This window comes from Haliotis rubra, unplaced genomic scaffold, assembly GCF_003918875.1.
Source record: "Haliotis rubra isolate DU_JTF1 unplaced genomic scaffold, ASM391887v1 Scf3, whole genome shotgun sequence".
Classification (NCBI taxonomy): Eukaryota; Metazoa; Mollusca; class Gastropoda; order Lepetellida; family Haliotidae; genus Haliotis; species Haliotis rubra.
The window spans coordinates 3,495,530-3,783,887 of NW_025766968.1; the positions used below are offsets into that span (position 1 = coordinate 3,495,530).

At 38.3% G+C, this 288,358-nt stretch overlaps 1 protein-coding gene and 1 long non-coding RNA gene across 2 annotated transcripts; one reads left to right on the top strand and one right to left on the bottom strand.

Moving 5' to 3' along the window:
• The first annotated feature begins 12,371 nt into the window (after nucleotides 1-12,371).
• LOC124282430 lies at nucleotides 12,372-27,068 on the top strand. Its single transcript, XR_006900151.1, has 3 exons — nucleotides 12,372-12,382; nucleotides 26,720-26,732; nucleotides 26,913-27,068. It is a non-coding gene; the product is annotated as an uncharacterized LOC124282430 (long non-coding RNA).
• A 15,294-nt stretch (nucleotides 27,069-42,362) lies between these two features.
• On the bottom strand, nucleotides 42,363-237,971 carry LOC124282507 (zwei Ig domain protein zig-8-like). Its single transcript, XM_046718517.1, has 8 exons — nucleotides 237,887-237,971; nucleotides 122,099-122,223; nucleotides 61,151-61,361; nucleotides 57,346-57,396; nucleotides 52,178-52,201; nucleotides 48,651-48,941; nucleotides 44,031-44,051; nucleotides 42,363-42,959 (listed from the first exon to the last, which is right to left on the bottom strand). The coding sequence occupies exons 1-8, from the start codon at nucleotides 237,969-237,971 to the stop codon at nucleotides 42,844-42,846; spliced, it is 924 nt and encodes a 307-aa protein (XP_046574473.1). The 3' UTR covers nucleotides 42,363-42,843.
• Nucleotides 237,972-288,358: the final 50,387 nt, after the last annotated feature.

Genomic DNA, 288,358 nt, shown 5'->3' on the forward strand with positions numbered 1-288,358 from the left:
TTAAAATGAAAAATCTATATTGCAACAGGGTTGTAAACTGCATTATCAGGGTAAATCCTGGCATTAAATCGACACCCAAAAGGTCATCGCTATGAAAAGACACAACCTCTGAAAACGTGTTACAACGCCTTAAACACTCGATAAAACTATCGATGAAAGAAAAGCACCAAACCACTAAACGGTGTCGCTACTATGCCATATATACAGTATTTACTGGACTAATAGTATGACATATTCAATGTTCCGATCTTTGTATCTATAGATCTTCAGTGGTACTTACTTGCTCGATTCAGTTAACAATAGAAATGGTTTAACTGTGCTGATACATATTCTTCAGGACTCAAAACGCTACTTTGTAATGACATTTACATAACATTATACATACTTGACTGTTGTTTATGGCTGAGCCCCATGCGTCCGAGACCTTTTGTTTCCACTCTGACATTTAGGCGCATCACCGTATAAGTGTAGCTCCACTGCTTAAATCTGCTTTGTTGTCAAACATCAATACAATATACGTATGTAGTTGTCATCATTATGCCTGGTGCATCAACTCCAGCTTATCACCGCTAGGGATGATTATGTGAGTGACAGCGTGTATACATACATCAAGATGTACGGTGAGGTTGATCCAGTTCGGTTTGAGAGAGTGCGTTGGGTTTTGTGACGTTGCAGTGGGTGCGATGTGGTGTAAGTTGATATTGGGATGTGGGTACGTTACACCACGAGATACACTCTGCGATGTGATGGTATGTAGAGTTACTTCGTCATCCGCTGCGCTGTGTTCCGGTGAGGTGCTGTGGTGTTTTAGCTGATATCGGACAGTGATGTTAGTGTAGATTCCATGATGAGCTAGTCGAAGCGGTGCGTTTGCGTTTACGTTTGCGTTTGCGTTTGCGTTTGCTCTGCGTTGTGGTTCCGGGCGGGGCAGCACCAGCTGATATTGATTCCGATGCGGGAAGATCCCATTATTCTCTATTCTATGCGATGGAATACTTTGCGATGCGACTCGATGCGATGCGATGCCATGCCATGTGTTGCTTTGCGTTGCGCCAGCTGATGTTGATTCTGATGCGGGAAGATCCCATTATACACTATTCTATGCGGTGGAATACTTTGCGATGCGATGCGATGCGATGCGATGCGATGTGTTTGCGTTTGCTCTGCGTTGTGGCTCTGGGCGTGGCATCGCCAGCTGATATTGATTCTGATGCGGGAAGATCCCATTATACGCTATTCTATGGGGTATGATTTTACGTCTTGTAAGGTGTGCTACATTATAACGGTATAACGTGTTCAAACGTGGGCGGGATAATATTACTGATACTGTTTGTCATAAACTGCCGCAACATAAAGCCACCATTGACGGGCAGTTCCTTAACAGCAACTCAAACCAGATGGAATATCACTTTCTAGTGCTGCTACACTGGGACATTCAAAGGGCAGCCACTTCAGCCCGTATACGCCCGTGTCTCCTGGACATCTGAAACCCGGGGTAACTAGCTCCCGATACGGGAGTGATAGCTTTTGTCGAGATTAGTGACACACAATGACACGCCCTTCTATTACGAACCCGGGCTCGTCCCGCTACTGATATAAGGAATTAAACCTGTAATACTATCAAAGCGCTCAGATAAAACAGAGTGAGACACAGTAATATAGAGAGAACGGTATCTTTTTTGACAAATATTACCTCGAAAGAGAGTTTGAAACACCCTTCGCATTTCAGTTTCACAGAATAATTGAGGCCATTGTCCTTGCGTTTTCGCCTTCTCTAAAGTAAGCACTGTATAATATATCAACTGAAATAACGGACATGGGCACTGATGGTCGATATAGTTTGTAGTGGGAATTTGAAGTTTGCTGTAAATTGTTTCTTACCTTGTACATCGCCTCGTTACTGGTTCGAATGTGATACACTAGATGCGTGGTCATGTGTTTACTAGTCACTCAGACAGAAAAAAAAATGCAATTCTAAAATGAATTTATCTCAACTCTAGAATGATTTGGCAGGTCAAAATGGCCTCAGCTCTATCAATGAAATTAACCATTGTTCTGGGCTCTATTTGGATTTCATGTTCTGTTTTGTTTTCGATATATACTTTTGAATAGAAGAACTTTACTTGGGACTAAATGATTGTCCATGTTTTACCAGAGACGCGAAGGTACACAAACAGACTTAATGCAGGTTACTCAATGTATAACTGATAAGGCCCCGATTTCTCGAAACAGACTTAAGTCTTAGTTTCGACTTAAGTTAGAGTTTTTACTCAAATTTGAGAAAATGCATTTCCCAGAATGAACTAAAATCGATATTAAACTCAAACACAGTAGACGATTTGAGTTTGGTGGATAGATTACTTAAGTTGTTTGGGCTTTCTGATTTAAAAAATGCAGGTGAGTTAAAAATTCAGCTGTTTCAAATTGTCCAACTTGTTTGAAATTTGAGTAAAAACTTAAGTTTGTTTCGAGAAAATCGGGGCAAGAAAGCCCTTCAGACAGTGTTAAACACCAAACTCTCTGTCATGGATAGGAGACTGAAGGAACGCAACCTGCAGATTGATGCACCTATTTACCTAAAACCTTCATTCTGTTTTACATCATCACATTCGTCAACAACATCATTTACATTCTCTGCTCTGCCACATCAACGTGAAAGTCCTGTCCAGAACAACAGCTTAGACATTCTGTGTATACCGAAGACGAAGGATGAATTATGTACAAACACACACTACTCAGTGGCGATGTTTCGCGGGTTTACATATCGACCATTTTGTCTTTTAAAGATTACAGTGTTAATAATGGAGAATATACTCGAATTCTGTGTCACGCGTGAATGGAACCCGCTCGTCCTCTGAAGATGGCTGCACCATTCATTTTCTTACTTCGTTGAATATTCCAGAATATCGTTCACTTAGTTATATCAGTTCTCACATGCTAGAGATAGCCTTATGAATATGCAAACAGGTTCAAACGAAATTGCGGATGCACGAGAATGATTGATAAACCTACCGACCTTCTTTGATCTGGTTCCAATTGCTGCTTTTTCGCAAAATTGCCATTCCGATCAGTTTGTTTGAAAAATCTCATGACCCAATTAGCGGGAAGTTCCATGATAAGCATAAACATATTCGCTAGATCAAAGGATCCGCCAGAGTATATTTGTTTTCAGCATACAAAATCATACATAGTTAGATTAATATGATTTTTTTAAAAAGAAAATCGATCAGTTAAAAATTTATAAACCTGGTCAGGAACTTCTTTGCTTTGGGACAATGGACTTTTAGTTAATGGTGCTCCAACCACGTAAATGTTTGAGATCATTGGTCAACTTGTGTTTTAATAATAATGAAGCCACTTATATGGCCCTGAACACCACGCCAAACGGGCATGCACTAAGTGCATACGACATAATGGACATTATCAACCCCGTCAACCCAAGTTGCCTGTTAGGCGTTAGAAGGTTAATAGTCATCCCATCGGGTACCCATTCACTGCTGGGTAAACAGGGCAATTCTAAACAAACTTACTTGCCTATAGTGAGACGTATGTGTCACGTATGCTTCGTTTGGGGGCAGGACGGTTCTTCGAGACTCAAGCTGCCAAACAAGATGACCCAACCAAGGACTCTCCGTGATCAACGTTGATTAACTTCAACTGATTTGTGACCAGGGCTCTATGTACAAGACCAAACACCACCATTTTGTCAAGTTTACCCATATGGTAACGGACCTTTTCACAAAACCGCCGTGAGACCAACATTCAGTCAATACTGGAACATGGATTCACGATAGTCGAGGCTTCTTTCATTCCATTTATCTTGCATTTCCAGGAGCATATATTATATGATCAAACCATCTCATCCGATTCTCATCCCAGCAATTTATTCTCGCCCCCTTCGTAGCGTTAGCATCCCATTCTAATTGTTTTTGGAAAAATTGTTTCGAAGAGAAACAGTATAGTTTAGTCTAATGTCAGTGCTGGAACTGCCATGCCTTTATTTAAGCTATGACAGCTACCAGAATCGTTGTGCTAAGTTGAAATTCGGAGTTCTACTAAAATAATGAGCTAAATAGTGTTACGCGATCACAGGTCCGGTATTTTCTATATTCAGATGACCGTAGACCTCCAATACAGTATCCCAGCCAAGCGTCTTCGGTACCACTTGTTGCTGGGCAGCTCCTGGTAGGCAGGGTCCTGGTGTCTTCTCGTCTCCAAGTGCTGCTACACGATAAACCAGCTTTATCAACTGTTTTAAGTGTCTTGCTTATCTAACAGTTAAACGATTCTTGCCACAGTTGTACGAGAAGTGCTCTTTCGATGATAGAAAAAATGCCAGAGTCTTGGAAAATAGTTAAGAGTGTTCTGTGTGAAAGGTTACGGTACTCTAACAGAGATATATGACGTAATGCGAGCATTGTTCTCTCGGTTTGAAAACATTTTACTCCATTAAATTAGAAGGTGTCAAGTTACACAATCAGCTCTCATTGAGAAAATATAAACATGACATTTGTGGATGAGTGAGTCTGTGAAAGTTGTTTTTCAGAAAGGAGCCAGGCAAATGTCCTCTTGTCCTACTTGAAATGTTAAATTTGCCTGTTTACAACTATAGCCATGTATGTGACGGTTTGGACTTTAACATGACTAAAACACAGGCATGGCTAGAACAAGTGGGAAAAGGCAAGTAATATATCTAAGCAAGTGAAAGTCTTTGACGCAAAAGTTGGTCCTGATTTTATCTATACCCCCTGTTGCTCATTCAAATATTTGAAAAAAATCCACAAATTTGTCGAAAGGTGCCATACCCTCCCCGTATCTTTTAGGCTAAGTTAACAGAGGACTAAATAATTGAACTTTAGAGCAAACCAACATTTGACAACATGTGAGATACAAGTCCAGGGTTCCGATCCACAGAGCGTTCGTAGCGCTACGACATTCGTACTCCCATGATAAAGTATAGAGTTACGACAGGTCGTAACGTTACGAACGCTTTGTGGATAGGGACCCAGTAGACATACATTTAGTTCCTGTCTGTCGATAAAATATCAAAATCAAGATTTCGGAACTAAGCCAATCTAATCTGCTCCCGATTTCTCGAAACAAACTTAAGTCTGTTTTGAAACTTAAGTCTGAGTTTTTACTCAAATTTTAGAAAACTCAATTGAGTGAAAAAACCAAACTCAGTTTGTAATTTGAGTAAAACCTTTTTAAGTTTGTTTCGAGAAATCGGGGCCTGGAGTGCAGCAAACTGTTGTATGCAGTCTGACAACAACCGTCATCGTGGTCGCATGGCACTAGAACACTGAAATACCTTTTCGCCAGTGTGCATTTGTGCATTTAAACTTAAATTGTAAAAAATGAAAAGATACGAACAGTTGCCATGTGATACGCAGACTTGCTCCATATTTATCATTCAACACATCATCAATTTCTGACTCGACACTTTTTCTTGAAAGACGAGGCGTCGAGGACGTCTGGGGTTGACAATGAAATGCGGGCTGTAACTGAGAAAAGAGTTAGAAACAGGCGCCTTTACGAACACAGTGCAAGAAACATTTTGCCTTGGATTGAAGTCGTAACTCAAAGGACTTAACCCCAAGTCGGATACGCATTTAATTTGCAGTTACGTTTTCTAATTCATTTGAATTTTCTTTTCCATGAAATGTGTGGCATATTTCTCTATAGCCATACAGCCTAGAGGAATGCAGGATTTACGTCGTATCACCAGCAACGCTCAAGAAACGAACGCCTTCCTCAGTAAGTCCTCAGTGTAAGTTTAATTCGATGTGCGGAGTTACGTCCCTTGATCGTGCCAGTATTCGCTGACCATGCCTTCGAACTCGCCTCCATTACAATCCTTCTTTTGACAGCACAATCATCGTGTTTGTTTGGTTGTTCATACTGGACCCACTTGCATTGGACGCTCTTCGCGATAAGACGCGTTTTGTGACTGTCTGTAGTTCGTATTCTATACCTATTCCAGCTGTCATAGATAATCGTATCTACTGATTACACTAACGATGACGTTACGTTTTTATTGTGAACTATCTCGACAGAATTATATCATTTATCTGACCTAAGCATTGATGATGTATGACAGCTGACCAATTGCGAGTGTGCCAAGAGTGGATACGTGGCACGCGTGTGATTTGACCAACGTGGGATATAAACATATCCGTAAATACAGACAAACGTATTTCACTTTGGATCTGTAAACCTTATGGGGCGGTGGGGTAGCCTAGTGGTTAAAGCGTTCGCTCGTGACCCCGAAGATCAGGGTTCGATTCCCCACATGGGTACAATGTGTGAAGCCCACCTCTGATGTCCCCCGCCGTGATATTGCTGGGGTATTGTTAAAAGCAGCGTAAAACCATACTCACTCACTCACTCACTGGAAGTCTAACTCTGTCTGACCAGCACAATAAGAGATACTGGTCTTGATTAGCCTGCAATATTTACAATTTACATTTGCATTTATCATGAAACATATGTGTAACATTTTGCTCATTTTCCCCATGTTAATACAGATCTGGGTTAGAATTGATCTTCAGTAACCCATGCTTGTCGTAAGAGGCGACTAACGGGATCGGGTGGTCAGGCTCGCTGACTTGGTTGACACATGTCATCGTGTCCCACTTGCATAGATCGATGTTCATGCTGTTGTTCACTGGATTGTCTGGTCCAGACTCAATTATTTTCAGACCGTCGCCGTATAGCTGGAATATTGCTGAGTGCGGCAACCAACCAACCACTTAACAGCACTGTAGACTCTGAATATATATAATTTTGACTGTAACAAATAAACCCAATTAAATTGAAAAGGAGCCCCAGGGAGAGCATTTAGCATTGCAGGAAGGGCTAGGCTGTAGGGAAAATAAATATAGTTCAGGGACTGCGAGACAGACTAATACGCCCTTCTCAGGGCACCGTTCCTCGATGACGGTAGTACTGCAACTGTTTTAAGTCAATGTCTAGACTTAAATGCCTCTCAAGAACGGGCCCTCGGTAAAATGTAAACCCTCAACTACCCACACATGCAGTATTGATCAGCCCTACAGTTATATTACCAGAAAGTCGATGAACCTGTTTACATGAATGCATTAGGTAATCAGTTATGTTGTCACTGATACCCCTCAAGATATGGGTTGTACTTCCTGCCTAGGAATGAAGGTCATGCAAAAATAACAAAAGTTCGTTGCGGAGAATCGGCAGAAATCGGAGTGAGTGAGTGAGGTTGATTTAATGCCCTTGGATAAACTGGCTCTACAGCGCCATGTGAAGGACAGCTATAACGACAAAGGAAGGAGACGTTAACACTTTGTATTTGGTGAAGCACGATAAATATTTCCAGAGTTTGTTTTCACAGTAAAGTGTGATTGAAACTATGGAGAGACACTCTTACTGAACTGAACCTTCAAAGCTAGCGCTTAGTTTCTACATATATCAATGTGAGTTTGAAAGAAACAAATGATTTAATTTAAATTGAAAAGCAGCCCCAATGAGACTGGAGATTAAGTTCCTGTCACCGAGGAAAATCTAGACTTGCTCGATATATTGCTTTCGCATTGCAGAAAAGGTTGGCGAAAGTGAATACACTGTGGTTCAGTGACTGCGAGGCAGACTGGATGTTTTTGACGATTATGACAGAATCGTCTACAGGTATAGTCACATGGGAGGCCAACTCGTCCAGGGCCTGTGTAGCCCCTAAGCGTACCGGAAATGAGGCTCCAGTCTCTATAATCACCGTGTTTCTTGGTAAGTCAGCGTCAAACCGTGCCAAAGTGGTAAACTTCCAAGACTTGCGTCACTCCAGTCCATTCTCCAACATCAAGCTGACAAGTCTTGATTTATTAAAAACATCCATGTTAAACAAAACAGTGAGTGAGTATGCGTTTATACTGCTTTTAGCAACATTCCTGCTATGGACACTAGAAATTGGCTTCACACATTGTATCAGTGTGGGGAATCGAACCGTGTTTTCGCCTACCGTGAAAAGAGAATGGTGTTCTTGTCAACGAAAATGAAGTCTATTTGTTGTCTCCCCGCCTAGATAAATGATGGTTTACTATAAATACTCGGTTTCTGAAAATATATGAATTTTACTTTTAAAAAATCTAGACTTGCTTATTTTTGGGAGGGGGATCGTTAGAGAAAGGGCTTGGATGAATAGAACATATTACAGCTCAGAGACTTAAGGCAGACTAGAGCCCAGGGCCTAGATTTTCGAAGCTCTCTTAGCGCTAAGATAGTCGTAAGTGCCATACATTAACATTAACTTACGACTATCTTAGCGCTAAGAGAGCTGCGGAAATCTAGGCCCAGGGCCTCGTTTCACAAAGCTTTCGTAAGCATTAGATCTCGTAACTTTTCTCGTAGCATTCGTACCTCCTATACTGTAACATTGACTTTCGACAGTCGTAGCTCTGCGAGAGCTTTGTGAAACGGGGCCCAGTCATCTTAGCTACAGCCGCCCGAGCCATCATTTCGATAACATGTGCAAGATTGCTGCCTCTTGCCCTTCGCCGCGTTCCAATTAGACTCAGAATGGTCAACGTTTACTCTGCTCATTACGTAACCGCCTGTGTTTTAGACAACCGGATGGAAATGAATCTTCCGTTCCTTCAACTAAATCATCCCAGGAAGCCATAACACGCCCGCAGAAGTCGAACCCCCCTGCTTCCAACTGTCACTGTGGCAAGACAAGCAGTTGTGACGTAACTTGATCAGACTTGTAAGATTTCCACATTTTCCGGCGTCTGGGGCGAATTGCGCCCCAAACCGACATCACACGGGTTTTAAATAGGAAGGGAAACTTGAATAAGAATGTCATACGGCTTTCACCAAAACCTTCAAAGCTGCGAGTTTGAATTCAAATAACACGAATTCATGTGCCTTGACACAGAGGGACTATTGGTGTATTGTCCTATGGGAGCTTTTGTGCAGTTGTTTATAGATCACGTGGTTTGCCTTCTGCATCCTTCTTCTTTGTCCAGAAGGCAAACAAATACAGATGCACTTCCCCAGGACTCGGAAGTAACATGAACCTTATATTTCCTCCAAAGTATAATTTTCAGATTGAAAACGCTTCCATTTGGAATACAGCCTCCAAACATCCGTTTCATTTTAAACATTATTTTGGCTGTTTGGAATAATTTGTAAACATTTAGAATTAGTTTACATACAATGAAAAATGGTTTGTGCATTCTCAATAATGACGCCATTATACGCCAGAGTTGCGTCCCTTGGAAACACCAGGAACATATGCTCGTTGGTTCGAATCCTGGTTCGGTCCGATTATGTTTCTAGGTTTGTCATTCAGGTCTGAGATCTGCATCACTTCGGACCTTTTCTCCTACGTCATCCTGACACCCCGAGATTAAACTGGAATACGGTTCAAAGCGGGGCACGGACAAAGTCCCAAACGGACACAATACCACCCAGAAAAAATCCCATAAGACGAAATTTCTTTGGAGAAAATCCCACACCAAAATAACAACATAGGGCAAAATCCCTTTAATTTAAGTTTTCATGACAGAGGATACGTTTATTAGTATGGTATAGTAACAGAGGCCAGTGGGATAAGTTTATTAGAATGTTTTCGTAACAGAGGCCAGTGAGCTAATTCAGTGATTCCAGATAGATGCTGCAATTGTGCCACATTCCACGGGGGAGAGACTATCAAAAAGGCAGAAGAAATTCCGGATCCAGACAGCAAAGCGCCTCCAGGAAACGTGCATCCAAACTGTCAAGAGTTGACTGGGAGTTATTATGTGTTTAATCATGTTATTATGTGCTTATGTGCTTAAGGTCAATAATAAGTTGAATGGGAGTTATGTGTTGAATCATGTTATTGTGTGCTTATGTGCTTAAGGTCAATAATAAGTTGAATGGGAGTTATTATGAGTTGAATCATGTTATTATGTGCTTATGTGCTTAAGGTCAATAATAAGTTGAATGAGAGTTATTATGTGCTGAATCATGTTATTATGTGCTAATGTGATTATGGTCAATAATAAGTTGAATGGGCGTTATTATGTGTTGAATCATGTTATTAGTGCTTATGTGCTTAAGGTCAATAATAAGTTGAATGAGAGTTATTATGTGCTGAATCATGTTATTATGTGCTTATGTGATTATGGTCAATAATAAGTTGAATGGGCGTTATTATGTGTTGAATAATGTTATTAGTGCTTATGTGCTTAAGGTCAATAATAAGTTAAATGAGAGTTATTATGTGCTGAATCATGTTATTATGTGCTTATGTGATTATGGTCAATAATAAGTTGAATGGGCGTTATTATGTGTTGAATCATGTTATTAGTGCTTATGTGCTTAAGGTCAATAATAAGTTAAATGAGAGTTATTATGTGCTGAATCATGTTATTATGTGCTTATGTGATTATGGTCAATAATGCTTATTTATGAGGAAAAATAAGAATATCTACATCCGGTTGGGATTTTGTCCTACCCTCTTCAAAGCTGCCTTTAACCAAACTCACTTACCCGCTCAGTGAATACCACTCGACTCGGGATAGGGAGTTGTAGGCGTGGAGGGTCTACGGGTGGTGTCTTATTGTGGGGATGGGGGTACACACTGAAGCATGCTGAACGCTTATACATTCACCATTTACATAGGTTCTGTAGGTAAAACTAACTTATTTAGGTACAGATTTTGAATAAAGTCACAAGATTGATGAACCAAATATCAAACAAGAGTATATATCCATGTTGCAACATCTAAACTAAGGTCAAAGAAAATCAAAACATCAAAATCGGTATTTTCAAAACCAGCCTGGTGTATGGCGTATCATAATTGATGAGTACTACACCAATTGTTATCGGCAATACGCAGTTACGTCCCTTGTGGTACGATACCATCATCTGACACTAGTTGATGAAGGAGGAAGTAACAGCATGTGACATGATATATTGGATTTCCTTATCCTGATCGAAATAGGAAGTCGGGAGAAGCATCTATAATGTCTATCTTACTTGTGGCTTCAAGAACTTTTATTGATCGTGTCTTTGCAAATGAAGGAGTAGGCAAATAGTATTTCAATTGTATCCCCGCGCGTGTGTCCGATGTGGTGGATAATCTTTAAGTGCAGGTATTATCTCTTTGAAGCATCTAGATCATTTACGGTGCGGATATTTCCCAAATTCGAAACTGCGATCAAAGGATCCTGAGATGTGTAAGGGGCGCAACTCTGCGAATATATGTTCCGCATCTAAGACGACTGTGCTATCAATGGCCCCGCTGCCATGGTGACAGGCATAAATTCAGGAAATGTTAACTTTTTTTTACCTTAAATAAATGTGAATATTACGAGCAGCGTGATACTGTTTCAAATGTCAGTGTAAGTAAATACCTCTGGCACTGATCAGATGTAACTTGCATATTTTAATATATGAGTGAGTGAGTTTAGTTTTACGCCGCTTTTAGCAATATTCCAGCAATATCACAGCGGGGACACCAGAAATGGGCTTCACACATTGTACCCATGTGGGGAATCGAACCCGGGTCTTCGGCGTGACGAGCGAACGCTTTAACCACTAGGCTACCCCACCGCCCCTTTAATGTATGAACCAAGCAGCCACAAATACACAATGTGAATGCAATACTGTCTCCACTGTTCTTTGTACGTGACTGAAGATAAATATTACTGTTATTCCGCTGTAAAATTAATGATAATGCAACACCAAAACAAAAACCATATCGAACGAAAATATTATGTTCATCCACAAATACAAATTTAATTCATTAACGTCAAATACGATTGACGTCTCGGAATATTTCATTTTATATATAGCGTGCTATTTCATGAAGACATTGATCATTGTAATAACTACCACTGCTTCTTTGTCTATAAACTTAAGACACTGTTTAAACCCAAACTATCTACAGTAATATAGATTATAATAATTCAATTTTAATTGAAAAGGGGCCCAGTGAGATGGGAGATTCAGAACCCGAGGAAATCTAGACTTGCCTCATTTAGGGTTGGAGCATTGTAGAAGAGGGCTCGATCGAAAAGAATGCGGTTTTGGTGCCGTGAGACATACTGACAGCACTAATGTGATCGGTTAACAGAACCACGAGAACACAAGTCAACACGAGACACACTCCATCAACTGATCACCATAACAGAGTAGTACACAAATTACTCAAGTTGTCAGAATTACTGACGTTATAGAAACGGCTCTGAATAGTTCCTTGTCTGAGGCGCTTACCACGTGGGTACCAACTAAAACCTTACGTATGGTACAGATAGACCAAGAATCGTATTAACTTGGGGACAGACTGAATCTTGGATTCGATAAATGGATTAATTTGAAATGTTGTTCCCCAGACAAGTCCTGTACCAAGAGTGTCCCTTCTTTGGTAAGAGTGACTGAGTGAGTGAGTGATTTAGAGAGTGAGTGAGTGGGTGGGTGGGTGGCTAAATAAGTGAGTGAGTGAGGTTTCGTGTCGGTTTTAGCTATATTCCATTAATATACGGCAAGAGACACCAGAAATGGGCTTCACATTTGGGAATCAAGTGACAACCAAATGCTTTTACTACTAGGCTTTCCACTGCCCTCTGTGCTAAAACAGCTATACGTGCCTCCATCTTTAGACATAGGTGTTGTCGCTTTAAAGTAAAGCTTCAGCAACGGACGTGCCACAAACTTAGCAAAGCCAGGATTTTCAGGATTATGACCAGAAGGTAACTAAAACAAATTAGTTTTTACTCTTCTTTAAGGTTTATCAAGAAAATATATGAGTTGAAATATATAGAATGAAAAACTGCATTTTATAAAGTAATTGAAGGCCGCAGTTTCAAACCACAGTCTGTATGTAGGGCGGCCTTATGCGTATTTTCTTCTGCTTGAACGCAGGTCTATTATCACTGGGAGGTAGGACTGTCATATAACAAAATGAAAATGTAATTTAGTAATTTTAAAGAAAATCGATTCAACTTTATGTAGTCACGTGGCACAGAGACTCAGACAGGCAGTCCCATTTTTCATAAAAACAAATCCGGGATATCTGGTTTCCTCTACTCCGATGTGTTCCAAATGCATAAAACTTCCAGAAATAATAAGTTTATGTTTAGATTACATTATTTATGTTTAGGTGCTATTTAAGGGTATTTCAGACAGTATATTCATAAAAACAGACACTACGCCGTTTTAACTTAGCACTGTAGTAACCCGCTATCCGTCTTCCACTATCCTGAACACGGCAGCAGGTCCGGGTACAGTCAAGGGTTATCACAGGACGCGGTTACGGAAAGACTGGGCCCCCACAATCACGACTTACGCCACATGACCCGAGTTTATCCCGAGTCCCCAGGGTGAGTATATATATCACCGTGATGTAAATGAGGGGAGCGAACTCCAGAGAAGGGGATGAGATAAGAAAAGTACAGAAATCTGATAATCCGTCACGTGGTATGGATGGGTGAGAATAACATCGACCTCAAGCCAGGGTCTTTCCACAAAACTCTCTCAGCGCTAAGATTACCGCAAAGGGTTCTCAAGAGTCTTTCGGCATACAAGATAAGTCCCCATTACCCTATGTTTCATGGATCGTGAGGGTACCCTTAGTCTGTCTCACAGTCCCTGAACCACATTATTTACCCTACTGCCTAGCCCTCCCTCCAATGCTAAAACCCTAAATGAAGCAAGTCTAGATTTCCTCAGTTTCTGAATTGGGTCTCCTTTTCAATTTAAATGGGTTTATTTCTTACTATCAAAATGATATATATTCAGAGACTAACCGTTAGTCAAAGTAAACTACGGTTAGAGCGAACTCAAAAGGTTCACTAATTTTAGTTCGTTATATCCATAGTTTCACATACCAACTAAAATAAACAGCAAGTAGTCGGGATAAAACAGTTCGTTATATCCACCAGTTCGATATAAGCGTGTTCACCATAAACGTGGTTTACTGTATGAATACATCTCCCGAACCCAACAGAGACTAAATTAAAAAGGATCAACAAAACCGAAACATGAGTCTCATTAACCTATTCAGACAATGTCCTACTTCTCAGCCGATCCGAATTTTCTCGTGTGAAAGAGAAAATAGACATCACAAACAACTATGGTTACACTGAATACCAATTCCTTGCTTCATAATAAAATGGTATTTATGAATGAATTTGAATTTTATACTTTAATAACATCGTATTTCTATATTTTATGGCGAGGTGTAGGCAGCATGACCTTAACAAAGACGTCACAGACTGCCCCGTTTGATGAGGTCGTAAAATGATTCACAATGCATCTGACTCACTGGTTACACCTGTTATGTGGGTTTTTTTGCGCTTTTTCAGAGTAGTTCTGTATTGTACAATGTGATTGATATAATATCAAGCCCGTACCAGACCGCCAAACTGTTCTAGCGGCAGAGCCTCGTTTTGAGATTTCCACGATTTCCATGTTTCCGTTTGTCAGAGCTCGCTGTACGATAGAGCATGCTGCACGACGTGTTTGCAAGGATTAGAAGGAGCGTAGTGTTGCAATATACAAGTGCTTAGATGTATAACAAAATACTGATTAATATTTATGTATCCAGTTAAATGAATTGGTCTCAAAATTCTGGACTGGTTATTGTACTAAGTTTCTCAATAGGACGGAACCCAGTCAACAGGAAACGAGACTGTTGTGTAATCAATGTTATGACTTGCAAATCTAATACAACTGTCCTAGTCTGGGTTTTACCTATGTTGTCGACCTGTGAAGATCAGGGTTAGAATTGGTCTTCGGCTGCCCATGCTTCTCGTAAGAGGCGACTAACGGGATCGGGTGGTCTGGCTCGCTGACTTGGTTGACAGTAGATCGATGCTCATACTGTTGATCACTGGGTTGTCTGGTCCAGACTTGATTATTTCCACACCGCCATCATATAGCTGGAATATTGCTCAGTACGGCGTTAAACAACAGACTAACCAACCAGCCTAAGCTGTCCTGAATTTAAGAATTGTTTCCTGTGCCTTTTTTATTTTATTAATATTTTTCGAAAATTTAATTTTTTAAATACGATTACTTTTCTTGGACTAATTGTCAGTCTACGATGTATAATGCCCTGTAAAAATCGAGAATGACACCGGGTCAACCGAGGTCTGTTGTCGTGTAGGTCTGGTGTCCTCTATTTAAAGACACCATAGGTACAATTGGAAAGTGTCTGCGGCGAAACAAAAGATTCGATCACTCAAGGATTTACATTACCTCGTGTTTTCGGCATCATCATTCGAACGGGTTAATGCATCAAAACACATAAACCACAATGACGCTGCACAATTCAGCAGTTAGCTGAGCATGTATGAAACGCGATCTAAAAAAAGTCTGAGTAATTTGAAGCTATGAAACTTTAAGCTATTATATATGCATTATAAAGGTTATTAAACATGTACTACACATGCACTTGAAGGTTATTTTGTCGTGGCATTTGAGGCTAATGCACTATTAAACTCCAACTATTAATAGAACATATCCGTCATATAGCTTGAACATTGCTGAGTGCGGCGTTAAACAACAAACTAAAAAATAATACGAGTGTTAATAGGAAGCGAATGTAAACGAAAAATATACTGACTTGAAAAGTGCATTTGACCAAATAGTTACAAATGTTACTAGACTGAAATTAGTCACTAAAACACTGCCGACAAAACAAAGCTTTGCCATCCAAAACTACACAATATAGGCAGTGACTGTTTTCAGCCTCTCTCCCTCTCTCTCTCTCTCTCTGTATGTATGTAATTTCATATATAATATATAAAATAAATAAGAATATATAATCTTGTTTTACTTTCATTCCTCATCAAACCGGGGTATTAGCTGCTGCAATACTGCTGATTCAGCTTAACGCTTCATTTACTTGCTCATTCACTCACTCACCCCATCAAAGCGGGGTGTATACTCTCTTGTCCCCAGCAGTTAAGGTGATGCCATTTGGAAATTATACACTCATTTTGCTGCACATTTGATTATTTGAAGTTGCCAGATTGCTCTGAGTAATTGGATGATGTCATGTGTGTAGAAACAAAACAAATACCACAAATTCAAGAGAAAGGTATGATTAATATGTCGTTTATTTGTGAAAGCGAGTAATGAATAAAGACAAGCTGCATCGCTGAGTGACCGAATCGGAGTGCTGGTGGGTAGGATGTTCCTGTTGATAGAAGAAGATAGGACACGGCAGGTTCACCTGTGTAAACATGAGCAGTCAGATGACAGATGAAGACCCCTGCTTCCGGGTTTGGGACCATCCTCCCTTGGCTTAGCGGCGCATCGCTCTCTGCGTGCACTGGTCGTGAAACCACTTAACATATTCTTCACGCTGTTTTTCCGGGTACCATTCTATCGAAGGTATCTTAGACAGAAAACAGCTCTAAAATCGTGAGGAAAGCATATTGTGCCTTTAACAATCATAGGAACTCTTACTATTCTGTCTAAACAATCATGGGTACTGGTGAGATATCCTGCCTTAGTCATGGGTACTGTTGAGATATCCAGTCTTAGTCATGGGTACTGTTGAGATATCCTGCCTTAGTCATGGGGACTGGTGAGATATCCTGTCTTAGTCATGGGTACTGTTGAGATATCCTGTCTTAGTCATGGGTACTGGTGAGATATCCTGTCTTAGTCATGGGTACTGGTGAAATATCCAGTGTTAGTCATGGGTACTGTTGAGATATCCAGTGTTAGTCATGGGTACTGGTGAGATATCATGTCTTAGCCGTGGGTACTTGTGAGATACCCAGTGTTAGTCATGGGTAGTGGTGAGATATCCAGTGTTAGTCATGGGTACTGTTGAGATATCCTGTCTTAGCCATGGGTACTGTTGAGATATCCTGTCTTAGTCATGGGTACTGTTGAGATATCCTGTCTTAGTCATGGATACTGTTGAGATATCCAGTCTAAACAGAGACCATATAATAGATTATTATGTGGACTCTGGTCTAAACAATTATGGGTAATCAAGATAAATTCTCTCTAAAACCTCGTGGGTACTGGGGAGATTTTCTGTCTAAACAATCTTATGGGTACCGGTGAGATATTCTCTCTAAATACACATTGGTACTGATATTTTGGTCTAAACAATAATGGGTACTGGTGAAATAATCTGTCTACACGATCATGAGAACCAATCATGAGATACTGGCGAGAACGCCGTGACGACCGTGGAGCACAGTAGTATGCAGTACTATGCACACTGTCGTGTATGTGGCAATAGACAATGATGAGACACCGAAGGGGAAAATATTTGATGGTAAACCAAGACCAAGCCATGTACGGGTTTTTACAGAGCCATGGAATCCAACACACAAACATATAGACCTCCGGTCCAAAATGTATACAAAAACAAAAGATGAACGGACATATTAAAGAGAAAGGAAACTAAGATGATATTTAACATTTAACAATATGTTTTTATTGATGACCAATTGTAAGCTTATCAGTCTCCCCACAAATCACATTTTTTATGCACTCAACTTCTCAGGGGGCAAGACGCCGCCTTTTCTCATTCAGTAGAGAGACTGGCGTAGACTTATAAAACAGCCAGACAAGCTAATAAATTTATAAAGTAACCAGACTACCATTTTGGTGGGATAATTATAAGCGACGTTCAGACATGAAGTTTATGTTTGTGGCCTAACAAATTCCCCCGATCTTTCACAATGACTAATCTTCTGATTTTATAATGATGATTGACGGTGGGGAATTAGCGCTTACACAAATGGCACAAATTAAACTAATGATTGAATTTTGACACACAATGGTCTCCCTCTGTTTCCACAGGCACTGCTAAGTATGTGTAATCAATGTTAATTAAGTAAAGAGGTTGTACATAGTTTTTCATGTTAAATATATTTGGGGCGGGGTTTAATGTGATTGACAGGTGTTTATGTAATTTGGGTGCTTTGTCTCCCTCCTCTCTCTATCTTACCCCCACCCCAACCCTCTCTATCCCATTTATGATTCTCTCCTTTATTCGTTTTTTCTCTCTCTATCTCCTTTTCCCCCTCGAACACACATTCCCTCTCAGGCATTAGACAATGTGTCATTTCTTATTTTATGGAAGCCAAACAGTTGCAGTCGTTAAATTTATAAAACTTTATAAAACATCAGCCTTTATTAAACTCACTAAAAGACCGCCATTGTTGTTGAATGCTCAAACCATGTTGACACAAGATTGGGAGACGATGCCAAAAGTCGCCCGCCCACTTTCAGCGCATAAAATATGTCTGAATATCTGACATCGTATGTCAATGCAGATGCATGAATATATTGCTTTGAGAGACACCAACTGTTCAAATACACATTTGTTGATTAAACTACACCGATTTAGTGAAGATTAGCTGAGAAGGCCTGAGGCGGCTGATGATACGGTCCCTGATGTAAGAGATTGGTAATGCTATAGATCTCTCATATCGTCGTCGTCACAGGCACGCCGTCTCCCGAAACTGGGATCCTGTCTTCACGGCGTTGGATAACGAGAAGCAAATATCATTTGGCATATAGGAATGGAAATGAAAACATTCCTGACAGAAGTGATACCTTGAGAAACGCTATTTATGCTTTGAAACGAGAAGACATCGACCTATTCCACGTATTTATAAACCTGATAATACGCAGGTTGTGTCACCCGAGCACAAGGAACGCAAAGACAATAGCAGGTCTGTGTTTAAGCAAGAATTGTCAGAGTGACCTCCCTTGCATTAAAATACTCTAATCATCGAACATCTTTAACGTCGTCTATTTCAATAAGACAAAAATACCATTGGGATTCTGGGAAAGAATTCAGGTTTCCAGCGATCTGTGCTTGTAGTAAGAGGCAACAGACTAACATCTCACCTCTGAAATTAACATATTTTACAGAAAGATCTGTTCCTAAATTCTATTCATAAAATATAATAAAAAAATTTAAGAAGCCGAGAGGCTTTCTTCATTTTCAGCCTGAAACGGTGGTACCGGCTGTGGGCAGCTGTTGGTCGGCGAATCGGCTGATACACGTTAATTTTGATAGTAACAAACAAGCCCATTTAAATTGAAAAAGAGCCCCAGGGAGACCAGAGATTCAGAACCTGAGGAAATCTAGACTTGCTTTATTTAGGGCTTGGCAGTAGGGACAATAATGTGGTTCAGGACTGTGAGACAGACTAGTTATCGTGTCTCATTTGCATGGATCGATGCTCATGATTTCAGTCACTTGATTGTGTGATCCGGAATCGACTATGTTTTTAAAAAGCCTCTCGTATACAGATGCAATATTGCTAAGTGCGACGTAGACAACAGTAAAACATCCTTCATGGAAGCGAGTTAATATTCTTTAATGTTGGTAATCGCGTCTGGACCTGAGAAGCCGATGACAGAAAACTTGCCAACAATCATACAATGAAATAATATATTGAAAGAAGGGGTACTAATACATTGTGTTTCTCAATTAAAATATCAATTCTTGAATTATAAACAATGAAAATATTTCTACTGTCGTAGATAACAAGTTTAAAATCAATTTCAAAATATCCCTTTAACCGTAGCTCGACTATATGATGAAGATATAAGCAAGTATACAGTTGCACCACGCCTCTTATAAACCCTGAATCAAGCATAGCATATGCGAGGACTGCCTTGCCTGTTTACAATACTTTGGCTAGTCTGTCTCACAGTCTCTCAACCGCATTATTTTTTCTTCTGCTCAGCCCTTTCTGCAATGTTAAAATACTAAATGAAGCAAGTCTAGATGACTCAGATTCCGATTCCCCTATCTCACTAGGAATCCTTTTCAGTTTACAAAATTATATGTATTCAGAGACTAAGTGTTAGTGAGGTGAGGTGAGGTGAAATTGGGTTTTACGTCGTACTTGAGAATATTTCGCTCATATGACGACGTGCATGCGTGTGTATGTGTATGTGTATGTGCGGTTGCTTGTACTAGCCCAAACTTAAGCTGGTTTTATAGTGCTACCCCACTGAGATACCATGCCGTACTTAGGCAAGTCTATATAGTTGTACATGGAAATCTTATCTGGGCATTGTTATTGAAGTAACAAGAGATACTTTAACACTTAGAGTCAGTGAGTTAGGTTTCACGCCACTTTTAGCAATATTACAGCAATATCGCGGCATGGGACACCAACAATGGGCTTCAAACACTCCCCCCTTGTGGGGAATAGAACCCGGGTCTTCGGCGTGACTAGTCTGTCTCACAGTCCCTGAACCACATTATTTTCCCTACTGCCTAACCCTCACTGCAATGCTAAAGCCCTAAATGAAGCAAGTCTAGATTTCCTCAGGTCTGAATCTTTGGTCTCTCTTAGGCTCCTTTTCAATTTAATTGGGTTTGTTTGTTACTGTCAAAATTATATATATTCAGAGACTAAGCCTTAGCCTACGGCGTGCCGTGCGAACGCATTAACCACTTGGCTTCTCCACCGCCCCTTAACCACGAGATGACCGCCTCCGTGGTGTAGTGGTTAGAGCGTCCGCCCGGAGAGCGGAAGGTCGTGGGTTCGATCCCCAACCGCGTCATACCAAAAGACGTTAAAATATGGTACTTGCTGGTCCCTGCCTGGCGCTCGGCATTAATGGGTACAACAAGGACTGGTCGGCTCGGAGTCAGTATAATGTGTCTGAGCGGGGTATTCATGCTCAGTGGGCTAGCACTATAAAACCAGCTTAAGTCTGGGCTAGTACAAGCAGCCGCACATACACATACACACGCATGCACGTCGTCATATGAGCGAAATATTCTCAAGCACGACGTAAAACCCAATTTCACCTCACCTCACCTTAACCCAGAGAATATTTATAATTTTTCATTAAAGATGTTTTAGTCAAACTAAAATAGTTTTTTCGGTTGATTTGTCCTTTAGTGCCTGTGCAAGGGACCCAGGGAATATTTTACATAAGACCACAATGGAGACCTCGGGATATTAGCAACAATGTCCATCAGTTCAAACTGCGCATGTATGTTGCTCAACACAATGGTTTACAGCAGCAAGACACGCTACTTAATTTAGCATAAATCATCATGATGGATTAACCAGCTGCCCTTCAGCTTAATCTGGCATTACTCGCTAAACACCTCTCCTTCCAGACGGGGAAGGGCGAGGTCGCTGGCATCGGTTCATTATATTCTGTGGTTGTAACAAGCGTGAAATATAGGCTAAGATCTTCCACGGGGGATGTCTGCGAGTGGTCCGGGGTGGAAGTAATCTTTCACTCGCAAGTATTTGTTTTTACACTTGATGAAGATCATTTTTACAGGTTAAGTAATAAAGTATGCACACAGAGGCTGACTCTTCGCATGTGCACATACTTGGAATATCTCTGTTCGACGAAAGAAAAATCAGATATGTTCTTGTATCTCCAGCTGGTGGGGTTAAATTTAGGGAGAATAAGTCACATAGCTTATACGCGTCAAACCGTATCACTGGCATTACGACAGTATGTTATGAGTGACTCACGTTCACTCCCGTTTTGATCAGCCATTCATATCATGGCGTGTCATATATATCAAAACCCTACAAAAAGTGTAGACTTGCACAAGACTCTGAGGTAAAAGACCCGTGAAGGTCCTGGTTAGAACGAACCTTCAGTAACCCATGCTTTTCGTAAGAGGCGACTAATGGGATCGGGTGGTCAGGCTCCCTGGCTTGGTTGACACATGTCATCGGTTCCGAATTGCGCAGATCGATGCTCATGCTGTTGATCACTTGATTGTCTGGTCCAGACTCGATTACATACAGACCGCCGCCACATAGCTGGAATATTGCTGAGTGCGGTGTAAAACTAAACTCACTTACTCACTCTCTAAGGTAATAATTAATATAACATATGTTATATTTATGATGACACTTTCTCAGTGAAGTACACAGAACAGTACTTTTGTTAGGCTGAGTCCCATCCGGGATTCGAAACCACACCCTCAGAGTTGGGCACCAAAGTCAGCTGCCTAACCCACTCAGCTACCGCGGCTGCCACAAAAATGAAAGTCGGATAACCCGCTCATGCAGAACATCATGTTCCTTTCCACGGACTGTCGATAAGTAATTTGAGTTTGCACTTAGCAATATTCCAGTATATGGCGGCGGCTTCATAATACTTAATCAGGCTCGATGACTTGGTTGACAGATGCATGTCATCGGTTCCCAAATGCGTAGATCGATGCTCATGATGTTGATCACTGGATTGTCTGGTCTAGACTCAATTATTTACAGATCGCCGCCATTTAGCTGCAGTGCGGCGTAAAATAAACTCACTCACTCATAATAATAATAATAGTTTAAATGATAATTTCTAAAAAATATAAATACGACTGACGGCCTTCCGCTTTTCTAGACTTGCCTCTTTAAAGGATAGCGTTTTTATACTGACTGACTGACTGAGTTTAGTTTTACGCCGCTTTTAGCAATATTCCAGCAATATCACGGCGGGGGACACCAGAAATGGGCTTAACACATTGTGCCCATGTGGGGAATCGAACCCGGGTCTTCGGCGTGACGAGCCAACGCTTTAACCACTAGGCTACCCCACCGCCCCGTTTTTTATACATCCTTGGGCTTAGCATTCAGTACAGCCTTGGAGTAAGGCTACCCTAAGTGATGCCATGTCAGAAATGTACATCTATTGCCACATTTGAGAGCAGGGGTCTGGCGCTGGCAATACTGAAAACATGACCAGGGCGAAGTGGGATTCGAACACACGATCCTTTGCATTCTGGCAAGCATAAAGATCATAACACTGCACAGTGAATTCCCGCGTAGGACGTGCGTTTCCTGGGCGCCATTCTCACAACGATCGTAGCGCTAAGATGATCGTAACTCCCATATTGCATAGACTTACGACTGTCGTAGCGCTACGATCGCTTTGAGGAACGGGCCCCAGGTCTTCACACATTCGTTAAGAATGGAACTCTGATATTCATTGCATTTCCCACATGGCTATCCCCCACCACCTTTACTCCCGTTGGGTAGCCCAGTTGTCAATGCGTTCGCTCGTAACGCCAAAGTCCCTGTTTCGATTCCCAACTTGTGTAAAATGTATGAAGCCAGTTTGTAGTGGACACGGCGCCGTAGTATTGTTGGAACAGCTCTAAAAGCGTCGTTAAAACCAACTCACTAACTAACCATATCCTGCAAAAGACCATGATCCCTGTTTCACAAAGAAACACAACGATTGTTGTAACTCTATGTTACAGGGATTGGGATTGTCCGCGCGGTTCACCCGCTTTGTGAAGCAAGTCTCTGATGTCGATGACGTCATGGCTGTGGTTTACCTGCATCATACCCATTCGTCACCACTCGCCGTACAGGGGTTCAATTTTTTTTTAAAAAGCCACTTGCCACAGGGCAAGTGACTTTAAGAAAGTAACTTGTCCTGACTAATTTTCCACTTGCCCTGATTTTATGACATAATTATGATGATGTGATTATGAAAGAAGAAATCAACATGGTATTTGATGTTAATGTTTACTGGACTATTTATTGAAAAGTAATAAATAGCAAAGAAAGATAACTCTACTTTATTATCATTGCGAAATTTAATAGCTACATTTTGAGCAGATATGAAATTAAGTCAAAGTTTATTTGCAGTTTGAAACCAAAAGTGGAAATTATCTAGTAGCCCACGGACAAGTAAGATACCATTATTTGATTGCCCGAAATGAAAACTGACTTGTCCCGGGCGTCGGGCGATGGGATTTTTGAACCCCTGCCGTAACGTCTTGTCCTGGAATAACACGAGTTGGTAACGAATGGCATCATACCTTGACCATCACCAGAGTAATGAGGTAATGAGTATCGTTTTACAGAATAATATTTTAGCAATATTCCAGCAATATCACGGCGGGGGGCACCAGAAATGGGCTTGACACATTGTAGCCATGCGGGGAATCGAACCCGGGTCTTCGGCGCGACGAGCTAACGCTTTAACCACTAAGCTTCCCACCGCCCCCATTATCAGCGTCAGTACAAGACTAAAACTGCTCAGTATACAGTACCGAGACTGTGTTTACCTAGACGCAGTCGTGCATCTTATATAGCACAATCCTTTGGCGCCAACATTAAAGACTTCTTCCATTGTTTTATGGTACGGAACGAACTGCAACTATTACTGATATACAATGATTGCCAGATGTCGGTTATGCATTGGGAATATGGGTCTCCTCCACAAACGGATGCGGCATATTACAATATTCACTCTTAGTGATCATTCCCTGTAGATGAGGTTGCATGGTTACGTTAAAATATGGGAGTCGGTGGCCGATCATGTTATGTTCCTGCTACGACTGCAAAACCAGATGTACTAAGAACCGAAATATTTTTGTGGTATACATTTTTAGCTTGAAGCATAATTTTATTTGAATTTATTTTTGAAATCAAAATCCCAGAATATCGAATGGCCCATAAGAACGCTATATGGAACCAGTGATACCAATCAAAGACAGACACTCTGATGAAACGTAGCCTAGAATTTTGAAACTTGATCTGGGAATCAACTATACTTTCATATGACACTTGTCGAGGAAATGCAATAAAAGAAAAAGAATTTCGATGTGCATTGGGCATTGTATACATGACCTTTGATCTTTAGCCGTTACGCAACAATGTCTGTACATGTATATTTAAAAGTATCACTCTGGGTCTCATTTGCTCACCCCTGAATCCAAAATACTTTCCATAAAGGTAAATGTATCTTACATTCATTTCATATAAGCATACTTCCGAATTCGCTCTACAAAGGCTGAATATCTATTTTTTACGAAAATAGATCACGTTCCATTCTTAGGTCATAAATGAGTGCGATAGTCTACACCATTTAAAAAATATAGTAAATCAGTGAACCAAATACGATTTCATCTGCGTCCACACTTCCAAGTCTTAGACTAACGCTTAGTCTCAGAATATAATATATATTTTATAGTAACAAATAAACTTATTTATATTTAAAAGGAGCTCCAGTAAGATGTTCAGAACCTGTGGGAATCTAGACTTGCTTCATTTAGAGCTTTAGCATTGCAGGAAGGGCTAGGCAGCAGGGAAAATAATGTGGACTGTGAGACAGACTTTTCTGTGTCTGAAATACGTTCTGAACATATCCCCAGAATCCCGCGAGCCAAAGGGGCGTTGGCAGCCTCAAGCATCCCCCGAATAACTATCCCTACAGTACAGTTTCTAAGTGCTTCTTTAACCGGAAGTTAACAAAGTTTCTCTGGACAGGTTATCACATGACTGTGGGTGCCATCTAGCGGTGATTACTTGTTGGTGAGTGTTAACGGAACTTCTTTCCTTCGACACGTCTAGTTCACTCCTGACACACAGTGACACGCGTTTATTGATTGGGGAGAGATAAATTACGAAAAAATAAGCAAAACGCACAATTCCGCCATTCGCACATTCCAAGGATGAGTCGCCCAAGTTGTGACATTATTTACAAACAGGAAAAGCAAGTCAGCGCAAATTATGCTGTTTGTATGAAAACGACTTCAGACCTAAGAATGCATCATTATATCTATTAGTGTGACTGTCGGAAATAGAAAAAAACTGTTTTTCTCGTTTATCTCTACAATTTATGTACCCGGTCTTCGGCGTGACGGTGAGCTAACGCTTAACCATTAGGGCTACCCCAATCACCGCATGAAAAAATCATCTTTTATCAATAACATAGCACAATTGAAGGCATCTGTTAATGAGATCAACAACCAATCACATGTATTTTGTAGTTTAGTCTCTCCCACATATTATGAATGAGGGGTGGTAGGGCTAGCCTTGTGGTTGGTAAGTAGGCTCATCACTCCAAAGACCTGGGTTCAATTCCACACCCAACCAAAAAGTACTAGAATTTGTACTTACTAAGAAAGTGTATCCCAAATATAACATGCGTTACATGATGCTATTATGATATAAATAATTCCAGTTGAGCAATCTAAAACAGCCATGTGGTCAAAGTGTTCATGAAGATCCAGTGGTTGATTCCACATCACTGATGATGCAGTTGCGGGCTCCACCAAGATATGGGTGGAGTGCTGCTAACTGTTACATTTGTGAACTTGTTTGTTCCAATTCTATATAATTGTAACTACTTATTTTTCAAGTGTATAAATTCTTTTTAAGTTTTTGTTAAAATCGGTCATGCCAAAGACCTGTTCAATTCCAATACTACGGGTACAATGTGTGAAGCGCTTTTCTGGTGTCCCCTGTCAGGTTATTGCTGGAATATTGCTAAAAGCTGACCCAAAACCATACTACCTCACTGCAGAATGAGAGGTTGGCGGTGCTTTAAATTCTAAAAGTTGTGTTTTTAGATCTAGATCTAAAGCTGGATTTGATTCCAGTAGGACTTTAATTATGGATATGCATTCATTTGACACCATTGTAACTATCACCATATGAGGAGAATCAATTCCTGGATAAGTGAAGATGTTGTCATGGGGATTTCTGAGAAGAATGATACCAAGTATGCCAGCATGTTGTTAAAGTGGTTAAGCTATGGCTCAGGGGGTGACAAGGACTGCCGTACAGGCCACATTGTAGGGAAGTCACATGAATGTCACAGGAAGTTTCATGAATCGATACGTATCACGATACCCATCTCACGATTCGATACGTATACCTATTTTCGCGGCATTATTGTGTAAATTTAGTTACATTTTGAACATAAATATTACATAGATTATAATTGTCCATGAAAAGATCAACATTTTTTATTCTCAGAGATTAAAAAGTGCATGAAAAATAGTGAGTGAGTGAGTGAGTTTGGTTTTACACCGCTTTTAGCAATATTCCAGCAATATTACGGCGGGGGACACCAGAAATGAGCTTCACACATTGTACCCATGTGGGGAATTGAACCCGGGTCTTCGGCGTGACGAGCTAACGCTTTAACCATCAGGCTACCCTACCGCCCCACATTAAAAGTAATCATTTATAACTCACATAACATAAAAAGACATGATACAATTGCAAATTGTAAATGATACATAAACATGTTTAAACCGATTCTTTCAAAACTAAATATCGGTACAATTTTGAATGTATCGATAATTGTTAGAAAAGTATCGATGTATTGTGGCATCCCTACCACATTGATGTCAGAATTCCTTGATCTGGCTTTGCGGCTTAGTGGATATATAGTGTGATTACCCAGAAAACATTCAGTTCGATTCCAATTTTCATCAGACTGAAGGATGCTGAAAGGTGGTACTTGTTATTCTGACTGGCATCAACAAGACAAAACAAGGACTGGATGGCTCAGAGTTGGTATACTGTGTCAGAATGGGGTATCCATGATAAAAGCGTGGCATGGTATCTATATGCTGGCACTGTAAGACTAGCACTAGTACAAGCAACCACTTACACCTGTATGCTTGTCAGAACACAAGTGGAATGATCTTGAAGTGACCTCAATCTCCTTTCACCTCACCTCACCTCATCTCACCTTCAATACCTCCGTTATTTGACTGGCTGTCTGTCTCATGGTAGCTGGTTTGATTCTTGTGTTAGTAGTTCATCTCACAGTCCCTGAATCACATTATAGTCCCTTCCACCCAATCCTTTGTACAAAATTGATGATAGGTTCAATACCAACGACCAATCATCGAACAAAATTGGTTCGCATGGTTTTTTAGATTTTCCTATTCAGGTTGTAGTTGCAGATAAGTATAAAGAAAAAACATTTGGTTCTCTGTTGTTGTTTTTTGAAACTGCACAAATTACATTTGCAAATTTCACATCCAGTGTAAAATGATTCAGTTCCAGTGTAACATAAACTTCCCAGATTCTTCAAGATATATTCAGTCATGACTTTTCAGAAAGTGAAGTGAGTTTTCTTAAAAAATAAACACGTTTTCAGGCCCTGACAATGTCCTAGATATGTTCTATCATCAAGTATTTCAAACTCTATTACAGCGGTTAGAAAATCGTTTGTGTTCGATTATGAAAAATGTGATCGATTGCTTGGTCGTTTGGCCACTGCGACCAATCTTCGATTATTTCAATTGGAACACTACTACAATGCACAGCCCTAAATGAAGCAAGTCAAAATTTTCCTCAGGTTCAGCTAATTGAGGCTCCTCTTCGATATTTAATGGACACATTTGGTTCCTTACAAGATGTATATTTTCAGATATCTTCATCCATTTGCTCAACCATCTGTCTGTTCATTCATTCATTCATTCATTCATTCATTCATTCAGGAACTAATTCAAACATCACCCATTCATGCATTAAATTTTTCATTCATCAATATACTCATTCATAAATAGATCATCATTTACCACAAAGCTGTTTTATGAGAGTGCATTCACTGCAGCCTCTGGTGTGTAAATCATTGCCAAGACTTCTCTCCCTATATTGTTGTGGAGGTGAATCTTTCCCAAACAACCACATGTTGATGAAGCAAACACATGACATCCGAATCTCAGAACGGTGCCAAGATATTTTTGCTGCTGATATACAAATTGTCAGTACACTGGCAACCTGCTGGCAGAGTACTCTAGCTGTTAGTGAAAACAGAAGTAGTGATGTGGAATACATTATCTAGTTAAGCATCTAATGCACCACAACAACACATTAATAAGACACTGATATATTGTCCCAGGTTTGATCAAACACATGCAATAGATGCTCTTCAAGCTGTTTATGTTAGCATGTGGGGAAAATAAGTAAAAGAAAATAAGATATCCTGGGTACTGCTCGTGTGAGTAGTTGACAACTTGGTTATTTACTTTGCTTCAGTCCTCGGAGATGATTAGTTAATGGAGTGTGTCTCGTGCAGATTTATGTTCGTTTGGTTCCTTCCCTGAACCTATTGGTATCAAATTAGTGTGGTAGATAGTCTTGGTATTAACAGTGCACATTTTCAGCATTTTTGCCTATCACCAAGGATGAGGGTTGGAATTAGTCGACTAACAAGACTGGGTGGTCAGGCTTGCTGACATGATCGTATCCCAATCATTACTCATAATGTTGGATCACTGGATCGTCAGGTCCAGACTTGATTTTATTTAAAGTCTAGCTGACATAGTTCTGTGTGGGGTATGGATTTAATGTTTGTTGTAGGTACTGTGAATATCCCTTCAGAGTTATGTCCCTTAGATGTGTATGGATCAACTGTACTCAGATAAGGTAAACAAAATAAGATTGTTATATTGTTCAAACACAAGCAAATTAGTATTTCTAGGTGTAGGTTAGTCTCTCCCACATATTATGCTGACATGATGCGTGGAAGTCGTGGTAGCTGAGCGGGCTAGGCGGCTGACTTTGTGTGCTGGTGAGTAGGTGCCTGACTCTGAGGGTGTGAGTTCAAATCCCGGATGGGGCTCAACTAAAAAAAGTACTAGAATTTGTACTTTACTAAGAAAGTGTAATCCCAAATATAACATGTGTTACATGATGCGATATGATATAAATAATCTGTGCTGGAGTAACGAAACAGCCATGTGGTCAAAGTGTTCATGAAGGATTCAGGGTTGATTCACATCACTGATGATGCAGTTTGTGGCCTCCACCAAGATATGGGTGGAGTGCTGCTAACTGTTACATTTGTAACTTGTTTGTACCAATTTATATAATTGTAACTACTTATTTTTCAAGTGTATAAATTCTTTTTTAAGTTTTTGTTAAAATCGGTCAGAATCGGAACAGATTTGGTTGAGCAGTGTTCATTCTGAGGGTACATAAGTGAAAAATGATTGAATATAATTGAACTTTGAGTTTCAAATGTTGACCTCAAGGCCCAAATGTCAGTAGTTGTGGGGAGATTATATGTGTGCTTCTTGAATTGTTGCATCCCAACCTAGTCATCAGTTAGATTGGACTGACCATTGCACTAGCTGTGAAAGTGTTTGAATACCTCACAAGTGTTTTTGAATTGCTAAAATTATGATCTGTCAATGCAGAATATTCATAACGAGGTGAGAGCAACAATTTGTTTGGAATTCCTCTGCCATTAAACTGACATAACATGATTAAAAATACTAACAGCACAATGTTAAATATGTCTCCCTCTCCCGCCCATTTCAGGTGAGCTATATCACTGTGGCACTAGTTTGCCAAAATGTATGAAATCTGTAACAATGGATCTCATAGTTAAAATGAAAAACACTACTGCATAATAGTGGTGTTCCAATTAATTGAAATAATCGAAGATTGGTCGCAGTGACCAAACGACCAAGCAATCGATCACATTTTCTCATAATCGAACACAAACGATTTTGGAACTGCTGTTTTAGTCTTTGAAACACTTGACGATGGAACATATCTTCGAAATTGTCGGGGCTTGCAAGCTTGTTTAATTCTTAGAAAACTCACTTCACTAACTGAAAAGTCATGACTGAATATTTCTTGAAGACTCCGGGAAGTTTATGTTCATGATATATTACTCAGCACTTTAAAGTAGCAAGTTGCATCATCTTATACCTATCTGCAATAACAACCAGGACAGGAAACTCTGAAAAATGACGATAACCAATTTTTTTCGATGATTGTTGGTAGGTAATGAAGCAATCATCAATTGTGAGATTTCAACCAATTCCCAACACTACTGCATAAAAACAATGTGAAATGTAGAATTCAATATGCATATACTGTACTATATCCATATACGGTAATTATCCTGAGGGAAATCAATTCTATATCGGTGAGTGGCAGCTAATTTCCTCAGAGATTCCCAAATGATCCATAACATTATTGAATTGTCTATCATCTGTTTATGATTAATTGGATTATGCAGTTTCTGAATTGGATATTAATTAAGGCAAGCATATACATTCTTTTGTACTTGTGTAGATTAGAGTGCAAATTTGAGGGACATTTTTTGATGCATTATTGAGTACCAATTGCAGCAGTAGAACGTTTTTATGATGCTATGCTGTCAAGTAGGGTACTTTCATAGATTGGGATACACGTATTTAATCCTGTGAGGATTTATGATTTTTGTTCAGTGTTTCACTTGAAAATCAACCTCTGTTGTTTGTCATTTTTAATTTGTTTCACAACTGCAAAGACCAGGCCATTTCTTCTTTCTTGTTCAAATAATCTTGTGTGAAACATTCTGTTTACATCCTTTGAAATACACTCTTGTCTGTTAGCCTGGGACAAGTAACTTGTGCTGAGGTCACTCACTCACTCACTAACTCACCCACTCACTCACTCACTCATTCACCCTCCCACTCAATAACTCACATGTCTAGTTAACTATTGTATAATGTACTATTGGTTTAACAATTAATGGTTACATATGTGTCAGTAATTTGGAAGTAAGTAATCCAAGTTCAAATAGTTGAGTTTTCATCAATATTATTGATTTTTGTGAAGAAGACAAATATTTATCAATTGTTCAACTTAGGATGAGATTCTGTTAATTAATTTCTCATTTGTATTTTTTTAAAGAAAACTGTTAGACCTTATCCGATTCAGGGGTATGTCTCTGCTGTTTGATATATCCTAATCAGAATGAAATTTTTTTTATTCCATTTTTCCCAAAAGCTGTTTTTGTGCTTGGGCTAGACATTGATGTTACCAAACATTGGTAAGACTAGTACTGTTAATAATACTGCTCCGTGATAGCATGGTTTGTAGTGTTACTTGATATTGTGCAATGTAATAGCTGAGTGTTGTCTTTAGAGCAGGGAACAATTTGTTGGCAAACCACTGGGTCTTGAACCAGTGACATTCTTTTCATTCAGCTCATAGAATGCCTGGGGTGATATGAGATTTTACGGAACTTCATTGAGTTTTGATCACCGACAGATCCTTCATTTATGACCATGCCAGATAATGGTAATTTTTGGTAGTCATCTTATACTTGTAAATACAAGTGATCTTGGTTTAATCTTGAGTCAACACTGGTCACGTTTCAAGGTCACTGGTCATAGCAAGATAACTGAAATGGTGCTTTATATATATATATCATATATATCCTCTTAATATCATAGCATAAAAATCAATCTTTCAGCATTGGTATAAAACATCTGGCGTGACAACTGGAATCTGTGGCATCATCTTCCAGCTAAATGATCTCTAATGATGACAAGCAGTCTTTTTAAAATGGCATCAGTCCTAATTTCCAAAGAGATATTCTGGTGCACCATCTTCTGTTATACATCATAATGTGTTTTTATGAGTTATATATAATTCCAGCATGTTAATAATACATTCATCTTCAGCTTGGTTATGTCACAGATGTAAAAAGTTCCCTTCCAAATTTCTGCTACAGACATGAAACTTTCATAGAAAAAAACTTCTTTACTGCTAATGTTTCAGCACTACTTTTTGCTCCTTCGTCAGATGAATGATGAAGGGGAAAGAAGTAGTTCTGACACGTTACAAACAACAAAAAAAGTTGTTTAACTTGAAAGTTTCATGTCTTCATGTCCTTCCAACTTCTCAATGCCTGTCAAAGATGTAGTTCTTGTGTCCGTGTCTTAAGTTGGAACTGTCTCAGAACTGATCCCTGTCGGAATGTCCCTGAGGTGTTTACAACTGAGGACTTATAAAACCAGCTTGAATATGATGATGAGAATATTTGGTGTGGAAGTGAACTATGATATTTATCACATGTCATGGCGTGGGATAAACAATGTGTTTCTCAAAAACTTTTAGATAAGTTCATTGTCTGTTTATGTGACATAAGGATCTTGAAGGTTATTTCATCTCCTCATTGCGTGTACGTCCATAGATCTTACAACAATTTACGTATAGTCAAAGGAGTGGTAACCATTTCTATAAGTGCTGATCTCTCTTGTCGGCGGGGCGGTGGGGTAGTCGAGTGTATAAAGCGTTGGCTCGTCGCGCGAAGACCCAGGTTCAAATCCCCACATGGGTACAATGAGTGAAGCCCATAACTGGTGTCCCCTGCCATGATATTGCTGGAATATTGCTAAAAGCGGCGTAAAACCAAACTCAGTCAGTCAGTCTTGTCGGAAGCTGGTTTCTTTTCTCCTTGTTGCAGAGGATGTGGAAAGGTCTTCAAGACTAAGCAGTATTTACCATAATCATGCTGATCCTAATGCTTCCATTTAATGTGCAAGTGTGTTTAAATGTTTAACCCCATACCGCTGCAAGTAATGTAAGTATCCAGCAACCTCTTTATTGCCCAGAGGTGCAGATTAGTATTTTGGTACCCCGTTATTGAACCAGTTAGGGTTCCACTTTTCCTGCAGGCTAATATGTTGGTACCCTAATATTCAGCCATTAATGCTGATATTGGTTACCCATCTACCTGCCCAGTTGTGCCAATTAATATATTGGTACCCCATTATTAAGCCACGTATGCTAATATCAGGGCACCTGTTTACTTGCCAAGTAATGCAGATTAATATCTTGGGACCCCATTATTATGCCAATATCAGGGTACCTGTTTCCCACCCATTTGTGCTTATGGATATCTTGGTACCCTAGTATTCAGTAGTGGTGGTCCGATTAATTGAAATAATCGAAGATTGGTCGCAGTGACTAAACGACCAAGCAATCGATCATGTTTTCTCATAATCGAACACAAACAATTCTGGAACACTTTTTGCATTAACAATATTTTTCACACGGTTGGTTTTGTCAGTTACATTTCATGAGCACTACAAGCTCGTTCCAAGTCATGATTGAATTTATCTTAAAGACCCCAAGAAATTTATGTTCCTTACATACTAGTCATCCTTTAAAGATGTGTAATTTGCAACAAAGAAAACCCCAAATAAATATATGTTTTTGTGCAAACACAAATAACCAGGAAAATTTCATAAATGACGCTAACCAATTATTTTCGATGATTGATCGGTTGTAATGAACCAATCATCAATTATGAGATTTATGCCAATTCCCAACACTAGTATTCAGTCAGTCGAGATATCTGGGTAACCCTCTACCAGCCTGTTATGCAGGTTAATACCTTGATATCAAATCTTATATCCAGTACTTCATATACCTGGTACCCTCATACTTGGCCCAAGGTGCAGATTGATATCATAGTCCCCATTATTGAAGTAGATAGGAAAGTCAAGTTGAGATAACATGATGCTCTAGTTTCCTTCAGGGATGATTTAAGAGCATTGAGGATCAAGCATTATAATTTTGCAGATTGTGTGTCACAGTGACCTTCATTGCACTGGTCATGTTCATGCTTTCAGTCACCAGTTTGGTTGGTCAAGGCTTCATTATTAACAGACAGATACATTTGTAATGTTGTTGACTACAGCTTTTAAAAGCTTTCTTTGATTGATTTTATAACAGTTAACACAGTGAAAACATCTATGATGCTCCACTCTCTGACTGATTGGTTGCATCCCTTAGACATGCCAGAATCCTGTGATCGTGGTTCAAATCCCAGTTTGTTCTGATTATATTTCTCGGTTTGTGAGCACCATACCCATGTTCTTTGATTTTGTGAAAGTGTAAACATCTGAAACTTGGATCTCTTCAGGTGTTCCTCAAACATTGAAGCTGCGATTGAGATATAGCTGAAATACTGTTGAAAGCGGTGTCAACCCAACTCACTCACTTGGTGCGGTGGGATAGCGTAATGGTTAAAGCTTTCGCTTGTCACGTCGAAGACCTGGGTTCGATTCACCACATGGGTACAAAGTGTGAAGCCCATTTCTAGTGTCCCCAGCCATGATATTGCTGGAATATTGCTAAAAGCAGCGCAAAACCACACTCACTCACACACTCCTTCACTCTGAATGATTCCACGTCAAAACGAAACCACAACAAGGCAATAGAGAGTTTGTTTCATGTTTAATTACTATTAACAAATATTTACAAATATGATGGTGAACATTGAAAATATGCCTTAACAAATACAATCAAATGTGAAAGTTTTTCTTCGTTTTTTTGTACATATATATACAGTGTATTGATCACATCGTCTTCATATGTACATAAACATATTTCAACCAGGTCTCCTTCCGTTCTTTGTGATGCTCTAACGTTTACTCAGTGACATGACTAACGCTTCGTAAACAACAAAGTGAAAACACACATCAAAACTGTCACAATTATTTGCCAATTGCTAATGAATAAATTTGTTTGTTTTTGTAAATCATAGAATATCAATGATACTTCATGTAATCCGTCTAATTTTCTAGAAGGTATTGCCCCCCTGCACTTCTGTAATGACTCCAAAAAAGCATTCAACAAATTCCTATAAAAAGATGAACTTTGAAAAAAAACTTTTAAATTTCAATTTTGACTCTCAGAGCTGACACTGACAGAATTGATATATTTGGTCATGCCTACATTTTTATGTGGTGATTTCATAACAGGTAGCGACTAATGGTGTATTTGTATATTCAGTCAAGCAAGGTGAGGAGTCTGTATACACTGTAATGAATTGTGCACCTGTTTGGTTGATGTGATGAGGGGTGGGCAGGGATATTCATCACTGACTGTAGGAGGACTGATGGGAAAGGTCTGTGCATCAACACCAGGACCACTGCTGCTCATGAACTCACGAAACCTGTGACAGGTGAGGGAACATGACCCAGCACACCTGACTGACAGGTAAGGTCATGTTACCCAAACGCCTGACTGACAGGTAAGTTCATGTTACCCAAAACACCTGACTGACAGATAAGGTCATGTTACCCAAACATCTGACTGACAGGTGAGATCAAATTACCCAGACACCTGACTGACAGGTAATGTACTGTTACCCAGACACCTGACTGACAGGTAAGATCAAATTACCCAGACACCTGACTTACAGATAAGGTCATGTTACCCAAACATCTAACTGACAGGTGAGGTTATATTTTCCAAACACCTGACTGACATGTAGGTCATATTACCCAGACACCTGACTATATGACAGGTTACCCAGACACCTGACTGACAGGGTAAGGTCATATTTACCCAATTTTTCCGAACTTACACCTGACTGACATGGTCATTATTACCCAGGGACTGAAACAAACTTTTATTTGTCATATTACCCAGACACCTGACTGCAAATAAGGTTATATTACTAGACACCTGGCTGACAGGTAAGGTCAAATTACCCAGACACCTGGCTGACAGGTTAGGTCATGTTACCCAAATACCTGACTGAAAGGTAAGGTCATGTTACCCAAATACCTGACTGAAAGGTAGGGTCATGTTACCCAGACACCTGACTGCAAATAAGGTTATATTACTAGACACCTGACTGAAAGGTAAGGTCATGTTACCCAAACGCCTGACTGACAGGTAATGTCATGTTACCCAAACACCTGACTGACAGTTAAGGTCATATGGTCAATACACCTGAATCACTGGTGAGGGAACGTGAACCATCACACCTACATGACAGGTGAGGGAACATAAACCCGTTGACCCGATTGACAGGTGGAGCAACCTGAGTGACAGGAAAGGCAAAAATACCAAATGACCTGAATGACAGGCGAGGGAATGTAACCCACACACACCTATATGAAAGGTGAGGGAACACATACCCATACACCTGATTGACAGGTGAGGGAGCCATAATTAACACACCTGACTAAGGAAGATATGCCAGCTCCTCAGTGACAGATAGGGGAACATGTTCACGCACACCTGACCGCCTCGGTGGTGTAGTGGTTAGATCGTCCGCCCGGAGAGCGGAAGGTCGCGGGTTTCGATCCCCGACCGCGTCATACCAAAAGACGTTAAAATATGGTACTTGTTGGTCCCTGCCTGGTGCTTGGCATTAATGGGTACAACAAGGACTGGTCGGCTCGGAGTCAGTATAATGTGTCTGAGTGGGGTATTCATGCTTCACTGAGGCATGGTATCTCAGTGGGCTAGCACTATAAAATCAGCTTCAGTCTGGGCTAGTACAAGCAGCCGCACATACACATACACACGCATGCACGTCGTCATATGTGCGAAATATTCTCAAGCACGATGTTAAACCGAGTTTCACCTCACCTCACCTCACGCACACCTGCCTGACAGGTGTTGGAAATGAGCCAATGCACCTGAATGACGGGTAAGAGAAATATGATTTGACAGTGTTGTGTGTGCATACTAACTGTTAGAGAGACTGATTATCACACATGAGGTACATCAAAAGATAGTTGAGCTGTGCATGAGCTGAGAGGGATGTTCTGTTGATGGTACACTGTTCAGCAAGTGGATGGAGTTGTCTTACAATGAACAAACATAAATATAACAATACAATGCAAGCTAACAATAAACTTGAATTTTTAACTCATTTCATTTTTGAAAGGAAACAATTCTCATTATTATTGTGCCATGTCCTTCATCATTATGATCGTATGTAAATATACACCTCTGTATGTATTCAAGGGCAGGGCTAGTGCAGCTACAGTCTGCTCAGAATGTTCTGTTACGTTTAATTTTTCTGGTTAAGCCAATCAGGCATTCAGAAAAATGTAACAGACATTATATTTGGGATTACACTTTCTGAGTTAAGTACTTTTGTTGGGTTGAGTCCCATCCAGGGTTCGAACCTACACCCTCAGAGTCATTCATCTAATCGCCAGCACACAGAGTCAGCTGCCTAAAGTACAAGAATCTGTACTTTACTAAGAAAGTGTAATCCCAAATATAATATATGTTACATTTAACCACTTGCTAAATGGCATTGTGTAATCATTCAGAAAAATGATATAAAAATATTTTAGTATTTTAGATTACGTTGAATGACAGCTAGTTCTTGAATAGGAAAACAGAATAGATAAAATGGAAAAAATTGAACTCTTCAGGTGTAATCAATTTAATTCAGTATATTAGCCTGCCTTGTCCCTTGCCAGTGCTAAAACCATATTAAAAAAATAACAACCTTTACTTTGAACATTTATGTCCGTAAGTGAAAAATGTAATATTAACATTACTGCACATGAAATGTAATTTTCTCTGCAAAATGTCTTTTTTTACCCCACTAAACTAAAAAAATAACTCAATTCAAATTTAAAAAAGAATTCCACTGAGCAATGTTTTTGGAGTGCAGAACATCCATAAACTCTGAAATAAAAAAGTGGCTTTGACTATATTACCTTATTAGACTTGGGCTGCAGAATCGTGTCTATGCGGCTGACTACAATAATGAAATAAAACAATTTTTTCCTCCAATAATGCGTGTGTTGTAAAAAATGTTGCTTCATGGATATTGTACTTAAAGAATCTAAATTACCTAGGGCCCTTGCGTCGCCCCTGAAAAAACATATGTTGTTTGCCTCTTTCAGTTCAATATGACACAAAGGCCACTCTCATACTTCACGTCTTTGCTGTAATAACTAAATCTAACTATCTGACAACTATTTAAAAAAACCTGGCATAATACAAAACAGTGCATTTCTATGTCACAATTAATAAAAGTTCTAATGAAATAAGTGATCAGTAAAAAGATACTAAATATTCATGACATTAAATCAACATTTACGGATATTTCTAGGTTATGCACAATATTGATTATGAAGACAGTTAAAAAATCATATTTGCATATATTAATGGATCACGCACAGACATGCTGTGTAGTTTACCCATAATCTGACACTTAATCACTCACTCACCCACCCTTCACTCACTCACTCACTCACTCATTCATAGGATGAACAATATCTCTTCTTTCACATGTGGCGAAAACACATCAAGTATATATGATCACAAATACAGACAACTCTGAGAAAACAAAGTTGGATATAACAAATTGTTGGTGAATCCAAGCATGTTATTAATGTTATTTTTAATGTTCAAGTTTTTATATCAGATATAACAAACAGATCTGGGTCCCTCATTGTTTGAAAGAAATTACTTTCAATATCAGTTGTGTTGATCTCAAATCATTAAAATCGAGTCATAATTTTAAGGCCACATTAATTAGATCTTAATTTAAAAAATTAAAATTCATGTTTTAATTAAACTTTTCATGTCATTAGTGGGCATAACTTTCAGTGGATGTTTGATAGGGGAAGCATGAGTGTTTGTATAAATATGTGATGTTTTGTTTCATGTAATCAAAGAAGAAACACATTGGTTCTCTTTGTTAAAAGATACTCTGTGACAATATGATGAGGTGAGAGGGGAGTTTGTTAGAGAAGCAGGCTCGGATGAAAATCTAATAATTTATTACGGCCAGATCTGGCTGATTAGTGACTCAGATGCTGTTTCAGTCCTCTCACTATTGACCTCTAGATTCCCTCATCCAAGCTGGAAGTATAGTGTGTTTTCTGCCAAAACTTTGGAGTTAAAATTCTAAATTTTCCTTTAAATGTTTTTTAATCATCTACAGCAAAATTAATGTTAATTGTTTGACCATTCACGCTTTCCTCGTGTTTTGTTGAGAATCAGGAAATGATGGCGCTGGATGACCACAGAGCATCAAACACCACTCACTCACTCACTCATGGAGAGCATGAATAGGTTATGTGAACTTTAGATGGCCAGGCACTTAGGCACATAGTTTCTCACAGAAGTGATGCATGATCCCACCATGAGAGTTGGCACTGCTCTATAAGTGACCATTACCAAGGTGCAAAATGAATCAAATACAATACCATTCATCAAACTGATCTTGTTGCGATCTGAATTAATGAAAACATGTTTGATTAACGAATGTGTCAAACATTGACAGATACATTTTCATTTGGCTTAACGATGACATCAAACTGGTGTAGATAGTATATCATAAGTGTTAGTGTGTATTTCAAGCAATGCTTGGACAACTTGGACCCTTTTTGTTGAACAGTTCAGGCAGAAATATATACTTGTTTTTCTGGTGTATAACCCATTATTTCACTCACTTATCAAAACTTTAAAATGGTTTAATGTACCTCAGTGCATGAAATATGAAAAAAAAACCAGCCAGACATCAGGGCTGGTAACTTCAAAATGTAACCAGCCCAAAATGGATTTAACCAGACCAGACACCAAGATATGGATGGTGATATGGTGTATGGAACAGCTAAATTTTTTACCAGACCATCGGGCTGGCTAGCTGTATATCTAGACCGTCCATCAGAAATCTAGCCCGTCTCGGAAGGTCGGATGGACCTTATTTCATACACTGATGTACCTGTCAACTATCAGCTTTACCTGAAACACAAGTATATTTTTGGGCCTGTCACTGGCTGTGAAGATGTGTTTTATTATTTGAGACGCTATTACTCAGTGAGCAGTGCTCTGGTTATACAAGCGTTGTGTTTTACAAAGGTTGACAAAAATAGTGTTTTTTGCAGTTTTTTCAATCTGTGCATCATGATTCATGGATTGCATTCACAGCAAGGGGAGTTAACTCAACCCTTTTCAACAGAATAGCTATGTGTATCTATTACACATCAACTTTCATCTGAATGGGATATGTTTTGATTGAACAAAACACTGAAAATATCAAACATTTTTCATCTAAATAATTATTCCTCAAAGATCCAGAATTAGTGATTAGATAATTATCTGCGTGAACCCGTTTCCAACTCTCTCAATCACTATTTCAGCTATGGATATAGGAAATGAATAATAAACTGACTAACCTATCTATAAATATAACAGGCAAACTAAATGTTGTGAGTAGACAGGTTGCTGATTTTGAAAAATGTCTAAACAATATGATGTGGTCATCATTACCCACTTATTCTGGATGATGAATAACCGTAACGTAACTACAGTCACTAGTGCCAAATCTTTTATGTGGCAAACTTATGGTTGCCTGGAAGTAGAAGCTTGGTCACATTGTATGCTTTTCTCTTTTCATCATTTTTCAGTTGTATCATACCTCGGAATAGGCCAAAGTATTTATGTAGGTGCCTTTACCTTTGACATGACTGTGTATTAGTTGTGAAACGGTATACCGTGGTATTAGTAGAACCGCTGTATTTTGTCTTCGGTTTGGTATAAGGTAATGCAATCCAAAAATTCGGTGTTTTCGTACCATAATTTCTATGTAGTCATAAAATGACAGTTTGGTTCATTCAAAATAACAAAGATTATGGTTATTTTTCCCCATGTTATTAATCAATGTAAGGTTTGGCTCTTGTCATCAATTTTCCACATAATGATCATATCTCAGGCCAGACCAATTTTATTTCTTGTTTTATGGATCCGCTGGTCGAATTTTTTCAAGAATAAGAACAAAAATTAATTTTCCCCGCTCAAAAAATAAAATCCACATGTTTTTATTTGCCAAAAATGTAAACATACAAAAAAAGTATTTTTTGATTGCTTTTTGCCCCATATACACTTCATAAATTGCCAAAAATAAAATACTTTTAGCATTTAAAAGGAATATTACTTTGACTGGTGATTTTTATTTTTTATTTTTTTCCCTCCTGCCTTTAGGTTTTCTGAGGACAAACATCCGTAAAACAAGAAATATAATTGGTCTGGCCTCATGTACCAAACTGAAATGGACTGAACCGAAGGCCTTGTACCACAATATGTACCGTACTGTGGTAAGAGCGTACCGTTTCACCCCTACTGTGTATCACTTATTTTACCAAATATGTGAAGAGTGTCTTATGTTTCAACTGATTTTTGATAATTAGTTGGTGATTAAAACCATTTTTTCAGCCACATAATTTGAACCACAGATGGTATTCAAAACTAAACTATGATGACTCTGTAATAGATACAAAAGAAAAGAACACTCTCACTTCTGGGGCTGCTTGTCACTATGACAACCAGCCAAGACAAATGAACTAAAATTTCAAGAAAAAAAATTGGTATTCGTTAACTTCTTTTATACATATATATGAATTTAACTCAGTGTAAAACTAGGTTTTTTGTTTGTTACTATTCTATAAAAAGTGAAAACTGTATCATTCTTTCTGCACACAAGTTTAAAACTACACGTCACTGATCCATTGAAAATATCACAATTTTAAACAGACCATGGCACACAGTCACTATCCTCTGTGGTATACAATGAGTTATCTCCCTTCCTTACAAGCAGTTTCCTGAAAAAGAAGTACTGTTACCCACATCAGTTTGGATACAATCAATAATTTGATCAAACTAAACGTTTTATTGGAACACACTATTTTTTAATAGGATTTGATGATGATGTACACATGGGTTCTGAACCAGTGTGTAAAAGGTGATTCACTCAGGCAAGTTATAAAGTCCTAATATTTCTGTCATTTCACTATTGACTGAAAAAAACTGTCTATTTATGGACACAACATTTCAAGCAGCCCTCATGGGAGACAATTAACTTTGTGTACAAATAACCAGCTTGATGTAATGTAAAGTAAGCATTAGTGAGAACAATGTCAGTATGCTATCTTTAATCATTGATAATCAATTAATAATCTCCTGTGGCTTGTTATAGGAAGTCTTATATACTTTGAGGGTTTGATAATAAAACATAATGCAAAATATTCATATCTGTCAAAACCATCCTGGCAGAAATGCAGGTTTTTGAAGTACCTAGGTATTCCTAATTGTCCCAATATGTGCTTGGTTTGGATATCGAGCTTAAATTGTTTTTATGTGTTTGGTAATATTCTTGTATTAAGTAATGCAAAGTGACATTTCTCCAAATTAAGCTTCCACTTGCGATAAAATGAAGACACATGTTGGAGACAAAAATTTGCTGACATCACAGCAATTGAATTTAAACTATTCCGTGAGGGATTGCCTTCATATGTATTTACTTTGAAGAGAGTTTGATAACTCTTCTTTTGGTCTTGTCAAGATGTATCAAAGCTTTGAAATGGATGCATATGCTGACATATTCTTTGTTTCTACATAATATCTTTGAATATGAAACAATTTATAGCATCATTTAAAATACATTTCCTCATAATGAAGGGAGATAACCCATCTATTGAAAAATTGCTGCCTTCTTGAATAACAGTGTATTGCATGACGGGAGTTTCTCTCCGTTTGATTCTTGGTTTTCGGAGGGAGGTGATGAGAACAGCCTGATTCTGCGGCGCTAATGGATGATGTTAATCACTGTTAAAACTAAAAGTGTAGCAGTGAAATGAAGCGTTCTGAAACACACAACACTTGTCTGTCCGCTACTTTTATCTTCATCTTCTGTGGAGGTCCCTGCAACAGAAATTGACCACAAATTGCCATGTATCTGCAAGAAGAGAGACGTACACAGAACTTAGGCCAAACAAAAAGATGTTGTGGTTCCGATTAAACCTCTTTAAAGTTTAGGGTAGGTAGGAATTCTTTCTTTTTTTTACATTTTTTTGAAGTAAAGTATGAACTAACAACACATTTATAAATGTGCAATTGTTTATTCAATCAAGCTTGTGGCCATCATGTCGGTTCAACTTTCTCTATCAGAATGACCAATGTCTGTTGGTGCCAGGAAAAAAGAATGGTATCTGAAAGCTTATTTTATTCATACCTCTAAAAAAAAAGAGGGTCGGCACCAGAATTCAAGGGTTGGTCGGGTAATCGGAATCACAACTTTTTTTTATTTAGGCCTTAACTGCAAGATTTCATATTTGATGAGCACATATTCCTGGGCATATCTGAATTGATTAAAATTATACTTCAAACAGTGAAGTAGGTAAAGCCAGATCAATTACATTTTTCGTTTGTTCATAAATTTTTAAACATTTTTAAAATAACAGCTTTTTTATTTTTTTTGAAGGGCTTCAAAGTTTTTCTATCAACAAGTAATTAAGCATGAGTCATTTGGATTTTTTTTTTATTTAAAGGCTGTTTTCTAACTATTTGATTTGTGTTCTTGTTCAGGGATACTTTGGTAGTTAGTTGTCTGGAAGAACAATAAGACATGAAATATTTAAGGATAACAACTTCTTTATAGGTTTAAACAGTGTTTCAGTCCTGTTATTTTGCCCTTCATGAAGAGCAAGAAGTAGCTTTGAAATGGTAAAAGCAAAAAGTTATTAATAAAAATTTCATGTCTTTGTGTTTTTGTAAATATCCTTTTTGAGAATTTAAAAAAAAATGAACCTCAAATCAACCATGATGGCATCATTATTGTTTCTATTTTGAAAACAAGAATTGGTCTGGCTTCATTTTTCCTTGCGAAATTTTAACTTTAGATTTCAGTGATTTCAAATGCGTTATATTGATATTGAAATCATGGATATGTCAGTTCATATATAAAATCATTTTGAAATGGACGGAACTTACCACGTTTTACATTCAATGATCCAGCTGCGTGATAAAAAAGAAAAACAAACATTGTTATTTACAGTAAAGACATGAAGACAATGTAATTGTTATATTTATTTTATGTGTCTAATCAGAATTCTATTAACACTTATGAAAATGTATTTTCATTTCTTATACAATCATAATTCTGATGAATGGTGCAAAGAATGTGAAGATGGTTTGAGCATAAAAACAATGTAAGTTAAGTGGAGTTATTTCCCTTTGACTATTCTGACTAATTTTGTGGCATGCAAGAAGCACAAGAAGACTTTCATGGATATAAAATAATAACATTTGGGCTCAGTTAAAGACTTCACAGATGTGCTTCAGATACCTTGTCAGATGAGATGGCTCTGGTGAGATACCACATGTGTTGCACCAAGGTTTGTCTCCTATCATTACATTGCTTGACTTTGCTATAAGCAGTGGAGAGTTGTGGTTAAAGTTGTGGTTAAAGTGTTCGCTGCTCATCAAAACCAAGGTTTGATTCCCCACATGGGTAGAATGTGGGAAGCCTATTTCTGGTGTCCCCTGCCATGATATTGCTGGAATATTGCTATAATCAGGGTAAAACCCTTACTCCTTCCCTCACTTGCACTAGATGTATGTTCCAGTTCTACAGATGAAATGAGTTGAAAGTTTCCATTTGTATTTTTTAGAACCATTTGTTATTGTGTCATGAGTTTTTGAGTGTCCCCATGTATTTTTGTGGCCTGAAATTTTTAAACTTAAGGGGGTAAAAAACGGCAAAGTGCCAAGGTCCTATGTTCATGGATTTAAGTGTTCATTTCAAACTTTATTATGATCTTGAGCTTGTGCTACACAGTAGAAATCTTCTTCTAAGATATGCCTCACTTTGAAATTTACCCATTAAGTTGACATGCAGTGGCATACATGAACCCTTAAACCTTCTCATTCACTGTGGGGTGGTGGGGTAGCCTAGTGGTAAAAGCGTTCACTCGTCACGCCGAAGGCCCGGGTTCGATTCCCAAATGGGTACAATTTGTGAAGCCCATTTCTGGTGTCCCCCACCGTGATATTGCTGGAATATTGCTTAAAACGACGTAAAACCATACTCTGTCAGTCAATCAGTCACTCAGTCAGTCTCATTCACTGCCATTAAAGTGGGAATTTGTAATTATTTCATTAGTGTCACAAAGTTTATTGTGTTTTCACGAGTTCAAAGGTTTCCATGTGATATTTATATAGTTACCTGTCACTTTCCCCATGAACATCATAGCCTAAAATGTATTACACTGAGGTTACACTGAGGTTACAATGTGGTAACAAGGTGTTTGTTTAGAAGATATGAAGTCCTACCATTGAGAGGTGTCCCATGAGAAAGCATTAAAATCAGGGCATATTTGTGAGTAATGTTATTTTACAAAGTCAGGACATTTCAATATTTCACAACTTTGTGATACTTAGCATGGATTGTTGATCTTAATATCAATCCCTGGATTGTCTGGTGCCGACTTATCAAACAAACAGCAAAGCACCCCAAGAGCTGGGTCATTTTATGTATCAGTCGGGCTACATACATACGTATGTAATATAGATATCATGGTCAAACATGGTATATATCTCCGATAAGATCATTCAATAATTGTTGTACGTTTGCTACTTGTTATCCCGTTTTCATCAGGGTCAGAATGGATTCCCAGTTTCCATGCTTCTTCTCAGAGCTGTCTAAATTGGGTATTGGGTGGTCACAATGTGTGAGCTGGGCATGGTTTGTCTTGGTATACCCTGACAGTGCTGTTTGTAGTTACTAATGTAGTCAACCACAGATTTGCATGGAGTACACCGGGTACCATTATAGACTACCAGGGGTGGAAATAACCCATTGCCCGACGTCCGAGTCCAGTGTTTTTTTTCTGTTGGGCAAACAAATTTGTATATCAAACTGTACCGGTGTGCAGTTGACTTTCCAACGATAATTATGTTGTTTATTTAAAAAATCAACACGAAAACGGCCGGTATAGTGGAAAAATTATCAGGGCAAGTGATTTTACATGTGCCACTGTACCGGAGTACACTAGCAAGTTTAAAGTTATTTCCACTCTTGACTACCATTGTCAGAATATTACTGAGTTGTGTAAAATGTCATAGACTCACTCATACCTCAGTGTAGAAAAATTTGATCAAACACACTGAGAGTGATAAGGTCAAAACATGATCAAACATACATTCATTGTACTATCCCTAAAGTCAAACAAACCTGATCAAACACACTCACAGTGATAAGGTCAAAACAAGATCAAACATACATTCATTTTACTATGCCTAAAGTCAAACAAAACCTGATCAAACACACAGTGATAAGGTCAAAACATGATCAAACATTCATTTTACTATGCCTAAAGTCAAACAAAACCTGATCAAACACACTGTGATAAGGTCAAAACATGATCAAACATTCATTTTACTATCTATAAGGTCTAACAAAACATGATCAAACATACTCTCACACTCTTCATCATAGTTTCAAACAAAACATGATCAAACATACTCTCACACTCTCCTTCATAGTCTCAAACAAAACGTGCTTCTTCCCACTCTTATTTATAATGTCAAACAAAACGTGATCAAACATACATTGACATTCTCATACTCATGGGGTGAAACAGAACATGCTCAAACACGCACTCATAAAAAATTTCTGTCAGACAGTTCAACTATGTATACAGTTTAATAGGTGAAGGGGTAGTGGGGGAGCCTAGTGGTTAAAGCGTTCGCTCGTCACGCCAAAGACCCGGGTTTGATTCCCCACATGGGCACAATATGTGAAGCCCATTTCTGGTGTCCCCTGCCATGATATTGCTGGAATAATGCTAAAAGCGGCGTAAAACTAAACCCACCCACTCACTCACTTGATTGGTGTACTCAGAACAAATTGAGGAAGTGTATTTCGACAGTAAAATCTTAATTGAGTTGATATTTACAGATATTCATTTATTATTTCAGGTTTGATTTCATAAAGAGATTCTGCCTGAATAAACTTCCTGAACCATTTGGAAGAACCTCCAAGACATGTCTTTATCAAACACGTATGTCAAACACACAGGATAAGTGAAATGGGAGAGGGAAGATAATCACGATCTGTAAAGTTCTAGGACCGTTCATCTCATAAATTTTGACAGGTGAGTTTCTCATTTTCAAAATATTGATTACTTTTTGGTAGGAGTCTGGATATGGCATGAGCATTCTTGTTGCCAATATTAACCCTCCACACAGGAAGGGCACCATTAGAGCTCCCACATCTGGGCAGGGTTCTACGTTTCCTGTTTTATCAAATTGTCAGTTTTGTGAAGGAACCTTGGCTGATCAGACCAGTCGAGACCAGATTGAACATGCACCAGTATTTACACTCATGCCCATCACAGATAATACGATCTCGCAGTACTACACACTGATCAGTCCTTAGGTGTTCCCAATGCATTTTCTCCTTTGGTTCTGCGTTCAGACAGGGAACTGGACATAATTTTCATTACCTTGTTTGAGGCGATTTATAATCACGTTTTCCAGTAGGCAGGAGATTAACTACATGTATGGAATTTTGATATCTCAGGCAAAATATTTGTCGCCATCTCCAGACATGATACACTGCAACACTTCTTAACTGATTCAATGATCGCTCCCAAGTGACAGAAATATTTTAATTTGTGACAGCTTTTTCAAATGCGATGTCAGAAATGAAAAGAGATAGTTAATAATGCCCAACTAAAAGGTCCATTTACTTTATAAAACAAATCAAAATGTAGCTAAAAACCAAACAGGAATATCATTTAGCAACACTCACTCAACAAATAGTCTATGGAGGACGTTTTGGGCTGTCAAAAGATGAAGAGGACATTGGTCTCATTCTATGGAGATCTTAGCATTGGATATCTTCAACTCTATGTTGGGGATTAAAATAAGGGGTGTGGAGCCAAGAAATATCTTCATTGTAGGACTCATTACAGAAAGAGTATTTCATGCAATACCTTAGGGTAATTACAGGATCTAGTTGCCTGGTTATGTAGAGATTACAAAACGAGTGGGTGTTGAATATGGAAAATATTCCAATGATATATTTTTAACGTTTTATTTATTAGAACGTTTTCGCTCGTGAATAAATCAAAAAGTTTAAAAACATAAGAGTTGGAATATTTTCCATATTCAACATCCACGAGTTTAATGATCTATTTATTACACACAGGACGGGAAAACAGTGTGATCCATGTTGACAAATCAAGCCGACGATGCCAGATGTGAACAATACGAAAGGGAGATAACTCTGTCATGACTTTATAGATGAAAATAAAAAAACCTACTAGTCCCCAGGACACCGAAATTAAATTTTAATTATCCACAAACCTAATGTTTGGTTGACATTTTCGGAAAAAAAAATCTTGAATGGAGTTATAATGTTGATATAAAATATCGAGGTGGCAACAGAAAGTTTCGGCATTATCGTTACCTAGTTTGGTACACAGCACTCGTTGGATAACTTTCAACTGGTTACACAACACCTGTTCAAATAACCAAAATTATCTCATGAAGATATTCAGAACAAGTGTGTAATAAGATTAGATATAAAACACTTCTGGCAGCACTCACCATTAAGAACATGGACTTTTATGCTTGTGATGTCCAGGTTACTGCTCCGACAAACGTAGGTGCCAGCATCGTTCATATTGCTGTGCTTCAACTGCAGCACGCTCACTATAGTCTTGGTAGGAAGTGACTGGAATTTTTCTATTGTAATCTTCTGATGAGCATCAGGCGTTATTTTGATGCCATCTTTAAACCAGTCTAAATCCTGGGGAGGGTTCACAGACCCCGTTGCATTGCACACAATATGAATAGGGTCACCTTTTTCAACGAAAGTTGTTCCTGACACAAATATAGCTGAAATATAGAAGGAATGTCAATGAAAAACAGAAGGAGACATATCTTATTGTATGTTTTCTTTTCATGGGAGGGGTGATGGGGTAGCCTAGTGGTTAAGGCGTTTGCTCGTCGCTCAGGAGACCCGGGTTTGATTCCCCACATGGGCACATGTGAAGTGTGAAGCCCATTTCTGGTGTCCCCCCGCCGTGATATTGCAGGAATATTGCTATAAGCGGCGTAAAACCCAACTTACTCACTACTTTTCATAGGAATTGGACAGGGATATTCTCTTGGGAAGGAGAGGTCAAGGACCTGTATGTTTCTGGAGGATTTGGTGACACTGCAACTCAGTGGCTTTGATCAGTGTATAATGCTGACAATTTCATAAATCAAAGGTTGCCATGATATAATGCAGGGATTTGAGTAAAAGGCACTTTCATTTAACCAATTACTAGTTATTTTTTATTTCAGCAGTTCTGTGGTATTTTATACCAATATGAGTAACTGATGATGTGTGATCTAGCCCCCAGTCCCTGGCAGGGATTATTAGATATGTCTGAACTAGCCCCTATTACCTTGCAGGGGTTATTGGAGATGTCTGAACTAGCCCCCAGTCCCTGGCAGGGATTATTAGATATGTCTGAACTAGCCCCTATTACCTTGCAGGGGTTATTTGAGATGCCTGAACTAGCCATTAGTACATTGCATGGGTTATTAGTGATGTCTGATTTAGCTTCAAGTGACTGGAAGGGGCTTGTTGGAGATGTCTGAACTAGCCCCCAATACCTGGTAAGTGTTATTGGAGATGTCTGAACTAGACCCCAGTACCTGGGAGGGGTTATTGGACATGTCTGAACTAGACCCCAGTACCTGGGAAGTGTTATTGGAAATGTCTGAACTAGACCCCAATACCAGGGAAGTGTTATTGGACATGTCTGAACTAGACCCCAGTACCTGGGAAGTGTTATTGGAGATGTCTGAACTACACCCCAGTACCTGGGAAGTGTTATAGGAGATGTCTGAACTAGACCCCAGTACCTGGGAAGGGTTATTGGAGATGTCTGAACTAGACCCCAGTACCCGAGAGGGGTTATTGGACATGTCTGAACTAGACCCTAGTACCTGTGAGTGATTATTGGAGATGTCTGAACTAGACCCCAATACCAGTACCTGAACTAGACCCCAGTACCCGAGAGGGTTATTGGACATGTCTGAACTAGACCCTAGTACCTGTGATGTGTTATTGGAGATGTCTGAACTAGACCCCAATACCAGGGAAGTGTTATTGGAGATGTTTGAACTAGACCCCAGTACCTGAAGGGTTATTGGAGATGTCTAGACCCCAGTACCTGGGAAGTGTTATTGGAGATGTCTGAACTAGACCCCAGTACTGGGAAGTGTTATTGGAGATGTTTGAACTAGACCCCAGTACCTGGGAAGTGTTATTGTCTGAACTAGACCCCAGTACCTGGGAAGTGTTATTGGAGATGTCTGAACTAGACCCCAGTACCCGAGAGGGGTTATTGGACATGTCTGAACTAGACCCTAGTACCTGTGAGTGATTATTGGAGATGTCTGAACTAGACCCCAGTACCTGGGAAGTGTTATTGGAGATGTCTGAACTAGACCCCAGTACCTGGGAGTGTTATTGGACATGTCTATTGGAGATGTCTGAACTAGACCCCAGTACCTGGGAAGTGTTATTGGAGATGTCTGAACTAGACCCCAGTACCTGGGAAGTGTTATTGGAGATGTCTGAACTAGACCCCAGTACCTGGGAGGGGTTATTGGAGATGTCTGAACTAGACCCCAGTACCTGAGAGGGGTTATTGGACATGTCTGAACTAGACCCCCAGTACCTGTGAGTGATTATTGGAGATGTTATTGGAGATGTCTGAACTAGACCCCAGTACCTGGGAGGGTTATTGGAGTGATTATTGGAGATGTCTGAACTAGATCCCAGTACCTGGGAAGTGTCATTGGAGATGTTTGAACTAGACCCCAGTACCTGGAAAGTGTTATTGGAGATGTCTGAACTACACCCCAGTACCTGGGAAGTGTTATAGATGTCTGAACTAGACCCCAGTACCCGAGAGGGGTTATTGGACATGTCTGAACTAGACCCTAGTACCTGTGAGTGATTATTGGAGATGTCTGAACTAGATCCCAGTACCTGGGAAGTGTTATTGGAGATGTCTGAACTAGACCCCAGTACCTGGGAAGTGTTATTGGAGATGTCTGAACTAGACCCCAGTACCTGGGAAGTGTTATAGGAGATGTCTGAACTAGACCCCAGTACCTGGGAGGGGTTATTGGACATGTCTGAACTAGACCCCAGTACCTGGGAAGTGTTATTGGAGATGTCTGAACTAGATCCCCAGTACCTGGGAAGTGTTATAGGAGATGTCTGAACTAGACCCCAGTACCTGGGAGGGGTTATTGGAGATGTCTGAACTAGACTCCTAGTACCTGGGAAGTGTTATTGGAGATGTCTGAACTAGACCCCAGTACCTGGGAGGGTTATTGGAGATGTCTGAACTAGACCCCAGTACCTGGGAAGTGTTATTGGAGATGTCTGAACTAGACCCCAGTACCTGGGAGGGGTTATTGGAGATGTCTGAACTAGACCCCAGTACCTGGGAAGTGTTATTGGAGATGTCTGAACTAGACCCCAGTACCTGGGAGGGGTTATTGGAGATGTCTGAACTAGACTCCAGTACCTGGGAAGTGTTATTGGAGATGTCTGAACTAGACCCCAGTACCTGAGAGGGGTTATTGGACATGTCTGAACTAGACCCCAGTACCTGGGAGGTGTTATTGGAGATGTCTGAACTAGACCCCAGTACCTGGGAAGTGTTATTGGAGATGTCTGAACTAGACCCTAGTACCTGGGAAGTGTTATTGGAGATGTCTGAACTAGACTCCCAGTACCTGGGAAGTGTTATTGGAGATGTTTGAACTAGACTCCCAGTACCTGGGAAGTGTTATTGGAGGTGGTCAAACTAGCTGCCCTACCCCTCCCCCTATAGATAGCTGCACTGGAGATCAGATGGTTAAAATGGCTGCTGCATGTGGCCAGGACAACTCTCAGTTGTAACCTGCCTGGAGATTACCTGAGTGGTTCACTGATCACATTGTCAACCAAAGATGTGGCTACTCTTGTCTAAAGGTTACTTTTGAAAAAGTAAAACCAACTCATGAGAAAAATTAAACTTGGTTTGTAACCAGGGAAACTGATCCCTCCCAAATCTCACCTGGCACTGTAGACTGAGGCTTATCTGTAAAAGATAATAAGATTCATTAGCGAATCAATAAAGAACACATTTTCTGACATGATGAACTTGTGTTTTTTTCAGTCCATCAGTCAATAACAACAATGTATTTGTTCTCATCAAAATTACATTGCAAAAATGTTCTAACAGTATCAATCTCTCATGTTATTTTTTTGGTATTTTATGGTGCAGGAGATAAAACATTTTGATGTTAATATTAATCTTGTAAAACAATTCCAGAAAAACAGTATGAAAATATACAAACAAATGTTCAAATTAAGTCAATTTAACGTGTTTAACACAACATTATATGTTTTTAAACAGTTGAATTAAGGGCAAGATCATCATGCAAAACAAGATTAAAAAGAACTTTTCCTGTATAAAGTATTTTATAATGATCTGATACCTACACTTTCTTTCTTCTATATTCTTCATGTTAAAAGCAGTTTTTGAAGCCATGGCCTTATTTACATCTGATGGGAAAGTTAGAAAAGACACTTGACAGCGTGGTATCATAAAAGGTCCTGCCCATTGATCACAGAAAACATATTAAGCAAATTGGCACCATTAGAGACATTTGGGTGCAAAACTGATGAAAATCTGTTAATGGGGTTTGACCTTATTATCTCTTAATAGACGCTAAGTGGGTTCGGTCTGCACACTGCCCACTAGGAAATGTACCACAAGAGTGCAAATCTACCATTGGTGACGTCCTTGTTGGAAAAACAGAACCTTTGATTTCTCAGGGGCAGAGTTGTCAGATATACTTATAGGATTTTCAGTTCCCTTGTATCAGTAGGTTTGGAAAGTTACAAGTGCGGCAAGAGTTTGTAATTGTCTCTGAATGCTTCCAATTTTCTAACTACTAAAGCAGACAGTCTTAGTGTCAAGGATTTTCTCATAATGGGCAAATGATGTCTTTTCTATCGGATTAGAACAGTGATGTCTTGAAACATAAACTGTTGATTTCATGATTGAGGGAACGTCGTTTCTTATTTGAAACCCGTCTTGATCTGATTGGTTGTCTGTCTGCGTACATATTGGTAGATTAGAAGTATCAAATCATATCTTGTTCTTCATTTGAATTTAATAGTACTGGAGATCTATATTAATATTAATTTTATAAGTCATCTATGTAACAAGATATTTTGGTGTGTCTTCTTTTGAGAGCAGAATGATGCTTTTTAACATTCGACTTGGTGTTGTAAAAATGAGAAACAATGAGAGATTTGTAAGAAATAGAAGGAAGAAAGTATTCAACATTCATGCCGGATCCATAAAAGACATTAATTTTCAAAGGCAAAAAATATGTATTAGACTCAAGATGTTAAAACAGATTGTGCTTGATGTACATCGAGGAATGATGGTGATTGGTTTCTGTGGAATGGATGTTTTATTTCAGACTAACGGTACACATAAATTTCATTTGAAGACACATTTTTCTAGACATTAGTAATCCGTTAATTAGATTTTGGTACCATTTTATTTGATTGCTGTTTCACATAGGTTTTGTTTTACTCAAAATGTTATTCACTGGAATGACAGAAAAGTCTTCTTTGGTAACAAAATTGATTATGCATGATCTGTCCGTTAAGGGCTGTGAAGAGCAGGATTATTTTCAAAATAGAAAAACATTTTAAAGGACAGGAACATGTATATATGTTATCTGCATAGTCCTCACTCCTTGAAGGCTTAAAATGGTGGGGAGGTAGCCTAGTGGTTAAAGTGTTAATTAAACCTGGGTTCAGATCTCCATGTGTGATACCCATTTCTGATGCCCCTCCACCATGATATTTCTGGAATATATATGTTAAACATATGTCTGGAACTAGACACTGGCTATATTAATATTTTCATTGACATTCTCTATGATCAATAAGAACAAATGATTGTATAGATCTATTATGTAAACTTGAATCTTACAATAGTAAATGAAACTAGAATTATATGGCAATATCGATTTTCAATTGGAAACATATCTTGAATTATATATTTGTTACTACATGCTGCACAATGTTTACCAGGTACTATTTACCCAATGTGAATATAGATATGCGTTATTATATGTAAAGCTGATTACAGTGCAAAGTTTACAGAAGTCATGTAAGTCTTTAGTTGGTTATTTCCATACACAAAGCACACATCATGCTAACCACACAAAAGCAGTCAAAAAGACAATCAAAACATTGCCATGTTGCACTCACATTGAATAAAGGAATTCGACAGTACAACACGTTTGTGCAGGAGGTTGTAAAACATGGGAGCGCGTGGGAGGGATGCATACATTGGCACAGTCAGAATGACTACATCTGCCTATGTCCAATATTACTTACTTTTGATGGCTTGATTATTTAAGTAAGCATGTTGATTATAATACCATATTCTATGGGTTGACATGGTCTACAACTTTTTACCTCTTTTGTAATTTGTAAGAAAGAGTGAGCAAGGGCGAAAAAAGCTGTCAGATTAAGTTGCCACCCCAAGTTGCATCTCTATAAATTCTGCCACTGTGGCTCCATCCATGTAATCTGCCAAGGTGGCTCCATCCGTTTAGTCTGCCGAAGTGGCTCCATCCATGTAGTCTGCCAAGGTGACTTCATCCATGTAGTCTGCCAAGGTGGCTCCATCCATGTAGTCTGCCACTGTGGCTCCATCCATGTAGTCTGCCGAAGTGGCTTCATCCATGTAGTCTTCCAAAGTGGCTCCATCCATGTAGTCTGCCAAAGTGGCTCCATCCATGTAGTCTTCCAAAGTGGCTTCATCCATGTAGTCTGCCAAGGTGGCTCCATCCATGTAGTCTGCCAAAGTGGCTCCATCCATGTAGTCTTCCAAAGTGGCTTCATCCATGTAGTCTGCCAAGGTGACTCCATCCATGTAGTCTGCCAAGGTGGCTCCTCCCATGTGCTCGACCACTGTGGCTTCATCCATGTGCTTGACCACTGTGCCTCCATCCATGTAGTCAGCCAAGGTGACTCCATCCATATCGTCTGCTACTCTGACTCCATTCCATATAGCCTGCCAAGGTGACTCCACCCGTGTGGTTGACCATAGTGGTTCCATCCATGTAATCTGCCAAGGTGGCTCTATCCACATATTCTGTCAAGGTGGCTCTATCTATGTAGTCTTCCGAGGTTGCTCCATCCGTATAGTCTGCCACTGTGGCCACATCAATGCTCAACCACTGTCACTTAGTCTTCCAAGGTGGATCCATCCATGCAGTTTTCCAAGCTGGCTCCATCCATATATTCTGTCAAGGTGGCTATATCCATATAGTCTACCACTTATACTTACCCGTGAAGGTCCGGGTTAGAATATTGGTCTTCAGTAACCCATGCTTGTCGACTAACGGGATCGGGTGGTCAGACTTCGCTGACTTGGTTGACACGTCATCGGTTCCCAATTGCACAGATGGATGCTCATGTTGTTGATCACTGGATTGTCTGGTCCAGACTCGATTATTTACAGACCGCTGCTATATAGCTGTAATATTGCTGAGTGCAGCATAAAACTAAACTCACTCACTCACTCCCCACCCACCCTTATATTGGCTAAGGGGCTCCATCCATGTAATCTGCAACTGTTGTTTCATCCATGTAGTCTGCCAAGGTGCTTGTCACCTATATATTCTGCCATGGTGGCTCCTATACATGTTGTCTGCCAATATGTCCCCATCAGTGGAATCTGCCAAGATCACCCCATCCATAAAGACTGAAATATTGCCTGACAGTCACTGTTCACCCACCCAGACTTATTCCAGCTATTGAAAATTTCAATAAAACTATTCCCACTGTAAGGTAAGGAGTTTAGAGTAGGAAGGTCCTTTGAGATTACTGAGGATAAAACTAATCAATCAAATGATGCCAAAATATGTTTAACAAAAAAAAACCCACATACTCATAAATTCAATATTTCTTATTTGATAAGTTGCTCATGTTGTCTATTTATCTAACATGATTATGATTGTGTAAACAGTGATATGTTATTGGACATAGGCATACGCAGGGTCTAATATCAAGTGAGAACTTTCACAGTAAGTGTGCAGATAACAAGTGCTTCAACCATCAATATCATACCGAGATCATCCTCTGTAAACAAGGGTATTACAGTCATGCCTCTTACTAACCCCTTATATGACATTATCAACACAGTTCTCACTTTTGCAAAGAATGTAACCAATGAATTTTTTCAATTTATGAAATTTAAAGAATGCTTGTGTATAAAATGATAATCATTATTATTTATTTTAAAGAGAAACAGCAAAATGTTCAACTTAAAAAATTGATGTGTTTGAATGTCGGGAGTTATTCTGGCAGTTTTTCCCTGTGCACAGAGGATGATGCTGCTTTTGTGTGTTTAAACAGACATGATACATACTTCAAACATTTTCGTTACTTTACACATATTTTCCTAGGCTATTCATTATATTGAATTGTTATTTTTCAATTACTGTATTGAAATTATGTTACTGGATCAAAATTATATGTGAAATACACAAGTTATCAGTCAGCAGAGAAACGTAAGGAAAATAACTCTTAAATTACACATGAATGAACAGAAACATTAAAACAGTTTGAACAAAGGTACTGAAAATATACTACATCGTATGCATATATATATATATATCTTCAGCAAAGTGTACATTCTATTTGTACAACTGGAATTGTGACTATAGCTTCTGAATACATAAATAGTATTTGTGGCAAAAGTCTTGCAGTAAGTCATTGCTAATGGATGTGCTTAGTGTGTCACACAAAGCCCTTTTTGTGGGAAGGGCAAGTAAGAAAGGTTGCATAATATATTACAATGAAACATTTAGAACTTAGATGTTAATAACATTGATAGAGACCCTACTGAAATGTCTAATTTTTTTGTCTTGATAAAACAATGTTGAAATCCTGAAAAATGTCATGAGATTGTTCAAATATTTTTCTTCCTGAAAGACTTTTGCCATACATCTAGAGTATTGATAGACTAGTGTGATTATTGAACAGTGAAAAACTGACAGTCCATGCTGCAAGAGAGTGGTGGTATGTTTCAGCAGGCTGAGCATGGAAGTTAGAGGTCAAGGTCAAAAGGGACAACATGAACAGCAGCAGCAATCAGGGGAGATAACTGGGTAATAGAGAAAAAAGGGGAGATAACAACTATACCTCTACCATTCTTGAAGTACTCAGAGTTTACCCTCTGTGGATTGGTCGAAGCTAGCAAGCAAAATAAAATTCAAAATTATGTGCTAATGTTTATCACATTGTGTTCTTACTCATCTTATGGTGGCTACTATGTCAGGAGTCTGTTTAACCATGTTGTTCTTACGATTGTCGTTGACAATGCCCAAAGACTTACAAAAACCATTGCCCCGATATCCCAAAATGAAATTAAGCTAAGATATTTATCTCTAACATAAGAAGTTTCTGCTACAGACATCAATTATAAATAACATTTTTAATTCAGCATTAACACTTAATATTTTATTACCTACAAGTTTATCTTTGTGGGTATAGATGTGAATGTTTCAAAAGAGAAATAAATATTTATTTTTCTATCTAAGCTTAATGTTTTCCTGCTCAAGCATCGCTGTGTTACACCACAGTACTAAATCATCTATCTGACACTTAGACAGTATGAAGCTTACACTCAGTTGAAATGATGTTCTTCTTTGGTCCGTGGATCACTTCGATGTGGGACTCGTCATTTATCATGGGGATAAGTGGAATGACAAACACCAAGTCTGATCTCAACTCAATCTCTCTCTTAACACAACATTAAAGTATTTTTGGAAAAAGTGCTAGAGTTATTACTTCCATAGGGTTGGATGTCATTTCAAGTTGTGAGTGTGATGGGGTTTGGTTGGTTTGCTATGCCAGTAAATGTGATGGTTATTTTGCTTAGATGGTGTGTGGAATTGTGACTGGCATTTGGCTTGGGTCTTGTGGGAAGTTGGGATTGTCATTTGGTTGTGGTGGTGTGGTCTCATTTATGTTGGGTGGTTATTCTAGTTGTGAGTCTTTGGTCTTGAATAGTGTGTGGAGATGTGAGTCTTTGGGCTGGGATGGTTGGTGTGAGTCTTTGGTCTGGAATAGGTGTGAGTCTTTGGTCTTGAATAGTGTGTTGGGAGATGTGAGTCTTTGAGCTGGGATGGTGTGTGGAGATGTGAGTCTTTGGGCTGGAATAGTGTATGGAGATGTGAGTCTTTGGGCTGGGATGGTGTGTGGAGATGTGAGTCTTTGGGCTGGAATAGTGTGTGGAGATGTGAGTCTTTGGGCTGGGATGGTGTGTGGAGGTGTGAGTCTTTGGTCTTGAATAGTGTGTGGAGATGTGAGTCTTTGAGCTGGGATGGTGTGTGGAGATGTGAGTATTTGGGCTGGGATGGTGTATGGAGATGTGAGTCTTTGGGCTGGAATAGGGTATGGAGATGTGAGTCTTTGGGCTGGGATGGTGTGTGGAGATGTGAGCCTTTGGTCTTGAATAGTGTGTGGAGATGTGAGTCTTTGAGCTGGGATGGTGTGTGGAGATGTGAGTGGGCTGGGATGGTGTGTGGATGTGAGAGTCTTTGGGCTGGGATGTATGTGGAGATGTGTTTGTCTCTTGAGTGTGGAGGATTGGGGCTGGATGGTGATGAGTCTTGGGCTGGGATTGTGAGTGTGAGTCTTGCGAGTCTTTGGGCTGGCATGGTGTGTGGAGATGTGAGCTTTAGGGATGGGATGTATGTGGAGATGTGAGTCTTTGGGCTGGGATGTATGTGGAGATGTGAGTCTTTTGGCTGGGATGTATGTGGAGATGTGAGTCTTTGGGCTGGGATGTATGTGGAAATGTGAGTCTTTGGGCTGGGATGTATGTGGAGATGTGAGTCTTTGGGCTGGGATGTGTGTGGAGGTGTGAGTCTTTGGGCTGGGATGTATGTGGAGATGTGAGTCTTTGGGCTGGGATGTGTGTGGAGGTGTGAGTCTTTGGACTGGGATGGTGTGGTGTGAGTTGTAATCCTTCCGCATGTATTTGGGAGGCCAGGATGGTGGGATGGAGGTGTGTCTTTGGGCTATTTGGGCCAGTGATGGTGTGTGGAGGTGTGAGTATTTGGGCCGGGATGGTGTGTGGAGTTGTAAGTATTTGGGCCAGGATGGTGGATGGAGCTGTAAGTATTTGGGCCAGGATGGTGTGTGGAGCTGTAAGTATTTGGGCCAGGATGGTGTGTGAATTTTGATTGTAATTAGGCTGGAGAGTTGTGTGGACCTGGGAGTGGAATTGTGACTGACAAAAGTAAAACTGATATGGTGGGTGTACCATCAATATCATACAGTCCCCTGGGTTTGAAACAATGCATCACTAGCTGTTCTCAGATTGCCATTTACGTATCAGCTTGTATCCAGACTTTATCCCGTTTTATGAAAACTGATTACCAGAGCTCTTTCATCAGAAAGACACTTAAGATTAAGTCAAAGTAGGTAGCTGTTGATGAAGTGATTGTGGCAACACCCAAGTCATAGACCATCACAAGATTTTCTTAATAGAGGAATACCAGACACTATGGTGTCCTACATGTCGATATGGTAACAAAACCTTTGCTTCAAGTTGATGTATCATTCTGTACCCAGGGTACATTTTGATGGTAAACCGACCAAGATTGACTGAACTAAAGTGCCTATTATAGAGGTGTCTTTAAAGTCAGCAGTCAGGAGAACACCCTCTGATATATGACTTGTCCACACTTCAGAATAATCACTTCAACCTCCTTAAGCACAATATCCCATACATGAGTACATACCAAATATTACCTTCTATAAGCCAAATTTCGAGGACCCAAAAAATATGTCTGTAGATGTTACTGTAAACTAGCAGTCCATGGAAAACAAGGCGGTAATAAGCAAGCCAGTTTGTTGACATGTTATCGTCTAACTACAATATGTATGATATTTAGCCAAACAAAATATATTATCCATTTTCTGTCAACTACACTTCATTTCGATGCCTGAGTAGACGCAATATGATTGTGAATTCTTTGAATAACGTGGGCCAAAGTTATTATTATTGGTAACCGCCAGTTGTCTGTGGTCTGTCTTTGCCCCGATTAGGACCCCATCGCGGGGGTCGGCTTATGCACGAAACATACCATTTTGACACTGATTTTAAGGGTCAAGTTTGGGTGTCGGCTTATTTATGGGGTCGGCTTATAGATGGTAATATACGGTAGTTTATCAACCCTCTCTGACAATAAAGATTCAACCCCCTGTAAGGATAGTATCTCAAAACTTTCTGAGGAATATCAAGTATTTACGTGTCACAAACGTCTTTTGAGCATTTTATCACAAAAAAACTGGTAATCTTATCGAAGTTATTGAAGCATATCCTGTTAACCTCTACGAATATCTGATTAAAGGTATTCAGTGTTAAACATTGTAATCATATTTCATTGTCAACTCAAGATCCATAATACATGTATTTGTGACTATATGACGTCAATATATGCAGTCAGCGCTTGCCATTTCCTTGTAGGAAGATGTATTTGAAACAATGTATTTGAAACTATTTGGCACCAATATACACCATCGGCGCTCATCATTTACTTGTAGGAACATGTGTGTCATTATCATATTAGATGCATTTAAAACTATATGACTATCTGACATCCATATACACTGCCAGCGCTTGCCGTTTTTCTCGGGAAGATGTGCGTCACAGTCATATTAGATGTATTTGTGACTTTATGACATCAATGTAATCCGTTGGCGCTTACCATTGATGCAAGACATTATCATTTTATATACATTTGTGATTATGTGACATCTATATGTGCAGCCAGCGCTTGCCATTTTTTCTCAGGAAGATGTGCGACATTTTAATATTACATGAATTTGTGGCTATATTACATCCATATACACAGCCAGCGCTTACCATTTTCTCGTAAGAGGATGTGCAACATTAACATATTACATGACGTCCATATTCACCACCAGCACTTACCGTTTACTCGCAGGAGGATGTGCCAGATTATCTTCTTCCTGCTGCTCACCTGGCACTCATATACCCCAGAATCCTCTGGCACCACATTCTTTATGACCAGGTTCCACTCCCCTTTCTCTTTAAGTTGCTGGAGGGAATATCGTGGATTTCCAACATATACTTGTTCCCCTATCGTCACAGGGTTTGGATCTGATGCCCTTCTCCATATCACCTGAAATGATACAAGTTTCATGTAGTTTGTTTGTTTGGGGTAGAGGCACAGGTGGCACCTAAGGAGCTGAGTTTCGTTATTAGGCACAGTCAATATCTATGATTGTCAATTGACCCTGCTTATGTTTCAAGGTTTGTCGGAACCCATGAAGATCTTGGTTAGAATTGTCGTAAGAGGAGACTAACGGGATCGGGTGGTCAGCTCACTGACTTGGTTGACACATGTTATTGTATCCCAATTGTGTAGATCGTTGCTCATGCTGTTGATCACTAGATTGTCTGGTCCAGACTCGATTATTTACAGTCCTCCGCCATATAGCTGGAATGTTGATGAGTGTGGCGTTAAACAACAAACCAATCAAGGTTTGTTGGCACCATGCCTGTACATGTAGGTTTCACTGTTGTGATGTGCATATAAGACCTGTATCACGTGGACTTCTTCCCACATCAAATTTACAGGCTGTGACATATCTAAAATAGTGTCCAAAGTGAGTCAAACCTATATCACTTACTTGTTTAGTAATAGGCATTTGTGGCCTAAAGGAACAGTCCTCAGACAGATTAAAAATGGGCTTACAGAGTTGCCTCCCTTTGTGGTTCAAGGATCAGCTATATGTTACTCAAAAATGATTATGGCCCATGGATTCACTCAAGTGGTAATCATTTACATGATCAATAACCTGCAGCTCCCCTCGAACAGTTTGCTGAAAAACTGATTATACTGAAATAACTGAGTCCAGTGGCATGAAAATGACAGCTCACCTACCCACTCCTTACTGTTACTGGTATAGTATGATCCATAGGGGTTTCAAGACTTGATTCACATGCAATTATTACGAGACCACATGTCTGTGTTAAAGATGATATGCAATTACATTATCAATTCATGTTGTGTTATCAATTCATGTCATACATCTTCATGTATTTGATACATGTTGTTCTGTGCTATTTTCTTATTGGAGACATTATGCTGCAGAATTGAAGTAATTTTGCCCTTCTTTCGTGTGTACATCTTTCATATTGTCTCATCAGAAGCGTAGCATTATCAATCATAGGAAGGAAGAGTCATTGTTCTGGTGGCAACCCTGAGACATGGAGAAGACATTTTGCTTTCTGAAGTTTCATTGGCATTTGTCTTGCGGTCATGGATTCAGCATCAAAATAATCACCATATGTGGATAAATGAATTAGTTCATATGATTGGCATTTATAAGGCTTTTCATTTATAACATATAGTGAGTTGTTGGATTTAGGACTGTCACTTATCATTGGGAGGAAAGGTGGGAGGGGAGAGGTCTTATTCCTTAGCCAGGTGAAACAGGGGGATGTGTTATCATAGAAGGTATTGCATTGTTATATAACGTTAAAGGATAACTTGATGTGACATTGAATTGTAGTGTCGCAGTAAAGAATATCATTGTGATATTTCATTGTTTGACATTTTATTGCATCACAGTATAACGAACATAATGTGATATTTCATTATGTCACAGTATAGAATGACATTGTGTCACATTTCATTATGTCACAGTATAGAATAACATTCATTATGTCACAGGGGCGGTGGGGTAGCCTAGTGGTTAAAGCGTTTGCTCATCACACCGAAGACACAGGTTTGATTCCCCGCATGGGAACAATGTGTGAAGCCCATTTCTGGTGTCCCCTGCCATGGTATAGCTTGAATATTGCTAAAATTAAAAAGCAGTGTAAAACTAAACTCACTCACTCACTCAATCATGATGTCACAGTGTAGAGAATACCAATTTCATGACATTTTATAAGGTCATAATAGAGAATAAAAGCATGTAACATTTTATTATGTCAGAAGAGAATAGCATCATGTGACATGTGATTATGTCACAGTAGAGATACCATCGTGTGACATTTCATTATGTCACAGAAGAGAATAACATCATGTGACATTTCATTGTGTCACAGAAGAGAATAACATCATGTGACATTTCGTTATGTCACAGTAGAGGATAACATGTGACATTTCATCAGGGAGTTACATTGAGTCCTGTATTTGAGGGTCCCTGGGACTTATACTCTTAATTTTCAGGGGCCCTGGACAACAACATGGGGATCCCAGACACTTAAATATTATTATTAATACTGTTATTGTATTGAGTATCATGATCATCACATTGTTGCAGTAATTATATTGCAAATAATACCATAACCCAGCTAGTAGCAAACTCAGTGATAACTTATTGTCACTTGACTGGAATTTTTACAAAAAGTATGTTTTCTTCTGAGTCTCTGTGGATGCGCTAATATTTTTTGTAGCGTCCATTGTCAGTTTTTATGCGTAAAGGACACAGGAAATTGCGTCCTGTAAATCCCTGTTTCATTGTGTCACAGTAGACAATACCATCATGTGACATTTCATTATGTCACAGTAGATAATAACATCATGTGACATTTCATTGTGTCACAGAAGAGAATAACATGTGACATTTTGTTATGTCACAGTAGAGAATAACATGTGACATTTCATTGTGTCACAGTAGAGAATAACATCATGTGACCTGTGATTATGTCACCATGGAGAATAACCTTGTATGACAAAGTATTGTGACATGTCCTCACTGACACTCACACCAGCTCACATGCAGTATCAATACTTCACTTCCTTCTCACCCGGTGTTTAAAAAACAACCGGAACGAGGTACTCCTCGGTTTATGTTCTTCTGGAATAAAATGATCCAGTCAAGCTTGATATACATCCTGCCTCTCGATGAGATATTGATCAGGTCTAAATTTGACGCCTAGTATTTTCTTAATCGAGGTAACCTTAATTTGTTCCAGTCTTGAGACAAATGCTGAACACCATTATTCTGCAAGTAAATGTGTTGGTGTTTGTCCTGGCTGACTCTACCGATGCCTCACTTCCTTCACTGGTGTTGCAGACACAACACTGACCGTCTGCTTCTCAGCCCTCCTATGTTTTTGCAAAAACCTTTGTTAGGCAAAATGTTTTTGATATATTTTACTTTACATATCTTTCGCTGGCCAAAATGATTTTGTATATTTGAATATGTATGTGTGAATTTGGAATTAACAGATAAATATTGGTATGCAACATTCATTTGGAATTAAGTTAAATCTTACAGTTATGCCTGGTCACTTCCTGCACTGAAAGAAATATATGCCTAAATACATGGTCAAATGTTTCACCTGGATGGACACGAAGTTCAGGAATCTGGACATAAACCCAAGTCTCCATTAAAAATATCTACTTTTAATAGACGCCAGTCAGAAGACCTAATGATGAGTATATTTCTGGAATTTGAAGTCAGGTTTTATTCTAATAAAACAGTAATGACCCTCCCCAAAATGCTTGTCATAGTGAATGAAAACTTATCCCTATTTTAATCGTGAACCTCCCTAACTATTTCTGTTGTCTTTTATGACCCTCCCGAGAAAGGGTCATACTATCTGGTGACCCTGCCCTGATATATAACCCCGTAATAGGAAGATTTCGATTGGTGGTGTACACCGTGAGTGAAAATCTGGGTAAGAATTGGTCTTCAGCGACTCATGCTTGTCGTAAGAGGCGACTAACAGGATCGGTTTTTCATGTTTGCTGACTTGGTTGACACATGTCATTGTATCCCAATTGTGTAGATTGATGCTCATGCTGTTGATCACTGGTTTTTCTTGAGCAGACTCAATTATTTACAGACCACCGCCATATTGCTGGAGTATTGCTGCTTTAAACAACTACCAAACCTACCTTATGGTGATAGAAACATAACCAGGGGTAAAGGCATGAAAAAACAGATGTAAAAACATTACCAAACGGAGGTAAAAACAGAGAGGTTTATTCTCTCTGTGTGAGGCCATATCTTGATACAATGAAGTGCATGTGGTTGGTTATTGTTTAAAATAAGTTATGAATTTCTTTTTGTTGCATTCCAAAGCTGTATGTTTTTAAGTTTCTTTTCTGTCAAGAAGAAGAAGAAAATAGAATGAATAATGTACATATTTTTTTCAAGCTCTGGCTCTGTTGTATTGATCTGTAGCCGGAAAAAATATAAAGTATCGCCTGGCTGTCTGGCATCGGAAGTACCCACTTCGAATCCTCATCTTCAAAGTTATCTCTTTGTAAAACTTTAAGTCCATTTCATCTGGACATATGTCACTATCTTAACTCAATAGCCATGACAGGACCGTAACCATGGCGCCTGATGGTTCCGATGAATATGATCATGGTTTCCTTGCAGTCAAGGAAGATGGCCTGCACTGCATCACGTAGATAAAGATGTAGATAACATTGATTTTCTATAGACTTGTGTACCAGCTTGAGTTTCTTACACTTCCATAGTGAAATGGTTGGCCGAGACCTCTATCAGTCATGGTGCCGTGTCATGCCTAACTATATCCTTTTATCATGGATTTCTACTGTAAATGGTCTGGATGTCATATTGTCACATCTTGTCTGGAAGATATCTCTTGCTGTAATGAACTTAATGGAGGGGAGTACTACACCGGCATGACTAGAGCCTGTTTATACATGCTAAACCAGTGTTAGGATAACAGAATGTGATGGTTGTAATCTGAAGGGTAATGAGAGGTTGACCTTATGGTTGAATCATCATAAGTAAGGTACAGTACTCATGTCAAATTGGTTCTTCTTTTAACCTTCTTGACAAACATGGATCTGGTGTTTCAATATGAACAGAGGTTGATTCTGTGAGAATGACTTAATGATTTATCGTTCCCCGCCACAAATCAGAATGCGGGACTACGTATTCAGCAGCGTCCGTCTGTACGTACGTCCTGATTCTTGTTAACGCGATATCTCATGATCTGTTGTACCCAGTGTCTTCACATTTTTGTAAATATTTCTAAAGCAGTTTAGACCTGGCTCCCTTCCCACAGTTCCTCATAGTCAGTTCTGCCTTTGTGACAGTTCGGCAAGTTGTAAAGAAGTGTCAGTTCATTTAATTCCAATGTGTTATTTATCCGTTTTCTGGAATAAGATATGTGGAATGGCAACCAAAACATGTGTTTCAGCTGGATCATGTTCTTAAGATATAATCATAGGTGAAACTCATATAGCTGATCCTGTCATATACTTTAGAGCTATAGCACATCTAAGATAGAGGAGCATGGCCAAATGGTCTTACTTGTTCTTATCAGAACATTATTTGGTTCAGTTAAACCTAGATGGCAAATTCACTGACTCAGAGTTTTACACTTATTCCTGTACTTTCACTGTGGAAACAAGCATAGATTTTACTTGTTATTCTTACTTTAAGAATCACTTGCTTGTTGGTTCAAAAGCTTGCTTTTAGAGGTAACCGTGTAAAGTCCAATGCCTGCTGGTGATATTTTATCATCCTGTGTCTAGTAAACATGGCCTCTGTCAGTTGTAACAAAACAAAGCCCTTTGGCTTTGAATCCCAGGCTGACTATTGATGTAATCCTTGGCTCATCAGCATCATGTGTTCATGGGTTTTGCCATTAATGTATTCAAAGGATTCACCATGTATATTTATTGGTTTTACCACACTATTTATGTTCATGGGTTTCACCACACTATTCATGTTCATGGGTTTCACCACACTATTCATGTTCATGGGTTTCACCACACTATTCATGTTCATGGGTTTCACCACACTATTCATGTTCATGGGTTTCACCACACTATTCATGTTCATGGGTTTCACCACACTATTCATGTTTAACATGGGTTCATGGGTCACCACACTATTCATGTTTCACCACACTATTCATGTTCATGGGTTTCACCACACTATTCATGTTCATGGGTTTCACCACACTATTCATGTTCATGGGTTTCACCACACTATTCATGTTCATGGGTTTCACCACACTATTCATGTTCATGGGTTTCACCACACTATTCATGTTCATGGGTTTCACCACACTATTCATGTTCATGGGTTTCACCACACTATTCATGTTCATGGGTTTCACCACACTATGGGTTTCACCACACTATTCATGTTCATGGGTTTCACCACACTATTCATGTTCATGGGTTTCACCACACTATTCATGTTCATGGGTTTCACCACACTATTCATGTTCATGGGTTTCACCACACTATTCATGTTCATGGGTTTCACCACACTATTCATGTTCATGGGTTTCACCACACTATTCATGTTCATGGGTTTCACCACACTATTCATGTTCATGGGTTTCACCACACTATTTCATGTTCATGTTCATGGGTTTCACCACACTATTCATGTTCATGGGTTTCACCACACTATTCATGTTCATGGTTTCACCACACTTTCACATGGGTTTCACCACACTATTCATGTTCATGGGTTTCACCACACTATTCATGTTCATGGGTTTCACCACACTATTCATGTTCATGGGTTTCACCACACTATTCATGTTCATGGGTTTCACCACACTATTCATGTTCATGGGTTTCACCACACTATTCATGTTCATGGGTTTCACATACCACTTATGTTCATGGGTTTCAATAAGGAATACATGTTTATGGGTTTTACCACACTATAAAAGTTTATTGGTTTCACCACAGTTGTAAACATCCAGATAACTCTGGACTTTCCTCAGCATTGTGCTAACTGGAGTTGTTGACAAGTACCGTAAATCCTCAAACAGACACCAGTGTCTGTTCATTTCAGAGGCATCTTACACCTGGCATCTGTTTAAGACATGCACATAATCCTTTTAATAAAACATGGTTTGATTTTTGCAGGATATCTCGTATAATTTTAGTTTCGCTTTACTGAGTATGAAAAGCAGAATCTCTGTCAAGGCACCTTGGCCCAACATCTACTGGAGGAATGCATGTATTCCTGATCATGAATCCAGCTCTCCAGTTCTCCACCACAGATCAGGTTGGAGTGGACTTGATGCCTACATGAAAGACTCCAGTATCAGACCAGAGAGATAATTTAACTCACATCTTGACTTATTAAACACGCTTGTGGCAGACATTGAAGAGAAACAACACCGAGTCTGGTTACCTGTTTATTTAGATGTGGCTGAGAAAAAAGCCAAAAAATGGTTGTGCGGCATAAATTTTAAAACTGGAGTCTGGATTTTGATTTGAGCCTCTGGCACATGAATTCAATTTTTTCTACTCATCCGAGACCAAAGAATGCCACAAATTGGAATGCTGCTTACAGTAGTGTTAAAGCCAAATCACTCATTCACCACAATTTTAAACTAGTACATATTGGTTCTGAACCATGGTTGTGAGTGAGTGAGTTTAGTTTTATGCCACTTTTAGCAATATTCCAGCAATATCACAGCGTGGGACACCAGAAATGGGCTTTACACATGGGGAATCAAACCCAGGTTGTCGGCTTGATGAGCGAACGCTTTAACCACAAGGCTACCCTTCCGCCGCCTATTGTGAATCTCACCAAAGTGTTAAACGTTTGCAAATTCCATCCATTTTCACTCCAGTGTTTATCCTTTCAGCACTCACTGTTAGATTCAGCTCATTCACTTCATCATTCCTTCACTTGGGGGTACCTCTATCACACCTCCAGCTATGGATACACTGCTCCAAATCCTTCAGAATCATCTTCAGTGAAGAAGTCACACTTTAACACCTCCCATGTGGTATTATAGTCTGTGTTGTATCAGAAATTAAGTTTACATGATGGAATACAGACATGGTGATTGCCTCTGAACATTGATAACGTAATAACCTTGACAAGGTGATGAATTAGGATGGAAACTGGGAGAACCTCACGAGACTTTAATACTGGTAGACAAAGCCAGTCCACTCAGTTAGACATCACTGTGTACCTTATCAACCCAGCTTTATATACCCCTCTAACACGTTATGGCATTTTAAAGTCTTTTACCGGCAAAGTGGATGATTGTGTATGGGAGTGTGTCCTGCGATTGCTTTGGCCATCATTGGCGATTTGATGTCATTACAGGATATTTGATATCATAAAAGACATCGTAAGTGAATTCTTCTGACTAATTTCATAGAGCAGTGTTTTTCATTCAAGTTATTTGTGTGGATGGTGAAAATAAATTGTAGATGTGGCTTCCCAAGTGGGTTGAAGTTGATTTTATTGAAAATAAGCAGGAAAGGTCAAATGTTTATATTAGAGGTTCTTTCATGTCTTATCTCAACCTGTTCCTGATGGTTACTATGAAAGGCTGCGTAGGAAAAGTACATTACAGACTAGATACAGAGGGCTTGAAAGTGCCTTGGATTTTAGAGTTTGTCTTGAAAAGGCCTGAAAATAAGCAGCAAGACTTGAAAAGGAACTTCAGTTAAATGTTAAATTCTTTTTGATATTATTTATATATGAAATATAAATGTGTTTGTGAATGTGAACATGTGCAATAATGTTAAGTGATGACGACATGTTATTTAAACCAAGCAGATTTTTCATGTCTCATTTGCATGATGATTGCTTTAGATGCAAGTCTTCTACCAAATGAGGGGCGGTGGGGTAGCCTAATGGTTAAAGCGTTGGCTCGTCACGCCGAAGACCCGGGTTCGAATCCCCACATGGGTACAATGTGTGAAGCCCATTTCTGGTGTCCCCTGCCGTGATGTTGCTGGAATATTGCTAAAAGCGGAGTAAAACCAAACTCAGTCAGTCAGTCAGTCTACCAAATGTTTATGGCTATGATCTGAGAGTTATTTCCCTTTATATTATGTCTCAGCTCTGAATGTTTACATCTTGTTTGTATCATTTACTTGTCTTGTCTTTCACTGAACGTGACATGAAATTTTGAAGGCTTTGAATCATTAAGACAAATCTGTGGATATGTAAGGTAGCTAGTCATACTTAATGATGACTTAACTGATCCAATATCTGGCAAGGGTATGTCATCAGGACTGTGAAAATGGAGGCCCAGGTGTCAATGGTGACAGATCAGTGAACAGAGTTGTGACTCCTATGATCTTGGTTTTGATTGCACGATGTATTATGATCACAGTTTGTTTATAACATACCCTACCCGTGAAGGTCCGGGCTAGAATGAACCTTCACTAACCCATGCTTGTCGTAATAGGCGACTAACGGGATCGGGTTGTCAGGCTCACTGGCTTGGTTGACACATGTCATTGGTTCCCAATTGCGCAGGTCGGTGCTCTTGCTGTTGATCACTGGAATGTCTGGTCCGGATTCAATTATTTATGGACCGCCGCCATGTAGCTGGAATATTGCTGAGTATGGCGTAAAACTAAACTTACTCACTCACTCGTAACATACCCACTGATGGTTTTCCTCAACAAGGTAAATATCTGACACCTGCATCAGTTCCATCCATTTTGGGGGCGGTGGGGTAGCCTAGTGGTTAAAGCGTTGGCTCGTCATGCCGAAGACCCGGGTTCGAATCCCCACATGGGTACAATAAGTGAAGCCCATTTCTGGTGTCCCCCGCCGTGATATTGCTGGAATATTGCTAAAAGCGGCGTAAAACCAAACTCAGTCAGTCAGTCAGTCCATCCATTTAGGATTTTCTTCACACATTAAGCTGACATTTAGCAATAAAACAGAACAGGGCTAGCAGATACAACAGGACTGGTCGGTACGCTGTGTCTGAATCGGTCATCGATGTCGAACTGCAACATACCATCTTCACAGACTGGTCTTATAAAACCTGCATTATTCTAGACTACAACAAGCAGCTACACAATCGTGCATCCACATTGCTCCATAATTTAATAATCTTGAATGCAACATTAGACCCATTTCACCTCGCCTCACCCAATAAGGTTATCCCTGTAAAAAATAAAGTAGAGCTGTTACATTTCGCAAAAGCTTGGGGTTATCTGGTGCAATAACTTAAGGGCAGATAAAATGATCAATGCTCACACCCAGTCTGCCATTGTGTCACACAGATGATCCATCTTTATCTCACCCTATATCTGTCAGTGTCTCTTCCATAGATTTTTGCAGATGTGAATCTATAGTTACGTACTTTACAATTGACAAGGATATTGGTCAGTCTTTTTCTTATTTTTAAGCCCTTAATTGAAAAAAGCATGACTAACACAGAGGAGATTTTTATTTTGCTTTAGGACAGTTTTACAAGTTAGAGGACAGGCAAATACTTTTGTCTGAGGGTGGTCACTATTCTGGTCAGATGGAAGGCATTATTTAGTCTGTGTCACACTTCCGCATTATTTTCCCTTTCGCCGAACCCTTTCTGCAGTATAAACCCACTAGAAGCAGGTCTTCAGGAAATGTTCCTCAGGTTCAGGTGAATCTAATATCTGACTTCGGCTTGTTTTTAATTCAAATGGAGCTGTTTGTTTTGTTTGTTGTTTAACGCAGCACTCAGCAATATTTTATGTATATAATGGCAATCTGTAAATAATAATCGAGTCTGGACCAGACAATCCAGTGATCAACAGCATGAGCATCGGTCAAAGCTTTGGGATACAATGACATGTGTCAACCAAGTCAGCAAGCCTGACCATCGTTAGTTGCATCTTACGACAAGCATGGATTGTCGAAGACCAATTCTAATAGGTTTAAATGGAGCTATTTGTTTTTGTCACCATATGTATTGTTTAGAGACCAGGATTTAGTTTTACATCTGTATGCTAATAGAGTACTGTGATGTGTGCAGTTTAGAAGTATAAGATTCTTGTGTTTTGTGAAACTTACACAACACAACAAACACTTGAATGCATGTACCAATCAGTTCATACAAAACTCTGCAATCTGTTTCACATGTTATGTTGGAGTTTGTCCAGCCCCTTTTACATTTAATGTTGTAGTTTGTGCAATCTGCAATGTAATATTTGTTGAACTCAAAGCATCTGCTCTGAGATTGAAAGAGAGTTTGCACAGCAGTTGTTTCCCCTCCCCCTTTATTCTCGTCAGACCGCCTCCGTGGTGTAGTGGGTAGAGCGTCCGCCCGGAGAGCGGAAAGTCACGGGTTCGATTCCCGACCACGTCATACCAAAAGACGTTAAAATATGGTACTTGTTGGTCCCTGCCTGGCGCTCGGCATTAATGGGTACAACAAGGACTGGTCGGCTTGGAGTCAGTATAATGTGTCTGAGTGGGGTATTCATGCTTCACTGCGGCATGGTATCTCAGTGGGCTAGCACTATAAAACCAGCTTAAGTCTGGGCTAGTACAAGCAGCCGCATATACACATACACACACATGCACATCGTCATATGAGCGAAACATTCTCAAGCACGACGTTAAAACCCAATTTCCCCTGACCCTTTATTCTCATATGTATGTTTTAGTTCCTGTGAAGTACTGCCATATATCCTCAATCTATTACTTATAAAGCAGGACTGTAAAAGTAATTTCCATCAGTTTATAGACAAATAAATGCAAGGAGTATTACTCTGGTTAATAACTTAAAGCTTTTTTAGTACTTTTAATCAGGTTAACTATACCAAAACTAGTAATGACTCATTCTAAAGATGAACATTTGTCTATATGTAGCCAGGAAATGGGCCACAAGCCATGGTCCTGCCATTGAAATAAAGTATCTGACAGTATAGCCATCTCCAAATTCTGAGTACACATTTGTCACAATTGAACAGAAAACCTTTCAGGAGCAAAATAGAAGTATATTTTCAGAAATGATGCACCATTTGGTACATAGAATATACAGACCCACTTGAAGGAAGCAGTAGAAAGCTACAGGGGTCATAAGCCAATGTTAAAGTATGACAGTTGTTTCTGTTGTGGAGGTAAGATGGCTGGCTCTGTTGAATGGTTCTCTGGTCTGAAGTAATAGTGAAAGGATGCCAGCAAAAATGCCACTTTGTGTTACCCTAGTGACTTTTGGTGGAAAGCATTTCTGGGGACATGCTCATCTTAATCCTTTTAAGGTTTTAAGAGACTCTCAATGGTGCCCTGATGAATTCATGATGAGTCATTTTTGACGGTCCATAGAAGATAGTTAACTTTATCGCTAAGAATGTTACTGATAACGTATCATTGCCAATGCTCAGTTGCCTGAAGCATGTTAAAGATTCGGATTTTAATTTTAGACCAAAAACCAAACCACTGACACACTGAAATCAATGTGATTTTCTTACCAGAGATGTGTCAATTATCTGTAAAATGGAGTGTGCAATTATGATAAATTTAAAATTCAAGTTATACTATTGTACAACCTACAAGTGCCCCATCTAAATTCTAGCATCAGTTCACAGAATATAGGCCTATTAGTAGTAGTGTTTCATGTCAGATGAAACTCCTTACATTGTCAGGAAATATACAAACTGTAAGGTAGCTTTTATCTTGTATGGATGGATGAGAAGCCTTTCAAGTATCAACTGATGTCAACACACATGTCTTGACCCCTGACTCAGGGTGTTGTCCCGCGGGTCAAAGCCTTATTGTTTCAGCGTCTTGGCTAATTGGGGAACAGGTGGAAGGTTTTCTCTTCCCCTCCAGCTCATTGCTCTCAAAAGGACACAGGAAGTGAAAAAACGTGTCTCAAGTACTATCCACTAGATAGGGTCAACTGTGCACCTTGAGGCATCTCAGAAACAGCGTAGCCTGTTTGTTGACCTTTTAGTCGATATGTGGGAATTGGTACCATGCTTAACCTGTGGTGCTCGCTCACAAGAGAAACGGTGGTGACAAAAGATTTGTCTGACCCTCATGTTTTGTTTCTTGATCACAGTGCTGCAACGAACACACTATGAGGCAAATAGACATTTTATGAATATATAGTAATGAATACCAATATTTATTTATGAATGCTTTATGTTAATATCAAGGAATTAAAACAACAAATATGTGAGCACTTAGATTGAAACATTTCTGTGATGATTTCTGTTCAGCCAAACAGCAATACATCATGAACTATGCTGCTTATAGTGTGATGACAGTGCCATAAGGGGCCTAGGAAGAATGACGTAAGTTAAGCCACTGCATGGCTTGGATAGTTTTGCGTAACATGCTTAGATAAACAGTAAATTGTAACAGGACGACAGATCACAAATCAGGAACAGGATATGAAACTGGTCTGGTTTGTTTCTTTTGGCATTTCGAGATGACCAAGTCTAGAATACCATTTTGGATATAAGATGAGCACAACAACACAAGAATCTGTATCGAAACGATCACCTGAATAAAGAAGTTGTTCATCCATAAAGTATCTTCCAACTTCTAAGACCACTCAATGTTAGATATGTTGTCATAAACCGCGCCCATGCACACATTAAAGTATTATGATAGAATGACCAGACAGACTGACCTATAGTAAAGATCAGACCAGACAGATGACCATCATACTGTGAAGACCAGAAGATGACCTAAAAGTGAAGACCAGACAGATGGATGACCTATAGTGAAGACCAGATGGATGACCTATAGAAGACCAGACAGACCATATAGTGAAGACCAGACAGATGACCTATAGTGAAGACCAGACAGGATGACCTATAGTGAAGACCAGACAGATGACCTATAGTGAAGACCAGATGGATGACCTATAGTGAAGACCAGACAGATGACCTATAGTGAAGACCAGACAGATGACCTATAGTGAAGACCAGACAGATGACCTATAGTGAAGACCAGACGGATGACCTATAGTGAAGACCAGACAGATGACCTATAGTGAAGACCAGACAGATGACCTATAGTGAAGACCAGACAGATGACCTATAGTGAAGACCAGACAGATGACCTATAGTGAAGACCAGACAGATGGATGACCTATAGTGAAGACCAGAAAGATGACCTAGACCCAGGTGGATAGTGAAGACCAGGCAAAGACCTATAGTGAAGACCAGAGGACCTTATAAAGACACATTGAGGTCAAGACTTACCTATAGAAAAGATGAAGACCTATAGGAGACCTGCCAGAGCAACAGAAGACCTGTACGGGATCAAAACCTATTTAAGATCTACAGGAAACCAGTATGAAGACCAACAGAACTGCACTGGAGACATGTTTAAATTGGTGACCCACACAAGATCAGATTTTAGACCTTCAACAGACCAAGCATAAGACCTACAACACGCCAGGGTGCTGTTGTACAAAGCGATCTTAGCTTGGTGACCATTACTCCCATACCTTAACATAGACTAAAAGTAGTCTGAGTGCTAAGGTTGTTTAAAAAGTTTGTAGGAAGACCTACACAAGATCAGTTAGGAGAACTACAGATAATCAGGCAGAAGACCTATGAAAAACAGGCAGAAGGCCTAAAATAACCAGGTTGAACACTACCAAAGATCAGACTGAAGACCAACAGAAGTTGATAATGAAGGCCTGTACAAAAGACCTGGAAGAAGATTGATAAACAAACACTTCTGTCAGTACGCTCTTTCATTTTGTTCTTTGTTTGTTGTTTAACACTGCACACAGCAATATTCCAGCTATAAGGGGTGGTCTGTAATTAATTGAGTATGGACCAGACAATCCAGTGATCAGCAGCATGAGCATCGACTAACATGTGGTCAATCAAGTCAGCGAGTCTGACCACTTAATCCTGTTAGTTGCCTCTTGAAACAAGCATAGTTTGTTGAAGACCAATTCTAACCCGGATCTTCACTGGTCACACTCCTACATACAAGGAGATGCTAAAATAGTGATGGACATTACAGCATGATACTCACACAATGTATACAGGCAACAGGACCCTGATTATGATATTAATCTGGTTCAACTTGCAGCAATTCATCCTAAAGCTGTCCCCATATCTCATACATTTGATCCAATAATGCACAGGACAAAATAACCATCAGTTGAATCATCTCCGTGATAAGGGCACTGGCCCCTGAAGATAGATGGAAGGTTTGAATGATTGGATGCATCTTTGCATGCAAACAATACTTTATCTGCACTAATGTTATGGTCAGTGACTTCACTTAATTAAAGCTAGGATTAGGAATATCCTGGCCTTGGTACTAAAAGTAATTGACCTGTGTAGACACTAATTAAGGCCAGACTAATTTTGTTTCTTGTTTTACAGATTTTCATGCTATTATGGAGGAAGGAAAGCAGACGTGTTCCAAATGTTGGAGTTATCTCCCTCAGATAACGACAAAGTTAATGGATGAACAACTTCTTTATTTGGATGATGCAATGTTTCGATGCAGATTCTTGTATCGTTGTCAAGCAAGACAATTATACAAGAATCTGTATCAAAACGTCGCATCAATCTGCTGCCTTTCTGTAAAGATATATGAACTATTTTCTTCCCCAATATTGTCACAGCGCCACTGAGCATCTCTATGGTGGATATTAGGTGCTTTATAAATACATTATTATTATTATTATTATTATTATTATTATTATTATTATTATTATTATCATTCGAATAAAGAAGTTGTTCATCCATAAAGTTTGTCTTTATCTGATTCACCAACTTCTAAACATGCCACTCAAAGAGGTTATCTCCCTTTCAAACTAATTCAGTATCAAAATAAATATCAAAAGTATAAATACGTTTTAGTATAAGACTATGTTTGTCAGTATCATAAGTATTTGGTCAACTTTACACCAAGTCCACCCTATTAAAACCCTGAAGATCTGAGTTGCAAATGGTCTTCAGCAACCTATGTTTGTGACCAAGGCAACAAAGAGGATTGGGTAGTCAGGCATGCTGACTTGGTTGACACGTGTCATCGTATTCCAATTGCGTAGATCAATGCTCATGCTGTTTATCACTTGATTGTCTGGTCCAGGCGTGATTATTTACAGACAACCGCCATATAGCTAGGGTATTAAATAACAAAGAAACAAAGAAACAAAACACCCTATCAAAGTGTATGTTCTGAAAATGCCTCATTCCAAAGTAGTTTCTACGGCTTGTATGGGCTCTTCAAGACAGTAATTGGATTATCAAAGCGGTAGATATCATCATGAGTAATGATAATATTGGTTCCTGTTATCACAGCTGAGAACCTAGAGATAAAAATATCAATAAGCTAAACATTTTGAGATACGGAAAGTCAGAAGTGGCTGGGCAGAGATGATCTCACAATCTGCATCTTCTTCAGTCAAGAGAGTTATCTTGTGTTAAGGCCACTGAGTGTCTGGTTGGATTTCCATCTCTTTGATTAAACAGGAACTCTACTGTAGTCTGGTTGTCCTTGGAAACATCTTGATAGTAATTCTTTAAGCCTTGACTCCTCCAGGTAACTGATTTGCATCAAGACGAAGATGTCATCGTCCCCTAACCAATGGTGATGTGTGGGGAATACAGATGCTTATACAAGTAGCGTGATTATATTAGTGTTACGTCCTGCACACCCTAACTTGCTCACAGAATGTGTAGTATGGATTAACAGGGAAACTGGAAAAGGTTCATTATTCTGTTCGGGGGGGACAATTGTCCTGTTTTGCATTTGAAGTAGACAAGATGAACAGGTATTAAAATGAGCAGCAAGTCGTAAAGATATCAAAATAGACATGTTGATGTGACTTAATATGCTTAACTTCCAGACAGACTTTCTCTGATAATGTGATATTGAATGGCAATGACAAATCGAGGGAGGAGAATCTACTTGTACTAACTGAATTTATAACAAACCTTATTGTGACCACACGCAAATTGTGACAAATATTCTATTTGATTTTGATGGGATTGTAGGGGAAAGGATGTCTTCTTTCATTGCGATGACAAAAGAAGCACTCACAAACTGTGTCATGGGATAAAGGTGGTCCAGGTCTAGCCTACAGAATTTAAGGGCGGCTAATTGTGCTTATATTATCCTGGCTTCGCATTCTCATGAAAATTGCATCAGCACTTCTTGTAGAAGTGTGTCAGGTGAATGTTTCGAATGATGGATGTCTGTGGTTTGAAACTCAGTGAACGAGAGCGTGCTTGTTTGATGTGGAGGTGGTGTGTGATGTGGGTCTGTAGTGTCTTCTTGTCTGTTGTGGTCTGTTGTAGCCTGTTGTGTCTTGGGACTGTTGTGTGTTGTGCTTTGTAGCTTTTTTGTCTGTTGTATTTTCTAGCCTGTTGTCCTTTGTCGGGCTGTTGTGTGTTGTAGCCTTTTGTCTGTTGTGTATTGTTGTCGGTTGTGCCTTGTAGCCTGTGTGTTTTGTGGGTCTGCTTCCTGTTGTCTTTTGAAGCCTGTTGTGCTTTGTTGTGTTGTAGCATGTTGTGTTTTAGTGGGTTTTTGTGTGCTGTTGCCTGTTGTACTCTCTTAGGTGTTGTGACAAATTGTCTGCTGTGGGGCTGTCTGTTGTGTTGTGGGTTTTTGAGTTTTTTGTTTTGAATATCCGTGTGTTGGGCTGGTCCTGTCTGTTGTTGGCAGACAAGTGTTGTCTATCGTATGTTGTTAGTTGTGTTGTGACCTGAAACAACATCCAGAAACTGAAATACTGTTCAAGGCAATGCAAAACCTCACTTTTTCCCTTTTCAGTACAAAGATACTGAAAAAGCTTTTCATTATGTAACAGCAAATTAATTACAGTGGTATCTGAATTTCTTGCAATCATCCTGTATAAATTTCGCCCCAACTCATAGCAACTTCAAGATTTCATGGTTAAACTGCAACGAAGAAGTATATCTAAAATGACCATGCTTTCATGAATACAAATTCCATTTTATGCTGCAATTCAACTTAATTGGAAATTATTTTATTCAGTAGTTATACATTATTGAATCCATTTCTATTGATGGGGCAACAAAGACCAAATTTGCTTTTAAGATTTAATACAGGGAGTGTGCTGGTGTTTCACTGTTTTCAAACCAAAGTGATATTATGCGTTCACACTTGACACAGAGTTACAGGGTTGGGTAATTATCAGTGAGCATGGATATAAATAAAGGACATTTCCATTGAAAGCTGCCATGAATTGCCCAAGAAGAGGAGCAACTGGTGATTATCGCTTGAAGATGAAATTGAACATGTCATGGCTCCGTTTTCAATGGCCACAACAAAGCTCTGTAATCTATAGCCATGAGCATGTGAAAATGAGTTTTATGGTTTAACACCATTGTATCCAATAGGAGGCTGATATGTCTGCTGGAGTCTTCAGATTTTATTGTACAACCGGAGACAGTTTTGTTGTTTGGGACCTCAAAGGGCTATGGTAATATGCTGCATTGTTGTTTCCTGGTTGAATAAGGCATCATTATTTATCATGTTCTAATTCAGTGACTTTTTGTTGATTCCAAAAGTTTAAATCTTTTCCACTTTGTTTATGTCTGTGTGGGAGTGTATATGGCTTCAGTGATATTGTGAAAGGGGCGCAAGAATGGGCTTCACACATAGTACTCATGGGAATCAAACCCAGGCCTTCATGACACAAGGAGAAAATTCATCCTGAAGGCCACCTACTACACCACCCCAAAAATTGTCCCCTGTCCATGGTTTAGTGGAGGCACCTAGGTTCGGGTCCCGAGGTGGCACATTTGCTTAGTATCCTTGGACAAGATACTTAGATCCACATTGTCTCAGTTCACCCAGCTGTAAAATGGGTACCCATGAGGATGTGCTGGCAATTTGAGTGTTTAGTTCATTGCGCCTAACAGGCAGCATGGCTGTATGGTCCCCAAGGAGTCGAAAAAGTATCGGATGTACGATAGTGTCCTATGACCGGGGATAGTAATGTACGTAGCGCTCTGAGCAGGTAATGTGCCTGGATATGAGCGCCATATAAGCGGACTATTACTATTACTAGTAGACTGAGGGGCAGAAAACATGTATCATGATTCATCAACATGCAGGGTACTACGTACCCATGAAGATCAGGGTTAAAACTGGTCTTCAGCAAGAGGCAACTAACAGGATCGAGAAGTCAGGCACACTGACTTGTTTGATGCATGTCATCATATCCTGTTTGCATGGATTGATGCTCATGCTGTCAGCCACTGGATGGTCTGGTCCAGAACACATGCTTGTCTTAAGAGGCATGCTCAGGGGTGGAAATAACCCATTGCCCGACGTCCGAGTCCAGTGTTTTTTTCTGTCAGGCAAGCAAATTTGCATATCGAGCTGTACCAGTGTCCAGTTGACTTTCCCATGTTAATTATGCTGTTTATTTAAGAAATCAACAAGAAAATAGGCCGGTATAGTGGAATAATTATCAGGGCAAGTGATTTTACATGTGCCACTGTACCGGAGTACACTAGCAATTATAAAGTTATTTCCACCCCTGATGCTGAAGACCTGAGTTTCATTCCCCACATGGGTACAATGGGTGAAGCCCATTTCTGGTGTCCCTCGCCGTGATATTGCTATCACTTATTGAAGATTGTTAAGCATATAAAGGAGGTGGTTAAGATGTACAGTTTTCAGTCTTCATGGATAAAGATGCTGGATAGGATGAGATACATCAAGGAAAGAGTAAGTTCTGCCTAAAATATAGCAAAAAGGAAAAAAGAATGCATTTAGGAATGGTTTAAATTTTTTTGTTGACAAGAAATAAACTTCCACAAACTTGTGAGAACCTGGAAGAGAATGAATTTAAAGTAGTTTGTAGACTTAGTACAGTTCCAGAATTGCTTGAATGACACCAGAAATGGGCTTCATACATTGTACCCATGTGGGAAATTGAACCCAGGTCTTCAGCTTGATAATCAGACACTTTAACCATTCAGCTATCCCACTGCCCCTGACAATCTTGAGATGTCTACATTTGAAAAATCAGTGATATTCACACCAAAATACTAAACTGCCATGCAGAGGGTGTTTGAAAACAGAAATAACAAATGCGTTTGAGAATCCCAGGCAAAAAGAAATCTGCTTCACCTTATATTGATGACCAGTCTGAAAGTTTAATAATTTATGTTGGCAACACAGGATAATGAATCGGTAAAAGGTTAAAACTAACAATTCATAAATTCTCTTTGCTTTAACCTAATGACATTGATCTGTCATTTTCTAAAATTGAAAATTTCAATCACTTTGCTACGTTTATGTTGATCTATTGACTCTAGGTCTGACCTCAGATCATCTGGGGGAGTAGCCTTTTAATTTCGATCCACAAATATTGGCATAGGGCGTTGAAAAGGAGTACTGTTTGGTTTGCGATGTCAGATTGGAACAAAGTTTGCCAGTGATGAATTGTCTCACAAATCAGCCTGTCCCTGTCTATAGGTGTGGGTATAACATTGGGTGTCCAAACCATGACAGCGCAATCTCTACATCGGAGACCTTGAGACACAGAAATCAGAGATACACCCTTTAGCCATCTTAAGGTCAGCGATAATAATCAAATGCCATAAATCTTGAGCTCATTTTGTAAATATCTTGAATTGCAACGAAATAATTTGATATCTACATCTTGGTTGAAGAGATGAGTTTGGGTCTTTTCTTGAAAAGTTCGGTCCAGAGACGAGAGTTGGGAAGTCGTCTCAAATATCCAAGGTAAATGGAGAGCGATGTTACACCACCAGGAACGTCTCCCTCTTAAGTAGCATTTGGAGTCCCAGGGCTTACATTCTGGAGGCCAAGTCAAGATCAATTGCAAGTAAATGCTTCAATTTGGCTTAGTGGCATAAGAAAACATAGGGGGGTGCTAGATTATTCGGCTGTCCGATGTTCAGAGCTTGTTTGAGTATCAGCTATTGGGTACAAGTGGGATTTTTCTCAGACTTTTGAAGACTGTTCATTACATTTAATTACACAGCAGACATTTCTCTGGCCAAGTATTGAAGATATTTGTAAGTTGTCATTATGAGGAGACTTTACACAGGGTTTCGAGTCTGGCTTTGTGGTGTTTGAAAATACGTTCGGTGAAAGTTCCTTGAAACTGTATTCCAGACAACATTCCCACTCATGGTCATCAAATAAAACATTTGTTCTTGTGCGCACTTGAAAAGACACATGAATGGTGCTTATTTTGGTGCAGACTTTACATAGTCTTCCCCAGCTGACTAAATTGCTAAGGGCATCACAGAGTTGTTAGCAGGTGCATGACATGAGTAGATCCAGAGGAATATCCTTAAGCATTGTACACTTAATGAATGGGGACGTGTTGCCTTATCAAACAACATATAAACTTGCTCAGTCTTGTATATGAATTGTAGCTGATTTTTCACTTAAAGGGTGAAAAGTCTAAAGCCAATTGGCAGTCTTGCATTTAATTCCAATTAATCATTACCAGCATTGTGTGACTGTGAATTTGCTTGGGTTTAAAGTAACTGTTGACTTATACCATAGTTATCCATATTCCAGCTGTTTCATCACAGCCTTAAAATAATTAAGTCTGGGCCAAGCATGTGGTTGATTGAGCAACAATCCACCCATTGAGGTTCATGAACTCAAGACATGACTATACTTCTTAAGACCTTATAAGGGCAAGACTGGGTGGTCAGGCTCGCTGACTTGGTTGACACATGTCATTGTATCCCAATTGCTTAGAACAATGCTCATGTTGTTGATCACTGGATTGTCTGGTCCAGGCTCGATTATTTACAGGAATATTGCTGAGTTCGGCGTAAAACTAAACTCACTCACTCACTCTGTTCCAGTTAGCACCCATAACCAATTTTTGTTAGCAATCTGTAAGGCAACTGAAGAAGCACTCTTCATAAGTCTAAAAATTTACATAATTGTCAATATTTTCTTGAGTATTTTAACATGAAACTATGGGGAAGGGGGGATAGAATTCCTATTTTTTCTTCACTTGCATTCTTATTTTGAAAACAAATATAACTTTTATGTTTGGTTTAAGTAAACACTCCCTTTGTCAATTCTCTTTTTACAGTGAAAACAGTAATCTAACTCAACACCTCAAAGGATTCCAATACTGAAGGCATACTGTAGAGCTCAAAAGACTGTTTTCAACAGTCTAGGTTCAGTCTGGATCTAGTCATTGTAATTACAGTGTGAGCATCAGCATGATGTGGAAACAAAGGCCAAATTGATGTAGGCCTTAGACGGTTACCGTTGAGAAACATCCAAGCTGACGTCACCCTAAGACTGCTGTTATTGTGTCTGGCGTCCAGCCCTTGTGTTGTTATTGTGTCTGGCTTCCAGCCCTTGTGTTGTTATTCTGTCTGGCTTCCTAATCCCCATTGTACTGTACAAACATCTGCTCTAACTCGTATATATGCTCCTTATGCTGTTCATCACTTGCTTGATAACGGTGTTAGAAACCTACACCGAAACGTCGCTCTCACATCAATAAAGAAGCTGTCGTCACAATGGTGAAATATTGTGATGATGATATTTAACCACTGTAATCATAGCAGAAGTTTGCAAATGTCATTAATTGCTATTTGATGTCAAACAAACATAGAAACATAATTAGGAGCTGGGGTTTGAACTCCTGATCATGGGTTTCTGGTTTACCAAAGGGATGCAACTCTACAGTACTTGTAGCATTGCAGATGTTACACTACCCATGCCTTCTATAAATAGTCTCTGGTGCCACATTGAGACACTTCTGGAGTGTAAATTGGGTATTCTTTAACCACTAGAGTGGGCATGGGTGGCCCAGTTGTCCAAGGTATTCACTGTACTGTGCAGAGTTATGTCCCCTGGGCATGCCAGAAAGCTATGTTGGATCTGATGCACAAAGCGTTGACTGTTTTACGAGCTATCGTAACTGTATCATGGGCTTACTAATGGCGCAGTGCAATAAACAGTTTGTGGATAGCGTTCGTGGTTCATCCCTAATATGTTTCAAGGTTTGTTAGCCCCATACCTATGGGTTTCATTAAAGTGGTAAAGGTCTCAGACCTGCATGGCTTTCGGCTTTCCTGACCGACATTAAGATGACACACTGTCAAGTCACTGGAACATTGTTAAGAGCAATGTTAGACTTGACTCACACACTTACAAAAGAAGGATAACAATATATGGATGAACAATGTTTTTACAGTGAGAGGGACGTTTTGGTGAAAGTTCAAACACTGTTTTCAAGCAACCTACATCGAAACGTCGCTCTCACTGTAACGAAGAAGTTGTTCATCTATATATTGTTATCCTTCCTTACTGCTCCAACTTCTATATGCCTCTCAAAGAAGTTACACACTTACTACTAGATGATGTTGAAAAGTATATTCTTGAATTGTTTCCCGAAAAAGACCTGTTGAAGGTATGTTGTAAGTTTCACTGTGCATCTCATAAATTGAAAGTTCAGTTAAATAGATTTAAATGTTATGATAACCCAAATGTGTTATTATGTACCAAATGTCTCCTGGGCTGTATTGAAGACGAATTTCACTTTTTATTTATTTGCCCTTACTATAAGATAAGCAGACAACTGTTTTTACCTGAATATAATTATAAGAATCTGTCTGCTTCAAAAATGTATCAACTGCTAGCATCCACTGACACAAAACTTATCACATCTCTGTTGTTGTATTTGAGAAGAAACTTACCAATTTGATGTTATTTGTGAATGAATGATATATCGGTATGTGCACTGTGTGCAGTTCTTATGTCTTAGTAATGTGGGTCACGTGGCCCCAAATACTAATAAACTTGTCACTTGTCACTTGATCTACATCATCAGGTTCAGGCTGTATTCAACAAAGATATCTTGCAGTGCCATGACCCAATCTTCTATAACCTGCCTCATGGTGAAGTGTGTGGAACGTACACCAGAGAGCAGGTCAATGGTCAGTCTAAGTAAACTTAGGGTCAGTATAATTCGTTACACTGCTATACTGAGCTTAACAAAACCTAGTAGAAGGTCGCGTCAGCTAACCTTTGAGCAGCCTATGACCGTCCAATCAAACACGCGAGATGGCAAAACAGTTTTTGAAATTTCACTGACACTGATCTATCAACAAACGAAATTCCTCATAAAACACAGATATTTGACCTGCAGTATATACGCTTATGGGTTTCTAATGACATGGTTACTATTTGCTTATATTTTCGCAAGATGACATTCTTGAATATTGACAAAAACGCTATTTTCAGCGATTGTTTACTCATTGCGTGTATCACTCGGAAGCGATCGTGCGGAAAATTGCATTCGGAATCGTTCAAGTTTTTTAGGTAAAAGTTCAAACGGTATGTGCGAATGTTAACTTTCGCGAGTTGGTAGGCTGTGTTCTGATTGGTCAGCCAAAAAGGTTAGCTGACGGACCTTATAGGGTTTGTTAGACTCAATATAGCAGTGTAACGAGTAATACTGAGCCTAAGTTTACTTAGACTGGTCAATGGTTCCTGGCCATGTCACACCAAAACACAATTGTATTTGTTGTTACCTTGCCTTGTTCTTGACATTATTGGGATAAAATGGAGATTCATGCTCTTGCTGTGAGTGAAATAATATTGAACGCAATATTATATTTCAGATTACATAACATCACCGCTCATAGTGAACTCATGATGGTTTAGATAGCCTTTGGATCTTTGTGGAATATGACCCTTGAGTCTATTAAACTGGGATGTTATTATCGTCGCACTCACACACAACGGTACATTAGCCTGTCTGAAACTCAGGCAGGTCCCAGTCTATCTTACAGCCCCTTGAGTATAGAGCAATAACACTTCAGGTCTAACTGAATTTAGGACACTTGAGGGTTCTTTTACAAGAAATATTTATATTCATCATTGTACATAATTATATTATATATATGTTAGTCTTCTAGGGTCCTTTGGGTTGAGTTGCCGCCATAGTAATTGAATCTGGAAAGCCCTAGAGCCTTTAACATTAAAGTTATGACATGGATCCCTTTTCTTGTGCTTCTGTACTGTTCCCAACTCTGCCACGGTGAATCTGTATTATTCCCAACACTGCCAGAGCATATCTGTATTATTCTCAACACTGCCACGGTGTATCTGTATTATTCTCCAACACTGCCACGGTGAATCTGTATTATTCCCAACACTGCCAGAATGTATCTGTATTATTCTCAACACTCCCACGGTGTATCTGTATTATTCCCAACACTGCCACGGTGAATCTGTATTATTCCCAACACTGCCAGAATGTATCTGTATTATTCCCAACACTGCCACAATGTATCTGTATTATTCCCAGCACTGCCAGAATGTATCTGTATTATTCCCAAAACTGCCACGGTGTATCTGTATTATTCCCAACACTGCCAGAGTGTATCTGTATTATTCCCAACACTGCCACGGTGTATCTGTATTATTCCCAACACTGCAAGAGGGTATCTGTATTATTCCCAACACTGCCAGAGCGTATCTGTATTATTCCCAACACTGCCAGAGCAGTATCTGTATTATTCCCAACACTGCCAGAGCGTATCTGTATTATTCCCAACACTTCCAGAGTGTATCTGTATTATTCCCAACACTGCCAGAATGTATCTGTATTATTCCCAACACTGCCAGAGTGTATCTGTATTATTCCCAACACTGCCAGAGTGTATCTGTATTATTCTCAACACTTCCAGACTGTATCTGTATTATTCCCAACACTGCCAGAGCGTATCTGTATTATTCCCCCACTGCCAGAGTATATCTGTATTATTCCCAATACATTCCAGACTGTATCTGTATTATTCCCAACACTTCCAGACTGTATCTGTATTATTCCCAACACTGCCAGAGTGTATCTGTATTATTCCCCTCACTGCCAGAGTGTATCTGTATTATTCCCAACACTGCCAGAGTGTATCTGTATTATTCCCAACACTGCCAGAGTGTATCTGTATTATTCCCAACACTGCCAGAGCACTCTGAAGTATTGTATTATTCCCAACTCATCTGTATCTGTATTATTCCCAACACTGCCAGAGTGTATCTGTATTATTCCCAACACTGCCAGACTGTATCTGTATTATTCCCAACACTGCCAGAGCGTATCTGTATTATTCCCAACACTGCCAGAGTGTATCTGTATTATTCTCAACACTTCCAGACTGTATCTGTATTATTCCCAACACTGCCAGAGCGTATCTGTATTATTCCCCCACTGCCAGAGTATATCTGTATTATTCCCAATACATTCCAGACTGTATCTGTATTATTCCCAACACTTCCAGACTGTATCTGTATTATTCCCAACACTGCCAGAGTGTATCTGTATTATTCCCCTCACTGCCAGAGTGTATCTGTATTATTCCCAACACTGCCAGAGTATATCTGTATTATTCCCAACACTTCCAGACTGTATCTGTATTATTCCCCTCACTGCCAGAGTGTATCTGTATTATTCTCAACACTGCCAGAGTGTATCTGTATTATTCTCAACACTGCCAGAGCGTATCTGTATTATTCTCAACACTGCCAGAGTGTATCTGTATTATTCTCAACACTTCCAGACTGTATCTGTATTATTCCCAACACTGCCAGAGCTGTATCTGTATTATTCCCCACTGCCAGAGTATCTGTATTATTCCCAACACATGCCAGACTGTATCTGTATTATTCCCAACACTTCCAGAGTGTATCTGTATTATTCTCAACACTTCCAGACTGTATCTGTATTATTCCCAACACTGCCAGAGCGTATCTGTATTATTCCCCACTGCCAGAGTATATCTGTATTATTCCCAATACATTCCAGACTGTATCTGTATTATTCCCCTCACTGCCAGAGTGTATCTGTATTATTCTCAACACTGCCAGAGTGTATCTGTATTATTCTCAACACTGCCAGAGCTGTATCTGTATTATTCTCAACACTGCCAGAGTGTATCTGTATTATTCTCAACACTTCCAGACTGTATCTGTATTATTCCCAACACTGCCAGAGCGTATCTGTATTATTCCCAACACTGCCAGAGCGTATCTGTATTATTCCCAAACTGCCAGAGTATATCTGTATTATTCCCAATACATTCCAGACTGTATCTGTATTATTCCCCTCACTGCCAGAGTGTATCTGTATTATTCTCAACACTGCCAGAGTGTATCTGTATTATTCTCAACACTGCCAGAGTATATCCATTATGCCCAACATAATATAACAATGTACTGGGGACAAATTACAAATCAACAAAAATGCATCAGAAACCTTTTCTAACATGTTGTACAAAGAAAAAATTCTTCTTTAACATTAAAGTTTTATAAAACAATTTTTTTGAAAGTCACAGTATTGGATTTTCAAACCTTGTAATCTTCTTAGATAACTGGGCAAAATGCCTCAACTATTGTCCTATTGATATTTGGGTAACTGTTATTTACGCAGAGGTTTTAGGTATCGATGTTTTCATCAGGCTTAGGCTTAGCATGTCAGCTGTTGGAATGGCATCGCTGCGGTCTGATGTAGCTTCTGAAGAGATGGATACCATTTGATGTTGCCTGTTACTTTTCCTGCGTATAGGTCATGTTTCCCAGGAGGTAGATTTAAAGTTAATAAGACATTTACTTCCACCATCTTGTCTACTTTTCTACTGTTGCATATTGGAGTTGGGACTCGGGTTTTGACAATTGGAGTCAAGGTAGAAGGGTTATATTTATCACTGTCAGTTAATGGATCCCTCTTGTCCTATACACTGTCTAAAGAAGCACATTACTTTTTCCTTGCGAACCATCAGTATTTCAGTCAATTTGTTTCAAGATGACCATCTTCCGAAACTCTTTTAGAACCAACACTGACAAAGGATCATCTTTGGGTGGTGGGGTAGGTTAGTAGTGAAAGCATTGGCTCATTACAAACATTGAGGTTTGGTTCATGGGTACAATGAAGTCTATTTGGTCATAAGCTTTCTTAAAACCATCACTTGTTGACACTTATCATGAGTACTTCAAAGGTTCATTTACTCGAGTTAATCTTTCCAATGTTTTTTTGTGCCTTAGACATCAACATGAAAGAACAAAAATGGTAGCTAAAATCTATTTGATAAAAGGTTGCCATGAAAATCTGTAGATGGAGAATTTGGTACTTTTGAAACATATTGTGGTAGTTTTGTTATCCTGTTATAGATCTTGGTACTGAAAGATATACTGCCAGCTATTATTAGTAAAAATAGTCCTTCCTGTCTTCATCCAGACCTTTTGGCGAGGAATTGTGTTCTGTGGTGTACTACCCAGGTCCCACTTGCACAAAACGGTCTTGTTGCTGCAGTGATCGCAATGCCATACTTTAACACGGACTTAAGACTGTCTTAACGCTAAGATAGCTTTGTGCGAGTGTGCAAATTTAATTAGGTCCAATGTACTATTCTCAGTCTAGGACTGACAGATGATAAAGAAGGACATTGGAGAACAGGATGTAATGTCGGTCTGACTATGGTGGGTCTTCTTGATGTCCTTCTGACAGATGTTTGATCACAGCACCATCTGAGGCCATTGTTTTCAGGGCAACTCAGTTGTGTGGCTTTTTATACAGGGAGATCAGTTGAAACGGAGCTAAAAATGATCTTAAGGAATATTTCTCATATAAAGCAAAATTGAAGTAAGGGTTGGAGTGCGGTGTAGGGTAGAAAGGAGTGTTTAGCAATGTTTCAGATTGACACCAGACACCCAGTAAACTCCAAGACTCCAAGGTGACCAGTCCATTTTTTGTCTCTAGTTTGTCTTACAGTCCTTGCACTTGCGGAGATTCGGATTAGTATTGGTCATCAGCAGCCCATGCTTGTCGTAAGGATTGGGTAAGGATCACAGGATTGGGTGGTCAGGTTCACTGACTTGGTTGACACATGTCATTATATCCCAATTGCATAGATCGATGCTCATGCTGTTGATCACTGGATTGTCTTGTCCAGATGTGATTATTTACAGACCCCATCAATTCATCTGAAATATTACTGAGTGTGGCATTAAATAAACAAACAAACAAACAAACAAACAAAAACTCACATTCCTTGAACCACATTATTTCCCAACACTTTCTGCATGTGAAAGATCTAAGTGAAGCAAGTCTTGATTCTTTAGCCTCAGGAGTAATGTCGCAGCTTACGAGGGCTCCTTTTCAGTTTCAATTAAGTTATTTGTTTCTTTTAAAATTTTATATTTTCAATGACAAAGCATAAGTCTACTTTATCTATTTGTACAGACTTACATTAGGTATCAATCGTGTCATTGACATTGATCAGAATCATATCAATTCTATTTGTAGTTATTTCCCAAAGTTTAGAATATGAAAATATGGACATTCCTGGTGTGTATGTTTTTTTGCGGAAGAATGGTGCAGATGTAAAATATCTTTGAGTTTTTAAGACTTCTGAACTCTTTGACATTATATGCAATTGTGTGAAGATTCATATTCTTTGAACATTTCTAAATATTTTAATTACCTTTATTGTGTGTAATTATATTTATGAATGCACTTACTTAAACATGTCAAATTTTTATTAAAAAAAGGAAATTGTAACTGATATCTCTTTTTTTGAAATTACCATGGTAACTTTGGATTACATTTCTAACTTTTCACACAGATATATTTGGTTTTCTGTTGGTAGGAATGAAAAAACTTTCATCGAATTCCCAACTTTGATAGCTTTAATGTCTTATTTGGTGCTTCATGCTTTAGTATTTAATCATTTAATCAACAATAAGAAGAATTATTTTCATTCTGAACAAATTTGTACATGTTATCCAGGATGACTTTTAACAGCCCTTATAGAGATATTTGATTATTACTGAGATTATAAGAAATATATGTGTAAGAAAAAATAATTGTACGTAACATTTCATAAATACAGTATTCCCTTGGCTCGGTATTTCTTCAGAATTGTCACAATGATCTTATTTTATTTCGTTCTAAAAAGTCCCATAAAGACTTTTGACAAGCCAAAGTTATTAACTATGCTTTAAGTCTCAATTTTTCTCCGATATTTTTATGCCAATATTTAGAAATTTTCTTATGCTGAGTTTGCTTTCAAATGACACCATTCTACATCACAAATTCATTTTAAATGCAATTTGAAAATGCATGGCAACAGAACTGCTCAGCGACATCGAAGTTTTAATCTAAGTCATTCACTGCAAATTTAATTTCTTAAAACCCCTCCAGGGTAGTAAAAAAATGAAGTTTGCTTTGAAATGATATGACACCACAGTCAAAAGCACATAGAATGGAAGCCAGGCCTGGTATTAGAAACTGCCTTGACAACCTGTGTGATTGAATTTAATCCCAAATTCGGGTAAAAAAAACTTGAAGTCTGGATCAAAGAGTATCGTATCTAAGGGGATTGATTCCGAGACTCGGGAATGGGAATGGTTGGACCGTTTCCTTGCAAATGCCCACTTACATGCAAACGCTTCCGTTTGAAGAAAAGGGAATATTTGCCAAACTAGATTTGTATGTGAGAAAGCAAGACAACTTTTTGTCACTTCCCTGCATGAAGGTTGTCGAAAAAATTCATTTTTAAGTGTTCGTTTTTTCGCAAATAATTTGTGCTTAAACTTGTTTTGCAAGGATTAATACACCTAGTCAATGATGCCCCTTGAGTATTCATTCATTTAGGTTGTGGCAGTGATGTTATCTTTGGGGTTTCTCTGTCCTAAAATGATTTATTAGTCCTCGAAGGAACATAGACAGAAAAAATAGGGTTAAAATGGCTTCCTTCTCACTGAATTCTAAGTGAGTTTTTTCGCATATAAACTCTTCTCATTAATTCTTGACCTGTCACTGATTTAGTTCTCTACATAAATGACACCAAACACCAGAGAGTTTCACAAAATTACCGTTCAAGCAAAATACTGTTTTTATTCTAACAGATCTATAGTTCCAGACATGAGAAGTTCCACCTGAATGGAATAGTGTGTTGAAAGTCACTGTAGATAGTTATTGAGAAGTTTGCAGTGATCTGTTGAGAGGAACTTAGGAGGAACAACTCTCTCTTCACTGAAACTTTGGGATGGGTTTTTTGAAGAGTAATTAAAATGTCAAAGCCTTAGGGTTGTTGGTCATGTATCTCTGTCAGACTGAAAACAGAGGACATCATGGTCATTCTACCTCACCAGTACTGAAGAAGCTTGTGAGTTATCACATGTCAAACTGTTTGACAAGCATTTTTAAACTTTGGAACTATTTCTCAGATCTGACTCTGAAACTTAAACAGGAATTGAGAAACACATTGGAACTTGGATCTTCGAAACTTTTGCTTCTTTTAATTAAATATTCTTTAAACTTTCATGGTCAAGTGGATAGAGTGTCTGCCTGGAGAGCAAAAGGTTACTGGTTTGATTCCTGGTTGCAGCAAACCGAAAAATGTTAAAAGTTGGTACTTGTTGTTTCTCTGCCTTGTGCTCAGTATTCAAGGGATTACACAATGTAAAGTTGATGTGGCGTCAGTGTACTATGTCTGGTTAGAGATGGCTGTCAAAACTGCAGCATGGTACCTCAGCAAGCTGGCACTGTTAAATGGCAGACTGCAGAAAGCATTTGGAAACAAATTTTACTGATAGTACACAGGTAAATGTTCCTTGACTGCATGAATGCTTATAATATCAATCCCTGTATTTTCCATGTTGATTATTTTCAGACTACTGTCATCAGGTTTGATATATGTAAGTGTGATGCTGGGTTTTACCTTGATCACAAACATGGGCGTCCAGGGAACCCCCAATTATTATATTAGTTCTTGGGGTCCTTGCAGGCAATATGAAGGTCCTTTGAAGTATCGGTGCAGAGAGCTGTAAGTTTTGATAAATTCTTCAGAGCCTCGAATGAATCATTGATCATATTGAGTGGAGGATGAAATGATGCATGTAACTGCTCTTAGAGAAACAACCAAACACTTAGCAATGTCCTGGATGAGTTGTGGGTACAGTGAATAATATTGTGCGTCTCTCAGGATGCAATGAATTGTATTTCTACGTTTTTCTGCGTTTCTCTACATTTGTGCATACTGGACGCACATATGTACGTCGCGTAAAACCCTGGTGGTGAAAAGTAAATAAATCTATGCACATTTATGGAGTATAATTCAAAATATGTTTAACATATCTGTTTAACTTTTATGAGTACATATATATCAGTCTATTGTGTGATCCTTTCGTTTCAAAAAACTTTGGAGATCTTTGGCAGTTCAGTCAGAGACATTTAACTTGAGCTTTCCGTTCAAATTTCAATGTATTGTCACTGGAGTTTCCACATGACATCAAGTTGAGGTGAATTAGAGCCTTTGCTCATTCTGGTGTTTTATCAATGTATTTTTGGAAGAGAATGAGTTGGCCTTAAGCCAACTGAAAGTCAATAATTACTGCATCAAAGGGCTGGGTTGTATGACATCTTTTATTCTTAATCTGTTAGTATACTGATCTTCAGTAAGATGTCATTTCATAGCAAACATAATTTTGATTAAACAAAATCTCTGACTTTGTTTTGCTGTAAAGAATATCTGAATGTCAGAATATACACATATGTATTATAGAAATTACACACTATTGAAAGAATTCACCAAAGAGCAACAGATCGGTGTTAAGTTATAGTCATATGCTAATACATGTAAATATACATCTTCAGCTTCAGTGGGAATGACTTGAGATATTTTGTTCCTTCTTATGATAACATACACTGTTTGAAAGCATCCCAGATAGTCTCTTCAAATAATGTTCAACTGGATAAAAGTACAGTCATGTGCACTAGTTTGGGGAATTGGTTAAAATATCACAATTGATGATTGCTTCATTACCAATGAGCAGTCAAAAAAAAAATTGGCTAGTGTCAGTTTACAGATTTTCTTATTCAAGTTGTTATTGCAGATATATATATCATGATGCAACTTGCTACTTTAAAGTAATGACTAATATATAATGAACATAAACTCCCTGGAGTCTTCAAGAAATATTCAGTCATAACTTTTCAGGTTGTGAAGTGAGTTTTTAAAAATTAAACACGTTTTCAGGCCCTGACAACTTCAAATATATGTTCCATCGACAAGAGTTTCAAAGACTAAAACAGTAGTTCCAAAATCGTTTGTGTTTGATTATGAGAAAATGTGATCAGTTGCTTGGTCGTTTGGTCACTGCGACCAATCTTTGATTATTTCAATTAATCGAACACCACTACTATCTACAGTGACTTTCAACACTATTCCATTCAGGTGGAACTTCTCATGTCTGGAACTATAGATCTGTTAGAATAAAAACAGTATTTTGCGGAAACGGTAATTTTGTGCAACTCTCTGGTGTTTGGCGTCATTTATGTAGAGAACTCAAATCAGTGACAGGTCAAGAATTAATGAGAAGAGTTTATATGTGAAAAAACTCACTTAGAATTCAGTGAGAAGGAAGCCATTTTAACCCTATTTTTTCTGTCTATGTTCGTTTGAGGACTAATAAATCATTTTAGGACAGAGAAACCCCAAAGATAACATCACTGCCACAACCTAAATGAATGAATACTCAAGGGGCATCATTGACTAGGTGTATTAATCCTCAAAACAAGTTTAAGCAAAACAAGTTTAAGCACAAATTATTTGCGAAAAAACGAACACTTAAAAATGAATTTTTTCGACAACCTATGTTCCATTGTCAACATGTTCCATTGTCAAGTGTTTTAAACACTAAAACAGTAGTTCCAAAATTATTTGTGTTCGGTTATGAGAAAATGTGATCGATCGCTTCATTGTTTGGTCAATAATCTTTGATTATTTCAATTAATCGGAACACCACTGATGCTCAATATGTCAGTGATCATTTCAAGCTCATGTCCTGAAGGAAACCGAAAATTGGAGATTCTTTTATTTCTCTAGTTTTGCCTTGAAGAAATTGTTCACATTTCTAATTACCTGATCATACCTCATTTCAAAATAGCCTTTCCCTCGTTTTGAAATATATGGGTATAGTATTTCATCGTACTGGCATTTACGGGTTTACCATTTCATTGGGAAGGTATCAAGTTTTCTTCCCTGACTTTTGCAAATAAATAAGAATAACCCCAGTAACTTCTACTTTGTAACATATATGACTCAACATTTCATAGGGATATTTCTGCACGTAAGGAAATGACAGAAGTATCCCTATCAAAATTTGAATGGTCTATTGTAGTAATGTTTATTTCCAATTGCGTTTTCAGGAAAATTAACCTTATATCAACTCTGACAAGTTTTTAGTATCCTGTCTCTTTACATATTGAACAGAAGGTCTTTGAAGCGAGACGTAAAAATGGTTTGGGCATATTTTGAGGATGTTAATTCATTTCTAGTCCTCCAGGTTAGTGCTGGGGAAAACAACAGAACAAAATGAGATTAAATTCAAATAGCTATGATTGTTTTTTAAATGTGGAAATCTTTATTAAATTCTTAAAAGCTTTTCAGATAATTTCCCCTGAAACAACCAATCTGTTTCCCAGAATGCAAGATAGGGATTTCCCCTGTAACCAAAAAATGAGTTGCCTCGAGTGCAAAGTAGGGATCCTACTTATGGTTTGAATTCTGTTCAAAGCCTTGATCATGGTGACTAGTCAGTTGTGCTCATATCGTAGATGCTTTTGTTGAAAGGACATTTGTGGCTCATTCTCTACGAGCCAACAAACTTATAAAGCTGATGATGCTTTGAAGATGATGTGCAGATTGATCTTGTTTCGGATATTATCCAGTTGAGCTGGGAGCTCATCATTCTACTTTGACAAAATAACAATGGACCCACGACTCTTTTTACCTGTTTTTACATCAGCACATGAAAGAGTCTTGTGATGGCATTAACTTAAAAAATACAACAGCATTGTGATATCGGTTGGATTATTGTTGTAATGGAAAAGTCAAGTGTTTTCATAAATGAATTTCGAATTTATCAACTGTCAATTGTGAGATATATTGTTTTGATGAGGGTTTTTTGTTTTGATTACAAATATTTGATGTTTACGCTTACACAAATCATCAGATGGCTTTACCATGTTCTATTGAATGGTGGTGTTTTAGGAGAAAAGTTTGGTTGTCAGAATAATTTGTATATCAATTTAAACTTTGCACAGATATGTTCATGCTAAAAAAGTTGAAAAAAGTGTTGTCAGTGCATTGAAACTTTCTGGGATATTTTTCTCAATATAACTTTGATTCTGGGAATCTTAGATTGAGGCAGGATATGCTCACCATTTCTGAAACACCTGATGTCATCAATTGGTTTTAGTGATTCCTTAAAACATATTTACGATGTGGTTGGAATCCTGCAAGGGGCTCCGCTTAAAGTAGACATTTCATGATTTTGGAAATGTTATTTGGTACATTCATTCTAAAAAACGTAGCCGTATCTTGTCAAGTTCACACAAGATACAGCATTTTCCATTGGATGAGGAACATGATTGAGAAACTTACATCAGTGTTGATTTAAACAAGGCATTTTAGCATTAATTCTAACAAACTGTTTTCAATAGTGTGTTAACTCTGATCAAGGGATCTCCAGAAAATTCCTAAGGAGCATAAAATATCATAGCTGCAGCCTATAATTTTATTGATAATGAACAAAATGAATACTATTCTCCCTGCAAACCAAACCATCAAACAATCATGCAATGCAATGAATGGCATTCAACAGCATTCTTGGTTTTACGTCAAACAGTCATCACTGTCTTTGTTAGTATTCAAACGTATTTGTTTTGTTACAAGTGTATTATCATTTGAGATAATTAATTTGGAGTTTTGATTTTTAAATCCACTGAAATGAAAATAGAAAAATGAAATTAAAATGAATTTATTGATGTCTAGTAATACCACAGATTCAAATTTTAGAAAAAAAAAGATATATATTGATAAATGAAGTGTGTGAAAATTTAATGTTAAATATGAAATAATGCCTAATATACTTGGATTCCCACCTGCCATGTTAAAGACTAGAAGTGATTACATAGAAAACACGCATACATTCTCCAAAGCAATAACATGTTCACTGAGCTCCAAACACCAGAATTACCATGTCATCGAACCCAGAATGTTTTTGTAATTTGTGACTCTAATTATGTTTTTGGTGATTAAAAGTCTTTATTGTATATCTTGACTCATGTTTGTAATTTATTTTATCAATTTTATATAAATATCAATGTTATTTACATTACTTTTGGCAGAATCGTGCGTTAACTGTCTGGCAGATCACACCATCTCACCATTTACATCAACAATGATCGGATTACCACTGGTGATGCTTTATATGGTAAATGTCATAGTCTGGTGCATCAAAACTAATATTTGTTCTTGTGTGGTTATGATATATCAACATGATGTTTTCCTGATGGAAATATTACGGCTTGGACAGTTTAACCAAGTGAGTGAGTGAGTGAGTTTAGTTTTACGCTCCACTCAGCAATATTCCAACTATATGGCTGCAGACTGTAAATAATCGAGTCTGGACCAGACAATCCAGTGATCAACAGCATGAGCATCAATGTGCGCGATTGGGAACCGATGACATGTGTCAACCAAGCCAACGAGCCTGACCACCCGATCCCGTTAGTCGCCTCTTACGACAAGCGTGGGTTACTGAAGGTTCATTCTAACCCGGACCTTCACGGGATGTTTAACCAAGTACCATGTCGGGAAAATGATTGTGAAGTCTTGAATAAAACATGGAGTCTGATATTCTGATACCAGTACATTAGAACTGAAATAATGAAACAAAACTGAGATTTAAAGGTGGGGACACCTCTTCTGTGTGTAATCAACTGGCTTCCAAAGTTTTGATGTGCAATAGAACAGCAAAGGAGCCCAACGCCCATGCTGATGTGGCTAAAATATGTATTTTCTGTGTGTATGAATATGACCAAATGCCACTTCCTTTTTAGTCTCAGTTCCCAAGACACTGCGTAAGTTTTGGAATCAACTCAAAATATAGCTGTTGGGTGGGTCGGGTCAGGTCAGGTCAGGTTAATGCTACCTTGGGTACCTGGGTTAAAAATTTGTACACATCCCTTCCTTAGGAATATCAGTGGTTGAGTATGGTTTTACGCCATATTTCGCAATATTCCAGCAATATCACGGCGGGAGACACCAGAAAAAGGCTTCACACATTGTACCCATTTTGAATTGAACCCGGGTCTTCGGTGTGATGAGCGAACGCTTTAACCACTTGGCTACCTCTCTGCCGCCTAGGAAATGTCCAGACTGTGGTAAGCCTTAATGGCAATTTGACAAACTGTGCCATCCTTCAATGACATCCCAAAGAAATCAGCTGTACCGAAGTGCTGTGCTTATAGTTTTTATTAATATTTTAAATATATATTGTAAAAGCTTCAACTTATCGATATTACTGGTTGATCTGAGAAGAAAAGTGAGTACAACTGACTGCTTATTTTACAACAAAAATACAGATGGTAATTTTCATCTCTCCAAATAAAACAAAGCTTAACAGAACTGGAAATTCAATGTTATTGGTAATTCTATCATGTCTAGTGATGTCTTATTGCCAATATTGTGATATCACCTGTTCATTAACCTGAGGGAATATGATGTATATTTTTAGTGTGTGTAAAACTAAAAATTCTTTAATGTGATGCTTTAACTCACAGCAAGTGTATATTTGTTGCAGTGTAAGTTAGCGTGATATTTTTGGGATCATGGGTTCCATTCATGAAAAAGATATGTATGATTTGATATGAAAAACAAGTTTTAAGAAGAAAACGTTGTTACAGTTATATTTAAAAGACTAACTTGTTCATTGAAATCAAGTTCAAAGCCTCACAATTGTTCACACTCTTATCTCCGTCACATTGAACCAAGTACTCGATAAACTGTAATTCTATCTCATCAGGATTGAAAAAACTTCAATTATTGAATGTCGAATTGTTTTACATCCATTCTTGAACTTTAAAACTATTTTTCAGAAGTTCTGAAGTTAAAAACTTGAATTGACAACTACACTGCAATTTGGATCTTTATTGGAATTTTTTTTGTAACTCTAGTTGTTTAATTTTGAAACTTCTTAATACTTTGAGCCATTGTTTTAAATACATTGGAACATGATCTTTCACTTTCAGACAGATATTACAGGTTACATCTGATGACAATTATTTGTCTTTATTCTACAATTTATGTTTAGTGAATTTGTGGTCAAAGAATTTTCCTTGTCCATGAGTTCAAACTCAGTACAATGTTATATGACTAAAGAAGGAATGCCTCCATGGTCTTATGGATATAGTGTCTGCCCAGAGAACTGGAGGTCAGTGCTTCGATCCCTGACTTTATGATGCCAAAAGTTGTTTAAGGATGATACGTCTTCTTTCCCTGCCTGGGACCCATGAAGATCTGGGGTAGAATAGGTCTTCAGCAACCCATGCTTGCCACAAAAGGCGACAATGCTTGTCGTAAGAGGTGACTAACGGGATCAGGTGGTCAGGCTCGCTGACTTGGTTGACACATGTCATCGGTTCCCAATTGCACAGATCGATGCTCATGATGTTGATCACTGGATTGTCTGGTCCAGACTCGATTATTTACAGACCGCCGCCATATAGCTGGAATATTGCTGAGTGCAGCGTGAAACTAAACTCACTCACTCACTCACTTTCCCTGCCTGGTGCTTGGTACTAAGGGGACAGAACAAGGGCTGGTCTGCTTGGAGTGAGTAAGTGAGTGAGTTTAGTTTCACGCCGCTTTTAGCAATATTCCAGCAATATCACAGCAGGGACACAAGAAATGGGTGTAACCATATGGGGAATCAAACCCGGGCCTTCAGCGTGATGAGTGAATGATTTAACCACTAGGCTAACCCACCGCCTGTGGTTTGCTTGGAGACAGTGTGAGTGAGTTAAGTTTAGCGGTGTTCCAGCTAATGTCACAGGGAGACAGTATGAAGTATGAAAGGAGCAACTTTGTTAAACTGTGGCATGGTATCTCAACTCTATCAAACTGGCCTTAGTCTCGACAAGAACCAACAGACACACTATGTCAGTGCAATAATCTTGAATGTGGCCTTAGACCATTTTTCACTCTCCACTAAAGACAATTAAAATCTTCAGCTGTGGAAATCAGCTACAATGAGTTACGAAAAAACCCAGCTACAATTGTAACAATATTCCGCTTATTTTCTTACAGATTGATAAACTTTAGCTAGTATCATTGGCAATAGATACTGTGTGAGTGAGTGAGTATGGTTTTATGCTGCTTTTAGCAATATTCCAGCAAAATCAAGGCGGGGGGGCACCAGAAATGGGCTTCACACATTGCACCCATGTGGGGAATGGAACCCGGGTCTTCGGCATGATGAGCGAACGCTTTGACCACAAGGCTACTTGTGCTATTTTACTTAATAGCAAAATATTTTGTGAATCAACAATTTTGAAAAAGCCACAGCATGACTTGTAATCTCGCCAAAAATATCAGTGGAGATGTTTATGTTTGGTAGAAAGAGCAGGTATTCCCTTCCTGCATTTGCCATTAGAAAAATGTATTTATGATATAAGGAAACTTATTTTTTCCTTCTTTAATGGATTATTAAATCTATTTCATGAAGGTACTGATTGTTTAAGTAATACAAACAATACTAAGCATTAGGTAAAATTTTTTTATTAACTACAACATATTTTATAAAAAAAGTATATCAGTAGATTTAATAATCCATAAAAGAAGGAAAAACATTAAGTTCTGAATGTTTTTGTTAACATTTTATGAATCGTAAGTATTTTTCTAAGTTTAAGTTAAAAGTTTGACTTACAATGGATCAGTATGATACATGTAAGATTTCCCACATATTTATGTAAGTGTGATCTTCTATACAAAGACTTGCGTACAAGGAATGTCATTGCCTTGTGTTTAAAACCTACAATTTGCTACATTCCACAAACTATTCCGACAAGAAGACCTGCATTATCTCAAGACCAGACATCGTAGGTTTCATGTGACACTGATTGTACTCGCTGCTGTTCTGATATGCAACTGAATAATGATGTCTTTGTACAAGAAGCTGGAGTAATTGGTGCTGCTGCTGTTGCTGATTATAACAAGAAACCCTGAGAAACTGACGCTGAAATGATAGATTCCATACTAATCATACACTCGATCCCACAGCTAGGCATATGGGTAAGAATCAACTGACGAAAATGTATGATCTTATGATATCCAGCACTATCTTAGAGCAAAGTAAATTCATCCCTGTTGTAACCAGTGAAGATCGGGGTTAGAATTGATCTTCAGTAACCTATGCTTGTCGTAAGAAGCGACTAACGGGAACAAGTGGTCAGGCTTGCTGACTTAGTTGACACGTGTCATCGGTTCCCAAATGCACAGATCGATGCTCATGCTGTTGATCACTGGATTGTCTGGTCCAGGCTTGATTATTTACAGACCATCGCCATATAGCTGGAATATTGCTGAGTGTGGCATTAAGCAACAACCAAACCAAACCATCCCTGTTGTCTTGTATTTGTAGAAGAGGCTGTAGGCATCAAGACTAATGGCCGTGGGGTAGCCTACCGGTTAATGCATTCACTCGTCATGCCGAGACCGCCTCCGTGGTGTAGTGGTTAGAGCATCCGCCCGGAGAGTGGAAGGTCGCGGGTTCGATCCCAGACCGCGTCGTACCAAATGATGTTAAAATATGGTACTTGTTGGTCCCTGCCTGGCTCTCGGCATTAATGGGTACAACAAGGACTGGTTGGCTCGGAGTCAGTATAATGTGTCCGAGTGGGGTATTCATGCTTCACTGCGGCATGGTATCTCAGTGGGCTAGCACTATAAAACCAGCTTAAGTCTGGGCTAGTACAAGCAGCCGCACATACACACGCATGCACGTCGTCATATGAGCAAAATATTCTCAAGTACGACGTTAAACCCAATTTCACCTCACCTCACTCGTCATGCCGAAGACCCGGGTTAAATTCCTTACAATGTGTGAAACCCATTTCTGGTGTCCCCCACCATGATATTGCTGGAATATTGCTAAAAGCGGCATAAAACTAACTCAATCACTCACTAAGATGTTCAGAGTGCCATCCTTTAGCTGAGTGTTCATCTGCTGGGTTTGAAGTTCTGCAGTTAAACCTGAAGCAGGTACAAGCCGGAAAAATGATCTGATTACATAGAAAGAGTACTGATGGGTATTGGCCTGAGTTCTGTATAGCAATATGTTGATACATCTGTTGAGATATATGTAACGTGTATCATTATATCTTTCTTCTGAAATTTGTAGTCATCCACGATTTTGTATGATGTTGCTATTGTCAAAATACATGTACAAACTGGTAATATTGTGCATCTCTAATTAGATGACATTCTACGATCACTCAGAATACGTTTATCTTCAGACTGACGACCTCTGGCAGTTAGAATATTGCTGTTTAGTGTCCATGGAATCCTAGACTTGACTTGATTATGATCCATGGTCTAATACTTGAAGTTACATCAAAGTTCCCATCCTTTGTCACATTGCCCATCCTGTCATCATTAAGCAGACTCAGTGTTATAAATGACAATCTGTTCAAAGTTTAAACCATCACAATGGGTAACCCTCCCACGTCAAGCTGATATACTGTTCAAAGTTTAAACCATCACAATGGGTAACCCTCCCACGTCAAGCTGACAATTTATTGATATACTGTTCAAAAGTTTAAACCATCACAATGAGTAACCCTGACACGTCAAGCTGATAACTGTTCAAAGTTTATCACAATGAGTATCCCACGTCAAGCTGACAAGTAATTGATATACTGTTCAAAGTTTAAACCATCACAATGGGTAACCCTCCCACATCAAGCTGACAAATAATTGATATACTGTTCAAAGTTTAAACCATCACAATGGGTAACCCTCCCACGTCAAGCTGACAAATAATTGATATACTGTTCAAAGTTTAAACCATCACAATGGGTAACCCTCCCACATCAAGCTGACAAATAATTGATATACTGTTCAAAGTTTAAACCATCACAATGAGTAACCCTCCCACGTCAAGCTGACAAGTAATTGATATACTGTTCAAAGTTTAAACCATCACAATGAGTAACCCTCCCACGTCAAGATGACAAATAATTGATATACACACGATCACACGAAAGCACATGATCACAATGGTCATCTCTCCAACATTATGCTGAACAACAGTTGATATACTATATAGACAAATTTGTGGATAACAGCTTTTTCATTTTGTGAGTGTAATGTTTCTATACTGATTCTTGTACCGTTGTCAAGCAGAAATCTGTATTTACATGTCATACTCATGAAATAAAGAAGTTGTTATCCATAAAGTTTTACTATGTTGTACTTCCTAACTTCTAAAATGCCACTGAAAGAAGAAAATATCTCCAACATCAATCTGACCAACAACTGATGTACTGTTCAAAGTACACCACCACAATGTCCATATCTCCAACATCAAGCTGACACTCTGTGACATAACAGTCATAAGCATCAAACTAGATGACCTTAAATCGCTCCTTTCTGGTCAACTGAGTGCTGATTCATAAATTTGATTAATAATACAGTTACGCAAAGAATGACTTCAATGTGATGAGATTTGTGCATGTCAGGGAATACTTATGTTCCAACTGGTGCATCGCTTGTCATTTTATGCTCTCTGGTGACCAGTGCATGCATGGTTTGAATGGCCCCCATCGGCTCATGATGTGTCATCCGGGTCCCTTCAGGGGTGAATATTCAGAGGTTTATAAAAGTTGTACTACTAAAGCTTGTCCAAAGTATAATTGGCACATTGTCACAGGTTCGAGGAATATGTAGTGTAATATTTGCTTTTTTTGTCAAGTAACCCGTCAACCCTCACGTTTTTGCCGTGTTTCACGCTTTCTTTTAATGAAAAACACATTCTCATGGCCAGGATATTAAATCTCACGTTTTTTTCGTAAAAGTGCCTTCTAAGTATCATTATATAATGTTTTCACCTTGATGAACAACTGTTTCCAAAGCAGAAACTTCTAAATACAGTCAAAAATACCAAAAAAACATTTTGCCATGTGGTGGGGGTAAATCTAATGACCGGGCATTTAAAAGAGGAAGTCCGATACTTTCAAAGCGGCCTTAATCTGAACTCATTCACCCGCTCCCTACCTATTCATCTTGCAAATGTAAGCTTCAGTAGTCGAAGTGCTCACATAGAATTGGGATCGCATGACATCTTGTATTTAAGTCCATGGATACCGAACTCACTTACCTGTGTATAATTTTCAATTCCGAGGTGAGAACAATGTTGAAAAGGAAAGAACAGTGTCTCATAAAACTGAATACTTTATTTCTTTGCATCCATAACATTGTATCACCCAAGTATATTTCAAAGTTTAATTCAGCAAGTTAGACAGGAACATTCATTTTGCAGCGAAGTAAGCCCAAGAGAAATGTGTAGTTAGGTCGCGTGGTGTCCTGCTGACATTATATCATCTCATTATGGCCAAGCGATTCCCTTGGCACTTCTAAATTATTTCATTGCATGATATATCGCATGTCCTTCCAGCATAATCAATATCCTTCAAATTTACTATGTAATTAATCAGCAAAAAGCATTGGCCACAGTCCACGGATGACGGACCGTCTAGACTACTATGTTAACGGTTTCTGTTGACAAAAACTACCCGCCAACTTTATAACCAATATGGCAGCACTGGGGGTCCTAATCAGTTTAAAAGTGTTTGATGTAACCAAGAACATGAGAACTGTTTTATTTTCATCAGGGCCAAAATCACTTACATACAGGATAGGTGAAAAGGTTGCTGTATTCTCAAGCATGAAATTGTGTGGCTTTCAATATGGACTCTCTTCAATGAAATCAGCTTCCTGTCATACATGCACAATATCTGTTGCTGCTAAGACCTTGCATCAAATGTGTGTTAGTGTCTTGATTGATTGTTCCTCATGGAAACTAGAGAGGTGATGATGAGAGGGAATGAGAGCATGATGACTGTGAATTAGATAATGATGGACTAGAAATAAAGGATGATGAACAGGAACAAGAGTACATGATGAGCATCGAGAGCATTGAGAGCATCCTCATGAGGAGCAATGAGTGTGGTGGATAGGACTGACAGCATGGTGAGCAACACCCAAGCATGATGTACAGGAAGAAGAATAGATGATGAGCTGGTTTGAGAGCATCTTCATGAGTAGCAATGAGTGTAGAAGAAAGGACTAAGCATGGTGAGCAGGAACAAGAATAGATGATGAACAGTTTTGAGAGCATTGAGAGCATCCTCAAGAGTAGCAATGAGTGTGGAAGAAAGGACTAAGCATGGTGAGCAGGAACAAGAATAGATGATGAACAGTTTTGAGAGCATTGAGAGCATCTTCATGAGTAGCAATGAGTGTGGAAGAAAGGACTAAGTATGGTGAGGAGGAACAAGAATAGATGATGAACAGTTTTGAGAGCATCCTCAAGAGTAGCAATGAGTGTGGTAGATAGGACTAAGAACATGGTGAGCAACAAGTAAGCATGATGTACAGGAAGGAGAATAGATGATGAGATGGTTTGAGAGCATCAAGAGCATCCTCATGAGTAGCAATGAGTGTGGTAGATAGGACTCAGAGCCTGGTGAGCAACAACCAAGCATGATGTACAGGAAGAATAGATGAAGAGCAGTTCTAAGATATTAGAGCATAAAGTGAGTACCACAAAGGAATGAGAGCATGATGAGCAAGAATACGGCATCAGTGAGAGCATGATGGGCTGAAGAGGAAGGCAAGCATAATATGCAAAATAATAATTTTTGGGAAGGCACAACTTTGCTGTTTAGTTTCATGATAGTCCACAAGAAGGAGATTTTCGAAAGATGAAGATCAAGTCCCCGAGATTTCATGATTCAGATATAACTATTATCTGTATGATATATTTCTTCTCCAATATCATCACGAACTGAAATTAGTCTGCTGGTTAGTCTGCTGGTTTCAGAATGTCTTTTTTGTGATGATTAAAAACTGCAGATTACACTGTAAATAACTTGAAGCACGAGAGTTTTTTCTGTTGGTGAGGAGAGTACTGTGGTAACATAAGTTTGATCAGCGTGCAGAGCTAAGTTCAAGATTTAAAGTAATTCACTGAGTGGTTTGATGGTTACCAATCAGATGACCATATACAGCTATGAATAATGTATCTGGCATCTATCAGTGAGAACACTGGACAACAGTAATCTATCAACACATCCTCTGTAATGACAGTGTAACTAATTCACGTAGACATCAGTGTAATTAATCACCCAGTTTGACAAATACATAACTACAATTGACATGAACCTTTGTAGGTTTGTGAGATTCATGTTCTGTTCCCATGAGGGTTTTCTGGGTCTCATAGCTCAGTATGACCACAACTACCTCAGTAGAGTTATGTCCCCTAGTTGTTCCAGGATGTGTTGACAACATAATGGTAAAGATTTTTTAAATTGCCACGGTGATGTGACTTTAGTTTTGTTTGTTTTGTTTGGTGTTTAACGCCGCACTTAGCAGTATTGCAGCTACATGACATCGTTCTGTAAATAATTGAGTCTTGACCAGACAATCCAGTGATCAACAGCAAGAGCAACGATCTACGCAATTGGGATACGATGACATGTGCGTCAACCAAGTCAGCAAACCTGACCACCTGATCCCATTAGTTGTGACTTTAGTAATGTTACGAGCAGTGTGAAACCTCTATTTTCTACTCGTATATGGATGCTGAAGATATTGAAGTTGGGAAAATGTCAACACACAAACCGGTTTCTACACTATAAACATGCTATCTCAATATGTCCTCTAAGTAGATAAGTGTTCACGTACTTAATTTACAAACTTAGATTTTTTTTATGAAACATACTAGTAGTTTGCTCTATTCCCATGACTTCTGTAACACACTAGACCGCCTCTGTGGTGTAGTGGTTGGAGCGTCCGCCCGGAGAGCGGAAGGTCGCGGGTACGATCCCCGACCGCGTCATACCAAAAGACGTTAAAATATGGTACTTGTTGGTCCCTGCCTGGTGCTCAGCATTAATGGGTACAACAAGGACTGGTCGGCTCGGAGTCAGTATAATGTGTCTGAGTGGGGTATTCATGCTTCAGTGCGGTATGGTATCTCAGTGGGCTAGCACTATAAAACCAGCTTAAGTCTGGGCTAGTACAAGCAGCCACACATGCACATACACACGCATACAAGTCGTCATATGAGCAAAATATTCTCAAGCACGACGTAAACCCCAATTTCACCTCACCTCATCTGTAACACAGTATAGTATAAACCCTGATAAAATAACACACAAGTCCTTTGAAGTATTACAACAAAACTATTCATTATTACCCTGCAGATAGAAGTAGGGCAGATTCCAAAATATAATTCAACTTTTTAATTGGAGATTTTATAAAAAATCAAATATTCAGTTAGTAGCAATTTAAATTGTATCTCCATGAACAAAGATAACTGGCTGGCCGTTTTCCCCTATTGCCTACATACTTACATTGATATACACGTTAAACAAAATAAAACAAGTACTTGTAGTTTCGAATTAAATATGTCACATTTATTACATATACACTGTCTTACTTTCCAAAGTCTCGAGCTGCATCAAGGATGATTTGTATTTTTGTTTGTAAAATGTTTCATGGAGTACCAACTCCCACCTCAGACAAGTTTGTCACGTTAGTGGCTGTGTGGAAGGGACGAAGTGGTTTATGTATGTCTGGGATGACCTCTCAGTGTGGGAGGTGATTGACATCTTTTTAAGACAGTTTACTCCCAAGGGCTGGTGAAAACGGCAACAATTTAATTACGGAACCGAAATAGGACGTGGAATGAAAGCATCGGTTCTGTTTAACAAGGTAGAGTTTTAACTTTTAACAGGGCAATTTGTCATCATTGTGATATTTGATAGTCTTGTTGCGATTTCTTCATGATTGTTAACGCCATGATGTGTTTTATCAGACATCATTGTGAAAAAATATGAGGGAGCCATTATTGATGTTGACGCGATTGATGCGACATTGATTGACGGTGATAACAGAACATCATCACTAAAGGATATGTTAGATCACGGAGGGAGGTTATTAGAACAGCATCATGATGTAAGCCAATTATGATACAACTGAAAAGGTTTGATTATCACTGCTTTGATCTTCTTTGTAAAGCATCTTAGAAAAGATAACATCATTCAGGGTACAAGAAAACTACATGTTATGTACAATTAAGATAAACTTTAAACATCATCACATATTGATTCATGGCATCTTTGATTTACAAGATGGCTGCCATTGACATCATAATTTTACAAAAATGCTGTTCTTGCACAATTTATATACATGTACATACTCCCTTTTTTGCCCTTAATATTGTATGCGTCTCATGGTAACATTGTGAAAGGTGCTGGTAGTCTCCAACTGTGAGCAGTTAGGTTTTACATTTGAATTGTAGGACCTGATTTTTTTAGTTGAATTGTATGAACAACCTTTGAATAAACATCTAATGTTGATTTTTAATTGGCTTAAAGTTTCGATTTATTTTACATAAATATTCCTTTTTTCACATATCATGGCTGGTACTGTAATCCACTATTTTCCGATTGAACTACCAGTATCAGTGAAGATCAGTGTTAGAATTGATCTTCAGTAACCCATGCTTGATGTAAGAGGTGACAAAGGGATTGGGTGGTCAGGCTCGCTGGCTTGGTTGACATATGTCATTGTATCCCAAATGCGTAGATCGATGCTCCTGCTGTTGATCACTGGATTGTCTGGCCCAGACTGAATTATTTACAGACCACCGCCATATAGCTGCAATACTGCTAAGTGTGACATTAAGGCCAGACCAATTTTATTTCTTGTTTTACGGATCCGCCTGTCGTATTTTTTCAAGAATAAGAAAGAAAAAAAAGAATTTAATTTTCCCTGCTCAAAAAATAAAATCCTAATGTTTTATTGGTCAAACATGTAAATTTACAAGAAAAGTTTTGTTAGATTGTGTTTTGCATCATATACACTTCATAAATTGCCAAAAGTAATATACTTTTAGTATTTATTTATTTTTAATTTTTTTCCCTCCTGCCTTTAGGTTTTCTGAGGACAAAAATACGTAAAATTAGAAATAAAATTGGTCTGGCCTAAACAACAAACCAAACCAAACCAAAACCCATTGAACTACTGGGGTTGTTGTTGCAAGGATGTTCAATCTGATGTGTCATGATAACTTTTCTGTAGTCTGAACACAGTCTGAACCTCAGCAGCTGACATCAAATTCATTTCATTCCACAAATAATCTATTGCTTCACTATATGGTGATGTTTCCTTTCTTTTTAGTTTTCTTTTGAATCTAGACAGTGTATAAGTTAGTAATAAGACCATTCCTGGTATTGTTTAAAGATGCAAACCCTTCAGGTTTTACATTTTCAAACAAAACATTGGAGTTCTAACTATAACTTAATGTTTGAACCATCTGCTTGAAGATTCATGAATCAGTTGTGATGCATTGTTTCCTGTGGTAGCAGCACTCAGGGGTGGAAATAACTTTAAAATTGCTAGTGTACTCCGGAACAGTGGCACATGTAAAATCACTTGCCCTGATAATTTTTCCACTTTACCGGTCATTGATTTTTTTAAAATAAACAACATAAGTAACATTGGAAAGTCAACTGGACACCGGTACAGTGTGATATACAAATTTGCTTGCCCGACAGAAAAAAACCCACTGGACTCAGACGTCGGGCAATGGGTTATTTCCACCCCTGAGCACCAAATGAGCTGTTGAGAGTGTTGCATAGACTTCCAGATACCTCATCTTCATCAGAATGACTGAGCATCTATAAGTGGCATTTTGGATGCAGTATTAACATTGAGACTTCAAATTGGATTTCAGTATTTTATTGTTTGAATGCCTTGCCTTGGTAAAGACACAGGTCATTTGTACTTGCATCAGTACCAGCATTTGTACTGAAACATCCCTTTGAAAGATGAAGGAATATATCATCCACAAGTCAACTCTGTATTTATCATAATGGCAATCTGAACTCTTGTGATTATTTTCATGATTTGACTTCACTTGATCCATCAGTTGTCAATAGCATAAGTAACAGTGAACTGGTTGCCCTTAACAACCAAAGAGTGATGGACATCTACCAATATGTAATACTGTGTGGGGGGGGGGGGCACAGTTGAATATATGCTCTAGAGGATGCAGTTTGGTGGAAACAAAATATTTGTCACATGATACAAAAATACAAATTTTCTCCCGATAAAGTATGTGCAGTTACCTTCAGCTGAACATCCACATGACAAAATGTCGTTTTGAAGTAAATTGATGTGATGTGATCTCAGGAAGGTTTGTCAGACCATCACCTAGAAAACTTTCAAAGTAAAGAATCTTATTTTAATGAAATGATACTCTGCTCCTACATATTGTTCTCTGATAACAGGTGCAGGACTGAACAAGCCTCATCACTGAAGTTATCCATCGTGAGCTTCTCATCTGTGGAACACTGGTGCAATCTGAGATGTTCACAGGTAAAGGCCACATCATTATTTCTGATACTTTGACAGTAGAACGTCTAGTGCAGATACATGTTTATCGATTTCATCACTTCCACGGAACCTTTAACACATCTGTCAAATGTATAGACTTAACCAGATACCATAGCATCTGTGAACAACATGTCTAATTGTCCTGTTGCTGTTTTGTTGGATTGAGGATGTTACTTCAATCCCTTGTCCTACATTTTCCAATTTGATGTCGTATGGAGTCTTTGAGCAGCATTTAGAAGTAATACACTTAAAGGCAAGAATTTGTGGATGACAACTTCTTTATTTTGAGGAACACAATATTTTGGAGAATATTCTTACTCCTTCATCAGGTGAATGAATTATACACTTAAAGGCAAGAATTTATTGATGTCAACTTCTTTATTTTGAGGAACATGACGTTTCTGAGAATATTCCTACTCCTTCATCAGGTGAATGAAAGAGAAAGGATATTAGGGTTGGGACGGGTCCAAATTTTCTACCCAGATACCCCACGCCCTATTACCCTACTGTATCCGGATACCCATTATGTTAATTCCTGACATCAAATTTGCAAGAAATGGCAACATATTCTTCAGCTCGGAGGCTACAATTTCGAGTTCTCCAATATCATAACCATGTATTATGTTCAACACAGGTGACTGCATAATTATATCTAAATCTTCAAAGACAATACAACCTTTTAATCATGAAAGAATAACATATTACATTGTTTAATCTATTAGTCACATGATAACAACAGGTCCGGGTATTGAGACGGGTACCCGGGTCCAACTCATTACCCACCCATCCGGGTATCCAGGTTACCCGTCCCAGCCCTAAAGGATATACTTGGAAACATTGTGTTCTTCAAAATAAAGAAGTTTACATCCATAAATTCTTGCCTTTAGTTTCCTATTTGTCCTCCAAATACAAATGCAAGCCTGCTGTAAAGGTCTTCCGATGGTTATACCAGCATCCCCTGTTTCTTGCCACATTTAATCAGAGGATCAGTTTTGTCACATAGAGCTTAGCCCAGACGATTGTTTCAATATGACAATGGGTTTGAAGTGTTGTTTCAACACATACTTTCTCTACAATGAGAAAGAAATGTAATATGTTTGATATTGAGCTGTTTGAAATCTCAAATCTAAACCTAATTATTGCACATCCTACCCTGTGTGATACAATCACCAAATCAGCACTAAATTGAGTCTGGCTTTTAGCAAATTGCACATCAAAGACATAATAGTTTCGCGAGAAAGTACTGTAAAGGAATTTAAGCATTCTTTTATGTGGTTTTCTCATTTCCAGTTCTGGTTCAAAATTTGTTTGTCTGTGATAGGAATCTAATCGTAATGCGATCCCCCGATACCATATTTTCAGGCTGCTTGGAGATCAAACCAATCCATTTTCTGCAGACTCAGCAGCTTCTTTCCTATCTTTCCATGTGTTGGAAAGACGATGGCGATTAGACTCATGAGCATCTCCAGTGATCTTTGTTGCAGTAACAGCTCACCTTTCCAGATTTAGGTTTTAATGGGTCTGTATTCATTCCAAACTTGGAGGTCTCCCCCTGGCAAAGCATGTCAGCAAGGATTTATTGTTCCACAATTGAATTTTGTTTGTTGTCATCTCAACGTCAACATACGACTAAGTAATTTGTTAACCTGTGATTGAAGCCTTTATATCAGCCTCTGAACCTCTCTTTGAGAATGATGAACTCACTGTGGATGTCTTTGTTGTTTGGTGAACTTTGGTATTTTTTATCAATGTGTATTAGAGAGATAAATGCTGGGATAGTTAAAGAGGAAGTTTTATGTGCAGCTGACGTAGTACCTACCTTTGTAGTCACTTATTGCAGCAGTTTATGCCCATACCGACATAGTGACTAAGATAACGAGACATTATTTTTATCCTCCTTACATGTTCAGCTTGGTGAAGGAGCAATGGAGTAGCCTTGTGGTCAAAGTGTTCGCTCATCATGCCGAAGGCCTGGATTCAATCCTCACTTGGGTACAATGTGTGAGGCCCATTTCTGGTGTCCCCTGCCGTGATATTGCTGGAATATTGCTACAAGCGGCATAAAATCCAACTCACTCACTTACTCACTCAGCTAAATGTTTGAGACTGACTGACTGACTGAATTTGGTTTTACGCCACTTTTAGCAATATTCCAGCAACATCACGACAGGGGACACCAGAAATGGGCTTAACAAATTGTACCCATGTGGGGATTCGAACCTGGGTCTTCGGCGTGACATGCCAACACTTTAACCGCTGGGCTACCCCACCACCCCAGAGATGTTTGAGAAGGCCTAAATGTAAGCACTATTGCCATTGGTTGTTCCACAAGATACACATGTCAGCTGTATTAGCCTACCCTGGGGGAAGAAATTGTCAGTCGACCCTTTATGGCATCTTTTAAATTTGTAGTTGACTATATTTCTACAATGAAGACCGTTTATTATTATTTTTATTTCCAGGATAATTGTAAGTTAAGATGGATAGTAGGGGAGAAACAGAGTAGGAATGGGATACATTTGTTTGGGGACATTTGCATTATGTGAGTTTGATGGATATAAAATAAAGTTTAAGGGTACTTTGAGAAAAAGTACATGTGCTCTTTAAGGGAATAATATACAGGTTATCACCAAGCCTATTGTTTTGCACCATTGGTTCAAACAGTCTACATGTCATGGGCGTGTATATAGCTCAACAAGAAACTAAAAAGAATGACCCCCAGACAATCATTACCAATAATGTGGGTGTCTGTCAATCCAGGACTACAAGGAAACGGGAACCATCTGTCTTGTTAAGGTAGACTGATGGCTCAGCAAAGTCTTTGTCATAAAGCTTGGCCCAGTTTTCTAAGGCACTAGAATGTGCCATACTGAGTTGCCTCCCTTGGTCATGCCAGGATATAGCAGTCATAAGTTTTATTAAACACAGATTTGAAAATCTGAAAGGGATTCATGAAGTGAAATTGATATGTCAAGTAACTTGACCAGCAATATTCAATTCAATTACCATGTTTTATGTCAGATAAAGATATGAAAATCAGTTAATTTCCAGTTCTCCACTAAGTCTTCATTCAGTCCAAGATTCAGTGTCTTACTTTTGTGATCTTTTATTAACTAATCATGTTCTCATTGTTCACAGTTATTTGATGCCATTTATGGGTCAGCCTGTCTTGGTGTTAATGTATCAGCTTGAAAAATGACAATTTGTTGCCAAATTGGCAAAATTGTAATTCAGTTTGAAACATGAAGAATATTATCCAGGATTTAGAAGAATGCATGACAATCGATCCTAGCCATTTGATTAGTTTTGTCTGTAAGCACTCCTTAAACCCTGGATTGAAAGACTGAGTATAATAGAGAGCTCTGTGCCACATATTCTGAGATTCGTCCAGATGAATATTCTCCGCGATGTCAGAGCTACGGTGACATTGCCATGTGTGTGGCTGTCAGTCAATCGAAACTCAAATGAATTCCATCCTGTATTCATCTGCAAGGCTGCAGAAGATCCTTCCTGTGCCAAAATACAGACAAAATACCATCAATTCTGAGTTAGAAGAGCACTTCAGGGAGGGATCGCTTGCTAAATATCCCTCCAATGTGAAATTAATCACATCCTTCTTTCTTGTGAATGAGTAATCTATTTTTAAAATCATGTGAACTCATTTGCAGTTCTCTGCAGAAATGGCGATTTTACAGCGTCATGCTTTAGGATGAAAATAAGGCGACATACATGTCACTTTTAAAAGCCTCAAAAGGGCGGTAATGAATCAAACACACATCTAGTAAGATTTATGTTGTCGTAGGATTATTAAAATTTCAATGCTATTGAATTCAGTGATGATGTTATTATGGTTCTTGTGTGTTTTTGAATACCAGTTGGGTATTCCATTTGTCTTATCAGCAAGACTCCAGAATTATGAAAGAAAAGTGTTTTTACAGTTGTAAAAAGATGATTTAGTACAAAGTTTGGGGAGAAAGTTTTGTGATAATATGTGCATAAATCCCCCTGTCTATTGCCAAGATGATGAAAAATAGTTTTTTCTTCAGTTCTATAAACATAACTGCATGAATCCATAATTGTCATAAGGGACGTTTATTTGCATTAATAATCCATTAATTTTGTGGTATATGAGTTTTGATAAAATGTCTAGAAGAATTTTATGTAAATATATTTTTGCTATTAAAAAATAATGTTAGGCTTTACCACTTAAAATGTCAGTGAAAACGAATGTATTTTGATGCAATTAAGTAAAGCCATTTCTGTCCTCCAAAAAGTTGTTTGAATATTTAGACACACAATGCCCGTTTACCTTGCAGCTTGTCTTCTGGTTTGAGGTTAGTCGTGCACGATTAAAATCCAAATGTTTTCAGCTATTATTTTCAAAATATTTAGTACATCTAAACTGGTGGGTGAAATGAGATTATGACATGGTATGTAAGTATTGTCTCAAGAGGTGGATGAGGATGTCTTAGCAGTACATCATAATTTTACCCAGGTGTGTCCATTGTGTTTAAAAAGAAATAATTGTTAGCTCACCTGTCTGAAACTCAAGTCACTATTCTATTGCATTTGCTTTCAATGGTACTCTACAACTCAGCATTGTTGGCACTTGTGTGGGGCTGCACACGAACCCTACAATTGCTACCAGGTAGGCCTGTGTAATAGGGACATGGCTTCTTGGGTAGTAAATTTGAAATTGTCCAGTCTCTATTGACTTCATGTGAAGGTGAGCTACAGCACAACACTGTTTGTCAATACTGTCATCACAGCTATCAAAAAGTTCAAATTTACCTCAGACCATCTGCATTGAATTTCAGACAAGGAAAAATCATTCATTACTTATTTTACATGATTTGAAAATCAGACACCAATCTGAGATTTGTTTTAAAGTGAGCTACAGTACAACAGCACTGATTGTTAATACTGTCGTCATAGCTGACAAAATGTTCAAATTCATCCAAGACCATGGAATTTTAGACTCACAAAAAGCATTTTGGAAATTTGTTTCCATAATTTGAACCAATCTGAGATTTGTATTAAAGTATATTAGGCTGTTGCAATCAGATGGCTTGATGAAAACTGCCCTGCATGATGCACACTTTGATTTATTTTACATGTCCTGCATACAATCCACACAAAGCTCACGGACCTGCCACTTTAATCTGGTGTGATTGTTCTTCCCTGTACATGTTAGCCTTTGAGGTTCCCGACAGTACAGAGACAAGAGAGGGTCTTTTAATTAAATCACATTAGGGAACTAAAAGACGTTCAAGTTAGTCTAGACACTCCGTGTGACTTTCATTTGTCTTTGTTTCTTTGGTCTATCATTGAGAAGGCAGAGGTGTGTTTTAGTGATGTGCAAGGTTTGCTATTCTCAGATAAAAAATTACTTAGCTTTTAACAAAACATTCACATGCCCTTTTAAACATACTGTGAGTTTTCTTTGTAAGTACTACATTTATCTTTTCTGTTTAATCTGATATTCTAATGCAATGTCTTCTTTAAAGTTCAAGAGTTAAAAAATTCTATTCTGCTTCATGTTTCACAGTAAATGGAAAAGGTCTATGAACTGTCTTTTTATTGATGTCTTTTTTTCTGACCACTGTTTTAAGACATCAACATCTGATTTCAAGAAAACCTTTTTGGCATTTATGTCATATTGGTCCAAGGCAATGATTTCAATATTGTGTTTGGATCCTTATGACGACAATGAATATTGTTTACGTTGTTATTTCACTTGTATGAATGTACATATATAGCTGAATGTTACCATAGTAACCTGTAAAATGTTTTGAGGAATAAAGCATTTGTGTGGGGAAAAAATCTATGTAGCACTGGTGTCATGAAGATTCAAAAACATGTATTTCATTACTGATCATTCTTGCATCAGTGAAGCCTGTTTGTTGTGTTATGAGTGAGTGAGTTTAGTTTTGCGCCACACTCAGCAATATTCCAGCTATATGGCGGTGGTCTGTAAATAATTCTGTCTGGACCAGACAATCCAGTGATCAGCAGCATGAGCATCGATCTGCGCAATTGGGAACCGATGACATGTGTCAACCAAGCCAGCAAACCTGACCACCCGATCCCATTATACGCCTCTTACGACAAACATTGGTTTGCTGAAGATCTAACCCAGACCTTCACGGGGCGCTGTGTTATGTTACTTGTCTGAACTTACATAGCTGAACATTTACACATTGTAGCCTGTAAAATGTTCTTATGAAAAAGCATTTGGTGTATGGGGACTAATCTATGTGGCACTGATGTCAAGATGGTTCAAGGACAAGTATTTCAATACTGACAGTCATGACATCAATGTTAATATTCTGTCTTATCTAAATGAACATGTGTGAACATTTGCACCTTGTAACATATAACAATTTGGAGTAAAAGGCTTTTGGTGTGGAAAAATCTATGTCAACATGAGATATTAAGGTTGAAGTTGGGTACTAAAGATTACACAGGCAAGCCATTGTCCTACCTTCAACACTTCCCCAGTAGAGCTCTTTATGCAGTGAGGGACACAAACATTTTCAATTAGGTACATGCCACTCAGAAGAAACTTTGAACAGCTAGATGACTTTCAAAGGGATCCAGTTTATCATATCGTTCCTTTGTTTTCCTTTCAGGTTTGTTTTTTCCTTGCTATGGAAACCTTTTTTATATGAATTGCAGAGAAAACACTTACGAAAGCTTCAAAGCTTTGTGTTTTTCTGTGTTACATAGGGCTGTATCTCTGTTGTTGAACTGTCATGTAACTCGTGATGTGAGAATGTACTTTAGACATTAGCGTTTAACAGTCTACTTTCATCAACATTCTAGGGCACTTTTCGCCTTGTACTAGTCAGCTAATTTCATCAAGTACTTTCAGCGATGTTTTAGTTGAACGATATCATGAGCATGTGTTTATGAATCACAATCAAATGTAATGATTCCATCAATTCTCTAGTGGGATACTTGCATCATTTCAACATGTACTTTCAGCATTGTTCTTTGAACAGGTAACTTTCAGGATCGTTCTTTCAACATGTACTTTCAGGATTGTTCTTGCAACTGGGTACTTTCAGCATTGTTCTTTCAACCGGGTACTTTCAGCATTATACCCGGGAAGGTCTGGGTTAGAATACTGATCTTCAGTAACCCATGCTTGTCATAAGAGGCTGACTAACACTTGGTTGACACATGTCATCGGCTCCCAATTGCGCGGATCAATGCTCATGCTGTTGATCACTGGATTGTCTGGTCCAGATTCGATTATTTACAGACCGCCTCCATATAGCTGGAATATTGCTGAGTGTGGCGTAAAACAAACTCACTCACTCACTCACTCACTTTCAGCATTGTTCTTTCAACAGGGTACTTTCAGCATTGTTCTCTCAACAGGGTACTTTCAGCATTGTTCTCTCAACAGGGCACTTTCAGCATTGTTCTCTCAACAGGGTACTTTCAGCATTGTTCTCTCAACAGGGTACTTTCAGCATTGTTCTCTCAACAGGGTACTTTCAGCATTGTTCTCTCAACAGGATACTTTCAGCATTGTTCTCTCAACAGGGTACTTTCAGCATTGTTCTCTCAACAGGGTACTTTCAGCATTGTTCTCTCAACAGGGTACTTTCAGCATTGTTCTCTCAACAGGGTACTTTCAGCATTGTTCTCTCAACAGGGTACTTTCAGAAATGTTATCATAGGGCACTATCACAAGTGTTCTTTCATATCAGCAGTGAGTCTTCAGCAGGAACCTTGTAAGCAATGGTCCATTGGAGGGTAGTTTAGCATTGCCCTTACTACAGTTATGAGCAGCAGTGTTTGCTTTCAGGATCCCTTCCACAGCTGGATTCAAACCAAAGCTCAACTGAAGCAGTTCCTGGATGCTAATTAATTTGACCTGGCCTTATTCAGTCAAAAGTTCCACTCTAAAACCACAAAACACTATTCAATCAATAAAAAGTACAAGGATTCAATAAAATTGACCATTTGTAAGTTAATATTTTATCTGCAAAAAGTTTTGTCAAATCATTTCATTTTTGAGCCATTCCTAAAGTTCTATTGTTATTCAATACTTTATATAGTCAGATATATGAAATATAGAAATCCTAAATCATGTCATTTCTGTTTTTCCCAAGGATATTTTCTACAAAACTATTAATGTTTATTGCTGTATAAAAAAGGAGTTTTCAAAAACGGAGATCCAGTGTCTCATAGAGATAGCACCAATATGCAATTTAAAGATCTTTACTAAAGCAGTGTAGAGAACTGAATGTCAGAATTAGCTTTATTTGTCAGCTGTAATTAAAACATACACATTCATCATGTCAGAACATTTACAGGAAAATAATGTGTTTTTCACAGTGCTCTGACTTTTCTTCATCATGTGAATTCTTCATGGAGTGCATTTATTAAAATGGTGAAAACTAAGCCAATTTATCAGTTTTGTAGACTTAGGTATGCATTATGGCCATGCTTATAAAGTAAAATTAAATGTGTATCTGTTTAAATGAAAGATTACAAAGACGACACAATCCACCTTCTCCTCTCTCAAAGGCCAACTCTTATGTTGTTCTTTGTAGGGTCCTCAGAGTTTGAAAATAACTTGGGAAATTACTGGCGGAAAATTGTTTGCAAGACATGCAGAGTGTCATGAAAAACAATGTGTTATTAAAATAAACATGCATGTCTTGAAGAGTAATGTGAAAATGTTATGGTTCATAAAAGAGATCACATTCACATCATTTTGTCTAAGCAGTAATGTTACTGGCAATTTTGCCGAGTCAGTCTCTTAGTTCTGGTCTGATCGGGGGTGGTGGGGTAGCCTAGTGGTTAAAGCGTTGGCTCGTCATGCTGAAGACCTGGGTTTGAATCCCCACATGGGTACAATGTGTGAAGCCCATTTCTGGTGTTCCCCGCCGTGATGTTGCTGGAATATTGCTAAAAGCGGCGTAAAACCAAACTCAGTCAGTCTGGTCTGTCATCATCATGTTTCCCTCTATTACTTAAGGTTATACTACATCAAAAGGTTAAAAGTTTTCATAGCCTTCAGTGCAGGCTGAATCATCTGACAGCTGTGATTGGATGATTTTGTGTTAGATTTTTGTGTTTATCAAATTTACATCCATCCAGTAATTAAAACTGACCATATTTTTCAGTAGTTAGTGCTGACTTATATAACTCGATGACTTATGTTAAATGTGACCACAAGTATTTTCAGGCCGTGGACATTTTGTGCGGAAATGGGGTTGGACTATTTAGCTTGCTGTATTTGGAAAAGGAACTGGTTGAGGAGTTAGCCTTTTATTTTTATTGTTACTTAAGGCTAGTCCATGCACACATGAACATCTCCTAGCTGTTGAGAGCATCACATAGCTCTTGAGCTGTTGAAAATATATTACATTACTAAAGAAGTGAATGGGAAAATATTTGACACATTTTATACGTACATATGTACATTGTTTGTTTGAAGTCCCAAATGTTGACAGGACATCATTCATCATGTTCATATGAATATATCTGACAATTTCCAATTTTAATGTCGAAAAGTTCTGATTAATTCTAAAATATTTAGGCCATAAAAGACTTAAAGGGCCCTCATACAACATCATCCCTGCAAAGTTGTGTTGAACTACAAACAGAAGTTTATACCCAATTTTACAGATTTTCATTTCCAGTATGCTGCTTCTTCTCCAGGCAATAATCATAAAATCACACAAACCTTTTCAATATTTGTAAGAATTCTCTGCGGAAAACTGAGTCGATTGTACGATTCTGGCTGTATCCTGAGTATGTGTCTACAGATCACTTTCTAATGTGATGACACCAGGTGTTCACAAATATGTAAGCATATCCTGCCCCCAGTAGCACCATCACAAACACATGCAAAGACAAGTCAATTGTTCACCTGAAAAGACATGGGAACATGGTACAAGTAACATAGGGAATTGCATTGGGCCTAATTTTTGTCACCAATGCCTCAAATTGGGAAATCTCCTCCATCTGTCTTTCATTTTGGAAGCTTTGCTGAACAGCCAGCAGTGTTCAGATTAGAAATTGCCACATATATCACCAATATGAGACCCTTTCTGGGGTCAATCAATCCAAGTAGTGAGGAATCCCTTATGATTCACACCTTGAGCTTCTGATTAACTTTCATTTATATTTCCACATATATATTGGTGGCCCACTTGTCTAACTAGTCTAAGGCACTGCAATCTGCTATGCAGAATTGTGTCCCTTGGGTGTGCCAGGAACCTATGTTCATTGGTTTGAATCTCCATTTACCCTGAGTATGTTTCCAGGTTCATCAGCACCACATGTAAGATCTGTATCACTTAGGTTTCCCCCCACGTTGAGCTGACATGCTGCGATATGACTTGAATATTGTTTAAACCAGAATACTGTCAAACACAACTCATTCAATCATTATTAAATTAAGGTGTATTTTTTCAGACAATACAGTCCATGAATACTGTGCTGTTTTGCAGGAACCAGTATGTTTGATTGACAGATAAGTAATCTTTAGCAGTTTTCCATGGCCAAGTTATTAAATCGTCAGAAACTTCAATACAACATGTACACAAGTTCACCTCTCTGTAGGCAGGTTGTGATGGTGAAATTCCAGACAAATAGCTGACAAGAAAATTTTGGCAAATTAGTTGCCGGGGGAAACGTGAATGTTTTTTCCGCTTCCCACATCTTGATATAAGGATGTGTTTGGGTCATATCCCCAGGCTACAAGGGACAAAAAATGTTTGTGTAGCTGAAGACATCTATGTTTGTGTGGGGAGGAAGATCTCAGAGATCATCCAGCTGCATGTTTGTAGTTAAGGGGTTCCTTATGGCTAGCACATGGGGAGAAAGATGTTATGTATATTGAGATATAATGACATGTACAAACATGAGATAAGAGATGCTGATAGTTTGGATGAGCTAAAACCACTGAAATAAAATAACATAGCTTGTCTGTCAGGACGGTACTGTGATGCAGCACAGGTATTGTGATGAGTGTATACTGTTCTGGTATACCTGCTGTTGCTGTGAGAGTACACCTGCTCCAGGTGGGAGAATATACCTACTCTAGGTTTTAGTGTATAGTGACTGTTGATATGAGAGTATACAAGCTCCAGGTGTGAGAGTATACCTGTTCAAGGTGTGAAAGAGCATACCAGCTCCAGGTATTAGAGTATACCTGCTGCAGGTGGGAGAGCATTCTGGCTCCAGGTGTGCCCAGGTGGGAGAGTATACCTGCTCTAGGTGTGTGTCCCAGCCCCAGGTGTGAGAGTATACCTGCTCCAGGTGTGTTAAAGTATACTGGCTCCAGATGTGTGAGAGCACACCTGCTCCAGGTGTGTAAAAGAATACCGGTGTAGCAGCCCAGAATAACCCCCGACCAGATTATACCCTGGGGTAAACTATAGGCTAGCCCAGTTTATACCCCGGGGGTATATTCTGGACCAGGCCAAAGTATACCCCTCCAGCCCAGACTATACCCCTAAAAAATTATGTTGACAATTCCAGATGTGTTAGAGCACACCGGCTCCAGGTGTGTGAGAGTATGAGCTATTGCCTCAAAATAACTAATGGGTATAATTTCACTGACTGTGTTCTTCAGATTTTTGATGGGAGTTCTAGAACCAGAATTTGAGTTTTGCAAAGTTAAAAATGACACCACTTACCGTTTTAGTACCTAGATGCTGTATAGAACATTGCAGGATGGCTGTGTCTCCCCTGTAGTAGGTGAGATTGTTAGGACGGGGGTTGAAATAGGGGATGCCAGTTCCATCATCATACAGACCATATGCTGAAAGTAGAGGAGATTCTTGTAGACATAGATCAGATGCAGACAAACAGAACCAGCAAGTTTATGGAATATGTCCAAATGAAGACTTAACACTAACTGTGTTTCTGCTGAAAGAAGAACCAAGTTACATTTTGTAGATCAGCTGCAGCTGAAATGTGATCAAGCTGATGAGAATCAAGGTGCTCCAAAAAGATGAGGGTGAGATTTCAGGGCTCGATTTAGTGCTTTGTTACTTGCACTGGTGCAACCCAATATTACAAAGTGCAACCTAGTTATGAGTCTAACTTGCACAAGGTGCAAGTCATTTTTTGAGAAATAAATATAACATTATAAGCATAAATATGTCCGCTCATTTTTCTTCTAAACTTTAAATAGCTATTGCACCGAAACATTGCTATTCAAAGACGCATCTTGTCTATGACAGCTCTTGTAAACAGGGATCAGCTGCGTCTCTGTGTTGCTGTGGTTTCATGGGTACTACATCATGGAAATACATGTATGTTTATGTGCACTGAAAACTCTGACGTTTTAACACACTACGTTGCAACTGGAATTTGGCTGGTGCAACTAGGTCTTTATCTTAGGTTGCACCTGGTGCGAGTAGGTTATCATCTCCTAAATTGAGCCTGGATTTTCACATATAGTATACTATGTTAACAGCAATCGAACGTTTAATGAAATGATGGATTAAAAAACCACAATTTTTTTTGTCGCGATCAATCTTCATATTTTAGTCAAAATGTGTACAACAAACTGGATATAACGGACTAAAATATGTGGTCCGTTTGAGTTACATTATTACCACAGTTTACTATATTTGATATAAAAAGACAGCAGGTTGCGATTCTAATTCTTCTAAAGTCATCTCTCAGTCCTCTTAGTTTGGAAATAATTATAGTTAATAATAAATTATTTATAAGTGTAAATCAGCTTCAGTGGCTAAGATGTCATTTGATTGTAACATCATGGTAACCAATGACATCACAATGGTTGACAAAGCATTTTGCCCTAATTCCATTGTAACAACGTCCCCTTGGAGACTCCAAAGAGATATCGCTTGATTTCATCCTGGCAATATACCCTGCAGAAGCCAGTTTGGGATGCTACAACATCTTTGTTGTAAGTGAAATGATGCAGAGGATAAGACACAACTGACAGCCTAAAGGTGACCTTTCCTGTAGCCGCTAAAAATGGTTTATTGCAGTCTAGGATCTCCAGGAAATCGGCTTTGTTGAGAGGAAGTGGTGGTGTTGAAACGTAATGTGAAGTCAGTTTATGATGCATTGAGTGCACATTCACCATCAATGAAAAAATGTTTGGGGAAGTTAAAAAGATGACAGGGTAGTACTGATATATTTATCTTACATATGGGACTTTGATGACTTGGGTTTTGTTCAGCCGGAGTACTAAACATCTGAAGGAGATCCTACAAGATTAAGCCTATGTTGAAAATGATTTATGGTACATTACTGAACTTGTGATGGTGGATTGTAAGGGGAGTAAGCTGAGCTGTAGGAATTTGAGTGATGATAAAGTGGATTAAAGTACGGATATATATAAAATGTCATCCCAACCTCTAGGCTTATAAATAAAACATAACTAATTCTAAGGGGTGGTGTGGTGGCCAAGTGGTTAAAGTGGTTGCTTGTCAGTAATGGTTTCATTTCATTATAGGCACAGTGTGTGAATATTATGGTATACAATATTCACTCACATAGTCTGGGATTTTGAGTGTGTACCACATCTTTTGTGCTGTGTGGGGTTTTCCCTTTACAAATGCTGTTTAATGCTGGGATTGTTACCTTACTTTTCTGGGTACTTTGCTGATGCTGGGTCTACTAATGTTTTGTATGTTTTACTGATGCAGACTTTGTATGTTTTACTAATGCTAGACTATTTGTAAGTTTTACTAATGTAGACTATTTGTAAGTTTTACTAATGTAGACTATTTGTAAGTTTTACTAATGCAGACTATTTGTAAGTTTTACTAATGCAGACTATTTGTATGTTTTACTGATGTAGACTATTTGTATGTTTACTAATGTAGACTGTATGTTTTACTAATGCAGACTATTTGTATGTTTTACTGATGCAGACTTTTGTATGTTTACTAATGTAGACTATTTGTAAGTTTTACTAATGTAGACTATTTGTAAGTTTTACTAATGTAGACTATTTTTATGTTTTACCGATGCAGACTATTTGTAAGTTTTACTGATGCAGACTATTTGTATGTTTTACTGATGTAGACTATTTGTATGTTTTACTGATGCAGACTATTTGTATGTTTTACTGATGTAGACTATTTGTATGTTTTACTGATGTAGACTATTTGTAAGTTTTACTGATGTAGACTATTTGTATGTTTTACTGATGTAGACTATTTGTAAGTTTTACTGATGTAGACTATTTGTATGTTTTACTGATGCAGACTATTTGTATGTTTTATTGATGTAGACTATTTGTATGTTTTACTGATGTAGACTATTTGTATGTTTACTATGTAGACTATTTGTTTTACTGATGCAGACTATTTGTAAGTTTTACTGAGCATTTGTCTTTTTACTAATGCCTTTGTATGTTTTACTACAGACTTTGTATGTTTTACACAGACTTTGTATGTTTTAAATGCAGACTATTTGTAAGTTTTACTAATGCAGACTGTTTGTTCTGTTACTAATAACTTATTAGTATGTTGTAAGCATGTCAACAAACCAGACATTTATAAACACAATTGATGTTCTGTTACCAGCGACATGTCAACAAACCAGACAAGCACATGATGGACCAGTGACTCAAATTAAGTTTTAACTGAAAACTGTATATAAAATACTCTTCAAACTGATGATAGATCTAGCTCACTCATGAGATGAATATAGACACCTGGGAACTAGTCCCCAATGTTTTGGGAAAATCACAATGTGAGCTCCAGTCCCTTCTTTGACATGCCGACCGCCTCCGTGGTGTAGTGGTTAGAGCGTACGCCCAGAGAGCCATACCAAAAGACGTTAAAATATGGTACTTGTTGGTCCCTGTCTGGCGCTCGGCATTAATGGGTACAACAAGGACTGGTCGGCTCGGAGTCAGTATAATGTGTCTGAGTGGGGTATTCATGCTTTTCTGCGGCATGGTATCTCAGTGGGCTAGCACTATAACAAAACAGCTTAAGTCTGGGCTAGTACAAGCAGCTGCACATACACATACACACGCATGCACGTCGTCATATGAGCGAAATATTCTCAAGCATGACGTTAAACACAATTTCACCTCACCTCACCTCTTTGACATGCCATTGGGCCAAGTGGCGAAAATCATAGAAAGCTAAAACAATATGGTGCAATGAAATAAAACAAAATTTAATTTTTGCTGAATTTCAATCCAGTACAATATTACAGGCTATCCTTTGTGATGAATCACCAATTATATTGAGTGAAAAACATTTTTAACTGAGGATTTGAGATTTGGTTTCGGATATTGCCTTTGTTTGTGAGATTTAGTGCAAGGTAGATTGAGTTTAGTTTTACGCCGCTTTTTAGCAATATTCCAGCAATATCATGGTGGTGCTCGTTAGAACACTATGACATGATTGAATATATAACATTGTAATCAAGTGGTTATATTATGTCCAGGTGGGATTCAAATTCTTTTGCCAGCAAGGGCATGTTGACATAATGATTGTGAATACATTATTCTTCAAGCTTAGAGCTCTTCTGGTTCATTAGTAAGAATTAGTATAAACTGTATATCATGTGATCATTGCCAGCAAGGGCACGTTGACATAATGATTGTGAATACAATATTCTTCAGTCTTAGAGCTCTTCTGGTTCATTAGTAAGAATTAGTATAAACTGTATATCATGTGATCATTGCCAGCAAGGGCACGTTGACATAATGATTGTGAATACAATATTCTTCAGTCTTAGAGCTCTTCTGGTTCATTAGTAAGAATTAGTATAAACTGTATATCATGTGATCATTGCCAGCAAGGGCATGTTGACATAATGATTGTGAATACAATATTCTTCAGTTTTAGAGCTCTTCTGGTTCATTAGGAAGAATTAGTATAAACTGTATATCATGTGATCATTATCTTCAGCAAGGGCATGTTGACATAATGATTGTGAATACACATATTCTTCAGAATTCAAAGCTTCCATCTTAGGTTCATTAGTAAGTTAATAAGCTTATAAACTGTATATCATGTGATCATTGCCAGCAAGGGCACGTTGACATAATGATTGTGAATACCAAATCATTCAGCCTTTGCTCTTTTTAGGCTAGTTTGGATCAAGATTAACTTGATGTGTCAGATTTGCTCTCTTTGCCTGCCTGCTTCAATGATTGCCATTTGTCGTGAGAGCTGTTGACCCCTTGGCCAAAGAGGCAGCACTCATCATTAACTAATACGGCAGTTGCTGTGGGCTATATCTTCTTAACAGCTTAACAGAACATTCACGATCACGTAGACAGCAAACAGGCTTCCACTTCCATACATCAAGAATCACACCAGTCTCGGTTTAGTGTGTTATAATTCGACACTTGATACCTATTTGTATTTTTGACACTGATATAGCGGGACTGTTGATCATAACTAATAGACTAATTGCTTTGAAATATTTGGTTTGTTTTTTTTCTGCTGTGAAAAGTTTGTTGAAGATGATTGTCCAGTCGTTCAAGAAGTCTGTAGTGTTTGTATAAGATGTGACAAAGGATGACAGATGGAGTTCCACGCAATTTATCAAAGAGAGGTCAAACCATTTGCTGTCATTTGATTGGTGGAGGCCAAAGGTCAGGTTTAATCCAATTGTTTACATAGCTGCGTCCCAAAGCAATGATTGATTGTAACATTTTATGATTTGTGTACAGAACCCTATTGGCGAAAAATATCGAGCGGAAAATACCCTTATCAAATATTGGATGCTAAATGGTAGCCATTGATTGATGGAAAATGTCTTAAGGTGGTTCAAATATCTAGAGTTATGAACTGATAACCCAGAAAAAATATTTTGTGCTGTTCAGTCCTTATGTCAGGGCTAATACTGACCAGACAAGCCACTTCACTGATGGGCCGCTGTCACTTACACCAACAAATTCAATCAATGACATTTAAAATTTGAAGCCCAGCTGACATTGATTAAGTTTCTTTCCAGATTCTTGGAGTGTTCAAAAAAGGTGCAGTGATAAATAACATCTAGCACTCAGTGCAGTGGTTACAATCCACTTCCATGATTGATAAGCATCGTGAAATACAGATTGTGGTGTGTATTCACGTCTACATGGTCCTTTATAGCGAACAGGATGTTTCTTTCTTATTGACTCTGTAAGTAGCCAGTTACGGACATGCTCGTCCCTGTACAAGAATATTTGTAAGTGCCAGACTTAGATAGGGGCAGGTCACTCTAATCCTGAATCTTTCCAAGGACGCTAGACAGAGGTTCAGATATACATGGCCTTACCATAATTGGGACTTTACTCTTAATATAGATCCTGGTGCAGACAGGCAGTGTTTTCATAGATACATGGGTTTTATTAAGCTCTTCTCTGACAGAGCCTGTTTGCAGAGCTCTGTATCACTGCCCTGGTCACAGCTCCCCACTGTGCAATGTCGGCCCAACCATGCTTGGAGTTGAACGCACAACCACCAGACTGGTGTGTTTCAAATAACTGGAGGGACATTGAATACTCTTTCCCAGCTAAATTGTTTTGTGTGGTTGTCAGTTTTCATTTCTGTATCAGTGTAATTAGATTTGTGAGAAAGTTAGGGGAAAGTTGTGATTTTCTTTTTGTCCGCAATTTCAAACCAATCGGATTAAACAAACAAACATTAATTCATCTGGCGAATTGTAAATCTGTCGTAAACCTTTACCCTGTTAACTGGAATGGCCTTCCCAAAGACACATGTTAAAAAAAAAGTTATGACATTTGGGGTAGGATCGAAAATGTGGGTTAGGACCATGTCACTTACTGGGAAGGAACTCGGGTATTTAGAGGCTGATGTTCTCCCGAGTCAGCAATATTGTCAGGTATTTCTTTATGTGTTGATGTAAGAATACTGGAAAGTAGCGTTTTATGCAAATAATGAATGAAAACATTATTTACTGAGATACAAGATTGGTCAATTGGCAGTCTAAGTAAACTTAGACTCAGTATTATTCGTTACACTGCTAGATACTGAGTCTAACAAAACCTTGTGGAAGGTCGCGTCAGGTAACCTTTGTGCGACCTATGACCGTCCAATCAAAGGCGAGACGGACGAACGGATTTAACCAATCAGACAACGGCTACTATTTAGGGTTCGGCAGGACTTACAAAATGGATTTTCCCGTCGCCAACACTGATCTCCCAACAAACGAAAATGTGCAAATGTCCACTGTCACGATTTGGTAAGCTGTGTTCTGATTGGTCAATTGAAAAGGTTACCTGACGCGACCTTCTACTAGGTTTCGTTAGACTCAGTATAGATCTAGCAGTGTACGAATAATACTGAGTCTAAGTTTACTTAGACTGGTCAGTTGGGGGCTGCTGAATGCCAATGACCCCAGGACTAAGTGGTATGAAACACGCTGGATGTGTCGTGTCCTTGGGTTACCCTTAGCATGCTGGGTACTTTTGGGGGGGGGCCAAAACAGTTTCTCCTGTGGGAGAATGTTTTTAGGCTGAGATCAGCAATCAGTCCCCAATGGTATTAGAATGGTTAGGGGCAGTGGGGTAGCCTAATGGTTAAAGCGTTGGCTCGTCACGCCGAAGACCCGGGTTCGAATCCCCACATGGGTACAATGTGTGAAGCCCATTTCTGGTGTTCCCCGCCGTGATGTTGCTGGAATATTGCTAAAAGCGGCGTAAAACCAAACTCAGTCAGTCAGTCAGTTAGAATGGCTAGTGTGAAGAAAGCAGTACATGATTGAATGTGATAGCTGTTGAAGTCAACAAAAACATCAAGTCTGAAGACCTTTCAGTATGGCGAATACACAGAAACCAGACACCGAAGGCATTATGGGTAGCTTGGCAAAGTACTGTGGGTAGGATTGTTTCATTACATAAATGTATTGTGTAGAAAATTGTTACTTATATGTAATTAGAAATACTTTGTAATTCAAACTAATATTTATCTATATATAAAGGGAATCTATGTTAAAGATAATAGAAAGAAACATAAAGTGTTTTGTCCTACCTTTGTAAGTGGTTGGACATCTAATTTTACAAATATTCCGCATATTACAGTGAATTTCATATGTCTTAGTGGCTATTTCCAGAAGAGGAAGGTGTCATTACCACAATCCCAGCAACACTTGACTTCAGGTGACATTTCTTTATGTGTTGATATAAGAATTGTGGAAAGTATCATTTTATAATTGAAATGAAGGACATTAACATGTGTTTGGCTAGGTAAAGTTACTGTAAGGAAACAATATACATGTGTTAAGTTTTTGATTTTTATTAATTGAGAATTGAAATGTGATGTTCAAGGTTTTCTGTTAAACAATTTCTGATACTAGGACTGTGCATTGTCATACTGTGTAACTGTGCATTGTCATACTGTGTAACTGTGCATTGTCATACTGTGTAACTGTGCATTGTCATACTGTTTAACTGTGCATTCATTCACCGTCATACAATGTAATCACACATTGTGATACAAAAAACTTAATGCCACAATTCTATACTTATCTTCTTATTCCACTCTCATATGTATAACATACCATGTAACTGAATAATGATGATTCTTGACAACATATATCTCCCACTTCACACCAACAATTCTATACTTATCTTCCACTCTCATATGTATAACATACCATGTAAGTGAATAATGATGATTCTTGACAACATATATCTCCCACTTCACACCAACAATTCTATACTTATCTTCCACTCTCATATGTATAACATACCATGTAAGTGAATAATGATGATTCTTGACAACATATATCTCCCACTTCACACCAACAATTCTATACTTATCTTCCACTCTCATATGTATAACATACCATGTAACTGAATAATGATGATTCTTGACAACATATATCTCCCACTTCACACCAACAATTCTATACTTATCTTCCACTCTCATATGTATAACATACCATGTAAGTGAATAATGATGATTCTTGACAACATATATCTCCCACTTCACACCAACAATTCTATACTTATCTTCCACTCTCATATGTATAACATACCATGTAACTGAATAATGATGATTCTTGACAACATATATCTCCCACTTCACACCAACAATTCTATACTTATCTTCCACTCTCATATGTATAACATACCATGTAAGTGAATAATGATGATTCTTGACAACATATATCTCCCACTTCACACCAACAATTCTATACTTATCTTCCACTCTCATATGTATAACATACCATGTAAGTGAATAATGATGATTCTTGACAACATATATCTCCCACTTCACACCAACAATTCTATACTTATCTTCCACTCTCATATGTATAACATACCATGTAAGTGAATAATGATGATTCTTGACAATATATATCTCCCACTTCACACCAACAATTCTATACTTATCTTCCACTCTCATATGTATAACATACCATGTAAGTGAATAATGATGATTCTTGACAACATATATCTCCCACTTCACACCAACAATTCTATACTTATCTTCCACTCTCATATGTATAACATACCATGTAACTGAATAATGATGATTCTTGACAACATATATCTCCCACTTCACACCAACAATTCTATACTTATCTTCCACTCTCATATGTATAACATACCATGTAACTGAATAATGATGATTCTTGACAACATATATCTCCCACTTCACACCAACAATTCTATACTTATCTTCCACTCTCATATATGTATAACATACCATGTAACTGAATAATGATGATTCTTGACAACATATATCTCCCACTTCACACCAACAATTCTATACTTATCTTCCACTCTCATATGTATAACATACCATGTAACTGAATAATGATGATTCTTGACAACATATATCTCCCACTTCACACCAACAATTCTATACTTATCTTCCACTCTCATATGTATAACATACCATGTAAGTGAATAATGATGATTCTTGACAATATATATCTCCCACTTCACACCAACAATTCTATACTTATCTTCCACTCTCATATGTATAACATACCATGTAACTGAATAATGATGATTCTTGACAACATATATCTCCCACTTCACACCAACAATTCTATACTTATCTTCCACTCTCATATGTATAACATACCATGTAACTGAATAATGATGATTCTTGACAACATATATCTCCCACTTCACACCAACAATTCTATACTTATCTTCCACTCTCATATGTATAACATACCATGTAACTGAATAATGATGATTCTTGACAACATATATATCTCCCACTTCACACCAACAATTCTATACTTATCTTCCACTCTCATATGTATAACATACCATGTAACTGAATAATGATGATTCTTGACAACATATATCTCCCACTTCACATTCCAACAATTCTATACTTATCTTCCCACTCTCATATGTATAACATACCATGTAAGTGAATAATGATGATTCTTGACAACATATATCTCCCACTTCACACCAACAATTCTATACTTATCTTCCACTCTCATATGTATAACATACCATGTAACTGAATAATGATGATTCTTGACAACATATATCTCCCACTTCACACCAACAATTCTATACTTATCTTCCACTCTCATATGTATAACATACCATGTAACTGAATAATGATGATTCTTGACAACATATATCTCCCACTTCACACCAACAATTCTATACTTATCTTCCACTCTCATATGTATAACATACCATGTAACTGAATAATGATGATTCTTGACAACATATATCTCCCACTTCACACCAACAATTCTATACTTATCTTCCACTCTCATATGTATAACATACCATGTAACTGAATAATGATGATTCTTGACAATATATATATCCCACTTCACACCGTCAGTGTCATACAATGTAGGCATCTAGGCAATGTCACACAGTGTTCAACAGTACAGCATGTCATACACCTTGAACCACCACATCCAGTTATACCAGCTGACTACTAAATTCATCCCTTTCTGATGCTTCCAATATCTGAAATGGCACAATTATAGATTCTGCAGGCTTTCTCCTCAACAAAACCTAAGTGAGGCATTTTCATGAAGAAAAAAGTGCCAAATGTCAGATGTTTCAAAAGTTTCTCATTGCAGCATGAGAGGACTAACAAGAGATGATTTAAGCCTTCGATTTTCATTCAACAGTGAGAAGTGTTAATACCCGTTTCCATGTTAGATTACAGTGTTCTTATCCTCTTTCTCTTAAACCCTTTACTGAACAGCCATCAGGAGAGACATGATTCTTAATCACACAAAAGCTGTGACCGTCGAGGAATTACTGTGAGTTCAAGTTGGACATCTAATTTTACAAATATTCCGCATATTACAGCCAATTTCATATGTCTTAGAGGCTATTTCCAGAAGAGGAAGGTGTCATTACCACAATCCCAGCAACAGTTGACTTCAGGTGACATGCTGGGACGGTTGTTTAGAACTGTTTTCTTCAATAGATAAATCTTTAAGAAATGTTTGTAAGAGTCTGATTGTCCATGTTTTGGGGCATCGATGATCCTGTGATGGATGGTGCCATAATTTGCTGTGCATGCATTTACCATTATTGGGCCTTGATTGCTTAATATGGATTTTGGTTCAGACAGGCCATGTGTTTAAAGCTATGTGAGATTTATTTAGCCTCACAGAAAAATCCTTTGATGGTACGGATCCCAGTTGGTTCATATCATGATTCCTGGCCTATCAGTATCTGTAAGTATCTCTTTGTCTGTTGTTTACCGACATATTCAGCAATATTCCGACTATATGACAGCAGTCTGAAAATAATAAACCTTGGACCAGACAATACAGTGATTAACATCATGAGCACTGATCTACACAATGACAACCAAGTCAGAGAGTATTGACACCAACAGTCTGTTGAGACACAGCTACACATTCTCAGTCTGTTGAGACAGACAGTCTGTTGAGACAAACCAACACAATCTCAGTACTGTGACTAACAGTCTGTTGAGACAAACCAACACAATCTCAGTACTGGGACTAACAGTCTGTTGAGACACAGCTACACAGTCGCAGTACTGTGACTAACAGTCTGTTGAGACAAACCAACACAGTCTCAGTACTGGGACTAACAGTGTGTTGAGACACAGTTACACAATCTCAGTACTGGGACTAACAGTCTGTTGAGACAAACCAACACAATCTCAGTACTGGGACTAACAGTGTGTTGAGACACAGTTACACAATCTCAGTACTGGGACTAACAGTCTGTTGAGACACAGCTACACAGTCAGCTGTGACACAGTCGCAGTACTGTGACTAACAGTCTGTTGAGACAAACCAACACAGTCTCAGTACTGGGACTAACAGTGTGTTGAGACACAGTTACACAATCTCAGTACTGGGACTAACAGTCTGTTGAGACAAACCAACACAATCTCAGTACTGGGACTAACAGTGTGTTGAGACACAGTTACACAATCTCAGTACTGGGACTAACAGTCTGTTGAGACACAGCTACACAGTCGCAGTACTGTGACTAACAGTGTGTTGAGACACAGTTACACAATCTCAGTACTGGGACTAACAGTCTGTTGAGACACAGCTACACAGTCTCAGTACTGGGACTAACAGTCTGTTGAGACACAGTTACACAATCTCAGTACTGGGACTAACAGTGTGTTGAGACAAACCAACACAATCTCAGTACTGGGACTAACAGTGTGTTGAGACACAGTTACACAATCTCAGTACTGGGACTAACAGTGTGTTGAGACAAACCAACACAATCTCAGTACTGGGACTAACAGTCTGTTGAGACAACCCAACACAATCTCAGTACTGGGACTAACAGTCTGTTGAGACACAGCTACACAGTCTCAGTACTGTGACTAACAGTCTGTTGAGACACAGTTACACAATCTCAGTACTGTGACTAACAGTCTGTTGAGACAAACCAACACAGTCTCAGCACTGGGACTAACAGTCTGTTGAGACAAACCAACACAATCTCAGTACTGGGACTAACAGTCTGTTGAGACACAGCTACACAGTCTCAGTACTGGGACTAACAGTCTGTTGAGACACAGTTACACAATCTCAGTACTGGGACTAACAGTCTGTTGAGACACAGTTACACAATCTCAGTACTGGGACTAACAGTCTGTTGAGACACAGCTACACAGTCTCAGTACTGGGACTAACAGTCTGTTGAGACACAGTTACACAATCTCAGTACTGGGACTAACAGTCTGTTGAGACACAGTTACACAATCTCAGTACTGGGACTAACAGTCTGTTGAGACACAGTTACACAATCTCAGTACTGGGACTAACAGTCTGTTGAGACACAGCTACACAATCTCAGTACTGGGACTAACAGTGTGTTGAGACAAACCAACACAGTCTCAGTACTGTGACTAACAGTCTGTTGAGACACAGCTACACAATCTCAGTACTGGGACTAACTGTGTGTTGAGACAAACCAACACAATCTCAGTACTGGGACTAACAGTCTGTTGAGACACAGCTACACAGTCTCAGTACTGGGACTAACAGTGTGTTGAGACAAACCAACACAATCTCAGTACTGGGACTAACAGTCTGTTGAGACAAACCAACACAATCTCAGTACTGGGACTAACAGTCTGTTGAGACACAGCTACACAATCTCAGTACTGGGACTAACAGTCTGTTGAGACACAGCTACACAGTCTCAGTACTGGGACTCTCAGTACTGGGACTAACAGTCTGTTGAGACAAACCAACACAATCTCAGTATTGGGACTAACAGTGTCTTGAGACACAGTTACACAGTCTCAGTACTGGGACTAACAGTCTGTTGAGACAAACCAACACAGTCTCAGTACTGTGACTAACAGTGTGTTGAGACAAACCAACACAGTCTCAGTACTGTGACTAACAGTCTGTTGAGACACAGCTACACAATCTCAGTACTGGGACTAACAGTGTGTTGAGACAAACCAACACAGTCTCAGTACTGTGACTAACAGTCTGTTGAGACACAGCTACACAATCTCAGTACTGGGACTAACAGTGTGTTGAGACAACCCAACACAATCTCAGTACTGGGACTAACAGTCTGTTGAGACACAGTTACACAGTCGCAGTACTGTGACTAACAGTCTGTTGAGACACAGTTACACAATCTCAGTACTGGGACTAACAGTCTGTTGAGACACAGCTACACAATCTCAGTACTGGGACTAACAGTGTGTTGAGACAACCCAACACAATCTCAGTACTGGGACTAACAGTCTGTTGAGACACAGTTACACAGTCGCAGTACTGTGACTAACAGTCTGTTGAGACACAGTTACACAATCTCAGTACTGGGACTAACAGTCTGTTGAGACACAGTTACACAGTCGCAGTACTGTGACTAACAGTCTGTTGAGACACAGTTACACAATCTCAGTACTGTGACTAACAGTCTGTTGAGACAAACCAACACAATCTCAGTACTGGGACTAACAGTCTGTTGAGACACAGTTACACAATCTCAGTACTGGGACTAACAGTCTGTTGAGACAAACCAACACAATCTCAGTACTGGGACTAACAGTCTGTTGAGACACAGTTACACAATCTCAGTACTGGGACTAACAGTCTGTTGAGACACAGTTACACAATCTCAGTACTGTGACTAACAGTCTGTTGAGACAAACCAACACAATCTCAGTACTGGGACTAACAGTCTGTTGAGACAAACCAACACAATCTCAGTACTGGGACTAACAGTCTGTTGAGACAAACCAACACAATCTCAGTACTGGGACTAACAGTCTGTTGAGACACAGCTACACAATCTCAGTACTGGGACTAACAGTCTGTTGAGACACACCAACACAATCTCAGTACTGTGACTAACAGCCTGTTGAGACACAGTTACACAATCTCAGTACTGTGACTAACAGTCTGTTGAGACACAGCTACACAATCTCAGTACTGGGACTAACAGTCTGTTGAGACAAACCAACACAATCTCAGTACTGTGACTAACAGTCTGTTGAGACACAGCTACACAATCTCAGTACTGGGACTAACAGTCTGTTGAGACAAACCAACACAGTCTCAGTACTGGGACTAACAGTCTGTTGAGACAAACCAACACAATCTCAGTACTGGGACTAACAGTGTGTTGAGACACAGCTACACAATCTCAGTACTGGGACTAACAGTCTGTTGAGACACACCAACACAATCTCAGTACTGTGACTAACAGCCTGTTGAGACACAGTTACACAATCTCAGTACTGGGACTAACAGTGTGTTGAGACACCAAAACACCATCACAACCTTGTAACTAATGTTTAGAGGTACCATAACACCATCACAACCTTGTAACTAATGTTTAGAGGTACCATTAACACAATCACAATCCTTGTGTTGTGATTGCCATAGTTGAGACTTGGTAACTGATTCATGTCTCGTGAAAAGGGGCACATGATTGCCCTTTTGTCACCAAATGTATGACATTGTTATTGCATTAGTACTGTTTACTTACAGCATGGAGGCCAATTTCCTCTCTCATTAACTGGAAAAGTATACTTATCGTTAATGATGATCGCCTTTCGAGCTTGAAATCACTACATCTCTGTGTCAATATCCGTTTAATTGGATTCAATCTTGAAAGCATGTCAAAATATATGAAATTATGTTTTTCACGTCAACCTTCTTGAAAAACATCATAATTTCAGATTGAACACTAAAAAATACTTGTATTAGCGGAGGACTTTTTCATGAAATCAATGGCAGTTTCAAATGAGCTGTTCCACAGAGCAAAATTACTGCTCAGCAAAATTTCACGACTGACAGCGAACACATTACTTCACAATCATTCTTACCGAGCGAACGCAAAGAGACAGAAATGAATTCGATATCATAAATGACAAAGCTGATAAGCATAAAATTCCCAATAGGACCAATTTGTTGTCCTGCCAAGCAGTTGTAGTTTCTAATTGGAGCAGACGTTAACAACTAAAGGCCACAGGGTCACAGGGTCCTGCCACAACCTGCCACAATATCGACACAACCCTGGAGATGTTCTTTGAACCCCTGAGGTTTGAACACACACCTACAGGCATAGCCTGGAGTTGTAGATGTAGAAGCTGCAGACGATGGTAAGTGGAAAGTCTATCACCAACAACGCGTGCCTGCATTTGGCGCGTTTAAAACCCAATTACAGTTACCTGGTAATTGGATTAGCATTCTTGTCTTCACGGGGTGAGCAATTGAGTTAGAGAACAAAATGCTGAATGGGTTATACCGACACACCATTGGCAATGATTTACCTCTCGGTAAGGTTCCTATGTGATTTTGGCCAGATATGCCACTGAAACTACAAGTAACTGTTAATTGCTTTATAGACGTGATAATTTTATCGAGTAGGAAGCAATTACTCAGTGTGTGCGAGTGTAGCTATGGGCGATCGACATAGTAACGAGATAATTTCATAGGGGTGTCCATGCTGACATCTACCAACTTGCCATTGGCAAACAAACCCACTCGTCACGGATACGACATTTGCCGGAACTATTCCTAGTATGTAGTCGGACAAAGTGGCATAACAAAGGAGATCAGTCCCAGGAAGAAGCTCAGTACACTTGCTGATAAAAACATCATTGATTTGTCATTATTGTTTAAACTTTCAAACTATTGCATGTCAGAAAGTTTCGGTGTTAAAATAGAGTTACAATTCGTTTTATCTGTCATCAGAGAATTTTTTATCTTTCCTGCGTGATGTGTTTCTCTTAACAGGAACTGAGATGAACTCAGATCTGTATCTTTGCCATTATGTAATACAGGGAAACAACATTAACAGGGTATACTGCAGCAGAAGATGATGTTAGTGGTCAACCAAGAAGCCGTCATTCATCGTTATTAGGGTCCTGGGTCTCGTTCAACAAAGTGATCGTAGCTCTGTGACGTCGTAAGTCTGTGTTAGAATATACAGGTTGCCATGGATTTCTGGAGGGAAGATTTTCTTGATCTTTTACATTTACCTGACATGTGGTAATAAAACTGAACCATCAGTATTAATTCCATGATGTTTTCCAGACATGAATGCTTGCTGAAAATGCTAGATGATATTACAATCCCAGTTATGGGTCTGTTGATTTGCATTCACATTTCATTCTCAACTCCATGGGAGGTATGCAACCTAAGCTGTTCTGTGATGTTCTAGAATGTTAACAGTCAGATCCTCATCCTACCGGGTACCTGTAGGTGGAACAGATGCAGATTTTGAACAAGACCTCTTGTCTAGGGAGACAATACGTGTATCTCATCCTACCAGGTACCCATTAACTGTTGGTGGAACAGATGCATATTTTGAACAACGTCCCTTGTCTAAGAAGACAATACATGTATCTCATCCTACTAGGTACCCATTAACTGGTGGTGGAACAGAAGCATATTTTGAACAAAGTCGTTTGTCATAGGAGACAGTACACTTTTCCCATCCTACTGGGTACCCATTAACTCTTGGTGGAACAGAGACATATCTTGAACAAAGTCTCTTGTCTAAGGAGACAATGCATGTATTTATTTTATTTCAGTATAGAGCAGGAACAAAACCCTGGAAACTCAAAAGCTCCAGCTTGCCGAATATGATCACCCATCCAACTACTCGACGTCACATGCGTAACTGAACCAGATTTGTGACCTGAGCACACCAACTCTAATATCTTAGTGCTAACCTGATTTTTGTCTTATTCAGACTTTGACGCAATAAGCGTTCATTATACATATCATATTATGTTGGAACTGATTTCATTCTGATTACCAGTTAACTTTCATCATGCTGCTCTCCTGGAAACTGGTTATATATTTGACAGTCCCAAGCAGTTCTAGTTAACAAGACTCTGCTGTATGTTGCTTACAGACGATCTTCAGACAGTTGACTGAAATTGTTATTAGGCCAGCATGGGCAGGCACCGTGAGTTAAAACCAACTGGTCTATAGCTCATTTCCAATGAGAGGTTTAAGTAACATAACTTGATTTGGGAAGAAAACAACCAGTCTTTCCAATTTTCACCAGTCTCGGAACTATAGCGAACTAATTGCTATGACTCTTAAATTACCCTTGGGCAGTCTGCTGTCTAAGTCTAGTAAAATCCCTGTCAGGCTAGAGTTCATTTAACACAAGTTAAGACCAGCAGATTCGGACGTGGACTGTGTGGGTTGTGTCAATGTGATGTCAAGTTTGATTTTGAATATAAAAACTGCAGGAATTCTGCAATAATCTAATCTTTAATGTTTTTAGGATTGTTGTTACTTTTCAATTGACTTTAGTAAATATACTACTCAACAGAAGTTAAAGAACACTCAATTTTCTCATATGATTCGTGTTTTTCACTCATGCCATGACAGATTATCCGCTGACTACTGTCAAATGAAAAAATTTGGTTTTTATGTAATTTTTTGAGTAGGTTATTCTGCTGTTATCAATGAGGTATATTTTTAGGTATATATAATGAGTGAGTATATTTTTATACTGCACTTGACAATATTCCAGCTACATGGCGGCAGTCTGTAAATAATAAAGTAAATAACCAGACAATCCAGTGATCAACAGCATGAGCATTGGTATATACAAATGGGATACAATGACGTGTCAATCAAGTCAGTATATATAAAATATGTTATGTTTATACCTCAATAAGCATAAAAAGACATATCTAAGTCAATTCTTATTAATAAACAAGTGAACAATGATAGCTTCACAGACTTATTATTTAATTATTAACACAAAAGGTGTTGCTGTAAAAAAATAATTATTACCCGACATTAAAGCCATAAAACAAGGACTGGTTTCCTCTGTGGCTTTCTTGGAGTCCTGTGTCGGGGAGGGGTGTCCATCATAGACTGAGTGACGGTATCTCAGTGGCCTATCACGATAAAGCCAGCTGAAGACCAGGGCCTAGATTTTCAAAGCTCTCTTAACGCTAAGATAGTCATAAGTGCCATTCATTAACATTAACTTACGACTATCTTAGCCGCTAAGAGAGCTTCGAAAATCTAGGCCCAGACTAGTACAAGTGAGGTGAGGTGAAATGGGGTTTAACTTCGTACTTAAGAATACTTCGCTCATAAGACGACATGCATGCTTGTGTATGTATGACTGCATGTACTAGCCCAGACTTAACCTGCTTTTATAGTGCTAGCTCACTGAGATACCATGCCGCAGTGAAGCATGAATACCCCATGCAGACACATTACACTAACTCCGAGCCGACGAGTCCTTCTTGTACCCATTAATGCCGAGTGCCAGGCAGGGAACAAGAAGTGCCATATTTTAATGTCTTTTGGTATTATGCAGCCGGGGATCGAACCCGCGACCTTCCGGTTTCCAGGCGGACGCTCTAACCACTACACCACGGAGGTGGCACAAGTACAAGTAGTCACACACATGCATGCACATCACTATGGAAGTGAAGGAATCTGGACCATGGCTTTAAACCCACATCACCTTCACTGTCTCACTTAAGGTTGTTCTCCCACACACTTTTTAATCTGATACGCCATGATATAATTGAAATATTGCTCAAAGCAGCGTCAGTCTGAACTCATTCACTCACTCCCCTCTATATATCACATAAAATCTCCAGAAATCACGTCAGAATGTTTATGATCAATAACTTAGACTCAATTGACAATCTTGACTTTTTTATCTTGAAAAATATGAAAATGTTAGAAATGAAATGAAATTTATGGATATTTCTGAAATGACGTGAAATATATGGATTTGTTTGACTTGACATGCAATATTTCAGATGACATTGGCTATTGCACTACCATGGTAATAGTATCTTGGCTATTGCACTTTGTAAACATACTACATAACTTAGTATAAGTATATTGGTTATTGTACTTTGTAATCAACTATGCAACTTAGGATAAGTTTATTGACTAATGCACTATCCTTGTATCTTTGGGAACGTATACTGAAATACCCTATACTACAGTTGGTTTCACCAATGTGGTATGTGTCGGAGATGCTGGAATACTGTTGAAACTCAACTCACTCACTCACTCAAGGAGGCATGCAGTCAGGTTCACACTCACTCACTCATTCACTCATTCTGATTCTTTTTTAAATTGTAAATAACATTGTAATGCTGAAATGTGAAATAGAAATTCTTGTCAAATATATCTAAGCATATATAATTAACTGTGTATATGTGAAAAGTAGGTCTCTTCACTACATGGCTAATTCTGATGCGACTGCAAACTTTCACTCACTCACTCACTCACTCACTCACTCACTCACTCACTCACTCACTCTGCTACTGCCAAGTTTTACAAGAAAATAATAAAACAATATCTCAATGAAAATTTGTGTGGTATATGATGTGGTAAAAGTTCAAAGCTATTTCTATCAAACATACAATTTTATAACTGTCTTCAGACTCCTGAATCAACAAGTACATATCTGAGGCTAAGATGGAGAGAGACTTCTCTATGAAATTACACCCAGGGGATGCTTAAAGGTCTAAGATACTAGCCGGATCGTTCTTCAGTTGGAAGTTATCTGACATCAGACCATTGTCCTTCACATCACAAATACACTCAATATTCATTGGCACTGACACAGCCATATTTATTTTATAAGCTGCCATTGTCTTATGTCCTTGGTAAAACAAGATATGTAACAAAACTGACAACTATCGCGATTGCTTTCCATCTTTATTTATTATATCTGTGCGATGTCCCATGCCATTTCACATATTGACCAAAACTATAATCAGATCTAGACACAATATTTTGGTATTTCCTCCAAGACATTTCCAATCTTGTTCTCAGAAATTGGCTCGTACCTCAGAATTCGAGAGTGTGAATATTCCCAGAATGCACTTGTATTGCGCCCTTCCTCTCAGCTCCATACAACTATGTATTGTCTTTGATGTTTCCGGAAAGCTGGCAATGGGAAATAATTTGATTCCACACCTTGCGCCTAACATTGATCTCAGACCGCTGCCCATATTTGGGCTGTTGAATAAGAGATTAGTGTAACCGCCTTGGCCTCGACTATATGATGACTTTACAGCTTCATGGCTGGTAATGGTGGCACGGATGAATAAAACACGTGTTTGCTTTCATCACTTTTTCATGCATTAAACATAGTGTTGATTATCATAAATCTGTTAGAAATTTCACCTCCCATTGACTGCATCTGTTGGCAGCACGCTATATTGGCCAATATAACATGGAAATAAACATCATGAAAATAACATCATCCATGACCAACTTGGCGAGCTATTTTCAAGTCATGGTAATAATGACCAATTGATATTCATCCATGATGGGTTAGAATAGTGAGTGAGTTTTACGCCACTTTTAGCAATATTCCAGCAATATTGTGGTAGGGGACACCAGAAATGGAATTCAGACATTGTACCCATGTGGGGACTTGGACTGGGGTCTTCAGTATGGTGAGTGGACATTAGTGGTGTGACGATTCATCGATACACATCGATGCATCGATCCATGGGCCGCCGATACATTGAATCGATACAAAGTTTTACATTGTCGTAAATCCCGATACGATTCTTCACGATACATCGATGCTTTACTTTGAATATTGTCAAATCGCGATATCTGTCAGGAAAGACTTACTTTTGTTTGATGATTAAAATATATCCGTACTTATTTTCCCTTCATAAGTTTTTCAGAAATTCTTGCGTCAGGAACTGTGTCAAACATAGCGCTCACATGTTATTAACATTCACAAAGTCCATGTATAACCTTAATTGTCTCATTTACGAATGAACAATAAAAAAGGCTGGCGGAATTTGACGAAATACTTTAAAATAGTTTTGTTTTTATCTTAAGGTGTTTTATAGTTGGTGTTAGAATTAAAGATTTTAGTATCATGATACGTATCGAATCGCCACCCTTGTATCAGGATTCGTATCGTATCGCAGCTTGAGTGCACGATACTTTGGCAATATATCGTCGTGACTAAAATGTTAGTATCATGATGTATCGTATCGCAGGTTGTATGCCAATACCAGCACTAGTGAACATTTTAACCATTAAGCTACCCCACCACCTCGGGTGCTAGATTAAGTTTGCATCTTGTGAACACCTGCTGATGTTATGAGTATACAGAGATACATGGGGGTATGGCTCAGTGAATTGGACATTCCTGTTTTGTTAATAAATTCACTTGAATTGATATGGCAAGTATGAAAACTTAAACTGACATTCAGTCTGTATTTTTTCATTACGTAATTAAGTGTTGCCCAGATGCTGTTTTAATTTTTTTAAACTGAAAAATCTCCAAAGGTAATATTTCATTTCAATTTCAGAATATGTGCAATGATTCCCAAAGCAGAAGCAGCATTGTTTGTTTGTTTGTTATTTAACTGTGTACTCATTATTACACGTATGTGAGAGCAGTCTGTAAATAATCCAGCCAGGACCAGACAAACCAGTGACTGACATCCTGAGCATCTAGCTACAAATCTGGGATAGGGTGACACCCATCACCCAAGTGAACGAGCCTGCCCACCCGGTCCTGTTAGTCGCCTCTTACAACAAGCATGGGTTGCTGAAGACCAGTTCGAACCCAGACTGTCAAATGTTACACTTGGGGATTCCTATGCTCCCAAACTTGACCTAACATTATCATTTAATAAAAAATGCTTAAACAATGATAAAATATTGATCTCTCTCTTCTATCAATCAGTTTTGTTTGCATTATATTGTCACATGTTACAAGCTTGACATCATCACTTGGGATGATTCCTATATCCAGACAACTTGATCTAACATTATCATTAAATAAAAAATGCTTAAACAATGATAAAATATTGATCTCTCTCTTCTATCAATCAGTTTTGTTTGCATTATATTGTCACATGTTACAAGCTTGACATCATCACTTGGGATGATTCCTATATCCAGACAACTTGATCTAACATTATCAATAAAAATGTAAATGATTAAACAATAAACCTCCACCTGTCTTTCCAAAAGATTTTGTTTGAATTATATGTGGCAGTTCCTGACACAACTAGACTTGCTGTGGATTTTTCAAATATTCGATTTCTGGGTCGGTACGAGTATGAGACCGTAAATACTCCTATGGCTTTTGACAATTTGATTTACATCTATATAAACCTTCCAACCATGTTGATTTGATGTAATGATGCATTGAAAGGAGGGGGCAGGTTATAAACTCTCAAGACATCAAAGAACTGTATAATACAAGAATTTACTATGTTTTCTCAACAATTACATGAACTCTCCAGTCGTTTCTCTTCACACATCTGTAATTCTTACATGAACTTTCAAAGAAGAAATAAAGAATTCCTGCAAAAACCATTCACACATTACATTCTACGACTTTAATGGTCTTAATTATGTGAAATGTGAAGTTATATAATGAAATGCTCAACCAAACATCAAACAGATAGTTCTTCCTGTGTTGTAATGACTAAAGTGGCAGCTATACTCAGACGGATACAAATGATTATGATGCAGAGCTCTTGGAAAACGGTTTCGGTATTGAAGTGTTAAAACTGTTGAACTGATGACAGAGAAGGGTCACTAGATCCTAATGAGGCAATGGCTCCTTCTGAGATCTAACGTAACCCTGGTATGTAATTTTAATGTGCAAGAAACTATCGCTGAATGAAAGTCCATACCTTTGATGTCAAGCATAATAAAGAGGCAGATGGCATTAAATTCCTGTTTGTAATGAATGGGTGATAACTTGGAGAATAATCTTTCTTTTTGGCAGTGCAGGCGAAGATTGAGAAGGTTTCTACAGGAAGATTACGTCCCCGATGAGTTTGACATATAGATAGTATATAGTTCAACTTGCTTCATTAATGACTGTTTTATACCACCCTTGTTACATCAACACTACATGAGGTGGCCCCACAACAATAAATCTCTGCACTTCTTATGAGCAAAGGTCAGAGCAATCACAAAGAGGCTGAATGAGAAAGGCAAATTGGGATGTATATTGGCTATTTTTGACTCACTTCTCTATATCTTGGGTCTATCAGACTGGCCGAATCAATGCAGACTGTGTTGAATGCTTATTAAAGATCACGGTCAGTAGACTCGATGCTATCGGAGGTGTTGGAGACAAGCGAAAAATGTTTTTTAGAACCCTTGAAATTTGCAAACTGGACACATGTCGGTCCTTAACTTGGATGACTTCCTTTACCAATTTGTCCCTCATGTTGAAGTCTGGAGTCGTTGGAATTAATGACATGATATTGTGCTGTTTAAGTTCAAAATTCAATCTTTCATGCATTTTTTTTCCTTGATGAAAAGACCTAGATTTGCAAAGAAGAAAGGAGTGTAGATCAGCCAAAGATTTCACAATGTAATGGTGTGAAATTGTGGACAAGAAGTCAAGCTGATGCCCAAGTTGTTGTTTCACAACCTTTGATGTGTTTTTGTAGCATTTCGCTTGAAAGTCCACGGTTTTAACATCAACAGAGAGATGAGAAATTCCCTCTGATAAGCTAAAGAAATTGTACGTACAAAGAACATTTCAGACACGTCTTTTGACACTAATATTTTTGGAGGAGACTGTCAGACTGTTAATTCTGAAATTGAGTTCAAATTTCATCCCATGTTTTCTGAAGGTTTTTTTACCCCTTACATGAAATTTTGTGAGGCTTGTTTTCAATGAAAAGTCTATAACTTTAAAAGAAGATTAAGTGCAATTTTTTCTGATGTAAAAAATATTGTAAAAAAAAATAAATTCTCTTTGTGTTTTTTCTAAAAATATCAAAGATGTTTTTATTTGATGTTGGGAATGGAAGTGTGTTTTTTCTTGTATGGTTATCAGGTTTTAGTGTGTCCGGTCGTCTTGTAGCCATCACAGAGGTACCGGTATGTATCCTAATTGTACTTGTGTATACATAGAGACCTGTTTCATATACCGGTATACAAAGTGTCTTGAGCCCAAGGCATAAAAATGAATTTGCCAATATGATGTGAGTTAACAAATTCAATGGAAGAAAGTTTGTGTAATGTGTGCGTTGCTGGTATGACTTCACAATATTGACATGTGTCTGGTCATATCGTGGAATGTAATTATCTAATTTGTTTCATCTGATGCTCTGAGGTTCACACTCATCATCTTTCATCATAAAATACTGAGATGAAATATTATTTCTGTGATGAGTTTGCCTTTACTTCTCATTTCAAGCTTTCTTTAGAATTTTCCCATTGCCATTCATTTTAATTAGTGTAATGAAATTAATATACTTCGAAAAACCTATGACATGTTATGTGATTTTTTTAGATGAATGATATCTGAAATGGAAGTCTATAAGCTAAATTACTGAGGCCTCGGAATTAGAAGAATGAAGATGGTTTCACACTGACATATTCTTTATAGTCTTATTGACACCAAATAAGATTTCAACTCAAACTAATAGCTGTGAAATTATCAGCTGCCAACAAAAACTAATCTGTGCAATCCTGTTTTTGTTGGAATAATGGACAACCTTTGGCAGGTTGTCCCATATAAATTGATTTGGCCGTCCCGCAGACTCCTGACTTTCACACTGGCAGTTATAGTGAGAGTAATCAGAGCTCATCTTATCCCTGACTTACATAAGCTTCAGTCTCATCTTATCCCTGACTTTCACACTGGCAGTTATAGTGAGAGAAATCAGAGCTGTTAAGCAGTCTCATCCTATCCCTGACTTTCACATTGACAGTTATAGTGAGTCAGAACTGTTACATCTTCATCTCATCTGACTTTCACACTGGCAGTTATAGTGAGAGTAATCAGAGCTGTTACATAAGCTTCAGTCTCATCTTATCCCTGACTTTCACATTGGCAGTTATAGTGAGAGTAATCAGAGCTGTTACATAAGCTTCAGTCTCATCTTATCCCTGACTTTCACATTGACAGTTATAGTGAGAGTAATCAGAGCTGTTACATAAGCTTCAGTCTCATCTTATCCCTGACTTTCACACTGGCAGTTATAGTGAGAGAGAGCTGTTACATAAACTTCAGATCTTATCCCTGACTTACATAAGCTTCAGAGCTGTTACATAGTCTCATCTTATCCCTGACTTTCACATTGACAGTTATAGTGAGAGTAATCAGAGCTGTTACATAAACTTCAGTCTCATCTTATCCCTGACTTTCACACTGGCAGTTATAGTGAGAGTAATCAGAGCTGTTACATAAGCTTCAGTCTCATCTTATCCCTGACTTTCACATTGGCAGTTATAGTGAGAGTAATCAGAGCTGTTACATAAGCTTCAGTCTCATCTTATCCCTGACTTTCACATTGACAGTTATAGTGAGAGTAATCAGAGCTGTTACATAATTCAGTCTCATCTTATCCCTGTTTCACACTGGCAGTTATAGTGAGATAAGCTGAGCAGTCTCATCTCATCTTATCCCTGACTTTCACATTGACAGTTATAGTGAGAGTAATCAGAGCTGTTACATAAGCTTCAGTCTCATCTTATCCCTGACTTTCACATTGACAGTTATAGTGAGAGTAATCAGAGCTGTTACATAAGCTTCAGTCTCATCTTATCCCTGACTTTCACACTGGCAGTTATAGTGAGAGTAACCAGAGCTGTTACATAAGCTACAGTCTCACCTAATCCCTGACTTTCACATTGCAAGTTATAGTGAGAGTGATCAGAACTTTTACTTAAGCTACAGTCTCACCTAATCCCTGACCTTTACATTGGCAGTTATAGTGAGAGTGATCAGAGCTGTTACATAAGCTACAGTCTCACCCAATCCCTGGCCACCTTTGACACTTATAGTGAGAGTGGTCAGAACCTTTACTTAAGCTACAGTCTCACCCAATCCCTGACCTTTACATTGGCAGTTATAGTGAGATGTAAGATGAGCTAATGGATTGCATCGTTGATTGCTTGCGGTTATTTACAGACTGTCATCATATTTCTGGAAAATTGTTAAGTGCAGCATTAAACAATATAAAATAAATCTCATGACATTGTGAAAGGCTGAAACCCATTCATAAATCTCTTTGATACAACATTGCGGAACTGAACAGAGAATTCTGCATAAAAGGAAAATATTGACCTGAAATATATGTTTTCTTTCTTTGGATGTACAAACACTTTCCCTGTCAGACAAACAAGGGATATACACATTCCTTGGGCGTGGTGTATTAAGTAAAACAGACTGTCTACATACAGATTGCACTTCAGAGAAGATGAATGGCTTGAGAAGTAACCAACTGCAGGGATGCTTGTGAAAATACCAGACCAACAAATATTATTGATACTTGACAATATTGACAGAGCATGTCAATCATTGTGTAACTGTTGTTTTCTTTAAAGATTTTCATAACTTAACATCACAGGTTTGGTATAAAAATATTGTGTCAATATTTTCAGTGCAGCATGAGGATGTGTATCAACTCGGCTACTTTGGAGAAACATGTGACATGTTGATTGATTTGGAAATTACAAAATGTACTTGTCAGATCAGTGCAGGTAATAAATACAGGGTTACTAAGTTTAGGTCAGGTGATACAGACCTGAAACCTGACCCGTAGCCACAATGACCTGAAACCATGCCACAATGACCTGAAACTATTACCTGAAACCATGCCACAATGACCTGAAACCATGCTACCATGACCTGAAACTTGAGCCGTAGCCACTATGACCTGAAACCATGCTACAATGACCTGAAACCATGCTACAATGACCTGAAACCATGCTACAATGACCTGTTTAGTGTGTATGAACCTGTATGTACCTTTCATGGCCAGTCTCAAATTGGCATTAGGCCACATGGTAATTTGTATTAATAATACATTAAGTGTAGTTATTAGCTGTCCAATGGGCATTGATTAATTTGTGTTTTTTCTATGCTTTCTGTTAACCATAAAGAGTGCTTTGGAAACTTGTATTATTTTGTATTATGCCTTTATATATTGGTACAAAATTATTCGTTTTTGCCAATACAGGTGCAAATGGATATTTTATGAGTATATATTTATCTGTTATTATATGCTTGACTTTTCGATCAGATAGTGTGATGTCTTCCTTGGATGTCATGAGACAAATCAAGTGTAGATTTCCATGAAGTAAATGCCCTACACAGATCAGACCATACTACAGTCCTAGTCACTTGACTGATGTTAACAATTAATTAAAAAATGTTTAAAACATATACAAAGGAAGCAAATCTGACTTTCATCTTGTGATTGTCTTTGATTCCAGAACCCAGCTTCTTGGCCTTTATGCTGAATTAGGTTACCTGAAATATGCATTATGTTGGTGAGGTTGCGTGATCAGCTTGTGTAAACAGGAACTACAGCTCTCGAGTTGCTTCATTTCTAGCACTGCGTGTGTGGATGCAATGCTGGAAGTTCAACATTTACACTTGTATGAGAATTTATGGCCTTTTGATATCCTCAAAATCTGACATGCTGCGTTTCATCGCCATGCATGACATTTGGTCATGGAATTAAAAAAAATAAATTAATTAGACTAACTTACTCATCATATTTACAGTTTGAAGCTTGAATGGTTTATGTTTACTTTGCTGATACACTGCAGTTGATTAACAATTATTGTGGTCATAAAAGCATGGGGTCCAAAAGTGCTGACAGTAGTGAGTGAATTGACTGAAGCTTAGTTAATTTATAAAAATTTGTACATCTACAAAACAATATGGAATAAAGTGGAAAAGGTGCCCGGAGCAATTCTTAATTTCTTATAGTTGAGTGAGTATTGCTTTATGCTGCTCTTAGCAATGGCGGTGGACACCAGAAATGGGCTTCACATGTTGTAACTGTGTGAGAATTTGAACCCGGGTCTTTGCCATAACAGGTGAGTGCACCAACCACTAAGCAACCCTACAACCCCCTTAGAGCTGAGGCAATCGAGACTTCTCCGTTTGTTCTATACTTAAATTTGACTACACATAAAGATCTGGGTTAGAATTGGTCTTCAGCTACCAGTCATGTTGTAAGAGGCAACTAACATGATCGGGGGTCATGCTCGCTGACTTGGTTGACACATGTCATCGTATCCCAATCTTGTAGATCGATGTTCATGATGTTGATCACTGAATTGTCTGGTCCAGACTCAATTATTTACAGACCACCGCCATACAGCTGGAATATTGCTGTACTGCGGCATTAAACAACAAACCAACCAATAAATACGTAACTTCCAGTAAATATTCCCATCTTGCCAGTGTTTAGCCAGGGAAGCCCTGTCATCCCTATTGATAACCACAGGTAACTTACTCATCTGTGCTGATTCAAGGCACTAGCAGACAGCAGGGGTCGTCTCAATTTTATATTAACGTCACACATCCATATAAGATTCCTACAGAACTACCATCAAATATAATACACACAGTCATTTAATAATGTCAGTTTGTGTTATCATTCATTCTGTAATCATCCGTATGCTTAATGTCATATGACAATTGTAATGACAGTTTGATGGATGGTTGTTGACTAACATCTAGTGTTTAGATACAGCTAGATAGGTACAAAACTGATTGTGCAAACGTTCCATGTAGAAAAGTGACCGTATTCTGTAAACTACAAAAAAAGATATAGAAGTTAGAGTAACAATACAAATACTAACATAAATGACAATCAGTCGATCTTCTACCGCCTCCGGTGGTGTAGTGGTTAGAGGGTCGTGGGTTCGATCCCCGACCGCGTCATACCAAAAGACCTTAAAATATGGTACTTGTTGGTCCCTGCCTGGCGCTCGGCATTAATGGGTACAACAAGGACTGGTCAGCTCGGAGTCAGTATAATGTGTCTGAGTGGGGTATTCATGCTTCACTGCGGCATGGTATCTCAGTTGGCTAGCACTATAAAACCAGCTTAAGTCTGGGCTGGTACAAGCAGCCGCACATACACATACACACGCATGCACGTCGTCATATGAGCGAAATATTCTCAAGTACGACGTCAAACCCAGTTTCACCTCACCTTTATAGATCTTCTAGATTTGTTTGAAGCTGTACAGTAGCAGATTATTTCTATACTATTTGGTTCATTATTCATAAACAGGAGGCTGAATTTTTCTGTGGTGTAAAGGCTTTGAAAGTAATTAATTTGAGAGAAAATGAACGTAATGCACATAATAATACTGTTGAGTATCCATTGTGTTCTGGTATCTCATTGGCTGACAATTATAAAACTGGTCTAGTCTCGTCAAGTACAAGCAGATTCGCACACAATAATCCGTAATAATAACAGTGCAAAATCTTGACTGTGATATTAAATCTTAAATGCAAATGATCATATTAAGCCTGTGTATGATATGTATTGCAAATTGCAAATTTGGTTTAAGGAGAAATCGAAGTGTACCTCCAGGACAAGAATCTTCCACTATCACCTTTTTTCTCATTTTGTTTCGTAATTCTAGATTTGTAATTTTGCACTCGAAATATTAGAGCTAAACGCTTTAATGATGTTTTACTAAATTCGATGTAAAATGACAATATTTCATGATGTATAGCAGTGTAAAATTCTTCAGAAGAGATGTTAGGGAATTATCTTTTTTCAAGGAATTGATTAATTTTGTCAAAGTAGTCATATCAAGAAACATTAATGTGGATGTATTTGCTGGCATTAATGACCCATAATGCAATCAAAAGCGTAAAATACGAGTGGCGGATCCCTCTGCTTCAAATAATTGATTTTGCTGCTAATTCTGTTGCTTTTTCAAATGTTCACTTAACACAGGTCTTGTATCTTGTTCTAACATACTTTTTGAGGAATCGTCTTGCAAATTAGACACCACTTAGATTCTGTGAAATTTTAATCTCCAAGACAGAAGGATTTATTTGTGAGCCGGGCTTGATTTGTGCATGATGCTGTTGTATGCGGACGTCATCAAGTGGACGTGTCATGCCCATCATGAGGACACAGTGACATCAGGTCACTAGTTACCATGGCGGGGGGGCGGGGGGGCGGGGGCTGGGGTAGCCTAGCCTAGGGGTTTAAACATTCGTTTGTCACACTGAGGACCCGGTTTCGATTCCTTACATGGGTACAATTTGTGAAGCCCATTTGTGGTGTCCTCTGTCATAATATTATGACTGACTGACTGACTGACTGAATTTGGTTTTACGCCGCTTTAAGCAATATTCCAGCAACATCACGGTGGGGGACACCAGAAATGGGCTTCAGAAATTTTACCCATGTGGTGATTCGAACCCGGGTTTTCGGCATGACGAGCCAACGCTTTAGCCACAAGGCTATCATGATATTATGATATTGCTGGAATATTGCTAAAGCAGCATAAAACTCACTCACTCACTTGTTACCATGGCAGTCATCACTGCCTCTGTGGTCTAACGGATAGTGCCCCTGCCTGGCAAACGAAGGTCTTTGGATTGATCCTTTACCATGTCATCTCAAAGATGTTACTTCTTTTTATCCTGTTTGTCACTAAGCCTTGACTGCTCTAAAGAATTGTTTGCAAGCTATAGCCAGTATGCAGGGACATGCTCTAAGCATGATAGACATTATTACCCTGGATAACCCAGCATAGGTGCTTCGTTGTGGGGCTGGACAGAAGTCCTAGAAACTTGCAAGAGTCAAGGTGCCAAACACGGTCACCCATTTACGGACTCTCCGTGACCAACATTGCTTAACTTCTATTTGTGACCTACGCTCAATGCACAGGTCCACGCACCACCACAATGTCTGAGAGGGGTATCCATGTTAGACTTTATCAAGGTGTGAGTTTAGTTTTACGCCACCTTTAGCTATATTCCAGCATATGGGGGCGCGGAGCTAAGGCTAAGGCGCCAGGCAAGTGATCCAGCGAGGTTGAGGTGTCGGGATCGAGCCCACCTGTAAAAACCTTTGAGTCAACTTTGTGTGCTGACTCTTTCAGTGTTGTCACAACCCCTAGTGTACAGTACACAACCCCTAGTGTACAGTACACAACCCTGTGCACTTAAAAGAACCCACGAATCCGTTATATGACCAGATGGTGGCTACATGAATATGTGCAAACACCTACTTGCGGGTACAGCAATGTGCAGTGAACTTGGACAAAGTACTGTGACTATGTGTCCCAGTCCACCCAGCTGTGAATGAGAAAGCCACAATAACTCGGTGCGCCTAGTGGCTGCATGAGTTGTATACTCCCCAGGGAGTTGAGATTGATGTGACGTTGAGATTGATATCCAAAGATCGAGGGGAAAATATCAGCACCTTGAGCAAGCACTAGTTGCCTGGATATGTGCGCTATATAAATATCCTATAATATCATGGTGCAGGACACCAGAAATGGGCTTCACACATTGTACCCATATGGGAAATCGAACCAGGGTCTTCAGCATGAAGAGCGAACACTTTAACCACTAGGCTACCCCAGCGCCTTACTCCAGATGAGAACAATCAGCTTCACACACTTTCATGCATTTCAACACATGTAACGCTTGTAACTACAGGGCAGTCTGCTTGAACATGGTCCTGACATTTCAAGTTTAATCAAAACACGAGCTGCCTAGACTTCAAACTGATCAAACACATTTAAAATTGGGATGAGTTGTGAAGACGAGTGCAGTACATGATACACATCTATTTCCAAAATAACGCTCACACTCCTTCCAGTTGCAAATTGACAAGTGTCAAGTTTTTAATTTGGTTGAGTATATGTATAATTTTATATGAATTTTACACGAAGGTATTACAGTTCTGCATGTCTGGTGAAACAAAATGCCTTGAGGGTTGAAGGTAGCAGACATAATGATCTGCTTTCTATCAGGGTGTCTGGGAAACTAGCCATCTCTGACGAAGACATCTTACAGATATCTGCACATCAGCTGATTTCAGAATTAAGTCTCTGTAGTTTTCTAACATACATACAGGAAATGCTATAAGCTTGGAGGCAGGTGAGTGGCAATTTCCTACCATTCCCCAGGGGCTGGCTGATCCCTTGTCAATCATACATCTGTATCAGACTTGCCTCATGCCTTGATGTTGGTCATCATTGGCTGCTACTGGACTCTTTGATGTTTCTTATCATTTTGTCAGTTTCAGTATTATGGTTTTTTTCATAAAATAGCATATTTCGTATATTTACAAATAAGGTGTCACATTGTGAAATTTTATCAAAACTTTGATATGAATATAAACTGCTTTTTTTTTAAAAGTGCTTTTTTAGGTGACACATTTTTTTATAGGTGAAATATTTTCCAAACTATTCTGGGTGAAAATGGCCATGGTTTTCTGTCATTGTAAAAGTGTCCATTGAATAAGGTTAGTTTTATAAACTGGCGAACACAAGAGAAATGTTAACTGTGTGCTGTGATACATGTTTGTGGACGATATTTCCTGGAGGTGAAGAATGTTGATACTCCAGAATGACCATTGGTTTGTCTGATCCTGGCTTAATTCTGATTATGGACAGCAGTAGTAGACAGTTATTACCTCTGTGGTCAGTCTGGATTTGTATTGGTCACTTCAGGTGATCCTAGCTGTAAGATGTGATAAGGATCAGGGCATCAGACTCTGTAACATCACTGAACCCCAGTGGTCTGGATGGGGCTCATTATATCAATCACTGGATTTCCAGGTCCAGACTCTCTTAATTGCAGGCTGTTGTCATAGAGCTGGAATACAGTCGAACCCCGTTTACTTGGACCCCGTATATCCGGAAACCCCGCCTTCCGGACGATTTTTAGGTGAAACGAAACTTGCCTTCAGTAATTGTACTCGCTTAGCCGGACCCCGCGTTTCCGGACCCGCACGGAGAAGTTTCAAACCATTCCCATAGATTTCCATTTAAAAATGATCCAGTTATCCGGACGGAAAGATCTGGGCACATGTGCATGTGTACATGTATGTTTCACGTCAGTATTGTTTACCGGACGACTAAGTGTATTCCTGAATGTGTGAATACACAATGCCATTTTAGAAGTGGTCAAATGGAACATGTTACACTTTCCCAGTAAAGTACAGATTCTAGTACTGTTCTTGGGTTGAGTCCCAGAGGGAGTAAAACCCACATCGCCAGCACACAAAGGCAGTTGTCTGACCCACTTAGCCACTGCAGCTTCCATAAAAATGGAAGCCAGACAACTGGTAGTCTAGACCAATGACTCTTCTGAGAAGTGTAAATTGGCACAGCTCCCATGTCAGACAACGATGAATACACAATGCTATTTTAGAAAGTGGTCAAATATAACACATGTACTGATTCTAGTACTTTTGTTGGGTTGAGTATCTCTCTTTTACAGGCCATTGTCAGATAGCTGTAATATTCCTGAATGTGAACTACAAACTCACTCATAATATTAATCACTGGATTGTCAGGGCCATACTGGCTAGATATGTCAAGAATATTGTGTCATGATACAACAACAACACACACACACATGCATGCACGTACACACACACACACACACATGGTTTTGTGTCATTGTGCCTCAGGAGTGGTCGTTCATGCTGTCAACCCCTGGTTTGAGGAACTGACACTTGGGGCTACCACAATATGGCTGTCTTGTCACAGAGTCAGGCATAAAATAACAGTCACTTAGTCTTATATATTGTCAGTATCTTGAAATATTACCTTCACCTTAGTGCTTAGATCATTCGATGGAATTCTCCCGATTGGTTTTGTGTCATTGTGCCTCAAGAGTGATCATTGTTCATGCTGTCAACCCCTGGTTTGTCTTACTGATAATTGACCACAGTACTGACAGTTATCACAGACTGACCCATAAAATACCAGATACTTTGTCATGAGAAAAATATCATTCTTCCACTCACTCACTCATCAACTCAAATCCTTTGAGAAACACTCCTGCCTGTTCTGTTTATTGTTCAGATAAATCACAGAGAGACAAACAAACTGTTTTTCTTTTCGATGCATGCATTTGGTTTCCTCAGAACATAAATTCCAAGAGAATTATAGCAGCTTGTATTCCTGTTTGTGAGTGGGTGGGATTAGATGCCAGTCAAGATGAAGACTCAGTCAAACAGGATCTGTCAGTTGAATGAAATGGAACAAATTGGTTCTGAGAGTAACTGATGTAAATCACTCACAAACGAAAATGTAGTTCTGGTTTTTGTGCTGAAGGGCTTTTATTTGGGGACAAAACAGCTGTAGATGGAACTTTACCATTCCATATTCAATAATCAATTTCTAATGATTCATGAAAAAGTCTGCAAATGTACATTATAAGATGTTCATCATTACTGTAATGATTGTGTTTCCTACACACTAAAATGTAGGGAGCATGAATATATATCAATAACTTCATGATCCTTAACTTTTTTCACTCAGTATACACTCATTGTACATATGGAAGTGTTTTCATTTTTTGTGTGAAGCTGCTGTACATGTTGTTAGTTATTTGTTAGTTTAATTAAATTTGTTTCTGAATAAATGTTTCTGTACATGTTGTTAGTTATTTGTTAGTTTAATTAAATTTGTTTCTGAATAAATGTTTCTGTATATGTTGGTGATTGATCATTTTCATATTTCAGATCCATCAAAAATAATCCAAATATAACATGAATAAATAGAACAATCCTCCAAGTTGAGATAAATTACAAGTTTGTTAAATATTTTTTCCAGTGAAGGGCTTGTAACTATGGTTGGTTGAATTTGAAGTGTGTGGATCTGTCCGTGATAGAGATGTACACTATTCCCCAAAAGAATTTTAGAAGTTTTGTCTGATGTGAATAATGCACAAAAGATCACAACAGTTACCACTAGTTCTGCTCCCAGTAGCAGCAACACCTACCAGAATAGAGTCCCGGTGTTAGCAGGATCTTACTGACTTCATAGTGCGATGAAGCATTGCTTTAATGAAGACATGAAGCCGTTCATTAAAGGCTCTTGCCACCAAGCATTTCTGTTGCCTTATCTGTGATGGCTTAAGTGCTGTTTTCAACAGGTAATCCTCTGTGATATTTAAGCACATTACTGTACACAAATTATTGATGTGGCTAAGGACTCCAGACTAAGTCATGGCCAAGATATTTACCAAGGTGACAGTCTTCATAGCTCCCTGATGCTATCGCATGCCATTCATTCCAGACCAAATGAAATATTCATCCCCTCAATATTGATTTGTTCTGTTTCCTTTAAAAGAATGTCATGCAAACAAAGTTGTATGTTTCTCTGATGATTGCTTAAAGGATTTGACAGCAGCTGGAGGGATCATGGCTCTATCTCATTTCAGCTCTTGTACCTGCTTCATTCTATTAACCAACACCACATAACAAGAAAAGTTGAAAATTTCTTCTGGGAAAGTTTGACTTAAATCAATGCTTTGAAAAATGTTAATACACTTTGTAGTTTGATGCCACACTCAGCAATATCTTACTATATGACAGCAGTCTGTGCATTAAGTTTGGTGATTGACATTGTAAGGCCATGTAAGTGGGATACAATGTCATACAGTGAACCAACTCTTCTGAGACCTAGTGTCATACAGTGAACCAACTCTTCTGAAACCTAGTGTCATACAATGAACCAACTCTTCTGAGACCTAGTGTCATACAATGAACCAACTCTTCTGGTGTGTGGTCCCGTGCGTAGAGCTCAGGTCACAATCAGTGGGAAGTTAAACAATGTTGGGCATGGAGAGACCTTCGATGGGTGACCGTGTTTGGCAGCTTGACTCCTGAGAGTTTCTAGGACTTCAGTCCTACCCCACTGTGATGCACGTGTGATACCAGTGGTCTCACCTTAGGCAAGTGAGTTTGTTCAAAATTGCCTCTGTCCATCCAGCAGTAAAACTGGGTACCTGGTATGATACGATGGTAGTCTGAATTTGACCTTGAGGCCTGACAGGCAACCGGTTGTATTCTCCACAGGGAGTGTTCTGTACTCGTTGACCAGGGGTAGTATGTCAGCGCTTTGAGCATGCAATGTGCATGGATAAATGTGCAATATAAATGGACTATTATTATTATCATTATTACTGGTCCTGCAGTGTCATACAGTGAACCAACTCTACTGAATCTACAGTGTCATACAGTGAACCAACTCTACTGAATCTACAGTGTCATACAGTCAACAAACTCCACTGAATCTACAGTGTCATACACTCAACCAACTCTACTGATCTTGCAGTGTCATACAGTCAACCAACTCCACTGAATCTGCAGTGTCATACAGTGAACCAACTCCACTGAATCTACAGTGTCATACAGTCAACCAACTCTACTGATCTTGCAGTGTCATACAGTCAACCAACTCCACTGAATCTACAGTGTCATACAGTGAACCAACTCCACTGAATCTACAGTGTCATACAACCAACTCCAACCAACTCTACTGAATCTTGTCATACAGTGAACCAACTCCACTGAATCTACAGTGTCATACAGTGAACCAACTCTACTGAATCTACAGTGTCATACAGTCAACCAACTCTACTGAATCTACAGTGTCATACAGTGAACCAACTCTACTGAATCTACAGTGTCATACACTCAACCAACTCTACTGATCTTGCAGTGTCATACAGTCAACCAACTCCACTGAATCTGCAGTGTCATACAGTCAACCAACTCCACTGAATCTACAGTGTCATACAGTCAACCAACTCCACTGATACTACAATGTCATACAGTGAACCAACTCCACTGAATCTACAGTGTCATACAGTCAATACAACTCTTCTGAATCTGCAGTGTCATACACTCAACCAACTCTACTGATCCTGCATTGTCATACAGTCAACCAACTCCACTGAATCTACAGTGTCATACAGTGAACCAACTCTACTGAATCTGCAGTGTCATACAGTGAACCAACTCTACTGAATCTACAGTGTCCTACAGTCAACCAACTCCACTGAATCTACAGTGTCATACAGTCAACCAACTCTACTGATACTACAATGTCATTGTAATGAAATTTCATTGACGATAATTCCATTTTTACACACTGAAATTCAACTTTCTTAGACAGGGATGTTCAACTGTTTGTAAATGACTTTGCTGTCAACCTCTTTTCTGTTACTGTCATCCTACCATAGGAACAGAGATCATGAATATTTGCATGAGACCCAAGATCAAAACTATAACCCATCTTCCTAATCAAACTGACCTTTTTAACAATTCATTACAAGCCAGACACATACCGACTCTCCAAGAAGGTTAATGATGTAAGTATGGATTACATATGGCACATCCAAGCTCTGGTATATGAATTTAAACATTACCAAATGACAGTGTCAGCATGAGTTATATTATTACATAGTCCAGAACAAAAACATTATATTGTCAGACAGAGAAATGCAAAAAGGAAATGATGTCTGTTCATGACAAATTTAAAAAGTACATGCCCACCACAAACAGCTATTAAAACACCATTTGCAACTTACAACCGAGACACTCTTGATATAAAAGACATAATGTCTATTTTTCATGTCATTTTTTAGTTGTTGATGGAGACAAATATCCCAGGAACCAGAAGCATTACTTGAACACACAAAATCCTTTAGACAGGGGCTGACTAGCACCACGAAACAACACAACAATAATGGATTTCAATTTGCACGTAACACTCTCAAAGGACAGATAATTATGTGTAAAGCTCAACAAAGTCTCGGGCTTCTGCTCTATGACAGTGATGACTGACTGTGTAGATTGGAAGTCATTAAAGTGTGCCTTTGCTTACTACTTGAATTCCTTAAGCAAATAAACTGTCTTGCTGGTAAAACAACCACTACATCAATGACCCATTATCAACTGACCACTCGGCCAATCCGCAACTTAAAGCTACCCATTTGGATGCCTTTGGGAAAAGTTAAAACCCAAGGGAGCCCTGTCATGGAAGCCTTGTTAGCCCACAAGCTTGAACAGTTGGACCTCACGGGTTTGATCATGCTGAAACAGTGAGATAGTGTTTGCGTGAATCACGTTGCCTGTCCTCGGTTTATTATGGATAATTACAATGGTTTTATTTTCAAAAGCATCATTGCATCTAGACATGGTAATTGAGTTCGCTGATAAATCACATATTTTTGTAATAGTAGTGATGATTGTTTTGCAAAATGGGGCATTACTGGACATTAGCTGCAGATCTATCACCTGACATTTTAACAGACGTCTTTAGCGGCAGGGGAGATATGGTTTCTCAACAAGACAGCCACACAGACTTTATTTTCCTTCTTGGACATAAACCTTAATTAAAGGTTTGATATATGTGAAGGTATATATATATATAAGGTTCCTATGTTGTGAGAATAATATGTTTTGTTGTTGAATACTTACATTCTTGAGTTTTTCAAGGTTACTTCAAGTATTTTGGAGAAATATTTGATATTTCTTACAAACTGTGTTAGCCTTTACCAGTGATGACGTGTGCCCAACCTGACGCTTTGTGGATGTGAGACCGTGGGGGTGTTGTCTTCAGGAGTGAGTGAAAAAGGTTGATGCTGCTTTTAGCAATATTCCAATAATATCATGTCTGGGAGTTGTGTAAAGGAAGTGGGAGGTTATATGACTACAATTTCTCAGACTGTCATGTCTTTTCAACCACTTTGTAGGTTTTTCATGATAAGCTGAGGTGGTGAGAGTGTTGCTGTGTTGAGTTCAGGAAGTGGAAATGTAATATGGCTTCAGTTTCACAGACTGTCATTATCTTCTCTACTACTTTGTATGTTCATCGCGAAAAATCGAGATGGTAAGACTACAGGGTAACTGGGAGGTCTTGTATGAACTCACATCCTGCTCTGGCATTTATCAAAGGAATTAGTCAACCCTACACTTCAACGAACATTATTAAATAGGTACTCTCTTATAGTGTTTCTTAGATAGAAGTAATCTTGTTAATGACAATATATTGTTTTGGTGGATCTAAACTTACATGAATAATGAGATAATCCCTCCCTTCCTCCCTCTCACTCCCTCTCTTTCACACACACTCACACACACTTCCTGAACTATCCCTACCCGTGAAGGTCTGGGTTAGAATATTGATCTTCAGTAACCCATGCTTGTCACAAGAGGCGACTAACGGGATCAGGTGGTCAGACTTGCTGACTGTGTTGAGACACGTCATCGTATGCCAATTGCGCAGATCAATGCTCATGCTTTTGACCACTGGATTGTCTGGTCCAGACTCGATTATTTACAGACTGTCGCCATATAGCTGGAATGTTGCTGAGTGCGGCGTAAAAGCTAAATGCAACTATACCATCAACCCCTAGTCACACATCCAACACACAAGCTAGTATTATACTAGCCAATGTTAAGAAGTATTCTCAGCAATGAGTTAGGCTAAAACACACACAAGTGAACACATGTACTTCACATTTACTATGTGAAAAAAATGGCACAGAAATCAATAATCAAGTAATTGAAGTTTTGTTATTCTGTTACTTCATTTTTTATTTCAGAATTTCTGTGATTGTTTTCTAGTTTTGTTTGAAATCCCTTCCTCCGAGTCAGACAGTTTGTTTGCTTGCTGTTTTACCTGTCAGTTCAAAATATGCCACCAATATCACAGCACACTGGAAGTAATTGAGCTTGGGCCAGATAAACCAGTGACTGATTGTATAGTCTATGTCTTCCTAGGATGCAGTGGGATGCAGTCAGCCAAGGCACATGGCCAGACCAATTATATTTGGCTGTTGCTAGAGCACGAGGGACATCTTTATCTATTTCCTTCATTATTTACTGTGTTTGTGAAAGTGAGTTTCTAAACAAGTAGATACAGTGTTGAGTGTTAATGTGTTAACATTTTCTGCCAACCCATGAAGATCTGGGTTAGAATTGGTCTTCAGCAACCAATGCTTGGCACAAGAGGTGACTAACAGGATCGGGTGGTCAGGCTCGCTGACTTGCATGGATCAATGCTCATACTGTTGATCACTGGATTGTCTGGTCCAGACTTGATTACTTACAGACTGCTGCCACATAGCTGGAATATAGCTGAGTGCAGTGTTAAAATGGTATTCCATGCGAGAAAAAAGTGTGGAAATATTGATTATTATGACGGCATGTAGGGATTTGTGATTTTCTGTAAATTTCATTTCTTGTTCGTATTTCAGATGCATATACATGTACCACTGTGAGGTGTATTGACTTTCAGTGTTGAGGAGTTGTGTTTTTAAGTCTGGACACGCTTACCAGTTACACAAACCGTGAGTCATTGAGAAGTACACAGGTTTCTGGTGGAGTCTATGAATTTTAGATCCCATTTTATCACCATTCATTGACCTTTGATTCACTGGTAAAAATTGTGTATACCCTTAAGATTTGACAATTTTAGTTACATCAATACATGAAATGTAAACTGCTGTAGTTTTGAGGATACTCATCCATCCAAGAATCTCCAGAAGGTCTACAATGGTGACAACTTGATGTCACAGCAAGATCGATTCCATTGCTTTACGGGCGGTTGGGTAGCCTAGTGGTTAAAGCATTGGCCCGTTATGCCGAAGGCCTGGGTTCGATTCCCCACATAGATACAATGTGGGAAGCCCATTGCTGGTGTCCACTGTCATGATATTGCTGGAATATTGCTAAAAACGGCGTAAAACCATACTCAGTCAGTCAGTCAGTCCAGTGCTTTACTTTACATTCTTCTGTATCATACAGATGTTTTACCAAAAGATTCAGCAGTGTAGAGGCTATTACACACAAGACACACATACAATTAGTTTTGATGTTTATTTAATCCTGTTATTGCGATATCAGGTTTTATTAAGCCATATATGAATCTATTTATTAATTTTGTTGAAAATTTCGTTCAGTATTGTTCATATTATTTTCAATGAAAATGTGCACGAACTCATTGATGGATCAATTTGCCATTCAAAGCAATCAGTTAGATTACTGCAACTAATACCTTGAAATGAACTTTATTTGAAGGAAGATATTTAGTATATCTACATCTCTCAAATTTAAATTCATAGTTAATGATGTACATCTGTATATCAAGTGTGGATGACTGTTATCAATCCATGACTAGTTGTCAGTTTGATACTTATAATAGATTAAATTGTCTAGACCAACACTTGAAATGGCCATTAGATTGCGAGCTTATTCCATCTTTAAGTTCACGCCAGTCTCTGCAGATGCCACCTCATTCATCATTTAGCTGTGAGTACCGATATTATAGTTCCAATCAAGTCACTTCATGAGCCTTCTCAACTGTACTGTGCACATAGACACCATCTTATTTCTTGGTGAAGTCACACAAGGTCTTGAATACAGCAACAATTTCTGTTCTGTCCTCAGGGAAATAGTTTTTGAACAACATCTCCTGAGAATTTGGTTCATTTATATTTTGGCTGACATGAGTAGTGGGGGATTTGTATTTTGCCTTTGCCTGTAGGCATACATATCATAGGCCTAATGATGCAACTTTAAGATAACTAACAAAGGGCAGATAACTCTAATTCATCCCAGTTACATGACAGTCATACAAATTAGATATTTTGCAAGCAGTATATGTTATTTAATGTGCAACCCTACTTCATGTGTGTTTGCTCAACAGTGAAGAAGTTAGTGATGTATATGATTAATGTTTGTTATGGAGTTTCCATGTATTGCACAATGTAGATTCTGGGAATGGAAAGTAATGTGATTGTAATTGGTGATTGGTCAGCTGGAATTGGTGAATTGTATGGATAATGGTGAAAATGGTGTCCGGCAGTGATCCTAATCTGGTTAATATTGTTAAATGACAAACCAATTTCAACCAGTCATGCATACAACTTACTTATATGACTGGTTTTACGGAAAGAAACCATTCTATCCCACATTCTCTTACTTAATTTACTAATATTGCAGATCAGTCACTAGGCCCCATTTAACATTCTCACAGTCAACATATCTCACTCACAAACCAATGAGTGAACGAATGAGCAAACGACACTCACTCACTCACTCATGTGTAGCCAGTAAGGGACCCTTCATAATTTATGACAAGGGGGGATGAATATTTTTATGGAGAAGCATGTACAATGTGACTGACCCCCCCTAAAATTTATGTACAAAGTAAGTGACCCCTTCTGCAAGTCATGTACAAAGTCTACCCCTACCCCTTCCCATATTTTTAAAGCATAATTTTAAAATATTTTTATGTACAAAATTGCTGACTCTCTCTAGAAACATGTGTACAAATTGCATCAAACCAAACTCCCTCTGATCACTGTATGTGTTGAATAAACTACATATTAACGTACATACCAGCTAAAGATTTTTTCTTTGCAGACAAACATATGACTATTGTTTGAAAAAGAATTTCGTTTTCATAAAATTGTCACATTTCTATGAGGGATTTCTCTCTCTTCCACTGTAGCAGTAACACTGACCCTGTATTTCATTACTGGATCAGAAAGAAGAATACAGAGAGGCTAAATCAATTGTTGGAGAAGGTTCACATCGTGAGAATCAATCAAGTTGCCCTTAGACTTCTGTAATTGGGGGTGTATGCACATTAGCCATTTCCCAGTTCCTCTGTCATCACACACGAGTTAAGAGAATCCAGACACTGTTTCATCTGGGAAAACCAAACCAACAGGTGGTGCTACTGCTCCATGTTCAAATACACAAGTTGAGAGATTTCAGACGGTGTCTACACTCAGAAAGCGAAACCAACAGGTGTTGCTACTTTCCTATGTTCAAATGCAAAAGTATTCCCGTTATTGTCTACACTCAGAAAACATACCAAACAGGTACTGTTTTGTATTTGTTGGTTTGTTGTTTAATGCTGCACTCACTTTTCCAGCTATATGACATCAGTCTGTAAATAATTGAATCTGGACCAGACAATCCAGTGACTGACATGAGCATCGATCTACTCAAATGGGATACGATGGCCAAGTCCGCAGCCCTGACCACCAGATCCCGTTTCCCGAGTCACCTTTTACGACAAGTATTGGTTGCTGAAGACCAGTTCTAACATGGATCCTCACTCTTGCTACTGTCCTGTGTTCCAATACAGATGTGGTGCTATTTTCACCCAAGAGTAATATGGAGAACTATTCATGCTCGTCTCAAACAAGGGCTCGTTGACATATTGTGTGACATAGGAGTATGTTAAAGAGGTCTATATTGGTCTTATTGAAATAAGGAGGTTATATTTGGGACTCTGAAATGTCCTTGTTGCATAATTAGTCACTAATGAGGTGGGAATGGCTTCAAATATCTTTCCCACTTTGTGGGTGCTTTTTCATCAATAGTTACAAGGAATATGGGAGAAACAGTGGAGAAAGACCGCCATCCTCACCATGAAGAGTTGAATAAAGTAGCATTACAGGATTTTCTGATCTTCATGTTTGAAATCTGATGATGATCCCGCTGATGATGACGACCCTTGGTTTGACAGCACCATTGTCATTAACATTCTCATAGGATTCACTGGCATGCTAAGACACTGTTGAAAGCAGTGACTAACACTACAAATCCATTATAAAGAGGTTTCCTGAATTGCAGCAGTGTTAATCTTTGTGATTCCCTGTTCAAGCATTTTAAATCTTAAAGTGCTTTCTGTAAGAGGTTTCTTCAGACAAACTGTATGCGTACAAATGTATATTTGTTTGTTAAAAGGGGAATGTTCTTGGCACAGTGCCAGCTGCATTTCTAGATGAGTTTCAACCAATGAAAATAAGGCAGGTGGGTTGAAGGAAAGATCGCACCCTGAGATCACATCAGCTATCATCTTCACATGTTTTTCACCTCCCAACAATATCCCTGATTAATCCGTCTGCTGTTGAACATTAGCCAAATATCAAATCCCTTTAACTTCTTATGGTGTTAGGTTAAGAAGGTTTTACAGAGTAAAGGAACAAGAATGTGTGAGGCCAAGAAACAGAAGCTGATGGTGCTTGAAGGAAGAAGTGAAAGCTGACAGTGATGATATTGTCACAATATTCCGCTAACCATCTCCCTCGCCAGATCAGGCGCAGATAATCAGGAGTGATTGCCATTGAAAATGTCCAAAGAAACTATATTGACTCTAATTTGAAGTGTAGGACATTGCCTCAAAAGAACAGTCAAACGTGTTTGCATTAATCAGATTTTCTTGTAGTGGATCCTGAATGACTTATTACCAAGGCTTCCCCTTTGAAAGTTTTAATCAGCCTTGAGAAGGAGCATGTCCAGGAGGTTAGAGACAGGTTCTGGCACTTTGGTCAAGGAAGACCTACAATAATGGACACACATATGATAAGATAGGATGTCTGGAGATCCATCTGATCTGCAACCTCGAGGTCTCATCTGTTATGAGATCTGGTTAGGTCAGGTGCGCTTTGACCCGATCTGATTATACTGAACATTTGACAATTAATTATGTCTTCAGGATAACCTTGTTTATGGCTTGGGATCCAGTGAGAATATGTGAGCAAAGGTGAGGGGTAATTGTATGGGGCATTGATGTATGTTCCCCCTTTACTTGCATGGATGACTTCTTACTGCTCTTGCTGATGAACTGTCATCCTGAACAACAATATATGTTCCCTGTGTGTTCAAATCATGCTTCATTGTCAACAAAAATTGACCCACTTTACTGTTCGGCCTGTAAATACTAGTAATCAGTTTCTTGCTTTGGAAATTACAACTGATGGAGATAGCAAGCCAGGCTCAATCACATGTATGTGTCTTCCAATAAAACAACCTTTTGTGTTACAGATGTAAGCTCTGGTGCAGTTCACAGACTCTCTGGCTGCAGGATGTGGAAAACCAGTTTAATACTATAGTGCATGTTTATGCATGATGCATGCTTGTTGCAACACATGTCATTCAAGAACACACAGGGACATACAGTTAATGATATTCAAGTAGGATGAATCATATTTTCTTGGTTTGACAGAAAATCATATATACTTGGGTTTGACGGGAATGAAAGGTGACTTTGTCCATTTGATATTGAGATTCTCCATGCCATTCCACAAGCAGTAAGCAGTTGGAAGTATTTAGAATTCCAGACAATGCCACACAAAATAGACAGCCATCGCATTTAGTGGACATAGCGGCAGGATATTTTGTAATTCTCATTGGAATTGTTTCAAAGTTAAGATTAAATTTCTTTGTAAAACTGATGCATTCATGACAGATGCCTGTATGATTTCTGATAATTATAGATAGAGATTGTCACAACATTCCCTGGTGTTTTTCCGCCAAGATTTTCTGCCAGTTTTGTTTATGTAGTAAAACAATATTTTATTGATAGTATTGAAGTGTCAGTTTAAATCAGCTTTGAGAATTTTCTTTTGTGAAAATATGACTTGAATACTATGTAGACTATATTGACTAACGGGGGACTTTTACAATCAATGAACCCCAGAAGGAAGATAATTTATCAATTTATGAGATGTACACATGTACAAGTAAGATGATCTTTGACAGTGAATTGTATCAACGTTCATAAACCTTTATTTGAGAAACTGACAACAATTAGGATTTCAAATAACTTCTTTCTTCATTTCAAAGAGTTCCAACCAAAATTCAATTTCTCAAAAGAATTATTCTATGAAAAATGAGCAAAATTGTTCAAGAAGGCAACAGTTTTTTCCAAAATATAATCCCAGTTTATAGGAAAATAAAGTCAAATTTTCACACCACGCTGGTTAATAATTTGAACCTGACATTGAATCATTCAACCATGTCAATTTGAAGAGCAGTTCAAAACTTTCAGATGTTTTTTTTTAACTCAGACAAAATGCTTTTTTTAATATAAAAACTTCAATGGAGCTGTCTGGCCTATTTCTTGACAAAAAGGCAAAAATTCAACTTGCACAAAAAAGTTTCCCAACAAATGGCAAGCCGCCCCTCACATTGCCCAAAATGTAATGAAATATTATTGGACTAATATCCCTGGAGGCAGGGCCATCACTAATGCCAAGCTTGGGGACCTTCTGTCTTAACTCGCTTACAGGGAGCGAAGTAGTCGACATAATTGGATAGGAAAACGGGGGGCATAGCGCAGGCCTTAATTACTGTACAGAGAACCTTGCAATCAAACCAAGTCCAATGTTAAACTCCCCGCGTCCATGTAATTAGCAAAAAGCACAATCTGTTGCCCCAAGCTTGCTGGACAACAGTGTTGAGTGTCATCGAGGTGTTATTTGGGGACATTCAAACCATCATCAAATAAAGAGGTTTCGCGTTTTGGGGGCTTAACGCATGGAGATGTGCTATGAATAATACATATATGATTTTTATATGTGCTCAGGCTATGAATTTCATTCACAGAGTAACCATTGTATGTGAAATCAGATTGAAATATATGTTTGGCTGTTTGAAACAAACATGCATTGCTTGACAGCATCATGCTGTTTACGACGTGTGAGCCTGAGTAGAGAGTTTTGTTGCATTTGGTCATATTCCAGCAATCATATTGGCAGCATCAATAATAGGAGTAGCAAATTATGCCCATGGGGGATGTAGAAGCCACATCTTAGCCATGACAAGGAAATGCACTACCACAATACTATCTACGTCGTGTGTTCAGACTTTTCAATTTATAATGTAAACAGGGAGCTGGACATCAGTCCTGTAGAATCATCAAGGGAATTCTGGGTAAAATAAATCCTCTTAATTCACTTGACAGAAGGGGAACAAATTTGGGGATATAGAGATTACTACATGAGTGTCTGTCAGATGCCATTTATTTTACGAGTTGTTTCAAAATGTATCTAATGTCACTTTTGCTCGGGGTGGTGAAGAGCTCTGGGGGTTGACTGTCACATGAAGCTTCCAATGGGGTAGCCTAGTGGTTAAAGCGTTCGCTTGTCACTCCAAAGACTCAGGTTCCATTCCCCACATGGGTACAATGTATGAAGCCCATTTCTGGTGTCCCCCGCTGTGATATTGCTGGAATATTGCTAAAAGCGGCGTGAAACCATACTCACTCACTCACTCATTTTTGCTCATTAGATACTTTAGAAGCAACTGGTTGTAAGATAAATATCGTAAGACTGGCAGCAATCTGTTTCTTAAACACCCGAAAATCGCTTCATTGTTTGTATTCAATCGATGCATATTTTGTCCTCCCATCACAGTGGTGTATTAATACTGAACACAATATTCAGAATTGACGTCATCCATCATACTGCTTACTATTCATACTATTCTGACGTATCCGTTTCTACTTGACACCTGTCTACCTGTTTCTACTTGACACCTGTCTACCATGGTTGTTTGATGCCTTTTATTACTATTTGAAAAATAAAGATATAAAAAATCGGACTACACATCTTAAATTAGCACCAAAAATGGCACCACTTGCAGTTGTAGGATTTAATGAAAGTTTCATGAGTTACATGGCAATTCACATACATTGAAACTTGTACATCTGTATCAAAAAAGGACTTTATAGTACAAGTTCCATGATATCGTTGAACAACATTATCAATTAATGATAACCAGTGGGAACAATTCCAAAGTATGGTTAATTTTGGTGACTGAAACTTACACATACTTATAAAAGCATTTGATTCAAGCTGTTTGGTTGAGGACAGTCTACTTGACCATGGCAGCCAAAAATGGTGTCTGACTATCTTAGAAACTGTAACTTAGGAATAAGCTTCCCTTACCAAAATGGCATAAGGTATCTGGTAAAATGCAGTCTTGCCTCCATGCTGGAATATTGCCAAAAGCAATATCCACAATTCATTTGACATAGATAAGGTCTTTGTTTAATGTTGTGGGCACATGCTGCAAATTTGGAGTTGATTCCTCCATGGGTAAGATATATGAAACCTTTTTCTAATATCTTTTACTATATGTGACTTGAATATATTTCAGATATTACTCAAACCATGAAGGTCCGGGTTAGAATGAACCTTCAGAAACCCATGTTTGTCGTAAGAGGCAACTAACGGGATCGGATGGTCAGGCTTGTCTACTAGGCTGACACCTACAGTTGTGTAGTTTTATCCCAGTTGTGTAGATTGATGCTCATGCTGTTGATCACTGGATTGTCCGGTCCAGACTCGATTATTTACAGACCATATAGCTAGAATATTACTGAGTATGGCGTAAAACTAAACTCACTCACTCACTCACTCTGAAGATCAGGATTCAATTCCTGACACAGATACAGTGGTTTAAGCCAACTTCTGTTTTATTCTTGTTAAATGTTATTTAAACAACAAAGGGAGCTTATCCGGCCTATAAAACTGATGAGCCAGACATGTTTTAGAGGTGTATCTGTTCAATGTCAGAACAGAACATGGCTCTGTAGCTCACTGTTTAAAGCAGCAGCATAACCTACCAGATTTGATGAAAATATTAGTTATATTACTCTGAGGGATTATGCTTGCATCAACTGGGGCTCTACTACAACCGGTGGCCCATTTGGTTTGTAAAAGTGATACATCATATTGCCTAATTTATTCCTCAGGGAACCATTTCTTCTTAGACTATTGGGTAATTCCACACAAATATTTTGAAATAATAATTATGCTGACAATGATGCTGGTGAGAGATAAGAAGCCTTGTTATACAAAACTGAGAAGTAATTTGTTTCTGTCATATTCTATGAAATAAAATTGCACCTTTCAATCTTCAAAGTAGATTGTTTCTTTTACTCATTTCTTGATATAAATATCATGGCTATAATTAATATCTGAGGAATAACCTTTTGCTGCTTGTGACTTTTTAAGTTTGTCTCGGAAATAACTTGTTGCCACTTGTGCTATTTGAGGTAAATATTAAACCTGTAAATATCAGAAGTAACTTGTTGCCACTTGTGCTATCTGAGGCTAATATTAAACCTGTAAATCTCAGAAGTAACTTGGTGCCACATCTGCTATTTAAGGTAAATACTAAACCTGTAAATCTCAGAAGTAACTGGGTGCCACTTGTGCTATCTGAGGTCAATATTAAACCTGTAAATCTCAAAAGTAACTTGTTTCCACTTGTGCTATCTGAGGTCAATATTAAACCTGGAAATCTGAGGACTATCTTCTTGCTGCTTGTGCTTTTTGAGGTAAATACTAAACCTATAAATCTGAGAAGTTTCTTGTTGCCACTTGTCCTATTGGAGGTAAATATGAAACCTGTAAATCTGAAAAGTAACTTGGTGTCACTTGTGCTATTTGAGGTCAATATTAAACCCATAAATCTGAAAAATATCTTGTTGCTGCTTGTGCTATATGAGGTAAATATTAAACCAGTAAATTTGAGAAGTAACGTGTTGCTGCGTGTGCTTTTTTATGTAGATATTAAAACTGTAAATCTGAGCATTAGCGTTTTGCCACTTATGACATTCAACTTAAATACTAAACCCATAAGTATGAACCGTAACATGTGACCACTTGTGATTTTTAAACAGATATTAAACCCGTAAATCAAAGAAGTAGTTTTCATTGTTATTTTGTAATGTACAATTTTAACCTTTAAACATGCCATAAATTCAAGATTTCAGTATGATGTATTTGTTCCCATATCCCAAGTGTCTTCTACAAATGTTAACTGATCCATACTATGAAGATCTCCACGACAAATATTTTAGCTTAATTTGTCAGTTGAACTTTAGCATTCAGAAATTCACTGTCCTGGTAAAATGTCAAATGAAGCTGAGGCATTGAAAGAAGATTGCTCAATATTTGAAAAATCAATGAGCAAATTTATGTTCAAATTGTATGAACAGCTTGACACATAACAATAATTATTGGGAGGTGTAATTTTTTCACTGATAAAGATTCTACAGATACTGTTTTGGTTAGCCTTGTGGTTTGAGCGTTTACTGAAGCTTCAGGTTCTATTTCCAACTTGAGTATAATGTGGAGAGCTAAATTCTAGTGTCCCCTACTCAAAGGGACATAACATGATACTCACTCAATCACTCAATCACTCAATCACTCACTCACTCACTCACTCAGATTCTGTCCTTGTGGTCTATGGTGCCACTGTATAATCAGGACTCTCTAGTTGAGGGACACAACTTAACACATCACCTTGCCTTGTCAATGGTTGATTTCAGATTGTTGGGTTTTTTAATGAAAATTTTAATTTTATTTTTCAAATTTTTTTTTTTTTCACTTTTACTTAATATTTACCTTAGACTATTCCTTTCATTTGGAAAGTTATATGTTCCGAAACAACCCAAATATGTCAATTCTTTATCTATAAGTCATCTTACGAGATAGGATACTTACTCTATGATCAATGAACATAACCACAATCGCCATACAGGAACCTTTATGACTGATCTATGATCTTAATGCATCATAAGGCAGCTATAATTTCCTTGTTGGGTTATGTGAACAGATAAAGGATGTGAAGTTCTCATTGTGTGAGTCAGACTATACAGGCGGAACCTAGACCGATGGGACACCACAGGTGAATGAAGTCATTCTGCAAGACAGGATTCAAGTCTTGATATTTAACAAAGGTCCTGTAAAATATTGATATTTGCAAATAGCAAAAAGAAGGATTTTTCATGAAGACATGTCTCAGACACAATGACTTTGGGAAGAATCAATAAACAAGACTGGATTAGATTTTCTTCAATATGGGCAACTCTGCGAGTTGAAGTCAGTTCTGTAAATGGTTCTACATTGAGAACTTTGAGTCCTGAATGGGAGATTTGGGATCACATCAACTTAGACCTGTGTATGTGCTTCTAGAAATGTGGATGTAGGTATTATAGTGTGTATATACAGAATGCCATCGGGAAGTCTTAAACAAATAGAATCTGTACCGGGGTAAGTTCATCTACTTTGGAGAGGGTGGGGTTAAGATAGTATGAGTTAGTGGATGGTGATCGGGGCAGTTGGATGGGTGAATTGGAGAGGACAGTGTGGTAGATGAGTGTGGGTAGAGGGGTGGTGTGGAAATGGGAACAGGGAGAGGGGAGATGGGAAATGATGGTGGAGAAGGAAAGGGGTGAGAGGAATGGATAGAGGATTGAGGGTGGACATGGGAACAGGTTGATGGGTTGGGGTAGTAAGTTGAGGGGTGGGGATAGTGTTGAGAGTAGGTAGACAGGTTGGGATGGAGATGGGAGAGAGTAGAGGTTTGGTGGATGGCTGCAAGTAGCATGACATGAGTAGCAAAGGCGATGGTGACTGGAGTTGGTAGAAGGGTAGGTGGATGGGGGAGCAGTGGGTTGCTGCAATGGTCGTGGTTCTGAAGCAGAAGAAATCCATAGTCACTATGGTCGGGTAACAAAGGGAATAGATAGAGTACAATGATATCCTGTTTTGATGACCTGGCTTTGCTTATGTAGCCCTCATCTTCAGAACATCCTAGGCAAGTCAGTATCTTCAACTAATCTCCATCGTAAATGACAGCCATTAAAGGCCACTTCAAAGGTTACCAGCCATTGTTCATCCCAAGACATATCTCTTGGATGGTGTAATGGTTCCTCAGATACTGATAGGACTAATCACAGCAGCATCCTGACTACAAAGATCATAACTGTAGGTGACTTGAAGCAGCTCACAATAGCCTCATGATGACTCTGGGTTAAAATAGACCACCAGCTACCTGGGAAACAGTTAGATGGTCAGGTTTGGTGACTGAGCCAATTGGGTGTTTATTCTGGGTTTGACTGACTGACTGAGTATGGTTTTATGCCGCTTTGAGCAATATTCCAGCAATATCACAACGGGGGACATCAGAAATGGGCTTCACACATTGTACCCATGTAGGGAATCAAACCCGGGGCTTCGGCATGACGAGCGAACGCTTTAACCACTAGGCTACCCCACTGCCCCTTCTGGGTTTGAAATGACCTCAACTACCTGGGAAGCAGTTAGGTGGTCAGGTTTGGTGACTGAGCCAATTGAGTGTTGATTCTGGGTTAAAATAGACCCCTAGCTACCTGGGAAGCAGTTAGGTGGTCAGGTTTGGTGACTTAGTGACTGTGTGTCATCATAGGTAAACAGATTGGGACATTGCTGATGATATCAGTCACTGACTTGTGTGGCCAACTCGCAAATATTTGCATGCCACAATCATACAGCCAGAATATTGCTGAGAGCAGCAGAAAAACTTGGGGATAAGTGGAAACCAAAAGGAGAACCTTATTCCAGAGACTTGTCTTTGAGTGCAATGGGGAAAACAGGTGGCTCAGTAGACTAAGGTCCCACAAGTTCAAATCCCAGATTTGTATCAATTATCATCTTTGGTTTATCAGCACCAGCTTCACCAAATTGGTACACGTGCATTACATTTGGGACTTTTGGATTTCCCCAAAATCAGTCTGACAAAAATAAACTGAAGTCCTGTTCAATGCAGTTTCAAAACCGTCATGACTAACTCTACCATAGTTACAAACACAACATCGATATTTAACAGTCTTATTCAGTAACTGAAGCTGTCAGAGGATCCACTGCAAGTTAATGTGATCAATATACACAAGACTTGAATATTGCCATGTTCTGGAGTCCAATAAAACCGTCAAACGCCATTGTGTCAAACTCGCAGTTGTCTTGAAGTTAAAGCTTGGTATCTTTGTTTTCGTTTGTTATTAATTTATTTTGTCAGTTGTGTCGTACCTCAGATATTTCAAAGTATTTACATAGGTCCCTCCAGTTTCAATACAACAGTTTTTGACTGAATTTCTACCTAATATTTTAAATACTGGAGGACACTTATGGTTCCGACTGACATCAACTTGCACTAACATTACTATTATTGATCAGTATTCTACAAGTTGGTGAGTGAATAATAGAGAATACAAATTTATGGATGTTTCAGTGTACATTCTCATACCATTTTTGAGCTGAAATCACTTTTAGCTTGAAAACGGTGTAAGAATCTACACGGAAACGTTGCTCTATGCAAAAGTTATCATGGAATAATAATTCATACGAAAATTCATTATTAATTATAACCACTACAAGCGATATATTAGGATTCAGATATTAGGAAAGTATAAATACAGAATATTAGTTTCATCATGTATCAGTAATAGCTTAGAGAAAGATTCCAGTCAGAAGTAGTAAAACTCATCTCACAGACATACCGGTACTATTGAAAAAGGTGTAAGTTACGACTGCACAGTTTCACAGATGTCTCCAGATAAATCCTAGCCTAAGGTATTAAGGACTCAACTGTTAGTCACACCTTTCAGTAAGACAAAGCTAGGTAATCAACAATAAGTTGTTATCCTTAAAGTCATATGGGTTATTAACCAATATTACAGTTTATCCATGATAAACATTAAAACAAAAATTCAAGATTGATATAACATTATAGTTTTACAGATATTCAACCAAAAAGTATCTTTGAGAGATCATACTGAGTAACCTCTTTGTGAAAAACAGCTAATTCATCAGTACACTGACTGACTGAGTTTAGTTTTACGCCGCTTTTAGCAATATTCCAGCAATATCACGGCGGGAATTAAACAATAGAGCTAGCCATGATGAAGCAGTTAACAGTAGATGGGTCACTTCTCTCTCCGGACACTGGACTCAAGACAATAAATAATAAATCTTCAATGGCACGGACCATGATTAGCATAGATGCTGGGTCAGTGTTACATGAAGGTAGTCTAGATATAGCCTGACTGCCGATTCCAGCGAAGACAATGGCGCTGACTGGTCACACATAGTGTCCAGACTGGATTGTAATCTTCAATTAATCATCACCAAGACATCTTATCATACCCAGGCGAGAGAGGGAGAGGTAGTATTGTTCCCTGTAGCCTGTATTTGTATAAACATAGAATCTTCGGGGTTATTGTGGAGTAAATATTGACTCCAATGGTGTCTTCAGACAGTGGATAGGGAGACTCAAAGAAACGTTGAGTGATTCCTCTGATTGCTGAATATCATTGTGGGGTCTCATCCAAAGGCATCGATTTACTGCCTATGGAGAATTATTGGAGAAAATAAAGAAAAATTAGCGTGATGGGGTCCGAGGTTTGACTTGGCAGTCCCAGTGTCAGATAAATAGTATCAGTTCTAAAATGGTCAATATTATCCAAGAATTTTAGGTTACTGACCCAGAAGGGCTAAAAATCATTATGGTGTCTCTTTGATCAAACAACCATCTTGTTGGTTTTCGTTACTCAGTATTCATCGAATACCAAACTGGATTAACTGTATGTCAAAAGCTGTGACATGAATACAGCTGATTTCTTCTATGACAAATGAAGAATGTGATAAAAATCTACACAGATCTTGTAAGCCATTGAAGACTCTGATTTTAAGAGATAGGTCTTGCTTTGTGATCAATGTAGGTCACTCCTGATGATATGCGTAATGCAATTTACTGGGGTGAACCCACAAAGCTCAACCTCCATTTCAATATATATGACCAAATGCAGCTGCACCAAAGCCAACGGCGCTATGAAAGGGGACAAAACCATGGACGGTTATATAAACTGACTCTATTAAGCTTTATCTTCCTTATCTGATGTCCGTTTCATTTACTAGAACCATGTTAGATAAAATCTCAGTGTTTTGTATGACAATGTGAAGGAAGTTATAGATGTTCCACTTTGCTATTTCTGTATTTGACCTTTTCTAGTGCATGTTTTACATCCCTGAGTCTTCAAAGTCTATGGAACTGAGACTTTGAATGAATGATGCCAGCAGTGGTGTAGCATCTCCAGCATCGTTTTTTCCGAATTATGGTCTTATGTTAAACATGGCGACAATATAATAATACTTGAACTGAATATTTTTTACATTTATGGAGGCATAAACATAAAACATTTGGTGTATGGTATGCAAATGCAATGTACATGTATCGGTATATATGCCAAGGGTTAACACCAGTTTTTGTATTTTGCACTGTAGAGTTGTGTCCCCTAGAGTGGCAGAATCCTGTGATTGTGGGTTTGAAATCCTGGTTTTCATGGAACTTTTCTAAGTACCATAACCCTGCGTGTAGGATTCATCAAAGGGCTGTTCTGCATCAATTTCAGGTTTTATCCCACATCAATTTGATCTTACTAATCATGTAGTAATTATCACCCGCAACGCGTTTTGCGGGGGGTATTAAAATGGACTCCGTCCATCCGTCCGTCCGTCCGTGCACATTTGTCTTTTCCAGACCAGAACTCTAAAACCATTCACTATTTCTTAACCAAACTTGGCACATAGATAGATCTGGTGAAGTACTGGTGCCTTTTGGTAGTTTTGGAATTCTGAATAAAACATTTTTGACATTTCCATGGCAACAAGTTCGACTTAGAATGAAATTAGTGGTAGTGCTCTTTTCCGGAGCTGAACTCTAAAACCGATCACTATTTCTTTACCAAACTTGGCACATAGATTGGTCTGGTGGTGTACTGGTGCCTTTTGGTAGTTTTGGAATTCTGAATAAAGTATTTTTGGCATTTCAATGGCAACAAGTTCAACTTAGCCTGAAATTGGTGGCAGTGCTCTTTTCCGGAGCAGAACTCTAAAACCGTTCAATGTTTCTTCACCAAACTTGGCACATACATAGATCTGGTGGTGTACTGGTGCCTTTTGGTAGTTTTGGAATTCTGAATAAAATATTTTTGGCTTTTCCGTGACAACAAGTTTGACTTAGCCTGAAATTGGTGGTAGTGCTCTTTTCCGGAGCAGAACTCTAAAACCGTTCACTATTTCTTCACCAAACTTGGCACATACATAGATCTGGTGGTGTACTGGTGCCTTTTGGTAGTTTTGGAATTCCGAATAAACTATTTTTGGCTTTTCCGTGGCAACAAGTTTGACTTAGCCTGAAATTGGTGGTAGTACTCTTTTCCGGAGCAGAACTTTAAAAACCTTTCAATACTCTCCTTCCACTTTTCTATATACACACCTAAATATTTGACATAATCATAACTCGTAGACATAATCATGAAGAGTATTTTGCCATTGCGGGGGATATTGATGACTTTGTCTTCTTGTTTAAGGTTTGCTCAAAGTGGTGCTATCCTCACTCACTCACTCACTCACTCACTCACTCACTCACTCACTCACTCACTCACTCACTCACTCACTATTTTATCATCCTACAACAATGGCCTGTCAGAAGTTATGTTAACATTGAATCTACTTAAGCCCAGGCACAAAGCTCTGTTCAAAATGCTCTTAACATTAACTCTTTCTTAGCCCTTGTTCGTATTTGAATTACAGATCCTGACATACCAAAACCATTCCTGACTTCTGAATCCTTAAACTCAAATGTTCACTTAACTTCCAATACTGAAGAGGCGGTGGGGTAGTCTAGTGGTTAAAGCGTTGGCTCGTCACGCCGAAGACCCGGGTTCGAATCCCCACATGGGTACAATGAGTGAAGCCCATTTCTGGTGTCCCCCGCCGTGATATTGCTGGAATATTGCTAAAAGCGGCGTAAAACCAAACTCAGTCAGTCAGTCCAATACGCAATACAAACCGCATATTCCAATACTCAATACAAACTGCATATTCCAAGTATGCACTTTTCACTGAACCAAATGCTCACAAGTCAAAATTGTTCCCAACCTTTACTGTGTAATTTTAAGCGGGTTTTTTAAATTCCAGATTAAACATTTGTTTTTGGTGATGCTATATCTACACAATTTCTGTGTAAAAAATAAAATAATTCAAGACTCACAGTATAATACATATAAAGAGATCTGTCATTCAAAATACCATTGCCAGATGAAACTTTATAATCAAATTGTTATTTTGTATGAAATTGAACAGTGGAAATCCATGATTCTGTTCTTTGGGAAGACATTTTTCCTTGGGAAGCCATTTTTAGTTAATTATATCTCCTATCATCTAAGATCCGGATTTTCAAAAACCAAGAAAACATTCTTTAATGTGATACATTATCAGAATGATTAAATACATTTTATGTAAATTGTAAAGTTCCTGGAAATGCTATGATATTTCATAAACAAATATTGATGCTGATTGTGGAAGAATGAAACTGAAACAGTCATTATCCTCAGATCAATCATCCTTTGGTAATATAACTAAAGACTGCAGAGCAGTTTGTTATTTAAGTATTTCAAGATTTGATATTTGTACAGGAATCCAAACAAATTCCATTTCCAAATTTTGCTAATCTAAAGGGATTCTATTAATCCCACAAAAAAGGATCCGAAACCAATGAGTTGATATTTCATGACATTTTGATGATTTTCGAAGATAAGGGTGATATTGTCATCCTCTCTCACACAGAAAACCTAAAAATCTTTTATAGAATGCACAGTTAGCTGTGCAGAGTTTCATGGACAAGCATGAAACCTGGAGCTGTGAACATAGGTCTGAATCCTGGGTATTCCCATATTTTTCACTTAAAGGGCCTTAGCAACAGTCAGTGAAACTATATACATTGATGCCATCTTCTGTGTTACAAGCCCTTGTGGTCATCGCCATACATTTGCTTGTGGGTATATGCTGTAACTGTGGTAAAGCTAAGGCCGTCACTAAAGGAGCCTTAGCAAAAGTCAATGACACTATATACATTGATGCCAGTCTTCTGTGTTACAAGCCCCTGTGGTAATGCTATACACTTGCTTGTGGGTTTATACCGTCACTAAAGGAGCCTTAGCAAAAGTCAATGACACTGTATACCTTGATGCCAGTCTTTTGTGTCACAAGCCCCTGTGGTAATGCTATACACTTGCTTGTGGGTTTATACTGTCACTAAAGGAGCCTTAGCAAAAGTCAATGACACTGTATACCTTGATGCCAGTCTTTTGTGTCACAAGCCCCTGTGGTAATGCTATACACTTGCTTGTGGGTTTATACTGTCACTAAAGGAGCCTTAGCAAAGTCAATGACACTATATACCTTGATGCCAGTCTTTTGTGTCACAAGCCCCTGTGGTAATGCTATACACTTGCTTGTGGGTTTATACCGTCACTAAAGGAGCCTTAGCAAAAGTCAATGACACTATATACCTTGATGCCAGTCTTTTGTGTCACAAGCCCCTGTGGTAATGCTATACACTTGCTTGTGGGTTTATACCGTCACTAAAGGAGCCTTAGCAAAAGTCAATGACACTATATACCTTGATGCCAGTCTTTTGTGTCACAAGCCCCTGTGGTAATGCTATACACTTGCTTGTGGGTTTATACCGTCACTAAAAAGGACACTATATACCTTGATGCCAGTCTTAGTCACAAGCCCCTGTGGTAAAAATACCGTCAATGACACTCAATGACACTATACCTTGATGCCAGTCTTTTGTGTCACAAGCCCCTGTGGTAATGCTATACACTTGCTTGTGGGTTTATACCGTCACTAAAGGAGCCTTAGCAAAAGTCAATGACACTATATACCTTGATGCCAGTCTTTTGTGTCACAAGCCCCTGTGGTAATGCTATACACTTGCTTGTGGGTATATGCTGTAACTGAAGGGGTCTTAGCAAAAGTCAATGACACTATATACCTTGATGCCAGTCTTTTGTGTCACAAGCCCCTGTGGTAATGCTATATACTTGCTTGTGGGTTTATACCGTCACTAAAGGAGCCTTAGCAAAAGTCAATGACACTATATACCTTGATGCCAGTCTTTTGTGTCACAAGCCCCTGCCATACATTTGCTTGAAATGGTAAACATTTGATACCTGCATCAGTTTGGGCTTTCCTCCCACATGGAATGAAGCTGCAATGATGTAAAGGGAAGATAGTGTAAGCTGGCATGAAACCCAACTCACTCACTAATACTCTGTGTAGAAGGGGCGGTGGGGTAGCCTAGTTGTTAAAGTGTTTGCTCGTCATGCTGAAGACCCTGGTTTGATTCCCCACATGGGTACAATGTGTGAAGCCCATTTCTAGTGTCCCCTGCCACTCACTCACTCACACTTTGTAGAATGCTATAATTGATATATAACTTTATACAGCCAATATGTCATATTATAGCATTAGTGCAGTATGACAATTTAACGTTATGGCATTTATGCAATATCAGTTTTTCCTGACGCAAACCATTTTCATTTTATTAAGACATTTAAATTAATTGCTCAAATATTTAACCATTCGTTTCATTAGAAATTGATTTTAGAGCAGATAGCATATTCATAAAACAACAAATAACATACATTACATTGTGAACCTGGGCTATATGTCCTTCACTATTCCGATCAAGATCCTGACTCATGATGAATAATTAAACAATCCAATTATTTTCTTGCGATAATTCTTCACAAAGTTCGTGCAAGATGATTGTTGCCATGATTACCATTATGAAATACTATTTGCTTTCGTTGAGATGAGTTTTACCCGAGGCATGGTATTTATCAATGTTTTGCATTAAACATCGTTGCTGAATTTGCCAGTAGACTGTCGTCATAGCATGCCATTCTTTGTCCAAGGGTTTGTTTGTTATTTGACCTTTGGAAACTATAACAGTGTCAACAGCCCTTCCTAGGCATTTGAGCTTGATAATTCAGCAAGAACTATGCATTGATTCATGATTCTATCAGTAGTTAATTTCAAATGCATCATTTACTGCAATGTAATGACAGTCGTCAGGGATATAGCACTATATCATATTTTTTTGTAATTTGAGGGCTGCATCATTATTCAGCTAATGTTATAATGAATGATGCAGCATCTCAGTCCAATGATATGTTAATAAAGTTTTTTTTATGGGTGTCGCAGTATGGGGGAAAACGTGTGCTTCTGAACCCAACATGTTGTTGACAAGCACGGATGGCCTCGTCACCAAAGGTGCCGCAGTGGCTGTTCACATCTGCATCCCTTTGGCATTCTAGAAACTTTATAATGTAATCTAGGCTTTGATAAACACTGGCTTCTAATCTAATCAAGCTGGCAGTTAGTATTTTGTAACTCACTGTAAGAAAAACCCACATTTTTTTTTCTTCAATTTGCCGCAAATGAAAAAAAACATGATTGAAGCCAGTTACTCTTTCGCAGTGTTTGAGTTTTTGATTCGCAGTGTGGCTTGTTTTGGTTTGAGAATGTAATCAGGCATGAACTGAAGGTGTGGCATCACAGAAATTATATCTTGCATGATTTAAAACATACAGAACCATCAACTACCCCCTTTGGTTAGTTACTTGGAAGACTCAAGATTTACTATCCCTTTAGGTGTCAAGTCACTCTTGATGTTGCTAATGTGATATGGCTGTGACATTGCTCAAAGGGTATAAACTTCCTCTCATATTGCAGTAAATACTTTAGGAAATGCAAAACTTCATGAAATATGTGATCTTACACAGTGTCTGTACCTCTTCTTATTGTAATTGGGGCAGTGGGGTAGCCTTGTGGTTAAAGACGTTTAAGTCCCCATATGGGTTCAATGTGTGAAGCCAATTTCTGGTGTCCCCTGTCGTGATATTGCTGGAATAATGCAAAAAAAGGGCATAAAACCTAACCTCACTCACTCATTTTTTAATTTGATTTAATGTGATCGAACATCATTAATATACATATGACACAAAAACATACAAGAACAGACATAATTTCTTCATCAGAAATTGTAAATAGGCAATTGATGATTTGCCTCAGTGAACACAGCCCGCATATAATTCAACCATAGTCCTTATTCATCTGTGGAAAGTATTTAATTATCTTGGTGAACTTATAGGATGTGACTGTTCAGTTGATTACCCAGCCAAAGGGGGCTCATTTGAAGCTGTAGATATGAAATTGGGTGTCTGTATCCTAGGGGCATGGTCTGGTCCTTTGAGAGGGTACATATTGGGAGGGGGCTCGTCCCTCTGTATGGACATGGTAATGGTGCTGTATTGTGTGGATGAGGACCCAGACTTCATCACTGCAGGCCAAGCTGATGATGGTGGTGACAGTAATTGATAATGATGGGCCACTTGTTTACACCCTAGTAGTGATAGTGTCAATGGGATACAGTCAAGGAGATGTTTTGTCAAGGATTCCAGACCTTCCAGGGTGGTATTGGCATGGAGGAATGGATTGAGGAGAACCAGGGTGAGGGCATCCAGAATGTTTGTTACTCTGAGTAGCTTCTGTTTACTTGTGACTGTGCCCTTACTGTGTGGGCTTGCTCATTCATTATATCAGTGAGGTGAGAGGCAAAACACTTGTCTTAGGTGCTGTGACTCTCAATGCTCTGTCCCAAGGCATTCAAGAACCTTTGATCCAGGTCCCTGGTCCAGAAAGCAATCTTAGTACCGGTACTATAAATATATCGTAAGCCAATGTTAAAGTATGGGAGTTGCCATCACTTTAAATCTATGACCACTGTAAGCCAATGTTATATACTACTCACACTTTGCTAAGAGTCACAAAAATTCACAACTTTACTTAAACGTAGATTCATAATTTGAAATTGTATCCATTAAAAACTGGATAAATAATAATATGGTAACCCCTCTTTAGGCAAACAGTCACTTTAATCTAACCTTATGCACTTGATACATGAGGGACCATCAAAATGGTTTTCATGGCACCAATCAACCATTTTGCAAATCATGGAACGAGTCATTGACAAATAAACAACACCTGTCAATAGCAGGTATGGGATCCACAAGATGCAATGACATACTGAAACCTAGGGATCCATGCTTACAATAAGCTTACTATAGATATTTAAACCAAATTTGTCCCCACATCATAGTTTTCTGTTGAATCCATGATTTGATCCTTAGCAAAGTGTGAAGAGTATAGTATGGGAGTTACGATCACCTTGAAGCTATGACCATCGTAAGCCAATGTTATAGTATGGCAGTTACGATCACCTTGAAGCTATGACCATCGTAAGCCAATGTTATAGTATGGCAGTTACGATCACCTTGAAGCTATGACCATCGTAAGCCAATGTTATAGTATGGCAGTTACGATCACCTTGAAGCTATGACCATCGTAAGCCAATGTTATAGTATGGCAGTTACGATCACCTTGAAGCTATGACCATCGTAAGCCAATGTTATGGTATGGGAGTTACGATCACCTTAGTGCTATCAACGTCTTGTGGAATGGGGCCCTGGGTATGCCCTGATCGTGTTGTGGAATGGGGCCCTGGGTATGCCCTGATCGTGTTGTGGAATGGGGCCCTGGGTATGCCCTGATCGTGTTGTGGAATGGGGCCCTGGGTATGCCCTGATCGTGTTTCTAGCTTTGTCAACACCAGCCTGTGCCTTTAGGTGTCACCAAAGTGGTAGAGTCTAAGACTTGATTCAGATAGCACTTTTCTCCCACATGATTCTGAAACTGTAACAGTACTCAAAGTGGTGTTGAGTGAATGAATTCACTCATTCTGTTTCAATACAGATTTTCTTCTGGATAAAATGTGTTCATACATCATACGATCAGTCACTCATTCATAAGATCACTCTCAAGGTCAGTCACTCATAAAATCTTATACTTGTGCAACATCATTGACGTTTAGTGATTACCTGGAGTCATCAGTTACTTTCAGTGGTCTCTTTCACAGTTGTTTTGCCATTTACCGGTACACCAAATGGAATATGTTCATGAGGACAGTGAGTGAGTGAGTTTAGTTTTATGCCGCGTTCAGCAATATTCCAGCTATATGGCAGCAGTCTATAAATAATCAAGTCTGGACCAGACAGTCCAGTGATAAACAGCATGAGCATCGATCTACGCAATTGGGATACGTTGACATGTCAACCAAGTCAGCAAATCTGACCACCAATCCTGTTAGTTGCCGCTTATGATAAGCATGGGTTACTGAAGATCAATTCTAACCCAGATCTTCATGGGTTTCATGAGGAGAGACAAGACTGGATATTCCTTCTCACAGGTGTACACATTGTGTAGAATGGGTCCAGTCTTGTGGATGTAGTCAAGTGTTCTGTGGGGATTCTAGGGTTGAGTAGGTTGTTGTCAGAGGCAGCCTAAATCAGGATTGTAATTTAATTTATTGTGTGTAATCATGGTGACATGGGTTGTTGTCCTTTTAGCCAAATGTTTGGCTGAAGCAATTTCTCACTGAAGTAATTAAGTTAAGTTTCATAATGTCAGCAGCGGGAATTTCCTGGGTTTAGTTCTGACAAGCCATAACCAGGGCAATTCTGGGTATCTGACTCTTCCTCAACAGTTCCTGGTATGACTAAGGGTAGTAACTCTCTGAATAACAGCACCTTAACAACTTGATTTTGTCTCAAGCTAGACTGATGAAAGAAATACATTCAGAATGTTCTTTGTTGCAATAGGATGGTAAGAAAACATCTCTTTGATCTGTCAATGAATTCCTAAGGGTCACCTACACAGAGCCTAACTTCACAACTAAAAAAGGGGGCACCTTCACATGTTAAAGTGGGACATGGCTCAAGTCAATGGCAGTCTCAGTTAAATCAAGGCAAGTCCTTCAAATATTTTTTATACAAATTGTATGATATCTGTTAATCTATTTATCACTAATCAACCTAATGTGTAGAGAGATAGTCTTGGTTGCACTCAGGACATCTGGTGTCATCTCTGATCTTCACTGATCCATTCCTATAATCATGTATATCTTTTACACACAATTGAATCTGTGTAAGGAGAAAACTGAGACTAACTTTTCTCTGGTATTGATACTTTAAATTTATATCTAATAACAGATCTCAGAATGTGAAGAACTTCATGGAGTAAAGCTGTCTTTGAACAATTCAAAAACCTTACCCGGGTGTCTTCAGAAATGTATCATATCAGGACCATTTGATAAAATTTAAATTATATGTGGTTTTGCTTTCTACGTTGAGTTTTGATATATTTGAGCTTGGGAGATATGAGGATGAAATTTTGTTTATCAGTTGTAAACAAATATTATCATTTGTAAACAACTGTAAACAGAATCTTGAGGGAAAATAATGTAACCAGCTTCAGTAGCAGGAAAAAAAACTACTGTCATTCGATTATGATGTCATGGTATTAGATGGTGTCACTTTGGTCTGCCAATTAATGCACTATCATCGTAACAAAATATCCTCTCCCAAGTGATGACTTATGTTGAGGACAGTTGTGGATGATAATACACTATGTCTGCTAATTCTGGCTTATAACCAAACCGTCTTTCATTTGGAATAATATTAGGTGTATGTTACACTTACAAGAATGTATGAATCTTAGAATTTCAAAATCCTCCCCAAAATCTCAAACCCTCCTCCCATTCCTCCAACCCCAAGCACCAGGACCCTTACTAACTGAATAATAATAATACTATATGTTATAGCATAACACATTACTAATATTACAAATAAAATGAAATAAATATGTTAATATGGATCCTAATCATTATTTAGCATCATATTTGTGTCTTATTTGTAAGGGATAGCAGTAAAAGGCTTCAGATTATTTCATGTAATAACAATATTTATCTTGGCATTTTGTGATAACCTGATCATCACAACCAGTGCTATGTTATCACATAGATGACTAGTTGCAGGCAACCCTGGGATATTGGCTTTTATTGCCCTGACTGTCAAAACTATCCCCTTGGAACATATATCAAACTATTAATGGCATGTACAGGTCATAGTCTTGGGGAAATAGTTACGTTTTGTGATGGTAGTTAAAAATTGTTAATAAAAAAACACTGCGTTGAAGCTTAACTGTCTTATCATATCAGAGATGTATTATTTATAGTTCGTACGTGAACATTCATGAATATTTGATAAAGTTGAGTACTTTTTTAGGTATTGTGTTACAGTTGTTGAAGTTTATGTGATTGCCATATTGCCATTATATACTTAAATGGCAAAAGAAAGGTATCATGTTCGTAATTTATCATTCGTTGTTCTTAGAGGACAATTTCCGTGAAGATTTATGGTATGTTGGTTTGTAAGTAATCTGAAGAGATTATTCATTGGGTCACTTAATATTTTCAAACAAAGTTTTTCCATTTCAAAGTTTTAGTTATCAATATATATATTTCCGTTTGGGATTTTGTGTTAGAATAACAGGCCAACCAATGAAAACATGCCATGTGCAACCAAAACTATTGAATATTACACATTCAAATTAGAACCCAAATTACAGACAAGAGACCCATGAAGTCCTGGGTTAGAACTGATCTTCAGCAACCCATGCTTGTTGTAAGAGGCTAATAATGGGATTGGGTGGTCAGGGTTGTTGATTGGTTGACACATGAAATCGTATCCCAATTGCATGGGTCTATGCTCTTAATGTTAATCACTGGATTGTCTGGTTCAGAATTGATTATTTAACAACAGACATCATATGGCTGGAATATTGTAGAGTTTGACTTGTGTCTGTATATGTGTGTCTGTGTCTATATGTGTGTCTGTGTCTATGTGTATGTCTGTGTGTATGTGTCCGTGTCTATATGTGTCTGTGTCTATATGTGTGTCTGTGTCTATGTGTGTCTTGTGTCTATATGTGTGTCTGTGTCAATGTGTGTCTGTGTCTATGTGTGTCTGTGTGTATGTGTCTATATATGTGTCCGTGTCTATATGTGTCTGTGTCTATATGTGTGTCTGTGTCTATGTGTGTATTGTGTCTATATGTGTGTCTATGTGTCTGTGTCAATGTGTGTCTTGTGTCTGTGTCTATGTGTGTCTTGTGTCTATATGTGTGTCTGTGTCTATGTGTGTCTGTGTCAATGTGTGTCTTGTGTCTATATGTGTGTCTGTGTCTATGTGTGTGTCCGTGTCTATATATGTGTGTCCGTGTTTATATATGTATGTCTGTGTCTGTGTGTATTGTGTCTATATGTGTGTCTGTCTATGTGTGTCTGTGTATGTGTGTCTATATGTGTGTCTGTGTCAATGTGTGTCTGTTTATGTGTCTGTGTCTATGTGTGTCTGTCTATGTCTGTGTCTGTGTCTGTCTATGTGTGTGTCTATGTATGTGTGTCTGTGTCTATATGTGTGTCTGTGTCTATATATGTGTGTGTGTGTCTATATGTCTGTGTCTATATGTGTGTCCATGTCTATATGTGTGTCTGTGTCTATGTGTGTCTGTGTCTATAAATGTGTGTCTTTGTCTGTATGTGTGTGTCTTTGTCTGTATGTGTGTGTCTCCCTGTCCCCCTTTGTTGATATTTGTAATAGTCAGTGTGTTATTGTACCAGCTCACTGAGGTAGTGTGCCACAGTTTTCCATTGATACTCTGCTCACACACAGTGTACTGACGCTGACCAATCCTTGATTTATCCCTTAATGCCTAGCGCCAGACATGGTAACAGCAAGTACCATCTTTTAATGTATTTTGGGCATGGATCAAACCAGTGACCTACTCTCCAGACCAATGACCAGTCTACCAGACCAATAAAAGGGCTCAGGATTATAAAGAGCTGACTTGGATTGCCCAGTGGACTAAAGTGCTTAAATTTTTCAGTGCAGAGTTGTACCACTTAAAGTTAGTTAGTGAGTTTAGTTTTACACCGCTTTTAGCAATATTCCAGCAATATCACAGCAGGAGACACCAGACATGGGCTTCACACATTGTACCCATGTGGGGAATCGAACCTGGGTCTTCGGCATGATGAGCAAATGCTTTATCCACTGGGCTACCCTCCCACCCCGTGCCACTTGTAAGTGTTAGGACACTTATTTCAGTTAGTTCATGCCATATTACTATGAAGAAATCCCAAAGTGGTACAACTCTTAGACATTTACATCTTGAGTGAAACCATGTTCACAGGTATGGCGCTACACTTGCATAAGTTTCTAAGGTAAAAATTAATAGTTTAAATGATAATTTCTAAACAAAATAATAAATAACAGACTGGGGTCCTTAGTGTCTGCTAATCTAGACATGCCTCTTCGAAGGATAGAATTACTATACACTCATGGGCTCAGCATTCAGTACAGCCTTGGAGCAAGGCTAGTATGGTACAGACAAACCTAGACCCTCAGTAACCTTGGATCTGAACCCATCACGATATGCCTCTGGCACACCAACACCTGGAATCTGCTGAATGAACCATTATGTCAGGCTGATGGAAATTAAACGTTAAATTGCATAAAGACTTTTGTTTGTTTTTCCCAAACAAACTTTCACGAAAAGTTCATTGGGCTCAAGCAGTTATGTATATGAAAGCCATTACGCTCTAGCCGTAAAATAATGATTCAATATTATTATATAATAGGATGATTTTTCATGCTGAAAACAATCACAAAGACCCAGACTTATTCTGACATTGTGTAAACTTCATGCAAACTTTAAGACGAGAAAAGTCCAAACTAATAAGGTTTCCATTTTTCTTGTCCAAACTTAAATGTTCTAGAGGACCGATTTTTATTTAAAATATGAAAAGGATGTCATGTCCAATCACTATACATACAAAACCCATTTAGAAATGAAGTGGTTTGGGGATGTAAAAAAGGTATTCAAAACCGTGCAACTTTGTTGATTAATTGGAATAAAATTTAATGTTACATTCATGTATGAAGGATGTAAAGAGTTTAAGCCTTTGATAATAAATGAAGTGTGGTTCAGTCTGATCAGCCGTAGTTATATTGCTACAGAGATTCTCAATATGACCGTGCTGTATTCTGTAATGGCGGTTGCTGCGAGTTGTATTACCGTGGTGATGGCTGCTGGGTAGTCACAGACTGTGTGATGCTGTTACTTCCATTATGTGACTCCCACAGATCACAGATCACTTAAGGTTCCATACATTAGGCAGGGACATCCGGAAATGCATTTAGGAATCATATTTATCAGGTGTCAGACTTCTTGTTAACCTGACGTATATGAAGAAAAAATATTAGGTAATTGATGTCAGTGACTTAATGAGGTTTGGCAAGTTGAGATGTTCTGTTTGTAACACAAGGTCTGTCCGTTCAACACTTCTTCATCTGACATGCTATTTATATGGGGTTTTGAAGACATTACTCTCGCTAATACCATGATGGTACATTCATCGCATTCAACATATTTGTACTGCAGAGTTGTGTCCCCTAGAGTGGCAGAATCCTGTTATTGTGAGTTTGAATCCTGGTTTTCATGGATTGTTTCTAGGTTTGTCTGAGCCATACCCCTGCTTGTGGGATTCATCTAAGGGCTGTTCTGCATCAATTTTAGCTTTTCTCCCACATCAACTTGATCTTACTGATCATGTAGTAATTCAAAGTTTGTTCAAAGTGGTGCTATCCTCATTCTCACTCACTCACTCACTCACTCACTCACTCACTCACTCACTCACTCACTCACTCACTCACTCACTCACTCACTCACTCACTCACTCACTCAATCAATCAATTAGTAATTTCTTTACTGTGGATGAAATACTTTAAATGATTAATTACTGAAAGGTCTGGTGAAAATGTAATATTCATATATATATCAAGAAAACTTTTAGATCTAAAGAAGACGAAGAAAGTACATCTATCTCTTTTCATACTTAGTAATCTTCAATGAAGAATGTTTAATGTATAGTGAAAATTAAATCCCAACTTGACACATATTCTACAGAGACCCTTGGCTTTAGTCCCCTGCAGTGCTGTTATAATGAATGTCATTTGAATACACTTGATCATTTGTTCTGTCAGGCGACAACGCTTACATTAAAACTATCTTTAAAAACAAGACTTCTGCAGGAAACACTTCTACTTATTGCATAGTTTTTTAAATATTCCATCTCCAAGGTAACGAACAAAGTCTGAAATATATCCAGTATGTTGTAGATGACATGCGGCAGAGGGGTAGCCTAGTGGTTAAAACATTTGATTGTGAGAACCCAGGTTCAATTCCCACATGGGTACAATGTGTGAAGCCCATTTCTGAAACTATTGGTGAAATCTCAACTTTATATGTAACTGTACAATTATAGCTAAATGCATCAGGAATCTGGATTAGGATTATACATAGTAGCTAATGCTCATGTCAAAATGGGTATGATATTATATGAGCATATTATCGGAAATGGGTTATCAAACATTCTTCGCTGTAACTACACTCTCCCGACAGACTGTATGTTTGAGGCAGTTTTCATGGCTTTGAAGTTTGTTTTCACATGACAACGAAGTTTGTTTTCACATGACAGCTTGAAAGTTGGCATTCTGTATGCATTTGAAATATTTGGAAAACCTTAAGCACCCTATTTGTTTTGACATAATCTAAGTGTCTTTTAAAATATCTCTTCTATATTATTTTGCATCTATTGAATTATTTTAATGAATGTCTAAGATGTGTCGCACTGATTCATGCTGAAAAGCAATAAGGTCACTGCATGTTCGATAACAGTTAATATCTGGACAAACTAAAGCATGTGTTTTGACATATGTCTTTTAGAAATATCTTGATCTTATCTTCCACCTGTTTTGTTATTTTAAGGAAATTCTAAGATGTACCAGAGATTAATGATGAAAAGGTACATCATGGTCACTGAATGCTTCTAGAAATGTTTATCATATCCTGTGATGTCTTCTTAAAGAAGGGGCGGTGGGGTAGCTTAGTGGTTAAAGCGTTGGCTCGTCACGCCGAAGACCCGGGTTCGAATCCCCACATGGGTACAATGTGTGAAGCCCATTTCTGGTGTCCCCTGCCGTGATGTTGCTGAAATATTGCTAAAAGCGGCGTAAAACCAAACGCAGTCAGTCAGTTTTCTTAAAGAAACATTATAAGTTGGAGTACTATTGATGGAGAAGATGTATGGATGAACAACTTCTTTATAAGAATCTGATTAATGTTTCAGTGTGGGTTCTAACACTGACTGTGGTGTTAGAGTGAGTGTTTTACACCACTTTTAGCAATATTCCAGCAATATCATAGCAGGGGACACCAGAAATGGGTTTCACACATTGTACCCATGTGGGGAATTGAACCCAGATCCTCGGTGTGATGAGTCGACACTTTAACCATTAGGCTACCCCACCACCCCTGTGATGTTTGAACCTACCAGAACACAGAAACATTCCTCCCATTGTAATAAGGAAGTTGTATATCTATGTGTTGTTCTTCCATATATATTCTCCTTCCATATCATTACATGCTAACCGGCTGAGGAAGAGCTTGAAAATATAGATAATCAACCTGTGCTATGGTTTCTTAGAAAACATGTAATTATGTCTGTTTCTGTATGTCAATATCAGTATTTTACATTACACACTGAAACAAATGTGTTCTGTCAGAAAATGAGTACAAAATAGAACTATAACAATGCTATATATGAATGAAATATCGCCTAGTTATTTGTCATGTATCTAGATGAACTTTAGTCACAATAAAAAGCCTTTCAAATACACAGCCTTTTTTAAATCTGTCAGAAAACCATGGAAACGATTATGTTAGCATCTTGTTTTGTTTAATAATGGTTACAGTATTCTGTTTATTTCTGGCATTAATTTGTCATGGTAAACAGATGAAGTCAATGATAGGTTTCATTTCATGACGTGTTTGTGTCATGATATATGGCCATTATGGTACTAAAAACAGTACAGAATGATTCTTTTTCACGCATGACTTTCCTTTGGATTTGATTTACGACATAAAGCAAACCAACCAAAGTCAGTCAAAACTGTTTTATGAATAATTAAATTTGTATAATGTTCAAAATCCAATCAGTAGCGTGTTGAGGTTTCAAGTTGTAGACGTTTCAATGAGTGTAACGGACATGGAGACAAAGTGATCACCATATCACAATGTGTTTGGTCAGTCAAGCAGATGGAACTTGGTCATGCTTAAACAAATATATGGCCATACAGATTTCCGATGACACTTTCAGCATATCGATGTTAACAATTCCCACCATTTCAGTATATTAATGTAAACAGTTCCAATCTGTCCAAACCATTTGGTGTGAGAATTAATTGTCATACCTGTCATCATTGAGTCAGTCACTAAAGCAGAACTGGTTTTCGACCATTTTGGGTAATGAAATGTAAAGTGTGGTGCTGAAATGTGTAACTACTGAGAGTTCATTGTATACTGGAAATACACTTGGGATGTGATTGTATATACATACTCTGTAACCTATAGGACCTATTTGGTTAATTGCATTGAGTTCAGAGATTGTTCTGATCTGTCCTGTCTGTGAAATGATCTTTGTATACTGTATATGCATATCTTTGTCATGAATATTTCAAGCGGTCTGACAGAAAGATACTATTACTTGTACAACTACTTATGGATAGCTGACAGTGAAAGAGCACTAATGTTGAAAACCTGAAGACTTGTGTGATGACAATACAGGCAATGATTTTGATGTGGCAGTGATGTACTGATGTATTGACTAATGTAGTAGAGGTTAAATATTTGTAGGATATGTTTTGTTTCATTGTTGATTAGGACTGAAACGATGCATCAAACTATCGATTGATTGCAATTGTTGAGTCTCCGATAACAATTAATCGATGGTAGAAACGAAAACCTATCGATAGTATCTGTGACTGTCGATAGTTCAGTAATTGACTTCCACTGATAAATGCGCAGCGCCAAATGCAGGAAGTACCAGATTCGTTCATTTAGGGTTATCCGCCCCTGTTACCTCTTAAACATGACCGATTACTTGATCTGGGGTTTGAGTTTCTAGTCAGTTATCAAAAGAGACTGAAACTACTTTAATTTGTTTTTATTTCATATAAACTATACATTCATTTTGGGAAATGACTTCAAATGAGACAATTCAGGGAGAAAAAACTATTGCAATAGTTGGTTGCAATAGACTATCGGTATCGCAATAATTGTTTCCCCCTCAGTAGTCATCCTTATTGTTGATAGTCAGTAACTGAAAATAGGAAAATATGATAAAAAAAGCAATTTAAAAAATGTTACCTGAATATTCTGTGTGTACAGCTTTAGTTAGGCCTGTATCATTGTATGTGTATCTTTTTCATGCACATTGATTTCATAACATCAATTTGACAGAGTTAAAATAATTTTTGTAAGATGAGTTTCCTGTATTATTTTTAAGGTTCGTTGCTCCTTTCAGTTGACTAGAACAAGCCACAGCAATGAAATGCTCATTAATGAATGAGGATATTGTACCACACGAGAGACTAAATACTTGTATATGGTCTCTGACCACAATGACATACAGCCCCAAATTGATTTTGTATTCTAAGTTGATTAAAGCACAGAGGACATACAGCGTAAACATCCACATTTTCCATGTCCATTTGGATAATTTGACTAATGGCCACAGTGAGGGCACGGCACTTGAAGTGCTAAGTAGTTCTAGAAACTCCTGCATATTACTCATGAATGTCACGCTCGGAACAGTTGGGATGTTTTTGACTTTTACTCTCTTGTGATAAAGGTGTGTCATTTAATGAGAATGACTTAGCACGATTGTACTGGTGATGTTTTGTAATTAAAACACAGTGTCCTGCTGAATTGCACCATTTCTGTCTTGTGTTATTGTCTCGGTCATAAAATGATTGTCATAATTGTGCAATGGTCATCTAGATAGCTTTCTGTTGTGCAGCGATAGCCTCGATATTAGGAGTGAGTGAGTTTAGTTTTACGCCACACTCAGCAATATTCCAGCTATATGGCGGTGGTCTGTAAATAATCAAGTCTGGACCAGACAATCCAGTGATCAACAGCATGAGCATCAATCCACGCAATTGGGAACCGATGACATGTGTCAACCAAGTCAGCGAGCCTGACCACCCAATCCCGTTAGTCGCCTCTTACGACAAGCATGGGTTACTGAAGGCTCATTCTAACCCGGACCTTCACGGGTTTGATATTAGGAAGATAGCATGAATAGTGAGTTGATATTCTGGATAGCCTCGATTATGCAGTCATAATCTGGATAGTGTATTGATACTGACTATAGTGTCTGGATAGCACAAGCCTGCTATGTGGACTGGTTGTTTACAAATATGACCTTCCTGGTTCTACATCTATGTTCATGCTATCGACATTATGTTTGATGATGACAATAAAGGTAATGGCTGTAAAGGTATGGAGAATCCAAATGAAAACTATGACAGCGATGTATATATTTTATAATAATACAAATAATATAAATATAATAATAATGTGTCCATTTATATAGTGCCAAACTCCAGACTAGGTATGCTCATAGCACTAACAATGAATAGTGCGCACATTTCTGTTACCCAGATAACCCAAGCTGCCTGTTAGGCACTAGAAGGTTATAGTCACATGACTTATCCACCTGGTACCCATTTTTTCTGCTGGCTGAACTGAGGCAATTTTGAACAAACTCGCTTGCCTAAGTGAGACCACATATCATTTTCAGCATATTATGAATATTAACTACTTAACTATAAAACTTTGAACAAACTGTGTTTAACATTTTCTTGGACAAATTATTTGATTTATGAGGAGATTATGCCTCATAGTCATAGCCATTTTAAAATAAAAAATTTGCCTAATTAAGAAACTAACAAACACTACACAAATGTATCTAAATGTTCATAAGGAAATAGATAATGTATGCCTCCTTTATTGTATGCCCTAAGAAATGAGTGAGTGAGTGAGTTTGATTTAACGCCGCTTTTAGCAATATTCCAGCAACATCACGGCAAGGAACACCAGAAATGGGCTTCACACATTGTACCCATGTGGGGAATCGAACCGGGCCTTCGGCATGATGAGCGTATGTTTTACCCACTAGGCTACCCCACCAACCCTCTAAGAAATGAAAATTGCCAGGTTAACAGATTTACTAGCTGATAGGTTTCTGTTCCTAAGCTTCCAAGAAGTAAGATCTGTAACAGAATTAAGTTCTGTTAGTTCTGTAATAGTATACACCTCCACATAATGTGTTAGACGTAATATACCTGTAAAGTGTAAAACCAATTCAACTACTGCTGTATATTTTTTGGTGGAATCTTGCCCTGGCTTAATTACCTGATCAGTGAACGTGTTCAGGTTATTATTTCAAGTAAATGAGAAACAATCAGGTGGGCTGTTTCAGATCAAATATTCATGTTGCAATCACTGCAAGCCAGGTTAGACATGTCCCTTATGCATGCTAACTTGTGAAATCAGCCAAGATGTGTCAAAGCTAATGACTGTGTTTCAGCTGATACATTGACTTACGGCAAAATATTTTTTTTCTTTTGCTTCACATCACCTGAGTGTAATTTTACAACTGAAAATAATTGTTTTTATCGCCACAAAACCCATAAAAAACATTGATTTTGAAGAAAATAACTCCCCAAAAACATATGCCTAATATGTGATGGTGTCAACTTCTGTGCCAAGAGGTACTGTAAAGAAAATTTGCAAATCAGTTGGTAAAGAAACTTCTTTTATATCCAAGCCATCTGTCCAATATCATTTTTAACCAGAGGCTATGTGAAAAAATAAAAAGATTTGCTCCTAATGTCAGCTGAATCTGACCTTTGTGAACCAGTATTGGTCAACTTGCTTTCAAGAACTGATGGGAAATGAGGCATCAGAACGCGATTTGAGAAAATGAAATAAATGTCCAATCAATCTCTGTCACATCAAAACAGACTTTACATTTTGTGATATACATCAATATCTCTGAAAGGCAATAAGTTTGATTATATAAAACTGTGTGTTTTTATCATCCATCATGGCATTTGTGTATGCTGTTTTGTGGACATGAATACCAGCCTTGATTGACAGCTTTGACAGGTTGAAATATCCTTGAATCATATCATATATGAATCACGTTTTTATAACTTATTTTTGGTGTTGAAGAATCTTATTTCCCACTATTTATTTGTGATCACATTTCTCAATGATGGTGAAGTATTTTTTCTTAAAAAAGAACTAAACATGGGCAGATTTGCTGAGACAGCATGTTAAATTGAAATTGTGATTCATCTAAAGGATTAATAGGTTTTATATCATACAATTTCAGTTTTAAATAAGATACCTATTACAATGTGTAGATCTTCTATGACTGTATTATTATATGATATTTATATAGCGCACATATCCAGGCAACAAGTGCTTGCTCAAGGCGCTGGTATTTTTTCCCTCGATCATTGGAGGTCAGTCTCAACGACACATTGTGTTATCAATCTCAACTCCCTGGGGAGCATACAACTCTTGCAGCCACTAGGTGCACCGAGTAGATAACAAAGATACAAGATCTGTGTTTAATACCTGAATTCGATCCAGAAACAGTGTATTTAATTCTTCCTTGTCAAACATATGAGGTAAACATTATTTCCACAAGTTGAATTTATTATTAGGGACCGTTCATAATTTACGTCTAGGGGGTGGGTGTGGGTGGGGTAGGAGTGTGTGTAATGATTTTAAGGGGTGGGGTCACCCATTTTGTTCTAGGGAGCTAGGGGTGTCATAAATTTTGTACACACGTACTAGGGGGGGGTCGGCAATTTTGTACATAAAAATATGTTTCAAATTATGCTTGGAAATAATGGTAAGGGGAAGGGGGTCATTGATTTTGTACATGACATGCAGGTGGGATGTCACTTTTTTGTACATAAATTTTAGGGGGGGTCATTCACATTGTACATGCTTCTTTATAAAAATCATCATCAACCCCCTAGCCATAAATTATGAACGGTCCCTTAGTGAGAACAAAACAAAACCCAAATAATGCAAATCCCTCCCCAAATTTGATTACTCGATGCCCTTATCTATTTGTGAAGAAAGAGTGTAAATGATATCTTGTGGGAGTGTAATATGATTTTAGGAAAATAGTACGCATCTAAGTGGTTTGACAATGACATAACACCTGTATTGGCAATCAGAGCCAATTGGCAGATCAGGGAGGTGGTTAGAACTTTGGTTTCCGGTGACAGACCTGAAGCGTAGCCATAACAAATGGGCCATTAGGGTCTGCTAATGTTAGGAAATCAGCTTAGCTGGTTATAAATGCCCAGTAATGTCCTTGCTCCAAGTCCTTGTCTAGACCATTTGATGAACATTCCTACAAGATGAATTGTGTAGCCTTCAAGCACAACTACAGAGAGTGTCTTCTAACCAAACTTAGAAATAAACAGGGTACAGTCACACGTACAGCCATCACTTGGCGTGGATAACTTTCGTCTGATGAAATCTGAAGAGGGATAAAGAGATGAAGACCAATCACACACGTTAAAGAAGGTGTCTGATTTCACTTATAAACTCAGATTTGAATTCATCTAAAAGGTTAACTTGACAGTAAGTGATCTTTATGGTTTGGGCATGTTCACTGCTTAATACAGCGCTGATACATCTAAATGTGGTGCTCTGGGAGAATGGTTATTAGATTAGAAAGATAGGATCTGGAATCGGTTGGCAGATGCAGCATGTGGTTGACTTGGTTGCAGAAGTTGGCATACAAGATGGTTATTTTTTCAGCATGTTGTGTCGTGATTCTTCAACCAAATTGCTTTCAGTTTAGAGTTTGTTTTTCGTTTCAGATCTTGTTAGTTCCCTTATATGATGATGAAAATTCTTTCAGCCTCTGAGCTTTGATGTTCTGATGCTGCTGGTTGCAGCTTAAATATCCGCTCTCTCAGAAGCTCATGGGCAGTGCTTGAGATCGTTCATAACTTTGCTTGACGATTAAGGTTTTCAATATGTTTGAGGTTCTGGTGACATTATCTTTTTGATTGCATTGTCTTCATGTTCTGATGACAGTGTGTGTGTGTGTGTGTGTGTGTGTGTGTGTGTGTGTGTGTGTGTGTGTGTGTGTGTGTGTGTGTGTGTGTGTGTGTGTGTGTGTGTGTGCGTGTGCGTGGGTGCGTGCACGTGTGCGTGCGTGCATGCCTGCCTGCATGCCTCTGTGTGTGCCTCTGACTCTGTGTGTGTGTGTGTGTGCCTGTGTGTGTTATGAGTATATATGTTCATATTCTGATTGCATTGTCTGTGTGTTCTAATGATCATGTGTATTCTGAAGGCATGACTTAATGGCACTTTGTTCTACTGACGACATTGTCTGGATGGTCTTATGACACTGTGTTTGTGCTCTAAGGGCATTATCAGATTATTCTGATGATATTGTGTGCATATTCTGATGGCATTGTCAGGTTGTTCTGATTTCATTGTCTGGTTGTTCTAATGACCATTTATGTTCTGATATCATTGTTTGATTGATCTATCAACCTTGTGTGTTCTGATGATATTGCCTGTATGTGCGATCATATTGTCTGCATGTCTGATGATATTGTCTGCATGTCTGATTATATTGTCTGCATGTCTGATTATATTGTCTGTCTGTCATGATATTGCCTGTATGTCTGATGATATTGTCTGCATGTCTGATGATATTGTCTGTATGTCTGATTATATTGTCTGCATGTCTGATTTTATTGTCTGTCTGTCATGATATTGCCTGTATGTCTGCTGATATTGTCTGTATGTCTGATTATATTGTCTGCATGTCTGATTTTATTGTCTGTCTGTCATGATATTGCCTGTATGTCTGCTGATATTGTCTGTATGTCTGATTATATTGTCTGCATGTCTGATTATATTGTCTGTCTGTCATGATATTGCCTGTATGTCTGCTGACATTGCCTGTATGTGTGATGATATTGCCTGTTATGTCTGATGATATTGTCTGCATGTCAAATGATCTTGTCTGTATGATATTGTCTGCATGTCTGATGATATTGTCTGGATGATATTGTCGGTATGTCATGATATTGTCTGTATGTCAATTATCTTGTCTGTGTGTCTGATGATATTGCGTGTATGTCATGATATTGTCTGCTTGTTCTGATGACATTGCCTGTATGTCTGATGATATTGTCTGTTATGTCTGATGATATTGTCTGATGATGATGATATTACGTGTATGTCATGATATTATCTGCTTGTTCTGATGACATTGTTTATATATTCTATAGGCATAGTCAGAGTATTATATTTGGTGTTGCATTTATAGTACAAAATGTGAAAATTCTTCTTTAGTTCGTTTCAATAATTGAATAATTTTGATAATAAGATTCTAATGTTTTTAGGTTTCATACTTTTTATTACTATATTTGAACCAAACACATTACAAAGAGATGCCCTGAGGATGGTATCATTTGAAGAATAGCTTAAGCAAATTGATTAAATTACAGATTTGTATTATATTGATTTTGAACAAAGATGCACTGATGAAATTTGAGTAAAATTCCCTGAGGAGAGTATTTGACCAGTTTTTCAGTCAGACAATCATGACTTATTTGAAAACCTCGGATAACAAAAGGTTAATACCATTTTGTATCTTTTCTTTTCTTTCAGGAAATATTTCATGGGCAAAGAAAAGAATAATTTTGGAATTTTGTGCCTGTTTATCTATAATTTCTGTCAGTGATAAGAAAATAAGAAACCGGAAACTATTAAACCTGAATAAATGCAAAGGCTTTGAAAATGGCAATATAACAACACTTACAAAATGGCTATGTTGACATTTGGACGTAAGTGTTGAAATTGAATATATATTACAGATAAATGCCAGGGGGAAACCAACTAAGTATAAGATGTGAGGATAGTTTGTTAGAACTGGATTTCATCATGTTCTTATCATCCCAGTGCTAGTTTTAAGCAGCTGCTGAAGAGGTTGTCAGATGGGCAAATGGATTGTTTTGTCATCACCAATGTGCCCTTGGTAGCATCCCATCACAACAGTTCATGCTATCATTGCCTGTATTCTGTGTTTTCAACAACACCAATAATGTGTCTCATGTGTATTCAACCGGCCCATAATCTTGTCTCATGTGTCTACAATGGCGCCATTAATTTGTCTTATGTGTGTACAACAGTGCCATTAACTTATCTCATGTGTGTACAACAGTGCCATTAACTTGTCTCATGTGTGTACAATTTGTTTTATGTGTGTACAGTGCCGCCATTAATTTGTCTCGTGTGTACAACAGTGCCATTAACTTGTCTCATGTGTGTACAATGGCGCCATTAATTTGTCTTATGTGTGTACAACAGTGCCATTAACTTGTCTCATGTGTGTACAATGGCGCCATTAATTTGTCTTATGTGTGTACAGTGGTGCCATTAACTTGTCTTATGTATGTTCAATGGTGCCATTAACTTGTCTCATGTGTGTACAATGGCGCCATTAATTTGTCTTATGTGTGTACAATAGTGTGTGTACATTAATTAATTTGTCTTATGTGTGTGTACAACAGTGCCATTAACTTGTCTCATGTGTGTACAATGGTGCCATTAATTTGTCTTATGTGTGTACAATGGTGCATTATGTCTCATGTGTGCCATTAATTTGTCTTGTATGTGGTACAGTGTATGTGCCATTAACTTGTCTCATGTGTGTTCAATGGTGCCATTAACTTGTCTCATGTGTGTTCAATGGTGCCATTAACTTGTTCATGTGTGTACTGGTGCCATGTATGTTCAATGGTGCCATTAACTTGTCTCATGTGTGTTCAATGGTGCCATTAACTTGTCTCATGTATGTTCAATGGTGCCATTAACTTGTCTCATGTGTGTACAATGGCACCATTAACTTGCCTCGTGAGTACAACATCTTTTGTGTGCTTGACTATGCCACTAGAAATGTAGCATGCATCATGGAGACACCCTGTTGACAGGACCAGGATGACTGATGAGGGCTTTCGTGAGGAAGCAACAATATTTCTCCTGTATTACAACAGTCAGTTCTACTTTAGATGGATCGAAGACCCGAAGTGGCACAGGCCATAGGCCCTCTCATGGTGAATGACACTAACATCATGGGGGTGAGAAACAAATGAATCATTGAATTAAAACAATACTCAGTGTCCCATTGGAGTGAGTGCCTGAGTGAGTGAGTGGGTTTTACACCGCTTTTAGCAATATTCCAGGAATATCACAGCAGGGAACACCAGAAATGGGCTTCACATTGTACCCATGTGGGGAATCGAACCCGGGTCTTGAGCTAGTGAATGCTTTAACCATTAGGCTACCCCACCACCCCTGTGTCCCATTGGAAGCTTCATGTGACAGTGAATCCCCAGAACTCTTCACCACTAAGAAGATTCGTTTAGTGTAAACTTAGTACTGGAGAATGTACTGTTTATCATTAGTTTTTTGGCAATGATAAGTGATCCTAACCTTATATAATAATGCTAATTTTTGCGCCTAGAATCCAACACGATGCTGCTCTCTGGCGTTACATTATTAGCCTGACAGAATTGTACTTTCAAAGCTGCTACTAAGCACTAAGTGCGACCGTATAGGTCCGTACATCTGCTTCTCAGGTACCCATTTTGAACAGCTGGGTGGACTGAGTGCAATGTGGACAAAGTGCCTTGCCCAGGGACACAACACAGTATGAGACCCAGGTCACAAATTTTGGTGTCTCCACCGGGATTCGAACCCGGGCCTTTGGCGTGAGAGACCAGCAAGCTAACCACCACACCACCGTGCTCCACAAGGAATTCAGTCCTATTGAAAGGACTGTGTGTCAGTACTGCACAAATCATGCACCTCATTGCCAGGAGAACCCATGAAGATACAGGTTAGAATGAACCTTCAGTAACTCATGCTTGTCATAAGAGGTGACTAACGGGATCGGTGGTCAGGCTCACTGACTTGGTTGACACAAGTCATCGTATCTCAATTGCGCAGATCGATGCTCATACTGGTGATCAGTGGATTGTCTGGTCCAGACTCCATTATTTACAGACCGCCACCATATAGCTGGAATATTGCTGAGTGCGGCGTAAAACTAAACTCACTCACTCACTCATTGCCAGGAGCAGTTCCTACATTAGGAACTGCCTTCTAGGCCTATGAGTGGATAGAGTGCTCACCTTTGGAACCATAGCCAGACGGTTTGGAACCCTTCCCATGGTATAAGAGGTTGAAAGATGATGCTTGTATATTCCCACCCTTGTTCTTGCATTGAGGGAAGAAACATAAACTGTCTGATTCAGTGTATACTGTGTCCAAATAGGGTATCCATGCTGAACTACCACATGGTATCTCAGTGGGCTAGCACCATGTAATGACATTTGTCTAGACTAGTACAAGCAAATACACAGCATATTGTTTTATACAGGTGAAATAATCCTGAACTGAACATTAAATCCATTTCCCAACACATCACTGCAAACTGCTTAAACTGACTGACTGAGTTTGGTTTTACGCCGCTTTTAGCAATATTCCAGCAACATCACGGCAGGGGACACCAGAAATGGGCTTCACACATTGTACCCATGTGGGGATTCGAACACAGGTCTTCGGCGTGACGAGCCAACGCTTTAACCAATAGGCTACCCCACTGCCCTGCAAACTGCTTAAAGTGAATCCATACATTGTTCAAAGTGACAATGTGACAAGGAAAAAAATGCTTAGCAAACACTTATCCCATTGATGTCGACAACCAAGGACAATTTGAAAAAAAGCAACCGGGACAAGACAGTTTAGGGGACTCACATCGTCATATGTATTGATTAAGTTCTTTAAATAACTTCACGATGTTCCAATGTGGGTCAACTGCGTGAAATTCACACCAGATGTAGGGGTGACTTTCCTTTGATGGGAAACACTGCTTTCATCTTTGGTACAATTCATGCCAAGGTTATGACCATTATGGCACCAAAAGGAACAGAAATGACTGGAAATGAAAAATCATCACATTCACAACTGAGGGTAATTGAGTAAATCAATTGCACTGATGGCCACTCTCAATGTAATTAACCATGTCCATCCTCACATGTGTCTGTGAGGGGGTTATCTGATGTCAATAACTCACACCACTTACACCACCATTAGCCAGATAGCACATGGCAGCAATGGGAGCACATTTGAAAGGAGCAAATGAGAACGGACATTGCGAGACATTAGGATGAGCTCACTGATTAGCTGTGTTGATAAGCTGTAATGCAACACACAGAATATGCCTTGAGATTGATGGTAGAACGTTCAAGGATTCATCCAAGGGTGTAATTTGTTTGTTGTGTAGTACAAGCGAAGACATGGGTTCAAGAATTGGTTGATTTGTGTTTTGTCTGTTGTTTTGTTGTCTGATATTAAACTGCTTGACTTGAAGAATCCTGTTTGATTCTATGAAAAACGCTGTTTGACTTATAAAGAACTTTTTGAGACACTGGATTATGTTTCCTTGTCCAAGGTTGTCAAGTATACTAAGGAAGATTTGGGGCTTTTTGTTTTCTTTTGATTTTTTTTCTGAATTGTCAAATGGAAGCTAATTGTCTTCAGGTAAAGAATTATAGTTGTAAGTTTTACTGTATGGTAATAAATGGTGGACATATGTTTAGATTTGTTTTTTTGACTGTTTTCAGGGTTCTGACAAGTTTGATTTTACAGTTTTGTACTTTGAACACTACTTCAGCTTTATCGTGGCATGTCAGCTCATTGTTGAAGGAATCCGTAAAGGTCCGGGTTAGAATTGATCTTCAGTAACCCATGCTTGTCGTAAGAGGCGACTAACGGGATCGGTGGTCAGGCTCGCTGACTTGGTTGACACATGTCATCGGTTACCAATTGCGCAGATTGATGCTCATATTGTTGATCACTGGATTGTCTGGTCCAGAATCGATTATTTACAGACTGCCGCCATATAGCTGGAATATTGCTGAGTGCGGCGTAAAACTAAACTCACTCACTCACTCATTGCCAGGAGCAGTTCCTACATTAGGAACTGCCTTCTAGGCCTATGAGTGGATAGAGTGCTCACCTTCATTGTTGAAGGAAAGCAAAAAGTGGCATAGGTTGTAGACGTATACAACTTACCCATGATCACAACATTCTGGCAGGACTAAGGGTCAAAACTGTGCATAGCATTGTACCTGGGTCCTTGTAACCTTAATTCTTGCTCATTCTATTGACCACCAGTTTGTTCAGTCCAGCCTTGGAATCCATATATAAACTTCATAGTCACATGCATGGTGATTACTTCACCACTTCCTACACAATTTATATTATTTAAACCTAACCAGAATTCACAAATTGCTTTACTCTGTAAATTTCCATTTTCTGGAATAACCCAAATGTACCTTGCAAATGGTAAATAATTTAGATACTGATTTGAATTGTGTGATTGTGGACTGTCAGTTTAGCAGAAGACATCTTCTTTATTATTAATGACTAATTAGTACAGACAAGGACTTTACTGTTAATCATTTACTACTTGTACCATAGGACCTAGTTATTAGGGCTTTACAAATAGTAACACACTGGGGTATTTATAATCATGATTTGCCTTAAAAGACATCTGGCTTGCTCTATGTAATATTGCATGAGTCCAAGTCAAAAGGTTTATATTTGTGGAAAATTCCCTGCAAATGTGTCTGAGAACCACTCACTCACTTGATCACTCACTCACTCACTTGATCACTCACTCACTCACTCATAATTAGCTATTTGCTATCAAGAATATTGATGGGATGTTTTAAGTCTTTTCTTTTCATTAGAGTTATCAATTCCTTTACTTTGGATGAATGAAATAATATTACTTAATGACTGTAAGGTCAGGTGAAAATGTATCATTCATATACATCGATATCAAAGAAAACTTTTAGATTTCATTTCATAACGAATTAAAAGACTTCAAAACTCAAAATTGTTTTCATTCTCACCACCTCCAATATTTGTTTGCTCCAATGTACTTACAGATGAGTAAAAACCCTTGTCATACCAAAAGATGTCACTTGTGGCATTTACCAGTGAGTGGAAAAGAGTTGGTTGGTTACTTGTTGTTTAACGCCACCCTCATCAGTATTCCAGCCATATGGCAGCAGTCTGTAAATAATCGAGTCTGGACCTGTGATCAACAGCATGAGCATAGATCCATGCAAATGGGATATGATGACATTTAGTCAGAGAGCCTGACCACCCGATCCCATTAGTCACCGCTTACGACAAGCATGAGTTACTGAAGACCCATTCTAACCCAGATCTTCACAGGTTTGAGTGGATATGAGTCATACATTGAGTGAACTATCCATATCAAACTGTTTTATCCTTACAGACTAGCTTTATACATAATAAAGAAGAGATATATAAATATAAATAAAAACTAATGGAAACACCTACACACAAATGCACACGTAATTCTTTAATGCAATAATCTCGAACAAGACGTTAAAACCTATTTGACGTTTACAAGGAAAGCAGAGAAACACTCACTCTATGCTAAACTACCAGCTCTGAATCCTTCAACAGTGTATGAAATGTTTGTACCGAATCCAAAACATTCCATCTAAGGGAGACATGTGAAAGAAAACTCAGTGACTGTGATGGTGACATTAAATTAATTAAATGAAATAAATGAACTACCAGAAAGACAATGCCATTTTAAAAACCTTCGTTTGTTCCTACAGACACGCTGACAAAATACGCTTTTCTTCCTGGAATGTTCTCTTTGATGTTTTGGGTAGACGTGAAATGTTTATCTCTGAACTTTTGGAATAAAGTTTATTATCCAACATCCAATTTCTCAGCTGATCTTTGCCCTGAGACATAAGAACTTCCTTGACTGGAAAATCTTAAAACCCATTATAGAATAATTAGTGTCTGTATGAAAGTATTCATTTAAATATTGAAGCTACATGTAGACATCATCAACACAGGATCTTCCAGCCATATATTCATGTTACTTTTGATGCTGCTTTACCATCATTCATTAAGGTTTAAATGGAATGGTTCCTGACTGGCTATTTTCAGATGGTTCTGATACAGATTAGAACTGAGCTATGATTAAATGTGTCTGAGTGTTTAATCGATAGACTATAGTCATAAGGAGTTTGGGAAGTGCAGTCATGTAACGGTTATTTTAACTGTTTGATAACCCCATAAAAATTGTCTTCAAATTCCAGAGTTTTTTAAATAAAAATGTAGCTATATTTCTGTTGAAACCATGATCGCATTCCTTTGAAGAACTTGAAGTGAAATTAATCGCAGATGCAAACAGTAATCATTAAGAGGAATCTGGAATACAGAAGATCTCAAGGAGCCTGGTACTTGGGCTTGCAGGCTCTAAGAGTACAGTAGGACACAAAAAACCCAGTCCATTTTGTCAGATATTCTTAGGTTTCTTCCTTCACAGGAAGCGAATGCCTACTTTTGCTACTTGTTAATGGAAGGCATAGTGACAGGTTGGCACTGACTTCAGAAAGTCACCAATGCCCATCGAGCATTATAATCCACATCAACATGGAGGTTTATCTTGCCTCACACATAAATGTCGTTTTCTGATTGGCTGAGCACTCTTCTATTATTTTCAATGTACCACGCTTACAAGCGAGTAATGTTTTCTATGTACCCCGCTAGGAATGTCGAACTCATTTTAGTACTTCGTAGTAGTAATTATTTATCTCGAATAACATTGAATCATGTATGATGTACGGAAATAACCGACATTTTGCGAATGCAAATCAATGGAAGGGAGATAACTCTAAATTTGTTTTTCTTGTCTTGTCGTTTGGTACTCCATACTATGATCTGATACCCGTGCTTCAAACAGTTCAAAATTACCATTGAGGTGTTCGGTAAGATAAATACGTTGTTCACTGGTCCCTCGGGCCCATGGGTTGATGTACCCTCGATGTTCGGGCTCAGGGAACATAAACAAACATTGAGGGTACATCAGCCAATGTCCCCCTCGAGACCAGTGAACAAATTATATTGTCAACAGTATTCTCATTCTAGCACCACAACCTGTGTTTAACTCAGTCTGAACCAGACAAACCAGTGACTGAAACCATGATGAAGTTCCTTGCTGCTTGGGTATGGTGACTTGTAGTGGCACAGAATCCACCCAATACTCAATCCATGATAAACATGGGTGCTGAGGTCTTCGTCACCATGGGGAGAAGGAAATCAAATGTTTGATAACAATAATGTAGAAACAGCTACCACTCTCACTCACTCACTCACTCACTCACTCACTCACTCACTCACTCACTCACTCACTCACTCACTCACTCACTCACTCACTCACTCACTCACTCACTCACCCACTCACTCACTCACTCACTCACTCTATGATGCACACTCATCACAATGACTGATTAGTTTTACATATTCTAAGCCAAGCATTTTGACATGGCAAACTTTTACCTTGAATCTGGAAGCACCGAAAACAAGAAAATGTAAAGGGCTCATTTTCACATCCATCAGAATTACTTTTTCCATCAAACCTGTGTCTGATCTTAAGCTGTTTTTAACGGACAGTAAAGTTTTCTGCTTGGAACTATCGATTTTATGTGACTCCATGCTTGTGGGGCAACATTTAGAGGCGTTGGTACACACACAAGTGAAATGTGTATGAATACCTCTATCAAAATGTGTCCTTTCTACCAGATGAAGGTGGTGATGTGTTTAAGAAGACTGGGAGCTAGTTGCTAGGTAAACATTGTTCACATTGAACACACATGGACAAGAAGGAGCTTGGCTTGATGTTATATACACAAAGAGTGCCATTTTGTCTGCAGGTCTCCCAGTGTGATGTGCGTGTGTGTGTACAGCTAAGTTCTGTAATGGGGCATAGATGACCATGTTGTCATGGGTACCTGTAAATAATCATATTAAGGCCATGACGTCCTTGTCACCCACTGTAAATAACAGATCTTGACTAGTCGATGTTGACCAGAGCACAATGACAGAGAGGTCACTCACTTTAAATAACAGATCTTGACTAGTCGGCATTGACCAGAGCACAATGACACCCAGGTCACCTGCTGTAAGTAACAGATTTTGACTAGTCAGCATTGACCCGAGCAAAAATGACAGAGAGGTAACACACTTTAAATAACAGATCTTGACAAGTCAGCATTGACCAGAGCACAATGACAGAGAGGTCACACACTTTAAATAACAGATCTTGACTAGTCGGCATTGACCAGAGCACAATGACAGCCAGGTCACCTGCTGTAAATAACAGATCTTGACTAGTCAGCATTGACCAGAGAAAAAATGACAGAGAGGTCACACACTTTAAATAACAGATCTTGACTAGTCAGCATTGACCAGAGCACAATGACAGAGAGGTCACACACTTTAAATAACAGATCTTGACTAGTCGGCATTGACCAGAGCACAATGACACCCAGGTCACCTGCTGTAAATAACAGATTTTGACTAGTCAGCATTGACCAGAGCAAAAATGACAGAGAGGTCACACACTTTAAATAACAGATCTTGACTAGTCAGCATTGACCAGAGCACAATGACAGCCAGGTCACACACTTTAAATAACAGATCTTGACTAGTCAGCATTGACCAGAGCACAATGACACCCAGGTCACCTGCTGTAAATAACAGATCTTGACTAGTCAGCATTGACCAGAGAAAAAATGACAGAGAGGTCACACACTTTAAATAACAGATCTTGACTAGTCAGCATTGACCAGAGCAAAAATGACAAAGAGGTCACACACTTTAAATAACAGATCTTGATTTGTCAATATTGACCAGAGCACAATGACAGCCAGGTCACCTGCTGTAAATAACAGATCTTGATTAGTCAACATTGACCAGAACACTGTGACAGACAGGTCACCTGCTGTTAATAACAGATCTTGACTAGTCAGCACTGACAGCCAGGGCACACACAGTAAATAACAGATCTTGTCTAGTCAACATTGACCAGAGCACAATGACAACCAGGTGACACATTGTAAATAACAGATCTTGTCTAGTCAACATTGACCAGAGCACAATGACAGCCAGGTCACACATTGTAAATAACAGATCTTGTCTAGTCAACATTGACCAGAGCACAATGACAACCAGGTGACACATTGTAAATAACAGATCTTGTCTAGTCAACATTGACCAGAGCACAATGACAGCCGGGTCACCTACTGTAACCAACAGATCTTGATTAGTCAGCCTGGTTGGGATCACATTGACATAGTCAGAGCAAGACCAAAAGATCTTGTCAGCTTTAACAACCAGAATGAGGCTCTGGGGACCTATTTTACCCTGGAATCTCCACAAATAAAAGAAAATGGAAAGAACTATATGGTGCATGCATAGTTATGCATATTTATGTGTTGACACATAGCTGGGTTTGTATTACTAAAACATTTTATCGTTTCTTCAATAAATATGATCACAGTTATAAATTGTTTTATGGACAATATTTTCTGCCGTCTTTTGTCACAGCAAGAACATGCCGACCTTCCTCAAATATTTCCCAGACAACGTGATGCAGCTAATGATCCATAGATTAATTCCAGCCATTTGTGCAGCACCATGGCACAAAGCCATCATATCTATTCCTTTGAACCAAAACATTTTATTAGCCATGAAGAAATATTTTTCCTATGGACCACAAAGGGTCTGATGAACAAATATGATACGAGCTTACTGTGGAAACAGCAGGGGCATCTTGAGAAGCATTAGCTTCTCAATCCTGCAAAGTGTGCCATAAAGATGATAGACCATTTGTCCAATGATGTCTGATGCCATCAAGCTGGGGCCAGAACTCGCAGCACACATCCCAGCATCTGACCCAACGGTCATCACATCAAAGTGGTCATCCCATCCCACTGGCCATCAGGACTGACATGTACCATGTAGATCGCAAAAGCGATAACCATTCATTTGGGGCAATGAGATTTGATTTCAGGACCCATTTTCATTATCCAAAATGAATATACATAATTGCAGTGTCTCGTGATCTTGATCCAGCCCCTGTGTTCTCTATACTATTCTTGTCATGTCACATTGTGTATTCTGCAATGCATCTTATTGCTCTCTGGGGTATGAAGCGAACCGGCGTTGTTCACGTGTTGACAGGTCGGTTATAAACATATGATTTTGGCTGTTTGATACCACGATAATGTAATTGTGGTAAGTTTGGGATTGGATTGCTCCGGGGATCTTCATTGTGAGGCAAAAGAACACTGTTTGCTGTAATAATGACCAGTATTGGAACACAGTGGTGATGAATCATACAGTTATTGCCTAAAGATCTCAGTCAGTAATTAATGTTCTCTTGTGGGGATTCAGGGGCAGGATAGGTCCCCTCGACTTCATTCATGTCTTCCTGTGGGGTTTCTTGGGCAGAGTGGGTCTATAGTACTTTATACTTTCTCCCTGTTGGAATTAAAGGACAGAACAGAAGGTCAAGGTCAAAATGGCTTCTGCAAAGATGAAAGCACCTCAGCCCATATACCATGCATGTATTGATGGAAATTCAATTCACAGGAAATGTTAATTTACATTTCCTGTAAGCTTGATCATAATTATACACACACAAATGCAAGAACGCATGCTCAAACACACACACATGCATGCATGCACACACACACATACAGTGTGACCATGATGTCAAAATGCTCCTTATATACTACCCATCAAAAGTTTAGACTCACTGTCAACTGTTCTAAACTAGATTTTGCAAAATATTTCATACTGTTTATAGGTACTGTTTACACATGAACTGATGTATTGTAAACCAAATTCGTAACGTTAAAAAGATTATTGTCATGAGTTCAATAAATGATGAAACTCAGTGAAAATTGGCGAATTCTTAAAAAATATTTTCACCGAAACGCAGCTGTTCACTTGCACGATATTTGCACATGCTTTTCACCAATTTGATGCATGATCCTCGTGCAATTCATCTGCATAAATTTTGCAGTTGGTTCCCCCAAGTTAGTTGAGAAATTCATCTTCGATGTAACAAGATATATTTACATAACATACCGGTATAGTGAGTGCTTTAAGTGAGTCTAAACTTTTGATGGGTAGTATATGCAAAGTACTTTCTCTTCATTCAGGAGTTCATCAGTGTAGAACTATGACCGTATGACATCAGCATAATAATATGACATCATAGTGATTTCAATGAGATGTCATGACCAAGAATTACACAAGGATAACAATTTACACTGTGTACAACAACAAAAATTCATCTAATTTTCATAAGATAAGCTTTTAAGATACAGCACCTTATCAAATATTTACCTGAATTTCATCCTGGTTGAAATATGTTTATGAATAATGTCTTTTTCTCATGGAAAATTGATTTTTTCATCTGTAAATCTTTTGGGAAATGGCTGAATTTTAAGTTTCCATTTCCATACAATTAATGTGTCCAGTCATGTTTAAACACTGTACATTCACATCTGTCAACTGTTATGTATGTTGAGGTAAGTTCTTTAAATTCCATTCCAGCTTTATCATAGTCACTGGCACCACAATTGGCACATTTTGTAACATAAATCACAGTATGTCATTTTACTTTTAAATGGAATATTTTACCATTTTGGAATGAAAATTTATCGTTTTCATTTGTAGACAGGTTCCACACTGCAGTTTACCAACTCTTGCTAAGAGTTTTTCTAATTGAAGAGACATATTTTGATGGACAAAATAATATATAGGTTATTATGTTTACTCTTGCTGTGAATAATTTTACACTGTTTTAAACAACCTTTCATCTTTTCACTTTCTTCCTGCACTTGATAATACTCCATTAGAAATTCCTGTAGACAACAAGTCTAGATTTTCAACTGATTCAATCTCACTGGGACTCCTTTTCAATTTAGCTAATGCTTATTTCTGTGAAATTATAAATTTTTAAAGACAAAGCCTTCATTCGCTGTACATGAACCTATCCTTTAACTGTCAAATATCATTAATGTTCTGCAGTTTTCGCTATGTCGAACATTCTTAGCAATTTTGAGCAGTATATTACAAATCTACTAGAATGTGCCCATTTCTTTGAGCATCCCCAAGCAAAACATACACACTGGATGTTATTATTGAAGATGGTGCATGTTGATGTTATCCCTTGGTGTCTGGTTTTAAGGAAACGGTTAACGAGACCCCGTCTAGTAATTACCATGATGTTCTGGCGGGAGCTATCGGGTTGATACATTCACTGAAGCCAGGTCCTACGGTGCTACTGGAGGAGAACTTTTCTTCAGTTTGGAATCATTAGGAATGTCTCTCTTGACAAATATAATTTCAATAACTCAAAGAATATTTTGAACTATTTCTAAGCTTTTTCTGTTGTTTAATAATCAGATGAATAAACATAGCAATCCCTTCAAGGTCAGTGTGACCTAGCACTTATTCAGCCATTTTTACAGTTAAATGCATCTGCTGAACTTTATGCAGAGTAGTTTACAACTTTAAATCATTTTTAAAATTATCATTTTGATTTAATATAACTGTCCAAACAAGAAAAGAAAGGGATTAGTGTGAAATACACAATTGTCAATTACCATGAAAAGTTTTCACTTCATTACAAAGTCATATCAGTGAACAGTTCTTAGGCCAACAGCTTTGTATAAAAGTCTTATCACTTGAATTGAACTTTTTAAAATGTTTAAACTATGTGGATGAAAATAACTTTAAGAAAACATGATGTCAATACATCAGTGTGAAATGGTTTTGGCATATTGATAAATGCTGGTTTATGTGTTTCTTCAGTCCTTAAATGCAGCAGCATTCTGATGAAGATGTCATGACATCAAGCAGAAATGGTTTTGTCATATTGAGAAATGATACTGGTTTTATGTTTCTTCAGTCCTTAAATACAGCAGCATTCTGTTGAAGATGTCATGACATCAGGCAGAAATGTGTTGATGCAGTGATGTCATAACTTCCAAATATTGAGGCACTACTCCTATGTAGAAATTCTCATCATCTTGTCTCTGGAAGTCAAATGTATATCATAACAAGTGACTAAAGGTTTAAAACCCTGAGGTTTGCCGATGAGATCCTATTTATCATAGTAATGAGTAAGTTTAGTTTTACACCACGTTTAGCAATATTTCGACAATTTTATGGCGGGAGACACCAGAAATGGGCTTCACACATTGTACCCATGTGGGGAATCGAACTCAGGCCTTCAGCATGATGAGTGAATGCTTTAACCACTGGGCTACCCCACTGCCCCATATTTATCATAGTAAACAGTAAGAAAAGCAATGAGTGATGTCATGTAATTGTCAGGTTTTAGTTACTAATGATGTCATCATAGTCTGCAAAGCATTATGAAGCAGTTTATTTGCAGCTTAGCTGCATGTATGTTTGAACTGACACCCATGAGGTATTTAGGAAACCATGCATGATTAAACACCATTTTTGACAATTTCTAGGTCAATACTATAATTCTCTGCATCAGCCCCTTATTGTCGGCAGTGGCCTCTCAAAGCAGACAGTCTTTATCTGGGGCCTGATAGACTAAGCATTCATAGCATTGTGATATTCATAAGTAATTAATAAATAAACCCAATATCGTTGGATCATAGGTTTTTGCACATACATTTTCAGATGGCAGTATTTTTCTATTAAATGGGAGGTGTTGTGTTACACAGACATTGTAATTTCTTGAATGATGGCCTTTTTTAATATTTTTTTCCTGATAAGTAAGTGACATGTGTTACAATTGTTCATGTGATAATCAAGACAACTACAGATGTTCTTAAGCGTCTGAAAACCCATAACAGGTAAATAGTTATAATAGGTTATAACTCTATGAACACTTTTTTGGATACTAGCCCTGAATCTCGCTGTTGGACACAAAAATATGCTGATTCTACAAATTCTGGAATATTAGCCACAATGGTAGAATGATCATGTGCAATAAATATATGATATTTGCATGTGACTTTTAGCAATTCTTAATTAATTGGTCAGTTAAAGCCATATGATAGAAAAATGCTTCTTTGTTGAGAATATCATATGATATCATATATTGTTCCTGATGATGCAAATTGACTACATTATATCATCTGATCTAAGAGAGTTGACATTCCATTTCTCTCTAAGACTGTCAATGGGTACCGGTAATGTATACAACAACCTACTATTTGTATTGTGTGTTACTGTGTGTTTTTTCGGTATGCATGTGTGTGTGACAGTTTTATCTTGTTAAAACTCTGAATCCTTCATCTTTATTCTCCAAGAGGGCAGGGAATTCATTGGTCCCTTTGTCCCTACCTGTAACCGGGATTCAGTACTAAAATATCAATTACAACAACAAAAATCTATAACAGTTGACTTGAAACTTGGAATCACTGGTTATCTGCTCATGAATGAATGGTGTCCTTCACTAAACCTTGGTTATCTGCTCTTCTTGAATGAATGCTGTCTGTCACCAAAGGCTTGAGACTAACGCCATTCACTCAATCAGGACAGAAATTCCGTAGTTCCTTGTAACATGTTGGTTATTTTCTAAATGTGTGTGGTTTGTATTTAGAAACTCTTAACAGGGTATTCCAGATTAATAGACTTCACCAGTAACTGTAATTAAAAACAACAACAAATTCATCAGCTAAACATTGACTTCAGCTTCTGTACAACATGCAGCCTTGAAAAGAAATAGTCTTTGTAGAATGTATCCATGGTGTATGTGCTATTTAGGCAGGTTCATGGTCATCTAGAATGGTCTGGTTAGCCTAATGGTTAAAGCATCTACATGGGCACAATGTGTCCCATTTCTGGTGTCCCCCGCCGTGATGTTGCTGGAATATTCCTAAAAGCGGCGTAAAACCAAACTCAGTCAGTCAGTCTAGAATGGTCTTACCACACAATCAGACTTTCACAAAATATATCAATGGCTTGTCTTTTCTAGTCAGTTTCAACATTGTCGGTCAATTACACAAACTCATTTCCTTCCAGAAAACGTCCTTAACTATCTCAAGGGCAAATTGCCTTTCAGAATGTCCACAAAACATTAAATGATACAAAATCAGTTAACTAACACTTCACCTTGACAAGCTGGAATTGGCTGGTATCAGCTTGTCAGGCAACAATCTATTATTATTCATAATTGGGAGTTTTTCCCCAAGACTTCCTCAATCACTCAAGGATACTGGTTTCAGTCGTTTTCTGCAAAAATATTCCACATTGATTTAGTATAATGTTACGGTTTGTTTTAACATCTTCACGAGAGCGTATTGATTCAAGTGATGTGGCCAATCTTGCTCAAATTATGTCCCCCAGGTTGTCTTCATGTCCAGAGCTGTTACAAACAATTGAAATGAAATCATGTGTTGAAGTAAACAGCCCTGGAATGGTCTATTTAAAATGATATAGTTCTGTTACATGGAGATCTATTTTAGCTATTTTCTTGGTGTCTTAAGCGGAATAGAAGCAAGTGCGATATGAGCTGCTGATGTGGACATATATGCTACTCAAAAAAGGGTCTGAGCGATTATTTTATGTCACTATAGTTAATCTGGCATGGAATGGCATGTTCACTATCATCATGGAAAAGAATTGTGTGGTCCTTTGGTATTATGTGTATCATTAATTATCTGTTGCAAGGAAACTACTTTAATCTGAGTGTGAAAGGATATAAAACCATGCCTGCTTTGTGTTACAGGGCCGTGTGCAATATATGCATTATGTTGGAAAACACACATTAAATTTCCAAATCATCATCATCAGCAGCAGCAGCATCATCATCACCACCACCATCACCATCATCATCATCATCATCATCATCATCATCATCATCATCATCATTATCATCACCATCATCACCACCACCACCACCATCATCATCACCACCACCACCATCATCATCATCATCATCATCATCATCATCATCATACAACCATCACTATCACCACCACCATCATCATCATCATCATCATCATGGAAGAATAGTTTCATTGTCTTATGTCCTTCAACAACATAGCCAAGTAAGGGTTCAGGTAGTTCCTTTCATCTAGATGATATCAATAGATCCATGTTGTTGTTTTCTAAACCACTAAGATGGAGGGTGCAAATTTGTCCTACATTATGGAAGTATGTTGATAAATACAAACTACCATCAAAAGTTTCTATATCATAGAGTAATGGCTGTTCAAGCTTAAACTTCTTGTGTGTTTGTAGAGTTCTACATTGCAATTACGGTAAAGGTATTGGTACCGGTAGATACATAGTGAGCATGATATTTTTAAGCATTTGTCTAGTTATAGTGTCATATTAATGTTCAATTCCTTTCTAGTCAATTAAATAAGTAAATGTTTGAATTTCTGCTGTAAATCAAAAATAATTTTCAGAAAATTATTCAGATTAGGTTAATGTTTTTGTTTCTAATTGTGTTACTGTTAGACAATTAAAGTTAGACAGTTTGACATTTTGCAATTTTTGGGATATACACTTCTTATTGGTGTCCTTATTTAAAATCCTTCTTGTTAATTTAAATATTTAATTTCCATGACCTTTAAAACTTCTTAAGAATGATAATTACCCAGCAAAACATTTCTGGACCTAATGTCCAGATCAAAGTTTGAGTATTCAAATATTCAAATTTGAAACCTTAAAATGCTTTTGGATTTCTTAAACATCTCAGGATTGTCAAGTGTACATGTCCAGGGAATTGGAACATTTGTTTTCAAATTCCAGGGAATTATATAGAGAGGAAATCTGTTCTGGCGGTATAACCAGTTTGGCAGTATATCCAGGGACGGTATATCCAGGTGTGACTGAATATTCTAATCAGGACATTTTCATTTGGGAATAGACAAAAATGTGCTCCCAAATACTTTGCAAAGATAGGCAGAAGATAAATATCCCCTTAGAAAACACAATGTCTTCATCTATTTATGTACCTAGATTGACCTACTGCTGTTTTCGTTAATTCACTTCTTCACGAACATACATCGCCAGTGTATATTTTCGTACATCTCTTTAGAGAGGATTATCTTGCATTGTACATTTCAGTCAAAACGATTCCAAAATCTTCAAAATGCCTGTCTGCGATCTAAACAAACTGAATCTGTCTTTTCTTGTTTTTATATGATAGTTGACCTCGCCCAGACGAACATCTTTGTTTAGCAAGCAGATAACATTACGAGTAAAAGAAAATGAATATCAGAGTTCTCCTTCTGTACAAACAAGTCCATGCTGTGTTTGTGGGTTTTCTGGAGGGTTTGCCAAGGTCTGGGAAGATATGGAAGATACTGTACAAGACGATTATCACCTGTCTGTAGAACACCTTATCGCTGACGATTCTGAGCATGTTTACAACTGATGTACAGAAATTCAAACACTGCTTATGGAAAAAGATTGTTAGGAGAATAATTTTCGGGGTAATCTTGTCGGTGTCAACATGCTATCAATGTGTTCCCTACACCACCCTGTAAAGTTGGCCAGATCTAGTTCCAGCCTCAGATACATCCATGTCTGCAGATGGCGCTTTGTGTCAACATAGACAAGCAGTTGTGTGGAATACATAGTTTTCGGTTCTTTTCAACCCCTTTTTATGCACCAAAAGCAACATCACCATTAATCGTAACATTTCGTCACATATTGCAAATATGCTGAAAGATATGCCTGATGACAGAATTGAACACTCTTGGAGTTCTAGGATTGTTGCATATCTGAATAAAAGCGTAAAATGTTTTTTTTCCTTATTCATAAGAAATTTGTGCTAAAGAAGAATTAAGGTATGATTCTGTATATATTTATATCATAAACATACATCACGCAGACAGTTTTTTCATTATTCATGCAGTCTGTTTGAAGCCAGAGTGTTAAATATCAGCCTAAGTGCCATGCGAGTAAACCTATGTACTTCACGTTTTTCTAACACCCTGTGAGGAGCCCGTTCAGTTTCTCCTCGCTCTGATGTTGGAATATTCCATAAGTTCAAAGAAAACACATCACTCTCATCTACTGAAGTGACTGTCTGCTTATAAGGAAATAAACCCATAAAGATCCAAGTTAGAATTGGTCTTCAGTAACCTATGCTTGTCGTAAGAGTCGACTAACAGGATCGGGTGGTCAGGCTCGCTGACTTGGTTGACACATGTCATCGTATCCCAATTGTGTAGATCAATCCTCATGCTGTTGATTATTGGATTGTCTGGTCCAGACTCGATTATTTACAGACACCACTATATAGTTGGAATATTGCTGCATTAAACATCAACCAAACTGAACTAAAACTAAGGAAATATTTTACTTCAGGACTATAAACTAAACAAATGTATCTTGTTAACCATTTGCACATGTTCAGGATCAGTCAAGCCGCTTTGACTGGAAATATAGCATTGCGAAAAAGTATAGTCTGATTTATTTTAGTGGCAGTGTAACATGGAAGTGGGACATTTATTGAGGAGTGAGTGAGTGAGTGAGTATGGTTTTACGCTGCTTTTAGCAATATTTCAGCAATATCATGATGGGGGACACCAGAAATAGGCTTCACACATTGTACCCATGTGGGGAATCGAACCCGGGTCTTCGGCATGACGAGTGAATGCTTTAACCATTGGACTACCCAACCACCCCAATTTATTGTGGAATATTGTTGAGTATAATTCTCAAATATTTATTCCATGACTCTTGGAGTCACTGCTAAACATTGTGTACCAAGTTTATATTCGCCTCTTTGGTTCATATCTTTTTAGGCTTATTTGAAAAATTTCCAATAACTGTCAATCAGCTGTTCAGTGACTTTTATATCTCAAAAGGTTTTCTTTGCAAAAAACTCCTTTGACCTATATTAGACTTCTATTTTCCGAGTGCCAGTATGTTAGTTTCTATTTTTCTTAATGTAATCGAGATAAAATTGATACATTGATCCCCCCACTGTAAATAATTGTGTTTGTTTTGTGATAATTTTGTATTGAAGGAATTCATGTACATGATATGGCTTGAAATATCTTAGCGGTTATTGATTTTATGTTTCGTTGCAATGGGCTACATTTGTAAACATATTGGTATTTATGACGATTTGCGTGGGCACATCTTTGACATGGTTTTGACATGATCTTTTCATTGGAGAATATCGATAACATGGAGAAGAGTATTTGGTACAGGACATCTTTCATCCTGTGTTTATTCTCTTGATGAGAAGATGAACATTTCACATGGAGCATTAGGTACATGTTTAATAAGATTGCATCTTCCACTTAATAACACAGCTTTATATTAAGTTTATAAAGATATTCAGGGATGCTGGTACATCTATACATCTTAAATTTTACCATACATTTTTTATAACAAGTTAAAAATAATGACATAAAACCATCACTTAACCAATACTATTTTCAAACCATTTCTTTAGAATGGCTGAACAATGCTTAAATCTTTAATCATCAGATTTCTTTAGTGCCTGTTGATAACGAAATGTTCTAGAAACTCTAGGGCAGAGAAGGTCCCCTATGCAATGCTTTTTATATGATTCAACTTAATTTTGGTATTACTGGAATCAGGTCTTTGACATGGATGTCACAACTCATTGCAATTAGATGGGAGATAATAGACTCTCATGTCTGCTGACCCCTTAGTGATCTTTCAGCTATCTAAGTGAAGGATGTATGTGATCTTCAGCTAATCACATGTTAGCTTTATAAATTTGTTAGGCTTCAGCTCGTTGTGTTATGTTTTTAGGGGTTGTTATAACCATATACTTGATTGTGTTCATGTCTGTATCACTTCAAGCATTCCTCCAACATTAAGCTGAGATGCTTGTTCGCTTGATCACTCACTCACTCACTCACTCACTCACTCACTCACTCACTCACTCACTCACTCACTCACTCACTCACTCACTCACTCACTCACTCACTCACTCACTCACTCACTCATTCACTCACTCACTACCAGCATAAGTACAAACTGATAGAAGCCCCTACCCATGCATGCGCAACTCTTTATGAGTGCAATAATCTTGAACAAGATAACCTATTTCACATTTACAATTATAATTTGAAGTTTTTATCTTATCAAAAGAATACAGTAAAAGAAGACAAATATCCCCTTTATAGTGCAACTTTTTGGATGTGTATGCCATTGCTCTCCCAAAAAGTCAGGATGTATAAGTGAGTGAGTGAGTTTGGTTTGTATTCCAGCAATATCACGTCGGGGGACACCAGAAATGAGCTTCTCATATTGTACCCATGTGGGAAATTGAACCCGGGTCTTCAGCGTGACAAGCAAATGCTTAACCATTATGCTGCCCCAGGGTGTATAAATTATCCACATCAGCAAAATAGCGTGACTTTACTTTTGGCATTTGGAATGCCCTAGTTAAATTCCTATTCATGATATGAAACACAGCTACACTTGTGTGACTGACTTACTTGTTCTAAAGGCATAGAAACTATGACAGTGATCGGCTGATTAATGGTTCACCAAACATTCTATGGATGTTACATTGTCGCACAGATAGTATGACAGTAAATTATGTGATTCTACTGATACTGTGACATAACTGAATCGGAATCAAGCGGTCAAAATGTGTGACCTGGCTGATCGTATTACTCTCAGGCTGGAGTATTAACAGGCTAACAAAATATTGTTGGAATTTTGCTGCCTACATCATGAACAACATCTATTTCATTTAACTAAGAGGCAACTAACGGAATCGGGTGGTCCCAATTACGTAGATTGATGCTCATGCTGTTGATCTCTTAGTCGTAAGAGGTGACTAACGGGATCAGGTGGTCTGGCTCACTGACTTCATTGACACATGTCATCGTATCCCAGTTGTTTAGATTGATGCTCATGCTGTTGATCACTGGATTGTTGTTCAGACTCGATTATTTACAGACTGCTCCAACCATATTACTGGAATATTGCTGAGTGCGGCGTAAAACAACAAACCAACCCAAAACTGAGAGCTGTTGCATTTGGATCTTACATCTCAATCAGTTTTTTAATTGCAACTTCTTGACAATGAAGGAATGGTTCTATCTTGCTTATTACATTCTCCGCCTGACAGTCTTTGCAACGATGTCCCAGAGTTCTTAGATAACAATCGACCTAATAGAAGATGGAATGGGGATGGTTATGCAGGGTCAACAGATACTCTCGTAAATGGAGCTAAAACGTTCTCTCGGTGACATTTAATAAAGTAGTTTTGCATGTTCCTTCAGTTAGTTCCAAAGAAGACAAAAGAATGCCAGATACAGGTCACCTTACAAAGGCAGTTGTTGGAAAACGGTATCAATCTATGCTTCTTTTCAAAGCTGCAAAATAACATGCAAGTAAAACCCATATTTCCGGTATTCATCAAACTACAAGTGCCAACATGGAGAAACTAATCTGGGCATGAAGGTGCCTTATAGGATAAATACATTTGCAATCATCTGAACCAATAATATCTTTGAATTTCTGGATGATTAATCAAGTTGTGATACATTGGAAGCACATTTATTGACGCCAAATACGTTTTGTTAAATATGTTTGTGTAAGAATTTGAATCTGCCTTGATAATCACTTAAATGGAAACAAAACTTCAAGTTTTGAAAATTGGAAATATGGATCGGTTTTTCTTCATTGAATGAAAATTTGCATATTTTGGACTTAAATTTGGACTGGTTTGAAATATGTTCAGCACTATTCTCACTGTGCTGCGTAAAGCGAAACCTGTCGAAGGATTGAAGAACAAGAAACATAACAAAGAATAAACCATAGAGAGCTAAGCCAAACTGACAGATATTTTGTTGTTAATTAATGGATAAGTTCATATTTTGGTGACTAATCTGACCATTTGTCTCTTGCTGCTCTGCCAAGTACATTCAATGCATCATACATTGATTTATAAACCAATCTTACATTAAATAATTATACCAGATACAGCTTTTTGAGAAAGGGGGTGCACACTTTTGAGAAAGAGGGGGTGCACACTTCATTTTCACGAGTTTCTATGGTCATTTAATAAACTTTCCGGACAAAAGGGGTGTGTGTGCACACCCCAGGTGCACCCCCCTCTGGATGCCACTATGCACCAGACATAAGAAATCCAAATGCAAAGAACTGATTGCAATATATCCTTGACACCCTCACAGGCAGGGGTAAACTTCATTCAAATATTTTGCATAGTCTGAGAGGGGCCACCACCAAGTAATACTGGTAATAAAGTCATAAACTGAATATCAGTAGAATGACAACAAATACACGTGTAGGTTTCATGCAATAAAACATGGATGAGTGAGTGATTGAGTTAAGATTTTAAGTCACATCAGCAATATTTCAGTGCATGGATGACAAGAAGGAAGTTGTAATGGTTGTATTATCTGCAACTGACCTGAAATATTAGGGTCCTTTCTGTTTTGAGGATATTATATAAACTGAACTTATTGTTGCAACGTCATCCATACCAGTACATGAAATTGCTGTATTCCAAATTCTTGGTTGTACACCCATGCTTGTCGTAAGAGGCAACTAATGGCGACTAACTGACTTGGTTGACACATGTCATTGGTTCCCAATTGCGCAGATCGATGCTCATGCTGTTGCCATATAGCTGGAATATTGCTAAGTGTGGCGTAAAACTAAACGCACACACTCACTCACTTGGTTGTAGATATATATGTACACACATATAAGAGTTTGCAAGGTAAAAGGTTTACTGATCACCATTTGCAAGGTTTTAAGGGGATTCCCCATTCATTGTCATCAAGGTCCCAAATCCAGTTTGAAGAGATGCTGAAGCTGATTGGCATCTGGTGATTACACAGGATGATTAAAATGGTTATTATAATCCGTTGTTTCAGTTAAACTGAGCCTGGTGGCTCAGTTGTCTAAGATCATATGTCCATGAGTTTGAGTCCTTCTTTGCAAATATTGGTTTGTCAATACCATGATTTGTTAATATCAAAGTCATACATTGAACATCCAGTGGGGCTGGCATGATGTGATATTACTGAATGTTGCTCTCAAACAGCATTCACCACAACTCAGGGATGTATTGGTTTCACTATGGAACTATATATATGTGCTAATAGCATGAGGCAATACAGATGCCATGATGTCATGGTGCAAAGAACATGAAAGAACATCCTTTCTAGTTTGTTGTGAGCACTTCATGCTATGTCCTTCAGGGTTACATCTCACTATACAAGTGTAGTGATCTTGAACACAATTGGGGCGGTGGGGTAGCCTATTGGTTAAAGTGTTCGCTTGTCATGCCTAAGGCCTGGGTTTGATTCCCCACATGGGTACGTGTGAAGCCCATTTCTGGTGGCCCTGCCATGATATTGCTGGAATATTGCTAAAAGTGGTGTAAAACTAAACTCAGTCAGTCAGTGAACCCAATTGTGAAAAACAATTTCACTTCAGTTTTTTAAATGATAATTCAATACCTTTTTGTATGACACATAAAGCCGTTTTTCTTTTACGAGTTGACTTTTCAGTTACCTGATACCTACTTTATCTGCAATAAACGGACTTATATCATGTCATTAAAACATTCTAACGATGGCTGACATTTGAATTGTGACAAAATGATATCGTCTTACATCCTCGAGGCAGATGGTAACAGTTTCACATTAGACCTTTAGTTTTTCAAAATATTGACAGTTAAAGTGGGAGGCTGGCTTCATTTCTGTGCTATTTGTAGTTATAACTGAACATAAAGTGAAGGCTTGTTTCTTTGTTAGTGGTGACCACATCATGATGGCTTATGCGGGAGAAGTGAAGCACACTTTCTATGCCTGCTATGTAAGTGAGTAAAGCACAATTTAAGCCCATTAACTGAAGCCTATTTCTGGTGTCCCCACCATGATATTGCTGGAATCAGTCTAAGTAAACTTAGATTCAGTATTATTTGTTACACTGCCATACTGGGTCGAACAAAACTTTGTGGAAGGTCGCGTCAGGTAACCTTTGAGCGACCTATGACCGTCCAATCAAACGCGAGACGGCCGAACGGATTTAACCAATCAGACAACAGCTACTATTTAGGGTTCGGCGGGACTTACAAAATGGATTTTTTTCTCTTCCCTGTTCGCCAACACTGATCTCCCAACAAATGAAAATTGCATAAAACACAGATATTTGCCATGCAGTATATACGCTTTGGGGTTTCTGGTGACATGGCTATCATTAGCTAATATTTCAGCAAGCTGACATGCTTGAATACTGATAAAACGCTATTTTCAGCCACTGTTTACTCACTGCTGTGGCGTGCCTCACTAGGAACCGATCGTACGGAAAATAGCATTCGGAATTGTTCAGTACAAACCTTTTGGAGGTAAAAGTTCAAAAGGTATGTGCAAATGTCAACTTTCGCGATTTGGTAAGCTGTGTTCTGATTGGTCAATTGAAAAGGTTATCTGACGCGACCTTCCACAAGGTTTTGTTAGACTCAGTATAGCAGTGTAACGAATAATACTGAGCCTAAGTTTACTAAGACTGTTGCTGGAATATTGCTAAAAGAGGTGTAAAAGTAGACTCACTCACCATTTTTTGTCTGAAAGCTATTATTAGTCTCTCTCCTTAGAGAAGAAACTGAAAAATTAATCAAACTAGAGACAAGAATGAGTTGGCAAGTTTAGATCATATCAGCTCTTTGCTTCATCCTCAGCTGTTGGGCTCAAAAGGTTCTGGCTTATTTTTAGAAGTGAACCTTGAATTAAGCATTAGTTCTGTGATCCATTTGAGATATTCTATTTATTTTATAGAAAAGACCATGTTATTTTTGTGACTGCATGTTTGGCTAGAGTTTGTCAAATGTCAGCATTTTCTCAACTGAAATTGACTGACTATTCAAAATTAAGGATGGTTAAGATCTTGTTCATCCATTTAACTCAATATCTTTGCTAAGCCTGAAGAATTTGTGTTTAATTTTATCATGGTGAAATTGAGAAAACATACAGTGTAACCACGCTAAACTGGAATCGGGAAGATATGGGATAAAATTGACATTCAGCAACCCACGCTTGTTGTAAGAGGTTACTAACGGGATCAAGTGGTCAAACTCACTCATTTGATCAACACATGTCATCATATCCCAGTAGTGTGGATCAATGCTCATGCTGTTGATCACTGGATTTTATGGTCCAGATTCAGTTATTTTCAGACCTTCGCCATCCAACAGGAATATTGCTGAGTGTGGCGTTAAACAAACACTCTAAACTGAATTGGAAAATGAAGACTGAACCATGTCAAAATTAGACACTAAATCTTTGATGTTTGTCAGGATATTAAATGGTATGGTCGAGTTGTCTTGAGGGATTCGTTGATATTGGTAATAAGGTAGCACCGATGGCCTTTTTATGTTATTATACTTCCAATATATTTATTATATAAAACAGGCCCTGAAAACGAGTAGCACATCAGTGTCATAAGCCAAAAACTCTGTGGTGTAGTGGTTAGAGCGTCCGCCCGGAGAGCGGAAGGTCGCGGGTTCGATCCCCGACCGTGTCATACCAAAAGACGTTAAAATATGGTACTTGTTGGTCCCAGCCTGGCGTTCGGCATTAATGGGTACAACAAGGACTGGTTGGCTCGGAGTCAGTATAATGTGTCTGAGTGGGGTATTCATGCTTCACTGTGGCATGGTATCTCAGTGGGCTAGCACTATAAAACCAGCTTCAGTCTGGGCTAGTACAAGCAGCTGCACATACACATACACACGCATGCATGTCGTTATATGAGTGAAATATTCTCCAGCGTGACATTTAACCCAATTTCACCTCACCTCACTAAATCTTTGATGTTTGTCAGGATATTGAATGGTATGGTCAAGTTGTCTTGAGGGATTCGTTGATATTTGTTATAAGGTAGCACCGATGTCCTTTTTATGTTATTATACTTCCAATATATTTATTATATAAAACAGGCCCTGAAAATGAGTAGCACATCAGTGTCATTAACCAAAAGGAAATAGACATCCTTTAGAAAATTGAGGAAGCCTTGTAAGTTTATGTTATGGCATCGCATGACATCACATGGCATCACATGGTCACATGGCATCACATTGCATCACATGACATCACATGGTCACATGGCATCATAGGACATCACATGGCATCACATGGTCACATGGCATCACATGGTCACATGGCTTCGCATGACATCACATGGCATCACATGGTCACATGGCATCGTAGGACATCACACATGGCATCACATGGCCACATGGGATCACATGGTCACATGACATCACATGACATCACATGGCATCACATTGTCACATGGCATCACATGGTCACATGACATCACATGGTCACATGGGGTCACATGATATCACATGGCATCACAGGACATCACATTGTCACATGGCATGACATGGTCACATGGCATCATAGGACATCACATGGCCACATGGGATCACATGGCATGACATGGTCACATGATATCACATGGCATCACAGGACATCACATGACATGACATGGTGTTCATTGTGATGCAGGAAACATGATATCACTGATAGTTATAGAAAAACACCTAATTTCATGCTCTGAAGATCTTTCAAACTTAAAATTTAACTTTTGTAGAACATTAATATCAGATTTTGTGCCAAAAATGCTGTGCAACATATTCTAGAAGTAACAAATGTCTACAGACAATGACAGACAGTGATCAATGTACTTCTTCATAAATATTTGCTTCTATAATGCTTTCATGATACTGGAAGTTTCAGAGGTGGTAATTGTGATTTGATACCTCTGATTGAATCAGAATCTCGAAACTTTCAAATTCATGTTTGAGTCAGTTCTAAAATGTTAAAATACATCAAAATGGCACTGGTATGTCTGTGAAATGTTGGCTTGAAAAGTCAGTAGTATCAGTTTGGAAGGAATCACATATCATTTATATAGCAATACCTATATACGTAAAAGGTCAAGAACTTCTGGAAATGCCAATAAATGCATCTGAGATCAAAGTAGTAATTGTATACTTATACATATCCTTGGTAATACACAACTGAAGATGGTTCAGAGTCTGAAGGTGTAAACCGGTAATATGACAGCATCACTGCTTGAGTTTCAATTTCAGGTGGTCTCTAAGTACTTACTGTTCTAAGCAAATTAGGTGAATATTGGGTGCTACCAGTAGGGCATCACTAATGAACTAACTGACTGACTGAGCTTGGTTTTACCTTTTAGCACAAAATCACGGGCCTCACACGTTGTGCCCATGGTGTCATAACTAATGAAGCATACAACTTTATGGATAATCTTTTGTTTATTGCTTAGAGTGATGTTTTGGTGTAGATTCTTATATCATTATAAAGTTAAAAGCACTTTTCACAGCTATTTTGCCCTTTGGATCAAATGTAATCTGTTTCTGGGGATAGTCAAGACTGGATGTTCTGTTGCACAACATTTTATAATTCTTTGCAGGAATTAGTAATATGTATGTGAGACTGAGGCAATCAGGACAATGAGTCAACAAGAATGGCTATCTGTGGTCACTGAAACTTCAGTGTTTTGATACTGACTGTATTTTAAGAAGGTTCTTTAGGCCAGACCAATTTTATTTCTTGTTTTACAGATCCGCCTGTCATAATTTTTCAAGAATAAGACAAAAAATTGTTAAAAATGTTCTCCTCTCAAAAAATAAAATCCTAATGTTTTTATTGACCGAAAATGTAAACTTTCAAGAAAATGTATTTTAAAATTATATTTTGCCCCATATACACTTTTCATAAATTGCCAAAAGTAAAATACCTTGAGTATTTAGAAGGAATATTACTTTGACTGGTGATTTCATTTTTATTTTTTTCCCTCCTGCCTTTAGGTTTTCTGAGGACAAAAATCTGTAAAACAAGAAATAAGATTGGTCTGGCCTTACTGAACTCAATAACTGTACCAGTATTCATTTTGGGTGGATATGCAAGTGTATCAGAAGCATTATCAGCTTAACTAACCACAGGGTATTTTACCATGATTATTAGAAGCCATCAATCATCTGCCAAAATTGGTTTCTGTAAACATTAACAGAGTCAGCTTAATAATAAGGATAAACTTTCTCCAAAGTATCCAAATTAGAAAATCAGTATAGCAACCGTTGGGTAGTTTTGATTTTCTATAACAGAGCTTAATTCATCCGAGGATTCTTTGTTGGAAACTCATTACGATATGGCTGAAATATTGCCGATGTGACGCTAAATATTAACTCACTCATTCTCTGTTGAAAAATAAATATGGCTCTTGGTAGCCATCTTCCCAAACTGACAAAATGACCTCACTAACTGAAAATGGTATGACTGTGTGAACTCTCAAAGATGTTTTGACAGATGTGTAAATTTCCAGGAAAGGTATGTAAAAATGTAGTTTGAAGTCTAATTCATGGTAGTCAGATAAATTTGATTTGCATAGACGACAATAGGCAGACAACTTTCATGTGCCGGTGCATGTCTCTTTGATGGATATCAGTGGAATATTTTTTAACATAACAGAATTTATTGCAAACACATGGCTATTAGTCAGATTCTTATAAGGAGGATCCCAACAAGATGAAACTTATCAAATAGCATGAAAAATTAATTATTCATTTAAATATCTTTTATATGAATAAATGTATGTTTTTTGTAGGGTTCAAGAGAGTTAATAGAGACTTGAAAGTCACACTTGTGGCAGCTATTTCATGAACCTTGATGACATTATCCAGACACCATTGATACTGCACAGACTTCATGTATTGTTGTGCATGGCGCTATGTCAGGTTAACCACAGTTGGCGGCAGAGGGTACATGGAAGAAAGGACTGAATGACCCCTTCATAGTTTCCAAGTCTTTAGTCCCTCCTGCACTGACAGACATGTTGCATAAGGTTTGTCTTTAAACAATTAACATTGTTCAAATTATGCTGTTACAATAGCATTGGATGGGTACCTGGTAGGATGAAAAGGTATGAGACAGTAAACCTTTTACTGCCTCACTGTATACTTCCCAGGGACTTGAGAATGGAATTCAAGTGTATACCAATTCACTGACCAATAATAATGTAGCACATAAAACCCAACTAGATTAAATTATATTGTATCAGACCAATGTATTGTAACTATAGAAAGGGTTTTGTTGTTTTTTTATATGAGTTTACGCCGGTTTTTTTTGCAATATTCCAGCAATATCCCAGCGGGGGACCTCAGAAATGGATTTCACACAATGTATGCATGTGGGGAATCAAACCCGGTCTTCGGCATGACGACTGACTGACTGACTGACTGAGTTTGGTTTTACGCCGCTTTTAGCAATATTCCAGCAACATCATGGCAGGGAACACCAGAAATGGGCTTTACACATTGTACCCATGTGAGGATTCGAACCCGGGTCTTCGGCGTGACGAGCCAACGCTTTAACCACTAGGCTACCCCATCGCCCCTCGGCATGACCAGCGGATGTTTTAATCACTTGGTTTCCCCATACTCTAGTAAAGGTGACTGTGGACTTACTCCCTATACCATCAGTCTCAGTGGACGGTGTATAATTACTGCCTGTCAAAATAGGGTAGCCCAGTGGTTAATGCATTCACTTATCTTAAGGGCTGGGTTTGAATCCCAACAAGGAACAATCTGTGATACTTCTCCAGGTGTGCCCAGACAAAACATTACAGGAATATTGCTATATAGGCTTAAACCAAATTTACTTTGCTAGTAAAAGCATGCTCACAATAGTTATTACAATGCAAAGCGTCACCAAAAATATATTAAAAAGTTGAAATTTCACATTAATGTTGAAAATAATTACAACTAATAATTAAAAACCCTTGAAAGATGGCAATGTATTATGCATTATCTAAATATAACACCTGGTTACAAAGTTGACTGATGGGATATCATGAAATGAAGGTAAAATATTAATTGGCCCATTTCAAAACTATTACCATAACTAGAATTTTATGATAGCTAATAAAGGACAACAGAATAAGTTAGGACCAAAGACCCCATAACATTGTTACGCAAGGGCACATAACACGTTGACACAGAATTCATGTATGTCCAAAATTGCCTGTCTCCCCGAACTTGGATTTATGGCGCCTATTAAGCCCGTCTCGCGTTAATTCCCAGCAATTTGTTTTAGTAGAGCTTCATTGGCTGAGCATGCAAGAGGTACATGGACTGGGAACCTTTGGCTGCCCCAGACAACGTGCATCTGTTAAGCAGTGAAGCAGACAAGAGTTAGACGACTGAGACGACTGGGACGGTATCGATAACACCCTAGCATTGACACTCCTTGTACTTCATCGGTCAAACACTTGTCCCTCGTCAACACAGAGCCACGTGATGTGAATAACACATGCCAATGACTGACTGATCTGATGAGGAGATCTGGATGGATGTGTGTTGAAATCTCTGCACATCTCACAGGAACATCCTCACCAAATAGACAGTATCTATTGAAGATAATAGCTCTGAAAAGCATGAATTGGAAATACGGATGTGTTATTACGTGAGAGTGATGGAGAGTATCTATTTCAAACTCTGTATGGCTTTATATCTACTGGGGCATGGATGTTATGATTAATATTGTCCACTATTGATATAAAGTAATTAACATATAGTACCTTTGTTACAGCGGAGCATTCGATGTAGAAATCATTTACACCAATATATAATGTGTTACTGGCAATGTGAGACGTATTGGGTGGCAATTGAATCGTACTTGTCTATATGGACTCGCAAAGCATGGCATTTAAGGGGAATAAAGAAAGACTAGACCAGCTATAAAAGCCACTCTGCTGCAAATGTACACAGCGCTTTTATGTTTGGGTGTACGAGGTTAAGCGTACCTAAAGATATAGATCCCAACATATCTGAACTTCTTGTCTCTGAGATCATTTGTGGGTCCAATTTATTTATGTAACTGGTGGAACAAAATGATAAATCGACAGAGGATCAACTCATTTCTATTTTCATGATCCATTTTAAGCGATTTTTTATCAGCATCTTTTCCCAACATGGTTCCATTCTCATGGCATGATTACCCAGTTGGGATTCTTGGAAAGGTTTTGGTGTCCAACTGGTATATCCCTTGTTACAAAGCAGTGGTAAGTTATATTAGATTAATGAAGACAAATGTTAAGTTTGCAACATCTTTGCCTTTTTAGCGTTAAAAAAGGTGTAAGAATATACAAGGAATTGTCGCTTAGTAACATGCGATGAAGATGGAGACTGGACATTTATCTTCATTTATGCAATGGTTGTTGTCAAAGGCTTGGGGATGATCAGACAGACAAAACTAAAATAATGCTTGATGGATGATCATCGGAAACCATAGATTCTCAGTGATTGGGTCCTTGTTAGTTTTATTGAGCATCCCAGAATCTATAGGGACCTGAGTTAGGACAGATCCCTGGCACCTTTGCAGGGTTCAGAGATGTTTTAATCGGATTGGTACGGCAGTTTGTGTGACTTCGCTTATCGCTGATCATCATGTTCGGATCGATATCTACTCTTTTTGTCACTAACTTGTTTGGCTAATCCAGATTTAATTACATACAGGTCCAGCTATAAGGTGGAATTTTGCTGACTGAGGCATTAAATACATTAGTCAATGTAGTCATTACTCAAAATAACCTGATGACTCTATAGCTATACTTATATATTGTATTAGTCTGTCAATATCAGTGTCAAACATGTGCTTGTGAACCTCTGTACTTATATCCAGAGTTAATTATCTGACCATATGTACACAACTCATGACAGCTGAAATGACATCTACCGACATGCGATCCAGATAGCAATTGTTCATTGTCAACAACATGTCAATACTTATTTAATATAACAAAGCATGGGATAATGGAATCATATTGATGTTTGACCTCTGTTAATAAGTCAGCTTCTGGTATGACTGATTATTTTGATGAAAGGTTATTTCCGGCATTGTGCTACATAAACAACCCAGAACAAATAGATTTAATAGAAGATAGCCTATATATCCTTGTCTCTACTAATATATGTATGTACTCTGACCTACACAATTAGGATTGGTAAACTTGTACAGCTCTGAACAGATGACAGTGTTTATAGAAGATAGCCTATATATCCTTGTCTCTACTAATATATGTATGTACTCTGACCTATACAATTAGGATAGGTGAACTTGTACAGCTCTGAACAGATGACAGTGTTCATAGAAGATAGCCTATATATCCTTGTCTCTACTAATATATGTATGTACTCTGCCCTATACAATTAGGATAGGTGAACTTGTACAGCTCTGAACAGATGACAGTGTTCATAGAAGATAGCCTATATATCCTTGTCTCTACTAATATATGTATGTACTCTGCCCTATACAATTAGGATTGGTAAACTTGTACAGCTCTGAACAGATGATAGTGTTTATAGAAGATAGCCTATATATCCTTGTCTCTACTAATATATGTATGTTCTCTCATCCACACAATTATGATTGGTAAACTTGTACAGCTCTGAACAGATGACAGTGTTCATAGAAGATAGCCTATATATCCTTGTCTCTACTAATATATGTATGTACTCTGCCCTATACAATTAGGATTGGTAAACTTGTACAGCTCTGAACAGATGACAGTGTTTAAAGAAGATAGCCTATATATCCTTGTCTCTACTAATATATGTATGTACTCTGACCTATACAATTAGGATTGGTAAACTTGTACAGCTCTGAACAGATGACAGTGTTCATAGAAGATAGCCTATATATCCTTGTCTCTACTAATATATGTATGTACTCTGCCCTATACAATTAGGATTGGTAAACTTGTACAGCTCTGAACAGATGACAGTGTTTATAGAAGATAGCCTATATATCCTTGTCTCTACTAATATATGTATGTACTCTGACCTATACAATTAGGATTGGTAAACTTGTACAGCTCTGAACAGATGACAGTGTTCATAGAAGATAGCCTATATATCCTTGTCTCTACTAATATATGTATGTTCTCTCATCCACACAGTTATGAGTGGTACACTTGCACAGCTAAGAACAGATGACTGTTCATAGAAGATAGCCTACGTGTATCCTAGTCTCTATGTACTAATATACAATTATGATCTCTCTCTAAACAGACAATGAGGTGTTTGAAGTAAACCTTATATCCTTGCTCTGAACATGTACTCTGCCCTATTCAGGACTGGTAAACTTGTACAGCTCTGAACAGATGACAGTGTTTAATAGAAGATAGCCTATATATCCTTGTCTCTACTAATATATGTATGTACTCTCACCTATACAATTAGGATAGGTGAACTTGTACAGCTCTGAACAGATGACAGTGTTCATAGAAGATAGCCTATATATCCTTGTCTCTACTAATATATGTATGTACTCTGCCCTATACAATTAGGATTGGTAAACTTGTACAGCTCTGAACAGATGACAGTGTTTATAGAAGATAGCCTATATATCCTTGTCTCTACTAATATATGTATTTTCTCTGATCCACACAATTAGGATAGGTGAACTTGTACAGCTCTGAACAGATGACAGTGTTCATAGAAGATAGCCTATATATCCTTGTCTCTACTAATATATGTATGTACTCTGCCCTATACAATTAGGATTGGTAAACTTGTACAGCTCTGAACAGATGACAGTGTTCATAGAAGATAGCCTATATATCCTTGTCTCTACTAATATATGTATGTTCTCTCATCCACACAGTTATGAGTGGTACACTTGCACAGCTAAGAACAGATGACTGTTCATAGAAGATAGCCTACGTGTATCCTAGTCTCTGCTAATATAAGTATGATCTCTCTCCTAAACAGACAATGAGGATTGGTAAACTTGCACTGCTCTGAACATAAGGACTGGTAAACTTGTACAGCTCTGAACAGATGAGAGTGTTCATAGACAATGGCATGCACATATCCTTGTCTCTGCTAATATAAGTTTGCTTTCCTACCTACACACGTTTCATTGGTATACTCCTTTAGCTCTGAAAAGACTGTTCAAAGAAGATGGCACACATACATCCTTGTGCAAATGTCATTTTTGTCATACTTATGTAATTACTAATGGTAAACATTCACAGCTCTGAACAGATGACTGTGTTCAGCGAAAATGATTCCGTCTCTACTCTAATTTGAATTTCTTCAGAAGCTCTGTTGTATCTGCCCTCTGCTGCATTGTCTATCTTCCTGCTATGATTTGCTCTACACCTCCCACTAATCCTGAAGCTTCCTTTGCTTCTCAAGTTTACAAGCAGGGGGTCAGGTTTGAATGAGTTGATTTACTTCAGATCAATAAAGGATTTTCTGTCACACAGCCAAGATCATTTCAGCTTCTTTTGGCAGGGAGTCGTACAAGAATTTTCTCAGTTGATTTTTTTCAGCTGTGTATTAGTGTGAAATAAAGTATGAGAAAAGTGATAGATTTATTTCCATTGCCTGACAATAAGCATCCACACATGGCTCTCTTAACCCAGGTGACAATTCCTTAGCACTGCCAGAACATGCATAGCTGCGTACAAGGAGCTTGTAGAGCTCTTTACGAGACGGGGCCTCGATCTTTAACCTTGAGTGTCGACTGGCCACTTCCTTTCTTGCTAACAAGGCAGAGTACAAAAAATGTGACATTGGGGATGAAAAGGAAGCTTAATAAAAGCTGAATAGTTAGAAAGGTTTCATGGTGATTCATGAGAACCCACTAACTTGTGTTTATTGCTGTTTCCCTGAAGGTGGCCAATCGATAGTAATGAATTATGATGGCTCAATTGGATTCCCTTTCTAAGCCATCACCTTAAGATCTCATTCCAACATATTTTCGTACATTGAAACTTTACACTGTTTTATTGGCTAGTCATTCGCGGCAAGAGATCACTTTCCTAAAATGCCTCTCATCGGCTTAGTGAGGATAATTACAATTCTGTACAATGAATTCCCAAAGCCTTTTACTAACTTGCCGTAAAGCATTGCTGTAGTTGAAATATTTCAAAATCGATTCCTAGGACTGCGGTTCTTTTTCAATTACGTTGAAGGAATCACAAAGCTGATATACAAAACATGAGATATCTTGACCGTTGAAGTAGGTCTTGGACAGTGGTTTAATGTCACTGCAATGGTTGGTTTGAGACAAGACCAATGTAGGAAGACAGACAGTACCATGAGAGGCTATTGTGCCTGATTGTATTGTCCTCTTCAACATGTCTTCTTCTGCTTCATTCTCATCCCATCATTATCAGTGTTGAAGTCCCTTGACAAATGAGATCGGGTGTTGAACTTGAGGCCACTGTTGTAAAACTGTCAGTTGTCAGATTTTCTGTCTGTCTGTGATAAAATTGGATGTGTTCCGCTGTTCTCTGAATCTCATGGGTACAATAGGTCCTTAGTGACTTACACATGATTGTCTCCCTTGTTGGAGTCTTTGAGTAAAATAGGGTAACTGGGATTCATGATTGTCTCCCTTTGAGAATCTTGGGGAAGAATAGGTCTTCAGTGCCTGTGAGAATCTTGGTGCAGGAAATATTCTCAGTGCCTCATGTTTGTTTCCTTTGTTGACATCCTGGGCAGGATTGACCTTTAGTGCCCCATGTTTGTCTCTCTTGTGGGAAGCTTTGGGTGAAATAGGTCCCTAGAGCCTCATGCTTGTCTCTCTTGTGGGAAGCTTTGGGTGAAATAGGTCCCTAGAGCCCCATGCTTGTCTCTCTTGTGGGAATCTTTGGGTGAAATTGGTCCCTAGAGCCTCATGTTTGTCTCTCTTGTGGGAAGCTTTGGGTGAAATTGGTCCCTAGAGCCTCATGCTTGTCTCCCTGGTGGGAATCTTTGGGTGAAATTGGTCCCTAGAGCCCCATGTTTGTCTCTCTTGTGGGAATCTTTGGGTGAAATTGGTCCCTAGAGCCTCATGCTTGTCTCCCTGGTGGGAATCTGGTGGGTCCCTAATCTTTGGGTGAAATTGGTCCCTAGAGCCTCATGCTTGTTTCCCTGGTGGGAATCTTTGGGTGAAATTGGTCCCTAATGCCTCATGCTTGTCTCCCTTGTGGGACTCCCATGATAGAATAGGTCCCAAGTGTCATTGGAAGAAACTGAAATTTGGATCTGATGAACACAATGACTACAGATTTCATTCTTCATCTCAGTATTATGACCAAGTCCCAAGTATGAGTGAGTTGAACTGTTCTGAAACAATCAGTAGAGCTGCTTATCATATGTAAGTGATGCCATCTCAAGCATGATGCTGTATGTGTCCCAGCTGAGTATCTGACTTCTTTCATCATCTAGTACCACCTGCTACAGGCCGAAGGACTGTTTGTGTCATTATGCTCACTGATATAACCATACAGTCCCATTTTCATACCCACAAACAGAGGAAGAATATGAGAAATAAGAATATTTCCCCCAAAATGAACCCCAGTAAGCCTGGTTGGTATTACACACCAGAAAATGTCATATTAGTGAAAATCAATAAATACAGGTAGGTACTGATGTGAGTTCCTTCATAATGTTTTCCACCTATCTTTTGTGTTGCATAAGAATACATAAGACAGGAAATTAAAGTTGTCTAGACGTAAGTTGTCTAAATACAATTTAATTTTATTGTTCTGGACAACTTGATGTTTTGAACGTTCCAGTCATCACATTTTCCTTAATGTTGTGCAATATTGCAGCAGCTCCATCCTTTGATGCCTGCATTTCACAAATATTGAGGTACAATCGAGCATGCTCTTTCCATGATTATTTCAAATAGCGTGCTACAATCATTACTCGAAAGTTGTTCAATCAAAGTTACAACATTCAAGGCATCAGTAAAACTTTTAAAAAGTTGTATGGTAGACATGGGGAAGAGATTTCTAAATTTGACTTGAACTTTATTTTCAGGTTAACAACTACCTTGCCTTTGCATGTGTTTGTGACAGGTGCCACGATGGTGCAAGATACTCATTCTATTTTAAAAATACCTAGGATCATTGCAGTTTGATAGAGATTCATAACACCTTTTCGTGCTAGTCAGGTTCATTCCATCAAAGGAAGGACTTTGTCTCTTTTATTGTGATCATTATGGGACCCTGTTTAATTAAACCCTTTCTTTCCTTCTTTCTTCCTTTCCTTCATTATTTTGTTCTCTCCTTCCTTTTCTTCTCCCTTTTCCTCTCTCTCCATCCTTCCCTCTGTTGCTCCCTCCCTCCCCTTTCTTCTCTCACACTCTCTATCTTCTTTCTCTTCCACGTACCTCTCCTTTCTTTCACTCTTTCATTCTTTCCACCTCTCCCTCCTTTTTCTTCACTATTTTCCCTTCTTTTTCAACCCCTTCCTCCCTCTTTTCCTCTTTACTTCCCCTTTCTTCTCTCCCCTCTCTCCCCTCTATCTTCTTTTCCTCTCCATTCCTCTTTCCCTCTTTCTTTCCATCTCTCCTCCCTCTTTTCATCCCTTACTCCCTCTTTTCCTCTCTAATTCCCCTTTCTTCTCTCTCACCTCTCTCCTCTCTATCTTCTTTTCCTCTCCATTCCTCTTTCCCTTTTCTTTCCATTTCCCTCCCACTTTTCCTCACTCCCTCCATCCCTCTACCCAATCACAAGTGCAACCATCAAAACATAATGAATTCTATTCATACATACATGATCCACCTATCAACAATATTCATGTCTTTAATTCTTTGTCATGAGGACATGAACAATTTTATGGATGACAAGTTCTTTATTCATTCTTCATCTTCTTGCCCTTTCATTATCATCATTCACATGATGAGGGTTCAAGAGGAAGAACTGTCACAAAGAATAAAAATGCTGTTGATAAAAGGTTTCATGCCTTGATCTTTCACCATCTTCTAAATGTGTAGCAGAGACTTAGTACTTAGTCGGTTCATTCTTTGCAAATGACTTTCTATTTTTCCAGAGAAAGAGGGAATTATATCATTATTTTCTTTAAGCTCTCGGATATTTGTCCATCCAGGGATAGATTTATTTTGTTTTTCCACTGATGACCTTTCTGTCAGAACATCAAACATGTGATACTCCATTAAGATGTTTATCGTAGCAAGATTTTGTTGCATTTGAGACTTCTTCAGCTGAGCCTATGAAACGAAAACAGAATGACGTTAAGATATTTAAATAAATAATGCATGCAAGTGGTATCTTATGTCTAGCCAAATTGATGCTACCATTTGTGGATTTGTTTTTTATTAGATTGCACGGTCTTGCAATTTGCAAAAGATTTTATAGTATTACTGGACTCTTTGCTAGTTGTTCATGAGAATTGGCCATCAAATATCGAGAAAGATCTCTGGAAAAGTCCATCCAGCTCACCAACTCCTACATATTCAAGTATTCAGTGAGGAGAAGACCGATTCCATCTGATTATTCCCCAAGCTAAATTGAGTTGGATTCCTGAGAATCTGGATGGTAAGACTTCATCTGTGTGTGTCATGCAACAAGAAATATGGAAATTGATTTCTGCCAATTTCCGTATTCTCTCCAAGTGTGAATCACAGCAGCAACCCGTTCACATTGTTGTCTAGTTAGACCGTACAATAAAGTTTCTAATTACAAAAATATTGAGAATCTCTCTGTTCAGAGATTAGAGGTCAGGTAAAAAAAGGGTCATGTTTCTTATTGTGTAACTTGTTTTGTCAAGCCTGTATATTTGTAGTCATGTTTGATATGGCTACTGACTGCAAGTAGAAATGGCAGGATTCTAAAAAATTCTGGAAACCAGTGTCTGGAAGAAATGTCATCAGGATGGGCTGTATCTATAATTGAAGAAAAAACTAGACCTTTCGGTTTGTTCTTTAGCCTTTTGTCTCCTGAAGACTTGACATGACATCACCACAAAAAAAAATTCCCGGAAGGCATGCACTAAAACTTATTTTATGGATGATTTTTAACAGTTAAAAGAAGATTATTTCAGTTGTTATTTGAAATATGATCTGGGGGTAAATAATTAAATAAACTTTAATAAGTTTCAAGAATTCAACAGCCTTGCTGTTTTTAACTTCAGCAGCAAAAAAGCCAGTGATGGAATACAGGAAGAAATTTCATCAGGTTGGTCTGTATCTATAATTGAAGAAAATACTAGACCTTTCGGTTTGTTCTTTAGCCTTTCGTCTCCTGAAGACTTGACTCGACATCACCACAAAGATTTTTCCCCGGAAGGCATGCACTAAAACTTATTTTATGGATGATTTTTAACAGTTAAAAGAAGATTATTTCAGTTGTTATTTGAAATATGATCTGGGGATAAATAATTAAATAAACTTTAATAAGTTTCAAGAATTCAACAGCCTTGCTGTTTTTAGCTTATTCAGCAAAAAAGCCAGTGATGGAATACAGGAGAACAAAGATCACTTTGTTAACCTGATTTGTGAAGAATATATTCAGGATGGAACTTATTATAAGGCTCAAGTTCAGTCTTTGTGCTATATCTAATGTTTATGCTTCTTCCAGAGATATGAATATATGAATATTGATATTTTAGGTACTGTAGCTGAACCATGGTGTATGTGACGAAGAAAGCATTTGTTATCCTGTGAATTTGTGAATTGTTAGCCGAAACTTGGTGTATGTAAATATGAAGTCATCTTAATAAGTACTACATTATAAGAATTGAGTATTTTCAGTTTCATAACAAAAGATTTAATGACTGCTAAAAAATTGTTTAATTTTTTTTCTACCCGAAAAATGGGTTGATAATATGGGTTATTTGCATCAAACTTCCATGGTAGTGATTTTTGTGTTATGTTATTCAGGTGCACCATCACACAACCATTTCTGGCAATTTGTTGGAGTGATATGATTGATATATACTGAAGGAAACAAATAAGGGAACACCACTTCATGGCAGTGTTCTTTTATTCATTCTCAGATTTTCTCCCACAGGGCTATTCAAAGCTGGTGATGAAAACTGGAACATATTAAAGGAGCGCTTGAATTTTCATGTGTTCCTTTATTTGTTTCTCTCAGTATATCAGAGTTCAACAAAAATCACTCACTCGTTATGGAAATATAAAGGGTATAGTCTTGATTGTAGAAAGTATGGAGTATGAAGTTGGGTGTTTAGCCTTGTGGTTGAAGCACTCAACTGTTCCCTACCATTGGTAGAACAACATGTCTGGCAACCTTCGATTCCTTAAAGTAATCACTCTTTAATAATGTTTTTGTGTTTCAGTTAGCTAAGAAGTCACTGGCACTGTTCTTTGACACTGACCTATCTGTAGAAATGCTTTCTTGATTAATGGTAATTGATTATTTTCAAAGCCACGCTTCTTTTTTTATGACACAAAAACATTCTGCTTAATTGAATCGTTAAGATGTTAGATCAGATATCTTATAAAAACCCATCAATGTCCTGATCCAACAACACTGGTGATCTGTGGACACTGGCAAATGTGTTAATTATCAGTTTGCATGCATATATTGTGATGAGTGATTTTTTGCAGCACGAATTACCAACAACAACCTCATTACTTCAGAAATTAGCATCTTTGTCCGCATCACTGAATTACAAATAAACCATCAAGTTCTGATTAGATCCAGGAATTCATGTTTTTATCCATATTTTAAGAATTTAATCAAGGAGATCTACATTTTAGGAGTGTGGTCCGCCAAAACAACCGTTAGTCTATTGAGGACATGCCTGCTGCTGGATGCCACGTCACAGGTCGGAAGAAGATGACCAGGCCATCAGCTTCAGCAGCAGCATGAATATTCAACAACACCATTGTCTAGACACCAAGATAATTTTTTCCTGACGTTGTCCAAATAATTGGCCATAAGTCTTCCTTCATGCCTAAACAGTTCCACGCTTCTTTGTTTATGCTGTTTTACAAGTACAAGTCTGGGATTTGAAGAAAAATGACCTTCTTATGATTGCCTCAGTTTCCACAATTCTGCCAAGTCAATGTGTTTATTTAAATTAACTGATTTGATCCTGGGTCAGTGGGCAAAAGTATCCTTCAAGGTGACTGACTGACTGACTGAGTTTGGTTTTTACTTTGGTTAAAGGTGACTTGTCACACCAATGACGTGGGTTTGATTCCCCGCTTAGTTATGAAATGTGAAGAGCATTTCTGGTGTATCCCCTGTCATTACATTGCTGGAATATTGCTTAAAGGGTTGTACAACTTGACACACTCACTCACTCAAATAATTAAGACAATATTGGAGTCAGATGGTGAAAGAGTAAATGAGTATGGTTTTACTCTGCCTTCAGCAATATTCCAGCAACATCACGGCGGGGGACACCAGAAATGGGCTTCACACATTGTGCCCATGTGGGGATTCGAACCCGGGTCTTCGGCGTGACCTTCAAGGTGACAACACCCAAGATATATATAGTCGGCATCAGTGATCTAAGGTGCTACAAATGACTATACAGAGTTGCATGCCCTTGTGACCAACATCGACTTATTATGGGGTTGAATCTGAATTTGTCTGATAACGTATTGTTATAATTCTTGGTGACAAGATCCACAACCCTCTGTTCATAGGACAATCCAAATAGAATGCCACCGTCTAGGGCTGGCTAAAATGGTCAATAATCGGACATATATTATTATCGGCAAAATAATAATGATTATCGAAATGAAAATTGTGTTATTGATAATGATCGCACATGAGCATTTTGTGATAGAAAAAACATTAAATTTATTTCACACAATATACAAATTTAGGATTTTATTCATGGTCTGCTATTAAATTATGTTCAGGATGCTGTAATCCAAACAAAACCTGCCACCACTCATAGGTAATGTGAAATTTATTCATTTCTTGCAGACGTTTTTGGCATTTTTGCTCAAAGTTAGGTCTCCAATATTTATTGATAATCAATCGATATTTAGTTAGTGGTTATTGATCTCTATGAGTTATATCAATAACCAACCTTACAACAGTCTAACTCCATTAAAGTTAATGAGAACCAAGATGATGGCAAATATGTCCAAAGGATCCCATTTTGGTTCTTGAATCAGGACAGTGTTGAAGCTCACTGCCCTGATCTGTGTCATCTTTAAGGAAGAATAACCATCTATGGATAGTTTCCACATGCTATTACAGCCCAAAGTCCTATTGTCTGTAAAAACACTTCCTCACACCTGTATACATGCCTTACTCTGTTCATCACTTGCTTGTTACCACTTTTAGAATCTACAGCGAATAGTCGTTCCAACTGTAATAAAAAAGTTCTTCATCCATATATTGTTGTCATTCCATAGTGTTCCAGCTTCTAAATGCCTCTCAAAGAAGTTGTGTCATAGTTCCCTAAAGACGCGGATCAAAACCTCATGCTCTTGGTCTCTAGTTGCCAGGTCCAGACCTGATTGTCACGTAGTTGGAATATTGCTAGCTGTAGAATTAAACAAGATAAGGAATGGTTCTGGTGGACTGAAGTCCTCAAAATTCAACATAATCTCAGTACCATATTCAAGTGTGCTTAGTCAACTGCAAAGGAAATGTTTGGTCTGAGCCATTAAAACTGACCCCCAATGTGTTGCAAAACAAATCAGTGTAGACTGAAGTAAGATGGGGTTTGGGGTGTGGTTTGAAGGTCATGATGGGTTTAGTGGGAGGGTGAGGTATTGACAGAGTATGATACTGTAGGGTGGAAGGTGTTTGTAGGACAGAATTTGATGTGAGAGAGAAGTATTTAAGACGATTAATTTATCAAGACAAGCATAACATCTGGTCTAAAGAAAGTATTCGCTTGAAATTTGTATTTATTTGTAAAATTACCAAACTGATATTAAGCTGAAACAGTTGCTCAAACATTTCAAACTTGAAGTCCAAACCAAAACTGAGATAGCAATTTCATCTCCATCAAATAACTGTTTCTTGTGTTTTTCACTTTAGCCACCATCAGACATGGGCGGAACTTTCTTTGGTACAGCAGTGTATTATCATTCACTCTTCAGTCACAAACTGCTGTATCTGTGTAGGAATTCGAGAAAGGTTCCAGAGATCAGGTTAATATTTGTTTTAGATTGAGATTAGCTTCACTGAATGTAACTGAATGGCCACTTCATGTCACCTGACCACAGTATCAACTGCTGAACAAATAGAAACAGATCAGGTTTGTTATCAGAGACAAGCGTGCCAGCAAGACCATTGTCGTTTTGCCATAAATATTCATCCAACAATCCCCACCATTTTGTTTATTGGAGATATCCTGTGTTTCTGCACTGAAGATTTAGCCATATCTCTTTTCAGTAATTGTCATCTGAGTAAAAACTGTTCTGTTGTTATTTATTATTTAGCACTTGGTTTCATATCCATTCTGTGTCAATATCAACGCTTATACAGTCACCTTTTTATTGCCTCTTTAAATCATTCGCATGGCATGCTCAGTGTCATGGACCGTGATGGACTCTTTTACATGCATCTCACTAAATGTGTGTGTATAGGATATGGTATTAATGCAACAGTTATTTACTATCAAACATTGATCAGTGATATCTCATCTATTGAGCCTCTGACTATTAGCTTAAGAACAAAATCTTTGCCAGGTCTTAAACATTTTCCATTTCTGCACATAAAAAACAAATTCATTGATCCAGCCAAATATTGGTTGATTACCTGTCTATGGTTCTTACACTTAGTTCAATCAATGAAGCTGGCAAGATCGCTTTAAAGGTATCAAATGATATTTGATAGGAAATTCTGTTACAGACTATGATTAAAATATGTAAAGAACGTACAGGAGGGAATCAATAACCGGTCGATACTAGACTTAACCAGATGGAGGTGGAATGACAGGAGGAGTTTCTGAGTCTGCAGCGAAACTTTCATCAATGATTAAGTTTGGCACACTTCTGTTGCTTTTCAAAATGAAATATGCCACATTCCTATCAGAGTTATGTACTCTTCCTTGTCTGAAAACAAACACTTAGTCTGTTCCATTCATTATGATTCTATATCAATGGGGCTGTCTGTCATTTGCCTCCTTAATTATGTCAACGAAGACAGAAGTCGCTCTCTCCAAAGATCCAGTGTCATTTTATTCAAATCACACTGTCATAAATGCACAAATATTGAGGAGTGGTTGAATTGTGCATGTTTTCAGTGGAATTTCTGGGAAGGAGATCGATCCTGGACAAAGAGAGTTAGTGGACGGATGCAGTCTTTATTGGATTGTTGTAGAATTAATTTCTCGTTCTTCACTGCCGTGATGAGTTGGACATTATGGGGGTCTGTTGGTTACATCATTAACACTGTTGCTCAATAAATAACCACACTCACTTTGCAAGTCTCAGCAATTATTTACCCCATCGTCAATATGATATCTGTACAGAACGTCAAAATCATTGTGTATTTCTGATTGGAAAACACTTTGACTAAAGTGGTCTGTTTGTATAAAGTTGATTGGATCACACATTCAAATGAGCGTCTGTGGGTATTAATAAAACTCCCTTCTAAATATACTCAGGTCTCTTTTTGTGGTGGTGTTTGTTAAATAAATACCTGTCGAAGTTCTCTTGTGCCAAAATCTATTCTCTTCAACAAAGAGTGTTGGGGGACAAAAGGCATGATCAACCATTCTGACAAGCATGCACAAATTGGTCATTGTTTGTATTCATTTTAAGAAAATATATTTCCTTGAACACACTTTTTAAGACATATGTGCTTGTTGTTGAATACTGCACTCACAGTATTCCAGGTTAATGACAGCTGGATGAAGTATAATCAGCTAAAGGAGGTTAATGTTCCAGTTTCAGTTAACCTGCACCATTAAAGGAGGACTCCATGGTTTAGATCTGACTTCCAGTCTAGGTGTAGACATGGTACTTAATGCCATCTACAGCACTTAAACAATGTAATGTGAGTGAGTGAATGTAGTTTTATGCCAGCTTTAGCCATATTCCAGCAATGTCATATGCTATGACCGCAGTTGGCCAGGGTTTAGACTTAAAACGGTCAACAAAGTGTTTAAAATTATAAGTTATGAAAATATAAAAAAAATTCATCTTGATCATATTCATGAATGTGTTTTATAAAAAAAACATTACAAAAACCAAGGCAACAGAATATAATTGTGTCACAATTCAATAGGTTGGTTGGTTTGTAGTTTAACACCACACTCAGCACTATTCTAGCTATATGGCGGCGGTCTGAAAATAATTTAGCCAGTCTGGACCAGACAATTCAGTGATCAACAGCATGAGAATCAATCAATGCAATGTGGATACGATGACATGTGTCAACCAAGTCAACAAGCCTGACCACCGATCCTGACAAGCATGAGTTACTGAAGACCAATTCTAGCCTGGATGTTCATGGATCACAATTCCGGAGATGTACAATCTTTGATGTCATAAGACACAACTAATTTGACTGGATGGTCAGACTTGGTGACTTTCTTGATTGAGGATCATTACAGCTGCCATTGTAGAGCTGGAATATTTCTGAGTGTGGCATAAAACATACAAACAAATGAAACTAATCAGAACTTGTCCATCCACTGTTCCTCAATGAGCCAGAGGTGGGATGAAGTAGAAACTCTCACTGGACCAGACTTGAGAGGAATGAATTAATCCTGCTTATTGTTTATGATCTACAGACTAGACGATACGAAGACCATTGGTGTCCATCTATGGCATTCACTAGCAGCATAACAGCCAACTAACTTCCTAATGGTCAAGTTCCAAACAAGTTGGAAACATTGCTGTAATTAATGATAATCTTGCATTGGCAATTAAAGCTGATTGGCTGAAAGTGTAATGCGGGAAATTCAACAACCCGCAGCAGCCATGATGGAATTTGATGCAGATATGTTCCGACGAAATGTTATTTACATCGGTTTCTCTGACACTGATTTTTAACTTAAAACCATCCAGACTTGAGATGGTCTGGCTCTGGCAAATTAAGTACATAATGATATTTTGTTGGTAAATTCCCTCGCAACACTTTGTAAAGTTTCAAAGTCGATGTGACATTAATCAGTTATCAAGGTTTCTGTATGTGTAGACTTTTTTGTTCCCAGCTCACTCAGCCTGTAGTTTGTGCTTTTGCTGCAAACATGCCATAAGAGGAAATTAAGTTATGGATTCTGCTGGTGTTGTATAAGTCGTGATATCTAATTTCTATGGCGATTTTGGCCAGGAAACATGGAGATAGCTAATAATTGTTGCGAAGAGGTCGGTATTAATCTATAGAACTTGTGATTTAAGTGCATTCCTTTGACGATAGGAAGAAATTATGACACAGATGAGTGACCAGGTTCCTAGACGAGACCACTCCCTAATAAGTTATGGATGTCTGCCTATATACAAACCGCCCAAGGGAAGACTAGAACAAACACTGATTGGAATGGTCAAAGAAAACCAGAGCGAAGATTACGAAGTTAGCTGAGCAATTATTCGGCCGATTTCTGCTGAATTGTCACTTACGCATAGGGCAAGGGTGGACTGTGGATGTTGAAATGATTATTAATCTGAGAAAGAATGCCGCCTTGGAATACCTACTGTAATTTCACCTTTCTGCACTTAAGTGATGTGATGGCACCAAGTATTTTTGAAGACATGAGCATGACATTTGACTGGGTTTTACATACAGGGTTTACGTGCAATGATACATGATACAAAATAAAGCTTGAAGTAAATGTGACATCGGACAGATTAATGACAACTGATGGAACATCGGGAAGATCTTATGCGTTCTTGTGACCTTTCATAGATGAAATAACTCAGTAAATGACCCACTTGTGACATGGCATTGTCATAGAGAATTTGTAATATCTCTGGTACTTCTATCGGTGTGTGTGTGTGTGTGTGTGTGTGTGTGTGTGTGTGTGTGTGTGTGTGTGTATGTGTGTGTGTGTGTGTGTGTGTGTGTGTGTGTGTGTGTGTGTGTGTGTGTGTGTGTGTGTGTGTGTGTGTGTGTGTGTGTAGCCTAGTGGTTTAAGCGTTGGCTCATCACGCCGAAGACCCGGGTTCGAATCCCCACATGAGTAAAATATGTGAAGCCCATTTATGGTGTCCCCCTCTGTGATATTGCTGGAATATTGCTGAAGGCAGAGTAAAACCATACTCATTTACTCTTTCACCATATGACTCCAATATTGTCTGAATTATTTGAGTAGTTAGTGTGTCAGGTTTTACAACACTTTTAGCAATATTCCAGCAATGTAATGACAGAGGGACACCAGAAATGCTCTTCACATTTTATAACTAAGCGGGGAATCAAACCTAGGTCATTGGTGTGACAAGTCACCTTTAACCACAGGGCTACCTCCACCCATATATACTACTCACACTTTGATAAGGATCACAAAAATTCACAACTTTACTTAAACGTAGATTTATATTTTGAAATTGTACCCATTTAAAACTGGATAAATGATATGGTAACCCCTCTTAAGGCAAACAGCCACTTTAATATATCCTTATGCACCTGATAACTAAGTAACCATAAAAATGGTTTTCGTGGCACCAATCAACCATTTTGCAAATCATGGAACGAGTCATTGACAAATAAACAACACCTGTCAATAGCAGGTATGAGATCCACAAGAAGCAATGACATACTGAAACCTAGGATCCATGCTTACAATAAGCTTAGATATATAAACCAAATTAGACCCCACATCATAGTTTTCTGTTGAATCCATGATTTGATCCTTAGCAAAGTGTGAATAGTATATTAATTATGGTATGTATACATTTGGTTTCGGGTTATGATCCCCAGGGGGATTCAGTTTGTGAAGACATCCTCATCCCCCTCTCTGATTCTTCAGAGTGAATAAAGGGAGGATTGCATGGTCTGTATGCATGTGCAAGCATTGTCACAAGCCCTTGTTTCCAGAGATTCATTCTTATAATTTTCATTGCTGTTTTGCCCTTTACATCCATTGAATATATTCCTGTGGATAATCAAGAAGTTACATATTTGCTGTGTCATTGAGGTCTGATGGTTTGAGGTTTGTGTGACCCAGTGTTGAAAATATGGCAGACAGCAGCATAAAGCACTCACTCACTCACTCACTGCTGTCTAGTACAGCAGGTAGCAAAGCATTTCAATTGTGTTTGGAAAATACTTGTGAAACCTTACAAAACCTGCCATGTTTAAGCAAGCTGTTGCTGGCAACAGAAAAACTGAAGTACATTTTCGGAATGAAAAGCAGTCACATGATTTTTTAACTTGTTTGAAACATCGATGGTTCCATTCCAATCATGCCAAAGACCCAAGTCTGGTTGTATTTCAGTATCAATCTGTTAATGCATTCAGTTTTTATTTGATTCAAAATGTGGAGGGACACTAGACATCAATGTCTGGAATACATGTTGCTGACATGTGGGCGAAGTTGCTGACATTGTTGCTGGAGGGGTGGGGGATGGGGGTACTTGAAACAGGGAACAACCAGATCTACCCTCTACCCTGATGTTGCTGGTTGTGTGTGATATTGCTGATGTTGTTTGAAGTGAGTGTAACATGGCCCTGACATGTTGCTGATACAGTTGCTGATGTGGTTGCTGATATGGTTGCAGGAGGGAGAGTACTTGGAGCAGACTCACTCTCAGTGCTGATGTTGCTGGTTGTGTGAAATACTGCTGATACAGGCTAATGATGTGTTGCTGATATTTTGTTGTAACTGTTGCTGATATGGTTGCTGATGTTGTTGCTGATATTGTTGCTGATATTGTTGCTGATATTGTTGCTGATGTTGATTTTGTTGCTGATATTGTACCTGATGTTGCTGATATGGATGCTGATGTTGCTGATATGGTTGCTGATGTTGCTGATACTGTTGCATGTATGGTTGAAGGAAGGAGTATACATGGAACATATAAACTCTCAGAGCTAATTGTGTGAGATATTGCTGATATTGTTGATGATATGGTTGCAGAGTGAAAAGTACAACAGGAATCAAGAGAACAAATCCATTCTCAGCCCTGACTTCCCTGGTTAAGTGTGATATCTAGGAGTGCATGAGTGAATTCGGTTCAAGGCTGCTTCGGAAGAATATTTCATTGCATTACGGGCTGTGAGTGTGGGAGGAAAGCCTAAATTGACAGAGTTTGTAGTCATTTATCACATTGGTAACATGTGAACATGGGTACAATGATGGCAGATGAAGAATCATCATTGGGCTAGTTTTCTATTCGAACGTGTGACCAGATAGTCCTGTCCTGTCTAAGAGATGCTACTCTGTACAGTGGTGCTCCAGATATCTGGCCCAACAGGTAGAAGTGGCTTGGGAATAGATCTGCTGAAGGTACCTTTACCACAGAGGTGAGGTGAGGTGAAATTTGGTTTAACGTCGTGCTTGAGAATATTTCGCTCATATGACGACGTGCATGCGTGTGTATGTGTATGTGTATGTGCAGCTGCTTGTACTAACCCAGACTGAAGCTGGTTTTATATTGCTAGCCCACTGAGATACCATGCCGCAGTGAAGCATGAATACCCCACTCAGACAGATTATACTGACTCCGAGCCGACCAGTCCTTGTTGTACCCATTAATGCCGAGTGCCAGGCAGGGACCAACAAGTACCATATTTTAACGTCTTTTGGTATGACGCGGCCGGGATCCAACCCGCGACCTTCCACTCTCCAGGGCGGATGCTCTAACCACTACACCACGGAGGCGGTCTTACCACAGAGTATACCTGACAACTGTTACAGGGACTTACAACAATAGAATAGGCCTGTGCTGGTTCAGTTCTGTAGTTTTTTTCTGCACACATATTAACTACGGTATACATGTATACATTTCAATAATGATGCTGTGTAATTGTTGTAATATAACTTTTTAATTTGTCCATTAAACATAGTTAAGTTACTTCCCAGTCGGGAATGGCCCCTGGACCAAAAGGTAACTTCATTGTTCCCTGCTTCAAGACATCCATTCTTTTCTTTCAGACGAGAAGCGAAAACAATGTATTTTTAACTCATTCTTTACCAGGCATGTTATCAAGAAAGTTCATTGGCAATATATCATGTGCATAACATGGATTACAGGTTTATCATGCATTCCAAGTGATATCCATCATTAGAACACAGATGTCAGTTTGCACAGCTCAGAAGAGCTCAGATGACTGCCGAATCTGTGTATGACGTTGCCACAATGGGCGTGTCGCGAACACACTGCAGTACGAGTCATGAGCAGTCTCGCATTGTGATGTGGACTCCCGGTTGAATATTGACTGAGACTGGACAATGGAATAAATTGATATGCAGGAATAAAGCTTGGTAATTATGTAATTTGTTGGTAAAAAATGTCCGTATTACACTCGAGGTCTTGGACAGAAATGAATGATTGAATAGGTTAATTAAAGCCCAGCTCACAGAATTGAGGCACTGTATTGAATCCGAAGTAGTTATTTACAATTCAAGATATTGCACAAGGAAAAATTGAAACAGTTATCTTAAAAAAGTACAGTTGAGTTAGGGATATTAGCAGGTTTTGCAGGGGATATTGAGCTGTTGTGTCCTTAAATTGAACTTGAGTTCTTTCACTGACACAAGCACTTTGTTTCAAATTGATTTTTGGTCATTAACATTATTCTGGTAATATAAAACGTAAACAGCAGAGAATAATCAGTCTGGATTATCTGATGAAACCTTTGATTGGATGTAAAATGCAAAATATTTGTGAAATTTATATGATTAAATCACTAAAAGTCACTGCATATTTAATTGTTTGTGAAAAAGGGGAATATGTCCTGTTTTATTGGTAGTTCTTGGATAATCATTGCTATTTCAGTGCTGGGTGGGTGAGTGAGTGAGTGAGTGAGTGAGTTTTACTGCCGCTTTTAGCAATATTACAGCAATATCACGGCGGGAGACACCAGAAATGGGCTTCACACATTGTACCCATGTTGGGAATTGAACCCGGGTCTTCGGCATGATGAGCAAATGCTTCAACCACTAGGCTACCAAAACTGTGAAACTGTGGAAATCAAGTCTTGCCGCACATTCTAGACTTGCATGAACTTTCTTGGATATATTTGTGTCAGGGTCTGTATGACAGGCAAGGATCTGCTCCATATTTGGCTAATTCTGATGTGTATAATTCTACTATATTTCCAATAGTAGACCTTTGGAATTGCATGATCCAAATATGTTTGATACCTGATTTTTTGGCACCAGTAAGTGGACGCTTCAAACTTGAGCCATCAATATGTGTCTATATATGTTTGGAAGGAGCTGTTAACCGAACAGATGATATTTTCCTTGCAACTAATCCTGTATGACAAATTGCTTTATTTGATCACCAGTTCTGATTCATTGGTGTCATACTTGAAACAATTTTATCAAATGTCAAGAAATTTAGATAGTGATTGATGTTTTGTTCTTATACCATTGTGCAAATCAAACGTTTTGAATTACGAGACAAATATATTTGTTTTCTCAACCTGACAATTTATATCATGGGAATGATATGGTTTTTTTCTGTGGGTAATCAGTCTTAAAGGTTTCAGTTTGTAAATGTGTTTTGAAGGATGGTCAATTTGCTGATACTGAAATTAAAGACCCCTACTGTGAGGAGTTATTTGTCAATATCAGAATTAATGACAAGTTTATGAAGATATTGTGAAATTTGTTTAACAAGAAATTGATCTCATGCTCATTTGAAATCATACTCAGCTGATTCATGCAAATATTTGTACTCTTTGTCATGCAGAGTGGATTGAATTCTTGAATTGAATAATTCAAAAATATTATGACTGCTTTGCATGTTAATTACCTAGCTCACCTGATCCTGATACTGTGAAGAGGTAAAGTGAGTGAGTTTAGTTTTACGCCGCTTTTAGCAATATTCCAGCAATATCACGGCGGGGGACACCAGAAATGGGCTTAACACATTGTGCCCATGTGGGGAATCGAACCCGGGTCTTCGGCGTGACGAGCCAACGCTTTAACCACTAGGCTACCCCACTGCCCGAAGAGGTAAAGTAACTTAATTGGTAAGCTGTGTGCTTCTCACACCCATGAGACCTAAATTTGATTGACACATAAATACAATGCATTATGTTTTGTTTACACAATGACAAAATGTAAAATGACTTCATGTTATATTTTAACTGGTCCATATTTGTATGACCCTCCATGAATATGAATCAGTTTTATGACCTTCTATAATTGACCCCCCACCCCCACCCTCATTGAAGGACAAGTCCCAACAGTAAAACATTTCACCATCAGAATCCATCACACACATGCACACAAACACGACCATGCACAGGAGCATGAAAACATGCATGAACACATGCATACATGCATGCACACAAGCATGCACACCTTATTGCCAGCACACAAAGTCAGTGATCTGGACACCCATGAAGATCTGGGTTGGAATTGATCTTCAGTAACCCATGCTTGTCATAAGAGGTGACTAACAGGATCGGGTGGTCAGGCTCGCTGACTTGGTTGACAAATGTCAGCGCATCCCAATTACATAAATCAATGGTCATGCTGTTGATCGATGGATTGTCTGGCCCAGACACGATTATTTACAGACTGCTGCCATATAGCTTGAATATTTCTGAGTGCAACGTAAAAAATCAAACGAGACCAAACCAGTGATCAGGGTTGGATCACTAACCTTGTGTGCTGGCAGTTAGCTGACTTACTCTGGGAGTCGGGGTTCAAGGTCTGGATGGGACTTAACCAAGTAACATTTCTTGAATCTGTACTTTACTGACAAAGTGTAATCTCAAATGTAATGTGTGTTGCATTTGATGACTTGCCATTCTATGTCAATTCACACTTGTCAGAGGGGTACACAAAGCTTGTGATCTGGACTGCCTGTTGTCCGAGTTCTGTTGTTGTGGAAGCTACATTGGCTGAGTGGGTTAGGTTGCTGACTTTGTATGCAGGCGATTGGGTACCTTATTCTGACAGAGCAGGTTTGAATCCTGAAATGGGACTCAACCCAAAATAGGTATAAGAATCTATACATTACTGAGAAAGTGTAGAACATATGTCACATATGTTGTCATTTTCGTTTTACACCGCTTTTAGCAATATTACAGCAATCACTGGAAAAAACGTCCACATTTACAAGCTTGGAAATGTCTTGGAAAGATGATGTTTCCAAGAAATTTCCAATTTTGGAAAGATGATGTTTCCAAGACATTTCCAATTTTGGAAATATGAGATTTCCAAAGATAACCCCTGAGACCTAAATTTGATTGACACATAAATACAATGCATTATGTTTTGTGTAAAGTGTAATCCGAAATAGAACATATGTCACATATGTTGTCAATATTTAGGTGTGGACCAGACAAACCAGAGATTGACGTCATGAGCATTGATCTACTTATCTGGGATACGAGGACATGCATCAACCAATTCAGCATGTCTGACCACCTGATTCTGTGAACTTTTACACAAACACACTGGTCAAAGTCGGGGCTTAACACTGTCATAGCGATTGATTCAGGAGAGCCATCGTCCAAATATTTCTAAAGATGAAAAACTATGTAGCCAAGCCATGTGAGACTTAATTATAATTATTTATATGATGCTTATTTACATTCTTATTCCTTATCACTACTGCAGTGTACATTGTCTTGTCAGACACCCTGTACCACTCTGTCACTTTCATTAATTACTGTATGTGACCTTAATTGGTCAACCCCTTGGCCGTGTCTGCCATCACATCAACTGGTTCAAGGAAGTGCTATTGTTTCTCTCTCTGTCCATTGTTGAGTCTTCGCCAGTCCATTGTTGTCAAAAACTGTATGTATGCTTACATCTATGTTGTCAAGGAGTCCGGTATTCCGACTGTCTGTGTAGGGACAACCGCGAGCAGGATAATGCTGCTCGTAAGTAATGCCCTGGGGTTGAGCTGGAAGTCCGCTCACCTCATTCTTGTATACTTGTTTGTCATGTCTTGTGGAACCAACTAAAGAAGTTTGAACTCAACCTATCCTTCGTCTTTGTCAACGTATTATTCGTCTTAATTATGAGCTAGTTCCCCAGTCGACCAGATATGCATGTTGACAATCTAGATGTGAGCATACATAGATTTTTTGGCTATTTGTAAAGATTGGAGTTTCACTTTAATAGAATATCAGCTCTACATTTAGGTATATATAATCAAATATATTCATCCTGATTACAAAAAACCCCACAAATCATAAGTTAACGTCTATTTAAATATTGTCCAATCAATAGCCAGTGATACTCGGTAAATATAGTGGATATGCCACAAGTATCCATATAAGAACAGATGCTTCTAAACAGTGTCTTTGTAAGTGCAAACTTTTACAGGCAATAAATTTTCAGAAATGTCTATAATTAAACTGTTATGTACGAGTTCACATGAGTAATAGCGAAGTGTTAAATTTTCATGAAGTTTATATGGCTCAAACCTGTCTCCACCTTGAACTAATGGTGGGTACAATATGTAATACACGGCAACACCTAGCGTTAGCATAACTTGCTTATGGTTTTCAATAAATTTGTACATATGTTACCAGAGATAAAGCATCCGCTCACAAACGGCTAGTACTGGATTTTCAATTTGACTTGTCATCAAAATTTATAATTTTAAGAAAAATAGTTTAGGGTTACATAATAAATGAAGGTTCATATATAATGTTAATTCAACAAGTTTTGGATTTGGGAAAAAAAGCCAAAACAATATTATACAGAATCATTAGAGAACTATATTATGACCTGATATTAAAGAAAATATTTTTTGTTTTATGTTGGAACATTCCTCCTTTATATTGCCTTAAAGCATTATCAGAGACAAGGAGGAGTTGTGGAGTAGCCTAGCGGTTAAGGTGTTCATTCATCATGGATTCCGGGTTTGATTCCCCACATGAGCACAATGTGTGAAGCACTTTTCTGATGTCCCCCACTGTGATATTGCAGGAATATTGCTAAAAACAGCATAAAACCTCACTCCTCACTCACTCACTCACTCACTCACTCACTCACTCACTCACTCACTCAGAGAGAAGGAAACTAGAGAAATGAGGGTTACTACTATGACTTATGTTATGGACTTGTTTACCACATTGTTTCAGCATGCGAACAAATTTATAGTTGAATATAATTCGATTTTGGGGGGTTTGAACTATTTATTTCTGTTTATATGCATTGCAAATTGATACATTAACAACTCAGAATGATCAGGCAAGACATTTTGTCACCGAGGGTCGAGGTAAAGTAATAAATTTTCTGAAACAGGATTGAGGTAAAATAATAAAGTTTTCTGCAACATTTAACTCACCATCAGAACTGCTGTGGCATTTGACATTCCATTAGCTTCTTGAATCATTTCAAGTGAAATGGCATACGTTGCTTACACTACACTGGGTTATTTGTGATTGTATCCAAATGTCACTGTGCCACTGTCTAACTGTTTGATACACATTGTGAAATATAGTTTAAGGGTACTATACAATTTAGAAATTCTTGAAATCATGTGGAATACCCATGGTATATGAACATTAATGTTGATAATTTATTGTATATTTAAAAATATTGTATTCATATGAAGATCATATTCATCTAAAGTTCATGTGATCATTTCTGAAAATTATTTGTGTTAATTTCCTTAATAATTCATTAATTCAAAAATGTCAATTTGAACAAGAACCCTTTTACTTATAATTATTATGATATCAGTCAATGACCACCATTATTGAGAAACAGGGTAGTTATATCCAGTCCAGTTCATTGTATATGTTTGTTTGTTGATTAACACCGCACTCAGCAACACTCCAGCTATATGAAGGCAGTCTGTAAATAATCAAATCTGGACCAGATAATCCAGTGATTGAGATAACATGATTCGACCTATGCAATTGGAATAAGATGACATGTATCAACCTGTCAGTGAATCTGGCCACCCTATCCCCTTAATTACCTCTTACGACAAGGCCGCCGTGATGTTGCTGGAATATTGCTAAAAGCGGCGTAAAACCGAAAACTCAGTCAGTCAGTCTTATGACAAGCATGGATTACTGAAGATCAGTTTCGATTCCCCACATGGGTACAATGTGTGAAGCCCATTTCTAGTGTCCCCCGCCGTGATATTGCTGGAATGTTGCTAAAAGCGGCGAAAAACTAAACTCACTACTGAAGACCAGTTGTAACCCGGATAACGATTACTGGACTTCACACAATGACCGACATCCCTGAGAAACAGCGTGGTTTAGTTCCTCACATTGGTACGTTGTGTGAAGCCAATTTCTGGTATCCCCTGTCCTGACATTGCTGGAATATTGCTAAAATCGGAGTAAAACCCAACTCACTCACTCACTCTTGTCCAGTGTGTTAATGGTATATGTAGATAGATAGTAATGTTCTGGCTGAGGTCATGGCATTATATTCTGGTCTTGTCATACCATTCACCAATGTCAGGGATCAATTAAAACCTTCAACTTGCCAAGCCCCAGCCCATCAGACCTTTCACATAAGACTTGTCTGAGACACCATAAACCAGTCTTCAGTAAGCTACTGTCAGACACTGGCAGACTGGGGCAATATATTCTATCGATATAAGTCAGAGAACATGTCCCAAAACAGTTTGGATCATTTTCAAATCATTGCTAACGTTCTTCTGATTGACAGGTAATATTCTCCTGTCAACAAATCCACTTCGGTATTGAGAACCTTGGTAGCAAGAATGGAGGAGTGACAAAAATTATTGATTCTGATCTGGTTGAAAAGACACGACTGGCGAGAACGCAACACTTACTCTGAAATATTGTGCAGAAATTGGCTTTTGACCAACATTTGGGATACCAACACATGATTAATTCATGGAAAAATATCAGACTTGTGTCTCCTCGGTCGGTAATATGTGCATATATGACACAGGTCATTTTAAGCCTCAGTACGTTTTCTTTCCTCAACATCACTGATATGCCATTACTTTCAAAGAAAGAGGCCACACATCAATCACTTGAAATATATAACCATGCAATACTAGAAAGAGTGGAAGGACTTGCTATAGATTTTCTTTATTTGTACAAGCATTTTTTGCAGAGTATGTGTGGAAATCTTGGCAGTTTCCTTGTGAGAGATGGGACAGTTTTGTGAGCTGCAGAAGCATTGCTCCTTCTGTTTGGTCAGAAAGACAAATGATTTCAATTAAATTGATATTTCAATGGTTTTAAGACAATTATTGCTGCACATATAAATTCACATTAATTTTGTCTGTTGTTTAACACCATGCATGCACACTCAGCAATATTCAGCTAGATGACTGCAATCTTCAGATAACTGGGTATGGTCTAGGCAATCAAGTGATTGATGTTATGAGCATTGATCTGCACAAATGGGATGCAATGACATGCATTACCCAGCCTGACCTGTTAGTTGCCTTTTAACAGCTTGGATGGATTGCTGGAGAGAAATACTGACCCAGATCTTTACACTGACTGACTGAGTGAGTTTGGTTTTACGCCGCTTTTAGCAATATTCCAGCAACATCACAGCGGGGAACACCAGAAATGGGCTTCACACATAGTACCCCTGTGGGGATTCGAACCCGGGTCTTCGGCGTGACGAGCCAATGCTTTAACCACTGGGCTACCCCACCGCCCCCAGATCTTTACAGTTTATATTTAGAAATGGCAGCTTTGACAATATTTTGCAATAATTTTTTGTTATACTTGGAAGATTATTTTCAGTATATAATGACATAAATTTAAGCATGAAATTAATATCCCCACTTGCATTAATAAAGTAACTTATTTGAATCTATTTGAAATAAGCACTGAATTTAAGGCTTCTTATAAGTAATGTCATCTGACAATTGTGTGACAATACAAGGACACTATGCAATCTTCAATGGTGACTTGACCCAACGCATTTGAATATCTCTGATTTGGACTTTTCTGAGCTTGATTTCCTTGAATACTACAATTTAGAATAACATTTTTTTAAAGATACATTTCCTGGTTAGGAACACCCTGAAGGGATTCCAAGGCTTTTACCCAGTGCAAGTCAAAAGCGCCCCAGGTTTGGTTGGTTAATACTGCTGATAATAGATACCATTGCAGTGTTGGTTGATGCTGACCAGACACAGCTTTGTCTGGGCAAACATCGGATCATTTTAAGATGTTGTTTGTTTGCTCAATGCCACATTCAGCAATATTCCAGCTATATGGCGATGGTCTGTAAATAATTGAGTCTGGACCAGACAATCCAGTAATCAACAGCATGAGCATCGACCTACACAATTGGGATACAATGACATGTGTCAGCGAGCCTGACCACTCGATCTCGTTCGTCGACTCTTACGACAAGCATGGTTGCTGAAGACCAAGTCTAACCCGGATCTTCTCAGCTTATAGCTGAAATAAGGAATTGGTTCATGTCAGACTGTCATTCATTGCATCCAAATGATGCAGATTCTTCTGCATGTCATCAGATGCAGGGCCCCATTCCTCAAGGTGATGGGGCGGTGGAGAAGCCTACCCAGATAGCATTCGGATGTTGGCCCAACGTTGGCAATGTTGGCAAAACCATTACCAACATTGGGCCAACATCTGAATGCTATCTGGGTAGTGGTTAAAGCGTCCGCTCGTCACGCGTCACAACGAAGGCCCGGGTTCGATTCCACCACATGGGTACAATATGTGAAGCCCATTTCTGGTGTCCTCTGCCGTGATATTGCAGGAATATTGCTAAAAAGCGGCGTAAAACCATACTCACTCATTCACTCAAGGTGATCACAGCGCTTAGATGATCATAACTCCCATACTTTAACATATGATCGCTTTGAGGAATGGGAGCCAGGTTTGCACTGCCATGGTTCATATTCAAAAGTTGCCATGCTAGTGCTGGAATATTCCTGATTGTGCCATAAAACAACATTCACTCTCACACACTAAGACATCACTATCACATCTTACCAGTCTTTAAAATAGCATCTAATTCCATTACAATCACAAATATAAGAAAACCATATGTTTGGACACCGATTTCCTCAATTATGTGCATTTCATCAAGTTTCTCTCAGTAATGTTTATTTTACTCATAACCGCTGACAAAATCTCTAAACATTTTGTTTTTTGACTTTTAGCCATAATCAAATATTTCACATTTTTTCATGTTATCTAAATAACTGGGCAACCTAACATTGATCGATATGACAAGAAAATTTAATAATATTGCATTGGAAAGCTTTCCCAATCTCCTTGATGTTATTTTAATCCTGATGTGTTCTAACATGCCAGAAATATTACAGACATGCGATTTATGAGCTGTTTAAATATATCAAACTGTATCTGTGATGTGTTATCATGGCCTGCATGGTGTTTGGTGAGATGTAAATTTGTTTGTTTCAAACATCCAACCTGTCTGTGCTACATTATGTGAGAAGAAGTCAATGCATTTCTGCAAAAAAATGGTTCTCTGGTGCTCTAATCCTAAAGCCTGCCAAGATGGACACATTCACAGTTGAAGTCTGGCTTCAAGCACCAAACAAGGAAACAGGAAATTTGGTTGTTATAAGACCCACTCCGGTTTTGGGGCTCAAAATCAATATAAAACACAGAGTAAATTGCATTGGGAACAATCAAAACACTTGCACATGTAACTCTGCTGGGTTTATGTCCATGTCTTATTTCCGACAATGTCCCGAGAATGTTTTGTTTGACATGTGCTTGATTCATGATTATATATATGATATAGTGGAATGGATATTAGTTGTGTGGGAAATAGCAGCAAGATGTGTTAGCCTTGCTTGATTGGCTCACAGAACAAGTCTTTGTATATTACAATGTCTGGTAAGATCGATGTCCATCATTACAACCAAACCAGAAAGGACATCCCTTATTTTCAGTCTTCAGACAAGTATTGTAAATGTCGCATATATCAGTCTGTTGTTTCATCCAGAGCCATACAACTATTTATATGATAATTACTCATCAGAATGAAATACATAAAGTAAGCTTTACTACTTACAAACAGATACGGGCAATTGGTGTACTTTGTTTATTATTGCTTCCTTAACGGGTTCCAGCGCACCTAGAAATGGTAAAACGGGCAAATGTAGTTTCAGATATAAAATGGTAAATTTTGTTCTACAATTCATCATACTAGTAAGATTTTTCAAATATATATTTCCAAAAATATGTATAAACATTGTATTGAAAGAAACAGACATATATATTGACCATGAATAAAGCACAATATTAACAATACAATAGCAGTAACTATGCCACGATCATAATAAAAGTTATGAGTTGGGCAATAAAAGTGCTTTTAGGGAATAAAGGACATAAAGTTGTAGTAATAATTGCTTAAGTTGTAGGCAGTACAAAGAGTGCATTATATTGGAGCTGGTAGTACAAAGAGTGCATTATATTGGAGCTGGTTGACCATGGTCACTACAAATAAAACCAGCCTTTATAAGACCATAAAACCAGAGGCAGAGAAAGAGAAGAAGAGAAGGCAATTTTGGTTGCAGAGGAGCTTCCTGGTAATAACACTACAGAATAGAATAATAGCATAGGAGGAGTAATATTTGTATACTGGAGACAATCATAAGCATAGAAAGAATATGAAAGATATGCAGACACTGACAGAGCAAGAGCGCTAGGTAGTCAAGACTTGTTACATGATGATCAGATGAAACTGTAGATGGCTATGGGAATAATTTGTGATTTTAGGAACTAGATATATAATACATTTTCCACTAAGATAATTTCACTAAGAGTACAGTATTTGCTTTAAATAAGTTAAAAAAGGTGATGCGTGTAATGTCATCCAACATTTCCTGCAAGCAGTAAGGACCACCATCTGATTTACATTGATCACAATTTGACTTTGATTTGACTCACTCTGTGCGAAAAAAACAGAATCTCACTTCTGTTGAATCTGACCTATATTGATTGCCCTTTGACTTGTACTGGACACCATCTGACTTCAACTTTAAGACCATCTGACTTCAATGTTGACACCATCTTAATTCAATAGTGACCACCATCTGCATATTGACTTTAATATTGACACTATCTGACTTCAATATTGAGACCATCTGACTTCAATTTTTTACACTATGACTTCAATATTACACCATCTGTCTTCAATATTGATACTATCTGACTTCAATATTTTGTCTTACTAATTTGATACTTTCAATATTGACACATCTGTCTGACTTTAATATTGACATTATCCATATTGACATGTCTTATTCTGATACAATCTTTCAATATGACACCATCTGTCTTCAATTCAATAGTGACCCCATCTGTATGACTTTAATATTGACATTATCTGAATTCAATATTGCCATGTCTTACTTCAATATTGATACAATCAGACTTCAATATTGACACCATCTGTATGACTTTAATATTGACATTTTCTGACTTCAATATTGACACCGTCTGACTTCAATATGACACCATCTGACCTCAAAATTGACATTATCTGATTTCATTATTACACCATCTGTCTTCAATATTGACATTATCTGACTTCAATATTGCATCTTACTTCAATATTGATACAATCTGACTTCAATATAGTGACATTATCCATCTGTATGACTTCAATATTGACTATCTGTATGACTTTACCATTTTCTGACCTTTGAAATCTGTATGACTTTAAATATGTACCACCATCTGCCTTTAAATATTGACCACCATCTGCCTTTAAATATTTACCAGCATCTGTCTTTGGTATAGACCACCATCAAACCTGCATTATCCACAATCTGGACAACACTGATTACCATCTGAGTTAAATATAGACCACCATCTACCATATATTGACCACCCACTGACTTAAATATTGACAAACATTGGACTTATTTGACCACCATCTGACCTATATTGTCCATTTCACAAAGGGTTCTCAGTGCTCTAACAACTATAATAAGTATTTATCAAAGTACAGGAGTTATGACAGTATTAGTGCTAAGATCTCATTGTGAATGCCAAATCTGATCTTCAAAGACCCTCCTGAATAAGTTCATGGTATGACAAGAGGCCATTTCAGAAGATGAGTCCTTTGAAAGCTTATGTTAAAGTATGATAGTTATGGCAGGTGTAGCGCTAAGATCACTTTATGAAAGAGGGCCTTGATCTTGAAATTCCGTTCCAAATAATGTCGTGGTATGACAAAGAGCCATTTCAGAGGAGGAAGAATTGATTTTTCTGATCTTTCCCAGTCTTCCCAAACAGCCTCTTTAAAGTGGTAAATGGTGGCTACGTTTTATTACAAGACCTGCCTAAGCAGTGGGCACATTTGTTAGTCTGTTGGGGGACATGTGGCAGCCAGAAAGGTCCTCCAGTAATGTATGGTACCTAGTATCAATAACGGTAAGCAGACTGATTGGAATGAAACAAAGTCAGGATGGTGAAAATCATGCAAGACCCAAAAACATCAGGATGGAAAGTAACACTTTCTTTCATTAGATCAACTAAATTTGGGTGTCTATGGAGCTAGAGAGTCTGCTTCAGTGTCAATATGCCAGCAATGCCTCTGTTGGGGCAAACTAGAAATGGTTTCACACAGGGTTTCATTGCTGGGAGTGAACCTGAGTCTGGTAAAACCAACATTGGCTGAAACCACATTGTACCAAAACACTTATAAAGATCTGGATGTGGTAATTTGTGCGGTGAACAGATTTTGAGTTAGAACATCTGAAACTACAACACACTCAAACACTTCTTTACAGATCTGGATTGATTATTTGAGAATAATAGTTTTGGAGTGAGTGATATGTTTACCATGTTTCTTTAATACCCTGGGTCAGTTTGTGATATGCATTCCTGAGTTATGCATTTGTTTTCTGTTAGAATGTCTGAAACCACAATGTATCCATTATACACTTCTATACAGATCTGGATATATTGATTTGAGAAATGAACATAGATTTTGAGTATGTGATTTGTTTACCATGTTTCCTTAATACCATTGATCAATTTGTGATGTGCATTCCTTGTATTTGTTTTGAGTGAGAATGTATTTGAGTTGAAGTCTTTTGTGATTTAGATTGCATTCATTTTGAAATATGTCACACCAACTACTGAGAGATTTTGTGTTTCAAAATGTTTAGACATTCATTAGTGAGCCACACTTTTGGACATCTGATGGACACTACAATGAACCCTGGACACTGAACTATACACATTGAACAATACTGGTAGATTGATTGACATATTAAACCTTACAATATAGCATACATCTGACCAAACATTGGGTCATGCTTTGGATCAAATATTTGTCCAAACACTGAACTATACATTGGGTTATGCATTGAACCATACATGAGTGACACACTGAGCCATACATTAGGCTAAATATTGGGCCATACATTTGGTCAACCATTAGACTACACATGGGGTCATACTTTGGACCGTATATTTGGCCAAACTCTGAACTATACATTGGGCCATATATTGAACCATTCATTAGGCCAAACATTGACCATACATTTGGTCATACATTAGACCAAACATGTGGTCATGCATTCAAGCATACATTAGACCATACAATGGATCATCAATTGAACATGCAGTGTGCCATTATTTGCAGCATACTGTGGGCCAAGATAGGATCTTATATTCAGGTCATGCATTCAAACGTACATTCTGCCATACATTAGGCCAAACACTGGATGACCAAAGATTGCTCATACATTAGGCCATTGGGCCATCATTTGACCATATACATGAATCATACAATGCCCTACATGATTGTCATAAATGATAAATAAAATAGAAAAGATTACGTCGATTCCTCAACTCCTGAGTACACACATGCCATCTGTGTGTATCCCACAGTGATTGCTTAAATAACCACTCAGTGTGACTATTCCTATCCATCATTGTGAACAGAGGCAAACTATTCCCTGTACTCCCACTTACTAGCTATCTTCAATGGATACCCTTCTTGCACTTCTGTTATGTAATTGATAGTTCTACATGGAATTACCAAAACAACGATTCCAGACTCCACACACAACCACAGGGAGATGCAGCAATATTGACAAATCCATAACGCTTATCAGCATCAGCTTTTACACATTGGTAGTTCTTTGACATTATTTCAAGCAGGAACGTTTTCCGAAACAGGTGATATCAAGATGGAAATATGCAGTGATGCAGCCTAATGTGTGATGGACATGAAAGATATGCAGATTCTTATCATTTCACAGCCATCGCTGATCTTCCTATTGTTAATGCATGATAGCATCGTCTTCTCTTCTGCCAAGATGTGTGAGTCTTACCTATACTCAACACTCTTTTTACTGTTCAAGTCTCCCTAGAGCAATACTTTTCCCATGAGTATCCATGAATTAATTTCTCAAGGGAAATTTCATCATTTTAATGGTACAATTGAAATATTTCCATACACATTTGAGTTTTGTAGTTTTACAGATATGTTTATTTTTTCAAAAATATTTTGATTGTTTTTGAAAAGTTGTGTTTTTCTGGTAAATCATAGTGACTCTGATATGAGCTACAGCTGTCCTGCATATGAGATTTACAGAATCATCTCTGAAGCATCATTGGTGATCTAAAGCAATGTCTCTGTCTACAAAGCATTCATAATATTCAAATTATCATAAATATAACATAGCTTATCATAAGCTTATGAATATCATTGTGCTATAGACTCTTAGTGAATCAGGCCCTTCACAACACAGTCTACTGAATTTACCCTTCTCAACTCTGCCTAATGAATTTACCCTTCTCAACCCTTCCTGCTGAATATACCCTTCACAACCATGCTTGCAGGATATATTTCAGCACACGGTAACAGGGTGCAAACAATCCAGTGTTTGCAGGATTTATACCTGGTAGAAATATACACATTATTATGATAAAATATCCCACTGTTTTAAAAAAATTAACTTTTTTTAACTATCTGAATTACATGACTGATGTGGAATGCTTTCCATATTGGGAACCTGTTCAAATAATTGAGGTGAGGTGAGGTGAAATTGGGTTTAGCGTCGTGCTTGAGAATATTTCGCTCATATGACGACGTGCATGCGTGTGTATGTGTATGTGCGGCTGCTTGTACTAGCCCAGACTTAAGCTGGTTTTATAGTGCTAGCCCACTGAGATACCACGCCGCAGTGAAGCATGAATACCCCACTCAGACACAGTATACTGACTCTGAGCCGACCAGTCCTTGTTGTACCCATAAATGCCGAAGTGCCAGGCAGGGACCAACAAGTACCATATTTTAATGTCTTTTGGTATGACGCGGTTGGGGATCGAACCCGCGACCTTCCGCTCTCCGGGCGGACGCTCTAACCACTACACCACAGAGGCGGTCAAATAATTGAATTTGAGCGAACAGATATTAAAGAACCCTTGACACATTTTTACTGAATTTAAACAAAAATTCTCTTTACTTGCGCAGTCTAAGTAAGCAGTATTCTAGGTCTGAACAATCTCCTGCACTTGATTAGCTGTACGAAGTGACTTAAGGATTGACTGGTCAGATTCAGAGACTTAAGTGCTTCTTAACTGTTCCCCAACAGCATGCATTGTTGTTCATAATGTCAATCACCGGTTTGTCTCATCATGGTAACTGTCACATAGCCAGATTGTTACCAAGTATAGTGTTATTTGTCATAGAAATTAACTTTGCGTGTAACACCAACACTGGTCAGTACAACATCGGGGTACTGATGACCCCTAGTCTAAGTAAACTTAGGCTTGGTATTATTCATTACACTGCTTATACTGAGTCTAACAAACCCAAGTAGAAGGTCGCGTCAGCTAACCTTTTGGACTAACCAATCAGAACACAGCTTACCAAATCGCAAAAGTTAACATTCGCACATGTATACTGTTTGAACCTTTACCTAAAAAACTCGAATGATTACGAATGCTATTTTCCGCACGATTGCTTCCAAGTGATACACATGGAGGACGCAGTGAGTAAACAGTCACTGAAAATAGCGTTTTTGTCAATGTTGCGGAAATATAAGCTAATAGTAACATGGTCAGATATCTGTGTTTATTGCGGATTTTCGTTTGTTGATAGATCAGTGTCAGTGACCAAGGAAGAGAAAATCAAAAACCATTTTGTAAGTCCCACTGAACCCTAACAAGTACTCGTTGTCTGATTGGTTAAATCCGTTTGGCCATCTAGCATGTGATTGGACGGTCATAGGGCGCTCAATGGTTAGCTGACGCAACATTCTACTAGGGTTTGTTAGATTCAGTATAGCAGTGTAATGAATAATACTGAGCCTAAGTTTACTTAGACTGGATGACCCCTATATTCAGACATCTTAAATGTCATCCTGTGCCAGTCCTGTCCTGCCCTGCCCCTCATCACTTGAGTAATGTTGACCCTTTCATTTTTCAAAATTGTGCTCACACATCTGTCCATCATGCATGTTACATCACCCTACTATACTACCACTACTGGTGAGTGAGTGAGTTTTTATGCAATATTCCAGCAATATCACAGCAAGGGACACAAGAAATGGGCTTCACACATTGTACCCATGTGGGGAATCAAACCAATACTTATAAGTATAAAATTCTTGGCTCGTAAATTAATAAACACAAATGTATTTAACAGATGACTCCACATCGGATCATAGTCCCAAGTAGGTCTGATTAGATTGTAGTGTTAACAGCTGAATTTCATTACATGCAATATCTCCAGGCTAACTTATATTTTTGAATTGCAATAATATACTGAGAGAAAAAAATAAAGGATCACAGGAGAATTCAAGCGTTCCTTTATATTTTCCAGTTTTCATTGCCACAGTGCTATTCAAAGCTGGTGATGAAAACTGGAAAATATTAAAGGAACGCTTGAATTCTCCTGTGATCCTTTATTTGTTTCTCTCAGTATATTTTGAAATTACTTTCTGAAGCTGATTTTCAAAAACAAAAAAAGTTAAAATAGCTGATGAAGTAATATTTTCACAATGGCCAGTTTTACAATACCAAAAGAAGTTATTGCATAGTTTTATTGTATAATGGTCAGCAATATGCTATCGCAGTATGTCTGTGACTTTATAGACACGATCATTATTCCATCTCGTGGTTTTCACAATGTATCACTGATCACAAATTGAACATTATTGGAAGAAGAATGAGTTGAGAAGATTCTATAAACTCATTTATGCTTAGTTGGGTATTATTTTGTGCTTCGAAATATGATAAGGGTTGTAATTTGTTTGATATTTATAAAGTAATCCATCCGTCAAAGATAAAAAATGATGGTTTGACAGAGCATGTCTTGCATGCCAGTGCTTTGAAGTTTGAAGAAGCTTTGCATCAAACGTGTTCAGTTTTTAATAGTATTAGCAAAACCCTATCAGTTGCAGTTCTGATCCACCATAATGAAGAACTGGAGATCACTTGTACTTCAAAAGTATCGCAAAGAGTCCAATGACAAAGTCATATTCAAGAGAGCCAGCATATCATGTGAATTTCAGTATCATGTGGTACCAGCTATGTCTGCCTGAAGATCTGTTGCAAATTGCTATATTCAGTTTGCTTGATCTTGTAAACCTTACACGTAAACATTTGAATGGACATTTTTATGGCATTTTCATTTTCTAAAAAAGATAAAGACCGTTCACTGACAAATTCTTTAGGTGGCATATAGAAGTTGGTGTCAAGAACAACAGGGGAAGGTCTATGGATATATAAATTCTTAGTTCCAAGAAGTTGTACATCCATAGAACTTTCCTAGTTGTTGACCATTTACTGGCTGCTTGTTTGACGAGTAATCATCCTCATTATTATCCATCCTCGCAGGTAATTTTGTCCTTTTCTATTAAAATTATTGTGAACCCTCCACTACTATTGGTTCAGTTTGAGATGGGACTCAGCTGATCCAGCCATATAAGGCATTAAAATTCGCTACCAAAGTTGCTGCCCTTGGTCCTACCAGGAACCTATGATTGTGGTTTCGAATCCCATTTTACCCTGTTTCCAGGTTTGTCAGTACCTGAACCACCAGGTTTGTGAATGCCTGTTAACTGTATCACTTTGGAGGTTCCTGTATATTAAGTTATATTGTAATATAACTAAAATATTGTTGAGAGAAGTGTTATACCCTTCAAGCTCATTTTGCATAGACCGCCGCCATATAGCTGGAATATTGCTCAATCCAGCGTAAAACTAAACTCACTCACTGAAGCTAATTCATGTCACCATGATGCTAAAAATAGTCTTCCAATCAAATTACACGAGTGAGAAAGAGAATTCTATAAGGTTGGTAGGTTGATACCTTAGGTTTGTCATTCAAAAATACATCTCAATATGGTAATTGTTGTTACCCAGCCTGCTGCATGTTATTTTGTGGATGGAACAAGGACTGGTCAGCATGCAATCAGTACAGTGTGTATGAGTGGGATATCCATGTTAAACTGTACCATGGTATCGGGGTGGCCAGCATGAACAAAGTCGGTACCTATATAATCTGGTACATACACACGTTCATGCATGTTATTATATGCAACATTGAACATCATTTAGCCCGTAAAGTATTGACAATTTCAGTATGATGTTTGACAAATATGTTTGATGCTCAGCAAAAAAGGACAATCTGTATTCCCAGTTACAATGTTTAACAAGACAATCATATCACATGTACCAACAAAACCACACACACACCTGTGTATGGATGTTATTTTATGAAACATTGAACATCATTTAGCCCTTAAAGTATTGACAAATACAGTATGATATTTGACAAATATGTTTGATGCTCAGCGCAAAAGGACAATCTGTATTCCCAGTTACAATGTTTAACAAGACAATCATATCACATGTACCAACAAAACCACACACACACCTGTGTATGGATGTTATTTTATGAAACATTGAACATCATTTAGCCCTTAAAGTATTGACAAATACAGTATGATATTTGACAAATATGTTTGATGCTCAGCGCAAAAGGACAATCTGTATTCCCAGTTACAATGTTTAACAAGACAATCATATCACATGTACCAACAAAACCACACACACACCTGTGTATGGATGTTATTTTATGAAACATTGAACATCATTTAGCCCTTAAAGTATTGACAAATACAGTATGATGTTTGACAAATGTATTTGATGCTCAGAGCAAAATGACAATCTATATTCCAAGTTACAGGTTTAACAACACAATCATATCTGAAATACCAACAAAACCACAGACGCACTCATTCATGCATGTTATTATATGAAGCATTGAACTTCATTTCTTTCGTAAAGTATAGACAGATTCAATATGATGTTTGCTTAGAGCAAAAGGATAATCTATATTCCCATTTACAAGGTTTAACACTACAATCATATATGAAATACCAACAAAACCTCATAGTGGCATTTTTTTATAACATGAAAACAGCATGGCTAAGTGTAGCAAATTGTCAAGGAGACGCCTTTATGGTACTCACACAATAGCAAGTGTCTGGACATTGTTTTTATTACACAGTTCAATCAATACTACCAGCGGAATATTTTTTACATTTTCACCAAACTCTATTACTGTTGTACGGAGAAAAATACTTCCAAATGTGCCCCTGGAGGGATATTGATTGTGAACACATAGGAATAGCAGTCACCCTTAGACATATTGTAGAAAACAACATAGCATGTTTTCATGTAGATATACAATTTTCAATTTCGATATAGAGATTACTTTGTCGAATCTTATGCATACTGACAGGGTTTTCCAATTATTTGAGGTTGAGATATTCCACATCTAAATTCTTTTTCTATGTATGCAGATTATGTCCACAAGTACAGACACAGTCATCAGTGAATTTGCCAAAGTCTGTTATTTATTCAGAGGTAATGAGAATTATTTTTCTCTTTTCAAGGACACGTTTTCCCAGCAGATGCTGGTACGTATGCGTACTTATTGGACAAACTCTCCCCCTAGATCCCAGAAGTGCAATGGGTAGAATTCAAGGATATATACAAGGGAGTATTGGCTCTTTGTCTAGACTCAATGGCCAATGTAATTACATAGCTGTGGAATTTAATTTTTGGAATAGAAAACTATTTTTAGTTCCAGTAAATGAAGAAATGTGATGACATTGTCAAGAGTATTGCTAGAATTGGATCTTCATATCTTGTTACATTCCTGCAGTGTTTGATGAACATGTGTTTGTGTTTCATCAATACAGTGTATGGAGTTTTACCAACTTGTGTGTTCTCAAGCTCTTCATCCATGCACTGTTATCAAGGATAGTAGTGTACAGTTTCACAATGATGTATAATTAATATTTATACAAACAGAATCTGCATCTATTTCATCATATATTTCCCAAAACTTGAATTTGTCATTTCTTCAATCAACCGATTTTAATATTCACAATGAGTACTCTGACATATGACACTTCGGATAGCAATACAGACGGGACTGAAATGATTATTCCAGAAAAAATACCATACCAATCAATTTCAAATGAAAATTTCCCAGAAGTGCAAGGCTGTCATTGTCATATGTTGGAAACAAGTCAAATTATTCCATGAATTCCATGTGATGCAATACTGGTTTGTATGCAGGAGATAAATACAGTTCTCAACTGTATGTGGAAATCGACTGTATTCAGTAAAAGTGGGTCAGCTTTGGATCTTTTGAACCATTTGTAATTACAAAATTATTGATTTTGAACAAAATCCAAGAAGTGTTGATCCCTTTGATATGATACTGCATTTGAATGGTTGTATTATCTGCTCACTGTAGACGTTTTGTATGCATTACACAGCTGGTTAAAAAAAATAAGCTTTTTTCGGTTTTATAGTCGCAGGAACCCATTCAAATTTACAAGTGAAAAAAAGTATATGAGTAAAGTATGATAACATGCTGCGTTTATGTTTCTGTACTCTGGTAGAGTGAAGGCATTGATAGGTTCCTCTTGTTGGACCAAAAATACAAAGAATTTAATTCCACAGAGAAGAAATCACTTATCTTGTTCTTTGACAACATCAGTTGCCTAGCAACTATGTTTTATGTTTGAACTGTCACAAAAATGCATGCTTAACATAGACTGAAAACTGATAAATTTTCTTTTGAAAAATGTACATTTTATCCTGAGATGACGTTATGTGTGTCTTTTTTAAAGTGTAAGATTTTCTTGAACTCTAAAGCTTTTAAGTGTACAAAACAATAAATGTTTCAAAGATATTTGTTAATCTCTGCATTATTTTCTGCTTATTATTTTCTGTTAAAGACTGAAATTATTTCGAACTTTGATGCTTTTTAAAACTTCAAAACAAGACAATAAAAGAATGTTTTTAATTATTGGTTAAGTATTTTCCTTTTATATATACTGTTAGCCATTATAAACACAATTTGACATTCATACTTTCTTTACTCACACCAATTTCAACATATATAAACCTAACTGGCAGATATGTTTTAAGTGAACATCTGTGAATAATTTCATCTGAAAATATCCAGTCAACAACAACATCAGTGACGCAACAACGACATCAAACAAAGGAGGGGTCACTTGCAGTCAATATCATGTGTGTCCACCGTGCCCTGCAAGACATGCTCGCAGTCTTTGGGGCATTGAAAGACACACATTTCTCAGGAACAGCTGTTGGATGGTCTGCAGCCTCTGATGGTCTGTGGTCTGATCATGACACCACCCCCTCCAAAACGATCATGTTCAAGGACACAGTTTGGCGCAAGTCTTTCTCCTTTACGTCGATAAATCTGTGGACGTCCATCTGCAAAGGATAAGTTAAACCTGGATTCATCTGACAAAATGACATCTGGCCATGTCCTGTTGCCAAGATTGGCCCCATTTGCTGCCCATCGCTGTCTGGCAAGTCTGTGGCGATGCAATAAGGTTGGACCACGGTACGGGTGACGACACCGGATGTTGAAGGCAGCAAGGCGTCCTTGCACCTTTTGGGCGCTGAAATGACGTTGACTTGTCCCAATTGTCCTCCTTGCTTCATCATCAGCTGTTTGGAACCGATTTCGCAAGTGTGAAACTCGGATATTGCGGTTTTGTCGAGCTGTTATCACAGGTGGTGCACCAGGTTGCGGACGATCAGCAACACTTCCGGTAGCCCGAAAACGTTGTCTGAGTCGACTTACAGTGGATGGATGCACATTAAAGTGCCTGGCAATCATCACATCTGAAGCACCTTGGCTGACCATACCGATAACCTGATTCCTTTCGTCTTGTGTCAAGTTTGGCATTTTCTCAAAGTGATTGAGTTCCACAATTCCTTGTGCTTTTACAGGGCCTGGGTGCAGGTAATGCATGTGCACAACGTGCTTCATGAATGTGGTTGTGTTTACGAGAAATGTCAAAGGTTCAGTTTTAAGTATCAAAGTTCATGTGAGAGGAATGCTCCGGGACTCGAACTCGAAATGGGCCAGAATAACAGCCTTTTATCCCTACATCCTCTGTATCGCAGGCAAAAATCTTCAATAGAACTTTTGTGAGTTTCAGGACAACAAATACCAATTGCGTTTTTAATGGCTTACAGTATATTTTGTTTAAAGTTTAAGATCACCTCCTTTTTAGCATACAAAACATCATCACTTAGTATTACGATAATGTGTATTGACATACATAAAGGCAGTGAAGTAGGCATAGATAAGACTTAAAAGTGAAAAACACTTGCAAGACTGTCAACTTCATAGGTTCTTGTGAGCATATATGTCATATATGACCACTTTGTCATCAATCATCACAATGAATCCTTCACAGGAATATGAACACTATGAAAAATAACTTCAATGACGCTAAAGACCAAAAGATGATCTCAAAGTGTGTTCCCAAAGGTTAATCTTGATTCAGTTTGAAATTGTTCAGCCATGTTTAAAGAGTTATTATTTACTGTCAGATGCTTTTGTAACTCTATAAATAATCTTGTAAATTTACAATATCTGTACAAACTGTCTTATCTCGTGTTGATAAACAAGAAAGGCAAGCTATGCCAACCTTTTTCTGAAAACTTTTTCTCTAAAACATTTGAAACTTTGAAGAAAGTATATGTTTCAAGGTCCAATTTCTTCTAAATTCCAAAAAATGTTGCCATACTTGGTGACCCCTCCAGAATATACAACATATACACAGAGCAACTTATAAGAAATAATAATTTTTAACTCCATAATAACAACCTTGATTTTTCACAAAAGAAAACCAGACAAAAACAAAAGAGCAAAATCCTCATTTACACAGTCTTGGCAATAAATCACGACATTCAGAACATGACAAGGTTCATACGTTACATTTCCGCATGCTGAGCCAGAATGCAGCATTAAAGACAGGTAATTGTGTAATATTTTTATTCATTTTCTGAGTGTACATTTCTCTGCTTTGTCTTGGGAGGATCATTTGGATCAAGATCTCAAATTGTCAAAAAATGCAATTTGTATTTTTTTCTTTGAATTTGAATTTTACATTTTTTATTCCACAGTGACCTTTATGAGATTGTTGCTGAAATGTGATGACAAGTTAATGTGTAGTGTTGCTCTTCTTGCAAGTTTGAAACTTTGATTAACTTTTTAACTTGAACAATGTTTGTACATTCTCATATAATGCAGTTAAGGCTTTGTACATATATAAAACTAATGTCTTCAGCCTTATGATATTGGCAATTCTTGGATTCAGAAAGGGGAATTTCTGTACCAATCAAAATGTGTTCAAATATGAAAGTCCATGTTATTTAGTGATTATCTAGTTTTACAGGGGACAGATATTCTTCACTTTGTTGTACCTGAGACACTTATTCACCACCTTGTTGTTCAGGAGATACTTATTCCCAACCTTATTGTAAAGCAGACACTTATTCTCTACTTTGTCCTACAGGAGGTGCTTATTCCCCACTGTGTTATACGGGAGACACTTATTCCCTACTGTGTTATACAGGAGACACTTATTCCCTACTGTGTTATACAGGAGACACTTATTCCCCACTGTGTTATACAGGAGACACTTATTCCCCACTGTGTTATACAGGAGACACTTATTCCCTACTGTGTTATACAGGAGACACTTATTCCCCACTGTGTTATACAGGAGATCCCTACTGTGTTATACAGGAGACACTTATTCCCTACTGTGTTATACAGGAGACACTTATTCCCCAGTGTGTTATAAAGGAGACACTTATTCCCCACTGCCGTATGTTATACAGGAGACACTTATTCCCCACTGTGTTATACAGGAGACACTTATTCCCTATTGTGTTATACAGGAGACACTTATTCCCTATTGTGTTATACAGGAGACACTTATTCCCTACTGTGTTATACAGGAGACACTTATTCCCCCTTATGTTATACAGGAGATACTTATTCCCTATTGTGTTATACAGGAGACACTTATTCCCTATTGTGTTATACAGGAGACACTTATTCCCCACTGTGTTATACAGGAGATACTTATTCCCTACTGTGTTATACAGGAGACACTTATTCCCCACTGTGTTAGATACTTTATTCCCAGGAGACACTTATGTGTTATACAGGAGATACTTATTTCAGGAGACACTTACTGTGTTATACAGGAGACACTTATTTCCCACTGTGTTATACAGGAGACACTTATTCACCACTGTGTTATACAGGAGACTTTTATTCCCCACTGTGTTATACAGGAGACACTTATTCCCCACTGTGTTATACAGGAGACACTTATTCCCTACTGTGTTATACAGGAGACACTTATTCCCCACTGTTTTATACAGGAGACACTTATTCCCCACTTTGTTATACAGGTGACAGATATTTCTCACTATACTATACAGGTGACGGATATTCCTCACCATGTCATACAAGGCACAGTTATTCTTCACATTGTTATACAGGTGACAGATATTCCTCACTATGCCATACAAGAGGCAGATATTCTTCACTTTGTTATACAAGTGACAGATATTCCTCACTATACTATACAGGTGACAGATATCCCTCACTATACTATACAGGTGACAGATATTTCTCATTATATTATACAGGTGACAGATATTCCTCACTTTACTATACAGGTGACAGATATTCCTCACTATATTATACAGGTGACAGATATTCCTCACTATACTATACAGGTGACAGATATTCCTCACTATATTATACAGGTGACAGATATTCCTCACTATACTATACAGGTGACAGATATTCCTCACTATATTATACAGGTGACAGATATTTCTGCTTTTCCAAGATTCAGATATTCCTTTGTGTCTCATCATGCATTTCATGCACACCATTTCTCTCCAAATACATCTCTGAAGAGGATTGTTAATAGATAAAGACAATGAATTTTGATTTGTTTTTACCCAATCCGATGACATTACTTTGGGGCATGTCACACTGAACATAGCATGTCAACAAACTAGTACTAAAGTACACAAATTAATCCTGCTATTGCATTTTCTGGTAATTAAAAGTTGTTCTTTTGTAAACCAAACATCTCTGTGTATAAAACGACCCCACATATAAGGCAACCCCTTGTAGGACCCTTCAAAGTTAATGCTAACCTATATACCCCACCTATAACGTGACCCTGAATGAAACACATCGGTAGAGTGTACATTATCCCCAAATTTGTAATAAAGATGTGCTTGTGAGACAATATTTTCTTGTATTTATACAAGATATCTGGATTTATGAGAGTCTTTGTAGGTGTTTAGAAATTAGAAGTAAACATGACAAAGAGTATTATTAATCCTCCATGTCAACGGCCTTGAGTTCATACATAAATTATTTCATTGATTTTATTCAATATCATTTACATTAATTTTGTCAGAACTGTAAGTGAAATTATCGGAAAATTGCATCTACTCATATTCACATAAATGATATATTCCACACAACATAGCCAACTCCCATGTAGAAAGGACGATGAAAGATTTTCCTTGACAGGAAACATGTGACCCTAAAGGGACTGATGACATGTGTTTCCGACATGCTGTACCACTGAGGTATTCTTTGTATTACCCTTGGTCTATATTTCTGTGAAAAAGTAGAAAATGTCAGTACTGAGCTGATCCAAACAGTACTTAACTGTTCAATACGTCTTTTGTTGGAATGACATCATTTTCTTTAATTTGTGATGTCATGATCAATTGTTGATGTCATCTTCAATTATTAGCTCCAATGAGGTTATTCAACATCACTTCGCAAGCTTCTTTGCAAACAACAAAAACAATGGAACAAGCTGGTCAATCATCCTGAATCAAACGTTTTAATGCTCAGTGAGAAATTCCAGAGGGGAAGAATTATCCTTGCTCAATGGGTAATGTAGTTTCAAAACTGACAAATAATGATTAAAGAGCATATAGGCCATGCAATACCTTCTGCACACAGCTCCAGATTTCTCCAGTGAAAGGATGACACTAAAACTCGGAATAGCGTCTTCTGGTTGTGGGACAGAAGCGGGAAATATTGCCGCGTTAAGTGCATCCTTGACCACCATCAGCCAATCACACAATATCCTTTGGCCCCGTCACATGATCTTGATCATGCTAAAAGACCATCACCATGCCTCTGTGTTGATCCAGGATGGCACCAGATTCGGCTGAAATTGGTAGCACCATGCACATCTCACATGATTGCTGGAGCTGTGAGCGTGCATCAAATTTGTTAATAGCGACGTTGAGACTGGTCGGACATTGATTTGGACTTTGTTTCCATCCCTTCATGGTGTGTATGGAAGTTCCAATATCTAATCAGGAAATTACAGTATCATTAAGGCCAGACTGACACTTGTTGTGTACAGATCATTATATCACTTCTATACTCTGGAGGTTTGTAGTTCTTCTTCAAACACCTAGTCCATGCCAAATGAATTGGGCCTCTTTTCAGTCGACAGTTGAGTTACGTAGGAGGTTCTAAGTTAACAACATGCTTAAGAAACAAAGTCCCCATCTGTATCTTCCATCCTTGGAGAATGACAAAAGCTATTGTCTGACCAGGAGAGTTGTTCCCACGGGGCTACAGTTAAATAATGCACTTAAGGTCAATTATGAAGTTTTCCTCTGGGATCCTATTTTCTTGCTGATGCTGCAAAGCTAAAGCTCTTTCATTAAAAACTGGATTTCTTCTGAATGGTACGTTTTCAATGCCACTGCACTTCTCTCATTCCTTAACACCTTCTACTGGGATTAATTGACGCAAAAAGTATTCCTGGTTCCAGATTTTGTCAAGTTTCATCATATTCCTTCCCTGACACTGACAAAGATGGAGGACATCTTTTTCTGAGTAGCCCCCCAGTCATTTCCATTAGATAATTCACCATGTGTGATACACATGATCAAGAGGGAAGGCATACTCAGCTGTACAAGATCTCGGGAAATCCCAGATTTAGGTCCTCAAGTCATTTCAATTTGATAATTCATGTGTATTCTTGTACACAAGGGCATTGGTAGCTCAACAGTCCAAGGTTTTGCAGTGTCAAAAATGTGTTTCAATCGCAGATTTGATCAAATTTTGTATATTTTTATCCTTGTCGTGTGTATGCCTGTGGGTTCCAAGATTGTTTTTCTGACTTGTTGAATAGAAGTGACAAAACACTTTCCACATCCATGAGAAATTACATCGATTGTACAAGTGTGAACATATCATGAGTATATATTTGTTTCAGCTGTGGGCGGTGGGGTAGCCTAGAGGTTAAAGCGTTGGCTCATCACCCCGAAGACCCGGGTTCGAATCCCCACATGGGTACAATGTGTGAAGCCCATTTCTGGTGTCCCCCGCCGTGATGTTGCTGGAATATTGCTAAAAGCGGTGTAAAACCAAACTCAGTCAGTCAGTCAGTGTTTCAGCTGTATTACCGCCATATGATGAAATTCCTCACTCACTCAAGTGCAACCATCAATGTAGATATGGCCAATATGGAAAAGTAGGTTACAACACCATCACACATCAGCTGTGCGATCAAGATTCAATGGAATTCAATGAGATTCAACAATTACAATTCCATGTGTCACATACCCAATTTGTAAGAACAAAGTTCCGAATTCCACGGCATCTCAAATACAGTGATTCAACATTTGATGACCTCCTTTATCACATAACCATCACAGATCACAGTTATGTGATCAACATTTAATACAATACAATCAGAATTCTGATCAACATTAAACTGAACTCAACAAGAATCAATAATTTTCAACTCCATGTATCCCATATTATCTCCACAAATAACCTGTCATTCAACAAGTTATGACCTGATATGTTTCTGTATCATCACAGATGCTTGCTGAGTTCAACTTTATTCTTAAATGCCAATCTTTGACAAGTCATATGATACATTACTATCAGAGATGCTTGCTGAGTTCAACTTTATTCTTAAATGTCAATCTTTGACAAGTCATATGATACATTACTATCAGAGATGCTTGCTGAGTTCAACTTTATTCTTAAATGTCAATCTTTGACAAGTCATATGATACATTACTATCAGAGATGCTTGCTGAATTCAACTTTATTCTTAAATGTCAATCTTTGACAAGTCATATAATACATTACTATCAAAGATGCTTGCTGAGTTCAACTTTATTCCTAAATGCCAATTCAACTGAATTCAACAAGATTCAATAATTGTTATTAACTCATATGTCACATACCTCCACAAGTAACAACACTTCAAACTTACGAAATATCGCTGCATATAACATACCCCATGTATTAGGCGACCCTGATGTACAAATGCTAATGCTAATTTACATAAGACATCTATAAGGGACCCTGACCGAAACACATCATTAGAGCATACACGATCCTTAAATTTGTAATAAAAATCTGTTTGTGTCCCAGTATGTTTTTATATGATGCCTAGCCACTGAGCACTCCAGCACATGGTGCCTTTTTCTGTGTTGACACAGCGCCACACCAAATTGGTGTCAGTAAAATATTCTGTTAAGTACTGAAATAAGTTCGATGAAGTCTATTTCCTGTAATTTAATCACCAATGATCTATGTCTCAATTTACTAGAGTTAGTTTTGTCAAACTATGAGCGTGTTTACTCCACAGTCTTTTGACCTTCCAATACTTGCTAATAAATAAAAAACTGAGCAAATTGATCTCAGGTTTACGGGTTAGTTATCACGTATTAGGTCACAGGGCAACTTATTTCATTATTGGATTCAGTTTTTAATGCTTCTTGGTTTATTTTAATACAACAATATAAATGGACATATATTTATTATTTATTATTATAGGATATTTATACAGTGAACATATCCATGAAACTAGTGCATGCTCAAGGCGCTGGCAAGTTTTTCCTCAATCTCAATGACACATCGTATTATCAATCTCAACACCCTGGGAAGTATACAACTCTTGCTGCCACTAGGCGCACCGAGTTATTGTGGCTTTCTCATCCTTACGAGGTACCCATTCACAGCGGGGTGGACTGGGACACATAGTGACAGTACTACTACAAGTTTACTACACGTTGCTGTACCCGCAACTAGGTGTTTGCACGCATTCATGTGGCCACCATCTGGTCATATACCAATGGATTTCGTGGGTTCTTATAAGCGCACAGGGTTGTGTACTGTACACTAAGGGTTGTGACAACACGGAAAGAGTCAGCACACAGGTGGGCCCCATATTTATGGAAATGTGGAGAAATGAATGGATGTGATGACCTCATATGTCATTTAACCATCACCGCCACCGATCCTTTCAAAGTTAAACTGAATCCTAAAATACAAAGAATGGCAAGTGATGACCTCAAATGTCACACAACCATTGCAGATATTGACAGAGTTAAGACGAATCCTTAAAGGTCACATGCAACGTAAAACACAACTTTGCAGATTCTGATACCTTTCGGTATGGACTTACCGAAACAAAGCATCAAAAATGCAAATTCAACTTATAAAGTTGAAAAATAACGCGATGAAAAAAAAGCACAAAATCGGAGTTCAAACGAATCACTAATTTTCCCCAAGCGCTTGGGGGAAAAGTGGTTTCAACAGCTGGTCTGCGCTCATAGCACATGCGCAGTGAAATAGGTTCGCGCAGCTTGGAAGCAGGTTGTCCGGTGAATACTCGGTGAAGGCTTTGGTGTGATATATTTTTTTAATGTTTTGTTGATATTTCACAGGCGCGAGTTTTTTATATGTTATGACAGTAGATTACCGATTTAACTGTTTATTTAATTTCATTTGTCTATTTCACCACACGTTCTTCTTACCGAGTCACTTTCTCAGTCCGATACTTAAAAGCAATGTCATTATTTAGCGTTGACAGAATTTCTAACTGTGAAATAGATATGTCGTTGTCACAGACAAAACTCAATGTCTGTTTTATTGACACCTATGTGTCTGCCCGCCTGTCTGCTAATGAGAATATTCAATACACAACTTCGATCACTGACCACATGCAATTTGAACTTAACACCTATCAGGCTATACACCATAAACAAAACGCATTGATTTATGGCCCGAGTTCGGTCTCTCTGTCACATTATGTAATTACACAGACAGGCAGGTGTGATACTTGTACACATGACATGTTATGATGTCTGTTGACATCTGAAAATGTTATACACAAAAAAATGAGCATGTATTTACAAAACCCAACATCTCTATATACGGTACACACACAATGAGCCATGAGGGCATCTGCAAATGAACCAGCCGTTACATTTGAGTGTACACCCACCCGCTCTGACTGGGTTCGGTATCCCGGGAAGTAAACCCAAGTACAAAATATTGCACTTTTGATTTGCGATTGTACGCTTATAATTTTGTTTATATGTTTTTTCATAATCCGCAATGTATATTATATGTCATGAATAAGTGATACTTGTGTTTTAATTATGTTTGAGTTTTTGGTTGCATGTGACCTTTAAATGCACAAGAACACAAAGAACACAAGTGACAACCTCATATGTCACATTACCATCACAAATCATATGATTAGTTCAGAATTCCAACTGCACTCTGTAATTGTAAAATACATGAATGAATCTGAAGCTCAATATTGCAAGAACTCCGTCTCTGTTCATCAGCTCAGCATCCCAAAGTCTCAATTGTGTTTCAGCTGCTGATTGGCCTGTAGTTTTTACTATTCAAATGCACAATAATTAGATTCATGCTTGCACTCTATTAGCTACAGTGTTGATTTTTTATCAACCAAAACTAAGCCACACTTGAGTTTTATGTCTTTCAGAGATATTTTAACTGATGGTTGAGAACAGAACTAATTAAGGATAAAAGACAGGAGGTGTCAATCCTAGAGACACAGGAAACTCAGATCCGATACACCATTGATCTGGAAGGTGACATTGTAGAAGAAACTCCAGTTTTTCTTCTGTATTTTAAGAAAAGAAATCATTCCTTCCCGCTAACATGCTGATTATGAGAAGCAGTTTTTGAGGGGTTTTCATTAACTGAATAAAGTAGCTGTATTGGTCAACCATGGAATTTGTCTCCTCTTGTAAAATGTTTCCTGTGAAGTCTTTATTCATCAGCACTTTGTTTGAAAAACAATTAGAGTAAAATTTCAACTGCTTAGCAGGAATTTTGTAAAACAAATTAATTTTTTTGTGATGTGTCATCAATTTTCTTCTTTCCCCATTTATGTTTTATTCATTGATAACTTGTTTCAGAGGGCAAAACAAATTTTTATATCAGTTATCGGACATTGTTCAGTAATGGTCAAATAGACAACAACCTTCGACTGATTTATCCATTCCATCAATATCACAGCGGGAACACCAGAAAATGTGCATCACACATTGTGCCCGTGTGGGGAATTGAACCCGAGAGAGTGAGAGGGAGAGAGAGAGAGAGAGAGGGAGAGAGAGAGAGAGAGAGAGTGAGCAGTAGAATCATGAGACCAGTATTGCTCCCCTTTCCACCTGACCTTGTTGTATATTCAGTGTTGTGGCTGCCAAGTAGATACAAGTAAGTTTTCAGCCTTCCAGTTGTGCAGTACCTGGGTCAAGTGTCACGCTCAGAAGCCATCATTACCAGAATTTGCCGGAAGGCCTGTCACCCCTTTGTGGTCCTGGATTGCAATTACTGATCAACTTAGTTTTATGTATGAAGCTGTTAGGGGCCTTTTGGGGACATACTGGAGGAGGAAATCCATTTCCTCTCTTGTCTAATTCTGGTGCTATACAGCATCGATGTATAAATGTGTGAGTGCATATAGTTCAAACTTCTTCTGATATATAAATACCATTTTATCTACCATTGACAATACGGTTCAGTACCTCACTGAAAAAAAGACCAACACCTTTAAAGACTTATTCATGGCATATTTTTCTTTTATTAGACCCATTTAAGAAAGTGTCCATATTTTTGTCAGAGTCATGTTTCGGCATTTATTTTGTTCAAATTGGTGTTGGTTCCTGGATTACTGAAGGCTATCCTCCCACTCTGAAATGACATGCTGTGATGTAGCTAAGACCAAATTCACACACACATTGTTCTGAGGACACTGGCTGGCACTGGAATAAATGCCAAATTCTAATGCCAACAAGTGTAGAGGAAAGGCGAGGTTTTTTATTTGTTTATTGTTTAACGCTGCACTCAGCAATATTTTAGCTACATGGCGGCAATCTGTAAACAATCAAGTCTGGACAAATATTCCAGTGATCAACAGCATGAGCATCTATCTACACAATTGAGATATGATGACATAGAAAAAGAGAAGAGTGAGACACTTCATCTTTATCACCAAGTAGGCTTATACCATTCCAACCCTACAACATACCTTCAAGAAATGCTGATACTGGCCAATGCTTTTTTCTTCAGTTGTAATTTGGTCACGAACCCTCAACCCTTTACACAGTAGGGGATATCTGAGATGACCGATCAGTCTTCAGTAAATGAAATACTACATTCGCATACTGTTGAAAGCTTCTTTGGTCTTTGAACCTTACCCATGAAGATCCACACACAAGTCTGTTGAAAGCTTTTTTGGTCTTTGAACCTAAACTTACAACAACAGGTGATGAACACTTTGTCAGCAGAACAAGGCAGGAATATGACCATCATTATGTTTTAGGGAAATGGACAGTTTGAAGCCTTGCTATGCATAAATGTGTAAAGAACAAAAGCAAGCAAAAGTCCTCTTGAAGACTCTTTGGTCTGTTGGCAATAAACTGCTGACTCGGAGCGTCCTCTTGAATCAGAAGTCGGAGGACACAATATGCCTCCTCCTGATTCTCTTGAATCAGTTATGGTCTCACAACCAAGCACAATTCATATCCTGGTCACTATGTAGAGGATAAGTTATGGCTTCTATGGAACCTCAGCCTGTATGACCTGATCTGTCTCTTGTTGCTTCTCAACCTGTTTATCTCACACGGCTCCTGTGGCGTCTGTGACCCCTACATTTGTATGCCTCCATGATCACGGCATGTTGGGACTGCACGGTATATCACAATACATTTTTCAAACGATATGTATTGCAATATTTTTTCTGAGAACTGGTATATTGGGTAAAGAACACACCTGAAGTTTTTGTGATTATCTTTATGGTTTGAATTATAATATACACATACTTTCATTCACAACAAATGTTTTCCTTCGTTATTCAAAGACAAAACGGCATACTGTAGTACTATAAGTTTGTTTAAAAAAGAAAATAGAATCCATGACTATGCAACGTAGTTTTAAGATTGCTGTTACCAGAATCATAACATAAATGTTTAGGGACTTATAGTGTAGAAAATAGGATTGACATGTCAAACACTTAAATTCCCAATATATCGCAATACATAATACGGGTACCTGAATCGCAATATATTGCAATACAATTTATTTGCCAATACACAGTCCTGAGGCATGTACAAGGCAATAGGAGCAGTGGACTGCCAAGTTCTGGTCAGACATATGGGCCAAGACTGACTGACTGAGTTTGGTTTTATGCCACTTTTAGCAATATTCCAGCAACATCACAGCGGAGGACACCAGAAATGGGCTTCACACATTGTGCCCATGTGGGGATTCGAACCCGGGTCTTCGGCGTGATGAGCCAACGCTTTAACCATTAGGCTACCCCACCGCCCCTATGGGCCAAGAAGTCATGTATGATTAATAGATGAAGGAGCCATAGGAAATAGGTCTTGGCTGATCACCATGCCTCTGCATCTCCATAGTCTCTATGAATTGTCATGCTTCTGCTCCTTGGTCTGTATACCTGTCATACTTCATGGCTCCATGGTCTATGCATGTCATACTTCTGTGTGTCCATGGTCTATGCCTGTCATATGTCTGTGACTCCAATATTGGTCTATGCCTGTCAAGATTCTGTGGCTCCATAGTCTATATACCTATCATACTTCTGTGGCTCCATAGTCTATATACCTATCATACTTCTGTGGCTCCATAGTCTATATACCTATCATACTTCTGTGGCTCCATAGTCTATATACCTATCATACTTCTGTGGCTCCATAGTCTATATACCTCGTGGCTCCATAGTCTATATACCAATCATACTTCTGTGGCTCCATAGTCTATATACCTATCATACTTCTGTGGCTCCATAGTCTATATACCTATCATACTTCTGTGGCTCCATAGTCTATATACCTATCATACTTCTGTGGCTCCATAGTCTATATACCTATCATACTTCTGTGGCTCCATAGTCTATATACCTATCATACTTCTGTGGCTCCATATAGTGTCTCTGCCTACACCTAAGGCTCCTGTGTCTGACCTATTTCCTATAGCTCCTATGGCTCCATCATTAGTTAATCTCACATGACTGCTTGGCCCGTATGTCTGACCAGAACTTGGCAGTCCACTGCTGCTATTGCCTACTCACCTCGCATGATAATCATTAATTATATCCAAACCGTTACTTTGTGACCAATAGAGAGCATATAACCTCTGGATGTGGCTTTGTAAGTTGTTTAAACACATTTACAACAATTTATTGGATAGGTGCTAGCCAAAGGTACTGAAGTGAATCAAGTGTTGTGTCAAGCTAGGTAATTGGACTATATATCGATGTGTTGATTCTTGTGCCAGATAATGCCAAGTCTTCCCAGTAAACCTTCAATATGTGTTCAACCAGAAAGCTAGTGATTATAGTTTTGGTGTGCTATAGCAGATGTTTGCTTCATTTGACATTGTTGACTGGATCAGCACTTAATATATTGATACAATCAAAGCAGAGTGTTCTGGTTTCAAACTTTACTTTGAGGTGAAGTGACCTGAAATGGGGTTACTGTTCCACTGAAAATACTGCACTTATATACAGAGTGACCTGTATGTATGTATGTGTGTGTGCGTGCGTGCATGCACGTGCATGTGTGTATGTATTTGTGTGGGTCTGGCAGCTTATACTAGTCCAGACAAGCCTACTGAGATACCATGCAACAGTTTACAATGGATACCCCACCAACATGGAGTTGACCATTCCTATATTTATTTCCATAATGCCAAGCACCAGGCAAGGCAACAACAAATACTATTATATGACATATATTGATATGCTTAACCTATGGCTCAAACCACCAACCTTTATGCTCTTGGGCCAGATGCCAGAATTGTCTTGGAGAAGATATTTGGAGATTTTAAGCAAATACTTGGAGAATTTTAGGCAATGCCTAAGGTTGTTATCCTAAACATTTTAAAATATACATTAAACTTTTTGCCTTCTTTATAGTATTTGAATGGACCAGACAATCCAGAGATGAACAGCATGAGCATCGATCTATGCAATTGGGATACAATGACATGTGTCAACCAAGTCAGCAAGCCTGACCACCCGATCCCGTTAGTCGCCTCTTATGACAAGCATAGGTTACTGAAGATCAATTCTAACCCTGATCTTCCATTCCAGCTGATACCATATGTTTGGATTTTTGAGAAAAGGAATATCTTATGTCCAATGTACACTTCAAGAATTCGAACTGCCAGTGTTTCAGTGAAGCAGACTTAATGTTGGATGGAGAGAGTATGTGGCATTTTATTTCCACTGAAGAACAACAGACAATTGGATGCTTTGTTCCATCCTCAGAAGTGTTTCTGAATCATCCAACCTTGTTCACTGCTACCTTGTGATATCAGTCCAGTGTTACCTTTGAAATATGCTCATAAAGATCTGTCTTAGATTGGTCTTTGGCAAATCCATGCATGTCACTAGAGGCGACAAGGATTTGGTGGTCAGACTTGCTGACTTGCTTGACACATGTCATCGTATCCCAATTGTGAAGATCAATGCTCATACTGTTGATCACTGTGGCTCCATGGTCTGTATGCCTGTCAGGGATCGGCCCGGTGGTCAGACTTGCGATGACACATGCCATTGTATCCCAATTGTGAAGATCAATGCTCATACTGTTGATCACTGTGGCTCCATGGTCTGTATGCCTGTCATACTTCTGTGGCTCAGGGATTGGCCAGGTGGTCAGACTTGCTGACTCGCTTGACACATGACATCGTATCCCAACTGCGAAGATCAATGCTCATACTGTTGATCACCGTGGCTCCATGGTCTGTATGCCTGTCATACTTCTGTGGCTCAGGGATCGGCCTGGTGGTCAGACTTGCAGACTTGCGTGACACATGTCATCGTATCCCAATTGCGTAGATCGATGCACATGCTGTTGATCACTGGATTGTCTGGTCCAGACTAGATTATTTACAGACAGCCGCCATATAGATGGAATAAGGTTGAGTGCAGCGTTAAACAACAAACAAACAAACAAACAAACAGAAAACCCCAACCATTGAAATAAGGTCACACAGGTGACCTATGATTCAAGATGCTTCAAGTTGATATTCTAAAATGATCCTGGATTCAAACCTATAGGATTTATCCACATTCTGATTCTTAGTTTCATGATAACATGAATTACCATCCACATGTAGCTACTTGAACAATAGCAATGTAATAACAAGTATTTTCAAAGTACCCACCATTGAAACAGTCGATTGCTTCCAATAGTTCCGCAGACATCCACATTTTTAAGAAACAGGCCATTTCGTAGCCTATGATTCTATTTCAGTAAATACAATAATCAGAAGTTTGGCTGAAGTCAATCAATTATTGCCATTCCCCTCAGATCTTATACTGAGATGAATAATTGTTCCTAATTTGGGGCTTTATATCTGAAATCAAAATCAACACAATGAAAGTCATTAGTTTTGGTGGGTTATTTTCAATTTGGTTTGATGCCTTTGAATAAAAGGAATTGATTTCGTCTCATATGAAGAAAATCGTTTTTTCACAATGGAAGATGCCCCTTATTTTGGGGCCTTGGATAACACATCTGGTGTTCTCTTCATCACATAGGTTGTTTTTCAGAGGCCTTCAAATCTTTTCTTTATCGCCTGTTCTGAGCAAATGTTGTATTAAAGTAAAAAGCTTAGTTTAAATGCCGAGAAAGTTGACTATTCCGAAAAATCGCTTGTAGATGTGCATATTGACACAAACACATTACTTCATGAATGTTTTAAGACAAGTGTCTGACAAGAGCATGCAATCACCTCCTAGCCTCGACTTTAATCTCACGTTGAGACAATTTGCTCCCACGTAGACATAATATTCATGGTACGAATTCGATTTTTTTCAAACATCATTTACTGTGAGATCAATATGTTGACTGAAAGGGGATTACCAACCTCGGCTGTGACTGAGACACTTCCTAGTAAGACTCTCTTACACTTGGCACCCCTCGTTCAGAACGTGTACGTATCTCACAAGTCTCACAAGAGAGGACCCTTCTCACGCCATAGGCAAATAAATTCAGTTTTTAGATTATCTGAATATGCTGGGTAAATCTTACATAAGGTCAGACAGCTCGAAGGTTCAGAGACAGTCTGAAATAAAAAGTTAACCAGACCCTAGCTGTGAAGGCTCCGAAGAGTCGAAAGTTTGAATTGTGGGTAAAATACTCGGTTTCCTGTTGAAATGATAGCATGTGTATAAGAAATATGTTGTAATCTATTGTGATTGACATCCATTGGATAAGGTAGGTTTTATGACATACCTCAGGAGAAGGTCGTTAGATTGACACTAACGTTTGCTTCCATCACGAATAATGGTTACAAGTAAAACATGCACATGCTGCTGTACCGATGATAATAATATTGATCATGTATGAAAAAACATTGAAACATTACAATTGA

Coding starts and splice junctions, on each gene's coding strand:
- LOC124282507 (XM_046718517.1), bottom strand. CDS start 237,971: ATGGAGGGAGTGAGGAAAAGTGGGAGGGAAATGGAAAGAAAAGGGAAA. Junction 52,202..57,345: donor GTACTTCAAGAATGGTAGAG/GTATAGTTGTTA, acceptor TATCTTTTACAG/ATAAGCCTCAGTCTACAGTG. Junction 48,942..52,177: donor GCCTCAGTCTACAGTGCCAG/GTGAGATTTGGG, acceptor TCTATATTTCAG/CTATATTTGTGTCAGGAACA.